The sequence below is a fragment of the Glandiceps talaboti genome (assembly GCF_964340395.1).
Source record: "Glandiceps talaboti chromosome 22 unlocalized genomic scaffold, keGlaTala1.1 keGlaTala1_22_unloc_1, whole genome shotgun sequence".
In the NCBI taxonomy this organism is placed as follows: domain Eukaryota; kingdom Metazoa; phylum Hemichordata; class Enteropneusta; family Spengelidae; genus Glandiceps; species Glandiceps talaboti.
Window position 1 is genome coordinate 1 of NW_027554290.1, and position 285,000 is coordinate 285,000.

Here is a 285,000-nt window from a genome sequence, read left to right on the forward strand (position 1 = left end):
ATACATGCAATACCAATGCCCCTATACCAATATTACAGGCCCAATTTTATAACATGGAAAACTTATGTAAAACATTATATTTACTTTAGCTTTTCGATGCTTGGCAATATATATCTCAGAGGCTATGAATAACCTAAAAATTGCCTAAATAGAAACAAAAAACTGCAGATCTGGCGGGGGGACCCCTTGGACTCCATCACCCCAGAGGCCACTCATTCGTTAAACCAACAATAAGATTCAACAAAATTGTTAAAAAAAACAAACTTGAAAAGCTTCTAGGGGAGATCCCCTAGGACCCCCCCCCCCATAAGAGGTAGACATGTCCAAGCCTCAAATCAAAGTTCTTCCCTCCACCTCTTACTGTCAAGATGCTATGAAATTTTATTTCAAAAATGTTTCAACCATGTGTAGTTACTTTTTACAATTGTTAGAGCTGTCTTGTAAAGCTTGCAAATTATTGTCTGAAAGTGTCTGTGAATAGCCTAAACATTGCCTTTAGAAGTAAAAATCCTCCAGGGCTTCTAGGGGGAGACCCCCTAGAACCCCCCCAACCCCCCCATTCACACACATACTCACACAAGAGATGGACATATCCCAGTCTCAAAGCTCTTCCCTCTACAACTTACTGTCTATGAAACTTTATTCAGGGGGGTCAGTGACTTTTTGTCGGCCCAATGGAAAAACACACTTACACTCCCCCATCCCCAAGCTGGAGAAACTGACCGGTCTATCTGAATGCTTGAGCTCACCAATCAAGTTTCCGATTTGTATTTTCAGTGTGTCACCATACCATGGCATAAAACTGTCAACGATGTTTATTTAATTGAAAATCAAACATGTATGAAATATGTAGTTTTCTAAATATAATATGTGTGTGATAGAACAGCATCTTTTTACTCTCTCTATTACTGTGTGCCAAAACCAAACAGAAAATTGTGACAACAAATGTAAGTGTTCAACATTGACGTAAACAAAATATGGATATCTCAAAAAAGCAAAGAAAAAAAAATTGCCAGCATAGGCGAAGGAGAAAAAAATAATTCTCAGGCAAGCAGGAGGGAAAAAAATAATGACTCTCCACGAATCTTCCAAGCCCCCCAGGATATTGAATGGTCTACCCCTTATGCATATCGAATAATCTACGAATGGCATAACGTCATTACAAAATCGCCGCATATCATGTCATCATCTCGCATCGCAGTATTGCATGTAGTCACATCGCATGTAGTCATATCGCATGTAGTCATCTCATGTAGTCATATCGCATGTAGTCATCTCATGTAGGCACATCGCATGTAGTCACATCGCATGTAGTCATATCGCATGTAGTCATCTCATGTAGTCACATCGCATGTAGTCATCTCATGTAGTCATATCGCATGTAGTCATCTCATGTAGTCATATTGCATATAGTCATTGCAGTATTGCATATAGTCATTGCAGTATTGCATCTATAGTCATTGCAGTATTGCATATAGTCATTGCAGTATTGAATTTTCGAATATTGGCAGGCATTCAACGCCATATATCAACACCTAGCACAATTATGCCAATGTCACTGCTCAGCTTCTAGTTTAGTTGTGCTTCATAATACAGCTATGACAGAAAGGTTACAATACTGTTTGATATTCCCCAAAGCTCTATATATGTGCTTGTCTTTTCTAAATATAGGGTGCAATACACAACAACTGTTTAAAGTAATAGTTCATTGTATTAAATTCACAAAGATCATTTGTTCAAACTTACTTGTAACCTCACGCAGATATTTCATGAAGACAGCATATACTGCTGACTCATATTGGCGGTCATTAGCCCCATCTTCGCTAAACACTGGCTTCAGCAAGGCCTTCACAATATTGATGCTTATAGTTTTGCCATTGAATTAGGTTGAAATAAATACTTCAAAATTGGTAGCTGGATACATAACTGAAATTTGTTGAAAAAGTGAGAAATATAAAATTCTGTATGCATTTGCACTTTCCTTTTTAGCACAACTGAACTGAGGTTCAGTAGTGCTATAGGGATCGCCCGGCGTCTGTCTGTCTGTCTGTCTGTCTGTCTGTCTGTCTGTCTGTCTGTCTGTGTGTGTGTGTGTGTGTATGTGTGTAAACAACTTAAACTCAAAAACTGCTGAACCGATTGCCATGATATTTGGTGGGTCCATTACCTTGGGTGTCTAGTTGGGAAATTGTTCAAATCAAAATAATCGCATCACAGATGTGTGATTTGGGTCAAAAAATGTGATTTTTGGTCAAAAAACTTAAACTCAGAAACTACTGGGCAGATTGGTGCGAAATTTGGTGGGAACATTCTTAAGGGGATGTAAAGTAAGATTTGTCCATGACGGGATGTTTCCATCAGTGATATGCAAATTAGGGCTAAAAATGTGTCTTTTTGGTTAAAAATCTATAATTCCAAAACTACTGAGCAGATTGGGCTGAAATTTAATGGGAATGTATCTAGGGATGTATGGACAAAGAAATATTAAGCATACCATGATTCCATGAGTGATATGCAAATTAGGTGTAAAAATGTTCATTTTTGGTCAAAAACTTATATCTCAAAAAGTACTTGGTCACCGAGTCTGAAACTTGGTGAGATGTTTCTGCATGTTATTCTTCAAAACATTTTGACAAAATTGGCCCTAGCAACCATGACCACGCCCTTAGCAACAACCAAATGGCAGTATATTTTGGTCAAATAACAACATCATATGGTAGGCAAATGAATAAACATTCAAAAAATGTATGCAAATACTGTAGCAACCATGACCACGCCCATAGCAACAGCCAAACGGTCGTGTGTTTCACAAAGATAACAACAGGGATTAATAGACAATTGAATAAACGTTCAAAAAATGTATGTAAATTTGCCTAGCAACAAGACCACGCCCATAGCAACAGCCAAATAATCATGTATATTGCAAAGATAACAACAGGAATAGAAAGACAAATGAATAAACATTCAAAAAATGTATGCAAATGTGCCTAGCAACAAGACCACGCCCATAGCAACAGCCAAATGATCTAATATATTGCAAAGATAACAAAGGGGATTAATAGACAATTGAATAAACATTCAAAAAAATGTATGTAAATATGCCTAGCAACAAGACCACGCCCATAGCAACAGCCAAATAATCACATATGTTGCAAAGATAACAACAGGAATAGAAGACAAATGAATAAACATTCAAAAAATGTATGCAAGTGTGCCTAGCAACAAGACCACGCCCATAGCAACAGCCAAATGATCACATATATTGTGAAGATAACAATGGAGATTAATAGACAATTGAATAAACATTCAAAAAATGTATGTAAATATGCCTAGCAACAAGACCACATCCATAGCAACAGCCAAATTATAGCATATATCGTAAAGATAGCAACATGGTTGGATAGGCAACTGGATAGTCATTCACCAAATGAACACTTACAGTATTGTTCGCATGTTAGCATTTTTAAAAACTGTACAGTTGTGCTACAACGCCATTGGCGGTATTTTTTTGTTTCAGAGGGATATAACTGAAATTTGATGTTTTGAACAGATTGAATAGGCCAAAAAAAAAAAGAATTGTTTCTGGTCAGGAGAGTTTGTCTAAAATGGTGAAATGACGCTATTTTCTCTCTCTTTTTTTTTTAATTCTCAACAAACCTGTCACTCACTCTACTATTTATGGCAGTTACTGTTCTTTTTATTTAGAACTTAACTACTTTAGAGCAAGTGCGTTTGTGGGGCAGATGTTGTTCCTTGTTTATGATTGGCTCTGCAGTTGTCTCCACTGTAGCACGCTCATTTTTGTGTTTCCCTATGTGTCTCAATGGATGTTTACAGAGAATTACCACCAGTCATGGTAGTGTGATGTATAACATTGTATGAAATATAGCGCCAATGGAATTGTAGCACAACTTTATAATTGATTGAATATCTGCATACATCTTTTGAATGTTTATTTATTTTTCTAATAAACAAATGTTATCATTGCGATATGCATGATCATTTGGCTGTTGCTATGGGCATGGTCTTGTTGCTAGGTACATTTGCATACATTTTTTGAATGTTCGTTCACTTGTCTAAAATCTTTGTGAAATACACCACCGTTTGTCTGGGCATGGTCATTGTTGCTAAGGATATTTGCATACATTTCAGCCCAATCTATAAGACCCCATTTCAGACTACGTCTGGCAGGGGGGCTAAAAAGATGCAGGGGTATCTAAGTGATGCGCATACTGACCAGAAACAATTTGTTTATTGATTAGATCAATCGATCAATCAAATAATAAATCAATCTATAAATCGATCAATAAATTAATCAATTACATGCTCACTGCTCCATGTGTGCTCTTTCTCACTTGCACACTCTCTCTCTCTCTCTCTCTCTCTCTCTCTCTCTCTCTCTCTCTCTCTCTCTCTCTCTCTCTCTCTCTCTCTCTCTCTCTCTCTCTCTCTGTCTCTCTGGAGACTTTGTCAAACATTCAATCTTCATGAGCAGTTGTTTACCTTGTATGTTTGCAAATTTTTTCACTTCATTTACCTACATCCATTCAGTAGAGAGCCCAGCAAATGTGTTTCTCTGCCAAATTATCTCTGTATAAGTTAAAGTGTTGGTAATATAGCCATACAGTTATAAAATTAGGGTGTTGAAGACAATTTTCAAGGACTCTATGGCATTCAATAATGTGTATGGTTTGAAATTTCATATCCCTAATTGGCCTCATATATGTCCTTCTTTTCCAAAAATATGATGTGTGTGTGTGTGGGACATCCTTAGTGGGTGTAGATTGATTTGTTCATGACATGATTTCATAAGTTATATGCAAATTAGGCATAAATGTGTCTTTTGGTCAAAAATCTTTAATTCCAAAACCACTGAGCAGATTGGGTTGAAATTTAGTGGGGATGCATTTTAGAATCTGCTGATGAAGAGATATTAGTATATAATAATATCATCAATGATATGCAAATTAGGTGTTAAGATGTGAATTTTGGTCAAAACTTATCTCAATCAAAGCACTGAATGTATTGCTGGGTATCACATAATGAGACTGACTTTGACAGCAAAGAAAGTGGAGGAACACTGGTGTTAGTTTAGAAAGTTTTCTATTAACTACCGCGCAAGGCCACTGTGTAGTACTCGGATGGTAGTAGATAAATATGTCAAAGCGAAAAAAACTTGAGTCAGTGATCAGATTGCAATATTAACATTAGAATCGCTGATACAAGATACCAAAAAGTATGAGGTTGATGGGGATGAAATCATATAATAAAGTGTTTGCATCATATAGAGATTGGCTTATATCATATAAAGACATTCACATAATATAGTGAAATCTTTGCATCATATAAAGATATGTACACATATAATGGTGTGTTCATATTATATAAAGATATGTACATATATAATAGTATGTCTACATCATATAAAGATATACACACATATAATGGTGTATTCATGTCATATAAAGATATGTACACATATAATGGTGTGTTCATGTCATATAAAGATATGTACACATCATATAATGTTGTGTTCATATCATATAAAGATATGTACACATCATATAATGGTGTGTTCATATCAGACGGCCCAGGGAGCTTGTAATAAATACATTTAATACATTTAATACATTCTAGATTTGCACAAAATACATTCTATGACCCGGTGATGGTATGGGTATATATGGTAGCTTGCATTTAATACATTCTAGAGGTGCACGAAATACATTCTATTTCTCGGTGATGGTCCGGGTAGCTTGCATTTAATACATTTAATACATTTCATACATTCTAGAGGTGCAGGAAATACATTCTAGTATCGGGAGACAGTACGAGACCTTGCATTTAATACATTCTAGTATCAGGAGACGGTACGGGACATTGCATTTAATACATTTAATACATTTAATACATTCTAAAGTTGCACGAAATACATTCTAGTATCTGGAGACGGTACGGGACCATGCATTTAATACATTTAATACATTCTAGAGTTGCATGAAATACATTAGTATCTGGAGACGGTACAGAACCTTGCATTTAATACATTTAATACATTTAATACATTCTAGTATCGGGAATATATAAAAGAATATATTTCGTGCACCTCTAGAATGTATTAAATGCATTAAATGTATTAAATGTATTAAATACAAGCTCCCTGGACCATCGCCGAGAAATAGAATGTATTTTGTGTACCTGTAGAATGTACTAAATACATTAAAGTTAACTTTATTACTTAACAACATGCTGTGGAAAGCATGGTATAGTAAACACAATACAATACAATACAATACAATACAATACAATACAATACAATACAATACAAGACAAAAATACAATACACATTACTTGTCTGCTGAGGGGATCTTTCGAGTATCTAAAAGAAATTTGGCAAAAGGAAGTTTATCAAATATATTAAATGTATTAAATGTATTAAATGCAAGCTACCCAGACCATTGCCGAGAAATAGAATGTATTTTGAGTACCTGTAGAATGTACTAAATACATTAAAGTTAACTTTATTACTTAACAACATGCTGTGGAAAGCATGGTATAGTAAACACAATACAATACAATACAATACAATACAATACAATACAATACAATACAATACAATACAAGACAAAAATACAATACACATTACTTGTCTGCTGAGGGGATCTTTTGAGTATCTAAAAGAAATTTGGCAAAAGGAAGTTTATCAAATATATTAAATGTATTAAATGTATTAAATGCAAGCTACCCAGACCATTGCCGAGAAATAGAATGTATTTCGTACACCTCTAAAATGTATTAAAGGTATTAAATGTATTAAATGCAAGCTACCTCGACCATCGCCGAGAAATAGAATGTATTTTGAGTACCTGTAGAATGTACTAAATACATTAAAGTTAACTTTATTACTTAACAACATGCTGTGGAAAGCATGGTATAGTAAACACAATACAATACAATACAATACAATACAATACAAGACAAAAATACAATACACATTACTTGTCTGCTGAGGGGATCTTTTGAGTATCTAAAAGAAATTTGGCAAAAGGAAGTTTATCAAATATATTAAATGTATTAAATGCAAGCTACCCAGACCATTGCCGAGAAATAGAATGTATTTCGTACACCTCTAAAATGTATTAAAGGTATTAAATGTATTAAATGCAAGCTACCCGGACCATCGCCAAGAAATAGAATGTATTTCGTGCACCTCTAGAATGTATTAAATGCATTAAATGTATTAAATGTATTAAATGCAAGCTACCTGGACCATCGCCGAGAAATAGAATGTATTTCGTGCACCTCTAGAATGTATTAAATGCATTAAATGTATTAAATGTATTAAATGCAAGCAACTGGACTATCGCCGAGAAATAGAATGTAATTCGTGTACCTCTAGAATGTACGAAATGTATTAAATGCAAGCTACCCGGACCATCGTCAAGAAATAGAATGTATTTTGTGCACCTCTAGAATGTATTAAATGTATTAAATGTTTTAAATGCAAGCTACCCGGACCATCGTCGAGAAATAGAATGTATTTCGTGCATCGCTAGAATATATTAAATACATTAAATGTATTAAATGTATTAAATGCAAGCTACCCAGACCATCGCCGAGAAATAGAATGTATTTTGTGCACCTCTATAATGTATTAAATGTATTAAATGCATTAAATGCATTAAATGTATTAAATGCAAGCTACCCAGACCATCGCCGAGAAATAGAATGTACTTCGTGCACCTCTAGAATGTATTAAATGCATTAAATATATTAAATGTATTAAATGCAAGCTACCCGGACCATCGCCAAGAAATTGAATGATTGTATTTCATGCACCTCTAGAATGTATTAAATGCATTAAATGTATTAAATGCATTAAATGTATTAAATGCAAGCTAACTGGACCATCGCTGAGAAATAGAATGTATATCGTGCACCTCTAGAATGTATTAAATGTATTAAATGCAAGCTACCTGGATCATCGCAGAGAAATAGAATGTATTTCGTGCACCTCTAGAATGTATTAAATGTATTAAATGCAAGCTACTCGAACCATGCATTAAATGTACCTTAACCATCTCGCGTGTATTAAATATATTAAATGTATTTCGTGCAGCCTTAGAATGTAAAAAATGTATTAGTAGTAGTAAAATTTATTTAAGAACAGGGTAGCCAGGAAACAACAGAAGCTGATTTCCACCTGGGCCCTGTTACCACACACACAAAAAAACATTACATACCACACAAAAAGAGATTACAAACAATGCGAAAGTCTTTTAACAAAGACAAGATGAAAAAGCAACAATAACAAAGGATAAATTTACACCGCCATCCAGTTACACCATACTGGAAGTCATCCTCTCTGACATAATATGATTTATGTATGTATTTCTAAAAGTATGAATTGTTTTGCCCTGCTTAATATGTGTTGGTAGACTGTTACATAAAACAGCTCCAGAGTATTTAAAGGTTCTCTTGCTGGAATTACTGCTTATTCTCGACACATGCGTATTGAGATTGGATCTTTGTCTAGTGGAATAGTTATGTACTTCATCCAACCTCTTGACATATTTAGTAATTAAGATACAAAGGTGTTAATTTATGAAGAACTTTAAAATAAACGCACGCCTTCTGAAAAGCAAAACGCTCATTACATGACAACCAATTTAAACTCTCTAACATAGTAAAAGAGTGGGTCCTAGGCCCACTCTGAAGGATTATCCTGGCTGCTCTATTTTGGAGCCTCTGAAGTCTGGTCAGCAAAGTCATACCACTGTTTGACCACACTACTGCAGTGTAGTCAAACAGTGGCAGTACCATCGCATTATAAAGCATCTTTGTGGTATCAAATGTAAGGTATGGTCTTACCCTCCTAAGCACACCCAGCCTTTGTGATATTTTACTACAGATCTTGGTTATGTGCGTTTCCCAATTTAAGTGGGAGTCAATCCAGACACCGAGGTATTTAAAAGCCTGAACATGCTCCACCATTTGGCCTGCTATCTGTACCGTAAGGACTTTAGATGATCTTTGATTCAGACGTTTGGATGTGCCTAGTAGCATACTTTTAGTTTTGCTTACATTTAGGGTAAGTTTATTATCAGACAGCCATGTATGGACCCTATCTAGTTCAAAGTTTAGTGTCCGCTGAATTTCACTGACATCCTTACTTGCATAAAAAAGTGCTGTATCATCAGCATATAAAACTACTTTACATTTAGAAACAACATTTGGCAAACTGTCTATAAAACAATAAAAAGTAAGGGGCCAAGTATGGACCCTTGAGGTACACCATATTCAACTGGGAGTGGCTCACTTAGTGTTACATTTAGATAGACACTCTGCTTTCTCATTGTCAGATAATCCTTAAACCAATTTAGGTCCACATCACTGACGCCAATTTTAGATAGCTTAAATAAGGATATTGACATCGACCGTGTCAAATGCTTTCTTTAGATCAAGAAATACAACCCCGGTTAAAAGTCCACTTTCATTGTTGTTTAGGACATACTCGCTGACATCTATTAGTGTTGTACTTGTTGAGTGTTCAGGTCTAAAACCTGACTGGTACTGATTTAAAAGATCATGCGTTTGGATATGTTTATAGAGTTGCTTATGTACAAACTTTTCAAACACTTTCATAATGACAGGCAGAACTGTAATCGGTCTGTAATTTGATGGGTTTGTATTATCACCATCCTTGTAAATAGGGGAAACTTTCCCCCATTTCCATTGGGATGGTAAAACGCCATTTACTAGGGAAAAATTGAACAGATAATGTAAGGGACGAGCAATTTCGGAGGCAGCGAGTTTGCAAACCCTACTGGGTATGCAGTCAATCCCTCCAGCTTTCTTGGTAGAAAGCTTGTTGAGTTCTCTTTCAATGTCAGCTGCACATAATTTTTCAAAGGCAAATGGACTACACTGTTTGACATCATGATTTGGTTGACAGGTGTTAATAAGGCTTACAGAGGAAAATTTGCAAGTTAGTTTTGCACCAATGGTACTAAAGAATTCATTGAATACAGATACAATGGATTTAGGTTCATTTACGATCTTATTATCAATGTTCAGTTCATGAATATCTTTACGCTGACTTTGTGGAATAATCTGTTTAAGTGTATGCCATAGCTTGTCGGGTTTATGGAGGTTTTCTAGAATCAATCCATCATAGTATTCTTTTTTGGAATCTTTTCTAGATATATTCACCTGATTTCAATAGTATTTATATTTCTCCCTGAGCAGTAACGATTTTTCTCTACCTGCCTTTTTGCGGAAGTAGTCCCGCTGATAAATCAGTGTTCTGATTTCATCCGTGACCCAAGGCATAGCATTACCACTGACTCTTCTAGTTATTTTTGGGGCATGCTTATCAAAAATACTTCTTATTATGTTCTGAAAACATTCCCAGGAGTCATCTATGTGGTCAAAAACTTCTAATACACACCATGGAAAGTATCTGAGTTTAAAAGCCTCATTATCAAACTTTTTCCACTCTCTTGTGTGGATAATTTTAGGAGGTGGTTTAGGTACGTGACCTTTGTGGACACAATAGATAAGGTCATGATCACTAATACCAACCGACATAACACCAACAGACGATACCTTATCACAAGACACTGATGTAAAGATATGATCAATAAGTGTCTGTGAGTGTTCAGTTGTCCTAGTGGGATCATTAATTTAGTTATCTAAGCTGGTGATCTGCTGTTAGGTCGGTAAGACGTTTAGAGTAGCAATTTCTATTATTCATTAAGTCTATGTTAAAGTCACCAAGAAGATAAATATACGAATCTAGTTTTGTAATATGATTCAGAACAGTTTCCAACTTTGTGAAGAAAACATCCATAGCATAACTTGGTGGTCTGTAAATTGCACCTACGATGAATAGCTTTGTAGGGGGTAAATTAAATTCAGCGCAGGTGCATTCAAAAGTGTCATCGTCAAGTTCAGTGTCCGTTTTAGGATGGGTATTAAATGTAAAATAGTAAAGTTCTGGCCATAGCTCACTTGTATTCTTCAATGGTGCCAAAAAAGTATAGCAGACTCATATACCTTTTGATAAAGTTGGGATGCTGTGTCCGATCATTAGTTTTTTGTTCAAATTTACTCTGAAAACACTTTTAGGTTAATAGTTGGCCATCACGAAGTTCGACCAAGGTGACTGTATAAAAAATTGGAACATGGCGGGTACATGTAATGACGTCACAAAATCTCGCGAGTCTTTGAAGTCCTCCATAGTAAAGTATAGTACATGTAAGTCTCACATATCACGAGATTTCAGCTAGCTGCGACATCATGTAGGTATATACATGATGTCCCTGCGCAAACTTTTTAAATAATGTTTTTTTTTTTAAATCTACTAGTTTGTGGGCATTTAGTTTGAAATAATTGTAGCTTTCCTGACAAAACTAATCATATGTATTGTTTGGAATAAGGCGTAAATAATTGTGTGGTTCCAATTACATTCAATTTTAAAATCTAAAGTAGATTTTTTATATTATTTTTAATTTTTTTTTCATTTGTGAGTATCTAGTTCAGGTAGTTACATTGTAAGTTTTTCTTTATATGTGATGTTGACCTGGGAACCACAAAACAGTTCACCTCTATTGATATTGTGTAGCACAGCAAAGCACAGCACAGCACAGCACAGCAAAATGGCGGCCATTTTCTAAAAAGAATGTCGGCCATTTGAAATTTATTCTCATGATTTATCCAAAATCTGCACATATCCACTGGACTCAAATTTGTTCATATCAAGTTGATATGAGTCTATTTTGAGCAGCTTTTTCTCTATATCCGATAATTAGTTTTCATTTAGTGTTCATTAACCTCATTTGAAGTCTTAGTATATATAAGTTCAAATTTTTCATGCCGAGTTGATAGTGGTCCTTTAGTATGTTTTAGGAGACGCTTTTGGAAATTTTGTTCAAAATTAATATTATGTATAACCAGCTCCTGTGATATTTACATGTGATTGTGCATGTACCCTGGTTACCGGTGGAATGGGAGGGGGGGGGGGGAGCATTTAAGTCTACTTAGATTTGTTCATACCTGAACTTGATAGATGTAGTTTTCTCTTCTGTGGCAGATTTTGGGTGTAGTTTAAGCTGTCATTCACTAGAAAATTAATGAATGTCATCATGAATGATAGCTATTGTAGTGAACAACATTCACCACTCATAGAATGAAGACATTTATTTTTCAAGTCATAAGCTAATTATGATTAGAGATAGGTTTAGCAGGAACGTTTTTGACCTAGTTTATATGTGTGGTTGACCTAGGAACCAAAAAACAATTCACCTCTATTGATATTGTGTAGCACAGCACAGCACAGCACAGCACAGCATAGTTAAACTACTTCTAGACAATGTTCATTCACCTTGACCCTTTCCTGTACCATTTATGGAACAAAGGTATTTTTTTAAAATTGATAGATAGTTTGACTGCTAGGTCACTTTTTTATTGTAAATACAAAATGAAACAGGTATTAAAACACAATAACTATATCAAATCCAGTCTGCAGGGCATGTCACATCACTTCTCCATACATTGCAATATTACAATGTACGCATTGATAGTCTGATTATTATGTTTTACTTGTGATTACGAAAGTATTACATTACTGTTTACCCATTTTGTTTACAAAACCCTCACTACTTGAACAATTACAATATTCTCAGGATATATATGTATACATTCAACTTTTATTATTCAAATATTAAATTTCTCCATATCTTTCTTTACAACAGACTTGCTGCATGGAATAAAGCTTTTGAAGAAAAGATTATGATCAGCACAAAGTAAGTTTGAAATTTCTAATTTTCCGTACCCATTATTCATTCTCCTCATCACACCTCATTTTTATTTCACAAAAATTCTTCCCTGTAACACCTCTTGCTCAATCACCACTTCACACTTTTCCACTCTTACTATTTTTGCCATCGTTTCACCTCATTCTCTGTTACACTTCTGGCTCTTTATCATATATCACCTTTCATAACACACCCAACTTCTTCATCTTCATCTTCTTCTTCATCACCATCTTCATCATCATCATCTTCTTCATTCATCATCTTCTTCTAACCCTAACCCCTAACCCTAACCCTAACCATTAACCACTAACCACTAACCATTAACCATTAACCATTAACCACTAACCACTAACCACTAACCATTAACCATTAACCACTAACCACTAAGCATTAACCACTAACCATTCACCACTAACCATTAACCATTAACCATTAACCATTAACCACTAACAACTAACCACTAACCCTAACCACTAACCCTAACCACTAACCCTAGCCACTAACACAAACCTATAGCCCTAACCACTAAACACTATCCCTTACCACTAACCACTAACAGCTAACAATAACCACTAACCACTAACCCTAACCACTAACACTAACTACTAACTCTAACCACTAACCATAACCACAAACCACTAATCCTAACCACTAACCATTAACCACTAACCATTAACCACTAACCATTAACCATTAACCACTAACCACTAACCACTAACCCTAACCACTAACTACTAACAATTAACCATTAACCACTAACCATTAACCACTAAACATTAACCACTAACCACTAACCACTAACCCTAACCACTAACCACTAACCACTAACCACTAACCATTAACCACTAACCCTAACCACTAACCATTAACCACTAACCATTAACCACTAACCATTAACCAATATCCATTAACCCCAACCAATAACCACTAACAACTAACCACTAACCACTAACCATAACCACTAACCCTAACCACTAACCTTAACCACTATCCACTAACCCTAACCACTAACCATAACCACAAACACTAACCACTAACCACTAACCATAACCACTAACCCTAACCACTAACCCTAACCACTAACCATTAACCACTAACCACTAACCAATATCCATTAACCACTATCCATTAACCACTAACAATAAACCACTAACCACTAACCACTAACCACTAACCATTAACCACTAACCATTAACCACTAACAACTAACCACTAACCACTAACCATTAACCACTAACCATTAACCATTAACCACTAACCATTAACCACTAAGCATTAACCACTAACCATTAACCACTAACCATTAACCACTAACCATTAACCATTAACCACTAACCACTAACCATTAACCACTAACCATTAACCACTAACCACTAACCACTAACCATTAACCACTAACCACTAACCACTAACGATTAACCACTAACCATAAACCACTAACCATTAAACACTAACCATTAACCACTAACCATTAACCACTAACCTATAACCATTAACCCTAACCACTAACCTTAACCACTATCCACTAACCCTAACCACTAACCACTAACCATAACCACAAACACTAACCACTAACCACTAGCCATAACCACTAACCACTAACCCTAACCATTAACCACTAACCCTAACCACTAACTATTAACCACTAACCACTAACCATTAACCACAACCACTAACCACTAACTATTAACCACTAACCATTAACCACTAACCACTAACCATTAACCACTAACCATTAACCATTAACCACTAACCCCTAAACCATTAACCACTAACCACTAACCATTAACCATTAACCACTAACCACTAACCACTAACCATTAACCACTAACCACTAACCATAACCACAAACCACTAACCACTAACCACTAACCACTAACCCTAACCCTAACCACTAACCACTAACCATTAACCACTAACCACTAACCATTAACCACTAACTACTAACCATTAACCACTAACCATTAACCACTAACTATTAACCACTAACCACTACCCACTAACCATTAACCACTAAACATTAACCACTATCCTCTAACCAATAACCACTAACCATTAACCACTATCCACTAACCATTAACCACTAACCATTAACCACTAACCATAAACCACTAACCACTAACCATTAACCACTAACCATTAACCACTAACCATTAACCACTAACTATTAACCACTAACCACTACCTATTAACCACTAACCACTAACCACTAACCATTAACCACTAACCATTAACCACTAACCATTAACCACTAACCACTAACCATTAACCACTAACCATAAACCACTAACCATTAACCACTAACCATTAACCACTAACCACTAACCATTAACCACTAACCACTAACCACTAACTATTAACCACTAACCATTAACCACTAACCATTAACCACAACCACTAACCACTAACTATTAACCACTAACCACTAACCACTAACCATTAACCACTAACCATTAACCACTAACCACTAACCATTAACCACTAACCATTAACCACTAACCATTAACCACTAACCTTAACCAATATCCACTAACCCTAACCACTAACCATAACCACAAACACTAACCACTAGCCATAACCACTAACCACTAACCCTAACCACTAACCATTAACCACTAACCCTAACCACTAACCACTAACTATTAACCACTAACCATTAACCATTAACCACTAACCATTAACCACTAACTACTAACCATTAACTACTAACCACTAACCATTAACCACTAAGCACTAACCACTAACGATTAACCACTAACCATAAACCACTAACCATTAACCACTAACCATTAACCACTAACTACTAACCATTAACCACTAACCATTAACCACTAACCACCAACCACTAACCATTAACCACTAACCATTAACCACTAACAACTAACCATTAACCACTAACCACTAACCACTAACCATTAACCATTAAACACTAACCATTAACCATTAATTACTAACCACTAACCACTAACCACTAACCACTAACCATTAACCCTAACCACTAACCTTAACCACTATCCACTAACCCTAACCACTAACCATTAACCACTAACCATTAACCATTAACCACTAACCACTAACCACTAACCATTAACCACTAATCATTAACCACTAACCACTAACCATTAACCACTAACCATTAACCCCAACCACTAACAACTAGCCACTAACCCTAACCACTAACCACTAACCACTAACCTTAACCACTAACCTTAACCACTAACCATAACTACTAACCATAACCACTAACCCTAACCACTAACCACTAACTATTAACCACTAACCATTAACCACTAACCATTAACCACTAACTACTAACCATTAACCACTAACCACTAACCATTAACCACTAACCACTATCCACTAACCAATAACCACTAACCATTAACCACCAACCATAAACCACTAACCACTAACTATTAACCACTAACCATTAACCATTAACCACTAACCCTAACCACTAACTATTAACCACTAACCATTAACCACAACCACTAACCACTAACTATTAACCACTAACCATTAACCACTAACCACTAACCATTAACCACTAACCATTAACCATTAACCACTAACCCCTAAACCACTAACCATTAACCACTAACCACTAACCATTAACCACTAACCACTAACCACTAACCATTAACCACTAACCACTAACCATAACCACTAACCACTAACCACTAACCCTAACCACTAACCCTAACCACTAACCACTAACCATTAACCACTAACCATTAACCACTAACTACTAACCATTAACCACTAACCATTAACCACTAACTATTAACCACTAACCACTACCCACTAACCATTAACCACTAACCATTAACCACTATCCTCTAACCAATAACCACTAACCATTAACCACTATCCACTAACCATTAACCACTAACCATTAACCACTAACCATAAACCACTAACCACTAACCATTAACCACTAACCATTAACCACTAACCATTAACCACTAACTATTAACCACTAACCACTACCTATTAACCACTAACCACTAACCACTAACCACTAACCACTAACCATTAACCACTAACCATTAACCACTAACCATTAACCACTAACCATAAACCACTAACCATTAACCACTAACCATTAACCACTAACCACTAACCATTAACCACTAACCACTAACCACTAACTATTAACCACTAACCATTAACCACTAACCATTAACCACAACCACTAACCACTAACTATTAACCACTAACCACTAACCACTAACCACTAACCATTAACCACTAACCATTAACCACTAACCATTAACCACTAACCATTAACCACTAACCATTAACCACTAACCTTAACCAATATCCACTAACCCTAACCACTAACCATAACCACAATCACTAACCACTAGCCATAACCACTAACCACTAACCCTAACCACTAACCATTAACCACTAACCCTAACCACTAACCACTAACTATTAACCACTAAGCATTAACCATTAACCACTAACCATTAACCACTAACTACTAACCATTAACTACTAACCACTAACCATTAACCACTAAGCACTAACCACTAACGATTAACCACTAACCATAAACCACTAACCATTAACCACTAACCATTAACCACTAACTACTAACCATTAACCACTAACCATTAACCACTAACCACCAACCACTAACCATTAACCACTAACCATTAACCACTAACAACTAACCATTAACCACTAACCACTAACCACTAACCATTAACCATTAAACACTAACCATTAACCATTAATTACTAACCACTAACCACTAACCACTAACCATTAACCCTAACCACTAACCTTAACCACTATCCACTAACCCTAACCACTAACCATTAACCACTAACCATTAACCACTAACCACTAACCACTAACCATTAACCACTAATCATTAACCACTAACCACTAACCATTAACCACTAACCATTAACCCCAACCACTAACAACTAGCCACTAACCCTAACCACTAACCATTAACCACTAACCTTAACCACTAACCTTAACCACTAACCATAACTACTAACCATAACCACTAACCCTAACCACTAACCACTAACTATTAACCACTAACCATTAACCACTAACCATTAACCACTAACTACTAACCATTAACCACTAACCACTAACCATTAACCACTAACCACTATCCACTAACCAATAACCACTAACCATTAACCACCAACCATAAACCACTAACCACTAACTATTAACCACTAACCATTAACCATTAACCACTAACTACTAACCACTAACTACTAACCATTAACCACTAACCATTAACCACTAACCACTAACCACTAACCATTAACCACTAACTATTAACCACTAACCACTAACCATTAACCACTAACCATTAACCACTAACCACTATCCACTAACCAATAACCACTAACCATTAACCACCAACCATAAACCACTAACCACTAACTATTAACCACTAACCATTAACCACTAACTACTAACCACTAACCATTAACCACTAACCATTAACCATTAACCACTAACCATTAACTATTAACCACTAACCATTAACCACTAACCATTAACCACTAACCATTAACCACTAACTACTAACCACTAACCATTAACCACTAACCATTAACTATTAACCACTAACCACTAACCATTAACCACTAACCATTAACCATTAACCACTAACCACTAACCATTAACCACTAACCATTAACCACTAACCATTAACCACTAACTATTAACCACTAACCACTAACCATTAACCACTATCCACTAACCAATAACCACTAACCATTAACCACCAACCATAAACCACTAACCACTATCTATTAACCACTAACCATTAACCTTTAACCATTAACCACTAACTACTAACCACTAACTACTAACCATTAACCACTAACCATTAACCACTAACCACTAACCATTAACCACTAACCATTAACCACTAACTATTAACCACTAACCACTAACCATTAACCACTAACCATTAACCACTAACCATTAACCACTATCCACTAACCAATAACCACTAACCATTAACCACCAACCATAAACCACTATCCACTAACCAATAACCACTAACCATTAACCACCAACCATAAACCACTAACCACTAACTATTAACCACTAACCATTAACCACTAACTACTAACCACTAACCATTAACCACTAACCATTAACCATTAACCACTAACCATTAACTATTAACCACTAACCATTAACCACTAACCATTAACCACTAACTACTAACCACTAACCATTAACCACTAACCATTAACCACTAACCATTAACTATTAACCACTAACCACTAACCATTAACCACTAACCATTAACCACTAACCATTAACCACTAACCACTAACCACTAACCATTAACCACTAACTATTAACCACTAACCACTAACCATTAACCACTATCCACTAACCAATAACCACTAACCATTAACCACCAACCATAAACCACTAACCACTAACTATTAACCACTAACCATTAACCACTAACCATTAACCACTAACTACTAACCACTAACCATTAACCACTAACCATTAACCATTAACCACTAACCATTAACTATTAACCACTAACCACTAACCATTAACCACTAACCATTAACCACTAACCACTAACCATTAACCACTAACCACTAACCATTAACCACTAACCATTAACCACTAACCATTAACCACTAACTATTAACCACTAACCACTAACCATTAACCACTATCCACTAACCAATAACCACTAACCATTAACCACCAACCATAAACCACTAACCACTAACTATTAACCACTAACCATTAACCACTAACTACTAACCACTAACTACTAACCATTAACCACTAACCATTAACCACTAACCACTAACCATTAACCACTAACCATTAACCACTAACTATTAACCACTAACCACTAACCATTAACCACTAACCATTAACCACTAACCATTAACCACTATCCACTAACCAATAACCACTAACCATTAACCACCAACCATAAACCACTAACCACTAACTATTAACCACTAACCATTAACCACTAACTACTAACCACTAACCATTAACCACTAACCATTAACCATTAACCACTAACCATTAACTATTAACCACTAACCATTAACCACTAACCATTAACCACTAACCATTAACCACTAACCACTAACCACTAACCATTAACCACTAACAACTAACCATTAACCACTAACTATTAACCACTAACCACTACCCACTAACCATTAACCACTAACCAATATCAACTAACCATTAACCAATAACCACTAACCATTAACCACTAACCATTAACCACTAACCATTAACCACTAACCATAAACCACTAACCACTAACTATTAACCACTAACCATTAACCACTAACCATTAACCACTAACTACTAACCATTAACCATTAACCACTAACCATTAACCACTAACTATTAACCACTACCCACTAACCACTAACCATTAACCACTAACCACTAACCATTAACCACTAACCATTAACCACTAACCATTAACCACTAACCATACACCACTAACCACTAACCATTAACCACTAACCATTAACCACTAACCATTAACCACAACCACTAACTATTAACCACTAACCATTAACCACTACCATCTAACCATTAACCATTAACCACTAACCATTAACCACTAACCATTAACCACTAACCACTAACCACAAACCACTAACCACTAACCACAAACCACTAACCATTAACCACTAACCATTAACCCCAACCACTAACCACTAACAACTAACCACTAACCACTAACCCTAACCACTAACCACTAAACTTAACCACTAACCTTAACCACTATCCACTAACCCTAACCACTAACCACAAACACTAACCACTAGCCATAACCACTAACCCTAACCACTAACCATTAACCACTAACCCTAACCACTAACTATTAACCACTAACCATTAACCACTAACCACTAACCGCTAACTACTAACCATTAACCACTAACCATTAACCACTAACTATTAACCACTAACCACTAACCATTAACCATTAACCACTAACCACTAACCATTAACCAATAACCACTAACCATTAACCACTAACCATAAACCACTAACCACTAACCATTAACCACTAACCATTAACCACTAACTACTAACCATTAACCACTAACCACTAACCACTAACCATTAACCATTAACCATTAACCACTAACTATTAACCACTAACCACTACCCACTAACCATTAACCACTAACCATTAACCACTAACTATTAACCACTACCCACTAACCATTAACCACTAACCATTAACCAGTAACCACTATCCACTAACCATTAACCACTAACCATTAACTTCTAACCATTAACCACTAACCACTAACCATTAACCACTAACCATTTACCACTAACCACTAACCATTAACCACTAACCATTAACCACTAACCATTAACCACTAACTATTAACCACTAACCACTAAGCATTAACCACTAACCATTAACCATTAACCACTAACCACTAACAACTAACCCTAACCACTAACCATTAACCCTAACCACTAACACAAACCTCTAGCCCTAACCACTAACCACTATCCCTTACCACTAACCCTAACCACTAACCCTAAAAGCTAACAATAACCACTAACCACTAACCACTAACACCTAACTCTAACCACTAACCCTAACCACTAACCATTAACCACTAACCATTAACCACAAACCCTAACTAACCACTAACCATTAACCACTTACTATTAACCACAAACCCTAACCACTAACCATTAACCACTAACCATTAACCACTAACCATTAACCACTAACCACTAACCACAAACCACTAACCACTAACCACAAACCACTAACCACTAACCACTAACTATTAACCACTAACCATTAACCACTAACCATTAACCACTAACCATTAACCACTAACCATTAACCACTAACCATTAACCACTAACCACTAACCATTAACCACAAACCACTAACCCTAATCACTAACCACTAACCTTAACCACTAACCTTACCCACTAACCCTAACCACTAACCATAACCACTAACCCTAACCACTAACCACTAACCATTAACCACTAACCATTAACCACTAACCATTAACCACTAACTACTAACCATTAACCATTAACCACTAATCACTAACCATTAACCACTAACCATTAACCACTAACTATTAACCACTAACCACTAACCACTACCCATTAACCACTAACCATTAACCACTATCAACTAACCAATAACCATTAACCACTAACCATTAACCATTAACCACTAACCATAAACCACTAACCACTAACTATTAACCACTAACCATTAACCACTAACCATTAACTACTAACCACTAACCATTAACCACTAACCATTAACCACTAACCATTAACCACTAACTATTAACCACTAACCACTAACCATTAACCACTAACCATTAATCACTAACCACTAACCACTAACCACTAACCATTAACCACTAACCATTAACCACTAACCATAAACCACTAACCACTAACCATTAACCACTAACCATTAATCACTAACCACTAACCATTAACCACTAACCCTAACCACTAACTATTAAACACTAACCATTAACCACTAACCATTAACCACAACCACTAACTATTAACCACTAACCATTAACCACTAACCACTAACCACTAACCACTAACCATTAACCACTAACCATTAACCACTAACCATTAACCACTAACCACAAACCACTAACCACTAACCATTAACCACTAACCTTAACCACTATCCACTAACACTAACCACTAACCATAACCACAAACACTAACCACTAGCCATAACCACTAACCACTAACCCTAACCACTAACCACTATTAACCACTAACCATTAACCACTAACCATTAACCACTAACCATTAACCACTAACTACTAACCATTAACCACCAACCACTAACCATTAACCACTAACCACTAACGATTAACCACTAACCATAAACCACTAACCATTAACCACTAACCATTAACCACTAACTACTAACCATTAACCACTAACCATTAACCACTAACCATTAACCACTAACCACCAACCACTAACCATTAACCACTAACCATTAACCACTAACCATTAACCACTAACCATTAACCACTAACCATTAACCCCAACCACTAACCACTAACAACTAACCACTAACCATTAACCCTAACCACTAACCTTAACCACTATCCACTAACCCTAACCACTAACCATAACCACAAACACTAACCACTAACCATAACCACTAACCATTAACCACTAACCATTAACCATTAACCACTAATCATTAACCACAAACCATTAACCACTAACCACTAACCATTAACCACTAACCACAAACCACTAACCACAAACCACTAACCATTAACCACTAACCATTAACCACTAACCATTAACCCCAACCACTAACTAACCACTAACCCTAACCACTAACCATTAACCACTAACCTTAACCACTAAACCTAACCACTAACCATAACCACAAACACTAACCACTAGCCATAACCACTAACCCTAACCACTAACCATTAACCACTAAACCTAACCACTAACCATTAACCACTAACCCTAACCACTAACCACTAACTATTAACCACTAACCATTAACCACTAACCATTAACCACTAACTACTAATCATTAACCACTAACCACAAACCCTAACCATTAACCACTAACCATTAACCACTAACCATTAACCACTAACCACTAACCTTTAACCATTAACCACTAACCACTAACCATTAACCACTAACCACAAACCCTAACTAACCACTAACCATTAACCACTAATCACTAACCATTAACCACAAACCTTAACCACTAACGACTAACCATTAACCACTAACCATTAACCACTAACCACAAACCCTAACCATTAATCACTAACCATTAACCACTAACCACTAACCATTAACCTTTAACCACTAACCATTAACCATTAACCACTAACCCCAACCACTAACAACTAACCACAACCATTAACCACTAACCCTAACCACTAACACAAACCTCTAGTCACTAACCCTAACCACTAACCACAACCACTAACCACTAACCACTAACCTTAACCCTAACTCTAACACTAACCCTCTCCTATCACCCATCACCTATCCTTATCCTCATCCATATTCATTCCTACACTCCCATCAACCCAATATCTTCCATCATCAAATCCTTTCATATTCAGAGCACACTATACCTTTGGATGCTCAAACTTGGCCATAATGAGTCATGTGGTGCATGATGATACCCTCAGCTTTGACTGAATAATACGGGCGTTATTGTTCCCATACTTATGTATGGACTTCTTTAACATTAACCCCGGGGGACCTAGTACCGGAGCATCAGGTATGATTGTCTGTCTGTTTGTCATGTGTACATGTGGAAGATTTTGCCTAATTTGATATTTTTGGAAATGAACGACTGTTCAAATTCCATAGGATTTAGTTCACACATTAATGATAATCATGAGACGTGCCTTTAGAAGCCTTGTTAATGTATCTTTAAATTGCCATGAATGATATGCATAATTAGGTTTTGGCGCCATCATGTGGAGATATTAAAACTTCAAGTTTTCATCTAATTTGGTAAACACATCATCGATAACAAAAGTACACAGTATATGGAGTTTTCCAGTTCTTCCCAACCTATTCCCTGGACTGTAAATAAATGACAACTTCCTTACTGGACTGTAATCTATCACATCTGTCATGTGTCTGTTACGGATGCCCAACTTAGTTGGAGTAATGTATTGTCAAAACAAAAGAACAAACACACAATTCAAAAGGGCGGCTCCCAGTGTGTATATGGCAGACCTCATACAGATTGTGTCGCGTTATGATCTCTTGATTATCTTTTTAACAGTATTTATGAAGGCCTATTTTGAAATCTGGTGCACAAATGAAAAGATGAGAACATATTTATAACAATTTTTTCATAAAGGTGAGCTAAACATTTGTTTTTTGTGAAGTTGACACATTGTAAACCCCAGGCATTCAATTTATCCCACTACGGCCATTTCTATGAAAATAAATTGAGAATTACTTTCTTTCCATTTGACTGTGATCCGAAAATGAGACACTTTTACTCGAATCTTGCCTTTATGAAATGACTGTTGAAATGTTAAAGTCACCAAAATGCATTTTGTTGTTTATTTTTAATGTCCAATGACCCTCCAATTTGTGTAGTCGATATTCTTTAGTCAAAGAATGGAATGATGACCTTCATGTAAATGTTCCTTCACTAAACTAGGAATTTAGCAATAAAGCCAAGGAAAATAATGTTTTCTGTCCTGCTGTTGTGATCATTTACTGATACCCAGATCAAGAAGATAAATTAAACAAAGTCTCCCCTAGAAAAAGTTACATAAGTCCTTTAATTCTCCGAAAAGTAGTCATTGTTAGGTAAATTAATACACACGAATTCTGTTTCCATAATTAAATATGGTGTGGTGATATGTGTGTTGCGCGTAGCAGTACTTTATTGGGATTTGTTGTATTTTCTAAAACAACCATGGATTGAACAATGTTGATAAAATAAACCATTAAAGTGAATGTTGACAACATTACTTCTAAATGTACTGCAGTATATGTGAATTTCAAATTTGTGTAATTCCAGGAAAATACCCAAACTGACGTTTTGAGGGTAAAGGACGGGATAATATTTGGTAAACAAGGTACTTGGTTTTTCTTAAACAAATACATAAAAGTAGACACAGTAAATATCAGTACACATATTAGTTACGCCTTTATTTTTTGAAAATTAAAATTCCATAAATGATCAGAAGTATTCAACTTTGGTAGAGACAAGGACCAAAGTTACTGCTTTATTTTTTGAAAAATTCCATACAGATGATTACGGTAGAGGCATTCTAGTTTGGCAGTTTCCCTTCCACTGAGTGACTCATACTGGCATAAGTACTTAATGATTCATTCATCTTATGGTGAATGGCTTCCAAACCATGCTCTCCCAGAAAACCAAGACCAAATCCATGTCTTCTTATCTGTGGCAACACATGTTGCTCCAAAATGTGAAGTGTAGGTGTGATCGATATTTTTGGGAAGTGTACCCAGAGATAGATGAACAGTCCATCTACGAGCTGTACCTGCAACATACATACTAAAATATTCTGCATTCCTGAATCACTAGGGATTTTCCTCTAAATTTAGGGCACAATGTATTCAAATTATACATTTAAATGCATTAGTAATTTACTGTAACAATTACATTTACTTTAGTCCAAAATATAACTTATAAGCATAAATACTGAAATAATTCTAGGGGAGGGAGGAATGAAAATACAATGATACACTTACTCAGAGTTTCAATTTCATCCTGTGATAATTTCCTGCTCAAATTGTAAAGGTTATGGCATTGGGAAAAGAATGAGAACAGGGGTCGATATTTGTCCTATATATATTGTGCCTCTTCTACATACTCAGGACACACAGTTGATACAATTTTAAGTGGTGTTCAGCATATCTTTTCCACATTCTCCAACTGAAAAATAACAAAAAATACATCAGCATACGTACTATACAGTATGTTCTTATATGCATGCACTGAGACAGGATTGTGTCTGAACAAACCTTGCAACACTTGTCAACATGATTGCCTACAAAGGTGCGGCCATGGTAGGCCTGTCTGTGAACCTTGATGCTTGATAAGGTTTTATCTAGGACTCTAAAGCAGTACAGTAACCCTACTTCACTTGGCACTTTTTGCTCTAAACTAGTGGCTTCAGCTTCCTACAAATACCAAGTAAGTGCATATATACAGAGATCAATTACGGTCCAAAAGGAGTGAATTAATAATGATGACAATGTCATTTAACAGTAAAGCATGCCTGTACTGAGTATAGATGTCAATATGTCAGATTGCTAGAACATTTAACATTCATTTTGAGTAGGGGATGTTATAACGTGTGTTGAAAAGTATTGTTTACCTTTTCACTGGCAGTAAACAGACACTTCTCTCTCTCTCTCTCTCTCTCTCTCTCTCTCTCTCTCTCTCTCTCTCTCTCTCACTCTCTCTCTCTCTCTCATCGTTCAACCGTTTAACCTCCAACAGTGGTATTGTCATTATCGTCTTCATCTAATTTCTCATATGCTAAGAGTTCAATTTCAATAGCTTCTGCTTCGTCCCTTTGCTCACTTGCTTTGCCGTTCAGTTCCAATATCTGTAAATGTGTTTACAGTAAACAAAAAACTATTTTATATTGTATATAGAGGTATATTCCATGGTAACTTCATCATGGATTTCAGTTAGATTAGAAATTGTAAGATTAGAGACAAAAACTGTTGCACTAATTCTGTGTTACCAATCAATGAAGGTCTATACCGGTACATGTAGTTGTGATAGAATCAAAGCATATTAACACATGATTAGAGAGTAATACAAGGCTTAAATGAAAAATATCTCATGTCAATACTTGTTTGTGTATATCACATGAAAAATACCCTTAATCAGTGGTGTAGATAATATCTAAATTACACTGGCAATTCCAAGGCAGTGGAGCAGCCCCCACTGGATTGAGTAAGGTTGTTAAAATAAGTGTCATTTTTCAATATTGAAATGTTTATAGGTGATGTGATAACATTTAAAGTTAAGTTGCATTTCACCAGATTCCCAGCTACTAATCAACACTACTGCTAAATATGAAATGATTGAGCATTAAAATGTCTACCATACCTCTTTTATCAGTTGGACATATGTATTGAAATTAGCTGGTAGTGTCACAGGCTCATCTATTTCGTCAGATTTCTGTAGCTTTAGGAATATTTTCTTGTCTAATTCAATACATTCCCTTTCAAACATCTTGAAAAATATCAAGTATACACCAAGGCTTATATACAATATACATTGTACTGGCAAGATATTCCAAACAACAACATTCATTCCAACCTCCAAATGAAACCATCCAAATCACTGACTTCCTTCATGATGTTTGATGTTGTAAGTTTTTGATTTTTGAGAATGTTGTGACAGCGCTTTTAAACATTTGGAGAATGGTGGTATTGTTGACCGAGTTTGGATGCTCTATATTGCATATCTCAATCACAGTTTTCATATACTCGCCACCTTTGTCACCTCCAATCTTAACCAAAATCTGGTCTTCAGGTATGCCATCATGCCAAAAGAGTTTGTTATTACTGGAAAATGAAAGGTGATATTCTAGTGTGTGTGTGTGTGTGTCTCTCTCTCTCTCTCTTTCTCTCTCTCTCTCTCTCTCTCTCTCTCTCTCTCTCTCTCTCTCTCTCTCTCTCTCACTCTCTCTTTGTTCATTATTCTGTACTTCCTTCGATAAAAATACCTATGTGCAAACACCCAAACTGTTATACTTGTACAGTGCCTCCGGGAGAATTCTTACTCTCGTAGTCTTTAAATGTTTGGAATTTGTGTTTCTATGGTTTCTCAACGTCGTTGGCTATATATACGCGTTCATCCCATTGTTTTGTAATCATGCACTCATTGTTTCACATAAAAGAACACTTTAGTGATTTTAAAAGTACATATTATATTCAAATTACAGATTAAACAAAAAAGTCGAGGGCAAAGTTAATTTTCCAAAATTAACGCCTAAAATTTCTCAACACATAAAGCTGAGATATCATATCAGAAATGACAACAAATTAATTAAATCTGCAATTGACTTGAATGCCTGTATCAGAATACTTTGTAGAGACATGCAAATGTATTTGATTTCAGAATTACTTCACCTTTTTTAATAGGGTGGTGGTGATTTGGTATCAGGTCACAGGAAGCCCAGGAACCGTTTTAAAAAACAAACAAAATAATCATAAATATACCAAATTCAAAAATTATTTATAGCGAACCCAAACATTATTTTTAAAAGCCTTAGCTTTATTCTATGATCCTCATTGCTTTAATAACACATTCCTAAGTGGACCACCTTTAGACAGGGATACCTGTGAATCTATTTGAGATCCTTAGGTTGAAAGGTAAAGCTTAAGAATGAGTTGGCCTCTCACTACACCTCGAGGAAAGAAAGTACACATCAGGAACAATTCACGGTATCTACCAGTCGTCATGATAGCTGGTTAGAGCACTAGTGTTCAGGGGACATGGGTTCAATTCCTACATGTGTCGCTTTTCTTTCCTCATTTATAAGAAATATAGAATGTTTTGGTGAGTTTCTTTAATTTATAGCAAACCCAAAAAATAAATAAATAAATAGATAAATAAATAAATAAAAGTATACACAAACTGCAAAAATTTGAGCAACGAGACCTGCCTATACAAATTTCAAAAGCCTTGCTCAGTGAGCACACCGCCAGTGGCCTAACATTTTAGAATGCACTAATCCACGCATTCTGTGCATCTCGTACTTCGTATTACTAATAGTATTACATTGTTACAGCAAGCAATACCATAAAATAGTCAACCTCCACAACTTCCGGTTCAACTTTCCAGGTAGTGCCTTCTCGGGGGGGGGGGGGGGGGGGGGGGGGGTCATTTTATTGGATAGCTGATAAAAATGAAGTGTTTAGGCCTAAAAGAGCTTTTCTCAATAATTACATTTTTGGCCCTGGCCACTTTGCTACCTAATACAATGCAACGGTGTGTCTACATAAACTGTGCAAACTGTGCAAAACAGTGAATTAATCAACCAGCCAATCAGTCTGTTGGTATACAATCTATCGGTATGTCTGCATAAATTATAAGATGAGAAATGTATGACACAATAGAAACACTTCAGTACAACATGACAACTTTCTTTATTCTAAGTGATGTCAATCAACATAAGTCAGTCAGTCAAAGCTTCATAAAATCCCTGAAAATACAGTTGCTATGGTAATGAAGTCACAAATGCTACATGATAAATAGTTGTGTAAATGTGCTAAGTAAGAAAAGACAATACGAGGAATGACATTATTTGTGTTATTTTGAAATCAAGGTATATGCTTCTATGAAAACCTAATCATATCTATAAAGTGTTGTAACTATAGTAACTAACTATGGTAACTGTGACCATGGCAACTGTAACTTTAATAAACTGTGATCATGGCAACTGTAAGCTTTTCCTGCTAACATCTGAACTTTAAAGAAAACATGTTCAATATCTGAGTGGTACTATTACATGTCTGAAAAACTCATGACAAGTCTTCATTGATGACATACCACCATAATCAACAAGGTTCAACAAAGGTTAGCTTTCTTGTAGAAATCTGAAACACTTAGAGAATATAGTAACAAGTAATGTAGATTTAAAAAGACATAAGCTGAGTTTATCTTTTTTTTTTGATGGGGGGGGGGGGGGTTCTGATTATTCAAATTAATTATTGTATTCTACTTCCTAAAGTCTACTTAATCATCACTTGCTACTGACAGAAGTGAAATCTGGTTTTGAACGTATTATTTATTGTCAAGATAACTCCCACATAATTATGCCATCAACTTCATTAACAATGCCAGAAGACAATTTTTATTGACAATGAAGACATGTATTAAAACTATACAAGAGTAGTTTAATCTAGGTTTTCCATAAGTATTTCAATCCTACTAATATATATATATATATATATGTCTTCATGGTCAGACTATTGGTGTTCTTACACCCTCTGTGTTAAACAGTCAAAATTCTCTTGTTTTCATGATTTCAGAAAACTACAGTTTGAATGTGGATTAAAATTTATGTCTGGCAGAGATATAGAAAGAGGTAGTCCTAAATAAACTAACTATCTGTAATCCTTATGGTTCACTGATTAGATATCACAAACAGAGAACTGAGGATTGAAACCCTGGTCTTTAAGTACTTCCATCAAAATAACAATAAATAATGTCATTTCCTACAAAATTGCATCTTCAAAAGAGAAACCAAAATCATTAACAATCACTCATTTATTGCATTGTACATTTCTTGAAAAAGTTCAGAAGTTGACAACATTTCACCCCTACAAACACATAATGGACCTGTCTACCTATATATCAAACCAGGGGGTTGAAACCAAGCAAACTTAACATTTGTACTCACAGCTGAAATGGCATGTGTTGAGACTTTTTTGTACACAGCTTTAACATTTTTGTATGGGATATTCTCTGAAGTCATCATTGTGTTTTACATAATAAACCAGAACTCAATGATGCCAGTATGGTTAGTTCACAGACTTGTCTTGGTGTAATTACTATCCCAAGATGCTCTCTACATGCACCCAGAAACTTGACAAACATCTTAGTGTTACTATCTCAAGATGCTCTCTACACCAAGAAATTTGACGAATGTCTTTGTGTTACTATCCCAAGATGCTCTCTACATCAAGAGACTTGTTAATAATAATAACACTTTTTCTTACCAGTAGAATTTTTTTAAATTGCTGTTTTGATAATAAACAAATCAAAATAAGATCGTACGATTGTGTCATGTAGGTCGCCATTTTGGTATACGAATCACACAAAATCTCATGAGATCTGACGAGAACACATTGATTTTGGTCAAATGGGGCGCTATTGCCTTCAAGTACAGACGCCATTTTTGCATAATTATGAATAGGCACAAATAGAACTTAGCAGCCAACGAAAGATTGTATGCAGGATGAGCCTCCTTAGATTTGCTGGGTTTTCATTAAAAACCACAAAGCGAAGTGAAAATCAAACTGGAAATAGAAACAGACACAAAGAAAGTATGAGTGGTGAAACAAATGGTCAAAGTGGCAGGGAATATGGAAAGTCACATGGTGACATGATGTGCCATATCTGCAAGACATTCATTGTGTTGCACATCATAAACTAGAACTTGGAATTAAGGACTCTGCAAAGGCTGTTCAATTCATGAGTACTGTGACAGAAATGCTGCTGGCCCTCTACAAATTCTACCACTACTCTCCACTGAATTGGAATGGTTTGCTGAGGGCAGGTGAGACCACTGGAATCAGAATACTTAGACAGGTAACATACTGGGAACCCGCTGGATTGGGCATCATGAGAGGGCAGTGAAATCAGTACAAAGAAATTGGCCAGCACTGATAGCACATTTACAGAGTGTCCAAGAACATGGACAATCCACTGATGCAAAGGGAAGGGCCAAAGCTATGCTGAAAAAGTTCTGCTCATATAGATTCATGCAGTTCCTAAACTTTCTGAGGGACTGCTTTCATATCCTGACAATGTTGTCTTTGACATTTCAATCCAATGACAGCACAATAGAAACCGCGGACACTCAAGGGTACTAACAACCACACAAAGTCTACAGAATCTGAATGAAAATCCTGGTCCACATGAAACTACATTTACAGCCGCTATTGAAGTCAATGAAAATGGGCAGTGTGTATATCAGGGCCATGTACTGACCAAAGGAGCCAACAATGAACGCATGTTTGATCAAGATAGAAGAGAACTAGCAACAAGACTATACAGAGAAATATTGATCAGAGATTTCAGAACAATGAAATGTTGGTTAGTACTGTTGTGTTGGACCCTAAAAACTGGCCGGAAGATAGAGACAGACTGAGGGAGTATGGTAATGACAGCCAACTAACTATTTGCAACCACTTCAGACAACTGCTTGAGAGAAAGGAATGTGAAATAGAAAGTATTACAGAGGAGTGGATTGATGCCAAGACATATATCAGTCAACTAGCTGGTACACAATGACCCAACAATGAAGTATCTCACACTCTGGCAACGTGTGCTACAACAAGAAGCAAGATTCCCAAATCTGAAATATGTTGTAAAATGTGTTCTTTTGCTGACAATTCATACTGCCGAGTGTGAAAGGGGATTCTCTGTTATGAAGAGGATCAAGTCAGACTGGAGGGCATCCCTTATTCCAGAAACAGTGAACCAACTAATGAGAATCCACACATCTGGGGTTTCCCTTGAAGACCTTGATCCTGACCCAGCTCTTCAACTGTGGTGGCAAGTGAGAAATAGACGTCCAAATGTTCAGCCCTATGGTGCAAGACATCGCAATAATGACAATGAACAGGCACAAGGAAATAATGACCCTGCATGGTCATCAGATGACGAAGACATCTAATTACAAAACAATGAACACTGTACCTTGTAAGCCTGATAAACACTGAACATACTGTCTAATTTCAAAGCTAAATAAATATTATTTTTGGTGGACAAGCACTTTCTTTTTCAGGCAAGTACTTTTTATTTTCTACTTGCCCAGGTGGCAAGTGTCTATTTTGTATTATTTCGACCCCTGAACATACATACATACATACATACCTTCACACACACACACACACACACACATATAGCAGTTAGATTTAGAATGAATGTCAAGGTGTTAGCTGCGACAGACCATGCATTGTCCAGTTTTATTTCAATCACCAATTCTGGTTGAACGTAAACCCTACACGTGTGCTAACTTCATGCAAGCCAACATACTACTCTATATTTGTCAGTTGTATGTCAAGAGGCTATAAAACTGTTTCCTATCAAACAGCATGTCTCTGTGCTTCTAGCATGCTGTGCCAAGTGCTATTAATCAAATTCATTTTTGTACTTTTCCAGTGTATAGCATGTTCCGTTTGTACACGCTATATGGTCAAAGGTTGTACATGTATTTTGTCATATATTGATATACTTTCCCTTTTCTCTAGCTTCAAGTCAGAGTTGCTACCTTAGAAGACGACAACAAACATCTGAAGAGGCGGTTGAGAACACTGCATAACAATTTTGAAAATCTAAAAAGTATGTGGGATTTTATTACCATCCAAGTATTCTTCTGTAGCTAACGCCTTCTCATTTGCAATCTTAACACCCAACACATTTTCTGAACAACTAAACCAAGTAGTTATTTTGGTAATTATTTGTTCACTATCACTGCATGTAGTACTTTGAACTTTTATTACATATCTTTCAACCATCTAACATACAGCAAAATACAATTAGATTTTAATAGAATATTGGTACGTATAGTGTAACCTTGACTGTTGTAGATCATTATTTACTCAGGATAGGTAAAACATTTGTATAGTGTAACCTTGACTGTTGTAGATCATTATTTACTCAGGATAGGTAAAACATTTGTATAGTGTAACCTTGACTGTTGTAGATCATTATTTACTCAGGATAGGTAAAACATTTGTATAGTGTAACCTTGACTGTTGTAGATCATTATTTACTCAGGATAGGTAAACCATTTGTATAGTGTACCCTTGACTGTTGTAGATCATTATTTACTCAGGATAGGTAAACCATTTGTATAGTGTACCCTTGACTGTTGTAGATCATTATTTACTCAGGATAGGTAAAACATTTGTATAGTGTAACCTTGACTGTTGTAGATCATTATTTACTCAGGATAGGTAAAACATTTGTATAGTGTAACCTTGACTGTTGTAGATCATTATTTACTCAGGATAGGTAAAACATTTGTATAGTGTAACCTTGACTGTTGTAGATCATTATTTACTCAGGATAGGTAAAACATTTGTATAGTGTAACCTTGACTGTTGTAGATCATTATTTACTCAGGATAGGTAAAACATTTGTATAGTGTAACCTTGACTGTTGTAGATCATTATTTACTCAGGATAGGTAAAACATTTGTATAGTGTAACCTTGACTGTTGTAGATCATTATTTACTCAGGATAGGTAAAACATTTGTATAGTGTAACCTTGACTGTTGTAGATCATTATTTACTCAGGATAGGTAAAACATTTGTATAGTGTAACCTTGACTGTTGTAGATCATTATTTACTCAGGATAGGTAAAACATTTGTATAGTGTAACCTTGACTGTTGTACATCATTATTTACTCAGGATAGGTAAAACATTTGTATAGTGTAACCTTGACTGTTGTAGATCATTATTTACTCAGGATAGGTAAACCATTTGTATAGTGTACCCTTGACTGTTGTAGATCATTATTTACTCAGGATAGGTAAAACATTTGTATAGTGTAACCTTGACTGTTGTAGATCATTATTTACTCAGGATAGGTAAAACATTTGTATAGTGTAACCTTGACTGTTGTAGATCATTATTTACTCAGGATAGGTAAACCATTTGTATAGTGTAACCTTGACTGTTGTAGATCATTATTTACTCAGGATAGGTAAACCATTTGTATAGTGTAACCTTGACTGTTGTAGATCATTATTTACTCAGGATAGGTAAACCATTTGTATAGTGTAACCTTGACTGTTGTAGATCATTATTTACTCAGGATAGGTAAAACATTTGTATGGTGTAACCTTGACTGTTGTAGATCATTATTTACTCAGGATAGGTAAAACATTTGTATGGTGTAACCTTGACTGTTGTAGATCATTATTTACTCAGGATAGGTAAACCATTTGTATGGTGTAACCTTGACTGTTGTAGATCATTATTTACTCAGGATAGGTAAACCATTTGTATAGTGTAACCTTGACTGTTGTAGATCATTATTTACTCAGGATAGGTAAACCATTTGTATAGTGTAACCTTGACTGTTGTAGATCATTATTTACTCAGGATAGGTAAACCATTTGTATAGTGTAACCTTGACTGTTGTAGATCATTATTTACTCAGGATAGGTAAACCATTTGTATAGTGTAACCTTGACTGTTGTAGATCATTATTTACTCAGTATAGGTAAAACATTTGTATAGTGTAACCTTGACTGTTGTAGATCATTATTTACTCAGGATAGGTAAAACATTTGTATAGTGTAACCTTGACTGTTGTAGATCATTATTTACTCAGGATAGGTAAAACATTTGTATAGTGTAACCTTGACTGTTGTAGATCATTATTTACTCAGGATAGGTAAAACATTTGTATAGTGTAACCTTGACTGTTGTAGATCATTATTTACCCAGGATAGGTAAAACATTTTGTATAGTGTAACCTTGACTGTTGTAGATCATTATTTACTCAGGATAGGTAAAACATTTGACTGTATAGTGTAACCTTGACTGTTGTAGATCATTATTTACTCAGGATAGGTAAAACTTTTGTATAGTGTAACCTTGACTGTTGTAGATCATTATTTACTCAGGATAGGTAAAACATTTCTATAGTGTAACCTTGACTGTTGTAGATCATTATTTACTCAGGATAGGTAAAACATTTGTATACTGTAACCTTGACTGTTGTAGATCATTATTTACTCAGGATAGGTAAACCATTTGTATAGTGTAACCTTGACTGTTGTAGATCATTATTTACTCAGGATAGGTAAAACATTTGTATAGTGTAATCTTGACTGTTGTAGATCATTATTTACTCAGGATAGGTAAAACATTTGTATAGTGTAATCTTGACTGTTGTAGATCATTATTTACTCAGGATAGGTAAACCATTTGTATAGTGTAACCTTGACTGTTGTAGATCATTCTTTACTCAGGATAGGTAAAACATTTGTATAGTGTAACCTTGACTGTTGCAGATCATTATTTACTCAGGATAGGTAAAACATTTGTATAGTGTAACCTTGACTGTTGTAGATCATTATTTACTCAGGATAGGTAAACCATTTGTATAGTGTTAACTTTGACTGTTGTAGATCATCATTTACTCAGGATAGGTAAAACATTTGTATACTGTAACCTTGACTGTTGTAGATCATTATTTACCCAGGATAGGTAAACCATTTGTATAGTGTAACCTTGACTGTTGTAGATCATTATTTACTCAGGATAGGTAAAACATTTGTATAGTGTAACCTTGACTGTTGTAGATCATTATTTACTCAGGATAGGTAAACCATTTGTATAGTGTAACCTTGACTGTTGTAGATCATTATTTACCCAGGATAGGTAAAACATTTGTATAGTGTAACCTTGACTGTTGTAGATCATTATTTACTCAGGATAGGTAAAACATTTGTATAGTGTAACCTTGTCTGTTGTAGATCATTATTTACTCAGGATAGGTAAAACATTTGTATAGTGTAACCTTGACTGTTGTAGATCATTATTTACCCAGGATAGGTAAAACATTTGTATAGTGTAACCTTGACTGTTGTACATCATTATTTACTCAGGATAGGTAAAACATTTGTATAGTGTAACCTTGACTGTTGTAGATCATTATTTGCTCAGGATAGGTAAAACATTTGTATAGTGTAACCTTGACTGTTGTAGATCATTATTTACTCAGGATAGGTAAACCATTTGTATAGTGTAACCTTGACTGTTGTAGATCTCTATTTACTCAGGATAGGTAAAACATTTGTATAGTGTAACCTTGACTGTTGTAGATCATTATTTACTCAGGATAGGTAAAACTTTTGTATAGTGTAACCTTGACTGTTGTAGATCATTATTTACTCAGGATAGGTAAAACATTTGTATAGTGTAACCTTGACTGTTGTAGATCATTATTTACTCAGGATAGGTAAAACATTTGTATAGTGTAACCTTGACTGTTGTAAGATCATTATTTACTCAGGATAGGTAAACCATTTGTATAGTGTAACCTTGACTGTTGTAGATCATTATTTACTCAGGATAGGTAAAACATTTGTATAGTGTAACCTTGACAGTTGTAGATCATTATTTACTCAGGATAGGTAAAACATTTGTATAGTGTAACCTTGACTGTTGTAGATCATTATTTACTCAGGATAGGTAAACCATTTGTATACTGTAACCTTGACTGTTGTAGATCATTATTTACTCAGGATAGGTAAACCATTTGTATAGTGTAACCTTGACTGTTGTACATCATTATTTACTCAGGATAGGTAAAACATTTGTATAGTGTAACCTTGACTGTTGTAGATCATTATTTACTCAGGATAGGTAAAACATTTGTATAGTGTAACCTTGACTGTTGTAGATCATTATTTACTCAGGATAGGTAAACCATTTGTATAGTGTAACCTTGACTGTTGTAGATCTCTATTTACTCAGAATAGGTAAAACATTTGTATAGTGTAACCTTGACTGTTGTAGATCATTATTTACTCAGGATAGGTAAAACATTTGTATAGTGTAACCTTGACTGTTGTAGATCATTATTTACTCAGGATAGGTAAAACATTTGTATAGTGTAACCTTGACTGTTGTAGATCATTATTTACTCAGGATAGGTAAAACATTTGTATAGTGTAACCTTGAATGTTGTAAGATCATTATTTACTCAGGATAGGTAAACCATTTGTATAGTGTAACCTTGACTGTTGTAGATCATTATTTACTCAGGATAGGTAAAACATTTGTATAGTGTAACCTTGACAGTTGTAGATCATTATTTACTCAGGATAGGTAAAACATTTGTATAGTGTAACCTTGACTGTTGTAGATCATTATTTACTCAGGATAGGTAAACCATTTGTATACTGTAACCTTGACTGTTGTAGATCATTATTTACTCAGGATAGGTAAACCATTTGTATAGTGTAACCTTGACTGTTGTACATCATTATTTACTCAGGATAGGTAAAACATTTGTATAGTGTAACCTTGACTGTTGTAGATCATTATTTACTCAGGATAGGTAAAACATTTGTATAGTGTAACCTTGACTGTTGTAGATCATTATTTACTCAGGATAGGTAAAACATTTGTATAGTGTAACCTTGACTGTTGTAGATCATTATTTACCCAGGATAGCTAAAACATTTGTATAGTGTAACCTTGACTGTTGTAGATCATTATTTACCCAGGATAGGTAAAACATTTGTATAGTGTAACCTTGACTGTTGTACATCATTATTTACTCAGGATAGGTAAAACATTTGTATAGTGTAACCTTGACTGTTGTAGATCATTATTTACTCAGGATAGGTAAAACATTTGTATAGTGTAACCTTGACTGTTGTAGATCATTATTTACTCAGGATAGGTAAACCATTTGTATAGTGTAACCTTGACTGTTGTAGATCATTATTTACTCAGGATAGGTAAACCATTTGTATAGTGTAACCTTGACTGTTGTAGATCATTATTTACTCAGGATAGGTAAACCATTTGTATAGTGTAACCTTGACTGTTGTAGATCATTATTTACTCAGGATAGGTAAAACATTTGTATAGTGTAACCTTGACTGTTGTATATCATTATTTAATCAGGATAGGTAAACCATTTGTATAGTGTAACCTTGACTGTTGTAGATCATTATTTACTCAGGATAGGTAAAACATTTGTATAGTGTAACCTTGACTGTTGTAGATCATTATTTACTCAGGATAGGTAAAACATTTGTATAGTGTAACCTTGACTGTTGTAGATCATTATTTACTCAGGATAGGTAAAACATTTGTATAGTGTAACCTTGACTGTTGTAGATCATTATTTACTCAGGATAGGTAAAACATTTGTATAGTGTAACCTTGACTGTTGTAGATCATTATTTACCCAGGATAGGTAAAACATTTTGTATAGTGTAACCTTGACTGTTGTAGATCATTATTTACTCAGGATAGGTAAAACATTTGTATAGTGTAACCTTGACTGTTGTAGATCTCTATTTACTCAGGATAGGTAAAACATTTGACTGTATAGTTTAACCTTGACTGTTGTAGATCATTATTTACTCAGGATAGGTAAAACATTTGTATAGTGTAATCTTGACTGTTGTAGATCATTATTTACTCAGGATAGGTAAACCATTTGTATAGTGTAACCTTGACTGTTGTAGATCATTCTTTACTCAGGATAGGTAAAACATTTGTATAGTGTAACCTTGACTGTTGCAGATCATTATTTACTCAGGATAGGTAAAACATTTGTATAGTGTAACCTTGACTGTTGTAGATCATTATTTACTCAGGATAGGTAAAACATTTGTATAGTGTAACCTTGACTGTTGTAGATCATTATTTACTCAGGATAGGTAAACCATTTGTATACTGTAACCTTGACTGTTGTAGATCATTATTTACTCAGGATAGGTAAACCATTTGTATAGTGTAACCTTGACTGTTGTACATCATTATTTACTCAGGATAGGTAAAACATTTGTATAGTGTAACCTTGACTGTTGTAGATCATTATTTACTCAGGATAGGTAAAACATTTGTATAGTGTAACCTTGACTGTTGTAGATCATTATTTACTCAGGATAGGTAAACCATTTGTATAGTGTAACCTTGACTGTTGTAGATCTCTATTTACTCAGAATAGGTAAAACATTTGTATAGTGTAACCTTGACTGTTGTAGATCATTATTTACTCAGGATAGGTAAAACATTTGTATAGTGTAACCTTGACTGTTGTAGATCATTATTTACTCAGGATAGGTAAAACATTTGTATAGTGTAACCTTGACTGTTGTAGATCATTATTTACTCAGGATAGGTAAAACATTTGTATAGTGTAACCTTGACTGTTGTAAGATCATTATTTACTCAGGATAGGTAAACCATTTGTATAGTGTAACCTTGACTGTTGTAGATCATTATTTACTCAGGATAGGTAAAACATTTGTATAGTGTAACCTTGACAGTTGTAGATCATTATTTACTCAGGATAGGTAAAACATTTGTATAGTGTAACCTTGACTGTTGTAGATCATTATTTACTCAGGATAGGTAAACCATTTGTATACTGTAACCTTGACTGTTGTAGATCATTATTTACTCAGGATAGGTAAACCATTTGTATAGTGTAACCTTGACTGTTGTACATCATTATTTACTCAGGATATTTAAAACATTTGTATAGTGTAACCTTGACTGTTGTAGATCATTATTTACTCAGGATAGGTAAAACATTTGTATAGTGTAACCTTGACTGTTGTAGATCATTATTTACTCAGGATAGGTAAAACATTTGTATAGTGTAACCTTGACTGTTGTAGATCATTATTTACCCAGGATAGGTAAAACATTTTGTATAGTGTAACCTTGACTGTTGTAGATCATTATTTACTCTGGATAGGTAAAACATTTGTATAGTGTAACCTTGACTGTTGTAGATCATTATTTACTCAGGATAGGTAAAACATTTGTATAGTGTAACCTTGACTGTTGTAGATCATTATTTACCCAGGATAGCTAAAACATTTGTATAGTGTAACCTTGACTGTTGTAGATCATTATTTACCCAGGATAGGTAAAACATTTGTATAGTGTAACCTTGACTGTTGTACATCATTATTTACTCAGGATAGGTAAAACATTTGTATAGTGTAACCTTGACTGTTGTAGATCATTATTTACTCAGGATAGGTAAACCATTTGTATAGTGTAACCTTGACTGTTGTAGATCATTATTTACTCAGGATAGGTAAACCATTTGTATAGTGTAACCTTGACTGTTGTAGATCATTATTTACTCAGGATAGGTAAACCATTTGTATAGTGTAACCTTGACTGTTGTAGATCATTATTTACTCAGGATAGGTAAACCATTTGTATAGTGTAACCTTGACTGTTGTAGATCATTATTTACTCAGGATAGGTAAAACATTTGTATAGTGTAACCTTGACTGTTGTATATCATTATTTACTCAGGATAGGTAAACCATTTGTATAGTGTAACCTTGACTGTTGTAGATCATTATTTACTCAGGATAGGTAAAACATTTGTATAGTGTAACCTTGACTGTTGTAGATCATTATTTACTCAGGATAGGTAAAACATTTGTATAGTGTAACCTTGACTGTTGTAGATCATTATTTACTCAGGATAGGTAAAACATTTGTATAGTGTAACCTTGACTGTTGTAGATCATTATTTACTCAGGATAGGTAAAACATTTGTATAGTGTAACCTTGACTGTTGTAGATCATTATTTACCCAGGATAGGTAAAACATTTTGTATAGTGTAACCTTGACTGTTGTAGATCATTATTTACTCAGGATAGGTAAACCATTTGTATAGTGTAACCTTGACTGTTGTAGATCTCTATTTACTCAGAATAGGTAAAACATTTGTATAGTGTAACCTTGACTGTTGTAGATCATTATTTACTCAGGATAGGTAAAACATTTGTATAGTGTAACCTTGACTGTTGTAGATCATTATTTACTCAGGATAGGTAAACCATTTGTATAGTGTAACCTTGACTGTTGTAGATCATTATTTACTCAGGATAGGTAAAACATTTGTATAGTGTAACCTTGAATGTTGTAAGATCATTATTTACTCAGGATAGGTAAACCATTTGTATAGTGTAACCTTGACTGTTGTAGATCATTATTTACTCAGGATAGGTAAAACATTTGTATAGTGTAACCTTGACAGTTGTAGATCATTATTTACTCAGGATAGGTAAAACATTTGTATAGTGTAACCTTGACTGTTGTAGATCATTATTTACTCAGGATAGGTAAACCATTTGTATACTGTAACCTTGACTGTTGTAGATCATTATTTACTCAGGATAGGTAAACCATTTGTATAGTGTAACCTTGACTGTTGTACATCATTATTTACTCAGGATAGGTAAAACATTTGTATAGTGTAACCTTGACTGTTGTAGATCATTATTTACTCAGGATAGGTAAAACATTTGTATAGTGTAACCTTGACTGTTGTAGATCATTATTTACTCAGGATAGGTAAAACATTTGTATAGTGTAACCTTGAATGTTGTAAGATCATTATTTACTCAGGATAGGTAAACCATTTGTATAGTGTAACCTTGACTGTTGTAGATCATTATTTACTCAGGATAGGTAAAACATTTGTATAGTGTAACCTTGACAGTTGTAGATCATTATTTACTCAGGATAGGTAAACCATTTGTATAGTGTAACCTTGACTGTTGTAGATCTCTATTTACTCAGAATAGGTAAAACATTTGTATAGTGTAACCTTGACTGTTGTAGATCATTATTTACTCAGGATAGGTAAAACATTTGTATAGTGTAACCTTGACTGTTGTAGATCATTATTTACTCAGGATAGGTAAAACATTTGTATAGTGTAACCTTGACTGTTGTAGATCATTATTTACCCAGGATAGCTAAAACATTTGTATAGTGTAACCTTGACTGTTGTAGATCATTATTTACCCAGGATAGGTAAAACATTTGTATAGTGTAACCTTGACTGTTGTACATCATTATTTACTCAGGATAGGTAAAACATTTGTATAGTGTAACCTTGACTGTTGTAGATCATTATTTACTCAGGATAGGTAAAACATTTGTATAGTGTAACCTTGACTGTTGTAGATCATTATTTACTCAGGATAGGTAAACCATTTGTATAGTGTAACCTTGACTGTTGTAGATCATTATTTACTCAGGATAGGTAAACCATTTGTATAGTGTAACCTTGACTGTTGTAGATCATTATTTACTCAGGATAGGTAAACCATTTGTATAGTGTAACCTTGACTGTTGTAGATCATTATTTACTCAGGATAGGTAAAACATTTGTATAGTGTAACCTTGACTGTTGTATATCATTATTTAATCAGGATAGGTAAACCATTTGTATAGTGTAACCTTGACTGTTGTAGATCATTATTTACTCAGGATAGGTAAAACATTTGTATAGTGTAACCTTGACTGTTGTAGATCATTATTTACTCAGGATAGGTAAAACATTTGTATAGTGTAACCTTGACTGTTGTAGATCATTATTTACTCAGGATAGGTAAAACATTTGTATAGTGTAACCTTGACTGTTGTAGATCATTATTTACTCAGGATAGGTAAAACATTTGTATAGTGTAACCTTGACTGTTGTAGATCATTATTTACCCAGGATAGGTAAAACATTTTGTATAGTGTAACCTTGACTGTTGTAGATCATTATTTACTCAGGATAGGTAAAACATTTGTATAGTGTAACCTTGACTGTTGTAGATCTCTATTTACTCAGGATAGGTAAAACATTTGACTGTATAGTTTAACCTTGACTGTTGTAGATCATTATTTACTCAGGATAGGTAAAACATTTGTATAGTGTAATCTTGACTGTTGTAGATCATTATTTACTCAGGATAGGTAAACCATTTGTATAGTGTAACCTTGACTGTTGTAGATCATTCTTTACTCAGGATAGGTAAAACATTTGTATAGTGTAACCTTGACTGTTGCAGATCATTATTTACTCAGGATAGGTAAAACATTTGTATAGTGTAACCTTGACTGTTGTAGATCATTATTTACTCAGGATAGGTAAAACATTTGTATAGTGTAACCTTGACTGTTGTAGATCATTATTTACTCAGGATAGGTAAACCATTTGTATACTGTAACCTTGACTGTTGTAGATCATTATTTACTCAGGATAGGTAAACCATTTGTATAGTGTAACCTTGACTGTTGTACATCATTATTTACTCAGGATAGGTAAAACATTTGTATAGTGTAACCTTGACTGTTGTAGATCATTATTTACTCAGGATAGGTAAAACATTTGTATAGTGTAACCTTGACTGTTGTAGATCATTATTTACTCAGGATAGGTAAACCATTTGTATAGTGTAACCTTGACTGTTGTAGATCTCTATTTACTCAGAATAGGTAAAACATTTGTATAGTGTAACCTTGACTGTTGTAGATCATTATTTACTCAGGATAGGTAAAACATTTGTATAGTGTAACCTTGACTGTTGTAGATCATTATTTACTCAGGATAGGTAAAACATTTGTATAGTGTAACCTTGACTGTTGTAGATCATTATTTACTCAGGATAGGTAAAACATTTGTATAGTGTAACCTTGACTGTTGTAAGATCATTATTTACTCAGGATAGGTAAACCATTTGTATAGTGTAACCTTGACTGTTGTAGATCATTATTTACTCAGGATAGGTAAAACATTTGTATAGTGTAACCTTGACAGTTGTAGATCATTATTTACTCAGGATAGGTAAAACATTTGTATAGTGTAACCTTGACTGTTGTAGATCATTATTTACTCAGGATAGGTAAACCATTTGTATACTGTAACCTTGACTGTTGTAGATCATTATTTACTCAGGATAGGTAAACCATTTGTATAGTGTAACCTTGACTGTTGTACATCATTATTTACTCAGGATATTTAAAACATTTGTATAGTGTAACCTTGACTGTTGTAGATCATTATTTACTCAGGATAGGTAAAACATTTGTATAGTGTAACCTTGACTGTTGTAGATCATTATTTACTCAGGATAGGTAAAACATTTGTATAGTGTAACCTTGACTGTTGTAGATCATTATTTACCCAGGATAGGTAAAACATTTTGTATAGTGTAACCTTGACTGTTGTAGATCATTATTTACTCTGGATAGGTAAAACATTTGTATAGTGTAACCTTGACTGTTGTAGATCATTATTTACTCAGGATAGGTAAAACATTTGTATAGTGTAACCTTGACTGTTGTAGATCATTATTTACCCAGGATAGCTAAAACATTTGTATAGTGTAACCTTGACTGTTGTAGATCATTATTTACCCAGGATAGGTAAAACATTTGTATAGTGTAACCTTGACTGTTGTACATCATTATTTACTCAGGATAGGTAAAACATTTGTATAGTGTAACCTTGACTGTTGTAGATCATTATTTACTCAGGATAGGTAAACCATTTGTATAGTGTAACCTTGACTGTTGTAGATCATTATTTACTCAGGATAGGTAAACCATTTGTATAGTGTAACCTTGACTGTTGTAGATCATTATTTACTCAGGATAGGTAAACCATTTGTATAGTGTAACCTTGACTGTTGTAGATCATTATTTACTCAGGATAGGTAAACCATTTGTATAGTGTAACCTTGACTGTTGTAGATCATTATTTACTCAGGATAGGTAAAACATTTGTATAGTGTAACCTTGACTGTTGTATATCATTATTTACTCAGGATAGGTAAACCATTTGTATAGTGTAACCTTGACTGTTGTAGATCATTATTTACTCAGGATAGGTAAAACATTTGTATAGTGTAACCTTGACTGTTGTAGATCATTATTTACTCAGGATAGGTAAAACATTTGTATAGTGTAACCTTGACTGTTGTAGATCATTATTTACTCAGGATAGGTAAAACATTTGTATAGTGTAACCTTGACTGTTGTAGATCATTATTTACTCAGGATAGGTAAAACATTTGTATAGTGTAACCTTGACTGTTGTAGATCATTATTTACCCAGGATAGGTAAAACATTTTGTATAGTGTAACCTTGACTGTTGTAGATCATTATTTACTCAGGATAGGTAAACCATTTGTATAGTGTAACCTTGACTGTTGTAGATCTCTATTTACTCAGAATAGGTAAAACATTTGTATAGTGTAACCTTGACTGTTGTAGATCATTATTTACTCAGGATAGGTAAAACATTTGTATAGTGTAACCTTGACTGTTGTAGATCATTATTTACTCAGGATAGGTAAACCATTTGTATAGTGTAACCTTGACTGTTGTAGATCATTATTTACTCAGGATAGGTAAAACATTTGTATAGTGTAACCTTGAATGTTGTAAGATCATTATTTACTCAGGATAGGTAAACCATTTGTATAGTGTAACCTTGACTGTTGTAGATCATTATTTACTCAGGATAGGTAAAACATTTGTATAGTGTAACCTTGACAGTTGTAGATCATTATTTACTCAGGATAGGTAAAACATTTGTATAGTGTAACCTTGACTGTTGTAGATCATTATTTACTCAGGATAGGTAAACCATTTGTATACTGTAACCTTGACTGTTGTAGATCATTATTTACTCAGGATAGGTAAACCATTTGTATAGTGTAACCTTGACTGTTGTACATCATTATTTACTCAGGATAGGTAAAACATTTGTATAGTGTAACCTTGACTGTTGTAGATCATTATTTACTCAGGATAGGTAAAACATTTGTATAGTGTAACCTTGACTGTTGTAGATCATTATTTACTCAGGATAGGTAAAACATTTGTATAGTGTAACCTTGACTGTTGTAGATCATTATTTACCCAGGATAGCTAAAACATTTGTATAGTGTAACCTTGACTGTTGTAGATCATTATTTACCCAGGATAGGTAAAACATTTGTATAGTGTAACCTTGACTGTTGTACATCATTATTTACTCAGGATAGGTAAAACATTTGTATAGTGTAACCTTGACTGTTGTAGATCATTATTTACTCAGGATAGGTAAAACATTTGTATAGTGTAACCTTGACTGTTGTAGATCATTATTTACTCAGGATAGGTAAACCATTTGTATAGTGTAACCTTGACTGTTGTAGATCATTATTTACTCAGGATAGGTAAACCATTTGTATAGTGTAACCTTGACTGTTGTAGATCATTATTTACTCAGGATAGGTAAACCATTTGTATAGTGTAACCTTGACTGTTGTAGATCATTATTTACTCAGGATAGGTAAAACATTTGTATAGTGTAACCTTGACTGTTGTATATCATTATTTAATCAGGATAGGTAAACCATTTGTATAGTGTAACCTTGACTGTTGTAGATCATTATTTACTCAGGATAGGTAAAACATTTGTATAGTGTAACCTTGACTGTTGTAGATCATTATTTACTCAGGATAGGTAAAACATTTGTATAGTGTAACCTTGACTGTTGTAGATCATTATTTACTCAGGATAGGTAAAACATTTGTATAGTGTAACCTTGACTGTTGTAGATCATTATTTACTCAGGATAGGTAAAACATTTGTATAGTGTAACCTTGACTGTTGTAGATCATTATTTACCCAGGATAGGTAAAACATTTTGTATAGTGTAACCTTGACTGTTGTAGATCATTATTTACTCAGGATAGGTAAAACATTTGTATAGTGTAACCTTGACTGTTGTAGATCTCTATTTACTCAGGATAGGTAAAACATTTGACTGTATAGTTTAACCTTGACTGTTGTAGATCATTATTTACTCAGGATAGGTAAAACATTTGTATAGTGTAATCTTGACTGTTGTAGATCATTATTTACTCAGGATAGGTAAACCATTTGTATAGTGTAACCTTGACTGTTGTAGATCATTCTTTACTCAGGATAGGTAAAACATTTGTATAGTGTAACCTTGACTGTTGCAGATCATTATTTACTCAGGATAGGTAAAACATTTGTATAGTGTAACCTTGACTGTTGTAGATCATTATTTACTCAGGATAGGTAAAACATTTGTATAGTGTAACCTTGACTGTTGTAGATCATTATTTACTCAGGATAGGTAAACCATTTGTATACTGTAACCTTGACTGTTGTAGATCATTATTTACTCAGGATAGGTAAACCATTTGTATAGTGTAACCTTGACTGTTGTACATCATTATTTACTCAGGATAGGTAAAACATTTGTATAGTGTAACCTTGACTGTTGTAGATCATTATTTACTCAGGATAGGTAAAACATTTGTATAGTGTAACCTTGACTGTTGTAGATCATTATTTACTCAGGATAGGTAAACCATTTGTATAGTGTAACCTTGACTGTTGTAGATCTCTATTTACTCAGAATAGGTAAAACATTTGTATAGTGTAACCTTGACTGTTGTAGATCATTATTTACTCAGGATAGGTAAAACATTTGTATAGTGTAACCTTGACTGTTGTAGATCATTATTTACTCAGGATAGGTAAAACATTTGTATAGTGTAACCTTGACTGTTGTAGATCATTATTTACTCAGGATAGGTAAAACATTTGTATAGTGTAACCTTGACTGTTGTAAGATCATTATTTACTCAGGATAGGTAAACCATTTGTATAGTGTAACCTTGACTGTTGTAGATCATTATTTACTCAGGATAGGTAAAACATTTGTATAGTGTAACCTTGACAGTTGTAGATCATTATTTACTCAGGATAGGTAAAACATTTGTATAGTGTAACCTTGACTGTTGTAGATCATTATTTACTCAGGATAGGTAAACCATTTGTATACTGTAACCTTGACTGTTGTAGATCATTATTTACTCAGGATAGGTAAACCATTTGTATAGTGTAACCTTGACTGTTGTACATCATTATTTACTCAGGATATTTAAAACATTTGTATAGTGTAACCTTGACTGTTGTAGATCATTATTTACTCAGGATAGGTAAAACATTTGTATAGTGTAACCTTGACTGTTGTAGATCATTATTTACTCAGGATAGGTAAAACATTTGTATAGTGTAACCTTGACTGTTGTAGATCATTATTTACCCAGGATAGGTAAAACATTTTGTATAGTGTAACCTTGACTGTTGTAGATCATTATTTACTCTGGATAGGTAAAACATTTGTATAGTGTAACCTTGACTGTTGTAGATCATTATTTACTCAGGATAGGTAAAACATTTGTATAGTGTAACCTTGACTGTTGTAGATCATTATTTACCCAGGATAGCTAAAACATTTGTATAGTGTAACCTTGACTGTTGTAGATCATTATTTACCCAGGATAGGTAAAACATTTGTATAGTGTAACCTTGACTGTTGTACATCATTATTTACTCAGGATAGGTAAAACATTTGTATAGTGTAACCTTGACTGTTGTAGATCATTATTTACTCAGGATAGGTAAACCATTTGTATAGTGTAACCTTGACTGTTGTAGATCATTATTTACTCAGGATAGGTAAACCATTTGTATAGTGTAACCTTGACTGTTGTAGATCATTATTTACTCAGGATAGGTAAACCATTTGTATAGTGTAACCTTGACTGTTGTAGATCATTATTTACTCAGGATAGGTAAACCATTTGTATAGTGTAACCTTGACTGTTGTAGATCATTATTTACTCAGGATAGGTAAAACATTTGTATAGTGTAACCTTGACTGTTGTAGATCATTATTTACTCAGGATAGGTAAACCATTTGTATAGTGTAACCTTGACTGTTGTAGATCATTATTTACTCAGGATAGGTAAAACATTTGTATAGTGTAACCTTGACTGTTGTAGATCATTATTTACTCAGGATAGGTAAAACATTTGTATAGTGTAACCTTGACTGTTGTAGATCATTATTTACTCAGGATAGGTAAAACATTTGTATAGTGTAACCTTGACTGTTGTAGATCATTATTTACTCAGGATAGGTAAAACATTTGTATAGTGTAACCTTGACTGTTGTAGATCATTATTTACCCAGGATAGGTAAAACATTTTGTATAGTGTAACCTTGACTGTTGTAGATCATTATTTACTCAGGATAGGTAAAACATTTGTATAGTGTAACCTTGACTGTTGTAGATCTCTATTTACTCAGGATAGGTAAAACATTTGACTGTATAGTTTAACCTTGACTGTTGTAGATCATTATTTACTCAGGATAGGTAAAACATTTGTATAGTGTAATCTTGACTGTTGTAGATCATTATTTACTCAGGATAGGTAAACCATTTGTATAGTGTAACCTTGACTGTTGTAGATCATTCTTTACTCAGGATAGGTAAAACATTTGTATAGTGTAACCTTGACTGTTGCAGATCATTATTTACTCAGGATAGGTAAAACATTTGTATAGTGTAACCTTGACTGTTGTAGATCATTATTTACTCAGGATAGGTAAACCATTTGTATAGTGTTAACTTTGACTGTTGTAGATCATTATTTACTCAGGATAGGTAAACCATTTGTATAGTGTAACCTTGACTGTTGTAGATCATTATTTACTCAGGAGAGGTAAAACATTTGTATAGTGTAACCTTGACTGTTGTAGATCATTATTTACTCAGGATAGGTAAAACATTTGTATAGTGTAACCTTGACTGTTGTAGATCATTATTTACTCAGGATAGGTAAAACATTTGTATAGTGTAACCTTGACTGTTGTAGATCATTATTTACTCAGGATAGGTAAAACATTTGTATACTGTAACCTTGACTGTTGTAGATCATCATTTACTCAGGATAGGTAAAACATTTGTATACTGTAACCTTGACTGTTGTAGATCATTATTTACCCAGGATAGGTAAACCATTTGTATAGTGTAACCTTGACTGTTGTAGATCATTATTTACTCAGGATAGGTAAAACATTTGTATAGTGTAACCTTGACTGTTGTAGATCATTATTTACTCAGGATAGGTAAACCATTTGTATAGTGTAACCTTGACTGTTGTAGATCATTATTTACCCAGGATAGGTAAAACATTTGTATAGTGTAACCTTGACTGTTGTAGATCATTATTTACTCAGGATAGGTAAAACATTTGTATAGTGTAACCTTGACTGTTGTAGATCATTATTTACTCAGGATAGGTAAAACATTTGTATAGTGTAACCTTGACTGTTGTAGATCATTATTTACCCAGGATAGGTAAAACATTTGTATAGTGTAACCTTGACTGTTGTACATCATTATTTACTCAGGATAGGTAAAACATTTGTATAGTGTAACCTTGACTGTTGTAGATCATTATTTACTCAGGATAGGTAAACCATTTGTATAGTGTAACCTTGACTGTTGTAGATCTCTATTTACTCAGGATAGGTAAAACATTTGTATAGTGTAACCTTGACTGTTGTAGATCATTATTTACTCAGGATAGGTAAAACATTTGTATAGTGTAACCTTGACTGTTGTAGATCATTATTTACTCAGGATAGGTAAAACATTTGTATAGTGTAACCTTGACTGTTGTAGATCATTATTTACTCAGGATAGGTAAAACATTTGTATACTGTAACCTTGACTGTTGTAGATCATCATTTACTCAGGATAGGTAAAACATTTGTATACTGTAACCTTGACTGTTGTAGATCATTATTTACCAAGGATAGGTAAACCATTTGTATAGTGTAACCTTGACTGTTGTAGATCATTATTTACTCAGGATAGGTAAAACATTTGTATAGTGTAACCTTGACTGTTGTAGATCATTATTTACTCAGGATAGGTAAACCATTTGTATAGTGTAACCTTGACTGTTGTAGATCATTATTTACCCAGGATAGGTAAAACATTTGTATAGTGTAACCTTGACTGTTGTAGATCATTATTTACTCAGGATAGGTAAAACATTTGTATAGTGTAACCTTGACTGTTGTAGATCATTATTTACTCAGGATAGGTAAAACATTTGTATACTGTAACCTTGACTGTTGTAGATCATTATTTACCCAGGATAGGTAAAACATTTGTATAGTGTAACCTTGACTGTTGTACATCATTATTTACTCAGGATAGGTAAAACATTTGTATAGTGTAACCTTGACTGTTGTAGATCATTATTTACTCAGGATAGGTAAAACATTTGTATAGTGTAACCTTGACTGTTGTAGATCATTATTTACTTAGGATAGGTAAACCATTTGTATAGTGTAACCTTGACTGTTGTAGATCTCTATTTACTCAGGATAGGTAAAACATTTGTATAGTGTAACCTTGACTGTTGTAGATCATTATTTACTCAGGATAGGTAAAACTTTTGTATAGTGTAACCTTGACTGTTGTAGATCATTATTTACTCAGGATAGGTAAAACATTTGTATAGTGTAACCTTGACTGTTGTAGATCATTATTTACTGAGGATAGGTAAAACATTTGTATAGTGTAACCTTGATAGTTGTAAGATCATTATTTACTCAGGATAGGTAAACCATTTGTATAGTGTAACCTTGACTGTTGTAGATCATTATTTACTCAGGATAGGTAAAACATTTGTATAGTGTAATCTTGACTGTTGTAGATCATTATTTACTCAGGATAGGTAAAACATTTGTATAGTGTAACCTTGACAGTTGTAGATCATTATTTACTCAGGATAGGTAAAACATTTGTATAGTGTAACCTTGACTGTTGTAGATCATTATTTACTCAGGATAGGTAAACCATTTGTATACTGTAACCTTGACTGTTGTAGATCATTATTTACTCAGGATAGGTAAACCATTTGTATAGTGTAACCTTGACTGTTGTAGATCATTATTTACTCAGGATAGGTAAAACATTTGTATAGTGTAACCTTGACTGTTGTAGATCATTATTTACTCAGGATAGGTAAAACATTTGTATAGTGTAACCTTGACTGTTGTAGATCATTATTTACTCAGGATAGGTAAAACATTTGTATAGTGTAAACTTGACTGTTGTAGATCATTATTTACTCAGGATAGGTAAAACATTTGTTTAGTGTAACCTTGACTGTTGTAGATCATTATTTACCCAGGATAGGTAAAACATTTGTATAGTGTAACCTTGACTGTTGTACATCATTATTTACTCAGGATAGGTAAAACATTTGTATAGTGTAACCTTGACTGTTGTAGATCATTATTTACTCAGGATAGGTAAACCATTTGTATAGTGTAACCTTGACTGTTGTAGATCATTATTTACTCAGGATAGGTAAACCATTTGTATAGTGTAACCTTGACTGTTGTAGATCATTATTTACTCAGGATAGGTAAACCATTTGTATAGTGTAACCTTGACTGTTGTAGATCATTATTTACTCAGGATAGGTAAACCATTTGTATAGTGTAACCTTGACTGTTGTAGATCATTATTTACTCAGGATAGGTAAAACATTTGTATAGTGTAACCTTGACTGTTGTAGATCATTATTTACCCAGGATAGGTAAAACATTTGTATAGTGTAACCTTGACTGTTGTACATCATTATTTACTCAGGATAGGTAAAACATTTGTATAGTGTAACCTTGACTGTTGTAGATCATTATTTACTCAGGATAGGTAAACCATTTGTATAGTGTAACCTTGACTGTTGTAGATCTCTATTTACTCAGGATAGGTAAAACATTTGTATAGTGTAACCTTGACTGTTGTAGATCATTATTTACTCAGGATAGGTAAAACATTTGTATAGTGTAACCTTGACTGTTGTAGATCATTATTTACTCAGGATAGGTAAAACATTTGTATAGTGTAACCTTGACTGTTGTAGATCATTATTTACTCAGGATAGGTAAAACATTTGTATACTGTAACCTTGACTGTTGTAGATCATCATTTACTCAGGATAGGTAAAACATTTGTATACTGTAACCTTGACTGTTGTAGATCATTATTTACCAAGGATAGGTAAACCATTTGTATAGTGTAACCTTGACTGTTGTAGATCATTATTTACTCAGGATAGGTAAAACATTTGTATAGTGTAACCTTGACTGTTGTAGATCATTATTTACTCAGGATAGGTAAACCATTTGTATAGTGTAACCTTGACTGTTGTAGATCATTATTTACCCAGGATAGGTAAAACATTTGTATAGTGTAACCTTGACTGTTGTAGATCATTATTTACTCAGGATAGGTAAAACATTTGTATAGTGTAACCTTGACTGTTGTAGATCATTATTTACTCAGGATAGGTAAAACATTTGTATACTGTAACCTTGACTGTTGTAGATCATTATTTACCCAGGATAGGTAAAACATTTGTATAGTGTAACCTTGACTGTTGTACATCATTATTTACTCAGGATAGGTAAAACATTTGTATAGTGTAACCTTGACTGTTGTAGATCATTATTTACTCAGGATAGGTAAAACATTTGTATAGTGTAACCTTGACTGTTGTAGATCATTATTTACTTAGGATAGGTAAACCATTTGTATAGTGTAACCTTGACTGTTGTAGATCTCTATTTACTCAGGATAGGTAAAACATTTGTATAGTGTAACCTTGACTGTTGTAGATCATTATTTACTCAGGATAGGTAAAACTTTTGTATAGTGTAACCTTGACTGTTGTAGATCATTATTTACTCAGGATAGGTAAAACATTTGTATAGTGTAACCTTGACTGTTGTAGATCATTATTTACTGAGGATAGGTAAAACATTTGTATAGTGTAACCTTGATAGTTGTAAGATCATTATTTACTCAGGATAGGTAAACCATTTGTATAGTGTAACCTTGACTGTTGTAGATCATTATTTACTCAGGATAGGTAAAACATTTGTATAGTGTAATCTTGACTGTTGTAGATCATTATTTACTCAGGATAGGTAAAACATTTGTATAGTGTAACCTTGACAGTTGTAGATCATTATTTACTCAGGATAGGTAAAACATTTGTATAGTGTAACCTTGACTGTTGTAGATCATTATTTACTCAGGATAGGTAAACCATTTGTATACTGTAACCTTGACTGTTGTAGATCATTATTTACTCAGGATAGGTAAACCATTTGTATAGTGTAACCTTGACTGTTGTAGATCATTATTTACTCAGGATAGGTAAAACATTTGTATAGTGTAACCTTGACTGTTGTAGATCATTATTTACTCAGGATAGGTAAAACATTTGTATAGTGTAACCTTGACTGTTGTAGATCATTATTTACTCAGGATAGGTAAAACATTTGTATAGTGTAAACTTGACTGTTGTAGATCATTATTTACTCAGGATAGGTAAAACATTTGTTTAGTGTAACCTTGACTGTTGTAGATCATTATTTACCCAGGATAGGTAAAACATTTGTATAGTGTAACCTTGACTGTTGTACATCATTATTTACTCAGGATAGGTAAAACATTTGTATAGTGTAACCTTGACTGTTGTAGATCATTATTTACTCAGGATAGGTAAACCATTTGTATAGTGTAACCTTGACTGTTGTAGATCATTATTTACTCAGGATAGGTAAACCATTTGTATAGTGTAACCTTGACTGTTGTAGATCATTATTTACTCAGGATAGGTAAACCATTTGTATAGTGTAACCTTGACTGTTGTAGATCATTATTTACTCAGGATAGGTAAACCATTTGTATAGTGTAACCTTGACTGTTGTAGATCATTATTTACTCAGGATAGGTAAAACATTTGTATAGTGTAACCTTGACTGTTGTATATCATTATTTACTCAGGATAGGTAAACCATTTGTATAGTGTAACCTTGACTGTTGTAGATCATTATTTACTCAGGATAGGTAAAACATTTGTATAGTGTAACCTTGACTGTTGTAGATCATTATTTACTCAGGATAGGTAAAACATTTGTATAGTGTAACCTTGACTGTTGTAGATCATTATTTACTCAGGATAGGTAAAACATTTGTATAGTGTAACCTTGACTGTTGTAGATCATTATTTACTCAGGATAGGTAAAACATTTGTATAGTGTAACCTTGACTGTTGTAGATCATTATTTACCCAGGATAGGTAAAACATTTTGTATAGTGTAACCTTGACTGTTGTAGATCATTATTTACTCAGGATAGGTAAAACATTTGTATAGTGTAACCTTGACTGTTGTAGATCATTATTTACTTAGGATAGGTAAACCATTTGTATAGTGTAACCTTGACTGTTGTAGATCTCTATTTACTCAGGATAGGTAAAACATTTGTATAGTGTAACCTTGACTGTTGTAGATCATTATTTACTCAGGATAGGTAAAACTTTTGTATAGTGTAACCTTGACTGTTGTAGATCATTATTTACTCAGGATAGGTAAAACATTTGTATAGTGTAACCTTGACTGTTGTAGATCATTATTTACTGAGGATAGGTAAAACATTTGTATAGTGTAACCTTGATAGTTGTAAGATCATTATTTACTCAGGATAGGTAAACCATTTGTATAGTGTAACCTTGACTGTTGTAGATCATTATTTACTCAGGATAGGTAAACCATTTGTATAGTGTAACCTTGACTGTTGTAGATCATTATTTACTCAGGATAGGTAAACCATTTGTATAGTGTAACCTTGACTGTTGTAGATCATTATTTACTCAGGATAGGTAAAACATTTGTATAGTGTAACCTTGACTGTTGTATATCATTATTTACTCAGGATAGGTAAACCATTTGTATAGTGTAACCTTGACTGTTGTAGATCATTATTTACTCAGGATAGGTAAAACATTTGTATAGTGTAACCTTGACTGTTGTAGATCATTATTTACTCAGGATAGGTAAAACATTTGTATAGTGTAACCTTGACTGTTGTAGATCATTATTTACTCAGGATAGGTAAAACATTTGTATAGTGTAACCTTGACTGTTGTAGATCATTATTTACTCAGGATAGGTAAAACATTTGTATAGTGTAACCTTGACTGTTGTAGATCATTATTTACCCAGGATAGGTAAAACATTTTGTATAGTGTAACCTTGACTGTTGTAGATCATTATTTACTCAGGATAGGTAAAACATTTGTATAGTGTAACCTTGACTGTTGTAGATCATTATTTACTTAGGATAGGTAAACCATTTGTATAGTGTAACCTTGACTGTTGTAGATCTCTATTTACTCAGGATAGGTAAAACATTTGTATAGTGTAACCTTGACTGTTGTAGATCATTATTTACTCAGGATAGGTAAAACTTTTGTATAGTGTAACCTTGACTGTTGTAGATCATTATTTACTCAGGATAGGTAAAACATTTGTATAGTGTAACCTTGACTGTTGTAGATCATTATTTACTGAGGATAGGTAAAACATTTGTATAGTGTAACCTTGATAGTTGTAAGATCATTATTTACTCAGGATAGGTAAACCATTTGTATAGTGTAACCTTGACTGTTGTAGATCATTATTTACTCAGGATAGGTAAAACATTTGTATAGTGTAATCTTGACTGTTGTAGATCATTATTTACTCAGGATAGGTAAAACATTTGTATAGTGTAACCTTGACAGTTGTAGATCATTATTTACTCAGGATAGGTAAAACATTTGTATAGTGTAACCTTGACTGTTGTAGATCATTATTTACTCAGGATAGGTAAACCATTTGTATACTGTAACCTTGACTGTTGTAGATCATTATTTACTCAGGATAGGTAAACCATTTGTATAGTGTAACCTTGACTGTTGTAGATCATTATTTACTCAGGATAGGTAAAACATTTGTATAGTGTAACCTTGACTGTTGTAGATCATTATTTACTCAGGATAGGTAAAACATTTGTATAGTGTAACCTTGACTGTTGTAGATCATTATTTACTCAGGATAGGTAAAACATTTGTATAGTGTAACCTTGACTGTTGTAGATCATTATTTACTCAGGATAGGTAAAACATTTGTTTAGTGTAACCTTGACTGTTGTAGATCATTATTTACCCAGGATAGGTAAAACATTTGTATAGTGTAACCTTGACTGTTGTACATCATTATTTACTCAGGATAGGTAAAACATTTGTATAGTGTAACCTTGACTGTTGTAGATCATTATTTACTCAGGATAGGTAAACCATTTGTATAGTGTAACCTTGACTGTTGTAGATCATTATTTACTCAGGATAGGTAAACCATTTGTATAGTGTAACCTTGACTGTTGTAGATCATTATTTACTCAGGATAGGTAAACCATTTGTATAGTGTAACCTTGACTGTTGTAGATCATTATTTACTCAGGATAGGTAAACCATTTGTATAGTGTAACCTTGACTGTTGTAGATCATTATTTACTCAGGATAGGTAAAACATTTGTATAGTGTAACCTTGACTGTTGTATATCATTATTTACTCAGGATAGGTAAACCATTTGTATAGTGTAACCTTGACTGTTGTAGATCATTATTTACTCAGGATAGGTAAAACATTTGTATAGTGTAACCTTGACTGTTGTAGATCATTATTTACTCAGGATAGGTAAAACATTTGTATAGTGTAACCTTGACTGTTGTAGATCATTATTTACTCAGGATAGGTAAAACATTTGTATAGTGTAACCTTGACTGTTGTAGATCATTATTTACTCAGGATAGGTAAAACATTTGTATAGTGTAACCTTGACTGTTGTAGATCATTATTTACCCAGGATAGGTAAAACATTTTGTATAGTGTAACCTTGACTGTTGTAGATCATTATTTACTCAGGATAGGTAAAACATTTGTATAGTGTAACCTTGACTGTTGTAGATCTCTATTTACTCAGGATAGGTAAAACATTTGACTGTATAGTGTAACCTTGACTGTTGTAGATCATTATTTACTCAGGATAGGTAAAACTTTTGTATAGTGTAACCTTGACTGTTGTAGATCATTATTTACTCAGGATAGGTAAAACATTTGTATAGTGTAACCTTGACTGTTGTAGATCATTATTTACTCAGGATAGGTAAAACATTTGTATACTGTAACCTTGACTGTTGTAGATCATTATTTACTCAGGATAGGTAAACCATTTGTATAGTGTAACCTTGACTGTTGTAGATCATTATTTACTCAGGATAGGTAAAACATTTGTATAGTGTAATCTTGACTGTTGTAGATCATTATTTACTCAGGATAGGTAAAACATTTGTATAGTGTAATCTTGACTGTTGTAGATCATTATTTACTCAGGATAGGTAAACCATTTGTATAGTGTAACCTTGACTGTTGTAGATCATTATTTACCCAGGATAGGTAAAACATTTGTATAGTGTAACCTTGACTGTTGTAGATCATTATTTACTCAGGATAGGTAAACCATTTGTATAGTGTAACCTTGACTGTTGTAGATCATTATTTACTCAGGATAGGTAAACCATTTGTATAGTGTAACCTTGACTGTTGTAGATCATTATTTACTCAGGATAGGTAAACCATTTGTATAGTGTAACCTTGACTGTTGTAGATCATTATTTACTCAGGATAGGTAAACCATTTGCATAGTGTAACCTTGACTGTTGTAGATCATTATTTACTCAGGATAGGTAAAACATTTGCATAGTGTAACCTTGACTGTTGTATATCATTATTTACTCAGGATAGGTAAACCATTTGTATAGTGTAACCTTGACTGTTGTAGATCATTATTTACTCAGGATAGGTAAAACATTTGTATAGTGTAACCTTGACTGTTGTAGATCATTATTTACTCAGGATAGGTAAAACATTTGTATAGTGTAACCTTGACTGTTGTAGATCATTATTTACTCAGGATAGGTAAAACATTTGTATAGTGTAACCTTGACTGTTGTAGATCATTATTTACTCAGGATAGGTAAAACATTTGTATAGTGTAACCTTGACTGTTGTAGATCATTATTTACCCAGGATAGGTAAAACATTTTGTATAGTGTAACCTTGACTGTTGTAGATCATTATTTACTCAGGATAGGTAAAACATTTGTATAGTGTAACCTTGACTGTTGTAGATCTCTATTTACTCAGGATAGGTAAAACATTTGACTGTATAGTGTAACCTTGACTGTTGTAGATCATTATTTACTCAGGATAGGTAAAACTTTTGTATAGTGTAACCTTGACTGTTGTAGATCATTATTTACTCAGGATAGGTAAAACATTTGTATAGTGTAACCTTGACTGTTGTAGATCATTATTTACTCAGGATAGGTAAACCATTTGTATACTGTAACCTTGACTGTTGTAGATCATTATTTACTCAGGATAGGTAAACCATTTGTATAGTGTAACCTTGACTGTTGTAGATCATTATTTACTCAGGATAGGTAAAACATTTGTATAGTGTAACCTTGACTGTTGTAGATCATTATTTACTCAGGATAGGTAAAACATTTGTATAGTGTAATCTTGACTGTTGTAGATCATTATTTACTCAGGATAGGTAAAACATTTGTATAGTGTAATCTTGACTGTTGTAGATCATTATTTACTCAGGATAGGTAAACCATTTGTATAGTGTAACCTTGACTGTTGTAGATCATTCTTTACTCAGGATAGGTAAAACATTTGTATAGTGTAACCTTGACTGTTGCAGATCATTATTTACTCAGGATAGGTAAAACATTTGTATAGTGTAACCTTGACTGTTGTAGATCATTATGTACTCAGGATAGGTAAACCATTTGTATAGTGTTAACTTTGACTGTTGTAGATCATTATTTACTCAGGATAGGTAAACCATTTGTATAGTGTAACCTTGACTGTTGTAGATCATTATTTACTCAGGATAGGTAAAACATTTGTATAGTGTAACCTTGACTGTTGTAGATCATTATTTACTCAGGATAGGTAAACCATTTGTATAGTGTAACCTTGACTGTTGTAGATCATTATTTACTCAGGATAGGTAAAACATTTGTATACTGTAAACTTGACTGTTGTAGATCATCATTTACTCAGGATAGGTAAAACATTTGTATACTGTAACCTTGACTGTTGTAGATCATTATTTACCCAGGATAGGTAAACCATTTGTATAGTGTAACCTTGACTGTTGTAGATCATTATTTACTCAGGATAGGTAAAACATTTGTATAGTGTAACCTTGACTGTTGTAGATCATTATTTACTCAGGATAGGTAAACCATTTGTATAGTGTAACCTTGACTTTTATAGATCATTATTTACCCAGGATAGGTAAAACATTTGTATAGTGTAACCTTGACTGTTGTAGATCATTATTTACTCAGGATAGGTAAAACATTTGTATAGTGTAACCTTGACTGTTGTAGATCATTATTTACTCAGGATAGGTAAAACATTTGTATAGTGTAACCTTGACTGTTGTAGATCATTATTTACCCAGGATAGGTAAAACATTTGTATAGTGTAACCTTGACTGTTGTACATCATTATTTACTCAGGATAGGTAAAACATTTGTATAGTGTAACCTTGACTGTTGTAGATCATTATTTACCCAGGATAGGTAAAACATTTGTATAGTGTAACCTTGACTGTTGTACATCATTATTTACTCAGGATAGGTAAAACATTTGTATAGTGTAACCTTGACTGTTGTAGATCATTATTTACTCAGGATAGGTAAACCATTTGTATAGTGTAACCTTGACTGTTGTAGATCATTATTTACTCAGGATAGGTAAACCATTTGTATAGTGTAACCTTGACTGTTGTAGATCATTATTTACTCAGGATAGGTAAACCATTTGTATAGTGTAACCTTGATTGTTGTAGATCATTATTTACTCAGGATAGGTAAACCATTTGTATAGTGTAACCTTGACTGTTGTAGATCATTATTTACTCAGGATAGGTAAAACATTTGTATAGTGTAACCTTGACTGTTGTATATCATTATTTACTCAGGATAGGTAAACCATTTGTATAGTGTAACCTTGACTGTTGTAGATCATTATTTACTCAGGATAGGTAAAACATTTGTATAGTGTAACCTTGACTGTTGTAGATCATTATTTACTCAGGATAGGTAAAACATTTGTATAGTGTAACCTTGACTGTTGTAGATCATTATTTACTCAGGATAGGTAAAACATTTGTATAGTGTAACCTTGACTGTTGTAGATCATTATTTACTCAGGATAGGTAAAACATTTGTATAGTGTAACCTTGACTGTTGTAGATCATTATTTACCCAGGATAGGTAAAACATTTTGTATAGTGTAACCTTGACTGTTGTAGATCATTATTTACTCAGGATAGGTAAAACATTTGTATAGTGTAACCTTGACTGTTGTAGATCTCTATTTACTCAGGATAGGTAAAACATTTGACTGTATAGTTTAACCTTGACTGTTGTAGATCATTATTTACTCAGGATAGGTAAAACATTTGTATAGTGTAATCTTGACTGTTGTAGATCATTATTTACTCAGGATAGGTAAACCATTTGTATAGTGTAACCTTGACTGTTGTAGATCATTCTTTACTCAGGATAGGTAAAACATTTGTATAGTGTAACCTTGACTGTTGCAGATCATTATTTACTCAGGATAGGTAAAACATTTGTATAGTGTAACCTTGACTGTTGTAGATCATTATTTACTCAGGATAGGTAAAACATTTGTATAGTGTAACCTTGACTGTTGTAGATCATTATTTACTCAGGATAGGTAAACCATTTGTATACTGTAACCTTGACTGTTGTAGATCATTATTTACTCAGGATAGGTAAACCATTTGTATAGTGTAACCTTGACTGTTGTACATCATTATTTACTCAGGATAGGTAAAACATTTGTATAGTGTAACCTTGACTGTTGTAGATCATTATTTACTCAGGATAGGTAAAACATTTGTATAGTGTAACCTTGACTGTTGTAGATCATTATTTACTCAGGATAGGTAAACCATTTGTATAGTGTAACCTTGACTGTTGTAGATCTCTATTTACTCAGAATAGGTAAAACATTTGTATAGTGTAACCTTGACTGTTGTAGATCATTATTTACTCAGGATAGGTAAAACATTTGTATAGTGTAACCTTGACTGTTGTAGATCATTATTTACTCAGGATAGGTAAAACATTTGTATAGTGTAACCTTGACTGTTGTAGATCATTATTTACTCAGGATAGGTAAAACATTTGTATAGTGTAACCTTGACTGTTGTAAGATCATTATTTACTCAGGATAGGTAAACCATTTGTATAGTGTAACCTTGACTGTTGTAGATCATTATTTACTCAGGATAGGTAAAACATTTGTATAGTGTAACCTTGACAGTTGTAGATCATTATTTACTCAGGATAGGTAAAACATTTGTATAGTGTAACCTTGACTGTTGTAGATCATTATTTACTCAGGATAGGTAAACCATTTGTATACTGTAACCTTGACTGTTGTAGATCATTATTTACTCAGGATAGGTAAACCATTTGTATAGTGTAACCTTGACTGTTGTACATCATTATTTACTCAGGATAGGTAAAACATTTGTATAGTGTAACCTTGACTGTTGTAGATCATTATTTACTCAGGATAGGTAAAACATTTGTATAGTGTAACCTTGACTGTTGTAGATCATTATTTACTCAGGATAGGTAAAACATTTGTATAGTGTAACCTTGACTGTTGTAGATCATTATTTACCCAGGATAGCTAAAACATTTGTATAGTGTAACCTTGACTGTTGTAGATCATTATTTACCCAGGATAGGTAAAACATTTGTATAGTGTAACCTTGACTGTTGTACATCATTATTTACTCAGGATAGGTAAAACATTTGTATAGTGTAACCTTGACTGTTGTAGATCATTATTTACTCAGGATAGGTAAACCATTTGTATAGTGTAACCTTGACTGTTGTAGATCATTATTTACTCAGGATAGGTAAACCATTTGTATAGTGTAACCTTGACTGTTGTAGATCATTATTTACTCAGGATAGGTAAACCATTTGTATAGTGTAACCTTGACTGTTGTAGATCATTATTTACTCAGGATAGGTAAACCATTTGTATAGTGTAACCTTGACTGTTGTAGATCATTATTTACTCAGGATAGGTAAAACATTTGTATAGTGTAACCTTGACTGTTGTATATCATTATTTACTCAGGATAGGTAAACCATTTGTATAGTGTAACCTTGACTGTTGTAGATCATTATTTACTCAGGATAGGTAAAACATTTGTATAGTGTAACCTTGACTGTTGTAGATCATTATTTACTCAGGATAGGTAAAACATTTGTATAGTGTAACCTTGACTGTTGTAGATCATTATTTACTCAGGATAGGGAAAACATTTGTATAGTGTAACCTTGACTGTTGTAGATCATTATTTACTCAGGATAGGTAAAACATTTGTATAGTGTAACCTTGACTGTTGTAGATCATTATTTACCCAGGATAGGTAAAACATTTTGTATAGTGTAACCTTGACTGTTGTAGATCATTATTTACTCAGGATAGGTAAAACATTTGTATAGTGTAACCTTGACTGTTGTAGATCTCTATTTACTCAGGATAGGTAAAACATTTGACTGTATAGTTTAACCTTGACTGTTGTAGATCATTATTTACTCAGGATTGGTAAAACATTTGTATAGTGTAATCTTGACTGTTGTAGATCATTATTTACTCAGGATAGGTAAACCATTTGTATAGTGTAACCTTGACTGTTGTAGATCATTCTTTACTCAGGATAGGTAAAACATTTGTATAGTGTAACCTTGACTGTTGCAGATCATTATTTACTCAGGATAGGTAAAACATTTGTATAGTGTAACCTTGACTGTTGTAGATCATTATTTACTCAGGATAGGTAAACCATTTGTATAGTGTTAACTTTGACTGTTGTAGATAATTATTTACTCAGGATAGGTAAACCATTTGTATAGTGTAACCTTGACTGTTGTAGATCATTATTTACTCAGGAGAGGTAAAACATTTGTATAGTGTAACCTTGACTGTTGTAGATCATTATTTACTCAGGATAGGTAAAACATTTGTATAGTGTAACCTTGACTGTTGTAGATCATTATTTACTCAGGATAGGTAAAACATTTGTATAGTGTAACCTTGACTGTTGTAGATCATTATTTACTCAGGATAGGTAAAACATTTGTATACTGTAACCTTGACTGTTGTAGATCATCATTTACTCAGGATAGGTAAAACATTTGTATACTGTAACCTTGACTGTTGTAGATCATTATTTACCCAGGATAGGTAAACCATTTGTATAGTGTAACCTTGACTGTTGTAGATCATTATTTACTCAGGATAGGTAAAACATTTGTATAGTGTAACCTTGACTGTTGTAGATCATTATTTACTCAGGATAGGTAAACCATTTGTATAGTGTAACCTTGACTGTTGTAGATCATTATTTACCCAGGATAGGTAAAACATTTGTATAGTGTAACCTTGACTGTTGTAGATCATTATTTACTCAGGATAGGTAAAACATTTGTATAGTGTAACCTTGACTGTTGTAGATCATTATTTACTCAGGATAGGTAAAACATTTGTATAGTGTAACCTTGACTGTTGTAGATCATTATTTACCCAGGATAGGTAAAACATTTGTATAGTGTAACCTTGACTGTTGTACATCATTATTTACTCAGGATAGGTAAAACATTTGTATAGTGTAACCTTGACTGTTGTAGATCATTATTTACTCAGGATAGGTAAAACATTTGTATAGTGTAACCTTGACTGTTGTAGATCATTATTTACTCAGGATAGGTAAACCATTTGTATAGTGTAACCTTGACTGTTGTAGATCTCTATTTACTCAGAATAGGTAAAACATTTGTATAGTGTAACCTTGACTGTTGTAGATCATTATTTACTCAGGATAGGTAAAACATTTGTATAGTGTAACCTTGACTGTTGTAGATCATTATTTACTCAGGATAGGTAAAACATTTGTATAGTGTAACCTTGACTGTTGTAGATCATTATTTACTCAGGATAGGTAAAACATTTGTATAGTGTAACCTTGACTGTTGTAAGATCATTATTTACTCAGGATAGGTAAACCATTTGTATAGTGTAACCTTGACTGTTGTAGATCATTATTTACTCAGGATAGGTAAAACATTTGTATAGTGTAACCTTGACAGTTGTAGATCATTATTTACTCAGGATAGGTAAAACATTTGTATAGTGTAACCTTGACTGTTGTAGATCATTATTTACTCAGGATAGGTAAACCATTTGTATACTGTAACCTTGACTGTTGTAGATCATTATTTACTCAGGATAGGTAAACCATTTGTATAGTGTAACCTTGACTGTTGTACATCATTATTTACTCAGGATAGGTAAAACATTTGTATAGTGTAACCTTGACTGTTGTAGATCATTATTTACTCAGGATAGGTAAAACATTTGTATAGTGTAACCTTGACTGTTGTAGATCATTATTTACTCAGGATAGGTAAAACATTTGTATAGTGTAACCTTGACTGTTGTAGATCATTATTTACCCAGGATAGCTAAAACATTTGTATAGTGTAACCTTGACTGTTGTAGATCATTATTTACCCAGGATAGGTAAAACATTTGTATAGTGTAACCTTGACTGTTGTACATCATTATTTACTCAGGATAGGTAAAACATTTGTATAGTGTAACCTTGACTGTTGTAGATCATTATTTACTCAGGATAGGTAAACCATTTGTATAGTGTAACCTTGACTGTTGTAGATCATTATTTACTCAGGATAGGTAAACCATTTGTATAGTGTAACCTTGACTGTTGTAGATCATTATTTACTCAGGATAGGTAAACCATTTGTATAGTGTAACCTTGACTGTTGTAGATCATTATTTACTCAGGATAGGTAAACCATTTGTATAGTGTAACCTTGACTGTTGTAGATCATTATTTACTCAGGATAGGTAAAACATTTGTATAGTGTAACCTTGACTGTTGTATATCATTATTTACTCAGGATAGGTAAACCATTTGTATAGTGTAACCTTGACTGTTGTAGATCATTATTTACTCAGGATAGGTAAAACATTTGTATAGTGTAACCTTGACTGTTGTAGATCATTATTTACTCAGGATAGGTAAAACATTTGTATAGTGTAACCTTGACTGTTGTAGATCATTATTTACTCAGGATAGGGAAAACATTTGTATAGTGTAACCTTGACTGTTGTAGATCATTATTTACTCAGGATAGGTAAAACATTTGTATAGTGTAACCTTGACTGTTGTAGATCATTATTTACCCAGGATAGGTAAAACATTTTGTATAGTGTAACCTTGACTGTTGTAGATCATTATTTACTCAGGATAGGTAAAACATTTGTATAGTGTAACCTTGACTGTTGTAGATCTCTATTTACTCAGGATAGGTAAAACATTTGACTGTATAGTTTAACCTTGACTGTTGTAGATCATTATTTACTCAGGATTGGTAAAACATTTGTATAGTGTAATCTTGACTGTTGTAGATCATTATTTACTCAGGATAGGTAAACCATTTGTATAGTGTAACCTTGACTGTTGTAGATCATTCTTTACTCAGGATAGGTAAAACATTTGTATAGTGTAACCTTGACTGTTGCAGATCATTATTTACTCAGGATAGGTAAAACATTTGTATAGTGTAACCTTGACTGTTGTAGATCATTATTTACTCAGGATAGGTAAACCATTTGTATAGTGTTAACTTTGACTGTTGTAGATAATTATTTACTCAGGATAGGTAAACCATTTGTATAGTGTAACCTTGACTGTTGTAGATCATTATTTACTCAGGAGAGGTAAAACATTTGTATAGTGTAACCTTGACTGTTGTAGATCATTATTTACTCAGGATAGGTAAAACATTTGTATAGTGTAACCTTGACTGTTGTAGATCATTATTTACTCAGGATAGGTAAAACATTTGTATAGTGTAACCTTGACTGTTGTAGATCATTATTTACTCAGGATAGGTAAAACATTTGTATACTGTAACCTTGACTGTTGTAGATCATCATTTACTCAGGATAGGTAAAACATTTGTATACTGTAACCTTGACTGTTGTAGATCATTATTTACCCAGGATAGGTAAACCATTTGTATAGTGTAACCTTGACTGTTGTAGATCATTATTTACTCAGGATAGGTAAAACATTTGTATAGTGTAACCTTGACTGTTGTAGATCATTATTTACTCAGGATAGGTAAACCATTTGTATAGTGTAACCTTGACTGTTGTAGATCATTATTTACCCAGGATAGGTAAAACATTTGTATAGTGTAACCTTGACTGTTGTAGATCATTATTTACTCAGGATAGGTAAAACATTTGTATAGTGTAACCTTGACTGTTGTAGATCATTATTTACTCAGGATAGGTAAAACATTTGTATAGTGTAACCTTGACTGTTGTAGATCATTATTTACCCAGGATAGGTAAAACATTTGTATAGTGTAACCTTGACTGTTGTACATCATTATTTACTCAGGATAGGTAAAACATTTGTATAGTGTAACCTTGACTGTTGTAGATCATTATTTACTCAGGATAGGTAAAACATTTGTATAGTGTAACCTTGACTGTTGTAGATCATTATTTACTCAGGATAGGTAAACCATTTGTATAGTGTAACCTTGACTGTTGTAGATCTCTATTTACTCAGGATAGGTAAAACATTTGTATAGTGTAACCTTGACTGTTGTAGATCATTATTTACTCAGGATAGGTAAAACATTTGTATAGTGTAACCTTGACTGTTGTAGATCATTATTTACTCAGGATAGGTAAAACATTTGTATAGTGTAACCTTGACTGTTGTAGATCATTATTTACTCAGGATAGGTAAAACATTTGTATACTGTAACCTTGACTGTTGTAGATCATCATTTACTCAGGATAGGTAAAACATTTGTATACTGTAACCTTGACTGTTGTAGATCATTATTTACCCAGGATAGGTAAACCATTTGTATAGTGTAACCTTGACTGTTGTAGATCATTATTTACTCAGGATAGGTAAAACATTTGTATAGTGTAACCTTGACTGTTGTAGATCATTATTTACTCAGGATAGGTAAACCATTTGTATAGTGTAACCTTGACTGTTGTAGATCATTATTTACCCAGGATAGGTAAAACATTTGTATAGTGTAACCTTGACTGTTGTAGATCATTATTTACTCAGGATAGGTAAAACATTTGTATAGTGTAACCTTGACTGTTGTAGATCATTATTTACTCAGGATAGGTAAAACATTTGTATACTGTAACCTTGACTGTTGTAGATCATTATTTACCCAGGATAGGTAAAACATTTGTATAGTGTAACCTTGACTGTTGTACATCATTATTTACTCAGGATAGGTAAAACATTTGTATAGTGTAACCTTGACTGTTGTATATCATTATTTACTCAGGATAGGTAAACCATTTGTATAGTGTAACCTTGACTGTTGTAGATCATTATTTACTCAGGATAGGTAAAACATTTGTATAGTGTAACCTTGACTGTTGTAGATCATTATTTACTCAGGATAGGTAAAACATTTGTATAGTGTAACCTTGACTGTTGTAGATCATTATTTACTCAGGATAGGTAAAACATTTGTATAGTGTAACCTTGACTGTTGTAGATCATTATTTACTCAGGATAGGTAAAACATTTGTATAGTGTAACCTTGACTGTTGTAGATCATTATTTACCCAGGATAGGTAAAACATTTTGTATAGTGTAACCTTGACTGTTGTAGATCATTATTTACTCAGGATAGGTAAAACATTTGTATAGTGTAACCTTGACTGTTGTAGATCTCTATTTACTCAGGATAGGTAAAACATTTGACTGTATAGTTTAACCTTGACTGTTGTAGATCATTATTTACTCAGGATAGGTAAAACATTTGTATAGTGTAATCTTGACTGTTGTAGATCATTATTTACTCAGGATAGGTAAACCATTTGTATAGTGTAACCTTGACTGTTGTAGATCATTCTTTACTCAGGATAGGTAAAACATTTGTATAGTGTAACCTTGACTGTTGCAGATCATTATTTACTCAGGATAGGTAAAACATTTGTATAGTGTAACCTTGACTGTTGTAGATCATTATTTACTCAGGATAGGTAAAACATTTGTATAGTGTAACCTTGACTGTTGTAGATCATTATTTACTCAGGATAGGTAAACCATTTGTATACTGTAACCTTGACTGTTGTAGATCATTATTTACTCAGGATAGGTAAACCATTTGTATAGTGTAACCTTGACTGTTGTACATCATTATTTACTCAGGATAGGTAAAACATTTGTATAGTGTAACCTTGACTGTTGTAGATCATTATTTACTCAGGATAGGTAAAACATTTGTATAGTGTAACCTTGACTGTTGTAGATCATTATTTACTCAGGATAGGTAAACCATTTGTATAGTGTAACCTTGACTGTTGTAGATCTCTATTTACTCAGAATAGGTAAAACATTTGTATAGTGTAACCTTGACTGTTGTAGATCATTATTTACTCAGGATAGGTAAAACATTTGTATAGTGTAACCTTGACTGTTGTAGATCATTATTTACTCAGGATAGGTAAAACATTTGTATAGTGTAACCTTGACTGTTGTAGATCATTATTTACTCAGGATAGGTAAAACATTTGTATAGTGTAACCTTGACTGTTGTAAGATCATTATTTACTCAGGATAGGTAAACCATTTGTATAGTGTAACCTTGACTGTTGTAGATCATTATTTACTCAGGATAGGTAAAACATTTGTATAGTGTAACCTTGACAGTTGTAGATCATTATTTACTCAGGATAGGTAAAACATTTGTATAGTGTAACCTTAACTGTTGTAGATCATTATTTACTCAGGATAGGTAAACCATTTGTATACTGTAACCTTGACTGTTGTAGATCATTATTTACTCAGGATAGGTAAACCATTTGTATAGTGTAACCTTGACTGTTGTACATCATTATTTACTCAGGATAGGTAAAACATTTGTATAGTGTAACCTTGACTGTTGTAGATCATTATTTACTCAGGATAGGTAAAACATTTGTATAGTGTAACCTTGACTGTTGTAGATCATTATTTACTCAGGATAGGTAAAACATTTGTATAGTGTAACCTTGACTGTTGTAGATCATTATTTACCCAGGATAGCTAAAACATTTGTATAGTGTAACCTTGACTGTTGTAGATCATTATTTACCCAGGATAGGTAAAACATTTGTATAGTGTAACCTTGACTGTTGTACATCATTATTTACTCAGGATAGGTAAAACATTTGTATAGTGTAACCTTGACTGTTGTAGATCATTATTTACTCAGGATAGGTAAACCATTTGTATAGTGTAACCTTGACTGTTGTAGATCATTATTTACTCAGGATAGGTAAACCATTTGTATAGTGTAACCTTGACTGTTGTAGATCATTATTTACTCAGGATAGGTAAACCATTTGTATAGTGTAACCTTGACTGTTGTAGATCATTATTTACTCAGGATAGGTAAACCATTTGTATAGTGTAACCTTGACTGTTGTAGATCATTATTTACTCAGGATAGGTAAAACATTTGTATAGTGTAACCTTGACTGTTGTATATCATTATTTACTCAGGATAGGTAAACCATTTGTATAGTGTAACCTTGACTGTTGTAGATCATTATTTACTCAGGATAGGTAAAACATTTGTATAGTGTAACCTTGACTGTTGTAGATCATTATTTACTCAGGATAGGTAAAACATTTGTATAGTGTAACCTTGACTGTTGTAGATCATTATTTACTCAGGATAGGGAAAACATTTGTATAGTGTAACCTTGACTGTTGTAGATCATTATTTACTCAGGATAGGTAAAACATTTGTATAGTGTAACCTTGACTGTTGTAGATCATTATTTACCCAGGATAGGTAAAACATTTTGTATAGTGTAACCTTGACTGTTGTAGATCATTATTTACTCAGGATAGGTAAAACATTTGTATAGTGTAACCTTGACTGTTGTAGATCTCTATTTACTCAGGATAGGTAAAACATTTGACTGTATAGTTTAACCTTGACTGTTGTAGATCATTATTTACTCAGGATTGGTAAAACATTTGTATAGTGTAATCTTGACTGTTGTAGATCATTATTTACTCAGGATAGGTAAACCATTTGTATAGTGTAACCTTGACTGTTGTAGATCATTCTTTACTCAGGATAGGTAAAACATTTGTATAGTGTAACCTTGACTGTTGCAGATCATTATTTACTCAGGATAGGTAAAACATTTGTATAGTGTAACCTTGACTGTTGTAGATCATTATTTACTCAGGATAGGTAAACCATTTGTATAGTGTTAACTTTGACTGTTGTAGATAATTATTTACTCAGGATAGGTAAACCATTTGTATAGTGTAACCTTGACTGTTGTAGATCATTATTTACTCAGGAGAGGTAAAACATTTGTATAGTGTAACCTTGACTGTTGTAGATCATTATTTACTCAGGATAGGTAAAACATTTGTATAGTGTAACCTTGACTGTTGTAGATCATTATTTACTCAGGATAGGTAAAACATTTGTATAGTGTAACCTTGACTGTTGTAGATCATTATTTACTCAGGATAGGTAAAACATTTGTATACTGTAACCTTGACTGTTGTAGATCATCATTTACTCAGGATAGGTAAAACATTTGTATACTGTAACCTTGACTGTTGTAGATCATTATTTACCCAGGATAGGTAAACCATTTGTATAGTGTAACCTTGACTGTTGTAGATCATTATTTACTCAGGATAGGTAAAACATTTGTATAGTGTAACCTTGACTGTTGTAGATCATTATTTACTCAGGATAGGTAAACCATTTGTATAGTGTAACCTTGACTGTTGTAGATCATTATTTACCCAGGATAGGTAAAACATTTGTATAGTGTAACCTTGACTGTTGTAGATCATTATTTACTCAGGATAGGTAAAACATTTGTATAGTGTAACCTTGACTGTTGTAGATCATTATTTACTCAGGATAGGTAAAACATTTGTATAGTGTAACCTTGACTGTTGTAGATCATTATTTACCCAGGATAGGTAAAACATTTGTATAGTGTAACCTTGACTGTTGTACATCATTATTTACTCAGGATAGGTAAAACATTTGTATAGTGTAACCTTGACTGTTGTAGATCATTATTTACTCAGGATAGGTAAAACATTTGTATAGTGTAACCTTGACTGTTGTAGATCATTATTTACTCAGGATAGGTAAACCATTTGTATAGTGTAACCTTGACTGTTGTAGATCTCTATTTACTCAGGATAGGTAAAACATTTGTATAGTGTAACCTTGACTGTTGTAGATCATTATTTACTCAGGATAGGTAAAACATTTGTATAGTGTAACCTTGACTGTTGTAGATCATTATTTACTCAGGATAGGTAAAACATTTGTATAGTGTAACCTTGACTGTTGTAGATCATTATTTACTCAGGATAGGTAAAACATTTGTATACTGTAACCTTGACTGTTGTAGATCATCATTTACTCAGGATAGGTAAAACATTTGTATACTGTAACCTTGACTGTTGTAGATCATTATTTACCCAGGATAGGTAAACCATTTGTATAGTGTAACCTTGACTGTTGTAGATCATTATTTACTCAGGATAGGTAAAACATTTGTATAGTGTAACCTTGACTGTTGTAGATCATTATTTACTCAGGATAGGTAAACCATTTGTATAGTGTAACCTTGACTGTTGTAGATCATTATTTACCCAGGATAGGTAAAACATTTGTATAGTGTAACCTTGACTGTTGTAGATCATTATTTACTCAGGATAGGTAAAACATTTGTATAGTGTAACCTTGACTGTTGTAGATCATTATTTACTCAGGATAGGTAAAACATTTGTATACTGTAACCTTGACTGTTGTAGATCATTATTTACCCAGGATAGGTAAAACATTTGTATAGTGTAACCTTGACTGTTGTACATCATTATTTACTCAGGATAGGTAAAACATTTGTATAGAGTAACCTTGACTGTTGTAGATCATTATTTACTCAGGATAGGTAAAACATTTGTATAGTGTAACCTTGACTGTTGTAGATCATTATTTACCCAGGATAGGTAAAACATTTGTATAGTGTAACCTTGACTGTTGTACATCATTATTTACTCAGGATAGGTAAAACATTTGTATAGTGTAACCTTGACTGTTGTATATCATTATTTACTCAGGATAGGTAAACCATTTGTATAGTGTAACCTTGACTGTTGTAGATCATTATTTACTCAGGATAGGTAAAACATTTGTATAGTGTAACCTTGACTGTTGTAGATCATTATTTACTCAGGATAGGTAAAACATTTGTATAGTGTAACCTTGACTGTTGTAGATCATTATTTACTCAGGATAGGTAAAACATTTGTATAGTGTAACCTTGACTGTTGTAGATCATTATTTACTCAGGATAGGTAAAACATTTGTATAGTGTAACCTTGACTGTTGTAGATCATTATTTACCCAGGATAGGTAAAACATTTTGTATAGTGTAACCTTGACTGTTGTAGATCATTATTTACTCAGGATAGGTAAAACATTTGTATAGTGTAACCTTGACTGTTGTAGATCATTATTTACTCAGGATAGGTAAAACATTTGTATAGTGTAACCTTGACTGTTGTAGATCATTATTTACTCAGGATAGGTAAAACATTTGTATACTGTAACCTTGACTGTTGTAGATCATCATTTACTCAGGATAGGTAAAACATTTGTATACTGTAACCTTGACTGTTGTAGATCATTATTTACCCAGGATAGGTAAACCATTTGTATAGTGTAACCTTGACTGTTGTAGATCATTATTTACTCAGGATAGGTAAAACATTTGTATAGTGTAACCTTGACTGTTGTAGATCATTATTTACTCAGGATAGGTAAACCATTTGTATAGTGTAACCTTGACTGTTGTAGATCATTATTTACCCAGGATAGGTAAAACATTTGTATAGTGTAACCTTGACTGTTGTAGATCATTATTTACTCAGGATAGGTAAAACATTTGTATAGTGTAACCTTGACTGTTGTAGATCATTATTTACTCAGGATAGGTAAAACATTTGTATACTGTAACCTTGACTGTTGTAGATCATTATTTACCCAGGATAGGTAAAACATTTGTATAGTGTAACCTTGACTGTTGTACATCATTATTTACTCAGGATAGGTAAAACATTTGTATAGTGTAACCTTGACTGTTGTATATCATTATTTACTCAGGATAGGTAAACCATTTGTATAGTGTAACCTTGACTGTTGTAGATCATTATTTACTCAGGATAGGTAAAACATTTGTATAGTGTAACCTTGACTGTTGTAGATCATTATTTACTCAGGATAGGTAAAACATTTGTATAGTGTAACCTTGACTGTTGTAGATCATTATTTACTCAGGATAGGTAAAACATTTGTATAGTGTAACCTTGACTGTTGTAGATCATTATTTACTCAGGATAGGTAAAACATTTGTATAGTGTAACCTTGACTGTTGTAGATCATTATTTACCCAGGATAGGTAAAACATTTTGTATAGTGTAACCTTGACTGTTGTAGATCATTATTTACTCAGGATAGGTAAAACATTTGTATAGTGTAACCTTGACTGTTGTAGATCTCTATTTACTCAGGATAGGTAAAACATTTGACTGTATAGTTTAACCTTGACTGTTGTAGATCATTATTTACTCAGGATAGGTAAAACATTTGTATAGTGTAATCTTGACTGTTGTAGATCATTATTTACTCAGGATAGGTAAACCATTTGTATAGTGTAACCTTGACTGTTGTAGATCATTCTTTACTCAGGATAGGTAAAACATTTGTATAGTGTAACCTTGACTGTTGCAGATCATTATTTACTCAGGATAGGTAAAACATTTGTATAGTGTAACCTTGACTGTTGTAGATCATTATTTACTCAGGATAGGTAAAACATTTGTATAGTGTAACCTTGACTGTTGTAGATCATTATTTACTCAGGATAGGTAAACCATTTGTATACTGTAACCTTGACTGTTGTAGATCATTATTTACTCAGGATAGGTAAACCATTTGTATAGTGTAACCTTGACTGTTGTACATCATTATTTACTCAGGATAGGTAAAACATTTGTATAGTGTAACCTTGACTGTTGTAGATCATTATTTACTCAGGATAGGTAAAACATTTGTATAGTGTAACCTTGACTGTTGTAGATCATTATTTACTCAGGATAGGTAAACCATTTGTATAGTGTAACCTTGACTGTTGTAGATCTCTATTTACTCAGAATAGGTAAAACATTTGTATAGTGTAACCTTGACTGTTGTAGATCATTATTTACTCAGGATAGGTAAAACATTTGTATAGTGTAACCTTGACTGTTGTAGATCATTATTTACTCAGGATAGGTAAAACATTTGTATAGTGTAACCTTGACTGTTGTAGATCATTATTTACTCAGGATAGGTAAAACATTTGTATAGTGTAACCTTGACTGTTGTAAGATCATTATTTACTCAGGATAGGTAAACCATTTGTATAGTGTAACCTTGACTGTTGTAGATCATTATTTACTCAGGATAGGTAAAACATTTGTATAGTGTAACCTTGACAGTTGTAGATCATTATTTACTCAGGATAGGTAAAACATTTGTATAGTGTAACCTTGACTGTTGTAGATCATTATTTACTCAGGATAGGTAAACCATTTGTATACTGTAACCTTGACTGTTGTAGATCATTATTTACTCAGGATAGGTAAACCATTTGTATAGTGTAACCTTGACTGTTGTACATCATTATTTACTCAGGATAGGTAAAACATTTGTATAGTGTAACCTTGACTGTTGTAGATCATTATTTACTCAGGATAGGTAAAACATTTGTATAGTGTAACCTTGACTGTTGTAGATCATTATTTACTCAGGATAGGTAAAACATTTGTATAGTGTAACCTTGACTGTTGTAGATCATTATTTACCCAGGATAGCTAAAACATTTGTATAGTGTAACCTTGACTGTTGTAGATCATTATTTACCCAGGATAGGTAAAACATTTGTATAGTGTAACCTTGACTGTTGTACATCATTATTTACTCAGGATAGGTAAAACATTTGTATAGTGTAACCTTGACTGTTGTAGATCATTATTTACTCAGGATAGGTAAACCATTTGTATAGTGTAACCTTGACTGTTGTAGATCATTATTTACTCAGGATAGGTAAACCATTTGTATAGTGTAACCTTGACTGTTGTAGATCATTATTTACTCAGGATAGGTAAACCATTTGTATAGTGTAACCTTGACTGTTGTAGATCATTATTTACTCAGGATAGGTAAACCATTTGTATAGTGTAACCTTGACTGTTGTAGATCATTATTTACTCAGGATAGGTAAAACATTTGTATAGTGTAACCTTGACTGTTGTATATCATTATTTACTCAGGATAGGTAAACCATTTGTATAGTGTAACCTTGACTGTTGTAGATCATTATTTACTCAGGATAGGTAAAACATTTGTATAGTGTAACCTTGACTGTTGTAGATCATTATTTACTCAGGATAGGTAAAACATTTGTATAGTGTAACCTTGACTGTTGTAGATCATTATTTACTCAGGATAGGGAAAACATTTGTATAGTGTAACCTTGACTGTTGTAGATCATTATTTACTCAGGATAGGTAAAACATTTGTATAGTGTAACCTTGACTGTTGTAGATCATTATTTACCCAGGATAGGTAAAACATTTTGTATAGTGTAACCTTGACTGTTGTAGATCATTATTTACTCAGGATAGGTAAAACATTTGTATAGTGTAACCTTGACTGTTGTAGATCTCTATTTACTCAGGATAGGTAAAACATTTGACTGTATAGTTTAACCTTGACTGTTGTAGATCATTATTTACTCAGGATTGGTAAAACATTTGTATAGTGTAATCTTGACTGTTGTAGATCATTATTTACTCAGGATAGGTAAACCATTTGTATAGTGTAACCTTGACTGTTGTAGATCATTCTTTACTCAGGATAGGTAAAACATTTGTATAGTGTAACCTTGACTGTTGCAGATCATTATTTACTCAGGATAGGTAAAACATTTGTATAGTGTAACCTTGACTGTTGTAGATCATTATTTACTCAGGATAGGTAAACCATTTGTATAGTGTTAACTTTGACTGTTGTAGATAATTATTTACTCAGGATAGGTAAACCATTTGTATAGTGTAACCTTGACTGTTGTAGATCATTATTTACTCAGGAGAGGTAAAACATTTGTATAGTGTAACCTTGACTGTTGTAGATCATTATTTACTCAGGATAGGTAAAACATTTGTATAGTGTAACCTTGACTGTTGTAGATCATTATTTACTCAGGATAGGTAAAACATTTGTATAGTGTAACCTTGACTGTTGTAGATCATTATTTACTCAGGATAGGTAAAACATTTGTATACTGTAACCTTGACTGTTGTAGATCATCATTTACTCAGGATAGGTAAAACATTTGTATACTGTAACCTTGACTGTTGTAGATCATTATTTACCCAGGATAGGTAAACCATTTGTATAGTGTAACCTTGACTGTTGTAGATCATTATTTACTCAGGATAGGTAAAACATTTGTATAGTGTAACCTTGACTGTTGTAGATCATTATTTACTCAGGATAGGTAAACCATTTGTATAGTGTAACCTTGACTGTTGTAGATCATTATTTACCCAGGATAGGTAAAACATTTGTATAGTGTAACCTTGACTGTTGTAGATCATTATTTACTCAGGATAGGTAAAACATTTGTATAGTGTAACCTTGACTGTTGTAGATCATTATTTACTCAGGATAGGTAAAACATTTGTATAGTGTAACCTTGACTGTTGTAGATCATTATTTACCCAGGATAGGTAAAACATTTGTATAGTGTAACCTTGACTGTTGTACATCATTATTTACTCAGGATAGGTAAAACATTTGTATAGTGTAACCTTGACTGTTGTAGATCATTATTTACTCAGGATAGGTAAAACATTTGTATAGTGTAACCTTGACTGTTGTAGATCATTATTTACTCAGGATAGGTAAACCATTTGTATAGTGTAACCTTGACTGTTGTAGATCTCTATTTACTCAGGATAGGTAAAACATTTGTATAGTGTAACCTTGACTGTTGTAGATCATTATTTACTCAGGATAGGTAAAACATTTGTATAGTGTAACCTTGACTGTTGTAGATCATTATTTACTCAGGATAGGTAAAACATTTGTATAGTGTAACCTTGACTGTTGTAGATCATTATTTACTCAGGATAGGTAAAACATTTGTATACTGTAACCTTGACTGTTGTAGATCATCATTTACTCAGGATAGGTAAAACATTTGTATACTGTAACCTTGACTGTTGTAGATCATTATTTACCCAGGATAGGTAAACCATTTGTATAGTGTAACCTTGACTGTTGTAGATCATTATTTACTCAGGATAGGTAAAACATTTGTATAGTGTAACCTTGACTGTTGTAGATCATTATTTACTCAGGATAGGTAAACCATTTGTATAGTGTAACCTTGACTGTTGTAGATCATTATTTACCCAGGATAGGTAAAACATTTGTATAGTGTAACCTTGACTGTTGTAGATCATTATTTACTCAGGATAGGTAAAACATTTGTATAGTGTAACCTTGACTGTTGTAGATCATTATTTACTCAGGATAGGTAAAACATTTGTATACTGTAACCTTGACTGTTGTAGATCATTATTTACCCAGGATAGGTAAAACATTTGTATAGTGTAACCTTGACTGTTGTACATCATTATTTACTCAGGATAGGTAAAACATTTGTATAGAGTAACCTTGACTGTTGTAGATCATTATTTACTCAGGATAGGTAAAACATTTGTATAGTGTAACCTTGACTGTTGTAGATCATTATTTACCCAGGATAGGTAAAACATTTGTATAGTGTAACCTTGACTGTTGTACATCATTATTTACTCAGGATAGGTAAAACATTTGTATAGTGTAACCTTGACTGTTGTATATCATTATTTACTCAGGATAGGTAAACCATTTGTATAGTGTAACCTTGACTGTTGTAGATCATTATTTACTCAGGATAGGTAAAACATTTGTATAGTGTAACCTTGACTGTTGTAGATCATTATTTACTCAGGATAGGTAAAACATTTGTATAGTGTAACCTTGACTGTTGTAGATCATTATTTACTCAGGATAGGTAAAACATTTGTATAGTGTAACCTTGACTGTTGTAGATCATTATTTACTCAGGATAGGTAAAACATTTGTATAGTGTAACCTTGACTGTTGTAGATCATTATTTACCCAGGATAGGTAAAACATTTTGTATAGTGTAACCTTGACTGTTGTAGATCATTATTTACTCAGGATAGGTAAAACATTTGTATAGTGTAACCTTGACTGTTGTAGATCTCTATTTACTCAGGATAGGTAAAACATTTGACTGTATAGTTTAACCTTGACTGTTGTAGATCATTATTTACTCAGGATAGGTAAAACATTTGTATAGTGTAATCTTGACTGTTGTAGATCATTATTTACTCAGGATAGGTAAACCATTTGTATAGTGTAACCTTGACTGTTGTAGATCATTCTTTACTCAGGATAGGTAAAACATTTGTATAGTGTAACCTTGACTGTTGCAGATCATTATTTACTCAGGATAGGTAAAACATTTGTATAGTGTAACCTTGACTGTTGTAGATCATTATTTACTCAGGATAGGTAAAACATTTGTATAGTGTAACCTTGACTGTTGTAGATCATTATTTACTCAGGATAGGTAAACCATTTGTATACTGTAACCTTGACTGTTGTAGATCATTATTTACTCAGGATAGGTAAACCATTTGTATAGTGTAACCTTGACTGTTGTACATCATTATTTACTCAGGATAGGTAAAACATTTGTATAGTGTAACCTTGACTGTTGTAGATCATTATTTACTCAGGATAGGTAAAACATTTGTATAGTGTAACCTTGACTGTTGTAGATCATTATTTACTCAGGATAGGTAAACCATTTGTATAGTGTAACCTTGACTGTTGTAGATCTCTATTTACTCAGAATAGGTAAAACATTTGTATAGTGTAACCTTGACTGTTGTAGATCATTATTTACTCAGGATAGGTAAAACATTTGTATAGTGTAACCTTGACTGTTGTAGATCATTATTTACTCAGGATAGGTAAAACATTTGTATAGTGTAACCTTGACTGTTGTAGATCATTATTTACTCAGGATAGGTAAAACATTTGTATAGTGTAACCTTGACTGTTGTAAGATCATTATTTACTCAGGATAGGTAAACCATTTGTATAGTGTAACCTTGACTGTTGTAGATCATTATTTACTCAGGATAGGTAAAACATTTGTATAGTGTAACCTTGACAGTTGTAGATCATTATTTACTCAGGATAGGTAAAACATTTGTATAGTGTAACCTTGACTGTTGTAGATCATTATTTACTCAGGATAGGTAAACCATTTGTATACTGTAACCTTGACTGTTGTAGATCATTATTTACTCAGGATAGGTAAACCATTTGTATAGTGTAACCTTGACTGTTGTACATCATTATTTACTCAGGATAGGTAAAACATTTGTATAGTGTAACCTTGACTGTTGTAGATCATTATTTACTCAGGATAGGTAAAACATTTGTATAGTGTAACCTTGACTGTTGTAGATCATTATTTACTCAGGATAGGTAAAACATTTGTATAGTGTAACCTTGACTGTTGTAGATCATTATTTACCCAGGATAGCTAAAACATTTGTATAGTGTAACCTTGACTGTTGTAGATCATTATTTACCCAGGATAGGTAAAACATTTGTATAGTGTAACCTTGACTGTTGTACATCATTATTTACTCAGGATAGGTAAAACATTTGTATAGTGTAACCTTGACTGTTGTAGATCATTATTTACTCAGGATAGGTAAACCATTTGTATAGTGTAACCTTGACTGTTGTAGATCATTATTTACTCAGGATAGGTAAACCATTTGTATAGTGTAACCTTGACTGTTGTAGATCATTATTTACTCAGGATAGGTAAACCATTTGTATAGTGTAACCTTGACTGTTGTAGATCATTATTTACTCAGGATAGGTAAACCATTTGTATAGTGTAACCTTGACTGTTGTAGATCATTATTTACTCAGGATAGGTAAAACATTTGTATAGTGTAACCTTGACTGTTGTATATCATTATTTACTCAGGATAGGTAAACCATTTGTATAGTGTAACCTTGACTGTTGTAGATCATTATTTACTCAGGATAGGTAAAACATTTGTATAGTGTAACCTTGACTGTTGTAGATCATTATTTACTCAGGATAGGTAAAACATTTGTATAGTGTAACCTTGACTGTTGTAGATCATTATTTACTCAGGATAGGGAAAACATTTGTATAGTGTAACCTTGACTGTTGTAGATCATTATTTACTCAGGATAGGTAAAACATTTGTATAGTGTAACCTTGACTGTTGTAGATCATTATTTACCCAGGATAGGTAAAACATTTTGTATAGTGTAACCTTGACTGTTGTAGATCATTATTTACTCAGGATAGGTAAAACATTTGTATAGTGTAACCTTGACTGTTGTAGATCTCTATTTACTCAGGATAGGTAAAACATTTGACTGTATAGTTTAACCTTGACTGTTGTAGATCATTATTTACTCAGGATTGGTAAAACATTTGTATAGTGTAATCTTGACTGTTGTAGATCATTATTTACTCAGGATAGGTAAACCATTTGTATAGTGTAACCTTGACTGTTGTAGATCATTCTTTACTCAGGATAGGTAAAACATTTGTATAGTGTAACCTTGACTGTTGCAGATCATTATTTACTCAGGATAGGTAAAACATTTGTATAGTGTAACCTTGACTGTTGTAGATCATTATTTACTCAGGATAGGTAAACCATTTGTATAGTGTTAACTTTGACTGTTGTAGATAATTATTTACTCAGGATAGGTAAACCATTTGTATAGTGTAACCTTGACTGTTGTAGATCATTATTTACTCAGGAGAGGTAAAACATTTGTATAGTGTAACCTTGACTGTTGTAGATCATTATTTACTCAGGATAGGTAAAACATTTGTATAGTGTAACCTTGACTGTTGTAGATCATTATTTACTCAGGATAGGTAAAACATTTGTATAGTGTAACCTTGACTGTTGTAGATCATTATTTACTCAGGATAGGTAAAACATTTGTATACTGTAACCTTGACTGTTGTAGATCATCATTTACTCAGGATAGGTAAAACATTTGTATACTGTAACCTTGACTGTTGTAGATCATTATTTACCCAGGATAGGTAAACCATTTGTATAGTGTAACCTTGACTGTTGTAGATCATTATTTACTCAGGATAGGTAAAACATTTGTATAGTGTAACCTTGACTGTTGTAGATCATTATTTACTCAGGATAGGTAAACCATTTGTATAGTGTAACCTTGACTGTTGTAGATCATTATTTACCCAGGATAGGTAAAACATTTGTATAGTGTAACCTTGACTGTTGTAGATCATTATTTACTCAGGATAGGTAAAACATTTGTATAGTGTAACCTTGACTGTTGTAGATCATTATTTACTCAGGATAGGTAAAACATTTGTATAGTGTAACCTTGACTGTTGTAGATCATTATTTACCCAGGATAGGTAAAACATTTGTATAGTGTAACCTTGACTGTTGTACATCATTATTTACTCAGGATAGGTAAAACATTTGTATAGTGTAACCTTGACTGTTGTAGATCATTATTTACTCAGGATAGGTAAAACATTTGTATAGTGTAACCTTGACTGTTGTAGATCATTATTTACTCAGGATAGGTAAACCATTTGTATAGTGTAACCTTGACTGTTGTAGATCTCTATTTACTCAGGATAGGTAAAACATTTGTATAGTGTAACCTTGACTGTTGTAGATCATTATTTACTCAGGATAGGTAAAACATTTGTATAGTGTAACCTTGACTGTTGTAGATCATTATTTACTCAGGATAGGTAAAACATTTGTATAGTGTAACCTTGACTGTTGTAGATCATTATTTACTCAGGATAGGTAAAACATTTGTATACTGTAACCTTGACTGTTGTAGATCATCATTTACTCAGGATAGGTAAAACATTTGTATACTGTAACCTTGACTGTTGTAGATCATTATTTACCCAGGATAGGTAAACCATTTGTATAGTGTAACCTTGACTGTTGTAGATCATTATTTACTCAGGATAGGTAAAACATTTGTATAGTGTAACCTTGACTGTTGTAGATCATTATTTACTCAGGATAGGTAAACCATTTGTATAGTGTAACCTTGACTGTTGTAGATCATTATTTACCCAGGATAGGTAAAACATTTGTATAGTGTAACCTTGACTGTTGTAGATCATTATTTACTCAGGATAGGTAAAACATTTGTATAGTGTAACCTTGACTGTTGTAGATCATTATTTACTCAGGATAGGTAAAACATTTGTATACTGTAACCTTGACTGTTGTAGATCATTATTTACCCAGGATAGGTAAAACATTTGTATAGTGTAACCTTGACTGTTGTACATCATTATTTACTCAGGATAGGTAAAACATTTGTATAGAGTAACCTTGACTGTTGTAGATCATTATTTACTCAGGATAGGTAAAACATTTGTATAGTGTAACCTTGACTGTTGTAGATCATTATTTACTTAGGATAGGTAAACCATTTGTATAGTGTAACCTTGACTGTTGTAGATCATTATTTACTCAGGATAGGTAAAACATTTGTATAGTGTAACCTTGACTGTTGTAGATCATTATTTACTCAGGATAGGTAAAACTTTTGTATAGTGTAACCTTGACTGTTGTAGATCATTATTTACTCAGGATAGGTAAAACATTTGTATAGTGTAACCTTGACTGTTGTAGATCATTATTTACTGAGGATAGGTAAAACATTTGTATAGTGTAACCTTGATAGTTGTAAGATCATTATTTACTCAGGATAGGTAAACCATTTGTATAGTGTAACCTTGACTGTTGTAGATCATTATTTACTCAGGATAGGTAAAACATTTGTATAGTGTAATCTTGACTGTTGTAGATCATTATTTACTCAGGATAGGTAAAACATTTGTATAGTGTAACCTTGACAGTTGTAGATCATTATTTACTCAGGATAGGTAAAACATTTGTATAGTGTAACCTTGACTGTTGTAGATCATTATTTACTCAGGATAGGTAAACCATTTGTATACTGTAACCTTGACTGTTGTAGATCATTATTTACTCAGGATAGGTAAACCATTTGTATAGTGTAACCTTGACTGTTGTAGATCATTATTTACTCAGGATAGGTAAAACATTTGTATAGTGTAACCGTGACTGTTGTAGATCATTATTTACTCAGGATAGGTAAAACATTTGTATAGTGTAACCTTGACTGTTGTAGATCATTATTTACTCAGGATAGGTAAAACATTTGTATAGTGTAACCTTGACTGTTGTAGATCATTATTTACTCAGGATAGGTAAAACATTTGTTTAGTGTAACCTTGACTGTTGTAGATCATTATTTACCCAGGATAGGTAAAACATTTGTATAGTGTAACCTTGACTGTTGTACATCATTATTTACTCAGGATAGGTAAAACATTTGTATAGTGTAACCTTGACTGTTGTAGATCATTATTTACTCAGGATAGGTAAACCATTTGCATAGTGTAACCTTGACTGTTGTAGATCATTATTTACTCAGGATAGGTAAACCATTTGTATAGTGTAACCTTGACTGTTGTAGATCATTATTTACTCAGGATAGGTAAACCATTTGTATAGTGTAACCTTGACTGTTGTAGATCATTATTTACTCAGGATAGGTAAACCATTTGTATAGTGTAACCTTGACTGTTGTAGATCATTATTTACTCAGGATAGGTAAAACATTTGTATAGTGTAACCTTGACTGTTGTATATCATTATTTACTCAGGATAGGTAAACCATTTGTATAGTGTAACCTTGACTGTTGTAGATCATTATTTACTCAGGATAGGTAAAACATTTGTATAGTGTAACCTTGACTGTTGTAGATCATTATTTACTCAGGATAGGTAAAACATTTGTATAGTGTAACCTTGACTGTTGTAGATCATTATTTACTCAGGATAGGTAAAACATTTGTATAGTGTAACCTTGACTGTTGTAGATCATTATTTACTCAGGATAGGTAAAACATTTGTATAGTGTAACCTTGACTGTTGTAGATCATTATTTACCCAGGATAGGTAAAACATTTTGTATAGTGTAACCTTGACTGTTGTAGATCATTATTTACTCAGGATAGGTAAAACATTTGTATAGTGTAACCTTGACTGTTGTAGATCTCTATTTACTCAGGATAGGTAAAACATTTGACTGTATAGTGTAACCTTGACTGTTGTAGATCATTATTTACTCAGGATAGGTAAAACTTTTGTATAGTGTAACCTTGACTGTTGTAGATCATTATTTACTCAGGATAGGTAAAACATTTGTATAGTGTAACCTTGACTGTTGTAGATCATTATTTACTCAGGATAGGTAAAACATTTGTATACTGTAACCTTGACTGTTGTAGATCATTATTTACTCAGGATAGGTAAACCATTTGTATAGTGTAACCTTGACTGTTGTAGATCATTATTTACTCAGGATAGGTAAACCATTTGTATAGTGTAACCTTGACTGTTGTAGATCATTATTTACCCAGGATAGGTAAAACATTTGTATAGTGTAACCTTGACTGTTGTAGATCATTATTTACTCAGGATAGGTAAACCATTTGTATAGTGTAACCTTGACTGTTGTAGATCATTATTTACTCAGGATAGGTAAACCATTTGTATAGTGTAACCTTGACTGTTGTAGATCATTATTTACTCAGGATAGGTAAACCATTTGTATAGTGTAACCTTGACTGTTGTAGATCATTATTTACTCAGGATAGGTAAACCATTTGCATAGTGTAACCTTGACTGTTGTAGATCATTATTTACTCAGGATAGGTAAAACATTTGCATAGTGTAACCTTGACTGTTGTATATCATTATTTACTCAGGATAGGTAAACCATTTGTATAGTGTAACCTTGACTGTTGTAGATCATTATTTACTCAGGATAGGTAAAACATTTGTATAGTGTAACCTTGACTGTTGTAGATCATTATTTACTCAGGATAGGTAAAACATTTGTATAGTGTAACCTTGACTGTTGTAGATCATTATTTACTCAGGATAGGTAAAACATTTGTATAGTGTAACCTTGACTGTTGTAGATCATTATTTACTCAGGATAGGTAAAACATTTGTATAGTGTAACCTTGACTGTTGTAGATCATTATTTACCCAGGATAGGTAAAACATTTTGTATAGTGTAACCTTGACTGTTGTAGATCATTATTTACTCAGGATAGGTAAAACATTTGTATAGTGTAACCTTGACTGTTGTAGATCTCTATTTACTCAGGATAGGTAAAACATTTGACTGTATAGTGTAACCTTGACTGTTGTAGATCATTATTTACTCAGGATAGGTAAAACTTTTGTATAGTGTAACCTTGACTGTTGTAGATCATTATTTACTCAGGATAGGTAAAACATTTGTATAGTGTAACCTTGACTGTTGTAGATCATTATTTACTCAGGATAGGTAAACCATTTGTATACTGTAACCTTGACTGTTGTAGATCATTATTTACTCAGGATAGGTAAACCATTTGTATAGTGTAACCTTGACTGTTGTAGATCATTATTTACTCAGGATAGGTAAAACATTTGTATAGTGTAATCTTGACTGTTGTAGATCATTATTTACTCAGGATAGGTAAAACATTTGTATAGTGTAATCTTGACTGTTGTAGATCATTATTTACTCAGGATAGGTAAACCATTTGTATAGTGTAACCTTGACTGTTGTAGATCATTCTTTACTCAGGATAGGTAAAACATTTGTATAGTGTAACCTTGACTGTTGTAGATCATTATTTACTCAGGATAGGTAAAACATTTGTATAGTGTAACCTTGACTGTTGTAGATCATTATGTACTCAGGATAGGTAAACCATTTGTATAGTGTTAACTTTGACTGTTGTAGATCATTATTTACTCAGGATAGGTAAACCATTTGTATAGTGTAACCTTGACTGTTGTAGATCATTATTTACTCAGGATAGGTAAAACATTTGTATAGTGTAACCTTGACTGTTGTAGATCATTATTTACTCAGGATAGGTAAACCATTTGTATAGTGTAACCTTGACTGTTGTAGATCATTATTTACTCAGGATAGGTAAAACATTTGTATACTGTAAACTTGACTGTTGTAGATCATCATTTACTCAGGATAGGTAAAACATTTGTATACTGTAACCTTGACTGTTGTAGATCATTATTTACCCAGGATAGGTAAACCATTTGTATAGTGTAACCTTGACTGTTGTAGATCATTATTTACTCAGGATAGGTAAAACATTTGTATAGTGTAACCTTGACTGTTGTAGATCATTATTTACTCAGGATAGGTAAACCATTTGTATAGTGTAACCTTGACTGTTGTAGATCATTATTTACCCAGGATAGGTAAAACATTTGTATAGTGTAACCTTGACTGTTGTAGATCATTATTTACTCAGGATAGGTAAAACATTTGTATAGTGTAACCTTGACTGTTGTAGATCATTATTTACTCAGGATAGGTAAAACATTTGTATAGTGTAACCTTGACTGTTGTAGATCATTATTTACCCAGGATAGGTAAAACATTTGTATAGTGTAACCTTGACTGTTGTACATCATTATTTACTCAGGATAGGTAAAACATTTGTATAGTGTAACCTTGACTGTTGTAGATCATTATTTACTCAGGATAGGTAAAACATTTGTATAGTGTAACCTTGACTGTTGTAGATCATTATTTACTCAGGATAGGTAAACCATTTGTATAGTGTAACTTTGACTGTTGTAGATCTCTATTTACTCAGGATAGGTAAAACATTTGTATAGTGTAACCTTGACTGTTGTAGATCATTATTTACTCAGGATAGGTAAAACATTTGTATAGTGTAACCTTGACTGTTGTAGATCATTATTTACTCAGGATAGGTAAAACATTTGTATAGTGTAACCTTGACTGTTGTAGATCATTATTTACTCAGGATAGGTAAAACATTTGTATAGTGTAACCTTGACTGTTGTAGATCATTATTTACCCAGGATAGGTAAAACATTTTGTATAGTGTAACCTTGACTGTTGTAGATCATTATTTACTCAGGATAGGTAAAACATTTGTATAGTGTAACCTTGACTGTTGTAGATCTCTATTTACTCAGGATAGGTAAAACATTTGACTGTATAGTGTAACCTTGACTGTTGTAGATCATTATTTACTCAGGATAGGTAAAACTTTTGTATAGTGTAACCTTGACTGTTGTAGATCATTATTTACTCAGGATAGGTAAAACATTTGTATAGTGTAACCTTGACTGTTGTAGATCATTATTTACTCAGGATAGGTAAAACATTTGTATACTGTAACCTTGACTGTTGTAGATCATTATTTACTCAGGATAGGTAAACCATTTGTATAGTGTAACCTTGACTGTTGTAGATCATTATTTACTCAGGATAGGTAAAACATTTGTATAGTGTAATCTTGACTGTTGTAGATCATTATTTACTCAGGATAGGTAAAACATTTGTATAGTGTAATCTTGACTGTTGTAGATCATTATTTACTCAGGATAGGTAAACCATTTGTATAGTGTAACCTTGACTGTTGTAGATCATTATTTACCCAGGATAGGTAAAACATTTGTATAGTGTAACCTTGACTGTTGTAGATCATTATTTACTCAGGATAGGTAAACCATTTGTATAGTGTAACCTTGACTGTTGTAGATCATTATTTACTCAGGATAGGTAAACCATTTGTATAGTGTAACCTTGACTGTTGTAGATCATTATTTACTCAGGATAGGTAAACCATTTGTATAGTGTAACCTTGACTGTTGTAGATCATTATTTACTCAGGATAGGTAAACCATTTGCATAGTGTAACCTTGACTGTTGTAGATCATTATTTACTCAGGATAGGTAAAACATTTGCATAGTGTAACCTTGACTGTTGTATATCATTATTTACTCAGGATAGGTAAACCATTTGTATAGTGTAACCTTGACTGTTGTAGATCATTATTTACTCAGGATAGGTAAAACATTTGTATAGTGTAACCTTGACTGTTGTAGATCATTATTTACTCAGGATAGGTAAAACATTTGTATAGTGTAACCTTGACTGTTGTAGATCATTATTTACTCAGGATAGGTAAAACATTTGTATAGTGTAACCTTGACTGTTGTAGATCATTATTTACTCAGGATAGGTAAAACATTTGTATAGTGTAACCTTGACTGTTGTAGATCATTATTTACCCAGGATAGGTAAAACATTTTGTATAGTGTAACCTTGACTGTTGTAGATCATTATTTACTCAGGATAGGTAAAACATTTGTATAGTGTAACCTTGACTGTTGTAGATCTCTATTTACTCAGGATAGGTAAAACATTTGACTGTATAGTGTAACCTTGACTGTTGTAGATCATTATTTACTCAGGATAGGTAAAACTTTTGTATAGTGTAACCTTGACTGTTGTAGATCATTATTTACTCAGGATAGGTAAAACATTTGTATAGTGTAACCTTGACTGTTGTAGATCATTATTTACTCAGGATAGGTAAACCATTTGTATACTGTAACCTTGACTGTTGTAGATCATTATTTACTCAGGATAGGTAAACCATTTGTATAGTGTAACCTTGACTGTTGTAGATCATTATTTACTCAGGATAGGTAAAACATTTGTATAGTGTAATCTTGACTGTTGTAGATCATTATTTACTCAGGATAGGTAAAACATTTGTATAGTGTAATCTTGACTGTTGTAGATCATTATTTACTCAGGATAGGTAAACCATTTGTATAGTGTAACCTTGACTGTTGTAGATCATTCTTTACTCAGGATAGGTAAAACATTTGTATAGTGTAACCTTGACTGTTGCAGATCATTATTTACTCAGGATAGGTAAAACATTTGTATAGTGTAACCTTGACTGTTGTAGATCATTATGTACTCAGGATAGGTAAACCATTTGTATAGTGTTAACTTTGACTGTTGTAGATCATTATTTACTCAGGATAGGTAAACCATTTGTATAGTGTAACCTTGACTGTTGTAGATCATTATTTACTCAGGATAGGTAAAACATTTGTATAGTGTAACCTTGACTGTTGTAGATCATTATTTACTCAGGATAGGTAAACCATTTGTATAGTGTAACCTTGACTGTTGTAGATCATTATTTACTCAGGATAGGTAAAACATTTGTATACTGTAAACTTGACTGTTGTAGATCATCATTTACTCAGGATAGGTAAAACATTTGTATACTGTAACCTTGACTGTTGTAGATCATTATTTACCCAGGATAGGTAAACCATTTGTATAGTGTAACCTTGACTGTTGTAGATCATTATTTACTCAGGATAGGTAAAACATTTGTATAGTGTAACCTTGACTGTTGTAGATCATTATTTACCCAGGATAGGTAAAACATTTTGTATAGTGTAACCTTGACTGTTGTAGATCATTATTTACTCAGGATAGGTAAAACATTTGTATAGTGTAACCTTGACTGTTGTAGATCTCTATTTACTCAGGATAGGTAAAACATTTGACTGTATAGTGTAACCTTGACTGTTGTAGATCATTATTTACTCAGGATAGGTAAAACATTTGTATAGTGTAACCTTGACTGTTGTAGATCATTATTTACTCAGGATAGGTAAAACATTTGTATACTGTAACCTTGACTGTTGTAGATCATTATTTACTCAGGATAGGTAAACCATTTGTATAGTGTAACCTTGACTGTTGTAGATCATTATTTACTCAGGATAGGTAAAACATTTGTATAGTGTAATCTTGACTGTTGTAGATCATTATTTACTCAGGATAGGTAAAACATTTGTATAGTGTAATCTTGACTGTTGTAGATCATTATTTACTCAGGATAGGTAAACCATTTGTATAGTGTAACCTTGACTGTTGTAGATCATTATTTACCCAGGATAGGTAAAACATTTGTATAGTGTAACCTTGACTGTTGTAGATCATTATTTACTCAGGATAGGTAAACCATTTGTATAGTGTAACCTTGACTGTTGTAGATCATTATTTACTCAGGATAGGTAAACCATTTGTATAGTGTAACCTTGACTGTTGTAGATCATTATTTACTCAGGATAGGTAAACCATTTGTATAGTGTAACCTTGACTGTTGTAGATCATTATTTACTCAGGATAGGTAAACCATTTGCATAGTGTAACCTTGACTGTTGTAGATCATTATTTACTCAGGATAGGTAAAACATTTGCATAGTGTAACCTTGACTGTTGTATATCATTATTTACTCAGGATAGGTAAACCATTTGTATAGTGTAACCTTGACTGTTGTAGATCATTATTTACTCAGGATAGGTAAAACATTTGTATAGTGTAACCTTGACTGTTGTAGATCATTATTTACTCAGGATAGGTAAAACATTTGTATAGTGTAACCTTGACTGTTGTAGATCATTATTTACTCAGGATAGGTAAAACATTTGTATAGTGTAACCTTGACTGTTGTAGATCATTATTTACTCAGGATAGGTAAAACATTTGTATAGTGTAACCTTGACTGTTGTAGATCATTATTTACCCAGGATAGGTAAAACATTTTGTATAGTGTAACCTTGACTGTTGTAGATCATTATTTACTCAGGATAGGTAAAACATTTGTATAGTGTAACCTTGACTGTTGTAGATCTCTATTTACTCAGGATAGGTAAAACATTTGACTGTATAGTGTAACCTTGACTGTTGTAGATCATTATTTACTCAGGATAGGTAAAACTTTTGTATAGTGTAACCTTGACTGTTGTAGATCATTATTTACTCAGGATAGGTAAAACATTTGTATAGTGTAACCTTGACTGTTGTAGATCATTATTTACTCAGGATAGGTAAACCATTTGTATACTGTAACCTTGACTGTTGTAGATCATTATTTACTCAGGATAGGTAAACCATTTGTATAGTGTAACCTTGACTGTTGTAGATCATTATTTACTCAGGATAGGTAAAACATTTGTATAGTGTAATCTTGACTGTTGTAGATCATTATTTACTCAGGATAGGTAAAACATTTGTATAGTGTAATCTTGACTGTTGTAGATCATTATTTACTCAGGATAGGTAAACCATTTGTATAGTGTAACCTTGACTGTTGTAGATCATTCTTTACTCAGGATAGGTAAAACATTTGTATAGTGTAACCTTGACTGTTGCAGATCATTATTTACTCAGGATAGGTAAAACATTTGTATAGTGTAACCTTGACTGTTGTAGATCATTATGTACTCAGGATAGGTAAACCATTTGTATAGTGTTAACTTTGACTGTTGTAGATCATTATTTACTCAGGATAGGTAAACCATTTGTATAGTGTAACCTTGACTGTTGTAGATCATTATTTACTCAGGATAGGTAAAACATTTGTATAGTGTAACCTTGACTGTTGTAGATCATTATTTACTCAGGATAGGTAAACCATTTGTATAGTGTAACCTTGACTGTTGTAGATCATTATTTACTCAGGATAGGTAAAACATTTGTATACTGTAAACTTGACTGTTGTAGATCATCATTTACTCAGGATAGGTAAAACATTTGTATACTGTAACCTTGACTGTTGTAGATCATTATTTACCCAGGATAGGTAAACCATTTGTATAGTGTAACCTTGACTGTTGTAGATCATTATTTACTCAGGATAGGTAAAACATTTGTATAGTGTAACCTTGACTGTTGTAGATCATTATTTACTCAGGATAGGTAAACCATTTGTATAGTGTAACCTTGACTGTTGTAGATCATTATTTACCCAGGATAGGTAAAACATTTGTATAGTGTAACCTTGACTGTTGTAGATCATTATTTACTCAGGATAGGTAAAACATTTGTATAGTGTAACCTTGACTGTTGTAGATCATTATTTACTCAGGATAGGTAAAACATTTGTATAGTGTAACCTTGACTGTTGTAGATCATTATTTACCCAGGATAGGTAAAACATTTGTATAGTGTAACCTTGACTGTTGTACATCATTATTTACTCAGGATAGGTAAAACATTTGTATAGTGTAACCTTGACTGTTGTAGATCATTATTTACTCAGGATAGGTAAAACATTTGTATAGTGTAACCTTGACTGTTGTAGATCATTATTTACTCAGGATAGGTAAACCATTTGTATAGTGTAACTTTGACTGTTGTAGATCTCTATTTACTCAGGATAGGTAAAACATTTGTATAGTGTAACCTTGACTGTTGTAGATCATTATTTACTCAGGATAGGTAAAACATTTGTATAGTGTAACCTTGACTGTTGTAGATCATTATTTACTCAGGATAGGTAAAACATTTGTATAGTGTAACCTTGACTGTTGTAGATCATTATTTACTCAGTATAGGTAAAACATTTGTATACTGTAACCTTGACTGTTGTAGATCATCATTTACTCAGGATAGGTAAAACATTTGTATACTGTAACCTTGACTGTTGTAGATCATTATTTACCCAGGATAGGTAAACCATTTGTATAGTGTAACCTTGACTGTTGTAGATCATTATTTACTCAGGATAGGTAAAACATTTGTATAGTGTAACCTTGACTGTTGTAGATCATTATTTACTCAGGATAGGTAAACCATTTGTATAGTGTAACCTTGACTGTTGTAGATCATTATTTACCCAGGATAGGTAAAACATTTGTATAGTGTAACCTTGACTGTTGTAGATCATTATTTACTCAGGATAGGTAAAACATTTGTATAGTGTAACCTTGACTGTTGTAGATCATTATTTACTCAGGATAGGTAAAACATTTGTATAGTGTAACCTTGACTGTTGTAAGATCATTATTTACTCAGGATAGGTAAACCATTTGTATAGTGTAACCTTGACTGTTGTAGATCATTATTTACTCAGGATAGGTAAAACATTTGTATAGTGTAATCTTGACTGTTGTAGATCATTATTTACTCAGGATAGGTAAAACATTTGTATAGTGTAACCTTGACAGTTGTAGATAATTATTTACTCAGGATAGGTAAACCATTTGTATAGTGTAACCTTGACTGTTGTAGATCATTATTTACTCAGGATAGGTAAACCATTTGTATAGTGTAACCTTGACTGTTGTAGATCATTATTTACTCAGGATAGGTAAACCATTTGTATAGTGTAACCTTGACTGTTGTAGATCATTATTTACTCAGGATAGGTAAACCATTTGTATAGTGTAACCTTGACTGTTGTAGATCATTATTTACTCAGCCTAGGTAAAACATTTGTATAGTGTAACCTTGACTGTTGTAGATCATTATTTACTCAGGATAGGTAAAACATTTGTATAGTGTAACCTTGACTGTTGTAGATCATTATTTACCCAGGATAGGTAAAACATTTTGTATAGTGTAACTTTGACTGTTGTAGATCATTATTTACCCAGGATAGGTAAACCATTTGTATAGTGTAACCTTGACTGTTGTAGATCATTATTTACCCAGGATAGGTAAAACATTTGTATAGTGTAACCTTGACTGTTGTAGATCATTATTTACTCAGGATAGGTAAAACATTTGTATAGTGTAACCTTGACTGTTGTAGATCATTATTTACTCAGGATAGGTAAAACATTTGTATAGTGTAACCTTGACTGTTGTAGATCATTATTTACCCAGGATAGGTAAAACATTTTCAAGTGTAACCTTGACTGTTGTACATCATTATTTACTCAGTATAGGTAAAACATTTGTATAGTGTAACCTTGACTGTTGTAGATCATTATTTACTCAGGATAGGTAAAACATTTGTATAGTGTAACCTTGACTGTTGTAGATCATTATTTACTCAGGATAGGTAAACCATTTGTATAGTGTAACCTTGACTGTTGTAGATCTCTATTTACTCAGGATAGGTAAAACATTTGTATAGTGTAACCTTGACTGTTGTAGATCATTATTTACTCAGGATAGGTAAAACTTTTGTATAGTGTAACCTTGACTGTTGTAGATCATTATTTACTCAGGATAGGTAAAACATTTGTATAGTGTAACCTTGACTGTTGTAGATCATTATTTACTCAGGATAGGTAAAACATTTGTATAGTGTAACCTTGACTGTTGTAAGATCATTATTTACTCAGGATAGGTAAACCATTTGTATAGTGTAACCTTGACTGTTGTAGATCATTATTTACTCAGGATAGGTAAAACATTTGTATAGTGTAATCTTGACTGTTGTAGATCATTATTTACTCAGGATAGGTAAAACATTTGTATAGTGTAACCTTGACTGTTGTAGATCATTATTTACTCAGGATAGGTAAAACATTTGTATAGTGTAACCTTGACTGTTGTAGATCATTATTTACTCAGGATAGGTAAAACATTTGTATAGTGTAACCTTGACTGTTGTAGATCATTATTTACCCAGGATAGGTAAAACATTTTGTATAGTGTAACCTTGACTGTTGTAGATCATTATTTACTCAGGATAGGTAAAACATTTGTATAGTGTAACCTTGACTGTTGTAGATCTCTATTTACTCAGGATAGGTAAAACATTTGACTGTATAGTGTAACCTTGACTGTTGTAGATCATTATTTACTCAGGATAGGTAAAACATTTGTATAGTGTAACCTTGACTGTTGTAGATCATTATTTACTCAGGATAGGTAAAACATTTGTATACTGTAACCTTGACTGTTGTAGATCATTATTTACTCAGGATAGGTAAACCATTTGTATAGTGTAACCTTGACTGTTGTAGATCATTATTTACTCAGGATAGGTAAAACATTTGTATAGTGTAATCTTGACTGTTGTAGATCATTATTTACTCAGGATAGGTAAACCATTTGTATAGTGTAACCTTGACTGTTGTAGATCATTCTTTACTCAGGATAGGTAAAACATTTGTATAGTGTAACCTTGACTGTTGCAGATCATTATTTACTCAGGATAGGTAAAACATTTGTATTGTGTAACCTTGACTGTTGTAGATCATTATTTACTCAGGATAGGTAAACCATTTGTATAGTGTTAACTTTGACTGTTGTAGATCATTATTTACTCAGGATAGGTAAACCATTTGTATAGTGTAACCTTGACTGTTGTAGATCATTATTTACTCAGGAGAGGTAAAACATTTGTATAGTGTAACCTTGACTGTTGTAGATCATTATTTACTCAGGATAGGTAAAACATTTGTATAGTGTAACCTTGACTGTTGTAGATCATTATTTACTCAGGATAGGTAAAACATTTGTATAGTGTAACCTTGACTGTTGTAGATCATTATTTACTCAGGATAGGTAAAACATTTGTATACTGTAACCTTGACTGTTGTAGATCATCATTTACTCAGGATAGGTAAAACATTTGTATACTGTAACCTTGACTGTTGTAGATCATTATTTACCCAGGATAGGTAAACCATTTGTATAGTGTAACCTTGACTGTTGTAGATCATTATTTACTCAGGATAGGTAAAACATTTGTATAGTGTAACCTTGACTGTTGTAGATCATTATTTACTCAGGATAGGTAAACCATTTGTATAGTGTAACCTTGACTGTTGTAGATCATTATTTACCCAGGATAGGTAAAACATTTGTATAGTGTAACCTTGACTGTTGTAGATCATTATTTACTCAGGATAGGTAAAACATTTGTATAGTGTAACCTTGACTGTTGTAGATCATTATTTACTCAGGATAGGTAAAACATTTGTATAGTGTAACCTTGACTGTTGTAGATCATTATTTACTCAGGATAGGTAAACCATTTGTATAGTGTAACCTTGACTGTTGTAGATCTCTATTTACTCAGGATAGGTAAAACATTTGTATAGTGTAACCTTGACTGTTGTAGATCATTATTTACTCAGGATAGGTAAAACATTTGTATAGTGTAACCTTGACTGTTGTAGATCATTATTTACTCAGGATAGGTAAAACATTTGTATACTGTAACCTTGACTGATGTAGATCATCATTTACTCAGGATAGGTAAAACATTTGTATACTGTAACCTTGACTGTTGTAGATCATTATTTACCCAGGATAGGTAAACCATTTGTATAGTGTAACCTTGACTGTTGTAGATCATTATTTACTCAGGATAGGTAAAACATTTGTATAGTGTAACCTTGACTGTTGTAGATCATTATTTACTCAGGATAGGTAAACCATTTGTATAGTGTAACCTTGACTGTTGTAGATCATTATTTACCCAGGATAGGTAAAACATTTGTATAGTGTAACCTTGACTGTTGTAGATCATTATTTACTCAGGATAGGTAAAACATTTGTATAGTGTAACCTTGACTGTTGTAGATCATTATTTACTCAGGATAGGTAAAACATTTGTATAGTGTAACCTTGACTGTTGTAGATCATTATTTACTCAGGATAGGTAAACCATTTGTATAGTGTAACCTTGACTGTTGTAGATCTCTATTTACTCAGGATAGGTAAAACAATTGTATAGTGTAACCTTGACTGTTGTAGATCATTATTTACTCAGGATAGGTAAAACATTTGTATAGTGTAACCTTGACTGTTGTAGATCATTATTTACTCAGGATAGGTAAAACATTTGTATAGTGTAACCTTGACTGTTGTAGATCATTATTTACTCAGGATAGGTAAAACATTTGTATACTGTAACCTTGACTGTTGTAGATCATCATTTACTCAGGATAGGTAAAACATTTGTATACTGTAACCTTGACTGTTGTAGATCATTATTTACCCAGGATAGGTAAACCATTTGTATAGTGTAACCTTGACTGTTGTAGATCATTATTTACTCAGGATAGGTAAAACATTTGTATAGTGTAACCTTGACTGTTGTAGATCATTATTTACTCAGGATAGGTAAACCATTTGCATAGTGTAACCTTGACTGTTGTAGATCATTATTTACCCAGGATAGGTAAAACATTTGTATAGTGTAACCTTGACTGTTGTAGATCATTATTTACTCAGGATAGGTAAAACATTTGTATAGTGTAACCTTGACTGTTGTAGATCATTATTTACTAAGGATAGGTAAAACATTTGTATAGTGTAACCTTGACTGTTGTAGATCATTATTTACCCAGGATAGGTAAAACATTTGTATAGTGTAACCTTGACTGTTGTACATCATTATTTACTCAGGATAGGTAAAACATTTGTATAGTGTAACCTTGACTGTTGTAGATCATTATTTACTCAGGATAGGTAAAACATTTGTATAGTGTAACCTTGACTGTTGTAGATCATTATTTACTCAGGATAGGTAAACCATTTGTATAGTGTAACCTTGACTGTTGTAGATCTCTATTTACTCAGGATAGGTAAAACATTTGTATAGTGTAACCTTGACTGTTGTAGATCATTATTTACTCAGGATAGGTAAAACTTTTGTATAGTGTAACCTTGACTGTTGTAGATCATTATTTACTCAGGATAGGTAAAACATTTGTATAGTGTAACCTTGACTGTTGTAGATCATTATTTACTCAGGATAGTTAAAACATTTGTATAGTGTAACCTTGACTGTTGTAAGATCATTATTTACTCAGGATAGGTAAACCATTTGTATAGTGTAACCTTGACTGTTGTAGATCATTATTTACTCAGGATAGGTAAAACATTTGTATAGTGTAATCTTGACTGTTGTAGATCATTATTTACTCAGGATAGGTAAAACATTTGTATAGTGTAACCTTGACAGTTGTAGATCATTATTTACTCAGGATAGGTAAAACATTTGTATAGTGTAACCTTGACTGTTGTAGATCATTATTTACTCAGGATAGGTAAACCATTTGTATACTGTAACCTTGACTGTTGTAGATCATTATTTACTCAGGATAGGTAAACCATTTGTATAGTGTAACCTTGACTGTTGTAGATCATTATTTACTCAGGATAGGTAAAACATTTGTATAGTGTAACCTTGACTGTTGTAGATCATTATTTACTCAGGATAGGTAAAACATTTGTATAGTGTAACCTTGACTGTTGTAGATCATTATTTACTCAGGATAGGTAAAACATTTGTATAGTGTAACCTTGACTGTTGTAGATCATTATTTACTCAGGATAGGTAAAACATTTGTATAGTGTAACCTTGACTGTTGTAGATCATTATTTACCCAGGATAGGTAAAACATTTGTATAGTGTAACCTTGACTGTTGTACATCATTATTTACTCAGGATAGGTAAAACATTTGTATAGTGTAACCTTGACTGTTGTAGATCATTATTTACTCAGGATAGGTAAACCATTTGTATAGTGTAACCTTGACTGTTGTAGATCATTATTTACTCAGGATAGGTAAACCATTTGTATAGTGTAACCTTGACTGTTGTAGATCATTATTTACTCAGGATAGGTAAACCATTTGTATAGTGTAACCTTGACTGTTGTAGATCATTATTTACTCAGGATAGGTAAACCATTTGTATAGTGTAACCTTGACTGTTGTAGATCATTATTTACTCAGGATAGGTAAAACATTTGTATAGTGTAACCTTGACTGTTGTATATCATTATTTACTCAGGATAGGTAAACCATTTGTATAGTGTAACCTTGACTGTTGTAGATCATTATTTACTCAGGATAGGTAAAACATTTGTATAGTGTAACCTTGACTGTTGTAGATCATTATTTACTCAGGATAGGTAAACCATTTGTATAGTGTAACCTTGACTGTTGTAGATCATTATTTACTCAGGATAGGTAAAACATTTGTATAGTGTAACCTTGACTGTTGTAGATCATTATTTACTCAGGATAGGTAAAACATTTGTATAGTGTAACCTTGACTGTTGTAGATCATTATTTACCCAGGATAGGTAAAACATTTTGTATAGTGTAACCTTGACTGTTGTAGATCATTATTTACTCAGGATAGGTAAAACATTTGTATAGTGTAACCTTGACTGTTGTAGATCTCTATTTACTCAGGATAGGTAAAACATTTGACTGTATAGTGTAACCTTGACTGTTGTAGATCATTATTTACTCAGGATAGGTAAAACATTTGTATAGTGTAACCTTGACTGTTGTAGATCATTATTTACTCAGGATAGGTAAAACATTTGTATAGTGTAACCTTGACTGTTGTAGATCATTATTTACTCAGGATAGGTAAAACATTTGTATACTGTAACCTTGACTGTTGTAGATCATCATTTACTCAGGATAGGTAAAACATTTGTATACTGTAACCTTGACTGTTGTAGATCATTATTTACCCAGGATAGGTAAACCATTTGTATAGTGTAACCTTGACTGTTGTAGATCATTATTTACTCAGGATAGGTAAAACATTTGTATAGTGTAACCTTGACTGTTGTAGATCATTATTTACTCAGGATAGGTAAACCATTTGCATAGTGTAACCTTGACTGTTGTAGATCATTATTTACTCAGGATAGGTAAAACATTTGTATAGTGTAACCTTGACTGTTGTAGATCATTATTTACTCAGGATAGGTAAAACATTTGTATAGTGTAACCTTGACTGTTGTAGATCATTATTTACTAAGGATAGGTAAAACATTTGTATAGTGTAACCTTGACTGTTGTAGATCATTATTTACCCAGGATAGGTAAAACATTTGTATAGTGTAACCTTGACTGTTGTACATCATTATTTACTCAGGATAGGTAAAACATTTGTATAGTGTAACCTTGACTGTTGTAGATCATTATTTACTCAGGATAGGTAAAACATTTGTATAGTGTAACCTTGACTGTTGTAGATCATTATTTACTCAGGATAGGTAAACCATTTGTATAGTGTAACCTTGACTGTTGTAGATCTCTATTTACTCAGGATAGGTAAAACATTTGTATAGTGTAACCTTGACTGTTGTAGATCATTATTTACTCAGGATAGGTAAAACTTTTGTATAGTGTAACCTTGACTGTTGTAGATCATTATTTACTCAGGATAGGTAAAACATTTGTATAGTGTAACCTTGACTGTTGTAGATCATTATTTACTCAGGATAGTTAAAACATTTGTATAGTGTAACCTTGACTGTTGTAAGATCATTATTTACTCAGGATAGGTAAACCATTTGTATAGTGTAACCTTGACTGTTGTAGATCATTATTTACTCAGGATAGGTAAAACATTTGTATAGTGTAATCTTGACTGTTGTAGATCATTATTTACTCAGGATAGGTAAAACATTTGTATAGTGTAACCTTGACAGTTGTAGATCATTATTTACTCAGGATAGGTAAAACATTTGTATAGTGTAACCTTGACTGTTGTAGATCATTATTTACTCAGGATAGGTAAACCATTTGTATACTGTAACCTTGACTGTTGTAGATCATTATTTACTCAGGATAGGTAAACCATTTGTATAGTGTAACCTTGACTGTTGTAGATCATTATTTACTCAGGATAGGTAAAACATTTGTATAGTGTAACCTTGACTGTTGTAGATCATTATTTACTCAGGATAGGTAAAACATTTGTATAGTGTAACCTTGACTGTTGTAGATCATTATTTACTCAGGATAGGTAAAACATTTGTATAGTGTAACCTTGACTGTTGTAGATCATTATTTACTCAGGATAGGTAAAACATTTGTATAGTGTAACCTTGACTGTTGTAGATCATTATTTACCCAGGATAGGTAAAACATTTGTATAGTGTAACCTTGACTGTTGTACATCATTATTTACTCAGGATAGGTAAAACATTTGTATAGTGTAACCTTGACTGTTGTAGATCATTATTTACTCAGGATAGGTAAACCATTTGTATAGTGTAACCTTGACTGTTGTAGATCATTATTTACTCAGGATAGGTAAACCATTTGTATAGTGTAACCTTGACTGTTGTAGATCATTATTTACTCAGGATAGGTAAACCATTTGTATAGTGTAACCTTGACTGTTGTAGATCATTATTTACTCAGGATAGGTAAACCATTTGTATAGTGTAACCTTGACTGTTGTAGATCATTATTTACTCAGGATAGGTAAAACATTTGTATAGTGTAACCTTGACTGTTGTATATCATTATTTACTCAGGATAGGTAAACCATTTGTATAGTGTAACCTTGACTGTTGTAGATCATTATTTACTCAGGATAGGTAAAACATTTGTATAGTGTAACCTTGACTGTTGTAGATCATTATTTACTCAGGATAGGTAAACCATTTGTATAGTGTAACCTTGACTGTTGTAGATCATTATTTACTCAGGATAGGTAAAACATTTGTATAGTGTAACCTTGACTGTTGTAGATCATTATTTACTCAGGATAGGTAAAACATTTGTATAGTGTAACCTTGACTGTTGTAGATCATTATTTACCCAGGATAGGTAAAACATTTTGTATAGTGTAACCTTGACTGTTGTAGATCATTATTTACTCAGGATAGGTAAAACATTTGTATAGTGTAACCTTGACTGTTGTAGATCTCTATTTACTCAGGATAGGTAAAACATTTGACTGTATAGTGTAACCTTGACTGTTGTAGATCATTATTTACTCAGGATAGGTAAAACTTTTGTATAGTGTAACCTTGACTGTTGTAGATCATTATTTACTCAGGATAGGTAAAACATTTGTATAGTGTAACCTTGACTGTTGTAGATCATTATTTACTCAGGATAGGTAAAACATTTGTATACTGTAACCTTGACTGTTGTAGATCATTATTTACTCAGGATAGGTAAAACATTTGTATAGTGTAATCTTGACTGTTGTAGATCATTATTTACTCAGGATAGGTAAAACATTTGTATAGTGTAATCTTGACTGTTGTAGATCATTATTTACTCAGGATAGGTAAACCATTTGTATAGTGTAACCTTGACTGTTGTAGATCATTCTTTACTCAGGATAGGTAAAACATTTGTATAGTGTAACCTTGACTGTTGCAGATCATTATTTACTCAGGATAGGTAAAACATTTGTATAGTGTAACCTTGACTGTTGTAGATCATTATTTACTCAGGATAGGTAAACCATTTGTATAGTGTTAACTTTGACTGTTGTAGATCATTATTTACTCAGGATAGGTAAAACATTTGTATAGTGTAACCTTGACTGTTGTAGATCATTATTTACTCAGGATAGGTAAAACATTTGTATAGTGTAACCTTGACTGTTGTAGATCATTATTTACTCAGGATAGGTAAAACATTTGTATACTGTAACCTTGACTGTTGTAGATCATCATTTACTCAGGATAGGTAAAACATTTGTATACTGTAACCTTGACTGTTGTAGATCATTATTTACCCAGGATAGGTAAACCATTTGTATAGTGTAACCTTGACTGTTGTAGATCATTATTTACTCAGGATAGGTAAAACATTTGTATAGTGTAACCTTGACTGTTGTAGATCATTATTTACCCAGGATAGGTAAACCATTTGTATAGTGTAACCTTGACTGTTGTAGATCATTATTTACCCAGGATAGGTAAAACATTTGTATAGTGTAACCTTGAATGTTGTAGATCATTATTTACTCAGGATAGGTAAAACATTTGTATAGTGTAACCTTGACTGTTGTAGATCATTATTTACTCAGGATAGGTAAAACATTTGTATAGTGTAACCTTGACTGTTGTAGATCATTATTTACCCAGGATAGGTAAAACATTTGTATAGTGTAACCTTGACTGTTGTACATCATTATTTACTCAGGATAGGTAAAACATTTGTATAGTGTAACCTTGACTGTTGTAGATCATTATTTACACAGGATAGGTAAAACATTTGTATAGTGTTAACTTTGACTGTTGTAGATCATTATTTACTCAGGATAGGTAAAACATTTGTATAGTGTAACCTTGACTGTTGTAGATCATTATTTTCCCAGGATAGGTAAAACATTTGTATAGTGTAACCTTGACTGTTGTAGATCATTATTTACCCAGGATAGGTAAAACATTTGTATAGTGTAACCTTGACTGTTGTAGATCATTATTTACTCAGGATAGGTAAAACATTTGTATAGTGTAACCTTGACTGTTGTAGATCATTATTTACTCAGGATAGGTAAAACATTTGCATAGTGTAACCTTGACTGTTGTAGATCATTATTTACTCAGGATAGGTAAACCATTTGTATAGTGTAACCTTGACTGTTGTAGATCATTATTTACTCAGGATAGGTAAAACATTTGTATAGTGTAACCTTGACTGTTGTAGATCATTATGTACTCAGGATAGGTAAACCATTTGTATAGTGTAACCTTGACTGTTGTAGATCATTATTTACACAGGATAGGTAAAACATTTGTATAGTGTAACCTTGACTGTTGTAGATCATTATTTACTCAGGATAGGTAAAACATTTGTATAGTGTAACCTTGACTGTTGTACATCATTATTTACTCAGGATAGGTAAACCATTTGTATAGTGTACCCTTGACTGTTGTAGATCATTATTTACTCAGGATAGGTAAAACATTTGTATAGTGTAACCTTGACTGTTGTAGATCATTATTTACTCAGGATAGGTAAAACATTTGTATAGTGTAACCTTGACTGTTGTAGATCATTATTTACTCAGGATAGGTAAACCATTTGTATAGTGTAACCTTGACTGTTGTAGATCATTATTTACTCAGGATAGGTAAACCATTTGTATAGTGTAACCTTGACTGTTGTAGATCATTATTTACTCAGGATAGGTAAACCATTTGTTTAGTGTAACCTTGACTGTTGTAGATCATTATTTACTCAGGATAGGTAAAACATTTGTATAGTGTAACCTTGACTGTTGTAGATCATTATTTACTCAGGATAGGTAAAACATTTGTATAGTGTAACCTAGACTGTTGTAGATCATTATTTACTCAGGATAGGTAAAACATTTGTATAGTGTAACCTTGACTGTTGTAGATCATTATGTACTCAGGATAGGTAAAACATTTGTATAGTGTAACCTTGACTGTTGTAGATCATTATTTACCCAGGATAGGTAAAACATTTTGTATAGTGTAACCTTGACTGTTGTAGATCATTATTTACTCAGGATAGGTAAAACATTTGTATAGTGTAACCTTGACTGTTGTAGATCATTATTTACTCAGGATAGGTAAAACATTTGTATACTGTAACCTTGACTGTTGTAGATCATTATTTACTCAGGATAGGTAAAACATTTGTATACTGTAACCTTGACTGTTGTAGATCATTATTTACTCAGGATAGGTAAAACATTTGTATAGTGTAACCTTGACTGTTGTAGATCATTATTTACTCAGGATAGGTAAAACATTTGTATAGTGTAACCTTGACTGTTGTAGATCATTATTTACTCAGGATAGGTAAAACATTTGTATAGTGTAACCTTGACTGTTGTAGATCATTATTTACTCAGGATAGGTAAACCATTTGTATAGTGTAACCTTGACTGTTGTAGATCATTATTTACCCAGGATAGGTAAAACATTTGTATAGTGTAACCTTGACTGTTGTAGATCATTATTTACTCAGGATAGGTAAAACATTTGTATAGTGTAACCTTGACTGTTGTAGATCATTATTTACCCAGGATAGGTAAAACATTTGTATAGTGTAACCTTGACTGTTGTAGATCATTATTTACCCAGGATAGGTAAAACATTTGTATAGTGTAACCTTGACTGTTGTAGATCATTATTTACTCAGGATAGGTAAAACATTTGTATAGTGTAACCTTGACTGTTGTAGATCATTATTTACTCAGGATAGGTAAAACATTTGTATAGTGTAACCTTGACTGTTGTAGATCATTATTTACTCAGGATAGGTAAACCATTTGTATAGTGTAACCTTGACTGTTGTAGATCATTATTTACTCAGGATAGGTAAACCATTTGTATAGTGTAACCTTGACTGTTGTAGATCATTATGTACTCAGGATAGGTAAAACATTTGTATAGTGTAACCTTGACTGTTGTAGATCATTATTTACTCAGGATAGGTAAAACATTAGTATAGTGTAACCTTGACTGTTGTACATCATTATTTACTCAGGATAGGTAAAACATTTGTATAGTGTAACCTTGACTGTTGTAGATCATTATGTACTCAGGATAGGTAAACCATTTGTATAGTGTAACCTTGACTGTTGTAGATCATTATTTACTCAGGATAGGTAAACCATTTGTATAGTGTAACCTTGACTGTTGTAGATCATTATTTACTCAGGATAGGTAAACCATTTGTATAGTGTAACCTTGACTGTTGTAGATCATTATTTTCCCAGGATAGGTAAAACATTTGTATAGTGTAACCTTGACTGTTGTAGATCATTATTTACCCAGGATAGGTAAAACATTTGTATAGTGTAACCTTGACTGTTGTAGATCATTATTTACTCAGGATAGGTAAAACATTTGTATAGTGTAACCTTGACTGTTGTAGATCATTATTTACTCAGGATAGGTAAAACATTTGCATAGTGTAACCTTGACTGTTGTAGATCATTATTTACTCAGGATAGGTAAACCATTTGTATAGTGTAACCTTGACTGTTGTAGATCATTATTTACTCAGGATAGGTAAAACATTTGTATAGTGTAACCTTGACTGTTGTAGATCATTATGTACTCAGGATAGGTAAACCATTTGTATAGTGTAACCTTGACTGTTGTAGATCATTATTTACACAGGATAGGTAAAACATTTGTATAGTGTAACCTTGACTGTTGTAGATCATTATTTACTCAGGATAGGTAAAACATTTGTATAGTGTAACCTTGACTGTTGTACATCATTATTTACTCAGGATAGGTAAACCATTTGTATAGTGTACCCTTGACTGTTGTAGATCATTATTTACTCAGGATAGGTAAAACATTTGTATAGTGTAACCTTGACTGTTGTAGATCATTATTTACTCAGGATAGGTAAAACATTTGTATAGTGTAACCTTGACTGTTGTAGATCATTATTTACTCAGGATAGGTAAACCATTTGTATAGTGTAACCTTGACTGTTGTAGATCATTATTTACTCAGGATAGGTAAACCATTTGTATAGTGTAACCTTGACTGTTGTAGATCATTATTTACTCAGGATAGGTAAACCATTTGTTTAGTGTAACCTTGACTGTTGTAGATCATTATTTACTCAGGATAGGTAAAACATTTGTATAGTGTAACCTTGACTGTTGTAGATCATTATTTACTCAGGATAGGTAAAACATTTGTATAGTGTAACCTAGACTGTTGTAGATCATTATTTACTCAGGATAGGTAAAACATTTGTATAGTGTAACCTTGACTGTTGTAGATCATTATGTACTCAGGATAGGTAAAACATTTGTATAGTGTAACCTTGACTGTTGTAGATCATTATTTACCCAGGATAGGTAAAACATTTTGTATAGTGTAACCTTGACTGTTGTAGATCATTATTTACTCAGGATAGGTAAAACATTTGTATAGTGTAACCTTGACTGTTGTAGATCATTATTTACTCAGGATAGGTAAAACATTTGTATACTGTAACCTTGACTGTTGTAGATCATTATTTACTCAGGATAGGTAAAACATTTGTATACTGTAACCTTGACTGTTGTAGATCATTATTTACTCAGGATAGGTAAAACATTTGTATAGTGTAACCTTGACTGTTGTAGATCATTATTTACTCAGGATAGGTAAAACATTTGTATAGTGTAACCTTGACTGTTGTAGATCATTATTTACTCAGGATAGGTAAAACATTTGTATAGTGTAACCTTGACTGTTGTAGATCATTATTTACTCAGGATAGGTAAACCATTTGTATAGTGTAACCTTGACTGTTGTAGATCATTATTTACCCAGGATAGGTAAAACATTTGTATAGTGTAACCTTGACTGTTGTAGATCATTATTTACTCAGGATAGGTAAAACATTTGTATAGTGTAACCTTGACTGTTGTAGATCATTATTTACCCAGGATAGGTAAAACATTTGTATAGTGTAACCTTGACTGTTGTAGATCATTATTTACCCAGGATAGGTAAAACATTTGTATAGTGTAACCTTGACTGTTGTAGATCATTATTTACTCAGGATAGGTAAAACATTTGTATAGTGTAACCTTGACTGTTGTAGATCATTATTTACTCAGGATAGGTAAAACATTTGTATAGTGTAACCTTGACTGTTGTAGATCATTATTTACTCAGGATAGGTAAACCATTTGTATAGTGTAACCTTGACTGTTGTAGATCATTATTTACTCAGGATAGGTAAACCATTTGTATAGTGTAACCTTGACTGTTGTAGATCATTATGTACTCAGGATAGGTAAAACATTTGTATAGTGTAACCTTGACTGTTGTAGATCATTATTTACTCAGGATAGGTAAAACATTAGTATAGTGTAACCTTGACTGTTGTACATCATTATTTACTCAGGATAGGTAAAACATTTGTATAGTGTAACCTTGACTGTTGTAGATCATTATGTACTCAGGATAGGTAAACCATTTGTATAGTGTAACCTTGACTGTTGTAGATCATTATTTACTCAGGATAGGTAAACCATTTGTATAGTGTAACCTTGACTGTTGTAGATCATTATTTACTCAGGATAGGTAAACCATTTGTATAGTGTAACCTTGACTGTTGTAGATCATTATTTACTCAGGATAGGTAAACCATTTGTTTAGTGTAACCTTGACTGTTGTAGATCATTATTTACTCAGGATAGGTAAAACATTTGTATAGTGTAACCTTGACTGTTGTAGATCATTATTTACTCAGGATAGGTAAAACATTTGTATAGTGTAACCTTGACTGTTGTAGATCATTATTTACTCAGGATAGGTAAAACATTTGTATAGTGTAACCTTGACTGTTGTAGATCATTATGTACTCAGGATAGGTAAAACATTTGTATAGTGTAACCTTGACTGTTGTAGATCATTATTTACCCAGGATAGGTAAAACATTTTGTATAGTGTAACCTTGACTGTTGTAGATCATTATTTACTCAGGATAGGTAAAACATTTGTATAGTGTAACCTTGACTGTTGTAGATCATTATTTACTCAGGATAGGTAAAACATTTGTATACTGTAACCTTGACTGTTGTAGATCATCATTTACTCAGGATAGGTAAAACATTTGTATACTGTAACCTTGACTGTTGTAGATCATTATTTACTCAGGATAGGTAAAACATTTGTATAGTGTAACCTTGACTGTTGTAGATCATTATTTACTCAGGATAGGTAAAACATTTGTATAGTGTAACCTTGACTGTTGTAGATCATTATTTACTCAGGATAGGTAAAACATTTGTATAGTGTAACCTTGACTGTTGTAGATCATTATTTACTCAGGATAGGTAAACCATTTGTATAGTGTAACCTTGACTGTTGTAGATCATTATTTACCCAGGATAGGTAAAACATTTGTATAGTGTAACCTTGACTGTTGTAGATCATTATTTACTCAGGATAGGTAAAACATTTGTATAGTGTAACCTTGACTGTTGTAGATCATTATTTACCCAGGATAGGTAAAACATTTGTATAGTGTAACCTTGACTGTTGTAGATCATTATTTACCCAGGATAGGTAAAACATTTGTATAGTGTAACCTTGACTGTTGTAGATCATTATTTACTCAGGATAGGTAAAACATTTGTATAGTGTAACCTTGACTGTTGTAGATCATTATTTACTCAGGATAGGTAAAACATTTGTATAGTGTAACCTTGACTGTTGTAGATCATTATTTACTCAGGATAGGTAAACCATTTGTATAGTGTAACCTTGACTGTTGTAGATCATTATTTACTCAGGATAGGTAAAACATTTGTATAGTGTAACCTTGACTGTTGCAGATCATTATGTACTCAGGATAGGTAAACCATTTGTATAGTGTAACCTTGACTGTTGTAGATCATTATTTACACAGGATAGGTAAAACATTTGTATAGTGTAACCTTGACTGTTGTAGATCATTATTTACTCAGGATAGGTAAAACATTAGTATAGTGTAACCTTGACTGTTGTACATCATTATTTACTCAGGATAGGTAAAACATTTGTATAGTGTAACCTTGACTGTTGTAGATCATTATGTACTCAGGATAGGTAAACCATTTGTATAGTGTAACCTTGACTGTTGTAGATCATTATTTACTCAGGATAGGTAAACCATTTGTATAGTGTAACCTTGACTGTTGTAGATCATTATTTACTCAGGATAGGTAAACCATTTGTATAGTGTAACCTTGACTGTTGTAGATCATTATTTACTCAGGATAGGTAAAACATTTGTATAGTGTAACCTTGACTGTTGTAGATCATTATTTACTCAGGATAGGTAAAACATTTGCATAGTGTAACCTTGACTGTTGTAGATCATTATTTACTCAGGATAGGTAAACCATTTGTATAGTGTAACCTTGACTGTTGTAGATCATTATTTACCCAGGATAGGTAAACCATTTGTATAGTGTAACCTTGACTGTTGTAGATCATTATTTACTCAGGATAGGTAAAACATTTGTATAGTGTAACCTTGACTGTTGTAGATCATTATTTACCCAGGATAGGTAAACCATTTGTATAGTGTAACCTTGACTGTTGTAGATCATTATTTACCCAGGATAGGTAAAACATTTGTATAGTGTAACCTTGAATGTTGTAGATCATTATTTACTCAGGATAGGTAAAACATTTGTATAGTGTAACCTTGACTGTTGTAGATCATTATTTACTCAGGATAGGTAAAACATTTGTATAGTGTAACCTTGACTGTTGTAGATCATTATTTACCCAGGATAGGTAAAACATTTGTACAGTGTAACCTTGACTGTTGTACATCATTATTTACTCAGGATAGGTAAAACATTTGTATAGTGTAACCTTGACTGTTGTAGATCATTATTTACACAGGATAGGTAAAACATTTGTATAGTGTTAACTTTGACTGTTGTAGATCATTATTTACTCAGGATAGGTAAAACATTTGTATAGTGTAACCTTGACTGTTGTAGATCATTATTTTCCCAGGATAGGTAAAACATTTGTATAGTGTAACCTTGACTGTTGTAGATCATTATTTACCCAGGATAGGTAAAACATTTGTATAGTGTAACCTTGACTGTTGTAGATCATTATTTACTCAGGATAGGTAAAACATTTGTATAGTGTAACCTTGACTGTTGTAGATCATTATTTACTCAGGATAGGTAAAACATTTGCATAGTGTAACCTTGACTGTTGTAGATCATTATTTACTCAGGATAGGTAAACCATTTGTATAGTGTAACCTTGACTGTTGTAGATCATTATTTACTCAGGATAGGTAAAACATTTGTATAGTGTAACCTTGACTGTTGTAGATCATTATGTACTCAGGATAGGTAAACCATTTGTATAGTGTAACCTTGACTGTTGTAGATCATTATTTACACAGGATAGGTAAAACATTTGTATAGTGTAACCTTGACTGTTGTAGATCATTATTTACTCAGGATAGGTAAAACATTTGTATAGTGTAACCTTGACTGTTGTACATCATTATTTACTCAGGATAGGTAAACCATTTGTATAGTGTACCCTTGACTGTTGTAGATCATTATTTACTCAGGATAGGTAAAACATTTGTATAGTGTAACCTTGACTGTTGTAGATCATTATTTACTCAGGATAGGTAAAACATTTGTATAGTGTAACCTTGACTGTTGTAGATCATTATTTACTCAGGATAGGTAAACCATTTGTATAGTGTAACCTTGACTGTTGTAGATCATTATTTACTCAGGATAGGTAAACCATTTGTATAGTGTAACCTTGACTGTTGTAGATCATTATTTACTCAGGATAGGTAAACCATTTGTTTAGTGTAACCTTGACTGTTGTAGATCATTATTTACTCAGGATAGGTAAAACATTTGTATAGTGTAACCTTGACTGTTGTAGATCATTATTTACTCAGGATAGGTAAAACATTTGTATAGTGTAACCTAGACTGTTGTAGATCATTATTTACTCAGGATAGGTAAAACATTTGTATAGTGTAACCTTGACTGTTGTAGATCATTATGTACTCAGGATAGGTAAAACATTTGTATAGTGTAACCTTGACTGTTGTAGATCATTATTTACCCAGGATAGGTAAAACATTTTGTATAGTGTAACCTTGACTGTTGTAGATCATTATTTACTCAGGATAGGTAAAACATTTGTATAGTGTAACCTTGACTGTTGTAGATCATTATTTACTCAGGATAGGTAAAACATTTGTATACTGTAACCTTGACTGTTGTAGATCATTATTTACTCAGGATAGGTAAAACATTTGTATACTGTAACCTTGACTGTTGTAGATCATTATTTACTCAGGATAGGTAAAACATTTGTATAGTGTAACCTTGACTGTTGTAGATCATTATTTACTCAGGATAGGTAAAACATTTGTATAGTGTAACCTTGACTGTTGTAGATCATTATTTACTCAGGATAGGTAAAACATTTGTATAGTGTAACCTTGACTGTTGTAGATCATTATTTACTCAGGATAGGTAAACCATTTGTATAGTGTAACCTTGACTGTTGTAGATCATTATTTACCCAGGATAGGTAAAACATTTGTATAGTGTAACCTTGACTGTTGTAGATCATTATTTACTCAGGATAGGTAAAACATTTGTATAGTGTAACCTTGACTGTTGTAGATCATTATTTACCCAGGATAGGTAAAACATTTGTATAGTGTAACCTTGACTGTTGTAGATCATTATTTACCCAGGATAGGTAAAACATTTGTATAGTGTAACCTTGACTGTTGTAGATCATTATTTACTCAGGATAGGTAAAACATTTGTATAGTGTAACCTTGACTGTTGTAGATCATTATTTACTCAGGATAGGTAAAACATTTGTATAGTGTAACCTTGACTGTTGTAGATCATTATTTACTCAGGATAGGTAAACCATTTGTATAGTGTAACCTTGACTGTTGTAGATCATTATTTACTCAGGATAGGTAAACCATTTGTATAGTGTAACCTTGACTGTTGTAGATCATTATGTACTCAGGATAGGTAAAACATTTGTATAGTGTAACCTTGACTGTTGTAGATCATTATTTACTCAGGATAGGTAAAACATTAGTATAGTGTAACCTTGACTGTTGTACATCATTATTTACTCAGGATAGGTAAAACATTTGTATAGTGTAACCTTGACTGTTGTAGATCATTATGTACTCAGGATAGGTAAACCATTTGTATAGTGTAACCTTGACTGTTGTAGATCATTATTTACTCAGGATAGGTAAACCATTTGTATAGTGTAACCTTGACTGTTGTAGATCATTATTTACTCAGGATAGGTAAACCATTTGTATAGTGTAACCTTGACTGTTGTAGATCATTATTTACTCAGGATAGGTAAACCATTTGTTTAGTGTAACCTTGACTGTTGTAGATCATTATTTACTCAGGATAGGTAAAACATTTGTATAGTGTAACCTTGACTGTTGTAGATCATTATTTACTCAGGATAGGTAAAACATTTGTATAGTGTAACCTTGACTGTTGTAGATCATTATTTACTCAGGATAGGTAAAACATTTGTATAGTGTAACCTTGACTGTTGTAGATCATTATGTACTCAGGATAGGTAAAACATTTGTATAGTGTAACCTTGACTGTTGTAGATCATTATTTACCCAGGATAGGTAAAACATTTTGTATAGTGTAACCTTGACTGTTGTAGATCATTATTTACTCAGGATAGGTAAAACATTTGTATAGTGTAACCTTGACTGTTGTAGATCATTATTTACTCAGGATAGGTAAAACATTTGTATACTGTAACCTTGACTGTTGTAGATCATCATTTACTCAGGATAGGTAAAACATTTGTATACTGTAACCTTGACTGTTGTAGATCATTATTTACTCAGGATAGGTAAAACATTTGTATAGTGTAACCTTGACTGTTGTAGATCATTATTTACTCAGGATAGGTAAAACATTTGTATAGTGTAACCTTGACTGTTGTAGATCATTATTTACTCAGGATAGGTAAAACATTTGTATAGTGTAACCTTGACTGTTGTAGATCATTATTTACTCAGGATAGGTAAACCATTTGTATAGTGTAACCTTGACTGTTGTAGATCATTATTTACCCAGGATAGGTAAAACATTTGTATAGTGTAACCTTGACTGTTGTAGATCATTATTTACTCAGGATAGGTAAAACATTTGTATAGTGTAACCTTGACTGTTGTAGATCATTATTTACCCAGGATAGGTAAAACATTTGTATAGTGTAACCTTGACTGTTGTAGATCATTATTTACCCAGGATAGGTAAAACATTTGTATAGTGTAACCTTGACTGTTGTAGATCATTATTTACTCAGGATAGGTAAAACATTTGTATAGTGTAACCTTGACTGTTGTAGATCATTATTTACTCAGGATAGGTAAAACATTTGTATAGTGTAACCTTGACTGTTGTAGATCATTATTTACTCAGGATAGGTAAACCATTTGTATAGTGTAACCTTGACTGTTGTAGATCATTATTTACTCAGGATAGGTAAAACATTTGTATAGTGTAACCTTGACTGTTGCAGATCATTATGTACTCAGGATAGGTAAACCATTTGTATAGTGTAACCTTGACTGTTGTAGATCATTATTTACACAGGATAGGTAAAACATTTGTATAGTGTAACCTTGACTGTTGTAGATCATTATTTACTCAGGATAGGTAAAACATTAGTATAGTGTAACCTTGACTGTTGTACATCATTATTTACTCAGGATAGGTAAAACATTTGTATAGTGTAACCTTGACTGTTGTAGATCATTATGTACTCAGGATAGGTAAACCATTTGTATAGTGTAACCTTGACTGTTGTAGATCATTATTTACTCAGGATAGGTAAACCATTTGTATAGTGTAACCTTGACTGTTGTAGATCATTATTTACTCAGGATAGGTAAACCATTTGTATAGTGTAACCTTGACTGTTGTAGATCATTATTTACTCAGGATAGGTAAAACATTTGTATAGTGTAACCTTGACTGTTGTAGATCATTATTTACTCAGGATAGGTAAAACATTTGCATAGTGTAACCTTGACTGTTGTAGATCATTATTTACTCAGGATAGGTAAACCATTTGTATAGTGTAACCTTGACTGTTGTAGATCATTATTTACTCAGGATAGGTAAAACATTTGTATAGTGTAACCTTGACTGTTGTAGATCATTATGTACTCAGGATAGGTAAACCATTTGTATAGTGTAACCTTGACTGTTGTAGATCATTATTTACACAGGATAGGTAAAACATTTGTATAGTGTAACCTTGACTGTTGTAGATCATTATTTACCCAGGATAGGTAAAACATTTGTATAGTGTAACCTTGACTGTTGTACATCATTATTTACTCAGGATAGGTAAAACATTTGTATAGTGTAACCTTGACTGTTGTAGATCATTATTTACTCAGGATAGGTAAAACATTTGTATAGTGTAACCTTGACTGTTGTAGATCATTATTTACTCAGGATAGGTAAAACATTTGTATAGTGTAACCTTGACTGTTGTAGATCATTATTTACCCAGGATAGGTAAAACATTTGTATAGTGTAACCTTGACTGTTGTAGATCATTATTTACCCAGGATAGGTAAAACATTTGTATAGTGTAACCTTGACTGTTGTAGATCATTATTTACTCAGGATAGGTAAAACATTTGTATAGTGTAACCTTGACTGTTGTAGATCATTATTTACTCAGGATAGGTAAAACATTTGTATAGTGTAACCTTGACTGTTGTAGATCATTATTTACTCAGGATAGGTAAACCATTTGTATAGTGTAACCTTGACTGTTGTAGATCATTATTTACTCAGGATAGGTAAAACATTTGTATAGTGTAACCTTGACTGTTGCAGATCATTATGTACTCAGGATAGGTAAACCATTTGTATAGTGTAACCTTGACTGTTGTAGATCATTATTTACACAGGATAGGTAAAACATTTGTATAGTGTAACCTTGACTGTTGTAGATCATTATTTACTCAGGATAGGTAAAACATTAGTATAGTGTAACCTTGACTGTTGTACATCATTATTTACTCAGGATAGGTAAAACATTTGTATAGTGTAACCTTGACTGTTGTAGATCATTATGTACTCAGGATAGGTAAACCATTTGTATAGTGTAACCTTGACTGTTGTAGATCATTATTTACTCAGGATAGGTAAACCATTTGTATAGTGTAACCTTGACTGTTGTAGATCATTATTTACTCAGGATAGGTAAACCATTTGTATAGTGTAATCTTGACTGTTGTAGATCATTATTTACTCAGGATAGGTAAAACATTTGTATAGTGTAACCTTGACTGTTGTAGATCATTATTTACTCAGGATAGGTAAAACATTTGCATAGTGTAACCTTGACTGTTGTAGATCATTATTTACTCAGGATAGGTAAACCATTTGTATAGTGTAACCTTGACTGTTGTAGATCATTATTTACTCAGGATAGGTAAAACATTTGTATAGTGTAACCTTGACTGTTGTAGATCATTATGTACTCAGGATAGGTAAACCATTTATATAGTGTAACCTTGACTGTTGTAGATCATTATTTACACAGGATAGGTAAAACATTTGTATAGTGTAACCTTGACTGTTGTAGATCATTATTTACTCAGGATAGGTAAAACATTTGTATAGTGTAACCTTGACTGTTGTACATCATTATTTACTCAGGATAGGTAAACCATTTGTATAGTGTACCCTTGACTGTTGTAGATCATTATTTACTCAGGATAGGTAAAACATTTGTATAGTGTAACCTTGACTGTTGTAGATCATTATTTACTCAGGATAGGTAAAACATTTGTATAGTGTAACCTTGACTGTTGTAGATCATTATTTACTCAGGATAGGTAAAACATTTGTATAGTGTAACCTTGACTGTTGTAGATCATTATTTACTCAGGATAGGTAAACCATTTGTATAGTGTAACCTTGACTGTTGTAGATCATTATTTACTCAGGATAGGTAAAACATTTGTATAGTGTAACCTTGACTGTTGTAGATCATTATTTACTCTGGATAGGTAAACCATTTGTATAGTGTAACCATGACTGTTCTAGATCATTATTTACTCAGGATAGGTAAAACATTTGTATAGTGTAACCTTGACTGTTGTAGATCATTATTTACTCAGGATAGGTAAACCATTTGTATAGTGTAACCTTGACTGTTGTAGATCATTATTTACTCAGGATAGGTAAAACATTTGTATAGTGTAACCTTGACTGTTGTAGATCATTATTTACTCAGGATAGGTAAACCATTTGTATAGTGTAACCTTGACTGTTGTAGATCATTATTTACTCAGGATAGGTAAAACATTTGTATAGTGTAACCTTGACTGTTGTAGATCATTATTTACTCAGGATAGGTAAAACATTTGTATAGTGTAACCTTGACTGTTGTAGATCATTATTTACTCAGGATAGGTAAAACATTTGTATAGTGTAACCTTGACTGTTGTAGATCATTATTTACTCAGGATAGGTAAAACATTTGTATAGTGTAACCTTGACTGTTGTAGATCATTATGTACTCAGGATAGGTAAAACATTTGTATAGTGTAACCTTGACTGTTGTAGATCATTATTTACTCAGGATAGGTAAACCATTTGTATAGTGTAACCTTGACTGTTGTAGATCATTATGTACTCAGGATAGGTAAAACATTTGTATAGTGTAACCTTGACTGTTGTAGATCATTATGTACTCAGGATAGGTAAAACATTTGTATAGTGTAACCTTGACTGTTGTAGATCATTATGTACTCAGGATAGGTAAAACATTTGTATAGTGTAACCTTGACTGTTGTAGATCATTATTTACTCAGGATAGGTAAAACATTTGTATACTGTAACCTTGACTGTTGTAGATCATTATTTACTCAGGATAGGTAAACCATTTGTATAGTGTAACCTTGACTGTTGTAGATCATTATTTACTCAGGATAGGTAAACCATTTGGCTGTTAATATTTTCAGACATTCCCAACTTATTAGAGGTAATCGAAGGCTCAAAAGAGAAAGATACAAAAATACGGACGCCATTAGATTTAGGCACTAGAAATGAAGAGCCTGAGGAAATGGTAAGTGCTGACGTGTAGAAATTATCACTTTCATTTATTTATCCTCATCAATGTTTTGCTACCTAGGGTGGCACATGAGTAAACATTTCCTCACTCATTTTACTGGGGTTCACACCTAAATTTTTAGTGACTATGCATGTTTTGTTTTTGTTTTTTACATGAAAAGGCCCTACATTTTCACATTTCTGTAGCTTCATATTGAATGTTATAAGAAAGAGTTGTGTAGCTAGGGTTCATACAGTCCTGGAAAACCCTAGAAAATTGAGTGTCCATTGTTGTTTAAAAATGTTGGGTGTCCCCTGAGATGGGAAAGGGAGAGTTCAGTCTCTTACAACATGAATAATGTGTGCATCGTATGGTACAAGGTGAAATTCACTAATGTATCATTATGTCTTCCAAATAGGAAGGATTAGATAGATGAAAAATATGAATAAACTGTGTGTGTGTGTGTGTGTGTGTGTGTTGACATGGGATAAATGTGTTCCATTGGTAAACACTCATGGAAGATGACCAAAATTGAATACCCCTGGAAAACTGATGAAAAAGTGATGGAATGTTATTTGACTTTGAATGTAATAATTGTAAATCATTCAAAATGTGTTAAATTTTATAACTTCTATGCTTATAGGTAACATTGTGGCCTGGTGCTTTAGTTACACCATCACAGTACAGAAGCCTGACATCGAGAAAGGGGAAGGTTTCGGATTTCACGAATTGTTTACTAAGAATGCTTCATCCAAAAGAGATGCTTGCCAAGAGCTCTCTTACAGGCAAAGCAAGCAATGCTTTTAATAAGGTTCCAAAAGTGAAGTTGCCAGATGTAGATTCTGCAGTCTGTAAGTATTTTCAATAATTTGTATCTAGTGAGTAAATCTTTAGCAATAAAATTAATATACTAAGCCATACATATTTGTACATGAATTTGTGAATTTCCATGGGCCTCGGTTTTTGTTTTGTTTCTCAAAATGTTAAATTTAAAACGGGACAAAAACTCATCAATACAAGCAACCTGATTACTTTGAATGGTCTAGAACAAAGCAGATTAACTTTTGAAAATTGGAAAAAAATTGCCCCATTACAAACACTTCGTACATAGCCCATTGTGATGAACTGTTATTTTAAATTACTATTGCCTCATAAGTGAAAGGTTAAGAAACAGAAATTCCCCATCAAACACTACTGTTCTTGTCAAGGTTACTCATATTTACAAGTCATCTATTCTGCTGAGCTTGGTTATACTACTTTCATTCAATTTACATCACATGCTTTCCTTTGCTAATTAATTTTTTCTTCTTCTTTATTAATTTCTTCCGTAGTGTATATAAAAGATGAAACAAAGTGCACTGATGAAAAGGCGATGAAAATGTGCATTACACAATTGCTAAATACCGAAAGCAAACAGTACAGGTGCGAAAGTTAAAAAATAACAGCTCTGGTTTGCGGGAATGCATCAAATGGTCTCTGATGTAGTTGTCATCAAAAATTCTGATGTAGTTGTAATTTGTTAAACGGTCTGTTGTAGTTGAGGTTTGATGTAGTTATTTGTCATCAAATAGTCTGTTGTAGTTGAGGTTTGATGTAGTTATTGTCATCAAATAGTCTGTTGTAGTTGAGGTTTGATGTAGTTATTGTCATCAAATAGTCTGTTGTAGTTGAGGTTTGATGTAGTTATTTGTCATCAAATAGTCTATTGTAGTTGAAGATTGATGTAGTTATTTGTCATCAAATAGTCTGTTGTAGTTGAGGTTTGATGTAGTTATTGTCATTAAATAGTCTGTTGTAGTTGAGGTTTGATGTAGTTATTTGTCATCAAATATTAGTCTGTTGTAGTTGAGGTTTGATGTAGTTATTGTCATCAAATAGTCTGTTATAGTTCAGGTTTGATGTAGTTATTGTCATCAAATAGTCTGTTGTAGTTGAGGTTTGATGTAGTTATTTGTCATCAAATAGTCTGTTGTAGTTGAGGTTTGATGTAGTTATTTGTCATCAAATAGTCTGATGTAGTTGAGGTTTGATGTAGTTATTGTCATCAAATAGTCTGTTGTAGTTGAGGTTTGATGTAGTTATTTGTCATTAAATAGTCTGTTGTAGTTGAGGTTTGATGTAGTTATTTGTCATCAAATAGTCTGATGTAGTTGAGGTTTGATGTAGTTTTTGTCATCAAATAGTCTGATGTAGTTGAGGTTTGATGTAGTTATTGTCATCAAATAGTCTGTTGTAGTTGAGGTTTGATGTAGTTATTTGTCATCAAATAGTCTGTTGTAGTTGAGGTTTGATGTAGTTATTGTCATCAAATAGTCTGTTGTAGTTGAGGTTTGATGTAGTTATTTGTCATCAAATAGTCTGTTGAAGTTGAGGTTTGATGTAGTTATTTGTCATCAAATAGTCTGTTGTAGTTGAGGTTTGATGTAGTTATTGTCATCAAATAGTCTGTTGTAGTTGAGGTTTGATGTAGTTATTTGTCATCAAATAGTCTGTTGTAGTTGAAGTTTGATGTAGTTATTTGTCATCAAATAGTCTGTTGTAGTTGAGGTTTGATGTAGTTATTGTCATCAAATAGTCTGTTGTAGTTGCATGAGGTTTGATGTAGTTATTGTCATCAAATAGTCTGTTGTAGTTGAGGTTTGATGTAGTTATTTGTCATCAAATAGTCTGTTGTAGTTGAGGTTTGATGTAGTTATTTGTCATCAAATAGTCTGTTGTAGTTGCATGAGGTTTGATGTAGTTATTGTCATCAAATAGTCTGTTGTAGTTGAGGTTTGATGTAGTTATTGTCATCAAATAGTCTGTTGTAGTTGAGGTTTGATGTAGTTATTGTCATCAAATAGTCTGTTGTAGTTGCATGAGGTTTGATGTAGTTATTTGTCATCAAATAGTCTGATGTAGTTGAGGTTTGATGTAGTTATTTGTCATCAAATAGTCTGATGTAGTTGAGGTTTGATGTAGTTATTGTCATCAAATAGTCTGATGTAGTTGAGGTTTGATGTAGTTATTTGTCATCAAATAGTCTGATGTAGTTGAGGTTTGATGTAGTTATTGTCATCAAATAGTCTGTTGTAGTTGAGGTTTGATGTAGTTATTGTCATCAAATAGTCTGTTGTAGTTGCATGAGGTTTGATGTAGTTATTTGTCATCAAATAGTCTGATGTAGTTGAGGTTTGATGTAGTTATTTGTCATCAAATAGTCTGATGTAGTTGAGGTTTGATGTAGTTATTTGTCATCAAATAGTCTGATGTAGTTGGGGTTTGATGTAGTTATTTGTCATCAAATAGTCTGTTGTAGTTGAGGTTTGATGTAGTTATTTGTCATCAAATAGTCTGATGTAGTTGAGGTTTGATGTAGTTATTTGTCATCAAATAGTCTGTTGTAGTTGAGGTTTGAAGTAGTTATTGTCATCAAATAGTCTGTTGTAGTTGAGGTTTGATGTAGTTATTGTCATCAAATAGTCTGTTGTAGTTGAGGTTTGATGTAGTTACGGTATTGTCATTAAATAGTTTGTTGTAGTTGAGGTTTGATGTAGTTATTTGTCATCAAATAGTCTGATGTAGTTGAGGTTTGATGTAGTTATTTGTCATTAAATAGTCTGTTGTAGTTGAGGTTTGATGTAGTTATTGTCATCAAATAGTCTGTTGTAGTTGAGGTTTGATGTAGTTATTTGTCATCAAATAGTCTGATGTTAAAGTTCAAAGGTAATGTTAACTCTCACAAATTATCATTATTTGGTGACAACTACATCAGACCATTTGGTGACAACTAAATCAGACCATTTGATGACAACTATATCAGACCATTTGGTGACAACTACATCAGACCATTTGATGACAACTAAATCAGACCATTTGATGACAACTATATCAGACCATTTGATGACAACTATATCAGACCATTTGATGACAACTAAATCTGACCATTTGGTGACAACTAAATCAGACCATTTGATGACAACTATATCAGACCATTTGATGACAACTATACCAGACCATTTGATGACAACTATATCAGACCATTTGGTGACAACTAAATCAGACCATTTGGTGACAACTAAATCAGACCATTTGATGACAACTATATCAGACCATTTGATGACAACTAAATCAGACCATTTGATGACAACTATATCAGACCATTTGATGACAACTATATATCAGACCATTTGGTGACAACTAAATCAGACCATTTGATGACAACTATATCAGACCATTTGATGACAACTATATCAGACCATTTGGTGACAACTAAATCAGACCATTTGGTGACAACTAAATCAGACCATTTGATGACAACTATATCAGACCATTTGATGACAACTAAATCAGACCATTTGATGACAACTATATCAGACCATTTGATGACAACTATATCAGACCATTTGGTGACAACTAAATCAGACCATTTGGTGACAACTAAATCAGACCATTTGATGACAACTATATCAGACCATTTGATGACAACTATATATCAGACCATTTGGTTACAACTAAATCAGACCATTTGATGACAACTATATCAGACCATTTGATGACAACTATATCAGACCATTTGATGACAACTATATCAGACCATTTGATGACAACTAAATCAGACCATTTGATGACAACTATATCAGACCATTTGATGACAACTATATCAGACCATTTGATGACAACTAAATCAGACCATTTGGTGACAACTAAATCAGACCATTTGGTGACAACTATATCAGACCATTTGGTGACAACTACATCAGACCATTTGGTGACAACTAAATCAGACCATTTGATGACAACTATATCAGACCATTTGATGACAACTATATCAGACCATTTGATGACAACTAAATCAGACCATTTGATGACAACTAAATCAGACCATTTGATGACAACTATATCAGACCATTTGATGACAACTATATCAGACCATTTGATGACAACTATATCAGACCATCTGGTGACCACTAAATCAGACCATTTGATGACAACTATCAGACCATTTGATGACAACTATATCAGACCATTTGATGACAACTACGTCAGACCATTTGGTGACAACTAAATCATACTATTTTGTGACTACTACATCAGACCATTTGGTGACAACTACATCAGACCATTTGATGACAACTAAATCAGACCATTTGGTGACAAGTAAATCATACTAATAATGATAATATGTGAGAGTTAACATTACCTTCGATTTTTTAACAGAAAAGCTGTATATAGAAAACAACATTGTTATAATTTTTATTATTGTTATTACTATTGTTCTTGTAACTGTTTTGCAAAGAATTTAAATTAAAATGAACACTGCAATATTACAACCATACAGTGTGGACTTGATGTTTAATTTGAATGCTTGTTGAAAATGAGTGAAACGACACTCTTTAAGTTAACTGACATACAGACAATATAGGTTAGCCTATACAATTCTATATGTTGGCCTATAGGGTACGTTAGTATTGCTACACTACTTGACAGACATGATTGGGTATATACATATATATACATATACAAACATATACATACATATACATACATATGCATACATATGCATACATATGCATACATATATATATATATATATATATATATATATATATATATATATATATATATATATATATATATATATATATATATATATATATATATATATATATATATATATATATATATATATATATATATATATATATATATATATATATGAACTGTCTATTTCGTTGTAGTTGTTTGTGCATCATCAACTCCTTACTGTAATTTTATTCTCTTTTTTATGTTTTGGAGCTTCTTCTCTTTTTTTTGTTGCTTTCTGTGAGTAGTTTGTCTTAATTAGGGGGGGGGGAGTAATAAGATGTTATGTGGTCTTATTTCTAGCTTAAATACTACATAACATTTCTGGTACACATTGATCTAACTATTGCATTTTTAAAAGACAAAAAATTACCTTCCCATAGAGCAAGTCTTTATAGTGTTGTCCTTAGTGCATATTAGAATGTATTTACAACATAAAAATAAATAAATTTGAAGGTTACCAGCAGTTACAGCAAAATTTTGTTACTAATTACATGTACAAGTCACTTCGTCTATTTTCGTGCCTATGTACTTCCGGGTTGACATAAACGTTAAACGTGATACAGTCGGCCCTATAATTACTAAGAAATGACAAAACCGTTCGCAAAATAAAGTTCAGGATTTTAATTTTTCAAACTGAATACCAAAACATGAACACGGAACACGGAACACGGAATCGTGACAGTGCATGGATGTATTAGTGATGTATCACTAATACATCCATGGTCAGTGTTACTAAGTAAGTTAGCAGTTTCATTGTAGGCTGTAAGTTGTACCGGTAAAAAAAACGATCATCACATCATGTAGGAAGTACAAAAACATAGAATACGTTGTTTTCTTGCTGAATAAACTCACTGAAATAGCAACACGGTCAAATTGCGTCTTCGATTTTGACAGCCACCATTGTTATGATTGAGCTTCACTAGTTCCGTTGAACGTGGCCGGGCGAACACCGACATCCAATTTGTACAGCGTTTTTACAAAGGGAGCTCGTCAATAACCTACCGAATAATTAACTCAGAAACGTAGTTTAAATACTAACTGATCTAAGAATTACTGTTCAGAAAGACTACGCATCCGTACATATGCAAATACGAATTCATCGGACAAAGATTTCAACTTTACTATTTACTTGTTACAGTGTAGAGGATTTATTATACACATATCATCGTACAACTAATTTTATTGGCTATAATATTAGCTACATTTGAAAGGTCTCACTTGATTGGCTCATTGTTCGTTATTCCCGTTTTCAAGAGACACTCCGCCAGAATAAAGTGCCACATAGTACAGCAATGGCGCGAGATCGTCTGTTGGGCGACTTTCCCACCGGGTGTGCTTTTATGCTTCATACATACTGTATACATGTCAATATTATTTTCAAAGATAATTAATTAAATATACTACGGAGCCATATAATACGTCTTTTAAGATATCAACAATCCTTCATGGCACAATTTGATCAGGAGTCTTGTATATAGAGACATTATCACATATAGATATAATTAGGGGTCTTGTATATAGAGACATTATCACATATAGATATAATTAGGGGTCTTGCATATAGAGACATTATCACATATAGATATAATTAGGGGTCTTGTATATAGAGACATTATCACATATAGATATAATTAGGGGTCTTGTATATAAAGACATTATCACATATAGATATAATTAGGGGTCTTGTATATAGAGACATTATCACATATAGATATAATTAGGGGTCTTGTATATAGAGACATTATCACATATAGATATAATTAGGGGTTTTGTATATAGAGACATTATCACATATAGATATAATTAGGTGTCTTGTATATACAGACATTATCACATATAGATATAATTAGGGGTCTTGTATATAGAGACATTATCACATATAGATATAATTAGGGGTCTTGTATATAGAGACATTATCACATATAGATATAATTAGGGGTCTTGTATATAGAGACATTATCACATATAGATATAATTAGGGGTCTTGTATATAGAGACATTATCACATATACATATAATTAGGTGTCTTGTATATAGAGACATTATCACATATAGATATAATTAGGAGTCTTGTATATAGAGACATTATCACATATAGATATAATTAGGGGTCTTGTACATAGAGACATTATCACATATAGATATAATTAGGGGTCTTGTATATAGAGACATTATCACATATAGATATAATTAGGGGTCTTGTATATAGAGACATTATCACAGAGACATTATGTCTTGCCACTATGCATATAGAGACAAATAGATTGTTTGTTAGATACAATAACTACCTTGTAATATCATACACTGTGAACAATATTAATTCAGCTATTGGTGAGCATATTTTTGTAGCTACATACATGATAAATCAAAATCAAACTTGTTACTACACCAGCTATGGATAATATTGATTACCAATTATGTAACAGATACAATGTCTTTTCATAAGTAACTGACTCAATTTTAGAGAATATATATATATATATATACTTGGTTACTTGAAAAAAAATATTCCAGTTGCAACTAGTTCTGCTTTGAAGTACTACTAGTGACAAACCAGGTTAGGAATACAGTTAAAGTCAATAGGCCATTCCAGACCGAAAACAAGAAATTGTGAATACAGCACCCTTGCTCAAATTGGGGGTATCATCACCACCTTATAGTTCTGTTTCTTTAAGAGCTTTGTCCCTTGTATTCTATAGAAATGTAAATCAGGGATGTTTTTCATATTGTTCAGATATTGAGGAAATCAGCAGTGCTCTATGAGTAACTGAGTAACCTATACCATGTATACCCCCACCCCCCACCCCTCCCCAAGATACACAGACAGGAAGTAGAGAGCCACCATGGCAAATTTTGGAAAGGCCTATTTAAGGCCATATTTTTCATGACGGAAATAAACTATGTATAGGAGTTTACTTGTAAACAACTGTTTTCTTTTTCTCACTGAATGTACATTTGTGCTCTTTTTTTTCTTGTTCTTTCTATTAAACTTCTCTGTACTGCTATTTTATTGATTTTATAAACTCACTGGGCTGGGAGGAATGTCATCATGTCACTATTATAAAATAATCTACAGCTACTCTGGAATAAAGCCAATGTTAAAAGTAGCCAGTCAACTATGAAAAGTAGTCAATAATTTAATAATAATAATCTTTATTTATACTAGATAGATCTTTAAGTTTAAGTTTATATACACTTGACGAAGTCCTGTCAGTGTTATCACTCATGGGTTCAGTGTTAGTGCAGGATCCTAGGAGGAAACCTGAGTACTCATGGAAAATCTGCACTGTTTGGTAGAGTCAAACTGAATGACTCTCTTTTTACTTAGTTAGGGCTTGGTAAATTTAATCAAACCCTGAATGGGTTCAAACCCCGACCAGAGTGGTAAGAATCAAGTGGTTTAACCACTCAGCCACCGAAAACCCTTACATCTATAAACATGACCGTGACATAACAATGATAAACAACATCTGTGAATCTGCTACCGATGGAAATATACTAGTGGACACAAAGAAATGTTTTAACAAATTCTCAAAAAAAAGTAGTTGGCAAAACATTAGACAGTCACGGTAGACCGTTGTTTTTGCCATTTACCACCCCTCATCTACATCAGTGCATGACTACTATGAAAATCATAACTATCATGGGGAATCATGGTAAACTGTGAGGAAACTCAGATGTATTGTGGACAGTAAAATATAGTTAATTTGACATGATAACTTAGAAACAAATGTGACGTTTCAATCTGTCTACGAAACGCGAGCGAAACGTGTGCATCGTCATGCAAGCAGGACTACACGCCTGTATGTAAACAGCTGGTCAGTGCTGATGAGGAGGTGTGAATAGTCAACAACAAAAGAGGTTATCACGTCTGGACTGCTAACGCATATAAAATTAACACATGAGAGTATTTTCAGCATAATATTCTGTGATGAGTGTGGCACCATGTTTACTGACAAAAATGACGCCCGGCCGTATTAATCAGTACAGTGATAATGTATTATTTTGAGAGCATGTCATGTACTTTAATATTACAGTTACACAGACTATACGTACGCATTTCACGATATTTGTACGACATATTATTTGATATAAAAGTGATGTATTCTGTGACGATCATCCAAACACCAACTCTGAACACGGCAAAGCCATTCGCAATACACGCACAAATGAGATCGAAATGTTACAGTTTAAATTGACGGCGAAAAGAAAGTGTGTTAAATTTATTTAAAAGCGTCTTACCTCTTTGAAGGCCTTCGCTATTCGGTCCAAAATCCGGTCTCTAAACCTCAAGCGCTAGTTCGACATCTCCTTGGATTTTCTGCTTACATCTCACATGATCCCAGACCAACGGAAACTGATAATATCACCTACTCCAAGAGAAAGCATGGCAAACTATAATTTCATGAGTATAAAGTTGGCGTCAGATTCAGATTCAGATTGAGATAGCGTCATATTGAGCGTCATATTGAGTGTCAGATAGCCTCTGATCCGAAGACACCCGACGGACTCAATCAAACCTGAAATAATACAGTTGCAACGACAGGGCAAGATTTCACTTCACAAACTTTTGATGGAAGTTGGAATGTCTCTACTTTTACAATGTTTATTTGTGAAAAATATGTGAAATAGTGTTGAAATACTTGTCACTGTGAGACATTGATAGCCCCAAGTTCAGCCACTATACGTTCATTGGTTGATACATTTTGCCAATAATGTACAAGGCGTCGGTAAAGGTGTCAGTAAAATTAAGTTTATGTACGTAGTATGTTGCCATACTTATATTTTATGTACATTTGAACATTGCAACTTCCATCAAAAGTTTGTGAAGCGGAATCTTCCCCTGTCGTCTCAACGGTATTATTTCAGGTTTGATTGAGTCCGTCGGGTGTCTTCGGATCTGACGCTATCTGATACTCAATATATGACACTATCTGAATCTGAATCTGAATCTGACGCCAACTTTATACCATGCAAAAAAAACCAAGTATCTTCCGACCGCAAGGGGGCGGTATTCGATAACTTTCTATTAATTCCCGCACCGCGCACCGTAGGGTGAGATCAATATAGGAAAAAAAACAATTCTTTGTTAATTCGGGTGGGTGGTTTAGTGGGTGGGTAGATGGTTGATTGGTTGGTTGGTTGGTTGGTTGGTGGGCTCAGCATTTGTTGTTCTCATCCGATAAAACGGATTTTACTTTTAATGGAATCTCTTTTGTACCCCTAAATACAATTACAAATACGCTTTTGAGTACTGAAATTCAATATACGTACAACATGTTTGTTGGATAGCTGAGAGCTTTCGACTGGAAACTGTCAGTTTTGCTTACTCTTGCTTACTTACTAAGTCAATTTGAGAAATGGAAGAATTTCGCTGTAATAGTAAATACATGGCACTAAAATACATGTTGGGACGACATCAAAATCCACAACCATTCCTGAAAACGCTTCTTGTTTGTATTGTTACTGAACAGCATATATCCATAAATATAGTTTATGAGGTCATCTTCACATTTTGTTCAAGTACTTGTGTATTAGACTTACTCTTGTTGTTGTTGTTGTTGTTGTTGTTGTTGTTGTTGTTGTTGGTGTTGTTGTTGTTGTTGTTGTTGTTGTTGTTGTTATTATTATTGTCGTTGTCGTTGTCGTTGTTGTTGTTGTTGTTGTTTTTGTTATTGTCAGCCTTTTACAAAATTAAAAGAATTCAGTTTTTGTCCTCTATTGAACTATTGATCTCGCCCCTTACAGATCGTTGGAAGAACAGTTTCATATTATCTTTTGAAGTTGATGTCAGTTTCTGCACCTCATCACCAGTGGTAGTGTTTTTTTAATGTCAGGGAACATAATTAGGTAAATTGATGGGGGGGGGGGGGTTATAAATTTTATGTGTATACGTATGTGCTTGTATCATTTATGTTATATATGGATTCGAAACGACTGAGTAATGATCAGAACGCTTGCAGTGAAAGAAAACAATTAGTTATATTTGGTTGTGAGATGAAACAGATTATATGCAAAGTTGTGAATAAATCTGAACTATTGCAACCATGAGCTCTTTTAAAGATGTAGTAAGGGAGTCTTCGGTAATTACGAGGGGTTGGGCCGGAGAGGGAGGATTGGGGAGGGTCATGTTTTAGAAACCTGTCCAAGGGGAGGGTCATATTTTAGAAACCCGTCCAGGGGGATGGTCACATTTTACGTTGACCTACTTGGATTGTAATTTGTTACCACATAGTGAGAAGATAATTTTTTTGTAAAATGCACTCTGCACTATTTCAAACAAAGTCTACAATTCTGAGAGAAACAACACACATCCATTCAAAGTAAGGCTCATATTTAGCTAAACTGCATGTAGTTACAATTTACTGTTTTCCGCATGCCAAACAAGTCCTAAGGGGTAGATCATTTGATATCCTGGGGGGGGGGGCTTGGAAGATTGGTGGTGAGTCATTATTTTTTTTCCCACCTGTTTGCCTGTGAATAATTTGTTTTCTCCTTCGCCTATGCTGGCAACTTTTTTTTTTCTTTCCTTCTTTGAGATATCCGGATTATTTTTTACGCCTATGTTGAACACCTACTTTTGTAGCCACAATTTTCTGTTTGGTTTTCGCACAGGGTAATGCAGAGAGTAAAAAGATGTTGTTCTATCTCACAAAGATTATATTTAGAAAACTACATATTTCAATACATGTTTGATTTTCACTGAAATAAACACCATTCACAGTTTTTATGCCACATGTGACACTCTGAAAATGCAAATCAAAACTTGATTTGTGAGCTCAAACATTCAGACAGACCGGTCAGTTTCTCCAGGGGGTGGTCAGCGTTTTTTTTCCCATTGGGCTGAATAGAGGAGGACTTTAAAATATCGAATGTTTGAAGAAAAAAACGTGTTGGTACATTTACGCGCCAGAATATCTCAACTCTATTGAGTGTAGTTTTACTTACGATGAGTAAAAAAGGGAAACAAAATATACTCCTGTGTTTGAATTCCATTGTCTATTTATGCATTCTAGATGTATTATTCTTTTATATAACATTGATATCACAAGATATCATGACGTCACAAGATGAATTCATTGTAGTTACACATATCTTGACTCCCTATGTAGAAGAGAATCATATCGAAGCCCGCCCTCTTGCGGTCGGAAGATGAGTTTAACACACAGCTTATTACAAACTTGTATTGTTGACATTATTTCAATTAAATAGAAATCCCAAACACCAAATGGACTGAGATTAAATATGTCATAACTTTGGGAGTTTGTGTCTCCCAACCCTACAAACAAGAAGTGTGAGATTAAATCGAGCACACACTCTAAGCCAATATGTTTCAGTTTTGTTTTTGTAAGAATAATCCTACACACAATGGTCTAAGATGGAATATCTCACACTCGTTGAGAAAATAATCTCACACACCAATGGTCTAAGATGGAGTATCTCACACTCGTTGGGAAAATAATCCCACACACCAATGGTCTAATATGGAGTATCTCACACTCGTTGGGAAAATAATCCCACACACCAATGGTCTAAGATGGAGTATCTCACACTAGTTAGGAAAATAATCCCATACACCAATGGTCTAAGATGGAGTATCTCACACACCAATGGTCTAAGATGGAGTATCTCACACTCGTTAGGAAAATAATCCCACACACCAATGGTCTAAGATGGAGTATCTCACACTCGTTAGGAAAATAATCCTACACACAATGGTCTAAGATCGAGTATCTCACACTTGTTAGGAAAATAATCACACACACCAATGGTCTAAGATGGAGTATCTCAAACTCGTTAGGAAAATAATCTCACACACCAATGGTCTAAGATGGAGTATCTCACACTCGTTAGGAAAATAATCCCGTACACCAATGGTCTAAGATGGAGTATCTCACACTTGTTAGGAAAATAATCCCATACGCCAATGGTCTAAGATGGAGTATCTCACACACCAATGGTCTAAGATGGAGTATCTCACACTCGTTAGGAAAATAATCCTACACACAATGGTCTAAGATCGAGTATGTCACACTTGTTAGGAAAATAATCCCACACACCAATGGTCTAAGATGGAGTATCTCACACTCGTTAGGAAAATAATCCTACACACAATGGTCTAAGATCGAGTATGTCACACTTGTTAGGAAAATAATCCCACACACCAATGGTCTAAGATGGAGTATCTCACACTCGTTAGGAAAATAATCCCACACACCAATGGTCTAATATGGAGTATCTCACACTCGTTAGGAAAATAATTCCACACACCAATGGTCTAATATGGAGTATCTCACACTTGTTAGGAAAATAATCTCACACACCAATAGTCTAATATGGAGTATCTCACACTCGTTAGGAAAATAATCACACACACCAATGGTCTAAGATGGAGTATCTCACACTCGTTAGGAAAATAATCCCGTACACCAATGGTCTAAGATGGAGTATCTCACACTTGTTAGGAAAATAATCCCATACACCAATGGTCTAAGATGGAGTATCTCACACACCAATGGTCTAAGATGGAGTATCTTACACTCGTTAGGAAAATAATCCTACACACAATGGTCTAAGATCGAGTATCTCACACTTGTTAGGAAAATAATCCCACAAACCAATGGTCTAAGATGGAGTATCTCACACTCGTTAGGAAAATAATCCTACACACAATGGTCTAAGATCGAGTATCTCACACTTGTTAGGAAAATAATCCCACACACCAATGGTCTAAGATGGAGTATCTCACACTCGTTAGGAAAATAATTCCACACACCAATGGTCTAATATGGAGTATATCACACTCGTTAGGAAAATAATCCTACACACAATGGTCTAAGATCGAGTATCTCACACTCGTTAGGAAAATAATCCCACACACCAATGGTCTAAGATGGAGTATCTCACACTCGTCAGGAAAATAATTCCACACACCAATGGTATAATATGGAGTATCTCACACTCGTTAGGAAAATAATCCTACACACAATGGTCTAAGATGAAGTATCTCGCACTCATTAGGAAAATAATCCCATACACCAATGGTCTAAGATGGAGTATCTCACACTCGTTGGGAAAATAATCCCATACACCAATGGTCTAAGATGGAGTATCTCACACACCAATGGTCTAAGATGGAGTATCCCACACTCGTTAGGAAAATAATCCTACACACAATGGTCTAAGATCGAGTATCTCACACTTGTTAGGAAAATAATCCCACACACCAATGGTCTAAGATGGAGTATCTCACACTCGTTAGGAAAATAATGCTACACACAATGGTCTAAGATCGAGTATCTCACACTTGTTAGGAAAATAATCCCACACACCAATGGTCTAAGATGGAGTATCTCACACTCGTTAGGAAAATAATTCCACACACCAATGGTCTAATATGGAGTATCTCACACTCGTTAGGAAAATAATCACACACACCAATGGTCTAAGATGGAGTATCTCACACTCGTTAGGAAAATAATCTCACACACCAATGGTCTAAGATGGAGTATCTCACACTCGTTAGGAAAATAATCCCGTACACCAATGGTCTAAGATGGAGTATCTCACACTTGTTAGGAAAATAATCCCATACACCAATGGTCTAAGATGGAGTATCTCACACACCAATGGTCTAAGATGGAGTATCTCACACTCGTTAGGAAAATAATCACACACACCAATGGTCTAAGATGGAGTATCTCACACTCGTTAGGAAAATAATCTCATACACCAATGGTCTAAGATGGAGTATCTCACACTCGTTAGGAAAATAATCCCGTACACCAATGGTCTAAGATGGAGTATCTCACACTTGTTAGGAAAATAATCCCATACACCAATGGTCTAAGATGGAGTATCTCACACACCAATGGTCTAAGATGGAGTATCTCACACTCGTTAGGAAAATAATCCTACACACAATGGTCTAAGATCGAGTATCTCACACTTGTTAGGAAAATAATCCCACACACCAATGGTCTAAGATGGAGTATCTCACACTCGTTAGGAAAATAATGCTACACACAATGGTCTAAAATCGAGTATCTCACACTTGTTAGGAAAATAATCCCACACACCAATGGTCTAAGATGGAGTATCTCACACTCGTTAGGAAAATAATTCCTCACACCAATGGTCTAATATGGAGTATCTCACACTCGTTAGGAAAATAATCACAGACACCAATGGTCTAAGATGGAGTATCTCACACTCGTTAGGAAAATAATCCCACACACCAATGGTCTAAGATGGAGTATCTCACACTCGTTAGGAAAATAATCCCGTACACCAATGGTCTAAGATGGAGTATCTCACACTTGTTAGGAAAATAATCCCATACACCAATGGTCTAAGATGGAGTATCTCACACACCAATGGTCTAAGATGGAGTATCTCACACTCGTTAGGAAAATAATCACACACACCAATGGTCTAAGATGGAGTATCTCACACTCGTTAGGAAAATAATCCCACACACCAATGGTCTAAGATGGAGTATCTCACACTCGTTAGGAAAATAATCCTACACACAAAGGTCTAAGATCGAGTATCTCACACTTGTTAGGAAAATAATCCCACACACCAATGGTCTAAGATGGAGTATCTCACACTCGTTAGGAAAATAATTCCACACACCAATGGTCTAATATGGAGTATCTCACACTCGTTAGGAAAATAATCACACACACCAATGGTCTAAGATGGAGTATCTCAAACTCGTTAGGAAAATAATCTCACACACCAATGGTCTAAGATGGAGTATCTCACACTCGTTAGGAAAATAATCCCGTACACCAATGGTCTAAGATGGAGTATCTCACACTTGTTAGGAAAATAATCCCATACGCCAATGGTCTAAGATGGAGTATCTCACACACCAATGGTCTAAGATGGAGTATCTCACACTCGTTAGGAAAATAATCCTACACACAATGGTCTAAGATCGAGTATGTCACACTTGTTAGGAAAATAATCCCGTACACCAATGGTCTAAGATGGAGTATCTCACACTTGTTAGGAAAATAATCCCATACACCAATGGTCTAAGATGGAGTATCTCACACACCAATGGTCTAAGATGGAGTATCTTACACTCGTTAGGAAAATAATCCTACACACAATGGTCTAAGATCGAGTATCTCACACTTGTTAGGAAAATAATCCCACAAACCAATGGTCTAAGATGGAGTATCTCACACTCGTTAGGAAAATAATCCTACACACAATGGTCTAAGATCGAGTATCTCACACTTGTTAGGAAAATAATCCCACACACCAATGGTCTAAGATGGAGTATCTCACACTCGTTAGGAAAATAATTCCACACACCAATGGTCTAATATGGAGTATATCACACTCGTTAGGAAAATAATCCTACACACAATGGTCTAAGATCGAGTATCTCACACTCGTTAGGAAAATAATCCCACACACCAATGGTCTAAGATGGAGTATCTCACACTCGTTAGGAAAATAATCCTACACACAATGGTCTAAGATGAAGTATCTCGCACTCATTAGGAAAATAATCCCATACACCAATGGTCTAAGATGGAGTATCTCACACTCGTTGGGAAAATAATCCCATACACCAATGGTCTAAGATGGAGTATCTCACACTCGTTGAGAAAATAATTCCACACACCAATGGTCTAAGATGGAGTATCTCACACTCGTTAGGAAAATAATCCCACACACCAATGGTCTAATACAGAGTATCTCACACTCGTTAGGAAAATAATTCCACACACCAATGGTCTAAGATGGAGTATTTCACACTCGTTAGGAAAATAATCCCATACACCAATGGTCTAAGATGGAGTATCTCACACTCAGTAGGAAAATAATCCCATACACCAATGGTCTAAGATGGAGTATCTCATACTCGTTAGGAAAATAATCCCGTACACCAATGGTCTAAGATGGAGTATCTCACACTCGATAGGAAAATAATCCCATACACCAATGGTCTAAGATGGAGTATCTCACACTCGTTAGGAAAATAATCCTACCCACCAATGGTCTAAGATGGAGTATCTCACACTCGTTGGGAAAATAATCCCACACACCAATGGTCTAATACAGAGTATCTCACACTCGTTAGGAAAATAATTCCACACACCAATGGTCTAAGATGGAGTATTTCACACTCGTTAGGAAAATAATCCCATACACCAATGGTCTAAGATGGAGTATCTCACACTCAGTAGGAAAATAATCCCATACACCAATGGTCTAAGATGGAGTATCTCATACTCGTTAGGAAAATAATCCCGTACACCAATGGTCTAAGATGGAGTATCTCACACTCGTTAGGAAAATAATCCCATACACCAATGGTCTAAGATGGAGTATCTCACACTCGTTAGGAAAATAATCCTACCCACCAATGGTCTAAGATGGAGTATCTCACACTCGTTGGGAAAATAATCTCGTACACCAATGGTCTAAGATGGAGTATCTCACACCCGTTAGGAAAATAATCCCATACCCAAAGGGTCTAAGATGGAGTATCTCACACTTGTTAGGAAAATAATCCCATACACCAATGGTCTAAGATGGAGTATCTCACACTCGTTAGGAAAATAATTCCACACACCAATGGTCTAATATGGAGTATCTCACACTCGTTAGGAAAATAATCACACACACCAATGGTCTAAGATGGAGTATCTCACACTCGTTAGGAAAATAATCTCACACACCAATGGTCTAAGATGGAGTATCTCACACTCGTTAGGAAAATAATCCCGTACACCAATGGTCTAAGATGGAGTATCTCACACTTGTTAGGAAAATAATCCCATACACCAATGGTCTAAGATGGAGTATCTCACACACCAATGGTCTAAGATGGAGTATCTCACACTCGTTAGGAAAATAATCACACACACCAATGGTCTAAGATGGAGTATCTCACACTCGTTAGGAAAATAATCTCATACACCAATGGTCTAAGATGGAGTATCTCACACTCGTTAGGAAAATAATCCCGTACACCAATGGTCTAAGATGGAGTATCTCACACTTGTTAGGAAAATAATCCCATACACCAATGGTCTAAGATGGAGTATCTCACACACCAATGGTCTAAGATGGAGTATCTCAAACTCGTTAGGAAAATAATGCTACACACAATGGTCTAAGATCGAGTATCTCACACTTGTTAGGAAAATAATCCAACACACCAATGGTCTAATATGGAGTATCTCACACTCGTTAGGAAAATAATCCTACACACAATGGTCTAAGATGAATTATCTCGCACTCATTAGGAAAATAATCCCATACACCAATGGTCTAAGATGGAGTATCTCACACTCGTTGGGAAAATAATCCCATACACCAATGGTCTAAGATGGAGTATCTCACACTCGTTGAAAAAATAATATCACACACCAATGGTCTAAGATGGAGTATCTCACACTCGTTGAGAAAATAATTCCACACACCAATGGTCTAAGATGGAGTATCTCACACTCGTTAGGAAAATAATACCATACACCAATGGTCTAAGATGGAGTATCTCACACTCGTTAGGAAAATGATTCCACACACCAATGGTCTAATATGGAGTATCTCACACTCGTTAGGAAAATAATCCCATACACCAATGGTCTAAGATGAAGTATCTCACACTCGTTAGGAAAATAATCTCACACACCAATGGTCTAAGATGGAGTATCTCACACTCGTTAGGAAAATAATCCCGTACACCAATAGTCTAAGATGGAGTATCTCACACTTGTTAGGAAAATAATCCCATACACCAATGGTCTAAGATGGAGTATCTCACACACCAATGGTCTAAGATGGAGTATCTCACACTCGTTAGGAAAATAATCCTACACACAATGGTCTAAGATCGAGTATCTCACACTTGTTAGGAAAATAATCCCACACACCAATGGTCTAAGATGGAGTATCTCACACTCGTTAGGAAAATAATGCTACACACAATGGTCTAAGATCGAGTATCTCACACTTGTTAGGAAAATAATCCCACACACCAATGGTCTAAGATGGAGTATCTCACACTCGTTAGGAAAATAATTCCACACACCAATGGTCTAATATGGAGTATCTTACACTCGTTAGGAAAATAATCACACACACCAATGGTCTAAGATGGAGTATCTCACACTCGTTAGGAAAATAATCTCACACACCAATGGTCTAAGATGGAGTATCTCACACTCGTTAGGAAAATAATCCCGTACACCAATGGTCTAAGATGGAGTATCTCACACTCGTTGGGAAAATAATCCCACACACCAATGGTCTAATACAGAGTATCTCACACTCGTTAGGAAAATAATTCCACACACCAATGGTCTAAGATGGATTATTTCACACTCGTTAGGAAAATAATCCCATACACCAATGGTCTAAGATGGAGTATCTCACACTCAGTAGGAAAATAATCCCATACACCAATGGTCTAAGATGGAGTATCTCATACTCGTTAGGAAAATAATCCCGTACACCAATGGTCTAAGATGGAGTATCTCACACTCGTTAGGAAAATAATCCCATACACCAATGGTCTAAGATGGAGTATCTCACACTCGTTAGGAAAATAATCCTACCCACCAATGGTCTAAGATGGAGTATCTCACACTCGTTGGGAAAATAATCCCGTACACCAATGGTCTAAGATGGAGTATCTCACACCCGTTAGGAAAATAATCCCATACACCAATGGTCTAAGATGGAGTATCTCACACTTGTTAGGAAAATAATCCCATACACCAATGGTCTAAGATGGAGTATCTCACACTCGTTAGGAAAATAATTCCACACACCAATGGTCTAATATGGAGTATCTCACACTCGTTAGGAAAATAATCACACACACCAATGGTCTAAGATGGAGTATCTCACACTCGTTAGGAAAATAATCTCACACACCAATGGTCTAAGATGGAGTATCTCACACTCGTTAGGAAAATAATCCCGTACACCAATGGTCTAAGATGGAGTATCTCACACTTGTTAGGAAAATAATCCCATACACCAATGGTCTAAGATGGAGTATCTCACACACCAATGGTCTAAGATGGAGTATCTCACACTCGTTAGGAAAATAATCACACACACCAATGGTCTAAGATGGAGTATCTCACACTCGTTAGGAAAATAATCTCATACACCAATGGTCTAAGATGGAGTATCTCACACTCGTTAGGAAAATAATCCCGTACACCAATGGTCTAAGATGGAGTATCTCACACTTGTTAGGAAAATAATCCCATACACCAATGGTCTAAGATGGAGTATCTCACACACCAATGGTCTAAGATGGAGTATCTCAAACTCGTTAGGAAAATAATGCTACACACAATGGTCTAAGATCGAGTATCTCACACTTGTTAGGAAAATAATCCAACACACCAATGGTCTAATATGGAGTATCTCACACTCGTTAGGAAAATAATCCTACACACAATGGTCTAAGATGAAGTATCTCGCACTCATTAGGAAAATAATCCCATACACCAATGGTCTAAGATGGAGTATCTCACACTCGTTGGGAAAATAATCCCATACACCAATGGTCTAAGATGGAGTATCTCACACTCGTTGAAAAAATAATCTCACACACCAATGGTCTAAGATGGAGTATCTCACACTCGTTGAGAAAATAATTCCACACACCAATGGTCTAAGATGGAGTATCTCACACTCGTTAGGAAAATAATCCCGTACACCAATAGTCTAAGATGGAGTATCTCACACTTGTTAGGAAAATAATCCCATACACCAATGGTCTAAGATGGAGTATCTCACACACCAATGGTCTAAGATGGAGTATCTCACACTCGTTAGGAAAATAATCCTACACACAATGGTCTAAGATCGAGTATCTCACACTTGTTAGGAAAATAATCCCACACACCAATGGTCTAAGATGGAGTATCTCACACTCGTTAGGAAAATAATCCTACACACAATGGTCTAAGATCGAGTATCTCACACTTGTTAGGAAAATAATCCCACACACCAATGGTCTAAGATGGAGTATCTCACACTCGTTAGGAAAATAATCCTACACACAATGGTCTAAGATCGAGTATCTCACACTTGTTAGGAAAATAATCCCACACACCAATGGTCTAAGATGGAGTATCTCACACTCGTTAGGAAAATAATGCTACACACAATGGTCTAAGATCGAGTATCTCACACTTGTTAGGAAAATAATCCCACACACCAATGGTCTAAGATGGAGTATCTCACACTCGTTAGGAAAATAATTCCACACACCAATGGTCTAATATGGAGTATCTTACACTCGTTAGGAAAATAATCACACACACCAATGGTCTAAGATGGAGTATCTCACACTCGTTAGGAAAATAATCTCACACACCAATGGTCTAAGATGGAGTATCTCACACTCGTTAGGAAAATAATCCCGTACACCAATGGTCTAAGATGGAGTATCTCACACTTGTTAGGAAAATAATCCCATACACCAATGGTCTAAGATGGAGTATCTCACACACCAATGGTCTAAGATGGAGTATCTCACACTCGTTAGGAAAATAATCACACACACCAATGGTCTAAGATGGAATATCTCACACTCGTTAGGAAAATAATCTGATACACCAATGGTCTAAGATGGAGTATCTCACACTCGTTAGGAAAATAATCCCGTACACCAATGGTCTAAGATGGAGTATCTCTTCACACTTGTTAGGAAAATAATCCCATACACCAATGGTCTAAGATGGAGTATCTCACACACCAATGGTCTAAGATGGAGTATCTCACACTCGTTAGGAAAATAATCCTACACACAATGGTCTAAGATCGAGTATCTCACACTTGTTAGGAAAATAATCCCACAAACCAATGGTCTAAGATGGAGTATCTCACACTCGTTAGGAAAATAATCCTACACACAATGGTCTAAGATCGAGTATCTCACACTTGTTAGGAAAATAATCCCACACACCAATGGTCTAAGATGGAGTATCTCACACTCGTTAGGAAAATAATTCCACACACCAATGGTCTAATATGGAGTATCTCACACTTGTTAGGAAAATAATCCCACACACCAATGGTCTAAGATGGAGTATCTCACACTCGTCAGGAAAATAATCCCACACACCAATGGTCTAAGATGGAGTATCTCACACTCGTTGGGAAAATAATCCCACACACCAATGGTCTAAGATGGAGTATCTCACACTCGTTGGGAAAATAATCCCACACACCAATGGTCTAAGATGGAGTATCTCACACTCGTCAGGAAAATAATCCCACACACCAATGGTCTAAGATGGAGTATCTCACACTCGTTGGGAAAATAATCCCATACACCAATGGTCTAAGATGGAGTATCTCACACTAGTTGAAAAAATAATCTCACACACCAATGGTCTAAGATGGAGTATCTCACACTCGTTGAGAAAATAATTCCACACACCAATGGTCTAATATGAAGTATCTCACACTCGTTAGGAAAATGATTCCACACACCAATGGTCTAAGATGGAGTATCTCACACTCGTTAGGAAAATAATCCCATACACCAATGGTCTAATATGGAGTATCTCACACTCGTTAGGAAAATAATTCCATACACCAATGGTCTAATATGGAGTATCTCACACTCGTTGAAAAAATAATCTCACACACCAATGGTCTAAGATGGAGTATCTCACACTCGTTAGGAAAATAATCCCATACACCAATGGTCTGAGATGGAGTATCTCACACTCGTTAGGAAAATAATCCCATACACCAATGGTCTGAGATGGAGTATCTCACACTCGTTAGGAAAATAATCCCATACACCAATGGTCTAAGATGAAGTATCTCACACTCGTTAGGAAAATAATCTCACACACCAATGATCTAAGATGGAGTATCTCACACTCGTTAGGAAAATAATCCCGTACACCAATGGTCTAAGATGGAGTATCTCACACTTGTTAGGAAAATAATCCCATACACCAATGGTCTAAGATGGAGTATCTCACACACCAATGGTCTAAGATGGAGTATCTCACACTCGTTAGGAAAATAATCCTACACACAATGGTCTAAGATCGAGTATCTCACACTTGTTAGGAAAATAATCCCACAAACCAATGGTCTAAGATGGAGTATTTCACACTCGTTAGGAAAATAATCCTACACACAATGGTCTAAGATCGAGTATCTCACACTTGGTAGGAAAATAATCCCACACACCAATGGTCTAAGATGGAGTATCTCACACTCGTTAGGAAAATAATTCCACACACCAATGGTCTAATATGGAGTATCTCACACTTGTTAGGAAAATAATCCCACACACCAATGGTCTAAGATGGAGTATCTCACACTCGTTGAGAAAATAATTCCACACACCAATGGTCTGAGATGGAGTATCTCACACTCGTTAGGAAAATGATTCCACACACCAATGGTCTAATATGGAGTATCTCACACTCGTTAGGAAAATAATCCCATACACCAATGGTCTGAGATGGAGTATCTCACACTCGTTAGGAAAATAATCCCATACACCAATGGTCTAAGATGAAGTATCTCACACTCGTTAGGAAAATAATCTCACACACCAATGGTCTAAGATGGAGTATCTCACACTCGTTAGGAAAATAATCCCGTACACCAATGGTCTAAGATGGAGTATCTCACACTTGTTAGGAAAATAATCCCATACACCAATGGTCTAAGATGGAGTATCTCACACACCAATGGTCTAAGATGGAGTATCTCACACTCGTTAGGAAAATAATCCTACACACAATGGTCTAAGATCGAGTATCTCACACTTGTTAGGAAAATAATCCCACAAACCAATGGTCTAAGATGGAGTATTTCACACTCGTTAGGAAAATAATCCTACACACAATGGTCTAAGATCGAGTATCTCACACTTGGTAGGAAAATAATCCCACACACCAATGGTCTAAGATGGAGTATCTCACACTCGTTAGGAAAATAATTCCACACACCAATGGTCTAATATGGAGTATCTCACACTTGTTAGGAAAATAATCCCACACACCAATGGTCTAAGATGGAGTATCTCACACTCGTCAGGAAAATAATTCCACACACCAATGGTCTAATATGGAGTATCTCACACTTGTTAGGAAAATAATCCCACACACCAATGGTCTAATATGGAGTATCTCACACTCGTTAGGAAAATAATCCTACACACAATGGTCTAAGATGAAGTATCTCGCACTCATTAGGAAAATAATCCCATACACCAATGGTCTAAGATGGAGTATCTCACACTCGTTGGGAAAATAATCCCATACACCAATGGTCTAATATGGAGTATCTCACACTCGTTGAAAAAAAAATGTCACACACCAATGGTCTAAGATGGAGTATCTCACACTCGTTGAGAAAATAATTCCACACACCAATGGTCTAAAATGGAGTATCTCACACTCGTTAGGAAAATAATTCCACACACTAATGGTCTAAGATGGAGTATCTCACACTCGTTAGGAAAATAATTCCACACACCAATGGTCTAATATGGAGTATCTCACACTCGTTAGGAAAATAATCGCATACACCAATGGTCTAAGATGAAGTATCTCACACTCGTTAGGAAAATAATCTCACACACCAATGGTCTAAGATGGAGTATCTCACACTCGTTAGGAAAATAATCCCGTACACCAATGGTCTAAGATGGAGTATCTCACACTTGTTAGGAAAATAATCCCATACACCAATGGTCTAAGATGGAGTATCTCACACACCAATGGTCTAAGATGGAGTATCTCACACTCGTTAGGAAAATAATCCTACACACAATGGTCTAAGATCGAGTATCTCACACTTGTTAGGAAAATAATCCCACACACCAATGGTCTAAGATGGAGTATCTCACACTCGTTAGGAAAATAATCCTACACACAATGGTCTAAGATCGAGTATCTCTTCACACTTGTTAGGAAAATAATCCCATACACCAATGGTCTAAGATGGAGTATCTCACACACCAATGGTCTAAGATGGAGTATCTCACACTCGTTAGGAAAATAATCCTACACACAATGGTCTAAGATCGAGTATCTCACACTTGTTAGGAAAATAATCCCACAAACCAATGGTCTAAGATGGAGTATCTCACACTCGTTAGGAAAATAATCCTACACACAATGGTCTAAGATCGAGTATCTCACACTTGTTAGGAAAATAATCCCACACACCAATGGTCTAAGATGGAGTATCTCACACTCGTTAGGAAAATAATTCCACACACCAATGGTCTAATATGGAGTATCTCACACTTGTTAGGAAAATAATCCCACACACCAATGGTCTAAGATGGAGTATCTCACACTCGTCAGGAAAATAATCCCACACACCAATGGTCTAAGATGGAGTATCTCACACTCGTTGGGAAAATAATCCCACACACCAATGGTCTAAGATGGAGTATCTCACACTCGTTGGGAAAATAATCCCACACACCAATGGTCTAAGATGGAGTATCTCACACTCGTCAGGAAAATAATCCCACACACCAATGGTCTAAGATGGAGTATCTCACACTCGTTGGGAAAATAATCCCATACACCAATGGTCTAAGATGGAGTATCTCACACTAGTTGAAAAAATAATCTCACACACCAATGGTCTAAGATGGAGTATCTCACACTCGTTGAGAAAATAATTCCACACACCAATGGTCTAATATGAAGTATCTCACACTCGTTAGGAAAATGATTCCACACACCAATGGTCTAAGATGGAGTATCTCACACTTGTTAGGAAAATAATCCCATACACCAATGGTCTAATATGGAGTATCTCACACTCGTTAGGAAAATAATTCCATACACCAATGGTCTAATATGGAGTATCTCACACTCGTTGAAAAAATAATCTCACACACCAATGGTCTAAGATGGAGTATCTCACACTCGTTAGGAAAATAATCCCATACACCAATGGTCTGAGATGGAGTATCTCACACTCGTTAGGAAAATAATCCCATACACCAATGGTCTGAGATGGAGTATCTCACACTCGTTAGGAAAATAATCCCATACACCAATGGTCTAAGATGAAGTATCTCACACTCGTTAGGAAAATAATCTCACACACCAATGATCTAAGATGGAGTATCTCACACTCGTTAGGAAAATAATCCCGTACACCAATGGTCTAAGATGGAGTATCTCACACTTGTTAGGAAAATAATCCCATACACCAATGGTCTAAGATGGAGTATCTCACACACCAATGGTCTAAGATGGAGTATCTCACACTCGTTAGGAAAATAATCCTACACACAATGGTCTAAGATCGAGTATCTCACACTTGTTAGGAAAATAATCCCACAAACCAATGGTCTAAGATGGAGTATTTCACACTCGTTAGGAAAATAATCCTACACACAATGGTCTAAGATCGAGTATCTCACACTTGGTAGGAAAATAATCCCACACACCAATGGTCTAAGATGGAGTATCTCACACTCGTTAGGAAAATAATTCCACACACCAATGGTCTAATATGGAGTATCTCACACTTGTTAGGAAAATAATCCCACACACCAATGGTCTAAGATGGAGTATCTCACACTCGTTGAGAAAATAATTCCACACACCAATGGTCTGAGATGGAGTATCTCACACTCGTTAGGAAAATGATTCCACACACCAATGGTCTAATATGGAGTATCTCACACTCGTTAGGAAAATAATCCCATACACCAATGGTCTGAGATGGAGTATCTCACACTCGTTAGGAAAATAATCCCATACACCAATGGTCTAAGATGAAGTATCTCACACTCGTTAGGAAAATAATCTCACACACCAATGGTCTAAGATGGAGTATCTCACACTCGTTAGGAAAATAATCCCGTACACCAATGGTCTAAGATGGAGTATCTCACACTTGTTAGGAAAATAATCCCATACACCAATGGTCTAAGATGGAGTATCTCACACACCAATGGTCTAAGATGGAGTATCTCACACTCGTTAGGAAAATAATCCTACACACAATGGTCTAAGATCGAGTATCTCACACTTGTTAGGAAAATAATCCCACAAACCAATGGTCTAAGATGGAGTATTTCACACTCGTTAGGAAAATAATCCTACACACAATGGTCTAAGATCGAGTATCTCACACTTGGTAGGAAAATAATCCCACACACCAATGGTCTAAGATGGAGTATCTCACACTCGTTAGGAAAATAATTCCACACACCAATGGTCTAATATGGAGTATCTCACACTTGTTAGGAAAATAATCCCACACACCAATGGTCTAAGATGGAGTATCTCACACTCGTCAGGAAAATAATTCCACACACCAATGGTCTAATATGGAGTATCTCACACTTGTTAGGAAAATAATCCCACACACCAATGGTCTAATATGGAGTATCTCACACTCGTTAGGAAAATAATCCTACACACAATGGTCTAAGATGAAGTATCTCGCACTCATTAGGAAAATAATCCCATACACCAATGGTCTAAGATGGAGTATCTCACACTCGTTGGGAAAATAATCCCATACACCAATGGTCTAATATGGAGTATCTCACACTCGTTGAAAAAAAAATGTCACACACCAATGGTCTAAGATGGAGTATCTCACACTCGTTGAGAAAATAATTCCACACACCAATGGTCTAAAATGGAGTATCTCACACTCGTTAGGAAAATAATTCCACACACTAATGGTCTAAGATGGAGTATCTCACACTCGTTAGGAAAATAATTCCACACACCAATGGTCTAATATGGAGTATCTCACACTCGTTAGGAAAATAATCGCATACACCAATGGTCTAAGATGAAGTATCTCACACTCGTTAGGAAAATAATCTCACACACCAATGGTCTAAGATGGAGTATCTCACACTCGTTAGGAAAATAATCCCGTACACCAATGGTCTAAGATGGAGTATCTCACACTTGTTAGGAAAATAATCCCATACACCAATGGTCTAAGATGGAGTATCTCACACACCAATGGTCTAAGATGGAGTATCTCACACTCGTTAGGAAAATAATCCTACACACAATGGTCTAAGATCGAGTATCTCACACTTGTTAGGAAAATAATCCCACACACCAATGGTCTAAGATGGAGTATCTCACACTCGTTAGGAAAATAATCCTACACACAATGGTCTAAGATCGAGTATCTCACACTTGTTAGGAAAATAATCCCACACACCAATGGTCTAAGATGGAGTATCTCACACTCGTTAGGAAAATAATTCCACACACCAATGGTCTAATATGGAGTATCTCACACTCGTTAGGAAAATAATCCTACACACAATGGTCTAAGATGGAGTATCTCACACTCGTTGAGATAATAATCTCACACACCAATGGTCTAAGATGGAGTATCTCACACCCGTTGAGAAAATAATTCCACACACCAATGGTCTAAGATGGAGTATCTCACACTCGTTAGGAAAATAATCCCATACACCAATGGTCTGAGATGGAGTATCTCACACTCGTTAGGAAAATAATCCCATACACCAATGGTCTGAGATGGAGTATCTCACACTCGTTAGGAAAATAATCCCATACACCAATGGTCTGAGATGGAGTATCTCACACTCGTTAGGAAAATAATCCCATACACCAATGGTCTAAGATGAAGTATCTCACACTCGTTAGGAAAATAATCTCACACACCAATGGTCTAAGATGGAGTATCTCACACTCGTTAGGAAAATAATCCCGTACACCAATGGTCTAAGATGGAGTATCTCACACTTGTTAGGAAAATAATCCCATACACCAATGGTCTAAGATGGAGTATCTCACACACCAATGGTCTAAGATGGAGTATCTCACACTCGTTAGGAAAATAATCCTACACACAATGGTCTAAGATCGAGTATCTCACACTTGTTAGGAAAATAATCCCACAAACCAATGGTCTAAGATGGAGTATTTCACACTCGTTAGGAAAATAATCCTACACACAATGGTCTAAGATCGAGTATCTCACACTTGGTAGGAAAATAATCCCACACACCAATGGTCTAAGATGGAGTATCTCACACTCGTTAGGAAAATAATTCCACACACCAATGGTCTAATATGGAGTATCTCACACTTGTTAGGAAAATAATCCCACACACCAATGGTCTAAGATGGAGTATCTCACACTCGTTGAGAAAATAATTCCACACACCAATGGTCTGAGATGGAGTATCTCACACTCGTTAGGAAAATGATTCCACACACCAATGGTCTAATATGGAGTATCTCACACTCGTTAGGAAAATAATCCCATACACCAATGGTCTAAGATTGAGTATCTCACACTCGTTAGGAAAATAATCCCATACACCAATGGTCTAAGATGAAGTATCTCACACTCGTTAGGAAAATAATCTCACACACCAATGGTCTAAGATGGAGTATCTCACACTCGTTAGGAAAATAATCCCGTACACCAATGGTCTAATATGGAGTATCTCACACTTGTTAGGAAAATAATCCCACACACCAATGGTCTAAGATGGAGTATCTCACACTCGTCAGGAAAATAATTCCACACACCAATGGTCTAATATGGAGTATCTCACACTTGTTAGGAAAATAATCCCACACACCAATGGTCTAATATGGAGTATCTCACACTCGTTAGGAAAATAATCCTACACACAATGGTCTAAGATGAAGTATCTCACACTCATTAGGAAAATAATCCCATACACCAATGGTCTAAGATGGAGTATCTCACACTCGTTGGGAAAATAATCCCATACACCAATGGTCTAATATGGAGTATCTCACACTCGTTGAAAAAAAAATGTCACACACCAATGGTCTAAGATGGAGTATCTCACACTCGTTGAGAAAATAATTCCACACACCAATGGTCTAAAATGGAGTATCTCACACTCGTTAGGAAAATAATTCCACACACTAATGGTCTAAGATGGAGTATCTCACACTCGTTAGGAAAATAATTCCACACACCAATGGTCTAATATGGAGTATCTCACACTCGTTAGGAAAATAATCCCATACACCAATGGTCTAAGATGAAGTATCTCACACTCGTTAGGAAAATAATCTCACACACCAATGGTCTAAGATGGAGTATCTCACACTCGTTAGGAAAATAATCCCGTACACCAATGGTCTAAGATGGAGTATCTCACACTTGTTAGGAAAATAATCCCATACACCAATGGTCTAAGATGGAGTATCTCACACACCAATGGTCTAAGATGGAGTATCTCACACTCGTTAGGAAAATAATCCTACACACAATGGTCTAAGATCGAGTATCTCACACTTGTTAGGAAAATAATCCCACACACCAATGGTCTAAGATGGAGTATCTCACACTCGTTAGGAAAATAATCCTACACACAATGGTCTAAGATCGAGTATCTCACACTTGTTAGGAAAATAATCCCACACACCAATGGTCTAAGATGGAGTATCTCACACTCGTTAGGAAAATAATTCCACACACCAATGGTCTAATATGGAGTATCTCACACTCGTTAGGAAAATAATCCTACACACAATGGTCTAAGATGGAGTATCTCACACTCGTTGAGATAATAATCTCACACACCAATGGTCTAAGATGGAGTATCTCACACCCGTTGAGAAAATAATTCCACACACCAATGGTCTAAGATGGAGTATCTCACACTCGTTAGGAAAAAAATCCCTCACACCAATGGTCTAAGATGGAGTATCTCACACTCGTTAGGAAAATAATTCCACACACCAATGGTCTAATATGGAGTATCTCATACTCCTTAGGAAAATAATCCTACACACCAATGGTCTAAGATGGAGTATCTCACACTCGTTGGGAAAATAATCCTACACACAATGGTCTAAGATCGAGTATCTCACACTTGTTAGGAAAATAATCTCACACACCAATGGTCTAATATGGAGTATCTCACACTCGTTAGGAAAATATTCACACACCAATGGTCTAAGATGGAGTATCTCACACTCGTTAGGAAAATAATCTCACACACCAATGGTCTAAGATGGAGTATCTCACACTCGTTAGGAAAATAATCCCGTACACCAATGGTCTAAGATGGAGTATCTCAAACTAGTTAGGAAAATAATCCCATACACCAATGGTCTAAGATGGAGTATCTCACACACCAATGGTCTAAGATGGAGTATCTCACACTCGTTAGGAAAATAATCCTACACACAATGGTCTAAGATCGAGTATCTCACACTTGTTAGGAAAATAATCCCACACACCAATGGTCTAAGATGGAGTATCTCACACTCGTTAGGAAAATAATCCTACACACAATGGTCTAAGATCGAGTATCTCACACTTGTTAGGAAAATAATCCCACACACCAATGGTCTAAGATGGAGTATCTCACACTCGTTGAGAAAATAATTCCACACACCAATGGTCTAAGATGGAGTATCTCACACTCGTTAGGAAAATAATTCCACACACTAATGGTCTAAGATGGAGTATCTCACACTCGTTAGGAAAATAATTCCACACACCAATGGTCTAATATGGAGTATCTCACACTCGTTAGGAAAATAATCCCATACACCAATGGTCTAAGATGAAGTATCTCACACTCGTTAGGAAAATAATCTCACACACCAATGATCTAAGATGGAGTATCTCACACTCGTTAGGAAAATAATCCCGTACACCAATGGTCTAAGATGGAGTATCTCACACTTGTTAGGAAAATAATCCCATACACCAATGGTCTAAGATGGAGTATCTCACACACCAATGGTCTAAGATGGAGTATCTCACACTCGTTAGGAAAATAATCCTACACACAATGGTCTAAGATCGAGTATCTCACACTTGTTAGGAAAATAATCCCATACACCAATGGTCTAAGATGGAGTATCTCACACTCGTTAGGAAAATAATCCTACACACAATGGTCTAAGATCGAGTATCTCACACTTGTTATGAAAATAATCCCACACACCAATGGTCTAAGATGGAGTATCTCACACTCGTTAGGAAAATAATTCCACACACCAATGGTCTAATATGGAGTATCTCACACTCGTTAGGAAAATAATCCTACACACAATGGTCTAAGATGGAGTATCTCACACTCGTTGAGAAAATAATCCTACACACAATGGTCTAAGATCGAGTATCTCACACTTGTTATGAAAATAATCCCACACACCAATGGTCTAAGATGGAGTATCTCACACTCGTTAGGAAAATAATTCCACACACCAATGGTCTAATATGGAGTATCTCACACTTGTTAGGAAAATAATCCCATACACCAATGGTCTAAGATGGAGTATCTCACACTCGTTAGGAAAATAATCCTACACACAATGGTCTAAGATCGAGTATCTCACACTTGTTATGAAAATAATCCCACACACCAATGGTCTAAGATGGAGTATCTCACACTCGTTAGGAAAATAATTCCACACACCAATGGTCTAATATGGAGTATCTCACACTCGTTAGGAAAATAATCCTACACACAATGGTCTAAGATGGAGTATCTCACACTCGTTGAGAAAATAATCTCACACACCAATGGTCTAAGATGGAGTATCTCACACCCGTTGAGAAAATAATTCCACACACCAATGGTCTAAGATGGAGTATCTCACACTCGTTAGGAAAAAAATCCCTCACACCAATGGTCTAAGATGGAGTATCTCACACTCGTTAGGAAAATAATTCCACACACCAATGGTCTAATATGGAGTATCTCACACTCGTTAGGAAAATAATCCTACACACAATGGTCTAAGATCGAGTATCTCACACTTGTTAGGAAAATAATCCCACACACCAAAGGTCTAAGATGGAGTATCTCACACTCGTTGGGAAAATAATCCTACACACAATGGTCTAAGATCGAGTATCTCACACTTGTTAGGAAAATAATCCCACACACCAATGGTCTAATATGGAGTATCTCACACTCGTTAGGAAAATATTCACACACACCAATGGTCTAAGATGGAGTATCTCACACTCGTTAGGAAAATAATCTCACACACCAATGGTCTAAGATGGAGTATCTCACACTCGTTAGGAAAATAATCCCGTACACCAATGGTCTAAGATGGAGTATCTCACACTAGTTAGGAAAATAATCCCATACACCAATGGTCTAAGATGGAGTATATCACACACCAATGGTCTAAGATGGAGTATCTCACACTCGTTAGGAAAATAATCCTACACACAATGGTCTAAGATCGAGTATCTCACACGTTAGGAAAATAATCCTACACACAATGGTCTAAGATCGAGTATCTCACACTTGTTAGGAAAATAATCCCACACACCAATGGTCTAAGATGGAGTATATCACACTCGTTAGGAAAATAATCCTACACACAATGGTCTAAGATGGAGTATCTCACACTCGTTGAGAAAATAATCTCACACACCAATGGTCTAAGATGGAGTATCTCACACCCGTTGAGAAAATAATTCCACACACCAATGGTCTAAGATGGAGTATCTCACACTCGTTAGGAAATAAATTCAACACACCAATGGTCTAAGATGGAGTATCTCACACTCGTTAGGAAAATAATTCCACACACCAATGGTCTAATATGGAGTATCTGACACTCGTTAGGAAAATAATCCCATACACCAATGGTCTAAGATGGAGTATCTCACACTCGTTAGGAAAATAATCTCACACACCAATGGTCTAAGATGGAGTATCTCACACTCGTTAGGAAAATAATCCCGTACACCAATGGTCTAAGATGGAGTATCTCACACTTGTTAGGAAAATAATCCCATACACCAATGGTCTAAGATGGAGTAGCTCACACACCAATGGTCTAAGATGGAGTATCTCACTCTCGTTAGGAAAACAATCCTACACACAATGGTCTAAGATCGAGTATCTCACAATTGTTAGGAAAATAATCCCACACACCAATGGCCTAAGATGGAGTATCTCACACTCGTTAGGAAAATAATCCTACACACAATGGTCTAAGATCGAGTATCTCACACTTGTTAGGAAAATAATCCCACACACCAATGGTCTAAGATGGAGTATCTCACACTCGTTAGGAAAATAATTCCACACACCAATGGTCTAATATGGAGTATCTCACACTCGTTAGGAAAAAAATCCCATACACCAATGGTCTAAGATGGAGTATCTCACACTCGTTAGGAAAATAATCTCACACACCAATGGTCTAAGATGGAGTATCTCGCACTCATTAGGAAAATAATCCTACACACAATGGTCTAAGATGGAGTATCTCACACTCGTTGAGAAAATAATCTCACACACCAATGGTCTAAGATGGAGTATCTCACACCCGTTGAGAAAATAATTCCACACACCAATGGTCTAAGATGGAGTATCTCACACTCGTTGAGAAAATAATCTCACACACCAATGGTCTAAGATGGAGTATCTCACACCCGTTGAGAAAATAATTCCACACACCAATGGTCTAAGATGGAGTATCTCACACTCGTTAGGAAAAAAATTCAACACACCAATGGTCTAAGATGGAGTATCTCACACTCGTTAGGAAAATAATTCCACACACCAATGGTCTAATATGGAGTATCTCACACTCGTTAGGAAAATAATCCCATACACCAATGGTCTAATATGGAGTATCTCACACTCGTTAGGAAAATAATCCCATACACCAATGGTCTAAGATGAAGTATCTCACACTCGTTAGGAAAATAATCTCACACACCAATGGTCTAAGATGGAGTATCTCACACTCGTTAGGAAAATAATCCCGTACACCAATGGTCTAAGATGGAGTATCTCACACTTGTTAGGAAAATAATCCCATACACCAATGGTCTAAGATGGAGTATCTCACACACCAATGGTCTAAGATGGAGTATCTCACACTCGTTAGGAAAATAATCCTACACACAATGGTCTAAGATCGAGTATCTCACACTTGTTAGGAAAATAATCCCACACACCAATGGTCTAAGATGGAGTATCTCACACTCGTTAGGAAAATAATCCTACACACAATGGTCTAAGATCGAGTATCTCACACTTGTTAGGAAAATAATCCCACACACCAATGGTCTAAGATGGAGTATCTCACACTCGTTAGGAAAATAATTCCACACACCAATGGTCTAATATGGAGTATCTCACACTCGTTAGGAAAATAATCCTACACACAATGGTCTAAGATGGAGTATCTCACACTCGTTGAGATAATAATCTCACACACCAATGGTCTAAGATGGAGTATCTCACACCCGTTGAGAAAATAATTCCACACACCAATGGTCTAAGATGGAGTATCTCACACTCATTAGGAAAAAAATCCCTCACACCAATGGTCTAAGATGGAGTATCTCACACTCGTTAGGAAAATAATTCCACACACCAATGGTCTAATATGGAGTATCTCACACTCCTTAGGAAAATAATCCTACACACCAATGGTCTAAGATGGAGTATCTCACACTCGTTGGGAAAATAATCCTACACACAATGGTCTAAGATCGAGTATCTCACACTTGTTAGGAAAATAATCTCACACACCAATGGTCTAATATGGAGTATCTCACACTCGTTAGGAAAATATTCACACACCAATGGTCTAAGATGGAGTATCTCACACTCGTTAGGAAAATAATCTCACACACCAATGGTCTAAGATGGAGTATCTCACACTCGTTAGGAAAATAATCCCGTACACCAATGGTCTAAGATGGAGTATCTCAAACTAGTTAGGAAAATAATCCCATACACCAATGGTCTAAGATGGAGTATCTCACACACCAATGGTCTAAGATGGAGTATCTCACACTCGTTAGGAAAATAATCCTACACACAATGGTCTAAGATCGAGTATCTCACACTTGTTAGGAAAATAATCCCACACACCAATGGTCTAAGATGGAGTATCTCACACTCGTTAGGAAAATAATCCTACACACAATGGTCTAAGATCGAGTATCTCACACTTGTTAGGAAAATAATCCCACACACCAATGGTCTAAGATGGAGTATCTCACACTCGTTGAGAAAATAATTCCACACACCAATGGTCTAAGATGGAGTATCTCACACTCGTTAGGAAAATAATTCCACACACTAATGGTCTAAGATAGAGTATCTCACACTCGTTAGGAAAATAATTCCATACACCAATGGTCTAATATGGAGTATCTCACACTCGTTAGGAAAATAATCTCACACACCAATGGTCTAAGATGGAGTATCTCACACTCGTTAGGAAAATAATCCCGTACACCAATGGTCTAAGATGGAGTATCTCACACTCGTTAGGAAAATAATTCCACACACCAATGGTCTAATATGGAGTATCTCACACTCGTTAGGAAAATAATCCTACACACAATGGTCTAAGATGGAGTATCTCACACTCGTTGAGAAAATAATCTCACACACCAATGGTCTAAGATGGAGTATCTCACACCCGTTGAGAAAATAATTCCACACACCAATGGTCTAAGATGGAGTATCTCACACTCGTTAGGAAAAAAATCCCTCACACCAATGGTCTAAGATGGAGTATCTCACACTCGTTAGGAAAATAATTCCACACACCAATGGTCTAATATGGAGTATCTCACACTCGTTAGGAAAATAATCCTACACACAATGGTCTAAGATCGAGTATCTCACACTTGTTAGGAAAATAATCCCACACACCAATGGTCTAAGATGGAGTATCTCACACTCGTTAGGAAAATAATCCTACACACAATGGTCTAAGATCGAGTATCTCACACTTGTTAGGAAAATAATCCCACACACCAATGGTCTAAGATGGAGTATCTCACACTCGTTGGGAAAATAATCCTACACACAATGGTCTAAGATTGAGTATCTCACACTTGTTAGGAAAATAATCCCACACACCAATGGTCTAATATGGAGTATCTTACACTCGTTAGGAAAATATTCACACACACCAATGGTCTAAGATGGAGTATCTCACACTCGTTAGGAAAATAATCTCACACACCAATGGTCTAAGATGGAGTATCTCACACTCGTTAGGAAAATAATCCCGTACACCAATGGTCTAAGATGGAGTACGTCATACTTGTTAGGAAAATAATCCCATACACCAATGGTCTAAGATGGAGTATCTCACACACCAATGGTCTAAGATGGAGTATCTCACTCTCGTTAGGAAAATAATCCTACACACAATGGTCTAAGATCGAGTATCTCACACTTGTTAGGAAAATAATCCCACACACCAATGGTCTAAGATGGAGTATCTCACACTCGTTAGGAAAATAATTCCACACACCAATGGTCTAATATGGAGTATCTCACACTCGTTAGGAAAAAAATCCCATACACCAATGGTCTAAGATGGAGTATCTCACACTCGTTAGGAAAATAATCTCACACACCAATGGTCTAAGATGGAGTATCTCGCACTCATTAGGAAAATAATCCCACACACCAATGGTCTAAGATGGAGTATCTCACACTCGTTGGGAAAATAATCCCATACACCAATGGTCTAAGATGGAGTATCTCACACTCGTTAGGAAAATAATCCCATACACCAATGGTCTGAGATGGAGAATCTCACACTCGTTAGGAAAATAATCCTACACACAATGGTCTAAGATCGAGTATCTCACAATTGTTAGGAAAATAATCCCACACACCAATGGTCTAAGATGGAGTATCTCACACTCGTTAGGAAAATAATCCTACACACAATGGTCTAAGATCGAGTATCTCACACTTGTTAGGAAAATAATCCCTCACACCAATGGTCTAAGATGGAGTATCTCACACTCGTTAGGAAAATAATTCCACACACCAATGGTCTAAGATGGAGTATCTCACACTCGTTAGGAAAATAATCCCATACACCAATGGTCTAAGATGAAGTATTTCACACTCGTTAGGAAAATAATTCCATACACCAATGGTCTAAGATGGAGTATCTCACACTCGTTAGGAAAATAATCCTACACACAATGGTCTAAGATCGAGTATCTCACACTTGTTAGGAAAATAATCCCACACACCAATGGTCTAAGATGGAGTATCTCACACTCGTTAGGAAAATAATTCCACACACCAATGGTCTAATATGGAGTATCTCACACTTGTTAGGAAAATAATCCCACACACCAATGGTCTAAGATGGAGTATCTCACACTCGTTAGGAAAAAAATCCCATACACCAATGGTCTAAGATGGAGTATCTCACACTCGTAAGGAAAATAATCTCACACACCAATGGTCTAAGATGGAGTATCTCGCACTCATTAGGAAAATAATCCTACACACAATGGTCTAAGATGGAGTATCTCACACTCGTTGAGAAAATAATCTCACACACCAATGGTCTAAGATGGAGTATCTCACACCCGTTGAGAAAATAATTCCACACACCAATGGTCTAAGATGGAGTATCTCACACTCGTTAGGAAAAAAATTCAACACACCAATGGTCTAAGATGGAGTATCTCACACTCGTTAGGAAAATAATTCCACACACCAATGGTCTAATATGGAGTATCTCACACTCGTTAGGAAAATAATCCCATACACCAATGGTCTAAGATGAAGTATTTCACACTCGTTAGGAAAATAATCTCACACACCAATGGTCTAAGATGGAGTATCTCACACTCGTTAGGAAAATAATCCCGTACACCAATGGTCTAAGATGGAGTATCTCACACTTGTTAGGAAAATAATCCTATACACCAATGGTCTAAGATGGAGTATCTCACACACCAATGGTCTAAGATGGAGTATCTCACACTCGTTAGGAAAATAATCCTACACACAATGGTCTAAGATCGAGTATCTCACACTTGTTAGGAAAATAATCCCACACACCAATGGTCTAAGATGGAGTATCTCACACTCGTTGGGAAAATAATCCTACACACAATGGTCTAAGATTGAGTATCTCACACTTGTTAGGAAAATAATCCCACACACCAATGGTCTAATATGGAGTATGTCACACTCGTTAGGAAAATATTCACACACACCAATGGTCTAAGATGGAGTATCTCACACTCGTTAGGAAAATAATCTCACACACCAATGGTCTATGATGGAGTATCTCACACTCGTTATTAAAATAATCCCGTACACCAATGGTCTAAGATGGAGTATGTCACACTTGTTAGAAAAATAATCCCATACACCAATGGTCTAAGATGGAGTATCTCACACACCAATGGTCTAAGATGGAGTATCTCACTCTCGTTAGGAAAATAATCCTACACACAATGGTCTAAGATCGAGTATCTCACACTTGTTAGGAAAATAATCCCACACACCAATGGTCTAAGATGGAGTATCTCACACTCGTTAGGAAAATAATCCTACACACAATGGTCTAAGATCGAGTATCTCACACTTGTTAGGAAAATAATCCCACACACCAATGGTCTAAGATGGAGTATCTCACACTCGTTAGGAAAATAATTCCACACACCAATGGTCTAATATGGAGTATCTCACACTCGTTAGGAAAATAATCCTACACACAATGGTCTAAGATGGAGTATCTCACACTCGTTGAGATAATAATCTCACACACCAATGGTCTAAGATGGAGTATCTCACACCCGTTGAGAAAATAATTCCACACACCAATGGTCTAAGATGGAGTATCTCACACTCATTAGGAAAAAAATCCCTCACACCAATGGTCTAAGATGGAGTATCTCACACTCGTTAGGAAAATAATTCCACACACCAATGGTCTAATATGGAGTATCTCACACTCCTTAGGAAAATAATCCTACACACCAATGGTCTAAGATGGAGTATCTCACACTCGTTGGGAAAATAATCCTACACACAATGGTCTAAGATCGAGTATCTCACACTTGTTAGGAAAATAATCTCACACACCAATGGTCTAATATGGAGTATCTCACACTCGTTAGGAAAATATTCACACACCAATGGTCTAAGATGGAGTATCTCAAACTCGTTAGGAAAATAATCTCACACACCAATGGTCTAAGATGGAGTATCTCACACTCGTTAGGAAAATAATCCCGTACACCAATGGTCTAAGATGGAGTATCTCAAACTAGTTAGGAAAATAATCCCATACACCAATGGTCTAAGATGGAGTATCTCACACACCAATGGTCTAAGATGGAGTATCTCACACTCGTTAGGAAAATAATCCTACACACAATGGTCTAAGATCGAGTATCTCACACTTGTTAGGAAAATAATCCCACACACCAATGGTCTAAGATGGAGTATCTCACACTCGTTAGGAAAATAATCCTACACACAATGGTCTAAGATCGAGTATCTCACACTTGTTAGGAAAATAATCCCACACACCAATGGTCTAAGATGGAGTATCTCACACTCGTTGAGAAAATAATTCCACACACCAATGGTCTAAGATGGAGTATCTCACACTCGTTAGGAAAATAATTCCACACACTAATGGTCTAAGATAGAGTATCTCACACTCGTTAGGAAAATAATTCCATACACCAATGGTCTAATATGGAGTATCTCACACTCGTTAGGAAAATAATCTCACACACCAATGGTCTAAGATGGAGTATCTCACACTCGTTAGGAAAATAATCCCGTACACCAATGGTCTAAGATGGAGTATCTCACACTCGTTAGGAAAATAATTCCACACACCAATGGTCTAATATGGAGTATCTCACACTCGTTAGGAAAATAATCCTACACACAATGGTCTAAGATGGAGTATCTCACACTCGTTGAGAAAATAATCTCACACACCAATGGTCTAAGATGGAGTATCTCACACCCGTTGAGAAAATAATTCCACACACCAATGGTCTAAGATGGAGTATCTCACACTCGTTAGGAAAAAAATCCCTCACACCAATGGTCTAAGATGGAGTATCTCACACTCGTTAGGAAAATAATTCCACACACCAATGGTCTAATATGGAGTATCTCACACTCGTTAGGAAAATAATCCTACACACAATGGTCTAAGATCGAGTATCTCACACTTGTTAGGAAAATAATCCCACACACCAATGGTCTAAGATGGAGTATCTCACACTCGTTAGGAAAATAATCCTACACACAATGGTCTAAGATCGAGTATCTCACACTTGTTAGGAAAATAATCCCACACACCAATGGTCTAAGATGGAGTATCTCACACTCGTTGGGAAAATAATCCTACACACAATGGTCTAAGATTGAGTATCTCACACTTGTTAGGAAAATAATCCCACACACCAATGGTCTAATATGGAGTATCTTACACTCGTTAGGAAAATATTCACACACACCAATGGTCTAAGATGGAGTATCTCACACTCGTTAGGAAAATAATCTCACACACCAATGGTCTAAGATGGAGTATCTCACACTCGTTAGGAAAATAATCCCGTACACCAATGGTCTAAGATGGAGTACGTCATACTTGTTAGGAAAATAATCCCATACACCAATGGTCTAAGATGGAGTATCTCACACACCAATGGTCTAAGATGGAGTATCTCACTCTCGTTAGGAAAATAATCCTACACACAATGGTCTAAGATCGAGTATCTCACACTTGTTAGGAAAATAATCCCACACACCAATGGTCTAAGATGGAGTATCTCACACTCGTTAGGAAAATAATTCCACACACCAATGGTCTAATATGGAGTATCTCACACTCGTTAGGAAAAAAATCCCATACACCAATGGTCTAAGATGGAGTATCTCACACTCGTTAGGAAAATAATCTCACACACCAATGGTCTAAGATGGAGTATCTCGCACTCATTAGGAAAATAATCCCACACACCAATGGTCTAAGATGGAGTATCTCACACTCGTTGGGAAAATAATCCCATACACCAATGGTCTAAGATGGAGTATCTCACACTCGTTAGGAAAATAATCCCATACACCAATGGTCTGAGATGGAGAATCTCACACTCGTTAGGAAAATAATCCTACACACAATGGTCTAAGATCGAGTATCTCACAATTGTTAGGAAAATAATCCCACACACCAATGGTCTAAGATGGAGTATCTCACACTCGTTAGGAAAATAATCTCACACACCAATGGTCTAAGATGGAGTATCTCGCACTCATTAGGAAAATAATCCCACACACCAATGGTCTAAGATGGAGTATCTCACACTCGTTGGGAAAATAATCCCATACACCAATGGTCTAAGATGGAGTATCTCACACTCGTTAGGAAAATAATCCCGTACACCAATGGTCTAAGATGGAGTATCTCAAACTAGTTAGGAAAATAATCCCATACACCAATGGTCTAAGATGGAGTATCTCACACACCAATGGTCTAAGATGGAGTATCTCACACTCGTTAGGAAAATAATCCTACACACAATGGTCTAAGATCGAGTATCTCACACTTGTTAGGAAAATAATCCCACACACCAATGGTCTAAGATGGAGTATCTCACACTCGTTAGGAAAATAATCCTACACACAATGGTCTAAGATCGAGTATCTCACACTTGTTAGGAAAATAATCCCACACACCAATGGTCTAAGATGGAGTATCTCACACTCGTTGAGAAAATAATTCCACACACCAATGGTCTAAGATGGAGTATCTCACACTCGTTAGGAAAATAATTCCACACACTAATGGTCTAAGATAGAGTATCTCACACTCGTTAGGAAAATAATTCCATACACCAATGGTCTAATATGGAGTATCTCACACTCGTTAGGAAAATAATCTCACACACCAATGGTCTAAGATGGAGTATCTCACACTCGTTAGGAAAATAATCCCGTACACCAATGGTCTAAGATGGAGTATCTCACACTCGTTAGGAAAATAATTCCACACACCAATGGTCTAATATGGAGTATCTCACACTCGTTAGGAAAATAATCCTACACACAATGGTCTAAGATGGAGTATCTCACACTCGTTGAGAAAATAATCTCACACACCAATGGTCTAAGATGGAGTATCTCACACCCGTTGAGAAAATAATTCCACACACCAATGGTCTAAGATGGAGTATCTCACACTCGTTAGGAAAAAAATCCCTCACACCAATGGTCTAAGATGGAGTATCTCACACTCGTTAGGAAAATAATTCCACACACCAATGGTCTAATATGGAGTATCTCACACTCGTTAGGAAAATAATCCTACACACAATGGTCTAAGATCGAGTATCTCACACTTGTTAGGAAAATAATCCCACACACCAATGGTCTAAGATGGAGTATCTCACACTCGTTAGGAAAATAATCCTACACACAATGGTCTAAGATCGAGTATCTCACACTTGTTAGGAAAATAATCCCACACACCAATGGTCTAAGATGGAGTATCTCACACTCGTTGGGAAAATAATCCTACACACAATGGTCTAAGATTGAGTATCTCACACTTGTTAGGAAAATAATCCCACACACCAATGGTCTAATATGGAGTATCTTACACTCGTTAGGAAAATATTCACACACACCAATGGTCTAAGATGGAGTATCTCACACTCGTTAGGAAAATAATCTCACACACCAATGGTCTAAGATGGAGTATCTCACACTCGTTAGGAAAATAATCCCGTACACCAATGGTCTAAGATGGAGTACGTCATACTTGTTAGGAAAATAATCCCATACACCAATGGTCTAAGATGGAGTATCTCACACACCAATGGTCTAAGATGGAGTATCTCACTCTCGTTAGGAAAATAATCCTACACACAATGGTCTAAGATCGAGTATCTCACACTTGTTAGGAAAATAATCCCACACACCAATGGTCTAAGATGGAGTATCTCACACTCGTTAGGAAAATAATTCCACACACCAATGGTCTAATATGGAGTATCTCACACTCGTTAGGAAAAAAATCCCATACACCAATGGTCTAAGATGGAGTATCTCACACTCGTTAGGAAAATAATCTCACACACCAATGGTCTAAGATGGAGTATCTCGCACTCATTAGGAAAATAATCCCACACACCAATGGTCTAAGATGGAGTATCTCACACTCGTTGGGAAAATAATCCCATACACCAATGGTCTAAGATGGAGTATCTCACACTCGTTAGGAAAATAATCCCATACACCAATGGTCTGAGATGGAGAATCTCACACTCGTTAGGAAAATAATCCTACACACAATGGTCTAAGATCGAGTATCTCACAATTGTTAGGAAAATAATCCCACACACCAATGGTCTAAGATGGAGTATCTCACACTCGTTAGGAAAATAATCCTACACACAATGGTCTAAGATCGAGTATCTCACACTTGTTAGGAAAATAATCCCTCACACCAATGGTCTAAGATGGAGTATCTCACACTCGTTAGGAAAATAATTCCACACACCAATGGTCTAAGATGGAGTATCTCACACTCGTTAGGAAAATAATCCCATACACCAATGGTCTAAGATGAAGTATTTCACACTCGTTAGGAAAATAATTCCATACACCAATGGTCTAAGATGGAGTATCTCACACTCGTTAGGAAAATAATCCTACACACAATGGTCTAAGATCGAGTATCTCACACTTGTTAGGAAAATAATCCCACACACCAATGGTCTAAGATGGAGTATCTCACACTCGTTAGGAAAATAATTCCACACACCAATGGTCTAATATGGAGTATCTCACACTTGTTAGGAAAATAATCCCACACACCAATGGTCTAAGATGGAGTATCTCACACTCGTTAGGAAAAAAATCCCATACACCAATGGTCTAAGATGGAGTATCTCACACTCGTAAGGAAAATAATCTCACACACCAATGGTCTAAGATGGAGTATCTCGCACTCATTAGGAAAATAATCCTACACACAATGGTCTAAGATGGAGTATCTCACACTCGTTGAGAAAATAATCTCACACACCAATGGTCTAAGATGGAGTATCTCACACCCGTTGAGAAAATAATTCCACACACCAATGGTCTAAGATGGAGTATCTCACACTCGTTAGGAAAAAAATTCAACACACCAATGGTCTAAGATGGAGTATCTCACACTCGTTAGGAAAATAATTCCACACACCAATGGTCTAATATGGAGTATCTCACACTCGTTAGGAAAATAATCCCATACACCAATGGTCTAAGATGAAGTATTTCACACTCGTTAGGAAAATAATCTCACACACCAATGGTCTAAGATGGAGTATCTCACACTCGTTAGGAAAATAATCCCGTACACCAATGGTCTAAGATGGAGTATCTCACACTTGTTAGGAAAATAATCCTATACACCAATGGTCTAAGATGGAGTATCTCACACACCAATGGTCTAAGATGGAGTATCTCACACTCGTTAGGAAAATAATCCTACACACAATGGTCTAAGATCGAGTATCTCACACTTGTTAGGAAAATAATCCCACACACCAATGGTCTAAGATGGAGTATCTCACACTCGTTGGGAAAATAATCCTACACACAATGGTCTAAGATTGAGTATCTCACACTTGTTAGGAAAATAATCCCACACACCAATGGTCTAATATGGAGTATCTCACACTCGTTAGGAAAATATTCACACACACCAATGGTCTAAGATGGAGTATCTCACACTCGTTAGGAAAATAATCTCACACACCAATGGTCTATGATGGAGTATCTCACACTCGTTAGGAAAATAATCCCGTACACCAATGGTCTAAGATGGAGTATGTCACACTTGTTAGAAAAATAATCCCATACACCAATGGTCTAAGATGGAGTATCTCACACACCAATGGTCTAAGATGGAGTATCTCACTCTCGTTAGGAAAATAATCCTACACACAATGGTCTAAGATCGAGTATCTCACAATTGTTAGGAAAATAATCCCACACACCAATGGCCTAAGATGGAGTATCTCACACTCGTTAGGAAAATAATCCTACACACAATGGTCTAAGATCGAGTATCTCACACTTGTTAGGAAAATAATCCCACACACCAATTGTCTAAGATGGAGTATCTCACACTCGTTAGGAAAATAATTCCACACACCAATGGTCTAATATGGAGTATCTCACACTCGTTAGGAAAAAAATCCCATACACCAATGGTCTAAGATGGAGTATCTCACACTCGTTAGGAAAATAATCTCACACACCAATGGTCTAAGATGGAGTATCTCGCACTCATTAGGAAAATAATCCCACACACCAATGGTCTAAGATGGAGTATCTCACACTCGTTAGGAAAATAATCCTACACACAATGGTCTAAGATCGAGTATCTCACACTTGTTAGGAAAATAATCCCACACACCAATGGTCTAAGATGGAGTATCTCACACTCGTTAGGAAAATAATTCCACACACCAATGGTCTAATATGGAGTATCTCACACTTGTTAGGAAAATAATCCCACACACCAATGGTCTAAGATGGAGTATCTCACACTCGTTAGGAAAAAAATCCCATACACCAATGGTCTAAGATGGAGTATCTCACACTCGTAAGGAAAATAATCTCACACACCAATGGTCTAAGATGGAGTATCTCGCACTCATTAGGAAAATAATCCTACACACAATGGTCTAAGATGGAGTATCTCACACTCGTTGAGAAAATAATCTCACACACCAATGGTCTAAGATGGAGTATCTCACACCCGTTGAGAAAATAATTCCACACACCAATGGTCTAAGATGGAGTATCTCACACTCGTTAGGAAAAAAATTCAACACACCAATGGTCTAAGATGGAGTATCTCACACTCGTTAGGAAAATAATTCCACACACCAATGGTCTAATATGGAGTATCTCACACTCGTTAGGAAAATAATCCCATACACCAATGGTCTAAGATGAAGTATTTCACACTCGTTAGGAAAATAATCTCACACACCAATGGTCTAAGATGGAGTATCTCACACTCGTTAGGAAAATAATCCCGTACACCAATGGTCTAAGATGGAGTATCTCACACTTGTTAGGAAAATAATCCTATACACCAATGGTCTAAGATGGAGTATCTCACACACCAATGGTCTAAGATGGAGTATCTCACACTCGTTAGGAAAATAATCCTACACACAATGGTCTAAGATCGAGTATCTCACACTTGTTAGGAAAATAATCCCACACACCAATGGTCTAAGATGGAGTATCTCACACTCGTTGGGAAAATAATCCTACACACAATGGTCTAAGATTGAGTATCTCACACTTGTTAGGAAAATAATCCCACACACCAATGGTCTAATATGGAGTATCTCACACTCGTTAGGAAAATATTCACACACACCAATGGTCTAAGATGGAGTATCTCACACTCGTTAGGAAAATAATCTCACACACCAATGGTCTATGATGGAGTATCTCACACTCGTTAGGAAAATAATCCCGTACACCAATGGTCTAAGATGGAGTATGTCACACTTGTTAGAAAAATAATCCCATACACCAATGGTCTAAGATGGAGTATCTCACACACCAATGGTCTAAGATGGAGTATCTCACTCTCGTTAGGAAAATAATCCTACACACAATGGTCTAAGATCGAGTATCTCACAATTGTTAGGAAAATAATCCCACACACCAATGGCCTAAGATGGAGTATCTCACACTCGTTAGGAAAATAATCCTACACACAATGGTCTAAGATCGAGTATCTCACACTTGTTAGGAAAATAATCCCACACACCAATTGTCTAAGATGGAGTATCTCACACTCGTTAGGAAAATAATTCCACACACCAATGGTCTAATATGGAGTATCTCACACTCGTTAGGAAAAAAATCCCATACACCAATGGTCTAAGATGGAGTATCTCACACTCGTTAGGAAAATAATCTCACACACCAATGGTCTAAGATGGAGTATCTCGCACTCATTAGGAAAATAATCCCACACACCAATGGTCTAAGATGGAGTATCTCACACTCGTTGGGAAAATAATCCCATACACCAATGGTCTAAGATGGAGTATCTCACACTCGTTAGGAAAATAATCCCATACACCAATGGTCTGAGATGGAGTATCTCACACTCGTTAGGAAAATAATCCTACACACAATGGTCTAAGATCGAGTATCTCACAATTGTTAGGAAAATAATCCCACACACCAATGGTCTAAGATGGAGTATCTCACACTCGTTAGGAAAATAATCCTACACACAATGGTCTAAGATCGAGTATCTCACACTTGTTAGGAAAATAATCCCACACACCAATGGTCTAAGATGGAGTATCTCACACTCGTTAGGAAAATAATTCCACACACCAATGGTCTAATATGGAGTATCTCACACTCGTTAGGAAAATAATCTTACACACAATGGTCTAAGATCGAGTATCTCACACTTGTTAGGAAAATAATCCCATACACCAATGGTCTAAGATGGAGTATCTCACACTCGTTAGGAAAATAATTCCACACACCAATGGTCTAATATGGAGTATCTCACACTCGTTAGGAAAATAATCTCACACACCAATGGTCTAAGATGGAGTATCTCGCACTCATTAGGAAAATAATCCCACACACCAATGGTCTAAGATGGAGTATCTCACACTCATTGAGAAAATAATTCCACACACCAATGGTCTAAGATGGAGTATCTCACAATCGTTAGGAAAATAATTCCACACACCAATGGTCTAAGATTGAGTATCTCACACTCGTTAGGAAAATATTTCCATACACCAATGGTCTAATATGTAGTATCTCACACTCGTTAGGAAAATAATCCCATCCACCAATGGTCTAAGATGAAGTATCTCACACTCGTTAGGAAAATAATTCCACACACCAATGGTCTAAGATGGAGTATCTCACACTCGTTAGGAAAATAATCTCACACACCAATGGTCTAAGATGGAGTATCTCACACTCGTTAGGAAAATAATCCCGTACACCAATGGTCTAAGATGGAGTATCTCACACTTGTTAGGAAAATAATCCCATACACCAATGGTCTAAGATGGAGTATCTCACACACCAATGGTCTAAGATGGAGTATCTCACACTCGTTAGGAAAATAATCCTACACACAATGGTCTAAGATCGAGTATCTCACACTTGTTAGGAAAATAATCCCACACACCAATGGTCTAAGATGGAGTATCTCACACTCGTTGGGAAAATAATCCTACACACAATGGTCTAAGATTGAGTATCTCACACTTGTTAGGAAAATAATCCCACACACCAATGGTCTAATATGGAGTATCTCACACTCGTTAGGAAAATATTCACACACACCAATGGTCTAAGATGGAGTATCTCACACTCGTTAGGAAAATAATCTCACACACCAATGGTCTAAGATGGAGTATCTCACACTCGTTAGGAAAATAATCCCGTACACCAATGGTCTAAGATGGAGTACGTCACACTTGTTAGGAAAATAATCCCATACACCAATGGTCTAAGATGGAGTATCTCACACACCAATGGTCTAAGATGGAGTATCTCACTCTCGTTAGGAAAATAATCCTACACACAATGGTCTAAGATCGAGTATCTCACAATTGTTAGGAAAATAATCCCACACACCAATGGCCTAAGATGGAGTATCTCACACTCGTTAGGAAAATAATCCTACACACAATGGTCTAAGATCGAGTATCTCACACTTGTTAGGAAAATAATCCCACACACCAATGGTCTAAGATGGAGTATCTCACACTCGTTAGGAAAATAATTCCACACACCAATGGTCTAATATGGAGTATCTCACACTCGTTAGGAAAAAAATCCCATACACCAATGGTCTAAGATGGAGTATCTCACACTCGTTAGGAAAATAATCTCACACACCAATGGTCTAAGATGGAGTATCTCGCACTCATTAGGAAAATAATCCCACACACCAATGGTCTAAGATGGAGTATCTCACACTCGTTGGGAAAATAATCCCATACACCAATGGTCTAAGATGGAGTATCTCACACTCGTTAGGAAAATAATCCCATACACCAATGGTCTGAGATGGAGAATCTCACACTCGTTAGGAAAATAATCCTACACACAATGGTCTAAGATCGAGTATCTCACAATTGTTAGGAAAATAATCCCACACACCAATGGTCTAAGATGGAATATCTCACACTCGTTAGGAAAATAATCCTACACACAATGGTCTAAGATCGAGTATCTCACACTTGTTAGGAAAATAATCCCTCACACCAATGGTCTAAGATGGAGTATCTCACACTCGTTAGGAAAATAATTCCACACACCAATTGTCTAAGATGGAGTATCTCACACTCGTTAGGAAAATAATCCCATACACCAATGGTCTAAGATGAAGTATTTCACACTCGTTAGGAAAATAATTCCATACACCAATGGTCTAAGATGGAGTATCTCACACTCGTTAGGAAAATAATCCTACACACAATGGTCTAAGATCGAGTATCTCACACTTGTTAGGAAAATAATCCCACACACCAATGGTCTAAGATGGAGTATCTCACACTCGTTAGGAAAATAATTCCACACACCAATGGTCTAATATGGAGTATCTCACACTTGTTAGGAAAATAATCCCACACACCAATGGTCTAAGATGGAGTATCTCACACTCGTTAGGAAAAAAATCCCATACACCAATGGTCTAAGATGGAGTATCTCACACTCGTAAGGAAAATAATCTCACACACCAATGGTCTAAGATGGAGTATCTCGCACTCATTAGGAAAATAATCCTACACACAATGGTCTAAGATGGAGTATCTCACACTCGTTGAGAAAATAATCTCACACACCAATGGTCTAAGATGGAGTATCTCACACCCGTTGAGAAAATAATTCCACACACCAATGGTCTAAGATGGAGTATCTCACACTCGTTAGGAAAAAAATTCAACACACCAATGGTCTAAGATGGAGTATCTCACACTCGTTAGGAAAATAATTCCACACACCAATGGTCTAATATGGAGTATCTCACACTTGTTAGGAAAATAATCCCATACACCAATGGTCTAAGATGAAGTATTTCACACTCGTTAGGAAAATAATCTCACACACCAATGGTCTAAGATGGAGTATCTCACACTCGTTAGGAAAATAATCCTATACACCAATGGTCTAAGATGGAGTATCTCACACACCAATGGTCTAAGATGGAGTATCTCACACTCGTTAGGAAAATAATCCTACACACAATGGTCTAAGATCGAGTATCTCACACTTGTTAGGAAAATAATCCCACACACCAATGGTCTAAGATGGAGTATCTCACACTCGTTGGGAAAATAATCCTACACACAATGGTCTAAGATTGAGTATCTCACACTTGTTAGGAAAATAATCCCACACACCAATGGACTAATATGGAGTATCTCACACTCGTTAGGAAAATATTCACACACACCAATGGTCTAAGATGGAGTATCTCACACTCGTTAGGAAAATAATCTCACACACCAATGGTCTAAGATGGAGTATCTCACACTCGTTAGGAAAATAATCCCGTACACCAATGGTCTAAGATGGAGTATGTCACACTTGTTAGAAAAATAATCCCATACACCAATGGTCTAAGATGGAGTATCTCACACACCAATGGTCTAAGATGGAGTATCTCACTCTCGTTAGGAAAATAATCCTACACACAATGGTCTAAGATCGAGTATCTCACAATTGTTAGGAAAATAATCCCACACACCAATGGCCTAAGATGGAGTATCTCACACTCGTTGGGAAAATAATCCTACACACAATGGTCTAAGATTGAGTATCTCACACTTGTTAGGAAAATAATCCCACACACCAATGGTCTAATATGGAGTATCTCACACTCGTTAGGAAAATATTCACACACACCAATGGTCTAAGATGGAGTATCTCACACTCGTTAGGAAAATAATCTCACACACCAATGGTCTAAGATGGAGTATCTCACACTCGTTAGGAAAATAATCCCGTACACCAATGGTCTAAGATGGAGTATGTCACACTTGTTAGAAAAATAATCCCATACACCAATGGTCTAAGATGGAGTATCTCACACACCAATGGTCTAAGATGGAGTATCTCACTCTCGTTAGGAAAATAATCCTACACACAATGGTCTAAGATCGAGTATCTCACAATTGTTAGGAAAATAATCCCACACACCAATGGCCTAAGATGGAGTATCTCACACTCGTTAGGAAAATAATCCTACACACAATGGTCTAAGATCGAGTATCTCACACTTGTTAGGAAAATAATCCCACACACCAATGGTCTAAGATGGAGTATCTCACACTCGTTAGGAAAATAATTCCACACACCAATGGTCTAATATGGAGTATCTCACACTCGTTAGGAAAAAAATCCCATACACCAATGGTCTAAGATGGAGTATCTCACACTCGTTAGGAAAATAATCTCACACACCAATGGTCTAAGATGGAGTATCTCGCACTCATTAGGAAAATAATCCCACACACCAATGGTCTAAGATGGAGTATCTCACACTCGTTGGGAAAATAATCCCATACACCAATGGTCTAAGATGGAGTATCTCACACTCGTTAGGAAAATAATCCCATACACCAATGGTCTGAGATGGAGTATCTCACACTCGTTAGGAAAATAATCCTACACACAATGGTCTAAGATCGAGTATCTCACAATTGTTAGGAAAATAATCCCACACACCAATGGTCTAAGATGGAGTATCTCACACTCGTTAGGAAAATAATCCTACACACAATGGTCTAAGATCGAGTATCTCACACTTGTTAGGAAAATAATCCCACACACCAATGGTCTAAGATGGAGTATCTCACACTCGTTAGGAAAATAATTCCACACACCAATGGTCTAATATGGAGTATCTCACACTCGTTAGGAAAATAATCTTACACACAATGGTCTAAGATCGAGTATCTCACACTTGTTAGGAAAATAATCCCAAACACCAATGGTCTAAGATGGAGTATCTCACACTCGTTAGGAAAATAATTCCACACACCAATGGTCTAATATGGAGTATCTCACACTCGTTAGGAAAATAATCTCACACACCAATGGTCTAAGATGGAGTATCTCGCACTCATTAGGAAAATAATCCCACACACCAATGGTCTAAGATGGAGTATCTCACACTCATTGAGAAAATAATTCCACACACCAATGGTCTAAGATGGAGTATCTCACAATCGTTAGGAAAATAATTCCACACACCAATGGTCTAAGATTGAGTATCTCACACTCGTTAGGAAAATAATTCCATACACCAATGGTCTAATATGGAGTATCTCACACTCGTTAGGAAAATAATCCCATACACCAATGGTCTAAGATGAAGTATCTCACACTCGTTAGGAAAATAATTCCACACACTAATGGTCTAAGATGGAGTATCTCACACTCGTTAGGAAAATAATCTCACACACCAATGGTCTAAGATGGAGTATCTCACACTCGTTAGGAAAATAATCCCGTACACCAATGGTCTAAGATGGAGTATCTCACACTTGTTAGGAAAATAATCCCATACACCAATGGTCTAAGATGGAGTATCTCACACACCAATGGTCTAAGATGGAGTATCTCACACTCGTTAGGAAAATAATCCTACACACAATGGTCTAAGATCGAGTATCTCACAATTGTTAGGAAAATAATCCCACACACCAATGGCCTAAGATGGAGTATCTCACACTCGTTAGGAAAATAATCCTACACACAATGGTCTAAGATCGAGTATCTCACACTTGTTAGGAAAATAATCCCACACACCAATGGTCTAAGATGGAGTATCTCACACTCGTTAGGAAAATAATTCCACACACCAATGGTCTAATATGGAGTATCTCACACTCGTTAGGAAAAAAATCCCATACACCAATAGTCTAAGATGGAGTATCTCACACTCGTTAGGAAAATAATCTCACACACCAATGGTCTAAGATGGAGTATCTCGCACTCATTAGGAAAATAATCCCACACACCAATGGTCTAAGATGGAGTATCTCACACTCGTTGGGAAAATAATCCCATACACCAATGGTCTAAGATGGAGTATCTCACACTCGTTAGGAAAATAATCCCATACACCAATGGTCTGAGATGGAGTATCTCACACTCGTTAGGAAAATAATCCTACACACAATGGTCTAAGATCGAGTATCTCACAATTGTTAGGAAAATAATCCCACACACCAATGGTCTAAGATGGAGTATCTCACACTCGTTAGGAAAATAATCCTACACACAATGGTCTAAGATCGAGTATCTCACACTTGTTAGGAAAATAATCCCACACACCAATGGTCTAAGATGGAGTATCTCACACTCGTTAGGAAAATAATTCCACACACCAATGGTCTAATATGGAGTATCTCACACTCGTTAGGAAAATAATCTTACACACAATGGTCTAAGATCGAGTATCTCACACTTGTTAGGAAAATAATCCCATACACCAATGGTCTAAGATGGAGTATCTCACACTCGTTAGGAAAATAATTCCACACACCAATGGTCTAATATGGAGTATCTCACACTCGTTAGGAAAATAATCTCACACACCAATGGTCTAAGATGGAGTATCTCGCACTCATTAGGAAAATAATCCCACACACCAATGGTCTAAGATGGAGTATCTCACACTCATTGAGAAAATAATTCCACACACCAATGGTCTAAGATGGAGTATCTCACACTCGTTAGGAAAATAATTCCACACACCAATGGTCTAAGATTGAGTATCTCACACTCGTTAGGAAAATAATTCCACACACCAATGGTCTAATATGGAGTATCTCACACTCGTTAGGAAAATAATCCCATACACCAATGGTCTAAGATGAAGTATCTCACACTCGTTAGGAAAATAATTCCACACACCAATGGTCTAAGATGGAGTATCTCACACTCGTTAGGAAAATAATTCCACACACCAATGGTCTAAGATGGAGTATCTCACACTCGTTAGGAAAATAATCTCACACACCAATGGTCTAAGATGGAGTATCTCACACTCGTTAGGAAAATAATTCCACACACCAATGGTCTAAGATGGAGTATCTCACACTCGTTAGGAAAATAATTCCACACACCAATGGTCTAAGATGGAGTATCTCACACTCGTTAGGAAAATAATTCCACACACCAATGGTCTAAGATGGAGTATCTCACACTCGTTAGGAAAATAATCCCATACACCAATGGTCTAAGATGAAGTATTTCACACTCGTTAGGAAAATAATTCCACACACCAATGGTCTAAGATGGAGTATCTCACACTCGTTAGGAAAATAATCCTACACACAATGGTCTAAGATCGAGTATCTCACACTTGTTAGGAAAATAATCCCACACACCAATGGTCTAAGATGGAGTATCTCACACTCGTTAGGAAAATAATTCCACACACCAATGGTCTAATATGGAGTATCTCACACTTGTTAGGAAAATAATCCCACACACAAATGGTCTAAGATGGAGTATCTCACACTCGTCAGGAAAATAATTCCACACACCAATGGTCTAATATGGAGTATCTCACACTCGTTAGGAAAATAATCCTACACACAATGGTCTAAGATGAAGTATCTCGCACTCATTAGGAAAATAATCCCATACACCAATGGTCTAAGATGGAGTATCTCACACTCGTTGGGAAAATAATCCCATACACCAATGGTCTAAGATGGAGTATCTCACACTCGTTGAAAAAATAATCTCACACACCAATGGTCTAAGATGGAGTATCTCACACTCGTTGAGAAAATAATTCCGCACACCAATGGTCTAAGATGGAGTATCTCACACTCGTTAGGAAAATAATTCCACACACCAATGGTCTAATATGGAGTATCTCACACTCGTTAGGAAAATAATCCCATACACCATTGGTCTAAGATCGAGTATCTCACACTCGTTAGGAAAATAATCCTACACACAATGGTCTAAGATCGAGTATCGCACACTTGTTAGGAAAATAATCCCACAAACCAATGGTCTAAGATGGAGTATTTCACACTCGTTAGGAAAATAATCCTACACACAATGGTCTAAGATCGAGTATCTCACACTTGGTAGGAAAATAATCCCACACACCAATGGTCTAAGATGGAGTATCTCACACTCGTTAGGAAAATAATTCCACACACCAATGGTCTAATATGGAGTATCTCACACTCGTTAGGAAAATAATCCTACACACAATGGTCTAAGATCGAGTATCTCACACTTGTTAGGAAAATAATCCCACAAACCAATGGTCTAAGATGGAGTATCTCACACTCGTTAGGAAAATAATTCCACACACCAATGGTCTAATATGGAGTATCTCACACTTGTTAGGAAAATAATCCCACACACCAATGGTGTAAGATGGAGTATCTCACACTCGTCAGGAAAATAATTCCACACACCAATGATCTAATATGGAGTATCTCACACTCGTTAGGAAAATAATCCTACACACAATGGTCTAAGATGAAGTATCTCGCACTCATTAGGCAAATAATCCCATACACCAATGGTCTAAGATGGAGTATCTCACACTCGTTGGGAAAATAATCCCATACACCAATCGTCTAATATGGAGTATCTCACACTCGTTGAAAAAAAAATCTCACACACCAATGGTCTAAGATGGAGTATCTCAAACTCGTTGAGAAAATAATTCCACACACCAATGGTCTAAGATGGAGTATCTCACACTCGTTAGGAAAATAATTCCACACACTAATGGTCTAAGATGGAGTATCTCACACTCGTTAGGAAAATAATTCCACACACCAATGGTGTAATATGGAGTATCTCACACTCGTTAGGAAAATAATCCCATACACCAATGGTGTAAGATGAAGTATCTCACACTCGTTAGGAAAATAATCTCACACACCAATGGTCTAAGATGGAGTATCTCACACTCGTTAGGAAAATAATCCCGTACACCAATGGTCTAAGATGGAGTATCTCACACTTGTTAGGAAAATAATCCCATACACCAATGGTCTAAGATGGAGTATCTCACACACCAATGGTCTAAGATGGAGTATCTCACACTCGTTAGGAAAATAATCCTACACACAATGGTCTAAGATCGAGTATCTCACACTTGTTAGGAAAATAATCCCACACACCAATGGTCTAAGATGGAGTATCTCACACTCGTTAGGAAAATAATCCTACACACAATGGTCTAAGATCGAGTATCTCACACTTGTTAGGAAAATAATCCCACACACCAACGGTCTAAGATGGAGTATCTCACACTCGTTAGGAAAATAATTCCACACACCAATGGTCTAATATGGAGTATCTCACACTCGTTAGGAAAATAATCCTACACACAATGGTCTAAGATGGAGTATCTCACACTCGTTGAGAAAATAATCTCACACACCAATGGTCTAAGATGGAGTATCTCACACCCGTTGAGAAAATAATTCCACACACCAATGGTCTAAGATGGAGTATCTCACACTCGTTAGGAAAATAATTCCACACACCAATGGTCTAATATGTAGTATCTCACACTCGTTAGGAAAATAATCCTACACACAATGGTCTAAGATGGAGTATCTCACACTCGTTGAGAAAATAATCTCACACACCAATGGTCTAAGATGGAGTATCTCACACCCGTTGAGAAAATAATTCCACACACCAATGGTCTAAGATCGAGTATCTCACACTTGTTAGGAAAATAATCCCATACACCAATGGTCTAAGATGGAGTATCTCACACTCGTTAGGAAAATAATTCCACACACCAATGGTCTAATATGGAGTATCTCACACTCGTTAGGAAAATAATCTCACACACCAATGGTCTAAGATGGAGTATCTCGCACTCATTAGGAAAATAATCCCACACACCAATGGTCTAAGATGGAGTATCTCACACTCATTGAGAAAATAATTCCACACACCAATGGTCTAAGATGGAGTATCTCACAATCGTTAGGAAAATAATTCCACACACCAATGGTCTAAGATTGAGTATCTCACACTCGTTAGGAAAATAATTCCATACACCAATGGTCTAATATGGAGTATCTCACACTCGTTAGGAAAATAATCCCATACACCAATGGTCTAAGATGAAGTATCTCACACTCGTTAGGAAAATAATTCCACACACCAATGGTCTAAGATGGAGTATCTCACACTCGTTAGGAAAATAATCTCACACACCAATGGTCTAAGATGGAGTATCTCACACTCGTTAGGAAAATAATCCCGTACACCAATGGTCTAAGATGGAGTATCTCACACTTGTTAGGAAAATAATCCCATACACCAATGGTCTAAGATGGAGTATCTCACACACCAATGGTCTAAGATGGAGTATCTCACACTCGTTAGGAAAATAATCCTACACACAATGGTCTAAGATCGAGTATCTCACAATTGTTAGGAAAATAATCCCACACACCAATGGCCTAAGATGGAGTATCTCACACTCGTTAGGAAAATAATCCTACACACAATGGTCTAAGATCGAGTATCTCACACTTGTTAGGAAAATAATCCCACACACCAATGGTCTAAGATGGAGTATCTCACACTCGTTAGGAAAATAATTCCACACACCAATGGTCTAATATGGAGTATCTCACACTCGTTAGGAAAAAAATCCCATACACCAATAGTCTAAGATGGAGTATCTCACACTCGTTAGGAAAATAATCTCACACACCAATGGTCTAAGATGGAGTATCTCGCACTCATTAGGAAAATAATCCCACACACCAATGGTCTAAGATGGAGTATCTCACACTCGTTGGGAAAATAATCCCATACACCAATGGTCTAAGATGGAGTATCTCACACTCGTTAGGAAAATAATCCCATACACCAATGGTCTGAGATGGAGTATCTCACACTCGTTAGGAAAATAATCCTACACACAATGGTCTAAGATCGAGTATCTCACAATTGTTAGGAAAATAATCCCACACACCAATGGTCTAAGATGGAGTATCTCACACTCGTTAGGAAAATAATCCTACACACAATGGTCTAAGATCGAGTATCTCACACTTGTTAGGAAAATAATCCCACACACCAATGGTCTAAGATGGAGTATCTCACACTCGTTAGGAAAATAATTCCACACACCAATGGTCTAATATGGAGTATCTCACACTCGTTAGGAAAATAATCTTACACACAATGGTCTAAGATCGAGTATCTCACACTTGTTAGGAAAATAATCCCATACACCAATGGTCTAAGATGGAGTATCTCACACTCGTTAGGAAAATAATTCCACACACCAATGGTCTAATATGGAGTATCTCACACTCGTTAGGAAAATAATCTCACACACCAATGGTCTAAGATGGAGTATCTCGCACTCATTAGGAAAATAATCCCACACACCAATGGTCTAAGATGGAGTATCTCACACTCATTGAGAAAATAATTCCACACACCAATGGTCTAAGATGGAGTATCTCACACTCGTTAGGAAAATAATTCCACACACCAATGGTCTAAGATTGAGTATCTCACACTCGTTAGGAAAATAATTCCACACACCAATGGTCTAATATGGAGTATCTCACACTCGTTAGGAAAATAATCCCATACACCAATGGTCTAAGATGAAGTATCTCACACTCGTTAGGAAAATAATTCCACACACCAATGGTCTAAGATGGAGTATCTCACACTCGTTAGGAAAATAATTCCACACACCAATGGTCTAAGATGGAGTATCTCACACTCGTTAGGAAAATAATCTCACACACCAATGGTCTAAGATGGAGTATCTCACACTCGTTAGGAAAATAATTCCACACACCAATGGTCTAAGATGGAGTATCTCACACTCGTTAGGAAAATAATTCCACACACCAATGGTCTAAGATGGAGTATCTCACACTCGTTAGGAAAATAATTCCACACACCAATGGTCTAAGATGGAGTATCTCACACTCGTTAGGAAAATAATCCCATACACCAATGGTCTAAGATGAAGTATTTCACACTCGTTAGGAAAATAATTCCACACACCAATGGTCTAAGATGGAGTATCTCACACTCGTTAGGAAAATAATCCTACACACAATGGTCTAAGATCGAGTATCTCACACTTGTTAGGAAAATAATCCCACACACCAATGGTCTAAGATGGAGTATCTCACACTCGTTAGGAAAATAATTCCACACACCAATGGTCTAATATGGAGTATCTCACACTTGTTAGGAAAATAATCCCACACACAAATGGTCTAAGATGGAGTATCTCACACTCGTCAGGAAAATAATTCCACACACCAATGGTCTAATATGGAGTATCTCACACTCGTTAGGAAAATAATCCTACACACAATGGTCTAAGATGAAGTATCTCGCACTCATTAGGAAAATAATCCCATACACCAATGGTCTAAGATGGAGTATCTCACACTCGTTGGGAAAATAATCCCATACACCAATGGTCTAAGATAGAGTATCTCACACTCGTTGAAAAAATAATCTCACACACCAATGGTCTAAGATGGAGTATCTCACACTCGTTGAGAAAATAATTCCGCACACCAATGGTCTAAGATGGAGTATCTCACACTCGTTAGGAAAATAATTCCACACACCAATGGTCTAATATTGAGTATCTCACACTCGTTAGGAAAATAATCCCATACACCATTGGTCTAAGATCGAGTATCTCACACTCGTTAGGAAAATAATCCTACACACAATGGTCTAAGATCGAGTATCGCACACTTGTTAGGAAAATAATCCCACAAACCAATGGTCTAAGATGGAGTATTTCACACTCGTTAGGAAAATAATCCTACACACAATGGTCTAAGATCGAGTATCTCACACTTGGTAGGAAAATAATCCCACACACCAATGGTCTAAGATGGAGTATCTCACACTCGTTAGGAAAATAATTCCACACACCAATGGTCTAATATGGAGTATCTCACACTCGTTAGGAAAATAATCCTACACACAATGGTCTAAGATCGAGTATCTCACACTTGTTAGGAAAATAATCCCACAAACCAATGGTCTAAGATGGAGTATCTCACACTCGTTAGGAAAATAATTCCACACACCAATGGTCTAATATGGAGTATCTCACACTTGTTAGGAAAATAATCCCACACACCAATGGTGTAAGATGGAGTATCTCACACTCGTCAGGAAAATAATTCCACACACCAATGATCTAATATGGAGTATCTCACACTCGTTAGGAAAATAATCCTACACACAATGGTCTAAGATGAAGTATCTCGCACTCATTAGGCAAATAATCCCATACACCAATGGTCTAAGATGGAGTATCTCACACTCGTTGGGAAAATAATCCCATACACCAATCGTCTAATATGGAGTATCTCACACTCGTTGAAAAAAAAATCTCACACACCAATGGTCTAAGATGGAGTATCTCAAACTCGTTGAGAAAATAATTCCACACACCAATGGTCTAAGATGGAGTATCTCACACTCGTTAGGAAAATAATTCCACACACTAATGGTCTAAGATGGAGTATCTCACACTCGTTAGGAAAATAATTCCACACACGAATGGTGTAATATGGAGTATCTCACACTCGTTAGGAAAATAATCCCATACACCAATGGTGTAAGATGAAGTATCTCACACTCGTTAGGAAAATAATCTCACACACCAATGGTCTAAGATGGAGTATCTCACACTCGTTAGGAAAATAATCCCTACACCAATGGTCTAAGATGGAGTATCTCACACTTGTTAGGAAAATAATCCCATACACCAATGGTCTAAGATGGAGTATCTCACACACCAATGGTCTAAGATGGAGTATCTCACACTCGTTAGGAAAATAATCCTACACACAATGGTCTAAGATCGAGTATCTCACACTTGTTAGGAAAATAATCCCACACACCAATGGTCTAAGATGGAGTATCTCACACTCGTTAGGAAAATAATCCTACACACAATGGTCTAAGATCGAGTATCTCACACTTGTTAGGAAAATAATCCCACACACCAACGGTCTAAGATGGAGTATCTCACACTCGTTAGGAAAATAATTCCACACACCAATGGTCTAATATGGAGTATCTCACACTCGTTAGGAAAATAATCCTACACACAATGGTCTAAGATGGAGTATCTCACACTCATTGAGAAAATAATCTCACACACCAATGGTCTAAGATGGAGTATCTCACACCCGTTGAGAAAATAATTCCACACACCAATGGTCTAAGATGGAGTATCTCACACTCGTTAGGAAAATAATTCCACACACCAATGGTCTAATATGTAGTATCTCACACTCGTTAGGAAAATAATCCTACACACAATGGTCTAAGATGGAGTATCTCACACTCGTTGAGAAAATAATCTCACACACCAATGGTCTAAGATGGAGTATCTCACACCCGTTGAGAAAATAATTCCACACACCAATGGTCTAAGATGGAGTATCTCACACTCGTTAGGAAAAAAATTCCACACACCAATGGTCTAAGATGGAGTATCTCACACTCGTTAGGACAATAATCCCATACACCAATGGTCTAAGATGAAGTATTTCACACTCATTAGGAAAATAATCTCACACACCAATGGTCTAAGATGGAGTATCTCACACTCGTTAGGAAAATAATCCCGTACACCAATGGTCTAAGATGGAGTATCTCACACTTGTTAGGAAAATAATCCCATACACCAATGGTCTAAGATGGAGTATCTCACACACCAATGGTCTAAGATGGAGTATCTCACACTCGTTAGGAAAATAATCCTACACACAATGGTCTAAGATCGAGTATCTCACACTTGGTAGGAAAATAATCCCACACACCAATGGTCTAAGATGGAGTATCTCACACTCGTTAGGAAAATAATTCCACACACCAATGGTCTAATATGGAGTATCTCACACTCGTTAGGAAAATAATCCTACACACAATGGTCTAAGATCGAGTATCTCACACTTGTTAGGAAAATAATCCCACAAACCAATGGTCTAAGATGGAGTATCTCACACTCGTTAGGAAAATAATTCCACACACCAATGGTCTAATATGGAGTATCTCACACTTGTTAGGAAAATAATCCCACACACCAATGGTGTAAGATGGAGTATCTCACATTTGTCAGGAAAATAATTCCACACACCAATGATCTAATATGGAGTATCTCACACTCGTTAGGAAAATAATCCTACACACAATGGTCTAAGATGAAGTATCTCGCACTCATTAGGCAAATAATCCCATACACCAATGGTCTAAGATGGAGTATCTCACACTCGTTGTGAAAATAATCCCATACACCAATCGTCTAATATGGAGTATCTCACACTCGTTGAAAAAAAAATCTCACACACCAATGGTCTAAGATGGAGTATCTCAAACTCGTTGAGAAAATAATTCCACACACCAATGGTCTAAGATGGAGTATCTCACACTCGTTAGGAAAATAATTCCACACACTAATGGTCTAAGATGGAGTATCTCACACTCGTTAGGAAAATAATTCCACACACCAATGGTGTAATATGGAGTATCTCACACTCGTTAGGAAAATAATCCCATACACCAATGGTGTAAGATGGAGTATCTCACACTCGTTAGGAAAATAATTCCACACACCAATGGTCTAATATGGAGTATCTCACACTCGTTAGGAAAATAATCTCACACACCAATGGTCTAAGATGGAGTATCTCGCACTCATTAGGAAAATAATCCCACACACCAATGGTCTAAGATGGAGTATCTCACACTCATTGAGAAAATAATTCCACACACCAATGGTCTAAGATGGAGTATCTCACAATCGTTAGGAAAATAATTCCACACACCAATGGTCTAAGATTGAGTATCTCACACTCGTTAGGAAAATAATTCCATACACCAATGGTCTAATATGGAGTATCTCACACTCGTTAGGAAAATAATCCCATACACCAATGGTCTAAGATGAAGTATCTCACACTCGTTAGGAAAATAATTCCACACACCAATGGTCTAAGATGGAGTATCTCACACTCGTTAGGAAAATAATCTCACACACCAATGGTCTAAGATGGAGTATCTCACACTCGTTAGGAAAATAATCCCGTACACCAATGGTCTAAGATGGAGTATCTCACACTTGTTAGGAAAATAATCCCATACACCAATGGTCTAAGATGGAGTATCTCACACACCAATGGTCTAAGATGGAGTATCTCACACTCGTTAGGAAAATAATCCTACACACAATGGTCTAAGATCGAGTATCTCACAATTGTTAGGAAAATAATCCCACACACCAATGGCCTAAGATGGAGTATCTCACACTCGTTAGGAAAATAATCCTACACACAATGGTCTAAGATCGAGTATCTCACACTTGTTAGGAAAATAATCCCACACACCAATGGTCTAAGATGGAGTATCTCACACTCGTTAGGAAAATAATTCCACACACCAATGGTCTAATATGGAGTATCTCACACTCGTTAGGAAAAAAATCCCATACACCAATAGTCTAAGATGGAGTATCTCACACTCGTTAGGAAAATAATCTCACACACCAATGGTCTAAGATGGAGTATCTCGCACTCATTAGGAAAATAATCCCACACACCAATGGTCTAAGATGGAGTATCTCACACTCGTTGGGAAAATAATCCCATACACCAATGGTCTAAGATGGAGTATCTCACACTCGTTAGGAAAATAATCCCATACACCAATGGTCTGAGATGGAGTATCTCACACTCGTTAGGAAAATAATCCTACACACAATGGTCTAAGATCGAGTATCTCACAATTGTTAGGAAAATAATCCCACACACCAATGGTCTAAGATGGAGTATCTCACACTCGTTAGGAAAATAATCCTACACACAATGGTCTAAGATCGAGTATCTCACACTTGTTAGGAAAATAATCCCACACACCAATGGTCTAAGATGGAGTATCTCACACTCGTTAGGAAAATAATTCCACACACCAATGGTCTAATATGGAGTATCTCACACTCGTTAGGAAAATAATCTTACACACAATGGTCTAAGATCGAGTATCTCACACTTGTTAGGAAAATAATCCCATACACCAATGGTCTAAGATGGAGTATCTCACACTCGTTAGGAAAATAATTCCACACACCAATGGTCTAATATGGAGTATCTCACACTCGTTAGGAAAATAATCTCACACACCAATGGTCTAAGATGGAGTATCTCGCACTCATTAGGAAAATAATCCCACACACCAATGGTCTAAGATGGAGTATCTCACACTCATTGAGAAAATAATTCCACACACCAATGGTCTAAGATGGAGTATCTCACACTCGTTAGGAAAATAATTCCACACACCAATGGTCTAAGATTGAGTATCTCACACTCGTTAGGAAAATAATTCCACACACCAATGGTCTAATATGGAGTATCTCACACTCGTTAGGAAAATAATCCCATACACCAATGGTCTAAGATGAAGTATCTCACACTCGTTAGGAAAATAATTCCACACACCAATGGTCTAAGATGGAGTATCTCACACTCGTTAGGAAAATAATTCCACACACCAATGGTCTAAGATGGAGTATCTCACACTCGTTAGGAAAATAATCTCACACACCAATGGTCTAAGATGGAGTATCTCACACTCGTTAGGAAAATAATTCCACACACCAATGGTCTAAGATGGAGTATCTCACACTCGTTAGGAAAATAATTCCACACACCAATGGTCTAAGATGGAGTATCTCACACTCGTTAGGAAAATAATTCCACACACCAATGGTCTAAGATGGAGTATCTCACACTCGTTAGGAAAATAATCCCATACACCAATGGTCTAAGATGAAGTATTTCACACTCGTTAGGAAAATAATTCCACACACCAATGGTCTAAGATGGAGTATCTCACACTCGTTAGGAAAATAATCCTACACACAATGGTCTAAGATCGAGTATCTCACACTTGTTAGGAAAATAATCCCACACACCAATGGTCTAAGATGGAGTATCTCACACTCGTTAGGAAAATAATTCCACACACCAATGGTCTAATATGGAGTATCTCACACTTGTTAGGAAAATAATCCCACACACAAATGGTCTAAGATGGAGTATCTCACACTCGTCAGGAAAATAATTCCACACACCAATGGTCTAATATGGAGTATCTCACACTCGTTAGGAAAATAATCCTACACACAATGGTCTAAGATGAAGTATCTCGCACTCATTAGGAAAATAATCCCATACACCAATGGTCTAAGATGGAGTATCTCACACTCGTTGGGAAAATAATCCCATACACCAATGGTCTAAGATGGAGTATCTCACACTCGTTGAAAAAATAATCTCACACACCAATGGTCTAAGATGGAGTATCTCACACTCGTTGAGAAAATAATTCCGCACACCAATGGTCTAAGATGGAGTATCTCACACTCGTTAGGAAAATAATTCCACACACCAATGGTCTAATATGGAGTATCTCACACTCGTTAGGAAAATAATCCCATACACCATTGGTCTAAGATCGAGTATCTCACACTCGTTAGGAAAATAATCCTACACACAATGGTCTAAGATCGAGTATCGCACACTTGTTAGGAAAATAATCCCACAAACCAATGGTCTAAGATGGAGTATTTCACACTCGTTAGGAAAATAATCCTACACACAATGGTCTAAGATCGAGTATCTCACACTTGGTAGGAAAATAATCCCACACACCAATGGTCTAAGATGGAGTATCTCACACTCGTTAGGAAAATAATTCCACACACCAATGGTCTAATATGGAGTATCTCACACTCGTTAGGAAAATAATCCTACACACAATGGTCTAAGATCGAGTATCTCACACTTGTTAGGAAAATAATCCCACAAACCAATGGTCTAAGATGGAGTATCTCACACTCGTTAGGAAAATAATTCCACACACCAATGGTCTAATATGGAGTATCTCACACTTGTTAGGAAAATAATCCCACACACCAATGGTGTAAGATGGAGTATCTCACACTCGTCAGGAAAATAATTCCACACACCAATGATCTAATATGGAGTATCTCACACTCGTTAGGAAAATAATCCTACACACAATGGTCTAAGATGAAGTATCTCGCACTCATTAGGCAAATAATCCCATACACCAATGGTCTAAGATGGAGTATCTCACACTCGTTGGGAAAATAATCCCATACACCAATCGTCTAATATGGAGTATCTCACACTCGTTGAAAAAAAAATCTCACACACCAATGGTCTAAGATGGAGTATCTCAAACTCGTTGAGAAAATAATTCCACACACCAATGGTCTAAGATGGAGTATCTCACACTCGTTAGGAAAATAATTCCACACACTAATGGTCTAAGATGGAGTATCTCACACTCGTTAGGAAAATAATTCCACACACGAATGGTGTAATATGGAGTATCTCACACTCGTTAGGAAAATAATCCCATACACCAATGGTGTAAGATGAAGTATCTCACACTCGTTAGGAAAATAATCTCACACACCAATGGTCTAAGATGGAGTATCTCACACTCGTTAGGAAAATAATCCCGTACACCAATGGTCTAAGATGGAGTATCTCACACTTGTTAGGAAAATAATCCCATACACCAATGGTCTAAGATGGAGTATCTCACACACCAATGGTCTAAGATGGAGTATCTCACACTCGTTAGGAAAATAATCCTACACACAATGGTCTAAGATCGAGTATCTCACACTTGTTAGGAAAATAATCCCACACACCAATGGTCTAAGATGGAGTATCTCACACTCGTTAGGAAAATAATCCTACACACAATGGTCTAAGATCGAGTATCTCACACTTGTTAGGAAAATAATCCCACACACCAACGGTCTAAGATGGAGTATCTCACACTCGTTAGGAAAATAATTCCACACACCAATGGTCTAATATGGAGTATCTCACACTCGTTAGGAAAATAATCCTACACACAATGGTCTAAGATGGAGTATCTCACACTCGTTGAGAAAATAATCTCACACACCAATGGTCTAAGATGGAGTATCTCACACCCGTTGAGAAAATAATTCCACACACCAATGGTCTAAGATGGAGTATCTCACACTCGTTAGGAAAATAATTCCACACACCAATGGTCTAATATGTAGTATCTCACACTCGTTAGGAAAATAATCCTACACACAATGGTCTAAGATGGAGTATCTCACACTCGTTGAGAAAATAATCTCACACACCAATGGTCTAAGATGGAGTATCTCACACCCGTTGAGAAAATAATTCCACACACCAATGGTCTAAGATGGAGTATCTCACACTCGTTAGGAAAAAAATTCCACACACCAATGGTCTAAGATGGAGTATCTCACACTCGTTAGGACAATAATCCCATACACCAATGGTCTAAGATGAAGTATTTCACACTCATTAGGAAAATAATCTCACACACCAATGGTCTAAGATGGAGTATCTCACACTCGTTAGGAAAATAATCCCGTACACCAATGGTCTAAGATGGAGTATCTCACACTTGGTAGGAAAATAATCCCACACACCAATGGTCTAAGATGGAGTATCTCACACTCGTTAGGAAAATAATTCCACACACCAATGGTCTAATATGGAGTATCTCACACTCGTTAGGAAAATAATCCTACACACAATGGTCTAAGATCGAGTATCTCACACTTGTTAGGAAAATAATCCCACAAACCAATGGTCTAAGATGGAGTATCTCACACTCGTTAGGAAAATAATTCCACACACCAATGGTCTAATATGGAGTATCTCACACTTGTTAGGAAAATAATCCCACACACCAATGGTGTAAGATGGAGTATCTCACATTTGTCAGGAAAATAATTCCACACACCAATGATCTAATATGGAGTATCTCACACTCGTTAGGAAAATAATCCTACACACAATGGTCTAAGATGAAGTATCTCGCACTCATTAGGCAAATAATCCCATACACCAATGGTCTAAGATGGAGTATCTCACACTCGTTGTGAAAATAATCCCATACACCAATCGTCTAATATGGAGTATCTCACACTCGTTGAAAAAAAAATCTCACACACCAATGGTCTAAGATGGAGTATCTCAAACTCGTTGAGAAAATAATTCCACACACCAATGGTCTAAGATGGAGTATCTCACACTCGTTAGGAAAATAATTCCACACACTAATGGTCTAAGATGGAGTATCTCACACTCGTTAGGAAAATAATTCCACACACCAATGGTGTAATATGGAGTATCTCACACTCGTTAGGAAAATAATCCCATACACCAATGGTGTAAGATGGAGTATCTCACACTCGTTAGGAAAATAATTCCACACACCAATGGTCTAATATGGAGTATCTCACACTCGTTAGGAAAATAATCTCACACACCAATGGTCTAAGATGGAGTATCTCGCACTCATTAGGAAAATAATCCCACACACCAATGGTCTAAGATGGAGTATCTCACACTCATTGAGAAAATAATTCCACACACCAATGGTCTAAGATGGAGTATCTCACAATCGTTAGGAAAATAATTCCACACACCAATGGTCTAAGATTGAGTATCTCACACTCGTTAGGAAAATAATTCCATACACCAATGGTCTAATATGGAGTATCTCACACTCGTTAGGAAAATAATCCCATACACCAATGGTCTAAGATGAAGTATCTCACACTCGTTAGGAAAATAATTCCACACACCAATGGTCTAAGATGGAGTATCTCACACTCGTTAGGAAAATAATCTCACACACCAATGGTCTAAGATGGAGTATCTCACACTCGTTAGGAAAATAATCCCGTACACCAATGGTCTAAGATGGAGTATCTCACACTTGTTAGGAAAATAATCCCATACACCAATGGTCTAAGATGGAGTATCTCACACACCAATGGTCTAAGATGGAGTATCTCACACTCGTTAGGAAAATAATCCTACACACAATGGTCTAAGATCGAGTATCTCACAATTGTTAGGAAAATAATCCCACACACCAATGGCCTAAGATGGAGTATCTCACACTCGTTAGGAAAATAATCCTACACACAATGGTCTAAGATCGAGTATCTCACACTTGTTAGGAAAATAATCCCACACACCAATGGTCTAAGATGGAGTATCTCACACTCGTTAGGAAAATAATTCCACACACCAATGGTCTAATATGGAGTATCTCACACTCGTTAGGAAAAAAATCCCATACACCAATAGTCTAAGATGGAGTATCTCACACTCGTTAGGAAAATAATCTCACACACCAATGGTCTAAGATGGAGTATCTCGCACTCATTAGGAAAATAATCCCACACACCAATGGTCTAAGATGGAGTATCTCACACTCGTTGGGAAAATAATCCCATACACCAATGGTCTAAGATGGAGTATCTCACACTCGTTAGGAAAATAATCCCATACACCAATGGTCTGAGATGGAGTATCTCACACTCGTTAGGAAAATAATCCTACACACAATGGTCTAAGATCGAGTATCTCACAATTGTTAGGAAAATAATCCCACACACCAATGGTCTAAGATGGAGTATCTCACACTCGTTAGGAAAATAATCCTACACACAATGGTCTAAGATCGAGTATCTCACACTTGTTAGGAAAATAATCCCACACACCAATGGTCTAAGATGGAGTATCTCACACTCGTTAGGAAAATAATTCCACACACCAATGGTCTAATATGGAGTATCTCACACTCGTTAGGAAAATAATCTTACACACAATGGTCTAAGATCGAGTATCTCACACTTGTTAGGAAAATAATCCCATACACCAATGGTCTAAGATGGAGTATCTCACACTCGTTAGGAAAATAATTCCACACACCAATGGTCTAATATGGAGTATCTCACACTCGTTAGGAAAATAATCTCACACACCAATGGTCTAAGATGGAGTATCTCGCACTCATTAGGAAAATAATCCCACACACCAATGGTCTAAGATGGAGTATCTCACACTCATTGAGAAAATAATTCCACACACCAATGGTCTAAGATGGAGTATCTCACACTCGTTAGGAAAATAATTCCACACACCAATGGTCTAAGATTGAGTATCTCACACTCGTTAGGAAAATAATTCCACACACCAATGGTCTAATATGGAGTATCTTACACTCGTTAGGAAAATAATCCCATACACCAATGGTCTAAGATGAAGTATCTCACACTCGTTAGGAAAATAATTCCACACACCAATGGTCTAAGATGGAGTATCTCACACTCGTTAGGAAAATAATTCCACACACCAATGGTCTAAGATGGAGTATCTCACACTCGTTAGGAAAATAATCTCACACACCAATGGTCTAAGATGGAGTATCTCACACTCGTTAGGAAAATAATTCCACACACCAATGGTCTAAGATGGAGTATCTCACACTCGTTAGGAAAATAATTCCACACACCAATGGTCTAAGATGGAGTATCTCACACTCGTTAGGAAAATAATTCCACACACCAATGGTCTAAGATGGAGTATCTCACACTCGTTAGGAAAATAATCCCATACACCAATGGTCTAAGATGAAGTATTTCACACTCGTTAGGAAAATAATTCCACACACCAATGGTCTAAGATGGAGTATCTCACACTCGTTAGGAAAATAATCCTACACACAATGGTCTAAGATCGAGTATCTCACACTTGTTAGGAAAATAATCCCACACACCAATGGTCTAAGATGGAGTATCTCACACTCGTTAGGAAAATAATTCCACACACCAATGGTCTAATATGGAGTATCTCACACTTGTTAGGAAAATAATCCCACACACAAATGGTCTAAGATGGAGTATCTCACACTCGTCAGGAAAATAATTCCACACACCAATGGTCTAATATGGAGTATCTCACACTCGTTAGGAAAATAATCCTACACACAATGGTCTAAGATGAAGTATCTCGCACTCATTAGGAAAATAATCCCATACACCAATGGTCTAAGATGGAGTATCTCACACTCGTTGGGAAAATAATCCCATACACCAATGGTCTAAGATGGAGTATCTCACACTCGTTGAAAAAATAATCTCACACACCAATGGTCTAAGATGGAGTATCTCACACTCGTTGAGAAAATAATTCCGCACACCAATGGTCTAAGATGGAGTATCTCACACTCGTTAGGAAAATAATTCCACACACCAATGGTCTAATATGGAGTATCTCACACTCGTTAGGAAAATAATCCCATACACCATTGGTCTAAGATCGAGTATCTCACACTCGTTAGGAAAATAATCCTACACACAATGGTCTAAGATCGAGTATCGCACACTTGTTAGGAAAATAATCCCACAAACCAATGGTCTAAGATGGAGTATTTCACACTCGTTAGGAAAATAATCCTACACACAATGGTCTAAGATCGAGTATCTCACACTTGGTAGGAAAATAATCCCACACACCAATGGTCTAAGATGGAGTATCTCACACTCGTTAGGAAAATAATTCCACACACCAATGGTCTAATATGGAGTATCTCACACTCGTTAGGAAAATAATCCTACACACAATGGTCTAAGATCGAGTATCTCACACTTGTTAGGAAAATAATCCCACAAACCAATGGTCTAAGATGGAGTATCTCACACTCGTTAGGAAAATAATTCCACACACCAATGGTCTAATATGGAGTATCTCACACTTGTTAGGAAAATAATCCCACACACCAATGGTGTAAGATGGAGTATCTCACACTCGTCAGGAAAATAATTCCACACACCAATGATCTAATATGGAGTATCTCACACTCGTTAGGAAAATAATCCTACACACAATGGTCTAAGATGAAGTATCTCGCACTCATTAGGCAAATAATCCCATACACCAATGGTCTAAGATGGAGTATCTCACACTCGTTGGGAAAATAATCCCATACACCAATCGTCTAATATGGAGTATCTCACACTCGTTGAAAAAAAAATCTCACACACCAATGGTCTAAGATGGAGTATCTCAAACTCGTTGAGAAAATAATTCCACACACCAATGGTCTAAGATGGAGTATCTCACACTCGTTAGGAAAATAATTCCACACACTAATGGTCTAAGATGGAGTATCTCACACTCGTTAGGAAAATAATTCCACACACGAATGGTGTAATATGGAGTATCTCACACTCGATAGGAAAATAATCCCATACACCAATGGTGTAAGATGAAGTATCTCACACTCGTTAGGAAAATAATCTCACACACCAATGGTCTAAGATGGAGTATCTCACACTCGTTAGGAAAATAATCCCGTACACCAATGGTCTAAGATGGAGTATCTCACACTTGTTAGGAAAATAATCCCATACACCAATGGTCTAAGATGGAGTATCTCACACACCAATGGTCTAAGATGGAGTATCTCACACTCGTTAGGAAAATAATCCTACACACAATGGTCTAAGATCGAGTATCTCACACTTGTTAGGAAAATAATCCCACACACCAATGGTCTAAGATGGAGTATCTCACACTCGTTAGGAAAATAATCCTACACACAATGGTCTAAGATCGAGTATCTCACACTTGTTAGGAAAATAATCCCACACACCAACGGTCTAAGATGGAGTATCTCACACTCGTTAGGAAAATAATTCCACACACCAATGGTCTAATATGGAGTATCTCACACTCGTTAGGAAAATAATCCTACACACAATGGTCTAAGATGGAGTATCTCACACTCGTTGAGAAAATAATCTCACACACCAATGGTCTAAGATGGAGTATCTCACACCCGTTGAGAAAATAATTCCACACACCAATGGTCTAAGATGGAGTATCTCACACTCGTTAGGAAAATAATTCCACACACCAATGGTCTAATATGTAGTATCTCACACTCGTTAGGAAAATAATCCTACACACAATGGTCTAAGATGGAGTATCTCACACTCGTTGAGAAAATAATCTCACACACCAATGGTCTAAGATGGAGTATCTCACACCCGTTGAGAAAATAATTCCACACACCAATGGTCTAAGATGGAGTATCTCACACTCGTTAGGAAAAAAATTCCACACACCAATGGTCTAAGATGGAGTATCTCACACTCGTTAGGACAATAATCCCATACACCAATGGTCTAAGATGAAGTATTTCACACTCATTAGGAAAATAATCTCACACACCAATGGTCTAAGATGGAGTATCTCACACTCGTTAGGAAAATAATCCCGTACACCAATGGTCTAAGATGGAGTATCTCACACTTGTTAGGAAAATAATCCCATACACCAATGGTCTAAGATGGAGTATCTCACACACCAATGGTCTAAGATGGAGTATCTCACACTCGTTAGGAAAATAATCCTACACACAATGGTCTAAGATCGAGTATCTCACACTTGGTAGGAAAATAATCCCACACACCAATGGTCTAAGATGGAGTATCTCACACTCGTTAGGAAAATAATTCCACACACCAATGGTCTAATATGGAGTATCTCACACTCGTTAGGAAAATAATCCTACACACAATGGTCTAAGATCGAGTATCTCACACTTGTTAGGAAAATAATCCCACAAACCAATGGTCTAAGATGGAGTATCTCACACTCGTTAGGAAAATAATTCCACACACCAATGGTCTAATATGGAGTATCTCACACTTGTTAGGAAAATAATCCCACACACCAATGGTGTAAGATGGAGTATCTCACATTTGTCAGGAAAATAATTCCACACACCAATGATCTAATATGGAGTATCTCACACTCGTTAGGAAAATAATCCTTCACACAATGGTCTAAGATGAAGTATCTCGCACTCATTAGGCAAATAATCCCATACACCAATGGTCTAAGATGGAGTATCTCACACTCGTTGTGAAAATAATCCCATACACCAATCGTCTAATATGGAGTATCTCACACTCGTTGAAAAAAAAATCTCACACACCAATGGTCTAAGATGGAGTATCTCAAACTCGTTGAGAAAATAATTCCACACACCAATGGTCTAAGATGGAGTATCTCACACTCGTTAGGAAAATAATTCCACACACTAATGGTCTAAGATGGAGTATCTCACACTCGTTAGGAAAATAATTCCACACACCAATGGTGTAATATGGAGTATCTCACACTCGTTAGGAAAATAATCCCATACACCAATGGTGTAAGATGAAGTATCTCACACTCGTTAGGAAAATAATCTCACACACCAATGGTCTAAGATGGAGTATCTCACACTCGTTAGGAAAATAATCCCGTACACCAATGGTCTAAGATGGAGTATCTCACACTTGTTAGGAAAATAATCCCATACACCAATGGTCTAAGATGGAGTATCTCACACACCAATGGTCTAAGATGGAGTATCTCACACTCGTTAGGAAAATAATCCTACACACAATGGTCTAAGATCGAGTATCTCACACTTGTTAGGAAAATAATCCCACACACCAATGGTCTAAGATGGAGTATCTCACACTCGTTAGGAAAATAATCCTACACACAATGGTCTAAGATCGAGTATCTCACACTTGTTAGGAAAATAATCCCACACACCAACGGTCTAAGATGGAGTATCTCACACTCGTTAGGAAAATAATTCCACACACCAATGGTCTAATATGGAGTATCTCACACTCGTTAGGAAAATAATCCTACACACAATGGTCTAAGATGGAGTATCTCACACTCGTTGAGAAAATAATCTCACACACCAATGGTCTAAGATGGAGTATCTCACACCCGTTGAGAAAATAATTCCACACACCAATGGTCTAAGATGGAGTATCTCACACTCGTTAGGAAAATAATTCCACACACCAATGGTCTAATATGTAGTATCTCACACTCGTTAGGAAAATAATCCTACACACAATGGTCTAAGATGGAGTATCTCACACTCGTTGAGAAAATAATCTCACACACCAATGGTCTAAGATGGAGTATCTCACACCCGTTGAGAAAATAATTCCACACACCAATGGTCTAAGATGGAGTATCTCACACTCGTTAGGAAAAAAATTCCACACACCAATGGTCTAAGATGGAGTATCTCACACTCGTTAGGACAATAATCCCATACACCAATGGTCTAAGATGAAGTATTTCACACTCATTAGGAAAATAATCTCACACACCAATGGTCTAAGATGGAGTATCTCACACTCGTTAGGAAAATAATCCCGTACACCAATGGTCTAAGATGGAGTATCTCACACTTGTTAGGAAAATAATCCCATACACCAATGGTCTAAGATGGAGTATCTCACACACCAATGGTCTAAGATGGAGTATCTCACACTCGTTAGGAAAATAATCCTACACACAATGGTCTAAGATCGAGTATCTCACACTTGTTAGGAAAATAATCCCACACACCAATGGTCTAAGATGGAGTATCTCACACTCGTTGGGAAAATAATCCTACACACAATGGTCTAAGATCGAGTATCTCACACTTGTTAGGAAAATAATCCCACACACCAATGGTCTAAGATGGAGTATCTCACACTCGTTGGGAAAATAATCCTACACACAATGGTCTAAGATCGAGTATCTCACACTTGTTAGGAAAATAATCCCACACACCAATGGTCTAATTTGGAGTATCTCACACTCGTTAGGAAAAAAATTCCACACACCAATGGTCTAAGATGGAGTATCTCACACTCGTTAGGAAAATAATCCCATACACCAATGGTCTAAGATGAAGTATTTCACACTCGTTAGGAAAATAATCTCACACACCAATGGTCTAAGATGGAGTATCTCACACTCGTTAGGAAAATAATCCCGTACACCAATGGTCTAAGATGGAGTATCTCACACTTGTTAGGAAAATAATCCCATACACCAATGGTCTAAGATGGAGTATCTCATACACCAATGGTCTAAGATGGAGTATCTCACACTCGTTAGGAAAATAATCCTACACACAATGGTCTAAGATCGAGTATCTCACACTTGTTAGGAAAATAATCCCACACACCAATGGTCTAAGATGGAGTATCTCACACTCGTTGGGAAAATAATCCTACACACAATGGTCTAAGATCGAGTATCTCACACTTGTTAGGAAAATAATCCCACACACCAATGGTCTAATTTGGAGTATCTCACACTCGTTAGGAAAATATTCATACACACCAATGGTCTAAGATGGAGTATCTCACACTCGTTAGGAAAATAATCTCACACACCAATGGTCTAAGATGGAGTATCTCACACTTGTTAGGAAAATAATCCCACACACCAATGGTCTAAGATGGAGTATCTCACACTCGTTAGGAAAATAATCCTACACACAATCTAAGATCGAGTATCTCACACTTGTTAGGAAAATAATCCCACACACCAATGGTCTAAGATGGAGTATCTCACACTCGTTAGGAAAATAATTCCACACACCAATGGTCTAATATGGAGTATCTCACACTCGTTAGGAAAATAATCCTACACACAATGGTCTAAGATGGAGTATCTCACACTCGTTGAGAAAATAATCTCACACACCAATGGTCTAAGATGGAGTATCTCACACCCGTTGAGAAAATAATTCCAAACACCAATGGTCTAAGATGGAGTATCTCACACTGGTTAGGAAAAAAATTCCACACACCAATGGTCTAAGATGGAGTATCACACACTCGTTAGGAAAATATTCACACACACCAATGGTCTAAGATGGAGTATCTCACACTCGTTAGGAAAATAATCTCACACACCAATGGTCTAAGATGGAGTATCTCACACTCGTTAGGAAAATAATCCCGTACACCAATGTTCTAAGATGGAGTATCTCACTCTCGTTAGGAAAATAATCCTACACACAATGGTCTAAGATCGAGTATCTCACAATTGTTAGGAAAATAATCCCACACACCAATGGCCTAAGATGGAGTATCTCACACTCGTTAGGAAAATAATCCTACACACAATGGTCTAAGATGGAGTATCTCACACTCGTTAGGAAAATAATTCCACACACCAATGGTCTAATATGGAGTATCTCACACTTGTTAGGAAAATAATCCCACACACCAATGGTGTAAGATGGAGTATCTCACACTTGTCAGGAAAATAATTCCACACACCAATGATCTAATATGGAGTATCTCACACTCGTTAGGAAAATAATCCTACACACAATGGTCTAAGATGAAGTATCTCGCACTCATTAGGCAAATAATCCCATACACCAATGGTCTAAGATGGAGTATCTCACACTCGTTGTGAAAATAATCCCATACACCAATCGTCTAATATGGAGTATCTCACACTCGTTGAAAAAAAAATCTCACACACCAATGGTCTAAGATGGAGTATCTCAAACTCGTTGAGAAAATAATTCCACACACCAATGGTCTAAGATGGAGTATCTCACACTCGTTAGGAAAATAATCTCACACACCAATGGTCTAAGATGGAGTATCTCACACTCGTTAGGAAAATAATCCCGTACACCAATGTTCTAAGATGGAGTATCTCACTCTCGTTAGGAAAATAATCCTACACACAATGGTCTAAGATCGAGTATCTCACAATTGTTAGGAAAATAATCCCACACACCAATGGCCTAAGATGGAGTATCTCACACTCGTTAGGAAAATAATCCTACACACAATGGTCTAAGATGGAGTATCTCACACTCGTTAGGAAAATAATTCCACACACCAATGGTCTAATATGGAGTATCTCACACTTGTTAGGAAAATAATCCCACACACCAATGGTGTAAGATGGAGTATCTCACACTTGTCAGGAAAATAATTCCACACACCAATGATCTAATATGGAGTATCTCACACTCGTTAGGAAAATAATCCTACACACAATGGTCTAAGATGAAGTATCTCGCACTCATTAGGCAAATAATCCCATACACCAATGGTCTAAGATGGAGTATCTCACACTCGTTGTGAAAATAATCCCATACACCAATCGTCTAATATGGAGTATCTCACACTCGTTGAAAAAAAAATCTCACACACCAATGGTCTAAGATGGAGTATCTCAAACTCGTTGAGAAAATAATTCCACACACCAATGGTCTAAGATGGAGTATCTCACACTCGTTAGGAAAATAATTCCACACACTAATGGTCTAAGATGGAGTATCTCACACTCGTTAGGAAAATAATTCCACACACCAATGGTGTAATATGGAGTATCTCACACTCGTTAGGAAAATAATCCCATACACCAATGGTGTAAGATGAAGTATCTCACACTCGTTAGGAAAATAATCTCACACACCAATGGTCTAAGATGGAGTATCTCACACTCGTTAGGAAAATAATCCCATACACCAATGGTCTAAGATGGAGTATCTCACACACCAATGGTCTAAGATGGAGTATCTCACACTCGTTAGGAAAATAATCCTACACACAATGGTCTAAGATCGAGTATCTCACACTTGTTAGGAAAATAATCCCACACACCAATGGTCTAAGATGGAGTATCTCACACTCGTTAGGAAAATAATCCTACACACAATGGTCTAAGATCGAGTATCTCACACTTGTTAGGAAAATAATCCCACACACCAACGGTCTAAGATGGAGTATCTCACACTCGTTAGGAAAATAATTCCACACACCAATGGTCTAATATGGAGTATCTCACACTCGTTAGGAAAATAATCCTACACACAATGGTCTAAGATGGAGTATCTCACACTCGTTAGGAAAATAATTCCACACACCAATGGTCTAATATGTAGTATCTCACACTCGTTAGGAAAATAATCCTACACACAATGGTCTAAGATGGAGTATCTCACACTCGTTGAGAAAATAATCTCACACACCAATGGTCTAAGATGGAGTATCTCACACCCGTTGAGAAAATAATTCCACACACCAATGGTCTAAGATGGAGTATCTCACACTCGTTAGGAAAAAAATTCCACACACCAATGGTCTAAGATGGAGTATCTCACACTCGTTAGGACAATAATCCCATACACCAATGGTCTAAGATGAAGTATTTCACACTCATTAGGAAAATAATCTCACACACCAATGGTCTAAGATGGAGTATCTCACACTCGTTAGGAAAATAATCCCGTACACCAATGGTCTAAGATGGAGTATCTCACACTTGTTAGGAAAATAATCCCATACACCAATGGTCTAAGATGGAGTATCTCACACACCAATGGTCTAAGATGGAGTATCTCACACTCGTTAGGAAAATAATCCTACACACAATGGTCTAAGATCGAGTATCTCACACTTGTTAGGAAAATAATCCCACAGACCAATGGTCTAAGATGGAGTATCTCACACTCGTTGGGAAAATAATCCTACACACAATGGTCTAAGATCGAGTATCTCACACTTGTTAGGAAAATAATCCCACACACCAATGGTCTAAGATGGAGTATCTCACACTCGTTGGGAAAATAATCCTACACACAATGGTCTAAGATCGAGTATCTCACACTTGTTAGGAAAATAATCCCACACACCAATGGTCTAATTTGGAGTATCTCACACTCGTTAGGAAAAAAATTCCACACACCAATGGTCTAAGATGGAGTATCTCACACTCGTTAGGAAAATAATCCCATACACCAATGGTCTAAGATGAAGTATTTCACACTCGTTAGGAAAATAATCTCACACACCAATGGTCTAAGATGGAGTATCTCACACTCGTTAGGAAAATAATCCCGTACACCAATGGTCTAAGATGGAGTATCTCACACTTGTTAGGAAAATAATCCCATACACCAATGGTCTAAGATGGAGTATCTCATACACCAATGGTCTAAGATGGAGTATCTCACACTCGTTAGGAAAATAATCCTACACACAATGGTCTAAGATCGAGTATCTCACACTTGTTAGGAAAATAATCCCACACACCAATGGTCTAAGATGGAGTATCTCACACTCGTTGGGAAAATAATCCTACACACAATGGTCTAAGATCGAGTATCTCACACTTGTTAGGAAAATAATCCCACACACCAATGGTCTAATTTGGAGTATCTCACACTCGTTAGGAAAATATTCATACACACCAATGGTCTAAGATGGAGTATCTCACACTCGTTAGGAAAATAATCTCACACACCAATGGTCTAAGATGGAGTATCTCACACTTGTTAGGAAAATAATCCCACACACCAATGGTCTAAGATGGAGTATCTCACACTCGTTAGGAAAATAATCCTACACACAATCTAAGATCGAGTATCTCACACTTGTTAGGAAAATAATCCCACACACCAATGGTCTAAGATGGAGTATCTCACACTCGTTAGGAAAATAATTCCAGACACCAATGGTCTAATATGGAGTATCTCACACTCGTTAGGAAAATAATCCTACACACAATGGTCTAAGATGGAGTATCTCACACTCGTTGAGAAAATAATCTCACACACCAATGGTCTAAGATGGAGTATCTCACACCCGTTGAGAAAATAATTCCAAACACCAATGGTCTAAGATGGAGTATCTCACACTGGTTAGGAAAAAAATTCCACACACCAATGGTCTAAGATGGAGTATCACACACTCGTTAGGAAAATATTCACACACACCAATGGTCTAAGATGGAGTATCTCACACTCGTTAGGAAAATAATCTCACACACCAATGGTCTAAGATGGAGTATCTCACACTCGTTAGGAAAATAATCCCGTACACCAATGTTCTAAGATGGAGTATCTCACACTTGTTAGGAAAATAATCCCATACACCAATGGTCTAAGATGGAGTACCTCACACACCAATGGTCTAAGATGGAGTATCTCACTCTCGTTAGGAAAATAATCCTACACACAATGGTCTAAGATCGAGTATCTCACAATTGTTAGGAAAATAATCCCACACACCAATGGCCTAAGATGGAGTATCTCACACTCGTTAGGAAAATAATCCTACACACAATGGTCTAAGATCGAGTATCTCACACTTGTTAGGAAAATAATCCCACACACCAATGGTCTAAGATGGAGTATCTCACACTCGTTAGGAAAATAATTCCACACACCAATGGTCTAATATGGAGTATCTCACACTCGTTAGGAAAAAAATTCCATACACCAATGGTCTAAGATGGAGTATCTCACACTCGTTAGGAAAATAATCTCACACACCAATGGTCTAAGATGAAGTATCTCGCACTCATTAGGAAAATAATCCCACACACCAATGGTCTAAGATGGAGTATCTCACACTCGTTAGGAAAATAATCCCGTACACCAATGGTCTAAGATGGAGTATCTCACACTTGTTAGGAAAATAATCCCATACACCAATGGTCTAAGATGGAGTATCTCACACACCAATGGTCTAAGATGGAGTATCTCACTCTCGTTAGGAAAATAATCCTACACACAATGGTCTAAGATCGAGTATCTCACAATTGTTAGGAAAATAATCCCACACACCAATGGCCTAAGATGGAGTATCTCACACTCGTTAGGAAAATAATCCTACACACAATGGTCTAAGATCGAGTATCTCACACTTGTTAGGAAAATAATCCCACACACCAATGGTCTAAGATGGAGTATCTCACACTCGTTAGGAAAATAATTCCACACACCAATGGTCTAATATGGAGTATCTCACACTCGTTAGGAAAAAAATTCCATACACCAATGGTCTAAGATGGAGTATCTCACACTCATTAGGAAAATAATCTCACACACCAATGGTCTAAGATGAAGTATCTCGCACTCATTAGGAAAATAATCCCACACACCAATGGTCTAAGATGGAGTATCTCACACTCGTTGGGAAAATAATCCCATACACCAATGGTCTAAGATGGAGTATCTCACACTCGTTAGGAAAATAATCCCATACACCAATGGTCTGAGATGGAGTATCTCACACTCGTTCGGAAAATAATCCTACACACAATGGTCTAAGATCGAGTATCTCACAATTGTTAGGAAAATAATTCCACACACCAATGGTCTAAGATGGAGTATCTCACACTCGTTAGGAAAATAATCCTACACACAATGGTCTAAGATCGAGTATCTCACACTTGTTAGGAAAATAATCCCACACACCAATGGTCTAAGATGGAGTATCTCACACTCGTTAGGAAAATAATTCCACACACCAATGGTCTAAGATCGAGTATCTCACACTTGTTAGGAAAATAATCCCATACACCAATGGTCTAAGATGGAGTATCTCACACTCGTTAGGAAAATAATTCCACACACCAATGGTCTAATATGGAGTATCTCGCACTCATTAGGAAAATAATCCAACACACCAATGGTCTAAGATGGAGTATCTCACACTCGTTGAGAAAATAATTCCACACACCAATGGTCTAAGATGGAGTACCTCACACTCGTTAGGAAAATAATTCCACACACCAATGATCTAAGATTCAGTATCTCACACTCGTTAGGAAAATAATTCCACACACCAATGGTCTAATATGGAGTATCTCACACTCGTTAGGATAATAATCCCATACACCAATGGTCTAAGATGAAGTATCTCACACTCGTTTGGAAAATAATTCCACACACCAATGGTCTAAGATGGAGTATCTCACACTCGTTAGGAAAATAATTCCACACACCAATGGTCTAAGATGGAGTATCTCACACTCGTTAGGAAAATAATCTCACACACCAATGGTCTAAGATGGAGTATCTCACACTCGTTAGGAAAATAATTCCACACACCAATGGTCTAAGATGGAGTATCTCACACTCGTTAGGAAAATAATTCCACACACCAATGGTCTAAGATGGAGTATCTCACACTCGTTAGGAAAATAATCCCATACACCAATGGTCTAAGATGAAGTATTTCACACTCGTTAGGAAAATAATTCCACACACCAATGGTCTAAGATGGAGTATCTCACACTCGTTAGGAAAATAATCCTACACACAATGGTCTAAGATCGAGTATCTCACAATTGTTAGGAAAATAATCCCACACACCAATGGCCTAAGATGGAGTATCTCACACTCGTTAGGAAAATAATCCTACACACAATGGTCTAAGATCGAGTATCTCACACACCAATGGTCTAAGATGGAGTATCTCACTCTCGTTAGGAAAATAATCCTACACACAATGGTCTAAGATCGAGTATCTCACAATTGTTAGGAAAATAATCCCACACACCAATGGCCTAAGATGGAGTATCTCACACTCGTTAGGAAAATAATCCTACACACAATGGTCTAAGATCGAGTATCTCACACTTGTTAAGAAAATAATCCCACACACCAATGGTCTAAGATGGAGTATCTCACACTCGTTAGGAAAATAATTCCACACACCAATGGTCTAATATGGAGTATCTCACACTCGTTAGGAAAAAAATTCCATACACCAATGGTCTAAGATGGAGTATCTCACACTCGTTAGGAAAATAATCTCACACACCAATGGTCTAAGATGAAGTATCTCGCACTCATTAGGAAAATAATCCCACACACCAATGGTCTAAGATGGAGTATCTCACACTCGTTGGGAAAATAATCCCACACACCAATGGTCTAAGATGGAGTATCTCACACTCGTTAGGAAAATAATCCCATACACCAATGGTCTGAGATGGAGTATCTCACACTCGTTAGGAAAATAATCCTACACACAATGGTCTAAGATCGAGTATCTCACAATTGTTAGGAAAATAATTCCACACACCAATGGTCTAAGATGGAGTATCTCACACTCGTTAGGAAAATAATCCTACACACAATGGTCTAAGATCGAGTATCTCACACTTGTTAAAAAAATAATCCCACACACCAATGGTCTAAGATGGAGTATCTCACACTCGTTAGGAAAATAATTCCACACACCAATGGTCTAATATGGAGTATCTCACACTCGTTAGGAAAATAATCTTACACACAATGGTCTAAGATCGAGTATCTCACACTTGTTAGGAAAATAATCCCACACACCAATGGTCTAAGATGGAGTATCTCACACTCGTTAGGAAAATAATCCTACACACAATGGTCTAAGATCGAGTATCTCACACTTGTTAGGAAAATAATCCCACACACCAACGGTCTAAGATGGAGTATCTCACACTCGTTAGGAAAATAATTCCACACACCAATGGTCTAATATGGAGTATCTCACACTCGTTAGGAAAATAATCCTACACACAATGGTCTAAGATGGAGTATCTCACACTCGTTGAGAAAATAATCTCACACACCAATGGTCTAAGATGGAGTATCTCACACCCGTTGAGAAAATAATTCCACACACCAATGGTCTAAGATGGAGTATCTCACACTCGTTAGGAAAATAATTCCACACACCAATGGTCTAATATGTAGTATCTCACACTCGTTAGGAAAATAATCCTACACACAATGGTCTAAGATGGAGTATCTCACACTCGTTGAGAAAATAATCTCACACACCAATGGTCTAAGATGGAGTATCTCACACCCGTTGAGAAAATAATTCCACACACCAATGGTCTAAGATGGAGTATCTCACACTCGTTAGGAAAAAAATTCCACACACCAATGGTCTAAGATGGAGTATCTCACACTCGTTAGGACAATAATCCCATACACCAATGGTCTAAGATGAAGTATTTCACACTCATTAGGAAAATAATCTCACACACCAATGGTCTAAGATGGAGTATCTCACACTCGTTAGGAAAATAATCCCGTACACCAATGGTCTAAGATGGAGTATCTCACACTTGTTAGGAAAATAATCCCATACACCAATGGTCTAAGATGGAGTATCTCACACACCAATGGTCTAAGATGGAGTATCTCACACTCGTTAGGAAAATAATCCTACACACAATGGTCTAAGATCGAGTATCTCACACTTGTTAGGAAAATAATCCCACACACCAATGGTCTAAGATGGAGTATCTCACACTCGTTGGGAAAATAATCCTACACACAATGGTCTAAGATCGAGTATCTCACACTTGTTAGGAAAATAATCCCACACACCAATGGTCTAAGATGGAGTATCTCACACTCGTTGGGAAAATAATCCTACACACAATGGTCTAAGATCGAGTATCTCACACTTGTTAGGAAAATAATCCCACACACCAATGGTCTAATTTGGAGTATCTCACACTCGTTAGGAAAAAAATTCCACACACCAATGGTCTAAGATGAAGTATTTCACACTCGTTAGGAAAATAATCCCATACACCAATGGTCTAAGATGAAGTATTTCACACTCGTTAGGAAAATAATCCCGTACACCAATGGTCTAAGATGGAGTATCTCACACTCGTTAGGAAAATAATCCCGTACACCAATGGTCTAAGATGGAGTATCTCACACTTGTTAGGAAAATAATCCCATACACCAATGGTCTAAGATGGAGTATCTCATACACCAATGGTCTAAGATGGAGTATCTCACACTCGTTAGGAAAATAATCCTACACACAATGGTCTAAGATCGAGTATCTCACACTTGTTAGGAAAATAATCCCACACACCAATGGTCTAAGATGGAGTATCTCACACTCGTTGGGAAAATAATCCTACACACAATGGTCTAAGATCGAGTATCTCACACTTGTTAGGAAAATAATCCCACACACCAATGGTCTAATTTGGAGTATCTCACACTCGTTAGGAAAATATTCATACACACCAATGGTCTAAGATGGAGTATCTCACACTCGTTAGGAAAATAATCTCACACACCAATGGTCTAAGATGGAGTATCTCACACTTGTTAGGAAAATAATCCCACACACCAATGGTCTAAGATGGAGTATCTCACACTCGTTAGGAAAATAATCCTACACACAATCTAAGATCGAGTATCTCACACTTGTTAGGAAAATAATCCCACACACCAATGGTCTAAGATGGAGTATCTCACACTCGTTAGGAAAATAATTCCACACACCAATGGTCTAATATGGAGTATCTCACACTCGTTAGGAAAATAATCCTACACACAATGGTCTAAGATGGAGTATCTCACACTCGTTGAGAAAATAATCTCACACACCAATGGTCTAAGATGGAGTATCTCACACCCGTTGAGAAAATAATTCCAAACACCAATGGTCTAAGATGGAGTATCTCACACTGGTTAGGAAAAAAATTCCACACACCAATGGTCTAAGATGGAGTATCACACACTCGTTAGGAAAATATTCACACACACCAATGGTCTAAGATGGAGTATCTCACACTCGTTAGGAAAATAATCTCACACACCAATGGTCTAAGATGGAGTATCTCACACTCGTTAGGAAAATAATCCCGTACACCAATGTTCTAAGATGGAGTATCTCACTCTCGTTAGGAAAATAATCCTACACACAATGGTCTAAGATCGAGTATCTCACAATTGTTAGGAAAATAATCCCACACACCAATGGCCTAAGATGGAGTATCTCACACTCGTTAGGAAAATAATCCTACACACAATGGTCTAAGATGGAGTATCTCACACTCGTTAGGAAAATAATTCCACACACCAATGGTCTAATATGGAGTATCTCACACTTGTTAGGAAAATAATCCCACACACCAATGGTGTAAGATGGAGTATCTCACACTTGTCAGGAAAATAATTCCACACACCAATGATCTAATATGGAGTATCTCACACTCGTTAGGAAAATAATCCTACACACAATGGTCTAAGATGAAGTATCTCGCACTCATTAGGCAAATAATCCCATACACCAATGGTCTAAGATGGAGTATCTCACACTCGTTGTGAAAATAATCCCATACACCAATCGTCTAATATGGAGTATCTCACACTCGTTGAAAAAAAAATCTCACACACCAATGGTCTAAGATGGAGTATCTCAAACTCGTTGAGAAAATAATTCCACACACCAATGGTCTAAGATGGAGTATCTCACACTCGTTAGGAAAATAATTCCACACACTAATGGTCTAAGATGGAGTATCTCACACTCGTTAGGAAAATAATTCCACACACCAATGGTGTAATATGGAGTATCTCACACTCGTTAGGAAAATAATCCCATACACCAATGGTGTAAGATGAAGTATCTCACACTCGTTAGGAAAATAATCTCACACACCAATGGTCTAAGATGGAGTATCTCACACTCGTTAGGAAAATAATCCCGTACACCAATGGTCTAAGATGGAGTATCTCACACTTTTTAGGAAAATAATCCCATACACCAATGGTCTAAGATGGAGTATCTCACACACCAATGGTCTAAGATGGAGTATCTCACACTCGTTAGGAAAATAATCCTACACACAATGGTCTAAGATCGAGTATCTCACACTTGTTAGGAAAATAATCCCACACACCAATGGTCTAAGATGGAGTATCTCACACTCGTTAGGAAAATAATCCTACACACAATGGTCTAAGATCGAGTATCTCACACTTGTTAGGAAAATAATCCCACACACCAACGGTCTAAGATGGAGTATCTCACACTCGTTAGGAAAATAATTCCACACACCAATGGTCTAATATGGAGTATCTCACACTCGTTAGGAAAATAATCCTACACACAATGGTCTAAGATGGAGTATCTCACACTCGTTAGGAAAATAATTCCACACACCAATGGTCTAATATGTAGTATCTCACACTCGTTAGGAAAATAATCCTACACACAATGGTCTAAGATGGAGTATCTCACACTCGTTGAGAAAATAATCTCACACACCAATGGTCTAAGATGGAGTATCTCACACCCGTTGAGAAAATAATTCCACACACCAATGGTCTAAGATGGAGTATCTCACACTCGTTAGGAAAAAAATTCCACACACCAATGGTCTAAGATGGAGTATCTCACACTCGTTAGGACAATAATCCCATACACCAATGGTCTAAGATGAAGTATTTCACACTCATTAGGAAAATAATCTCACACACCAATGGTCTAAGATGGAGTATCTCACACTCGTTAGGAAAATAATCCCGTACACCAATGGTCTAAGATGGAGTATCTCACACTTGTTAGGAAAATAATCCCATACACCAATGGTCTAAGATGGAGTATCTCACACACCAATGGTCTAAGATGGAGTATCTCACACTCGTTAGGAAAATAATCCTACACACAATGGTCTAAGATCGAGTATCTCACACTTGTTAGGAAAATAATCCCACAGACCAATGGTCTAAGATGGAGTATCTCACACTCGTTGGGAAAATAATCCTACACACAATGGTCTAAGATAGAGTATCTCACACTTGTTAGGAAAATAATCCCACACACCAATGGTCTAAGATGGAGTATCTCACACTCGTTGGGAAAATAATCCTACACACAATGGTCTAAGATCGAGTATCTCACACTTGTTAGGAAAATAATCCCACACACCAATGGTCTAATTTGGAGTATCTCACACTCGTTAGGAAAAAAATTCCACACACCAATGGTCTAAGATGGAGTATCTCACACTCGTTAGGAAAATAATCCCATACACCAATGGTCTAAGATGAAGTATTTCACACTCGTTAGGAAAATAATCTCACACACCAATGGTCTAAGATGGAGTATCTCACACTCGTTAGGAAAATAATCCCGTACACCAATGGTCTAAGATGGAGTATCTCACACTTGTTAGGAAAATAATCCCATACACCAATGGTCTAAGATGGAGTATCTCATACACCAATGGTCTAAGATGGAGTATCTCACACTCGTTAGGAAAATAATCCTACACACAATGGTCTAAGATCGAGTATCTCACACTTGTTAGGAAAATAATCCCACACACCAATGGTCTAAGATGGAGTATCTCACACTCGTTGGGAAAATAATCCTACACACAATGGTCTAAGATCGAGTATCTCACACTTGTTAGGAAAATAATCCCACACACCAATGGTCTAATTTGGAGTATCTCACACTCGTTAGGAAAATATTCATACACACCAATGGTCTAAGATGGAGTATCTCACACTCGTTAGGAAAATAATCTCACACACCAATGGTCTAAGATGGAGTATCTCACACTTGTTAGGAAAATAATCCCACACACCAATGGTCTAAGATGGAGTATCTCACACTCGTTAGGAAAATAATCCTACACACAATCTAAGATCGAGTATCTCACACTTGTTAGGAAAATAATCCCACACACCAATGGTCTAAGATGGAGTATCTCACACTCGTTAGGAAAATAATTCCACACACCAATGGTCTAATATGGAGTATCTCACACTCGTTAGGAAAATAATCCTACACACAATGGTCTAAGATGGAGTATCTCACACTCGTTGAGAAAATAATCTCACACACCAATGGTCTAAGATGGAGTATCTCACACCCGTTGAGAAAATAATTCCAAACACCAATGGTCTAAGATGGAGTATCTCACACTGGTTAGGAAAAAAATTCCACACACCAATGGTCTAAGATGGAGTATCACACACTCGTTAGGAAAATATTCACACACACCAATGGTCTAAGATGGAGTATCTCACACTCGTTAGGAAAATAATCTCACACACCAATGGTCTAAGATGGAGTATCTCACACTCGTTAGGAAAATAATCCCGTACACCAATGTTCTAAGATGGAGTATCTCACACTTGTTAGGAAAATAATCCCATACACCAATGGTCTAAGATGGAGTACCTCACACACCAATGGTCTAAGATGGAGTATCTCACTCTCGTTAGGAAAATAATCCTACACACAATGGTCTAAGATCGAGTATCTCACAATTGTTAGGAAAATAATCCCACACACCAATGGCCTAAGATGGAGTATCTCACACTCGTTAGGAAAATAATCCTACACACAATGGTCTAAGATCGAGTATCTCACACTTGTTAGGAAAATAATCCCACACACCAATGGTCTAAGATGGAGTATCTCACACTCGTTAGGAAAATAATTCCACACACCAATGGTCTAATATGGAGTATCTCACACTCGTTAGGAAAAAAATTCCATACACCAATGGTCTAAGATGGAGTATCTCACACTCGTTAGGAAAATAATCTCACACACCAATGGTCTAAGATGAAGTATCTCGCACTCATTAGGAAAATAATCCCACACACCAATGGTCTAAGATGGAGTATCTCACACTCGTTAGGAAAATAATCCCGTACACCAATGGTCTAAGATGGAGTATCTCACACTTGTTAGGAAAATAATCCCATACACCAATGGTCTAAGATGGAGTATCTCACACACCAATGGTCTAAGATGGAGTATCTCACTCTCGTTAGGAAAATAATCCTACACACAATGGTCTAAGATCGAGTATCTCACAATTGTTAGGAAAATAATCCCACACACCAATGGCCTAAGATGGAGTATCTCACACTCGTTAGGAAAATAATCCTACACACAATGGTCTAAGATCGAGTATCTCACACTTGTTAGGAAAATAATCCCACACACCAATGGTCTAAGATGGAGTATCTCACACTCGTTAGGAAAATAATTCCACACACCAATGGTCTAATATGGAGTATCTCACACTCGTTAGGAAAAAAATTCCATACACCAATGGTCTAAGATGGAGTATCTCACACTCATTAGGAAAATAATCTCACACACCAATGGTCTAAGATGAAGTATCTCGCACTCATTAGGAAAATAATCCCACACACCAATGGTCTAAGATGGAGTATCTCACACTCGTTGGGAAAATAATCCCATACACCAATGGTCTAAGATGGAGTATCTCACACTCGTTAGGAAAATAATCCCATACACCAATGGTCTGAGATGGAGTATCTCACACTCGTTCGGAAAATAATCCTACACACAATGGTCTAAGATCGAGTATCTCACAATTGTTAGGAAAATAATTCCACACACCAATGGTCTAAGATGGAGTATCTCACACTCGTTAGGAAAATAATCCTACACACAATGGTCTAAGATCGAGTATCTCACACTTGTTAGGAAAATAATCCCACACACCAATGGTCTAAGATGGAGTATCTCACACTCGTTAGGAAAATAATTCCACACACCAATGGTCTAAGATCGAGTATCTCACACTTGTTAGGAAAATAATCCCATACACCAATGGTCTAAGATGGAGTATCTCACACTCGTTAGGAAAATAATTCCACACACCAATGGTCTAATATGGAGTATCTCACACTCGTTAGGAAAATAATCTCACACACCAATGGTCTAAGATGGAGTATCTCGCACTCATTAGGAAAATAATCCAACACACCAATGGTCTAAGATGGAGTATCTCACACTCGTTGAGAAAATAATTCCACACACCAATGGTCTAAGATGGAGTACCTCACACTCGTTAGGAAAATAATTCCACACACCAATGATCTAAGATTCAGTATCTCACACTCGTTAGGAAAATAATTCCACACACCAATGGTCTAATATGGAGTATCTCACACTCGTTAGGATAATAATCCCATACACCAATGGTCTAAGATGAAGTATCTCACACTCGTTTGGAAAATAATTCCACACACCAATGGTCTAAGATGGAGTATCTCACACTCGTTAGGAAAATAATTCCACACACCAATGGTCTAAGATGGAGTATCTCACACTCGTTAGGAAAATAATCTCACACACCAATGGTCTAAGATGGAGTATCTCACACTCGTTAGGAAAATAATTCCACACACCAATGGTCTAAGATGGAGTATCTCACACTCGTTAGGAAAATAATTCCACACACCAATGGTCTAAGATGGAGTATCTCACACTCGTTAGGAAAATAATCCCATACACCAATGGTCTAAGATGAAGTATTTCACACTCGTTAGGAAAATAATTCCACACACCAATGGTCTAAGATGGAGTATCTCACACTCGTTAGGAAAATAATCCTACACACAATGGTCTAAGATCGAGTATCTCACAATTGTTAGGAAAATAATCCCACACACCAATGGCCTAAGATGGAGTATCTCACACTCGTTAGGAAAATAATCCTACACACAATGGTCTAAGATCGAGTATCTCACACACCAATGGTCTAAGATGGAGTATCTCACTCTCGTTAGGAAAATAATCCTACACACAATGGTCTAAGATCGAGTATCTCACAATTGTTAGGAAAATAATCCCACACACCAATGGCCTAAGATGGAGTATCTCACACTCGTTAGGAAAATAATCCTACACACAATGGTCTAAGATCGAGTATCTCACACTTGTTAAGAAAATAATCCCACACACCAATGGTCTAAGATGGAGTATCTCACACTCGTTAGGAAAATAATTCCACACACCAATGGTCTAAGATGAAGTATCTCGCACTCATTAGGAAAATAATCCCACACACCAATGGTCTAAGATGGAGTATCTCACACTCGTTGGGAAAATAATCCCACACACCAATGGTCTAAGATGGAGTATCTCACACTCGTTAGGAAAATAATCCCATACACCAATGGTCTGAGATGGAGTATCTCACACTCGTTAGGAAAATAATCCTACACACAATGGTCTAAGATCGAGTATCTCACAATTGTTAGGAAAATAATTCCACACACCAATGGTCTAAGATGGAGTATCTCACACTCGTTAGGAAAATAATCCTACACACAATGGTCTAAGATCGAGTATCTCACACTTGTTAGGAAAATAATCCCACACACCAATGGTCTAAGATGGAGTATCTCACACTCGTTAGGAAAATAATTCCACACACCAATGGTCTAATATGGAGTATCTCACACTCGTTAGGAAAATAATCTTACACACAATGGTCTAAGATCGAGTATCTCACACTTGTTAGGAAAATAATCCCATACACCAATGGTCTAAGATGGAGTATCTCACACTCGTTAGGAAAATAATTCCACACACCAATGGTCTAATATGGAGTATCTCACACTCGTTAGGAAAATAATCTCACACACCAATGGTCTAAGATGGAGTATCTCGCACTCATTAGGAAAATAATCCAACACACCAATGGTCTAAGATGGAGTATCTCACACTCGTTGAGAAAATAATTCCACACACCAATGGTCTAAGATGGAGTACCTCACACTCGTTAGGAAAATAATTCCACACACCAATGATCTAAGATTCAGTATCTCACACTCGTTAGGAAAATAATTCCACACACCAATGGTCTAATATGGAGTATCTCACACTCGTTAGGATAATAATCCCATACACCAATGGTCTAAGATGAAGTATCTCACACTCGTTTGGAAAATAATTCCACACACCAATGGTCTAAGATGGAGTATCTCACACTCGTTAGGAAAATAATTCCACACACCAATGGTCTAAGATGGAGTATCTCACACTCGTTAGGAAAATAATCTCACACACCAATGGTCTAAGATGGAGTATCTCACACTCGTTAGGAAAATAATTCCACACACCAATGGTCTAAGATGGAGTATCTCACACTCGTTAGGAAAATAATTCCACACACCAATGGTCTAAGATGGAGTATCTCACACTCGTTAGGAAAATAATCCCATACACCAATGGTCTAAGATGAAGTATTTCACACTCGTTAGGAAAATAATTCCACACACCAATGGTCTAAGATGGAGTATCTCACACTCGTTAGGAAAATAATCCTACACACAATGGTCTAAGATCGAGTATCTCACACTTGTTAGGAAAATAATCCCACAAACCAATGGTCTAAGATGGAGTATTTCACACTCGTTAGGAAAATAATCCTACACACAATGGTCTAAGATCGAGTATCTCACACTTGGTAGGAAAATAATCCCACACACCAATGGTCTAAGATGGAGTATCTCACACTCGTTAGGAAAATAATTCCACACACCAATGGTCTAATATGGAGTATCTCACACTCGTTAGGAAAATAATCCTACACACAATGGTCTAAGATCGAGTATCTCACACTTGTTAGGAAAATAATCCCACAAACCAATGGTCTAAGATGGAGTATCTCACACTCGTTAGGAAAATAATTCCACACACCAATGGTCTAATATGGAGTATCTCACACTTGTTAGGAAAATAATCCCACACACCAATGGTGTAAGATGGAGTATCTCACACTCGTCAGGAAAATAATTCCACACACCAATGATCTAATATGGAGTATCTCACACTCGTTAGGAAAATAATCCTACACACAATGGTCTAAGATGAAGTATCTCGCACTCATTAGGCAAATAATCCCATACACCAATGGTCTAAGATGGAGTATCTCACACTCGTTGGGAAAATAATCCCATACATCAATCGTCTAATATGGAGTATCTGACACTCGTTGAAAAAAAAAATCTCACACACCAATGGTCTAAGATGGAGTATCTCAAACTCGTTGAGAAAATAATTCCACACACCAATGGTCTAAGATGGAGTATCTCACACTCGTTAGGAAAATAATTCCACACACCAATGGTGTAATATGGAGTATCTCACACTCGTTAGGAAAATAATCCCATACACCAATGGTGTAAGATGAAGTATCTCACACTCGTTAGGAAAATAATCTCACACACCAATGGTCTAAGATGGAGTATCTCACACTCGTTAGGAAAATAATCCCGTACACCAATGGTCTAAGATGGAGTATCTCACACTTGTTAGGAAAATAATCCCATACACCAATGGTCTAAGATGGAGTATCTCACACACCAATGGTCTAAGATGGAGTATCTCACACTCGTTAGGAAAATAATCCTACACACAATGGTCTAAGATCGAGTATCTCACACTTGTTAGGAAAATAATCCCACACACCAATGGTCTAAGATGGAGTATCTCACACTCGTTAGGAAAATAATCCTACACACAATGGTCTAAGATCGAGTATCTCACACTTGTTAGGAAAATAATCCCACACACCAATGGTCTAAGATGGAGTATCTCACACTCGTTAGGAAAATAATTCCACACACCAATGGTCTAATATGGAGTATCTCACACTCGTTAGGAAAATAATCTTACACACAATGGTCTAAGATCGAGTATCTCACACTTGTTAGGAAAATAATCCCATACACCAATGGTCTAAGATGGAGTATCTCGCACTCATTAGGAAAATAATCCCACACACCAATGGTCTAAGATGGAGTATCTCACACTCGTTGAGAAAATAATTCCACACACCAATGGTCTAAGATGGAGTATCTCACACTCGTTAGGAAAATAATTCCACACACCAATGGTCTAAGATTGAGTATCTCACACTCGTTAGGAAAATAATTCCACACACCAATGGTCTAATATGGAGTATCTCACACTCGTTAGGAAAATAATCCCATACACCAATGGTCTAAGATGAAGTATCTCACACTCGTTAGGAAAATAATTCCACACACCAATGGTCTAAGATGGAGTATCTCACACTCGTTAGGAAAATAATTCCACACACCAATGGTCTAAGATGGAGTATCTCACACTCGTTAGGAAAATAATCTCACACACCAATGGTCTAAGATGGAGTATCTCACACTCGTTAGGAAAATAATTCCACACACCAATGGTCTAAGATGGAGTATCTCACACTCGTTAGGAAAATAATTCCACACACCAATGGTCTAAGATGGAGTATCTCACACTCGTTAGGAAAATAATCCCATACACCAATGGTCTAAGATGAAGTATTTCACACTCGTTAGGAAAATAATTCCACACACCAATGGTCTAAGATGGAGTATCTCACACTCGTTAGGAAAATAATCCCACACACCAATGGTCTAAGATGGAGTATCTCACACTCGTTAGGAAAATAATTCCACACACCAATGGTCTAAGATCGAGTATCTCACACTTGTTAGGAAAATAATCCCATACACCAATGGTCTAAGATGGAGTATCTCACACTCGTTAGGAAAATAATTCCACACACCAATGGTCTAAGATGGAGTATCTCGCACTCATTAGGAAAATAATCCAACACACCAATGGTCTAAGATGGAGTATCTCACACTCGTTGAGAAAATAATTCCACACACCAATGGTCTAAGATGGAGTACCTCACACTCGTTAGGAAAATATTTCCACACACCAATGATCTAAGATTCAGTATCTCACACTCGTTAGGAAAATAATTCCACACACCAATGGTCTAATATAGAGTATCTCACACTCGTTAGGATAATAATCCCATACACCAATGGTCTAAGATGAAGTATCTCACACTCGTTTGGAAAATAATTCCACACACCAATGGTCTAAGATGGAGTATCTCACACTCGTTAGGAAAATAATTCCACACACCAATGGTCTAAGATGGAGTATCTCACACTCGTTAGGAAAATAATCTCACACACCAATGGTCTAAGATGGAGTATCTCACACTCGTTAGGAAAATAATTCCACACACCAATGGTCTAAGATGGAGTATCTCACACTCGTTAGGAAAATAATTCCACACACCAATGGTCTAAGATGGAGTATCTCACACTCGTTAGGAAAATAATCCCATACACCAATGGTCTAAGATGAAGTATTTCACACTCGTTAGGAAAATAATTCCACACACCAATGGTCTAAGATGGAGTATCTCACACTCGTTAGGAAAATAATCCCACACACCAATGGCCTAAGATGGAGTATCTCACACTCGTTAGGAAAATAATCCTACACACAATGGTCTAAGATCGAGTATCTCACACACCAATGGTCTAAGATGGAGTATCTCACAATTGTTAGGAAAATAATCCCACACACCAATGGCCTAAGATGGAGTATCTCACACTCGTTAGGAAAATAATCCTACACACAATGGTCTAAGATCGAGTATCTCACACTCGTTAGGAAAATAATCCTACACACAATGGTCTAAGATCGAGTATCTCACACTTGTTAGGAAAATAATCCCACACACCAATGGTCTAAGATGGAGTATCTCACACTCGTTAGGAAAATAATTCCACACACCAATGGTCTAATATGGAGTATCTCACACTCGTTAGGAAAAAAATTCCATACACCAATGGTCTAAGATGGAGTATCTCACACTCGTTAGGAAAATAATCTCACACACCAATGGTCTAAGATGAAGTATCTCGCACTCATTAGGAAAATAATCCCACACACCAATGGTCTAAGATGGAGTATCTCACACTCGTTGGGAAAATAATCCCACACACCAATGGTCTAAGATGGAGTATCTCACACTCGTTAGGAAAATAATCCCATACACCAATGGTCTGAGATGGAGTATCTCACACTCGTTAGGAAAATAATCCTACACACAATGGTCTAAGATCGAGTATCTCACAATTGTTAGGAAAATAATTCCACACACCAATGGTCTAAGATGGAGTATCTCACACTCGTTAGGAAAATAATCCTACACACAATGGTCTAAGATCGAGTATCTCACACTTGTTAGGAAAATAATCCCACACACCAATGGTCTAAGATGGAGTATCTCACACTCGTTAGGAAAATAATTCCACACACCAATGGTCTAATATGGAGTATCTCACACTCGTTAGGAAAATAATCTTACACACAATGGTCTAAGATCGAGTATCTCACACTTGTTAGGAAAATAATCCCATACACCAATGGTCTAAGATGGAGTATCTCACACTCGTTAGGAAAATAATTCCACACACCAATGGTCTAATATGGAGTATCTCACACTCGTTAGGAAAATAATCTCACACACCAATGGTCTAAGATGGAGTATCTCGCACTCATTAGGAAAATAATCCAACACACCAATGGTCTAAGATGGAGTATCTCACACTCGTTGAGAAAATAATTCCACACACCAATGGTCTAAGATGGAGTACCTCACACTCGTTAGGAAAATAATTCCACACACCAATGATCTAAGATTCAGTATCTCACACTCGTTAGGAAAATAATTCCACACACCAATGGTCTAATATGGAGTATCTCACACTCGTTAGGATAATAATCCCATACACCAATGGTCTAAGATGAAGTATCTCACACTCGTTTGGAAAATAATTCCACACACCAATGGTCTAAGATGGAGTATCTCACACTCGTTAGGAAAATAATTCCACACACCAATGGTCTAAGATTGAGTATCTCACACTCGTTAGGAAAATAATCTCACACACCAATGGTCTAAGATGGAGTATCTCACACTCGTTAGGAAAATAATTCCACACACCAATGGTCTAAGATGGAGTATCTCACACTCGTTAGGAAAATAATTCCACACACCAATGGTCTAAGATGGAGTATCTCACACTCGTTAGGAAAATAATCCCATACACCAATGGTCTAAGATGAAGTATTTCACACTCGTTAGGAAAATAATTCCACACACCAATGGTCTAAGATGGAGTATCTCACACTCGTTAGGAAAATAATCCTACACACAATGGTCTAAGATCGAGTATCTCACACTTGTTAGGAAAATAATCCCACAAACCAATGGTCTAAGATGGAGTATTTCACACTCGTTAGGAAAATAATCCTACACACAATGGTCTAAGATCGAGTATCTCACACTTGGTAGGAAAATAATCCCACACACCAATGGTCTAAGATGGAGTATCTCACACTCGTTAGGAAAATAATTCCACACACCAATGGTCTAATATGGAGTATCTCACACTCGTTAGGAAAATAATCCTACACACAATGGTCTAAGATCGAGTATCTCACACTTGTTAGGAAAATAATCCCACAAACCAATGGTCTAAGATGGAGTATCTCACACTCGTTAGGAAAATAATTCCACACACCAATGGTCTAATATGGAGTATCTCACACTTGTTAGGAAAATAATCCCACACACCAATGGTGTAAGATGGAGTATCTCACACTCGTCAGGAAAATAATTCCACACACCAATGATCTAATATGGAGTATCTCACACTCGTTAGGAAAATAATCCTACACACAATGGTCTAAGATGAAGTATCTCGCACTCATTAGGCAAATAATCCCATACACCAATGGTCTAAGATGGAGTATCTCACACTCGTTGGGAAAATAATCCCATACATCAATCGTCTAATATGGAGTATCTCACACTCGTTGAAAAAAAAAATCTCACACACCAATGGTCTAAGATGGAGTATCTCAAACTCGTTGAGAAAATAATTCCACACACCAATGGTCTAAGATGGAGTATCTCACACTCGTTAGGAAAATAATTCCACACACCAATGGTGTAATATGGAGTATCTCACACTCGTTAGGAAAATAATCCCATACACCAATGGTGTAAGATGAAGTATCTCACACTCGTTAGGAAAATAATCTCACACACCAATGGTCTAAGATGGAGTATCTCACACTCGTTAGGAAAATAATCCCGTACACCAATGGTCTAAGATGGAGTATCTCACACTTGTTAGGAAAATAATCCCATACACCAATGGTCTAAGATGGAGTATCTCACACACCAATGGTCTAAGATGGAGTATCTCACACTCGTTAGGAAAATAATCCTACACACAATGGTCTAAGATCGAGTATCTCACACTTGTTAGGAAAATAATCCCACACACCAATGGTCTAAGATGGAGTATCTCACACTCGTTAGGAAAATAATCCTACACACAATGGTCTAAGATCGAGTATCTCACACTTGTTAGGAAAATAATCCCACACACCAATGGTCTAAGATGGAGTATCTCACACTCGTTAGGAAAATAATTCCACACACCAATGGTCTAATATGGAGTATCTCACACTCGTTAGGAAAATAATCTTACACACAATGGTCTAAGATCGAGTATCTCACACTTGTTAGGAAAATAATCCCATACACCAATGGTCTAAGATGGAGTATCTCACACTCGTTAGGAAAATAATTCCACACACCAATGGTCTAATATGGAGTATCTCACACTCGTTAGGAAAATAATCTCACACACCAATGGTCTAAGATGGAGTATTTCGCACTCATTAGGAAAATAATCCCACACACCAATGGTCTAAGATGGAGTATCTCACACTCGTTGAGAAAATAATTCCACACACCAATGGTCTAAGATGGAGTATCTCACACTCGTTAGGAAAATAATTCCACACACCAATGGTCTAAGATTGAGTATCTCACACTCGTTAGGAAAATAATTCCACACACCAATGGTCTAATATGGAGTATCTCACACTCGTTAGGAAAATAATCCCATACACCAATGGTCTAAGATGAAGTATCTCACACTCGTTAGGAAAATAATTCCACACACCAATGGTCTAAGATGGAGTATCTCACACTCGTTAGGAAAATAATTCCACACACCAATGGTCTAAGATGGAGTATCTCACACTCGTTAGGAAAATAATCTCACACACCAATGGTCTAAGATGGAGTATCTCACACTCGTTAGGAAAATAATTCCACACACCAATGGTCTAAGATGGAGTATCTCACACTCGTTAGGAAAATAATTCCACACACCAATGGTCTAAGATGGAGTATCTCACACTCGTTAGGAAAATAATCCCATACACCAATGGTCTAAGATGAAGTATTTCACACTCGTTAGGAAAATAATTCCACACACCAATGGTCTAAGATGGAGTATCTCACACTCGTTAGGAAAATAATCCTACACACAATGGTCTAAGATCGAGTATCTCACACTTGTTAGGAAAATAATCCCACACACCAATGGTCTAAGATGGAGTATCTCACACTCGTTAGGAAAATAATCCCACACACCAATGGTCTAAGATGGAGTATCTCACACTCGTTGGGAAAATAATCCTACACACAATGGTCTAAGATGAAGTATCTCGCACTCTTTAGGAAAATAATCCCATACACCAATGGTCTAAGATGGAGTATCTCACACTCGTTGGGAAAATAATCCCATACACCAATGGTCTAAGATGGAGTATCTCACACTTGTTAGGAAAATAATCCCACACACCAATGGTCTAAGATGGAGTATCTCACACTTGTTAGGAAAATAATCCTACACACAATGGTCTAAGATGAAGTATCTCGCACTCTTTAGGAAAATAATCCCATACACCAATGGTCTAAGATGGAGTATCTCACACTCGTTGGGAAAATAATCCCATACACCAATGGTCTAAGATGGAGTATCTCACACTCGTTGAAAAAATAATCTCACACACCAATGGTCTAAGATGGAGTATCTCACACTCGTTAGGAAAATAATTCCACACACCAATGGTCTAATATGGAGTATCTCACACTCGTTAGGAAAAAAATTCCATACACCAATGGTCTAAGATGGAGTATCTCACACTCGTTAGGAAAATAATCTCACACACCAATGGTCTAAGATGAAGTATCTCGCACTCATTAGGAAAATAATCCCACACACCAATGGTCTAAGATGGAGTATCTCACACTCGTTAGGAAAATAATCCCGTGCACCAATGGTCTAAGATGGAGTATCTCACACTTGTTAGGAAAATAATCCCATACACCAATGGTCTAAGATGGAGTATCTCACACACCAATGGTCTAAGATGGAGTATCTCACTCTCGTTAGGAAAATAATCCTACACACAATGGTCTAAGATCGAGTATCTCACAATTGTTAGGAAAATAATCCCACACACCAATGGCCTAAGATGGAGTATCTCACACTCGTTAGGAAAATAATCCTACACACAATGGTCTAAGATCGAGTATCTCACACTTGTTAGGAAAATAATCCCACACACCAATGGTCTAAGATGGAGTATCTCACACTCGTTAGGAAAATAATTCCACACACCAATGGTCTAATATGGAGTATCTCACACTCGTTAGGAAAAAAATTCCATACACCAATGGTCTAAGATGGAGTATCTCACACTCGTTAGGAAAATAATTCCACACACCAATGGTCTAATATGGAGTATCTCACACTCGTTAGGAAAATAATCTCACACACCAATGGTCTAAGATGGAGTATCTCGCACTCATTAGGAAAATAATCCAACACACCAATGGTCTAAGATGGAGTATCTCACACTCGTTGAGAAAATAATTCCACACACCAATGGTCTAAGATGGAGTACCTCACACTCGTTAGGAAAATATTTCCACACACCAATGATCTAAGATTCAGTATCTCACACTCGTTAGGAAAATAATTCCACACACCAATGGTCTAATATAGAGTATCTCACACTCGTTAGGATAATAATCCCATACACCAATGGTCTAAGATGAAGTATCTCACACTCGTTTGGAAAATAATTCCACACACCAATGGTCTAAGATGGAGTATCTCACACTCGTTAGGAAAATAATTCCACACACCAATGGTCTAAGATGGAGTATCTCACACTCGTTAGGAAAATAATCTCACACACCAATGGTCTAAGATGGAGTATCTCACACTCGTTAGGAAAATAATTCCACACACCAATGGTCTAAGATGGAGTATCTCACACTCGTTAGGAAAATAATTCCACACACCAATGGTCTAAGATGGAGTATCTCACACTCGTTAGGAAAATAATCCCATACACCAATGGTCTAAGATGAAGTATTTCACACTCGTTAGGAAAATAATTCCACACACCAATGGTCTAAGATGGAGTATCTCACACTCGTTAGGAAAATAATCCTACACACAATGGTCTAAGATCGAGTATCTCACAATTGTTAGGAAAATAATCCCACACACCAATGGCCTAAGATGGAGTATCTCACACTCGTTAGGAAAATAATCCTACACACAATGGTCTAAGATCGAGTATCTCACACACCAATGGTCTAAGATGGAGTATCTCACTCTCGTTAGGAACATAATCCTACACACAATGGTCTAAGATCGAGTATCTCACAATTGTTAGGAAAATAATCCCACACACCAATGGCCTAAGATGGAGTATCTCACACTCGTTAGGAAAATAATCCTACACACAATGGTCTAAGATCGAGTATCTCACACTTGTTAGGAAAATAATCCCACACACCAATGGTCTAAGATGGAGTATCTCACACTCGTTAGGAAAATAATTCCACACACCAATGGTCTAATATGGAGTATCTCACACTCGTTAGGAAAAAAATTCCATACACCAATGGTCTAAGATGGAGTATCTCACACTCGTTAGGAAAATAATCTCACACACCAATGGTCTAAGATGAAGTATCTCGCACTCATTAGGAAAATAATCCCACACACCAATGGTCTAAGATGGAGTATCTCACACTCGTTGGGAAAATAATCCCACACACCAATGGTCTAAGATGGAGTATCTGACACTCGTTAGGAAAATAATCCCATACACCAATGGTCTGAGATGGAGTATCTCACACTCGTTAGGAAAATAATCCTACACACAATGGTCTAAGATCGAGTATCTCACAATTGTTAGGAAAATAATTCCACACACCAATGGTCTAAGATGGAGTATCTCACACTCGTTAGGAAAATAATCCTACACACAATGGTCTAAGATCGAGTATCTCACACTTGTTAGGAAAATAATCCCACACACCAATGGTCTAAGATGGAGTATCTCACACTCGTTAGGAAAATAATTCCACACACCAATGGTCTAATATGGAGTATCTCACACTCGTTAGGAAAATAATCTTACACACAATGGTCTAAGATCGAGTATCTCACACTTGTTAGGAAAATAATCCCATACACCAATGGTCTAAGATGGAGTATCTCACACTCGTTAGGAAAATAATTCCACACACCAATGGTCTAATATGGAGTATCTCACACTCGTTAGGAAAATAATCTCACACACCAATGGTCTAAGATGGAGTATCTCGCACTCATTAGGAAAATAATCCAACACACCAATGGTCTAAGATGGAGTATCTCACACTCGTTGAGAAAATAATTCCACACACCAATGGTCTAAGATGGAGTACCTCACACTCGTTAGGAAAATAATTCCACACACCAATGATCTAAGATTCAGTATCTCACACTCGTTAGGAAAATAATTCCACACACCAATGGTCTAATATGGAGTATCTCACACTCGTTAGGATAATAATCCCATACACCAATGGTCTAAGATGAAGTATCTCACACTCGTTTGGAAAATAATTCCACACACCAATGGTCTAAGATGGAGTATCTCACACTCGTTAGGAAAATAATTCCACACACCAATGGTCTAAGATTGAGTATCTCACACTCGTTAGGAAAATAATCTCACACACCAATGGTCTAAGATGGAGTATCTCACACTCGTTAGGAAAATAATTCCACACACCAATGGTCTAAGATGGAGTATCTCACACTCGTTAGGAAAATAATTCCACACACCAATGGTCTAAGATGGAGTATCTCACACTCGTTAGGAAAATAATCCCATACACCAATGGTCTAAGATGAAGTATTTCACACTCGTTAGGAAAATAATTCCACACACCAATGGTCTAAGATGGAGTATCTCACACTCGTTAGGAAAATAATCCTACACACAATGGTCTAAGATCGAGTATCTCACACTTGTTAGGAAAATAATCCCACAAACCAATGGTCTAAGATGGAGTATTTCACACTCGTTAGGAAAATAATCCTACACACAATGGTCTAAGATCGAGTATCTCACACTTGGTAGGAAAATAATCCCACACACCAATGGTCTAAGATGGAGTATCTCACACTCGTTAGGAAAATAATTCCACACACCAATGGTCTAATATGGAGTATCTCACACTCGTTAGGAAAATAATCCTACACACAATGGTCTAAGATCGAGTATCTCACACTTGTTAGGAAAATAATCCCACAAACCAATGGTCTAAGATGGAGTATCTCACACTCGTTAGGAAAATAATTCCACACACCAATGGTCTAATATGGAGTATCTCACACTTGTTAGGAAAATAATCCCACACACCAATGGTGTAAGATGGAGTATCTCACACTCGTCAGGAAAATAATTCCACACACCAATGATCTAATATGGAGTATCTCACACTCGTTAGGAAAATAATCCTACACACAATGGTCTAAGATGAAGTATCTCGCACTCATTAGGCAAATAATCCCATACACCAATGGTCTAAGATGGAGTATCTCACACTCGTTGGGAAAATAATCCCATACATCAATCGTCTAATATGGAGTATCTCACACTCGTTGAAAAAAAAAATCTCACACACCAATGGTCTAAGATGGAGTATCTCAAACTCGTTGAGAAAATAATTCCACACACCAATGGTCTAAGATGGAGTATCTCACACTCGTTAGGAAAATAATTCCACACACCAATGGTGTAATATGGAGTATCTCACACTCGTTAGGAAAATAATCCCATACACCAATGGTGTAAGATGAAGTATCTCACACTCGTTAGGAAAATAATCTCACACACCAATGGTCTAAGATGGAGTATCTCACACTCGTTAGGAAAATAATCCCGTACACCAATGGTCTAAGATGGAGTATCTCACACTTGTTAGGAAAATAATCCCATACACCAATGGTCTAAGATGGAGTATCTCACACACCAATGGTCTAAGATGGAGTATCTCACACTCGTTAGGAAAATAATCCTACACACAATGGTCTAAGATCGAGTATCTCACACTTGTTAGGAAAATAATCCCACACACCAATGGTCTAAGATGGAGTATCTCACACTCGTTAGGAAAATAATCCTACACACAATGGTCTAAGATCGAGTATCTCACACTTGTTAGGAAAATAATCCCACACACCAATGGTCTAAGATGGAGTATCTCACACTCGTTAGGAAAATAATTCCACACACCAATGGTCTAATATGGAGTATCTCACACTCGTTAGGAAAATAATCTTACACACAATGGTCTAAGATCGAGTATCTCACACTTGTTAGGAAAATAATCCCATACACAAATGGTCTAAGATGGAGTATCTCACACTCGTTAGGAAAATAATTCCACACACCAATGGTCTAATATGGAGTATCTCACACTCGTTAGGAAAATAATCTCACACACCAATGGTCTAAGATGGAGTATTTCGCACTCATTAGGAAAATAATCCCACACACCAATGGTCTAAGATGGAGTATCTCACACTCGTTGAGAAAATTATTCCACACACCAATGGTCTAAGATGGAGTATCTCACACTCGTTAGGAAAATAATTCCACACACCAATGGTCTAAGATTGAGTATCTCACACTCGTTAGGAAAATAATTCCACACACCAATGGTCTAATATGGAGTATCTCACACTCGTTAGGAAAATAATCCCATACACCAATGGTCTAAGATGAAGTATCTCACACTCGTTAGGAAAATAATTCCACACACCAATGGTCTAAGATGGAGTATCTCACACTCGTTAGGAAAATAATTCCACACACCAATGGTCTAAGATGGAGTATCTCACACTCGTTAGGAAAATAATCTCACACACCAATGGTCTAAGATGGAGTATCTCACACTCGTTAGGAAAATAATTCCACACACCAATGGTCTAAGATGGAGTATCTCACACTCGTTAGGAAAATAATTCCACACACCAATGGTCTAAGATGGAGTATCTCACACTCGTTAGGAAAATAATCCCATACACCAATGGTCTAAGATGAAGTATTTCACACTCGTTAGGAAAATAATTCCACACACCAATGGTCTAAGATGGAGTATCTCACACTCGTTAGGAAAATAATCCTACACACAATGGTCTAAGATCGAGTATCTCACACTTGTTAGGAAAATAATCCCACACACCAATGGTCTAAGATGGAGTATCTCACACTCGTTAGGAAAATAATCCCACACACCAATGGTCTAAGATGGAGTATCTCACACTCGTTGGGAAAATAATCCTACACACAATGGTCTAAGATGAAGTATCTCGCACTCTTTAGGAAAATAATCCCATACACCAATGGTCTAAGATGGAGTATCTCACACTCGTTGGGAAAATAATCCCATACACCAATGGTCTAAGATGGAGTATCTCACACTTGTTAGGAAAATAATCCCACACACCAATGGTCTAAGATGGAGTATCTCACACTTGTTAGGAAAATAATCCTACACACAATGGTCTAAGATGAAGTATCTCGCACTCTTTAGGAAAATAATCCCATACACCAATGGTCTAAGATGGAGTATCTCACACTCGTTGGGAAAATAATCCCATACACCAATGGTCTAAGATGGAGTATCTCACACTCGTTGAAAAAATAATCTCACACACCAATGGTCTAAGATGGAGTATCTCACACTCGTTAGGAAAATAATTCCACACACCAATGGTCTAATATGGAGTATCTCACACTCGTTAGGAAAAAAATTCCATACACCAATGGTCTAAGATGGAGTATCTCACACTCGTTAGGAAAATAATCTCACACACCAATGGTCTAAGATGAAGTATCTCGCACTCATTAGGAAAATAATCCCACACACCAATGGTCTAAGATGGAGTATCTCACACTCGTTAGGAAAATAATCCCGTACACCAATGGTCTAAGATGGAGTATCTCACACTTGTTAGGAAAATAATCCCATACACCAATGGTCTAAGATGGAGTATCTCACACACCAATGGTCTAAGATGGAGTATCTCTCTCTCGTTAGGAAAATAATCCTACACACAATGGTCTAAGATCGAGTATCTCACAATTGTTAGGAAAATAATCCCACACACCAATGGCCTAAGATGGAGTATCTCACACTCGTTAGGAAAATAATCCTACACACAATGGTCTAAGATCGAGTATCTCACACTTGTTAGGAAAATAATCCCACACACCAATGGTCTAAGATGGAGTATCTCACACTCGTTAGGAAAATAATTCCACACACCAATGGTCTAATATGGAGTATCTCACACTCGTTAGGAAAAAAATTCCATACACCAATGGTCTAAGATGGAGTATCTCACACTCGTTAGGAAAATAATCTCACACACCAATGGTCTAAGATGAAGTATCTCGCACTCATTAGGAAAATAATCCCACACACCAATGGTCTAAGATGGAGTATCTCACACTCGTTGGGAAAATAATCCCATACACCAATGGTCTAAGATGGAGTATCTCACACTCGTTAGGAAAATATTCCCATACACCAATGGTCTGAGATGGAGTATCTCACACTCGTTCGGAAAATAATCCTACACACAATGGTCTAAGATCGAGTATCTCACAATTGTTAGGAAAATAATTCCACACACCAATGGTCTAAGATGGAGTATCTCACACTCGTTAGGAAAATAATCCTACACACAATGGTCTAAGATCGAGTATCTCACACTTGTTAGGAAAATAATCCCACACACCAATGGTCTAAGATGGAGTATCTCACACTCGTTAGGAAAATAATTCCACACACCAATGGTCTAAGATCGAGTATCTCACACTTGTTAGGAAAATAATCCCATACACCAATGGTCTAAGATGGAGTATCTCACACTCGTTAGGAAAATAATTCCACACACCAATGGTCTAATATGGAGTATCTCACACTCGTTAGGAAAATAATCTCACACACCAATGGTCTAAGATGGAGTATCTCGCACTCATTAGGAAAATAATCCAACACACCAATGGTCTAAGATGGAGTATCTCACACTCGTTGAGAAAATAATTCCACACACCAATGGTCTAAGATGGAGTACCTCACACTCGTTAGGAAAATAATTCCACACACCAATGATCTAAGATTCAGTATCTCACACTCGTTAGGAAAATAATTCCACACACCAATGGTCTAATATGGAGTATCTCACACTCGTTAGGATAATAATCCCATACACCAATGGTCTAAGATGAAGTATCTCACACTCGTTTGGAAAATAATTCCACACACCAATGGTCTAAGATGGAGTATCTCACACTCGTTAGGAAAATAATTCCACACACCAATGGTCTAAGATGGAGTATCTCACACTCGTTAGGAAAATAATCTCACACACCAATGGTCTAAGATGGAGTATCTCACACTCGTTAGGAAAATAATTCCACACACCAATGGTCTAAGATGGAGTATCTCACACTCGTTAGGAAAATAATCCCATACACCAATGGTCTAAGATGAAGTATTTCACACTCGTTAGGAAAATAATTCCACACACCAATGGTCTAAGATGGAGTATCTCACACTCGTTAGGAAAATAATCCTACACACAATGGTCTAAGATCGAGTATCTCACAATTGTTAGGAAAATAATCCCACACACCAATGGCCTAAGATGGAGTATCTCACACTCGTTAGGAAAATAATCCTACACACAATGGTCTAAGATCGAGTATCTCACACACCAATGGTCTAAGATGGAGTATCTCACTCTCGTTAGGAAAATAATCCTACACACAATGGTCTAAGATCGAGTATCTCACAATTGTTAGGAAAATAATCCCACACACCAATGGCCTAAGATGGAGTATCTCACACTCGTTAGGAAAATAATCCTACACACAATGGTCTAAGATCGAGTATCTCACACTTGTTAGGAAAATAATCCCACACACCAATGGTCTAAGATGGAGTATCTCACACTCGTTAGGAAAATAATTCCACACACCAATGGTCTAATATGGAGTATCTCACACTCGTTAGGAAAAAAATTTCATACACCAATGGTCTAAGATGGAGTATCTCACACTCGTTAGGAAAATAATCTCACACACCAATGGTCTAAGATGAAGTATCTCGCACTCATTAGGAAAATAATCCCACACACCAATGGTCTAAGATGGAGTATCTCACACTCGTTGGGAAAATAATCCCACACACCAATGGTCTAAGATGGAGTATCTCACACTCGTTAGGAAAATAATCCCATACACCAATGGTCTGAGATGGAGTATCTCACACTCGTTAGGAAAATAATCCTACACACAATGGTCTAAGATCGAGTATCTCACAATTGTTAGGAAAATAATTCCACACACCAATGGTCTAAGATGGAGTATCTCACACTCGTTAGGAAAATAATCCTACACACAATGGTCTAAGATCGAGTATCTCACACTTGTTAGGAAAATAATCCCACACACCAATGGTCTAAGATGGAGTATCTCACACTCGTTAGGAAAATAATTCCACACACCAATGGTCTAATATGGAGTATCTCACACTCGTTAGGAAAATAATCTTACACACAATGGTCTAAGATCGAGTATCTCACACTTGTTAGGAAAATAATCCCATACACCAATGGTCTAAGATGGAGTATCTCACACTCGTTAGGAAAATAATTCCACACACCAATGGTCTAATATGGAGTATCTCACACTCGTTAGGAAAATAATCTCACACACCAATGGTCTAAGATGGAGTATCTCGCACTCATTAGGAAAATAATCCAACACACCAATGGTCTAAGATGGAGTATCTCACACTCGTTGAGAAAATAATTCCACACACCAATGGTCTAAGATGGAGTACCTCACACTCGTTAGGAAAATAATTCCACACACCAATGATCTAAGATTCATTATCTCACACTCGTTAGGAAAATAATTCCACACACCAATGGTCTAATATGGAGTATCTCACACTCGTTAGGATAATAATCCCATACACCAATGGTCTAAGATGAAGTATCTCACACTCGTTTGGAAAATAATTCCACACACCAATGGTCTAAGATGGAGTATCTCACACTCGTTAGGAAAATAATTCCACACACCAATGGTCTAAGATGGAGTATCTCACACTCGTTAGGAAAATAATCTCACACACCAATGGTCTAAGATGGAGTATCTCACACTCGTTAGGAAAATAATTCCACACACCAATGGTCTAAGATGGAGTATCTCACACTCGTTAGGAAAATAATTCCACACACCAATGGTCTAAGATGGAGTATCTCACACTCGTTAGGAAAATAATCCCATACACCAATGGTCTAAGATGAAGTATTTCACACTCGTTAGGAAAATAATTCCACACACCAATGGTCTAAGATGGAGTATCTCACACTCGTTAGGAAAATAATCCTACACACAATGGTCTAAGATCGAGTATCTCACACTTGTTAGGAAAATAATCCCACAAACCAATGGTCTAAGATGGAGTATTTCACACTCGTTAGGAAAATAATCCTACACACAATGGTCTAAGATCGAGTATCTCACACTTGGTAGGAAAATAATCCCACACACCAATGGTCTAAGATGGAGTATCTCACACTCGTTAGGAAAATAATTCCACACACCAATGGTCTAATATGGAGTATCTCACACTCGTTAGGAAAATAATCCTACACACAATGGTCTAAGATCGAGTATCTCACACTTGTTAGGAAAATAATCCCACAAACCAATGGTCTAAGATGGAGTATCTCACACTCGTTAGGAAAATAATTCCACACACCAATGGTCTAATATGGAGTATCTCACACTTGTTAGGAAAATAATCCCACACACCAATGGTGTAAGATGGAGTATCTCACACTCGTCAGGAAAATAATTCCACACACCAATGATCTAATATGGAGTATCTCACACTCGTTAGGAAAATAATCCTACACACAATGGTCTAAGATGAAGTATCTCGCACTCATTAGGCAAATAATCCCATACACCAATGGTCTAAGATGGAGTATCTCACACTCGTTGGGAAAATAATCCCATACATCAATCGTCTAATATGGAGTATCTCACACTCGTTGAAAAAAAAAATCTCACACACCAATGGTCTAAGATGGAGTATCTCAAACTCGTTGAGAAAATAATTCCACACACCAATGGTCTAAGATGGAGTATCTCACACTCGTTAGGAAAATAATTCCACACACTAATGGTCTAAGATGGAGTATCTCACACTCGTTAGGAAAATAATTCCACACACCAATGGTGTAATATGGAGTATCTCACACTCGTTAGGAAAATAATCCCATACACCAATGGTGTAAGATGAAGTATCTCACACTCGTTAGGAAAATAATCTCACACACCAATGGTCTAAGATGGAGTATCTCACACTCGTTAGGAAAATAATCCCGTACACCAATGGTCTAAGATGGAGTATCTCACACTTGTTAGGAAAATAATCCCATACACCAATGGTCTAAGATGGAGTATCTCACACACCAATGGTCTAAGATGGAGTATCTCACACTCGTTAGGAAAATAATCCTACACACAATGGTCTAAGATCGAGTATCTCACACTTGTTAGGAAAATAATCCCACACACCAATGGTCTAAGATGGAGTATCTCACACTCGTTAGGAAAATAATCCTACACACAATGGTCTAAGATCGAGTATCTCACACTTGTTAGGAAAATAATCCCACACACCAATGGTCTAAGATGGAGTATCTCACACTCGTTAGGAAAATAATTCCACACACCAATGGTCTAATATGGAGTATCTCACACTCGTTAGGAAAATAATCTTACACACAATGGTCTAAGATCGAGTATCTCACACTTGTTAGGAAAATAATCCCATACACCAATGGTCTAAGATGGAGTATCTCACACTCGTTAGGAAAATAATTCCACACACCAATGGTCTAATATGGAGTATCTCACACTCGTTAGGAAAATAATCTCACACACCAATGGTCTAAGATGGAGTATCTCGCACTCATTAGGAAAATAATCCCACACACCAATGGTCTAAGATGGAGTATCTCACACTCGTTGAGAAAATAATTCCACACACCAATGGTCTAAGATGGAGTATCTCACACTCGTTAGGAAAATATTCCCATACACCAATGGTCTGAGATGGAGTATCTCACACTCGTTCGGAAAATAATCCTACACACAATGGTCTAAGATCGAGTATCTCACAATTGTTAGGAAAATAATTCCACACACCAATGGTCTAAGATGGAGTATCTCACACTCGTTAGGAAAATAATCCTACACACAATGGTCTAAGATCGAGTATCTCACACTTGTTAGGAAAATAATCCCACACACCAATGGTCTAAGATGGAGTATCTCACACTCGTTAGGAAAATAATTCCACACACCAATGGTCTAAGATCGAGTATCTCACACTTGTTAGGAAAATAATCCCATACACCAATGGTCTAAGATGGAGTATCTCACACTCGTTAGGAAAATAATTCCACACACCAATGGTCTAATATGGAGTATCTCACACTCGTTAGGAAAATAATCTCACACACCAATGGTCTAAGATGGAGTATCTCGCACTCATTAGGAAAATAATCCAACACACCAATGGTCTAAGATGGAGTATCTCACACTCGTTGAGAAAATAATTCCACACACCAATGGTCTAAGATGGAGTACCTCACACTCGTTAGGAAAATAATTCCACACACCAATGATCTAAGATTCAGTATCTCACACTCGTTAGGAAAATAATTCCACACACCAATGGTCTAATATGGAGTATCTCACACTCGTTAGGATAATAATCCCATACACCAATGGTCTAAGATGAAGTATCTCACACTCGTTTGGAAAATAATTCCACACACCAATGGTCTAAGATGGAGTATCTCACACTCGTTAGGAAAATAATTCCACACACCAATGGTCTAAGATGGAGTATCTCACACTCGTTAGGAAAATAATTCCACACACCAATGGTCTAAGATTGAGTATCTCACACTCGTTAGGAAAATAATTCCACACACCAATGGTCTAATATGGAGTATCTCACACTCGTTAGGAAAATAATCCCATACACCAATGGTCTAAGATGAAGTATCTCACACTCGTTAGGAAAATAATTCCACACACCAATGGTCTAAGATGGAGTATCTCACACTCGTTAGGAAAATAATTCCACACACCAATGGTCTAAGATGGAGTATCTCACACTCGTTAGGAAAATAATCTCACACACCAATGGTCTAAGATGGAGTATCTCACACTCGTTAGGAAAATAATTCCACACACCAATGGTCTAAGATGGAGTATCTCACACTCGTTAGGAAAATAATTCCACACACCAATGGTCTAAGATGGAGTATCTCACACTCGTTAGGAAAATAATCCCATACACCAATGGTCTAAGATGAAGTATTTCACACTCGTTAGGAAAATAATTCCACACACCAATGGTCTAAGATGGAGTATCTCACACTCGTTAGGAAAATAATCCTACACACAATGGTCTAAGATCGAGTATCTCACACTTGTTAGGAAAATAATCCCACACACCAATGGTCTAAGATGGAGTATCTCACACTCGTTAGGAAAATAATTCCACACACCAATGGTCTAATATGGAGTATCTCACACTTGTTAGGAAAATAATCCCACACACCAATGGTCTAAGATGGAGTATCTCACACTCGTTGGGAAAATAATCCTACACACAATGGTCTAAGATGAAGTATCTCGCACTCTTTAGGAAAATAATCCCATACACCAATGGTCTAAGATGGAGTATCTCACACTCGTTGGGAAAATAATCCCATACACCAATGGTCTAAGATGGAGTATCTCACACTTGTTAGGAAAATAATCCCACACACCAATGGTCTAAGATGGAGTATCTCGCACTCTTTAGGAAAATAATCCCATACACCAATGGTCTAAGATGGAGTATCTCACACTCGTTGGGAAAATAATCCTACACACAATGGTCTAAGATGAAGTATCTCGCACTCTTTAGGAAAATAATCCCATACACCAATGGTCTAAGATGGAGTATCTCACACTTGTTAGGAAAATAATCCTACACACAATGGTCTAAGATGAAGTATCTCGCACTCTTTAGGAAAATAATCCCATACACCAATGGTCTAAGATGGAGTATCTCACACTCGTTGGGAAAATAATCCCATACACCAATGGTCTAAGATGGAGTATCTCACACTCGTTGAAAAAATAATCTCACACACCAATGGTCTAAGATGGAGTATCTCACACTCGTTGAGAAAATAATTCCGCACACCAATGGTCTAAGATGGAGTATCTCACACTTGTTAGGAAAATAATTCCACACACCAATGGTCTAATATGGAGTATCTCACACTCGTTAGGAAAATAATCCCATACACCAATGGTCTAAGATGAAGTATCTCACACTCGTTAGGAAAATAATCTCACACACCAATGGTCTAAGATGGAGTATCTCACACTCGTTAGGAAAATAATCCCATACACCAATGGTCTAAGATGGAGTATCTCACACTTGTTAGGAAAATAATCCCATACACCAATGGTCTAAGATGGAGTATCTCACACACCAATGGTCTAAGATGGAGTATCTCACACTCGTTAGGAAAATAATCCTACACACAATGGTCTAAGATCGAGTATCTCACACTTGTTAGGAAAATAATCCCACAAACCAATGGTCTAAGATGGAGTATTTCACACTCGTTAGGAAAATAATCCTACACACAATGGTCTAAGATCGAGTATCTCACACTTGTTAGGAAAATAATCCCACAAACCAATGGTCTAAGATGGAGTATCTCACACTCGTTAGGAAAATAATTCCACACACCAATGGTCTAATATGGAGTATCTCACACTCGTTAGGAAAATAATCCCATACACCAATGGTCTAAGATGAAGTATTTCACACTCGTTAGGAAAATAATTCCACACACCAATGGTCTAAGATGGAGTATCTCACACTCGTTAGGAAAATAATCCTACACACAATGGTCTAAGATCGAGTATCTCACACTTGTTAGGAAAATAATCCCACACACCAATGGTCTAAGATGGAGTATCTCACACTCGTTAGGAAAATAATTCCACACACCAATGGTCTAATATGGAGTATCTCACACTCGTCAGGAAAATAATTCCACACACCAATGGTCTAATATGGAGTATCTCACACTCGTTATAAAAATAATCCTACACACAATGGTCTAAGATGAAGTATCTCGCACTCTTTAGGAAAATAATCCCATACACCAATGGTCTAAGATGGAGTATCTCACACTCGTTGGGAAAATAATCCCATACACCAATGGTCTAAGATGGAGTATCTCACACTCGTTGAAAAAATAATCTCACACACCAATGGTCTAAGATGGAGTATCTCACACTCGTTGAGAAAATAATTCCACACACCAATGGTCTAATATGGAGTATCTCACACTTGTTAGGAAAATAATCCCACACACCAATGGTCTAAGATGGAGTATCTCACACTCGTTGGGAAAATAATCCTACACACAATGGTCTAAGATGAAGTATCTCGCACTCTTTAGGAAAATAATCCCATACACCAATGGTCTAAGATGGAGTATCTCACACTCGTTGGGAAAATAATCCCATACACCAATGGTCTAAGATGGAGTATCTCACACTTGTTAGGAAAATAATCCCACACACCAATGGTCTAAGATGGAGTATCTCACACTTGTTAGGAAAATAATCCTTTTCACAATGGTCTAAGATGAAGTATCTCGCACTCTTTAGGAAAATAATCCCATACACCAATGGTCTAAGATGGAGTATCTCACACACCAATGGTCTAAGATGGAGTATCTCACACTCGTTAGGAAAATAATCCTACACACAATGGTCTAAGATCGAGTATCTCACACTTGTTAGGAAAATAATCCCACAAACCAATGGTCTAAGATGGAGTATTTCACACTCGTTAGGAAAATAATCCTACACACAATGGTCTAAGATCGAGTATCTCACACTTGTTAGGAAAATAATCCCACAAACCAATGGTCTAAGATGGAGTATCTCACACTCGTTAGGAAAATAATTCCACACACCAATGGTCTAATATGGAGTATCTCACACTCGTTAGGAAAATAATCCCATACACCAATGGTCTAAGATGAAGTATTTCACACTCGTTAGGAAAATAATTCCACACACCAATGGTCTAAGATGGAGTATCTCACACTCGTTAGGAAAATAATCCTACACACAATGGTCTAAGATCGAGTATCTCACACTTGTTAGGAAAATAATCCCACACACCAATGGTCTAAGATGGAGTATCTCACACTCGTTAGGAAAATAATTCCACACACCAATGGTCTAATATGGAGTATCTCACACTCGTCAGGAAAATAATTCCACACACCAATGGTCTAATATGGAGTATCTCACACTCGTTAGGAAAATAATCCTACACACAATGGTCTAAGATGAAGTATCTCGCACTCTTTAGGAAAATAATCCCATACACCAATGGTCTAAGATGGAGTATCTCACACTCGTTGGGAAAATAATCCCATACACCAATGGTCTAAGATGGAGTATCTCACACTCGTTGAAAAAATAATCTCACACACCAATGGTCTAAGATGGAGTATCTCACACTCGTTGAGAAAATAATTCCACACACCAATGGTCTAATATGGAGTATCTCACACTTGTTAGGAAAATAATCCCACACACCAATGGTCTAAGATGGAGTATCTCACACTCGTTGGGAAAATAATCCTACACACAATGGTCTAAGATGAAGTATCTCGCACTCTTTAGGAAAATAATCCCATACACCAATGGTCTAAGATGGAGTATCTCACACTCGTTGGGAAAATAATCCCACACACCAATGGTCTAAGATGGAGTATCTCACACTTGTTAGGAAAATAATCCCACACACCAATGGTCTAAGATGGAGTATCTCACACTTGTTAGGAAAATAATCCTTTTCACAATGGTCTAAGATGAAGTATCTCGCACTCTTTAGGAAAATAATCCCATACACCAATGGTCTAAGATGGAGTATCTCACACTCGTTGGGAAAATAATTCCACACACCAATGGTCTAAGATGGAGTATCTCACACTCGTTAGGAAAATAATTCCACACACCAATGGTCTAAGATTCAGTATCTCACACTCGTTAGGAAAATAATTCCACACACCAATGGTCTAATATGGAGTATCTCACACTCGTTAGGATAATAATCCCATACACCAATGGTCTAAGATGAAGTATCTCACACTCGTTTGGAAAATAATTCCACACACCAATGGTCTAAGATGGAGTATCTCACACTCGTTAGGAAAATAATTCCACACACCAATGGTCTAAGATGGAGTATCTCACACTCGTTAGGAAAATAATCTCACACACCAATGGTCTAAGATGGAGTATCTCACACTCGTTAGGAAAATAATTCCACACACCAATGGTCTAAGATGGAGTATCTCACACTCGTTAGGAAAATAATTCCACACACCAATGGTCTAAGATGGAGTATCTCACACTCGTTAGGAAAATAATCCCATACACCAATGGTCTAAGATGAAGTATTTCACACTCGTTAGGAAAATAATTCCACACACCAATGGTCTAAGATGGAGTATCTCACACTCGTTAGGAAAATAATCCTACACACAATGGTCTAAGATCGAGTATCTCACACTTGTTAGGAAAATAATCCCACAAACCAATGGTCTAAGATGGAGTATTTCACACTCGTTAGGAAAATAATCCTACACACAATGGTCTAAGATCGAGTATCTCACACTTGGTAGGAAAATAATCCCACACACCAATGGTCTAAGATGGAGTATCTCACACTCGTTAGGAAAATAATTCCACACACCAATGGTCTAATATGGAGTATCTCACACTCGTTAGGAAAATAATCCTACACACAATGGTCTAAGATCGAGTATCTCACACTTGTTAGGAAAATAATCCCACAAACCAATGGTCTAAGATGGAGTATCTCACACTCGTTAGGAAAATAATTCCACACACCAATGGTCTAATATGGAGTATCTCACACTTGTTAGGAAAATAATCCCACACACCAATGGTGTAAGATGGAGTATCTCACACTCGTCAGGAAAATAATTCCACACACCAATGATCTAATATAGAGTATCTCACACTCGTTAGGAAAATAATCCTACACACAATGGTCTAAGATGAAGTATCTCGCACTCATTAGGCAAATAATCCCATACACCAATGGTCTAAGATGGAGTATCTCACACTCGTTGGGAAAATAATCCCATACATCAATCGTCTAATATGGAGTATCTCACACTCGTTGAAAAAAAAAATCTCACACACCAATGGTCTAAGATGGAGTATCTCAAACTCGTTGAGAAAATAATTCCACACACCAATGGTCTAAGATGGAGTATCTCACAATCGTTAGGAAAATAATTCCACACACTAATGGTCTAAGATGGAGTATCTCACACTCGTTAGGAAAATAATTCCACACACCAATGGTGTAATATGGAGTATCTCACACTCGTTAGGAAAATAATCCCATACACCAATGGTGTAAGATGAAGTATCTCACACTCGTTAGGAAAATAATCTCACACACCAATGGTCTAAGATGGAGTATCTCACACTCGTTAGGAAAATAATCCCGTACACCAATGGTCTAAGATGGAGTATCTCACACTTGTTAGGAAAATAATCCCATACACCAATGGTCTAAGATGGAGTATCTCACACACCAATGGTCTAAGATGGAGTATCTCACACTCGTTAGGAAAATAATCCTACACACAATGGTCTAAGATCGAGTATCTCACACTTGTTAGGAAAATAATCCCACACACCAATGGTCTAAGATGGAGTATCTCACACTCGTTAGGAAAATAATCCTACACACAATGGTCTAAGATCGAGTATCTCACACTTGTTAGGAAAATAATCCCACACACCAATGGTCTAAGATGGAGTATCTCACACTCGTTAGGAAAATAATTCCACACACCAATGGTCTAATATGGAGTATCTCACACTCGTTAGGAAAATAATTCCACACACCAATGGTCTAATATGGAGTATCTCACACTCGTTAGGAAAATAATCCCATACACCAATGGTCTAAGATGAAGTATCTCACACTCGTTAGGAAAATAATTCCACACACCAATGGTCTAAGATGGAGTATCTCACACTCGTTAGGAAAATAATTCCACACACCAATGGTCTAAGATGGAGTATCTCACACTCGTTAGGAAAATAATCTCACACACCAATGGTCTAAGATGGAGTATCTCACACTCGTTAGGAAAATAATTCCACACACCAATGGTCTAAGATGGAGTATCTCACACTCGTTAGGAAAATAATTCCACACACCAATGGTCTAAGATGGAGTATCTCACACTCGTTAGGAAAATAATCCCATACACCAATGGTCTAAGATGAAGTATTTCACACTCGTTAGGAAAATAATTCCACACACCAATGGTCTAAGATGGAGTATCTCACACTCGTTAGGAAAATAATCCTACACACAATGGTCTAAGATCGAGTATCTCACACTTGTTAGGAAAATAATCCCACACACCAATGGTCTAAGATGGAGTATCTCACACTCGTTAGGAAAATAATTCCACACACCAATGGTCTAATATGGAGTATCTCACACTTGTTAGGAAAATAATCCCACACACCAATGGTCTAAGATGGAGTATCTCACACTCGTTAGGAAAATAATTCCACACACCAATGGTCTAAGATGGAGTATCTCACACTCGTTAGGAAAATAATCCCATACACCAATGGTCTAAGATGAAGTATTTCACACCCGTTAGGAAAATAATTCCACACACCAATGGTCTAAGATGGAGTATCTCACACTCGTTAGGAAAATAATCCTACACACAATGGTCTAAGATCGAGTATCTCACACTTGTTAGGAAAATAATCCCACACACCAATGGTCTAAGATGGAGTATCTCACACTCGTTAGGAAAATAATTCCACACACCAATGGTCTAATATGGAGTATCTCACACTCGTTGGGAAAATAATCCCATACACCAATGGTCTAAGATGGAGTATCTCACACTTGTTAGGAAAATAATCCCACACACCAATGGTCTAAGATGGAGTATCTCACACTTGTTAGGAAAATAATCCTACACACAATGGTCTAAGATGAAGTATCTCGCACTCTTTAGGAAAATAATCCCATACACCAATGGTCTAAGATGGAGTATCTCACACTCGTTGGGAAAATAATCCCATACACCAATGGTCTAAGATGGAGTATCTCACACTCGTTGAAAAAATAATCTCACACACCAATGGTCTAAGATGGAGTATCTCACACTCGTTGAGAAAATAATTCCGCACACCAATGGTCTAAGATGGAGTATCTCACACTTGTTAGGAAAATAATTCCACACACCAATGGTCTAATATGGAGTATCTCAAACTCGTTAGGAAAATAATCCCATACACCAATGGTCTAAGATGAAGTATCTCACACTCGTTAGGAAAATAATCTCACACACCAATGGTCTAAGATGGAGTATCTCACACTCGTTAGGAAAATAATCCCATACACCAATGGTCTAAGATGGAGTATCTCACACTTGTTAGGAAAATAATCCCATACACCAATGGTCTAAGATGGAGTATCTCACACACCAATGGTCTAAGATGGAGTATCTCACACTCGTTAGGAAAATAATCCTACACACAATGGTCTAAGATCGAGTATCTCACACTTGTTAGGAAAATAATCCCACAAACCAATGGTCTAAGATGGAGTATTTCACACTCGTTAGGAAAATAATCCTACACACAATGGTCTAAGATCGAGTATCTCACACTTGGTAGGAAAATAATCCCACACACCAATGGTCTAAGATGGAGTATCTCACACTCGTTAGGAAAATAATTCCACACACCAATGGTCTAATATGGAGTATCTCACACTCCACTCGTTAGGAAAATAATTCCACACACCAATGGTCTAATATGGAGTATCTCACACTCGTTAGGAAAATAATCCCATACACCAATGGTCTAAGATGAAGTATTTCACACTCGTTAGGAAAATAATTCCACACACCAATGGTCTAAGATGGAGTATCTCACACTCGTTAGGAAAATAATCCTACACACAATGGTCTAAGATCGAGTATCTCACACTCGTTAGGAAAATAATTCCACACACCAATGGTCTAATATGGAGTATCTCACACTTGTTAGGAAAATAATTCCACACACCAATGGTCTAATATGGAGTATCTCACACTCGTCAGGAAAATAATTCCACACACCAATGGTCTAATATGGAGTATCTCACACTCGTTAGGAAAATAATCCTACACACAATGGTCTAAGATGAAGTATCTCGCACTCTTTAGGAAAATAATCCCATACACCAATGGTCTAAGATGGAGTATCTCACACTCGTTGGGAAAATAATCCCATACACCAATGGTCTAAGATGGAGTATCTCACACTCGTTGAAAAAATAATCTCACACACCAATGGTCTAAGATGGAGTATCTCACACTCGTTGAGAAAATAATTCCACACACCAATGGTCTAATATGGAGTATCTCACACTTGTTAGGAAAATAATCCCACACACCAATGGTCTAAGATGGAGTATCTCACACTCGTTGGGAAAATAATCCTACACACAATGGTCTAAGATGAAGTATCTCGCACTCTTTAGGAAAATAATCCCATACACCAATGGTCTAAGATGGAGTATCTCACACTCGTTGGGAAAATAATCCCATACACCAATGGTCTAAGATGGAGTATCTCACACTTGTTAGGAAAATAATCCCACACACCAATGGTCTAAGATGGAGTATCTCACACTTGTTAGGAAAATAATCCTTTTCACAATGGTCTAAGATGAAGTATCTCGCACTCTTTAGGAAAATAATCCCATACACCAATGGTCTAAGATGGAGTATCTCACACACCAATGGTCTAAGATGGAGTATCTCACACTCGTTAGGAAAATAATCCTACACACAATGGTCTAAGATCGAGTATCTCACACTTGTTAGGAAAATAATCCCACAAACCAATGGTCTAAGATGGAGTATTTCACACTCGTTAGGAAAATAATCCTACACACAATGGTCTAAGATCGAGTATCTCACACTTGTTAGGAAAATAATCCCACAAACCAATGGTCTAAGATGGAGTATCTCACACTCGTTAGGAAAATAATTCCACACACCAATGGTCTAATATGGAGTATCTCACACTCGTTAGGAAAATAATCCCATACACCAATGGTCTAAGATGAAGTATTTCACACTCGTTAGGAAAATAATTCCACACACCAATGGTCTAAGATGGAGTATCTCACACTCGTTAGGAAAATAATCCTACACACAATGGTCTAAGATCGAGTATCTCACACTTGTTAGGAAAATAATCCCACACACCAATGGTCTAAGATGGAGTATCTCACACTCGTTAGGAAAATAATTCCACACACCAATGGTCTAATATGGAGTATCTCACACTCGTCAGGAAAATAATTCCACACACCAATGGTCTAATATGGAGTATCTCACACTCGTTAGGAAAATAATCCTACACACAATGGTCTAAGATGAAGTATCTCGCACTCTTTAGGAAAATAATCCCATACACCAATGGTCTAAGATGGAGTATCTCACACTCGTTGGGAAAATAATCCCATACACCAATGGTCTAAGATGGAGTATCTCACACTCGTTGAAAAAATAATCTCACACACCAATGGTCTAAGATGGAGTATCTCACACTAGTTGAGAAAATAATTCCACACACCAATGGTCTAATATGGAGTATCTCACACTTGTTAGGAAAATAATCCCACACACCAATGGTCTAAGATGGAGTATCTCACACTCGTTGGGAAAATAATCCTACACACAATGGTCTAAGATGAAGTATCTCGCACTCTTTAGGAAAATAATCCCATACACCAATGGTCTAAGATGGAGTATCTCACACTCGTTGGGAAAATAATCCCATACACCAATGGTCTAAGATGGAGTATCTCACACTTGTTAGGAAAATAATCCCACACACCAATGGTCTAAGATGGAGTATCTCACACTTGTTAGGAAAATAATCCTTTTCACAATGGTCTAAGATGAAGTATCTCGCACTCTTTAGGAAAATAATCCCATACACCAATGGTCTAAGATGGAGTATCTCACACTCGTTGGGAAAATAATTCCACACACCAATGGTCTAAGATGGAGTATCTCACACTCGTTAGGAAAATAATTCCACACACCAATGGTCTAAGATTCAGTATCTCACACTCGTTAGGAAAATAATTCCACACACCAATGGTCTAATATGGAGTATCTCACACTCGTTAGGATAATAATCCCATACACCAATGGTCTAAGATGAAGTATCTCACACTCGTTTGGAAAATAATTCCACACACCAATGGTCTAAGATGGAGTATCTCACACTCGTTAGGAAAATAATTCCACACACCAATGGTCTAAGATGGAGTATCTCACACTCGTTAGGAAAATAATCTCACACACCAATGGTCTAAGATGGAGTATCTCACACTCGTTAGGAAAATAATTCCACACACCAATGGTCTAAGATGGAGTATCTCACACTCGTTAGGAAAATAATTCCACACACCAATGGTCTAAGATGGAGTATCTCACACTCGTTAGGAAAATAATCCCATACACCAATGGTCTAAGATGAAGTATTTCACACTCGTTAGGAAAATAATTCCACACACCAATGGTCTAATATGGAGTATCTCACACTCGTTAGGAAAATAATCCTACACACAATGGTCTAAGATCGAGTATCTCACACTTGTTAGGAAAATAATCCCACAAACCAATGGTCTAAGATGGAGTATCTCACACTCGTTAGGAAAATAATTCCACACACCAATGGTCTAATATGGAGTATCTCACACTTGTTAGGAAAATAATCCCACACACCAATGGTGTAAGATGGAGTATCTCACACTCGTCAGGAAAATAATTCCACACACCAATGATCTAATATAGAGTATCTCACACTCGTTAGGAAAATAATCCTACACACAATGGTCTAAGATGAAGTATCTCGCACTCATTAGGCAAATAATCCCATACACCAATGGTCTAAGATGGAGTATCTCACACTCGTTGGGAAAATAATCCCATACATCAATCGTCTAATATGGAGTATCTCACACTCGTTGAAAAAAAAAATCTCACACACCAATGGTCTAAGATGGAGTATCTCAAACTCGTTGAGAAAATAATTCCACACACCAATGGTCTAAGATGGAGTATCTCACACTCGTTAGGAAAATAATTCCACACACTAATGGTCTAAGATGGAGTATCTCACACTCGTTAGGAAAATAATTCCACACACCAATGGTGTAATATGGAGTATCTCACACTCGTTAGGAAAATAATCCCATACACCAATGGTGTAAGATGAAGTATCTCACACTCGTTAGGAAAATAATCTCACACACCAATGGTCTAAGATGGAGTATCTCACACTCGTTAGGAAAATAATCCCGTACACCAATGGTCTAAGATGGAGTATCTCACACTTGTTAGGAAAATAATCCCATACACCAATGGTCTAAGATGGAGTATCTCACACACCAATGGTCTAAGATGGAGTATCTCACACTCGTTAGGAAAATAATCCTACACACAATGGTCTAAGATCGAGTATCTCACACTTGTTAGGAAAATAATCCCACACACCAATGGTCTAAGATGGAGTATCTCACACTCGTTAGGAAAATAATCCTACACACAATGGTCTAAGATCGAGTATCTCACACTTGTTAGGAAAATAATCCCACACACCAATGGTCTAAGATGGAGTATCTCACACTCGTTAGGAAAATAATTCCACACACCAATGGTCTAATATGGAGTATCTCACACTCGTTAGGAAAATAATTCCACACACCAATGGTCTAATATGGAGTATCTCACACTCGTTAGGAAAATAATCCCATACACCAATGGTCTAAGATGAAGTATCTCACACTCGTTAGGAAAATAATTCCACACACCAATGGTCTAAGATGGAGTATCTCACACTCGTTAGGAAAATAATTCCACACACCAATGGTCTAAGATGGAGTATCTCACACTCGTTAGGAAAATAATCTCACACACCAATGGTCTAAGATGGAGTATCTCACACTCGTTAGGAAAATAATTCCACACACCAATGGTCTAAGATGGAGTATCTCACACTCGTTAGGAAAATAATTCCACACACCAATGGTCTAAGATGGAGTATCTCACACTCGTTAGGAAAATAATCCCATACACCAATGGTCTAAGATGAAGTATTTCACACTCGTTAGGAAAATAATTCCACACACCAATGGTCTAAGATGGAGTATCTCACACTCGTTAGGAAAATAATCCTACACACAATGGTCTAAGATCGAGTATCTCACACTTGTTAGGAAAATAATCCCACACACCAATGGTCTAAGATGGAGTATCTCACACTCGTTAGGAAAATAATTCCACACACCAATGGTCTAATATGGAGTATCTCACACTTGTTAGGAAAATAATCCCACACACCAATGGTCTAAGATGGAGTATCTCACACTCGTTAGGAAAATAATTCCACACACCAATGGTCTAAGATGGAGTATCTCACACTCGTTAGGAAAATAATCCCACACACCAATGGTCTAAGATGAAGTATTTCACACTCGTTAGGAAAATAATTCCACACACCAATGGTCTAAGATGGAGTATCTCACACTCGTTAGGAAAATAATCCTACACACAATGGTCTAAGATCGAGTATCTCACACTTGTTAGGAAAATAATCCCACACACCAATGGTCTAAGATGGAGTATCTCACACTCGTTAGGAAAATAATTCCACACACCAATGGTCTAATATGGAGTATCTCACACTCGTTGGGAAAATAATCCCATACACCAATGGTCTAAGATGGAGTATCTCACACTTGTTAGGAAAATAATCCCACACACCAATGGTCTAAGATGGAGTATCTCACACTTGTTAGGAAAATAATCCTACACACAATGGTCTAAGATGAAGTATCTCGCACTCTTTAGGAAAATAATCCCATACACCAATGGTCTAAGATGGAGTATCTCACACTCGTTGGGAAAATAATCCCATACACCAATGGTCTAAGATGGAGTATCTCACACTCGTTGAAAAAATAATCTCACACACCAATGGTCTAAGATGGAGTATCTCACACTCGTTGAGAAAATAATTCCGCACACCAATGGTCTAAGATGGAGTATCTCACACTTGTTAGGAAAATAATTCCACACACCAATGGTCTAATATGGAGTATCTCAAACTCGTTAGGAAAATAATCCCATACACCAATGGTCTAAGATGAAGTATCTCACACTCGTTAGGAAAATAATCTCACACACCAATGGTCTAAGATGGAGTATCTCACACTCGTTAGGAAAATAATCCCATACACCAATGGTCTAAGATGGAGTATCTCACACTTGTTAGGAAAATAATCCCATACACCAATGGTCTAAGATGGAGTATCTCACACACCAATGGTCTAAGATGGAGTATCTCACACTCGTTAGGAAAATAATCCTACACACAATGGTCTAAGATCGAGTATCTCACACTTGTTAGGAAAATAATCCCACAAACCAATGGTCTAAGATGGAGTATTTCACACTCGTTAGGAAAATAATCCTACACACAATGGTCTAAGATCGAGTATCTCACACTTGGTAGGAAAATAATCCCACACACCAATGGTCTAAGATGGAGTATCTCACACTCGTTAGGAAAATAATTCCACACACCAATGGTCTAATATGGAGTATCTCACACTCGTTAGGAAAATAATCCTACACACAATGGTCTAAGAACGAGTATCTCACACTTGTTAGGAAAATAATCCCATAAACCAATGGTCTAAGATGGAGTATCTCACACTCGTTAGGAAAATAATTCCACACACCAATGGTCTAATATGGAGTATCTCACACTTGTTAGGAAAATAATCCCACACACCAATGGTGTAAGATGGAGTATCTCACACTCGTTAGGAAAATAATTCCACACACCAATGGTCTAAGATTGAGTATCTCACACTCGTTAGGAAAATAATCCCATACACCAATGGTCTAAGATGAAGTATTTCACACTCGTTAGGAAAATAATTCCACACACCAATGGTCTAAGATGGAGTATCTCACACTTGTTAGGAAAATAATCCTTTTCACAATGGTCTAAGATGAAGTATCTCGCACTCTTTAGGAAAATAATCCCATACACCAATGGTGTAAGATGGAGTATCTCACACTTGTCAGGAAAATAATTCCACACACCAATGATCTAATATGGAGTATCTCACACTCGTTAGGAAAATAATCCTACACACAATGGTCTAAGATGAAGTATCTCGCACTCATTAGGCAAATAATCCCATACACCAATGGTCTAAGATGGAGTATCTCACACTCGTTAGGAAAATAATCCCATACACCAATGGTCTAAGATGAAGTATTTCACACTCGTTAGGAAAATAATTCCACACACCAATGGTCTAAGATGGAGTATCTCACACTCGTTAGGAAAATAATCCTACACACAATGGTCTAAGATCGAGTATCTCACACTTGTTAGGAAAATAATCCCACACACCAATGGTCTAAGATGGAGTATCTCACACTCGTTAGGAAAATAATTCCACACACCAATGGTCTAATATGGAGTATCTCACACTTGTTAGGAAAATAATCCCACACACCAATGGTCTAAGATGGAGTATCTCACACTCGTCAGGAAAATAATTCCACACACCAATGGTCTAATATGGAGTATCTCACACTCGTTAGGAAAATAATCCTACACACAATGGTCTAAGATGAAGTATCTCGCACTCTTTAGGAAAATAATCCCATACACCAATGGTCTAAGATGGAGTATCTCACACTCGTTGGGAAAATAATCCCATACACCAATGGTCTAAGATGGAGTATCTCACACTCGTTGAAAAAATAATCTCACACACCAATGGTCTAAGATGGAGTATCTCACACTCGTTGAGAAAATAATTCCACACACCAATGGTCTAATATGGAGTATCTCACACTTGTTAGGAAAATAATCCCACACACCAATGGTCTAAGATGGAGTATCTCACACTCGTTGGGAAAATAATCCTACACACAATGGTCTAAGATGAAGTATCTCGCACTCTTTAGGAAAATAATCCCATACACCAATGGTCTAAGATGGAGTATCTCACACTCGTTGGGAAAATAATCCCATACACCAATGGTCTAAGATGGAGTATCTCACACTTGTTAGGAAAATAATCCCACACACCAATGGTCTAAGATGGAGTATCTCACACTCGTTAGGAAAATAATCCCGTACACCAATGGTCTAAGATGGAGTATCTCACACTTGTTAGGAAAATAATCCCATACACCAATGGTCTAAGATGGAGTATCTCACACACCAATGGTCTAAGATGGAGTATCTCACACTCGTTAGGAAAATAATCCTACACACAATGGTCTAAGATCGAGTATCTCACACTTGTTAGGAAAATAATCCCACAAACCAATGGTCTAAGATGGAGTATTTCTCACTCGTTAGGAAAATAATCCTACACACAATGGTCTAAGATCGAGTATCTCACACTTGGTAGGAAAATAATCCCACACACCAATGGTCTAAGATGGAGTATCTCACACTCGTTAGGAAAATAATCCTACACACAATGGTCTAAGATCGAGTATCTCACACTTGTTAGGAAAATAATCCCACAAACCAATGGTCTAAGATGGAGTATCTCACACTCGTTAGGAAATAATTCCACACACCAATGGTCTAATATGGAGTATCTCACACTTGTTAGGAAAATAATCCCACACACCAATGGTGTAAGATGGAGTATCACACACTCGTTAGGAAAATAATCCCATACACCAATGGTCTAAGATGAAGTATTTCACACTCGTTAGGAAAATAATTCCACACACCAATGGTCTAAGATGGAGTATCTCACACTCGTTAGGAAAATAATCCTACACACAATGGTCTAAGATCGAGTATCTCACACTTGTTAGGAAAATAATCCCACACACCAATAGTCTAAGATGGAGTATCTCACACTCGTTAGGAAAATAATTCCACACACCAATGGTCTAATATGGAGTATCTCACACTTGTTAGGAAAATAATCCCACACACCAATGGTCTAAGATGGAGTATCTCACACTCGTCAGGAAAATAATTCCACACACCAATGGTCTAATATGGAGTATCTCACACTCGTTAGGAAAATAATCCTACACACAATGGTCTAAGATGAAGTATCTCGCACTCTTTAGGAAAATAATCCCATACACCAATGGTCTAAGATGGAGTATCTCACACTCGTTGGGAAAATAATCCCATACACCAATGGTCTAAGATGGAGTATCTCACACTCGTTGAAAAAATAATCTCACACACCAATGGTCTAAGATGGGGTATCTCACACTCGTTGAGAAAATAATTCCGCACACCAATGGTCTAAGATGGAGTATCTCACACTTGTTAGGAAAATAATTCCACACACCAATGGTCTAATATGGAGTATCTCACACTCGTTAGGAAAATAATCCCATACACCAATGGTCTAAGATGAAGTATCTCACACTCGTTAGGAAAATAATCTCACACACCAATGGTCTAAGATGGAGTATCTCACACTCGTTAGGAAAATAATCCCGTACACCAATGGTCTAAGATGGAGTATCTCACACTTGTTAGGAAAATAATCCCATACACCAATGGTCTAAGATGGAGTATCTCACACACCAATGGTCTAAGACGGAGTATCTCACACTCGTTAGGAAAATAATCCTACACACAATGGTCTAAGATCGAGTATCTCACACTTGTTAGGAAAATAATCCCACAAACCAATGGTCTAAGATGGAGTATCTCACACTCGTTAGGAAAATAATCCTACACACAATGGTCTAAGATCGAGTATCTCACACTTGTTAGGAAAATAATCCCACACACCAATGGTCTAAGATGGAGTATCTCACACTCGTTAGGAAAATAATTCCACACACCAATGGTCTAATATGGAGTATCTCACACTTGTTAGGAAAATAATCCCACACACCAATGGTCTAAGATGGAGTATCTCACACTCGTCAGGAAAATAATTCCACACACCAATGGTCTAATATGGAGTATCTCACACTCGTTAGGAAAATAATCCTACACACAATGGTCTAAGATGAAGTATCTCGCACTCTTTAGGAAAATAATCCCATACACCAATGGTCTAAGATGGAGTATCTCACACTCGTTGGGAAAATAATCCCATACACCAATGGTCTAAGATGGAGTATCTCACACTCGTTGAAAAAATAATCTCACACACCAATGGTCTAAGATGGGGTATCTCACACTCGTTGAGAAAATAATTCCGCACACCAATGGTCTAAGATGGAGTATCTCACACTTGTTAGGAAAATAATTCCACACACCAATGGTCTAATATGGAGTATCTCACACTCGTTAGGAAAATAATCCCATACACCAATGGTCTAAGATGAAGTATCTCACACTCGTTAGGAAAATAATCTCACACACCAATGGTCTAAGATGGAGTATCTCACACTCGTTAGGAAAATAATCCCGTACACCAATGGTCTAAGATGGAGTATCTCACACTTGTTAGGAAAATAATCCCATACACCAATGGTCTAAGATGGAGTATCTCACACACCAATGGTCTAAGACGGAGTATCTCACACTCGTTAGGAAAATAATCCTACACACAATGGTCTAAGATCGAGTATCTCACACTTGTTAGGAAAATAATCCCACAAACCAATGGTCTAAGATGGAGTATTTCACACTCGTTAGGAAAATAATCCTACACACAATGGTCTAAGATCGAGTATCTCACACTTGGTAGGAAAATAATCCCACACACCAATGGTCTAAGATGGAGTATCTCACACTCGTTAGGAAAATAATTCCACACACCAATGGTCTAATATGGAGTATCTCACACTTGTTAGGAAAATAATCCCACACACCAATGGTGTAAGATGGAGTATCTCACACTCGTTAGGAAAATAATTCCACACACCAATGGTCTAAGATGGAGTATCTCACACTCGTTAGGAAAATAATCCCATACACCAATGGTCTAAGATGAAGTATTTCACACTCGTTAGGAAAATAATTCCACACACCAATGGTCTAAGATGGAGTATCTCACACTCGTTAGGAAAATAATCCTACACACAATGGTCTAAGATCGAGTATCTCACACTTGTTAGGAAAATAATCCCACAAACCAATGGTCTAAGATGGAGTATTTCACACTCGTTAGGAAAATAATTCCACACACCAATGGTCTAATATGGAGTATCTCACACTTGTTAGGAAAATAATCCCACACACCAATGGTCTAAGATGGAGTATCTCACACTCGTCAGGAAAATAATTCCACACACCAATGGTCTAATATGGAGTATCTCACACTCGTTAGGAAAATAATCCTACACACAATGGTCTAAGATGAAGTATCTCGCACTCTTTAGGAAAATAATCCCATACACCAATGGTCTAAGATGGAGTATCTCACACTCGTTGGGAAAATAATCTCACACACCAATGGTCTAAGATGGGGTATCTCACACTCGTTGAGAAAATAATTCCGCACACCAATGGTCTAAGATGGAGTATCTCACACTTGTTAGGAAAATAATTCCACACACCAATGGTCTAATATGGAGTATCTCACACTCGTTAGGAAAATAATCCCATACACCAATGGTCTAAGATGAAGTATCTCACACTCGTTAGGAAAATAATCTCACACACCAATGGTCTAAGATGGAGTATCTCACACTCGTTAGGAAAATAATCCCGTACACCAATGGTCTAAGATGGAGTATCTCACACTTGTTAGGAAAATAATCCCATACACCAATGGTCTAAGATGGAGTATCTCACACACCAATGGTCTAAGATGGAGTATCTCACACTCGTTAGGAAAATAATCCTACACACAATGGTCTAAGATCGAGTATCTCACACTTGTTAGGAAAATAATCCCACAAACCAATGGTCTAAGATGGAGTATTTCACACTCGTTAGGAAAATAATCCTACACACAATGGTCTAAGATCGAGTATCTCACACTTGGTAGGAAAATAATCCCACACACCAATGGTCTAAGATGGAGTATCTCACACTCGTTAGGAAAATAATTCCACACACCAATGGTCTAATATGGAGTATCTCACACTCGTTAGGAAAATAATCCTACACACAATGGTCTAAGATCGAGTATCTCACACTTGTTAGGAAAATAATCCCACAAACCAATGGTCTAAGATGGAGTATCTCACACTCGTTAGGAAAATAATTCCACACACCAATGGTCTAATATGGAGTATCTCACACTTGTTAGGAAAATAATCCCACACACCAATGGTGTAAGATGGAGTATCTCACACTCGTCAGGAAAATAATTCCACACACCAATGATCTAATATGGAGTATCTCACACTCGTTAGGAAAATAATCCTACACACAATGGTCTAAGATGAAGTATCTCGCACTCATTAGGTAAATAATCCCATACACCAATGGTCTAAGATGGAGTATCTCACACTCGTTGAGAAAATAATCCCATACACCAATCGTCTAATATGGAGTATCTCACACTTGTTAGGAAAATAATCCCACACACCAATGGTGTAAGATGGAGTATCTCACACTCGTTAGGAAAATAATTCCACACACCAATGGTCTAAGATGGAGTATCTCACACTCGTTAGGAAAATAATCCCATACACCAATGGTCTAAGATGAAGTATTTCACACTCGTTAGGAAAATAATTCCACACACCAATGGTCTAAGATGGAGTATCTCACACTCGTTAGGAAAATAATCCTACACACAATGGTCTAAGATCGAGTATCTCACACTTGTTAGGAAAATAATCCCACACACCAATGGTCTAAGATGGAGTATCTCACACTCGTTAGGAAAATAATTCCACACACCAATGGTCTAATATGGAGTATCTCACACTTGTTAGGAAAATAATCCCACACACCAATGGTCTAAGATGGAGTATCTCACACTCGTCAGGAAAATAATTCCACACACCAATGGTCTAATATGGAGTATCTCACACTCGTTAGGAAAATAATCCTACACACAATGGTCTAAGATGAAGTATCTCGCACTCTTTAGGAAAATAATCCCATACACCAATGGTCTAAGATGGAGTATCTCACACTCGTTGGGAAAATAATCTCACACACCAATGGTCTAAGATGGGGTATCTCACACTCGTTGAGAAAATAATTCCGCACACCAATGGTCTAAGATGGAGTATCTCACACTTGTTAGGAAAATAATTCCACACACCAATGGTCTAATATGGAGTATCTCACACTCGTTAGGAAAATAATCCCATACACCAATGGTCTAAGATGAAGTATCTCACACTCGTTAGGAAAATAATCTCACACACCAATGGTCTAAGATGGAGTATCTCACACTCGTTAGGAAAATAATCCCGTACACCAATGGTGTAAGATGGAGTATCTCACACTTGTTAGGAAAATAATCCCATACACCAATGGTCTAAGATGGAGTATCTCACACACCAATGGTCTAAGATGGAGTATCTCACACTCGTTAGGAAAATAATCCTACACACAATGGTCTAAGATCGAGTATCTCACACTTGTTAGGAAAATAATCCCACAAACCAATGGTCTAAGATGGAGTATTTCACACTCGTTAGGAAAATAATCCTACACACAATGGTCTAAGATCGAGTATCTCACACTTGGTAGGAAAATAATCCCACACACCAATGGTCTAAGATGGAGTATCTCACACTCGTTAGGAAAATAATTCCACACACCAATGGTCTAATATGGAGTATCTCACACTCGTTAGGAAAATAATCCTACACACAATGGTCTAAGATCGAGTATCTCACACTTGTTAGGAAAATAATCCCACAAACCAATGGTCTAAGATGGAGTATCTCACACTCGTTAGGAAAATAATTCCACACACCAATGGTCTAATATGGAGTATCTCACACTTGTTAGGAAAATAATCCCACACACCAATGGTGTAAGATGGAGTATCTCACACTCGTCAGGAAAATAATTCCACACACCAATGATCTAATATGGAGTATCTCACACTCGTTAGGAAAATAATCCTACACACAATGGTCTAAGATGAAGTATCTCGCACTCATTAGGTAAATAATCCCATACACCAATGGTCTAAGATGGAGTATCTCACACTCGTTGAGAAAATAATCCCATACACCAATCGTCTAATATGGAGTATCTCACACTCGTTGAAAAAAAAATTTCACACACCAATGGTCTAAGATGGAGTATCTCAAACTCGTTGAGAAAATAATTCCACACACCAATGGTCTAAGATGGAGTATCTCACACTCGTTAGGAAAATAATTCCACACACTAATGGTCTAAGATGGAGTATCTCACACTCGTTAGGAAAATAATTCCACACACCAATGGTCTAATATGGAGTATCTCACACTCGTTAGGAAAATAATCCCATACACCAATGGTGTAAGATGAAGTATCTCACACTCGTTAGGAAAATAATCTCACACACCAATGGTCTAAGATGGAGTATCTCACACTCGTTAGGAAAATAATCCCGTACACCAATGGTCTAAGATGGAGTATCTCACACTTGTTAGGAAAATAATCCCATACACCAATGGTCTAAGATGGAGTATCTCACACACCAATGGTCTAAGATGGAGTATCTCACACTCGTTAGGAAAATAATCCTACACACAATGGTCTAAGATCGAGTATCTCACACTTGTTAGGAAAATAATCCCACACACCAATGGTCTAAGATGGAGTATCTCACACTCGTTAGGAAAATAATCCTACACACAATGGTCTAAGATCGAGTATCTCACACTTGTTAGGAAAATAATCCCACACACCAATGGTCTAAGATGGAGTATCTCACACTCGTTAGGAAAATAATTCCACACACCAATGGTCTAATATGGAGTATTTCACACTCGTTAGGAAAATAATCCTACACACAATGGTCTAAGATGGAGTATCTCACACTCGTTGAGAAAATAATCTCACACACCAATGGTCTAAGATGGAGTATCTCACACCCGTTGAGAAAATAATTCCACACACCAATGGTCTAAGATGGAGTATCTCACACTCGTTAGGAAAATAATTCCACACACCAATGGTCTAATATGTAGTATCTCACACTCGTTAGGAAAATAATCCTACACTCAATGGTCTAAGATGGAGTATCTCACACTCGTTGAGAAAATAATCTCAAACACCAATGGTCTAAGATGGAGTATCTCACACCCGTTGAGAAAATAATTCCACACACCAATGGTCTAAGATGGAGTATCTCACACTCGTTAGGAAAATAATTCCACACACCAATGGTCTAATATGGAGTATCTCACACTCGTTAGGAAAATAATCCCATACACCAATGGTCTAAGATGAAGTATCTCACACTCGTTAGGAAAATAATCTCACACACCAATGGTCTAAGATGGAGTATCTCACACTCGTTAGGAAAATAATCCCGTACACCAATGGTCTAAGATGGAGTATCTCACACTTGTTAGGAAAATAATCCCATACACCAATGGTCTAAGATGGAGTATCTCACACACCAATGGTCTAAGATGGAGTATCTCACACTCGTTAGGAAAATAATCCTACACACAATGGTCTAAGATCGAGTATCTCACACTTGGTAGGAAAATAATCCCACACACCAATGGTCTAAGATGGAGTATCTCACACTCGTTAGGAAAATAATTCCACACACCAATGATCTAATATGGAGTATCTCACACTCGTTAGGAAAATAATCCTACACACAATGGTCTAAGATCGAGTATCTCACACTTGTTAGGAAAATAATCCCACAAACCAATGGTCTAAGATGGAGTATCTCACACTCGTTAGGAAAATAATTCCACACACCAATGGTCTAATATGGAGTATCTCACACTTGTTAGGAAAATAATCCCACACACCAATGGTGTAAGATGGAGTATCTCACACTCGTCAGGAAAATAATTCCACACACCAATGATCTAATATGGAGTATCTCACACTCGTTAGGAAAATAATCCTACACACAATGGTCTAAGATGAAGTATCTCGCACTCATTAGGTAAATAATCCCATACACCAATGGTCTAAGATGGAGTATCTCACACTCATTGAGAAAATAATCCCATACACCAATCGTCTAATATGGAGTATCTCACACTCGTTGAAAAAAAAATTTCACACACCAATGGTCTAAGATGGAGTATCTCAAACTCGTTGAGAAAATAATTCCACACACCAATGGTCTAAGATGGAGTATCTCACACTCGTTAGGAAAATAATTCCACACACTAATGGTCTAAGATGGAGTATCTCACACTCGTTAGGAAAATAATTCCACACACCAATGGTCTAATATGGAGTATCTCACACTCGTTAGGAAAATAATCCCATACACCAATGGTGTAAGATGAAGTATCTCACACTCGTTAGGAAAATAATCTCACACACCAATGGTCTAAGATGGAGTATCTCACACTCGTTAGGAAAATAATCCCGTACACCAATGGTCTAAGATGGAGTATCTCACACTTGTTAGGAAAATAATCCCATACACCAATGGTCTAAGATGGAGTATCTCACACACCAATGGTCTAAGATGGAGTATCTCACACTCGTTAGGAAAATAATCCTACACACAATGGTCTAAGATCGAGTATCTCACACTTGTTAGGAAAATAATCCCACACACCATTGGTCTAAGATGGAGTATCTCACACTCGTTAGGAAAATAATCCTACACACAATGGTCTAAGATCGAGTATCTCACACTTGTTAGGAAAATAATCCCACACACCAATGGTCTAAGATGGAGTATCTCACACTCGTTAGGAAAATAATTCCACACACCAATGGTCTAATATGGAGTATTTCACACTCGTTAGGAAAATAATCCTACACACAATGGTCTAAGATGGAGTATCTCACACTCGTTGAGAAAATAATCTCACACACCAATGGTCTAAGATGGAGTATCTCACACCCGTTGAGAAAATAATTCCACACACCAATGGTCTAAGATGGAGTATCTCACACTCGTTAGGAAAATAATTCCACACACCAATGGTCTAATATGTAGTATCTCACACTCGTTAGGAAAATAATCCTACACTCAATGGTCTAAGATGGAGTATCTCACACTCGTTGAGAAAATAATCTCAAACACCAATGGTCTAAGATGGAGTATCTCACAACCGTTGAGAAAATAATTCCACACACCAATGGTCTAAGATGGAGTATCTCACACTCGTTAGGAAAAAAATTCCGCACACCAATGGTCTAAGATGGAGTATCTCACACTCGTTAGGAAAATAATTCCACACACCAATGGTCTAATATGGAGTATCTCACACTCGTTAGGAAAATAATCCCATACACCAATGGTCTAAGATGAAGTATTTCACACTCGTTAGGAAAATAATCTCACACACCAATGGTCTAAGATGGAGTATCTCACACTCGTTAGGAAAATAATCCCGTACACCAATGGTCTAAGATGGAGTATCTCACACTTGTTAGGAAAATAATCCCATACACCAATGGTCTAAGATGGAGTATCTCACACACCAATGGTCTAAGATGGAGTATCTCACACTCGTTAGGAAAATAATCCTACACACAATGGTCTAAGATCGAGTATCTCACACTTGTTAGGAAAATAATCCCACACACCAATGGTCTAAGATGGAGTATCTCACACTCGTTGGGAAAATAATCCTACACACAATGGTCTAAGATCGAGTATCTCACACTTGTTAGGAAAATAATCCCACACACCAATGGTCTAAGATGGAGTATCTCACACTCGTTGGGAAAATAATCCTACACACAATGGTCTAAGATCGAGTATCTCACACTTGTTAGGAAAATAATCCCACACACCAATGGTCTAATTTGGAGTATCTCACACTCGTTAGGAAAATATTCACACACACCAATGGTCTAAGATGGAGTATCTCACACTCGTTAGGAAAATAATCTCACACACCAATGGTCTAAGATGGAGTATCTCACACTCGTTAGGAAAATAATCCCGTACACCAATGGTCTAAGATGGAGTATCTCACACTTGTTAGGAAAATAATCCCATACACCAATGGTCTAAGATGGAGTATCTCACACACCAATGGTCTAAGATGGAGTATCTCACACTCGTTAGGAAAATAATCCTACACACAATGGTCTAAGATCGAGTATCTCACACTTGTTAGGAAAATAATCCCACACACCAATGGTCTAAGATGGAGTATCTCACACTCGTTAGGAAAATAATCCTACACACAATCTAAGATCGAGTATCTCACACTTGTTAGGAAAATAATCCCACACACCAATGGTCTAAGATGGAGTATCTCACACTCGTTAGGAAAATAATTCCACACACCAATGGTCTAATATGGAGTATCTCACAATCGTTAGGAAAATAATCCTACACACAATGGTCTAAGATGGAGTATCTCACACTCGTTGAGAAAATAATCTCACACACCAATGGTCTAAGACGGAGTATCTCACACCCGTTGAGAAAATAATTCCACACACCAATGGTCTAAGATGGAGTATCTCACACTGGTTAGGAAAAAAATTCCACACACCAATGGTCTAAGATGGAGTATCTCACACTCGTTAGGAAAATAATTCCACACACCAATGGTCTAATATGGAGTATCTCACACTCGTTAGGAAAATAATCCCCTACACCAATGGTCTAAGATGAAGTATTTCACACTAGTTAGGAAAATAATCTCACACACCAATGGTCTAAGATGGAGTATCTCACACTCGTTAGGAAAATAATCCCGTACACCAATGGTCTAAGATGGAGTATCTCACACTTGTTAGGAAAATAATCCCATACACCAATGGTCTAAGATGGAGTATCTCACACACCAATGGTCTAAGATGGAGTATCTCACACTCGTTAGGAAAATAATCCTACACACAATGGTCTAAGATCGAGTATCTCACACTTGTTAGGAAAATAATCCCACACACCAATGGTCTCAGATGGAGTATCTCACACTCGTTAGGAAAATAATCCTACACACAATCTAAGATCGAGTATCTCACACTTGTTAGGAAAATAATCCCACACACCAATGGTCTAAGATGGAGTATCTCACACTCGTTAGGAAAATAATTCCACACACCAATGGTCTAATATGGAGTATCTCACAATCGTTAGTAAAATAATCCTACACACAATGGTCTAAGATGGAGTATCTCACACTCGTTGAGAAAATAATCTCACACACCAATGGTCTAAGACGGAGTATCTCACACCCGTTGAGAAAATAATTCCACACACCAATGGTCTAAGATGGAGTATCTCACACTGGTTAGGAAAAAAATTCCACACACCAATGGTCTAAGATGGAGTATCTCACACTCGTTAGGAAAATAATTCCACACACCAATGGTCTAATATGGAGTATCTCACACTCGTTAGGAAAATAATCCCCTACACCAATGGTCTAAGATGAAGTATTTCACACTAGTTAGGAAAATAATCTCACACACCAATGGTCTAAGATGGAGTATCTCACACTCGTTAGGAAAATAATCCCGTACACCAATGGTCTAAGATGGAGTATCTCACACTTGTTAGGAAAATAATCCCATACACCAATGTTCTAAGATGGAGTATCTCACACACCAATGGTCTAAGATGGAGTATCTCACACTCGTTAGGAAAATAATCCTACACACAATGGTCTAAGATCGAGTATCTCACACTTGTTAGGAAAATAATCCCACACACCAATGGTCTCAGATGGAGTATCTCACACTCGTTGGGAAAATATTCCTACACACAATGGTCTAAGATTGAGTATCTCACACTTGTTAGGAAAATAATCCCACACACCAATGGTCTAATATGGAGTATCTCACACTCGTTAGGAAAATATTCACACACACCAATGGTCTAAGATGGAGTATCTCACACTCGTTAGGAAAATAATCTCACACACCAATGGTCTAAGATGGAGTATCTCACACTCGTTAGGAAAATAATCCCGTACACCAATGGTCTAAGATGGAGTATCTCACACTTGTTAGGAAAATAATCCCATACACCAATGGTCTAAGATGGAGTATCTCACACACCAATGGTCTAAGATGGAGTATCTCACACTCGTTAGGAAAATAATCCCACACACCAATGGTCTAAGATGGAGTATCTCACACTCGTTAGGAAAATAATTCCACACACCAATGGTCTAATATGGAGTATCTCACACTCGTTAGGAAAACAATCCCATACACCAATGGTCTAAGATGGAGTATCTCACACTCGTTAGGAAAATAATCTCACACACCAATGGTCTAAGATGGAGTATCTCGCACTCATTGGGAAAATAATCCCACACACCAATGGTCTAAGATGGAGTATCTCACACTCGTTGGGAAAATAATCCCATACACCAATGGTCTAAGATGGAGTATCTCACACTCGTTAGGAAAATAATCCCATACACCAATGGTCTAAGATGGAGTATCTCACACTCGTTAGGAAAATAATCCTACACACAATGGTCTAAGATCGAGTATCTCACACTTGTTAGGAAAATAATCCCACACACCAATGGTCTAAGATGGAGTATCTCACACTCGTTAGGAAAATAATCCTACACACAATGGTCTAAGATCGAGTATCTCACACTTGTTAGGAAAATAATCCCACACACCAATGGTCTAAGATGGAGTATCTCACACTCGTTAGGAAAATAATTCCACACACCAATGGTCTAATATGGAGTATCTCACACTCGTTAGGAAAATAATCCTACACACAATGGTCTAAGATCGAGTATCTCACACTTGTTAGGAAAATAATCCCACACACCAATGGTCTAAGATGGAGTATCTCACACTCGTTAGGAAAATAATTCCACACACCAATGGTCTAATATGGAGTATCTCGCACTCATTAGGAAAATAATCGCACACACTTATGGTCTAAGATGGAGTATCTCACACTCGTTGAGAAAAAAATCTCACACACCAATGGTCTAAGATGGAGTATCTCACACTTGTTAGGAAAATAATCCCATACACCAATGGTCTAAGATGGAGTATCTCACACACCAATGGTCTAAGATGGAGTATCTCACACTCGTTAGGAAAATAATCCTACACACAATGGTCTAAGATCGAGTATCTCACACTTGTTAGGAAAATAATCCCACACACCAATGGTCTCAGATGGAGTATCTCACACTCGTTAGGAAAATAATCCTACACACAATCTAAGATCGAGTATCTCACACTTGTTAGGAAAATAATCCCACACACCAATGGTCTAAGATGGAGTATCTCACACTCGTTAGGAAAATAATTCCACACACCAATGGTCTAATATGGAGTATCTCACAATCGTTAGGAAAATAATCCTACACACAATGGTCTAAGATGGAGTATCTCACACTCGTTGAGAAAATAATCTCACACACCAATGGTCTAAGACGGAGTATCTCACACCCGTTGAGAAAATAATTCCACACACCAATGGTCTAAGATGGAGTATCTCACACTGGTTAGGAAAAAAATTCCACACACCAATGGTCTAAGATGGAGTATCTCACACTCGTTAGGAAAATAATTCCACACACCAATGGTCTAATATGGAGTATCTCACACTCGTTAGGAAAATAATCCCCTACACCAATGGTCTAAGATGAAGTATTTCACACTAGTTAGGAAAATAATCTCACACACCAATGGTCTAAGATGGAGTATCTCACACTCGTTAGGAAAATAATCCCGTACACCAATGGTCTAAGATGGAGTATCTCACACTTGTTAGGAAAATAATCCCATACACCAATGGTCTAAGATGGAGTATCTCACACACCAATGGTCTAAGATGGAGTATCTCACACTCGTTAGGAAAATAATCCTACACACAATGGTCTAAGATCGAGTATCTCACACTTGTTAGGAAAATAATCCCACACACCAATGGTCTCAGATGGAGTATCTCACACTCGTTGGGAAAATATTCCTACACACAATGGTCTAAGATTGAGTATCTCACACTTGTTAGGAAAATAATCCCACACACCAATGGTCTAATATGGAGTATCTCACACTCGTTAGGAAAATATTCACACACACCAATGGTCTAAGATGGAGTATCTCACACTCGTTAGGAAAATAATCTCACACACCAATGGTCTAAGATGGAGTATCTCACACTCGTTAGGAAAATAATCCCGTACACCAATGGTCTAAGATGGAGTATCTCACACTTGTTAGGAAAATAATCCCATACACCAATGGTCTAAGATGGAGTATCTCACACACCAATGGTCTAAGATGGAGTATCTCACACTCGTTAGGAAAATAATCCCACACACCAATGGTCTAAGATGGAGTATCTCACACTCGTTAGGAAAATAATTCCACACACCAATGGTCTAATATGGAGTATCTCACACTCGTTAGGAAAACAATCCCATACACCAATGGTCTAAGATGGAGTATCTCACACTCGTTAGGAAAATAATCCTACACACCAATGGTCTAAGATGGAGTATCTCGCACTCATTAGGAAAATAATCCCACACACCAATGGTCTAAGATGGAGTATCTCACACTCGTTGGGAAAATAATCCCATACACCAATGGTCTAAGATGGAGTATCTCACACTCGTTAGGAAAATAATCCCATACACCAATGGTCTAAGATGGAGTATCTCACACTCGTTAGGAAAATAATCCTACACACAATGGTCTAAGATCGAGTATCTCACACTTGTTAGGAAAATAATCCCACACACCAATGGTCTAAGATGGAGTATCTCACACTCGTTAGGAAAATAATCCTACACACAATGGTCTAAGATCGAGTATCTCACACTTGTTAGGAAAATAATCCCACACACCAATGGTCTAAGATGGAGTATCTCACACTCGTTAGGAAAATAATTCCACACACCAATGGTCTAATATGGAGTATCTCGCACTCATTAGGAAAATAATCCCACACACCAATGGTCTAAGATGGAGTATCTCACACTCGTTGAGAAAAAAATCTCACACACCAATGGTCTAAGATTGAGTATCTCACACTCGTTGAGAAAATATTTCCACACACCAATGGTCTAAGATGGAGTATCTCACACTCGTTAGGAAAATAATTCCACACACCAATGGTCTAAGATTGAGTATCTCACACTCGTTAGGAAAATAATTCCACACACCAATGGTCTAATATGGAGTATCTCACACTCGTTAGGAAAATAATCCCATACACCAATGGTCTAAGATGAAGTATCTTACACTCGTTAGGAAAATAATTCCACACACCAATGGTCTAAGATGGAGTATCTCACACTCGTTAGGAAAATAATTCCACACACCAATGGTCTAAGATGGAGTATCTCACACTCGTTAGGAAAATAATCTCACACACCAATGGTCTAAGATGGAGTATCTCACACTCGTTAGGAAAATAATTCCACACACCAATGGTCTAAGATGGAGTATCTCACACTCGTTAGGAAAATAATTCCACACACCAATGGTCTAAGATGGAGTATCTCACACTCGTTAGGAAAATAATCCCATACACCAATGGTCTAAGATGAAGTATTTCACACTCGTTAGGAAAATAATTCCACACACCAATGGTCTAAGATCGAGTATCTCACACTTGTTAGGAAAATAATCCCACACACCAATGGTCTAAGATGGAGTATCTCACACTCGTTGGGAAAATATTCCTACACACAATGGTCTAAGATTGAGTATCTCACACTTGTTAGGAAAATAATCCCACACACCAATGGTCTAATATGGAGTATCTCACACTCGTTAGGAAAATATTCACACACACCAATGGTCTAAGATGGAGTATCTCACACTCGTTAGGAAAATAATCTCACACACCAATGGTCTAATATGGAGTATCTCACACTCGTTAGGAAAATAATCCTACACACAATGGTCTAAGATCGAGTATCTCACACTTGTTAGGAAAATAATCCCACACACCAATGGTCTAATATGGAGTATCTCGCACTCATTAGGAAAATAATCCCACACACCAATGGTCTAAGATGGAGTATCTCACACTCGTTGAGAAAAAAATCTCACACACCAATGGTCTAAGATTGAGTATCTCACACTCGTTGAGAAAATATTTCCACACACCAATGGTCTAAGATGGTGTATCTCACACTCGTTAGGAAAATAATTCCACACACCAATGGTCTAAGATTGAGTATCTCACACTCGTTAGGAAAATAATTCCACACACCAATGGTCTAATATGGAGTATCTCACACTCGTTAGGAAAACAATCCCATACACCAATGGTCTAAGATGGAGTATCTCACACTCGTTAGGAAAATAATCTCACACACCAATGGTCTAAGATGGAGTATCTCGCACTCATTAGGAAAATAATCCCACACACCAATGGTCTAAGATGGAGTATCTCACACTCGTTGGGAAAATAATCCCATACACCAATGGTCTAAGATGGAGTATCTCACACTCGTTAGGAAAATAATCCCATACACCAATGGTCTAAGATGGAGTATCTCACACTCGTTAGGAAAATAATCCTACACACAATGGTCTAAGATCGAGTATCTCACACTTGTTAGGAAAATAATCCCACACACCAATGGTCTAAGATGGAGTATCTCACACTCGTTAGGAAAATAATCCTACACACAATGGTCTAAGATCGAGTATCTCACACTTGTTAGGAAAATAATCCCACACACCAATGGTCTAAGATGGAGTATCTCACACTCGTTAGGAAAATAATTCCACACACCAATGGTCTAATATGGAGTATCTCGCACTCATTAGGAAAATAATCCCACACACCAATGGTCTAAGATGGAGTATCTCACACTCGTTGAGAAAAAAATCTCACACACCAATGGTCTAAGATTGAGTATCTCACACTCGTTGAGAAAATATTTCCACACACCAATGGTCTAAGATGGAGTATCTCACACTCGTTAGGAAAATAATTCCACACACCAATGGTCTAAGATTGAGTATCTCACACTCGTTAGGAAAATAATTCCACACACCAATGGTCTAATATGGAGTATCTCACACTCGTTAGGAAAATAATCCCATACACCAATGGTCTAAGATGAAGTATCTTACACTCGTTAGGAAAATAATTCCACACACCAATGGTCTAAGATGGAGTATCTCACACTCGTTAGGAAAATAATTCCACACACCAATGGTCTAAGATGGAGTATCTCACACTCGTTAGGAAAATAATCTCACACACCAATGGTCTAAGATGGAGTATCTCACACTCGTTAGGAAAATAATTCCACACACCAATGGTCTAAGATGGAGTATCTCACACTCGTTAGGAAAATAATTCCACACACCAATGGTCTAAGATGGAGTATCTCACACTCGTTAGGAAAATAATCCCATACACCAATGGTCTAAGATGAAGTATTTCACACTCGTTAGGAAAATAATTCCACACACCAATGGTCTAAGATCGAGTATCTCACACTTGTTAGGAAAATAATCCCACACACCAATGGTCTAAGATGGAGTATCTCACACTCGTTGGGAAAATATTCCTACACACAATGGTCTAAGATTGAGTATCTCACACTTGTTAGGAAAATAATCCCACACACCAATGGTATAATATGGAGTATCTCACACTCGTTAGGAAAATATTCACACACACCAATGGTCTAAGATGGAGTATCTCACACTCGTTAGGAAAATAATCTCACACACCAATGGTCTAATATGGAGTATCTCACACTCGTTAGGAAAATAATCCTACACACAATGGTCTAAGATCGAGTATCTCACACTTGTTAGGAAAATAATCCCACACACCAATGGTCTAAGATGGAGTATCTCACACTCGTTAGGAAAATAATTCCACACACCAATGGTCTAATATGGAGTATCTCGCACTCATTAGGAAAATAATCCCACACACCAATGGTCTAAGATGGAGTATCTCACACTCGTTGAGAAAAAAATCTCACACACCAATGGTCTAAGATTGAGTATCTCACACTCGTTGAGAAAATATTTCCACACACCAATGGTCTAAGATTGAGTATCTCACACTCGTTAGGAAAATAATTCCACACACCAATGGTCTAATATGGAGTATCTCGCACTCATTAGGAAAATAATCCCACACACCAATGGTCTAAGATGGAGTATCTCACACTCGTTGAGAAAAAAATCTCACACACCAATGGTCTAAGATTGAGTATCTCACACTCGTTAGGAAAATAATTCCACACACCAATGGTCTAAGATTGAGTATCTCACACTCGTTAGGAAAATAATTCCACACACCAATGGTCTAATATGGAGTATCTCACACTCGTTAGGAAAATAATCCCATACACCAATGGTCTAAGATGAAGTATCTTACACTCGTTAGGAAAATAATTCCACACACCAATGGTCTAAGATGGAGCATCTCACACTCGTTAGGAAAATAATTCCACACACCAATGGTCTAAGATGGAGTATCTCACACTCGTTAGGAAAATAATCTCACACACCAATGGTCTAAGATGGAGTATCTCACACTCGTTAGGAAAATAATTCCACACACCAATGGTCTAAGATGGAGTATCTCACACTCGTTAGGAAAATAATTCCACACACCAATGGTCTAAGATGGAGTATCTCACACTCGTTAGGAAAATAATCCCATACACCAATGGTCTAAGATGAAGTATTTCACACTCGTTAGGAAAATAATTCCACACACCAATGGTCTAAGATCGAGTATCTCACACTTGTTAGGAAAATAATCCCACACACCAATGGTCTAAGATGGAGTATCTCACACTCGTTGGGAAAATATTCCTACACACAATGGTCTAAGATTGAGTATCTCACACTTGTTAGGAAAATAATCCCACACACCAATGGTCTAATATGGAGTATCTCACACTCGTTAGGAAAATATTCACACACACCAATGGTCTAAGATGGAGTATCTCACACTCGTTAGGAAAATAATCTCACACACCAATGGTCTAAGATGGAGTATCTCACACTCGTTAGGAAAATAATCCCGTACACCAATGGTCTAAGATGGAGTATCTCACACTTGTTAGGAAAATAATCCCATACACCAATGGTCTAAGATGGAGTATCTCACACACCAATGGTCTAAGATGGAGTATCTCACACTCGTTAGGAAAATAATCCTACACACAATGGTCTAAGATCGAGTATCTCACAATTGTTAGGAAAATAATTCCACACACCAATGGTCTAATATGGAGTATCTCACACTCGTTAGGAAAATAATTCCACACACCAATGGTCTAATATGGAGTATCTCACACTCGTTAGGAAAAAAATCCCATACACCAATGGTCTAAGATGGAGTATCTCACACTCGTTAGGAAAATAATCTCACACACCAATGGTCTAAGATGGAGTATCTCGCACTCATTAGGAAAATAATCCCACACACCAATGGTCTAAGATGGAGTATCTCACACTCGTTAGGAAAATAATCCTACACACAATGGTCTAAGATCGAGTATCTCACACTTGTTAGGAAAATAATCCCACACACCAATGGTCTAAGATTGAGTATCTCACACTCGTTAGGAAAATAATCCCATACACCAATGGTCTAAGATGGAGTATCTCACACACCAATGGTCTAAGATGGAGTATCTCACACTCGTTAGGAAAATAATCCTACACACAATGGTCTAAGATCGAGTATCTCACACTTGTTAGGAAAATAATCCCACACACCAATGGTCTAAGATGGAGTATCTCACACTCGTTAGGAAAATAATTCCACACACCAATGGTCTAATATGGAGTATCTCACACTCGTTAGGAAAAAAATCCCATACACCAATGGTCTAAGATGGAGTATCTCACACTCGTTAGGAAAATAATCTCACACACCAATGGTCTAAGATGGAGTATCTCGCACTCATTAGGAAAATAATCCCACACACCAATGGTCTAAGATGGAGTATCTCACACTCGTTAGGAAAATAATCCCATACACCAATGGTCTAAGATGGAGTATCTCACACACCAATGGTCTAAGATGGAGTATCTCACACTCGTTAGGAAAATAATCCTACACACAATGGTCTAAGATCGAGTATCTCACACTTGTTAGGAAAATAATCCCACACACCAATGGTCTAAGATGGAGTATCTCACACTCGTTAGGAAAATAATTCCACACACCAATGGTCTAATATGGAGTATCTCACACTCGTTAGGAAAAAAATCCCATACACCAATGGTCTAAGATGGAGTATCTCACACTCGTTAGGAAAATAATCTCACACACCAATGGTCTAAGATGGAGTATCTCGCACTCATTAGGAAAATAATCCCACACACCAATGGTCTAAGATGGAGTATCTCACACTCGTTGGGAAAATAATCTCATACACCAATGGTCTAAGATGGAGTATCTCACACTCGTTAGGAAAATAATCCCATACACCAATGGTCTAAGATGGAGTATCTCACACTCGTTAGGAAAATAATCCTACACACAATGGTCTAAGATCGAGTATCTCACACTTGTTAGGAAAATAATCCCACACACCAATGGTCTAAGATGGAGTATCTCACACTCGTTAGGAAAATAATCCTACACACAATGGTCTAAGATCGAGTATCTCACACTTGTTAGGAAAATAATCCCACACACCAATGGTCTAAGATGGAGTATCTCACACTCGTTAGGAAAATAATTCCACACACCAATGGTCTAATATGGAGTATCTCACACTCGTTAGGAAAATAATCCTACACACAATGGTCTAAGATCGAGTATCTCACACTTGTTAGGAAAATAATCCCACACACCAATGGTCTAAGATGGAGTATCTCACACTCGTTAGGAAAATAATTCCACACACCAATGGTCTAATATGGAGTATCTCGCACTCATTAGGAAAATAATCCCACACACCAATGGTCTAAGATGGAGTATCTCACACTCGTTGAGAAAAAAATCTCACACACCAATGGTCTAAGATTGAGTATCTCACACTCGTTGAGAAAATATTTCCACACACCAATGGTCTAAAATGGAGTATCTCACACTCGTTAGGAAAATAATTCCACACACCAATGGTCTAAGATTGAGTATCTCACACTCGTTGGGAAAATAATCCTACACACAATGGTCTAAGATCGAGTATCTCACACTTGTTAGGAAAATAATCCCACACACCAATGGTCTAAGATGGAGTATCTCACACTCGTTGGGAAAATAATCCTACACACAATGGTCTAAGATCGAGTATCTCACACTTGTTAGGAAAATAATCCCACACACCAATGGTCTAATTTGGAGTATCTCACACTCGTTAGGAAAATATTCACACACACCAATGGTCTAAGATGGAGTATCTCACACTCGTTAGGAAAATAATCTCACACACCAATGGTCTAAGATGGAGTATCTCACACTCGTTAGGAAAATAATCCCGTACACCAATGGTCTAAGATGGAGTATCTCACACTTGTTAGGAAAATAATCCCATACACCAATGGTCTAAGATGGAGTATCTCACACACCAATGGTCTAAGATGGAGTATCTCACACTCGTTAGGAAAATAATCCTACACACAATGGTCTAAGATCGAGTATCTCACACTTGTTAGGAAAATAATCCCACACACCAATGGTCTAAGATGGAGTATCTCACACTCGTTAGGAAAATAATCCTACACACAATCTAAGATCGAGTATCTCACACTTGTTAGGAAAATAATCCCACACACCAATGGTCTAAGATGGAGTATCTCACACTCGTTAGGAAAATAATTCCACACACCAATGGTCTAATATGGAGTATCTCACAATCGTTAGGAAAATAATCCTACACACAATGGTCTAAGATTGAGTATCTCACACTCGTTGAGAAAATAATCTCACACACCAATGGTCTAAGACGGAGTATCTCACACCCGTTGAGAAAATAATTCCACACACCAATGGTCTAAGATGGAGTATCTCACACTGGTTAGGAAAAAAATTCCACACACCAATGGTCTAAGATGGAGTATCTCACACTCGTTAGGAAAATAATTCCACACACCAATGGTCTAATATGGAGTATCTCACACTCGTTAGGAAAATAATCCCCTACACCAATGGTCTAAGATGAAGTATTTCACACTAGTTAGGAAAATAATCTCACACACCAATGGTCTAAGATGGAGTATCTCACACTCGTTAGGAAAATAATCCCGTACACCAATGGTCTAAGATGGAGTATCTCACACTTGTTAGGAAAATAATCCCATACACCAATGGTCTAAGATGGAGTATCTCACACACCAATGGTCTAAGATGGAGTATCTCACACTCGTTAGGAAAATAATCCTACACACAATGGTCTAAGATCGAGTATCTCACACTTGTTAGGAAAATAATCCCACACACCAATGGTCTCAGATGGAGTATCTCACACTCGTTAGGAAAATAATCCTACACACAATCTAAGATCGAGTATCTCACACTTGTTAGGAAAATAATCCCACACACCAATGGTCTAAGATGGAGTATCTCACACTCGTTAGGAAAATAATTCCACACACCAATGGTCTAATATGGAGTATCTCACAATCGTTAGTAAAATAATCCTACACACAATGGTCTAAGATGGAGTATCTCACACTCGTTGAGAAAATAATCTCACACACCAATGGTCTAAGACGGAGTATCTCACACCCGTTGAGAAAATAATTCCACACACCAATGGTCTAAGATGGAGTATCTCACACTGGTTAGGAAAAAAATTCCACACACCAATGGTCTAAGATGGAGTATCTCACACTCGTTAGGAAAATAATTCCACACACCAATGGTCTAATATGGAGTATCTCACACTCGTTAGGAAAATAATCCCCTACACCAATGGTCTAAGATGAAGTATTTCACACTAGTTAGGAAAATAATCTCACACACCAATGGTCTAAGATGGAGTATCTCACACTCGTTAGGAAAATAATCCCGTACACCAATGGTCTAAGATGGAGTATCTCACACTTGTTAGGAAAATAATCCCATACACCAATGGTCTAAGATGGAGTATCTCACACACCAATGGTCTAAGATGGAGTATCTCACACTCGTTAGGAAAATAATCCTACACACAATGGTCTAAGATCGAGTATCTCACACTTGTTAGGAAAATAATCCCACACACCAATGGTCTAAGATGGAGTATCTCACACTCGTTAGGAAAATAATTCCACACACCAATGGTCTAATATGGAGTATCTCACACTCGTTAGGAAAAAAATCCCATACACCAATGGTCTAAGATGGAGTATCTCACACTCGTTAGGAAAATAATCTCACACACCAATGGTCTAAGATGGAGTATCTCGCACTCATTAGGAAAATAATCCCACACACCAATGGTCTAAGATGGAGTATCTCACACTCGTTGGGAAAATAATCTCATACACCAATGGTCTAAGATGGAGTATCTCACACTCGTTAGGAAAATAATCCCATACACCAATGGTCTAAGATGGAGTATCTCACACTCGTTAGGAAAATAATCCTACACACAATGGTCTAAGATCGAGTATCTCACACTTGTTAGGAAAATAATCCCACACACCAATGGTCTAAGATGGAGTATCTCACACTCGTTAGGAAAATAATCCTACACACAATGGTCTAAGATCGAGTATCTCACACTTGTTAGGAAAATAATCCCACACACCAATGGTCTAAGATGGAGTATCTCACACTCGTTAGGAAAATAATTCCACACACCAATGGTCTAATATGGAGTATCTCACACTCGTTAGGAAAATAATCCTACACACAATGGTCTAAGATCGAGTATCTCACACTTGTTAGGAAAATAATCCCACACACCAATGGTCTAAGATGGAGTATCTCACACTCGTTAGGAAAATAATTCCACACACCAATGGTCTAATATGGAGTATCTCACACTCGTTAGGAAAAAAATCCCATACACCAATGGTCTAAGATGGAGTATCTCACACTCGTTAGGAAAATAATCTCACACACCAATGGTCTAAGATGGAGTATCTCGCACTCATTAGGAAAATAATCCCACACACCAATGGTCTAAGATGGAGTATCTCACACTCGTTGGGAAAATAATCTCATACACCAATGGTCTAAGATGGAGTATCTCACACTCGTTAGGAAAATAATCCCATACACCAATGGTCTAAGATGGAGTATCTCACACTCGTTAGGAAAATAATCCTACACACAATGGTCTAAGATCGAGTATCTCACACTTGTTAGGAAAATAATCCCACACACCAATGGTCTAAGATGGAGTATCTCACACTCGTTAGGAAAATAATCCTACACACAATGGTCTAAGATCGAGTATCTCACACTTGTTAGGAAAATAATCCCACACACCAATGGTCTAAGATGGAGTATCTCACACTCGTTAGGAAAATAATTCCACACACCAATGGTCTAATATGGAGTATCTCACACTCGTTAGGAAAATAATCCTACACACAATGGTCTAAGATCGAGTATCTCACACTTGTTAGGAAAATAATCCCACACACCAATGGTCTAAGATGGAGTATCTCACACTCGTTAGGAAAATAATTCCACACACCAATGGTCTAATATGGAGTATCTCGCACTCATTAGGAAAATAATCCCACACACCAATGGTCTAAGATGGAGTATCTCACACTCGTTGAGAAAAAAATCTCACACACCAATGGTCTAAGATTGAGTATCTCACACTCGTTGAGAAAATATTTCCACACACCAATGGTCTAAAATGGAGTATCTCACACTCGTTAGGAAAATAATTCCACACACCAATGGTCTAAGATTGAGTATCTCACACTCGTTGGGAAAATAATCCTACACACAATGGTCTAAGATCGAGTATCTCACACTTGTTAGGAAAATAATCCCACACACCAATGGTCTAAGATGGAGTATCTCACACTCGTTGGGAAAATAATCCTACACACAATGGTCTAAGATCGAGTATCTCACACTTGTTAGGAAAATAATCCCACACACCAATGGTCTAATTTGGAGTATCTCACACTCGTTAGGAAAATATTCACACACACCAATGGTCTAAGATGGAGTATCTCACACTCGTTAGGAAAATAATCTCACACACCAATGGTCTAAGATGGAGTATCTCACACTCGTTAGGAAAATAATCCCGTACACCAATGGTCTAAGATGGAGTATCTCACACTTGTTAGGAAAATAATCCCATACACCAATGGTCTAAGATGGAGTATCTCACACACCAATGGTCTAAGATGGAGTATCTCACACTCGTTAGGAAAATAATCCTACACACAATGGTCTAAGATCGAGTATCTCACACTTGTTAGGAAAATAATCCCACACACCAATGGTCTAAGATGGAGTATCTCACACTCGTTAGGAAAATAATCCTACACACAATCTAAGATCGAGTATCTCACACTTGTTAGGAAAATAATCCCACACACCAATGGTCTAAGATGGAGTATCTCACACTCGTTAGGAAAATAATTCCACACACCAATGGTCTAATATGGAGTATCTCACAATCGTTAGGAAAATAATCCTACACACAATGGTCTAAGATGGAGTATCTCACACTCGTTGAGAAAATAATCTCACACACCAATGGTCTAAGACGGAGTATCTCACACCCGTTGAGAAAATAATTCCACACACCAATGGTCTAAGATGGAGTATCTCACACTGGTTAGGAAAAAAATTCCACACACCAATGGTCTAAGATGGAGTATCTCACACTCGTTAGGAAAATAATTCCACACACCAATGGTCTAATATGGAGTATCTCACACTCGTTAGGAAAATAATCCCCTACACCAATGGTCTAAGATGAAGTATTTCACACTAGTTAGGAAAATAATCTCACACACCAATGGTCTAAGATGGAGTATCTCACACTCGTTAGGAAAATAATCCCGTACACCAATGGTCTAAGATGGAGTATCTCACACTTGTTAGGAAAATAATCCCATACACCAATGGTCTAAGATGGAGTATCTCACACACCAATGGTCTAAGATGGAGTATCTCACACTCGTTAGGAAAATAATCCTACACACAATGGTCTAAGATCGAGTATCTCACACTTGTTAGGAAAATAATCCCACACACCAATGGTCTCAGATGGAGTATCTCACACTCGTTAGGAAAATAATCCTACACACAATCTAAGATCGAGTATCTCACACTTGTTAGGAAAATAATCCCACACACCAATGGTCTAAGATGGAGTATCTCACACTCGTTAGGAAAATAATTCCACACACCAATGGTCTAATATGGAGTATCTCACAATCGTTAGTAAAATAATCCTACACACAATGGTCTAAGATGGAGTATCTCACACTCGTTGAGAAAATAATCTCACACACCAATGGTCTAAGACGGAGTATCTCACACCCGTTGAGAAAATAATTCCACACACCAATGGTCTAAGATGGAGTATCTCACACTGGTTAGGAAAAAAATTCCACACACCAATGGTCTAAGATGGAGTATCTCACACTCGTTAGGAAAATAATTCCACACACCAATGGTCTAATATGGAGTATCTCACACTCGTTAGGAAAATAATCCCCTACACCAATGGTCTAAGATGAAGTATTTCACACTAGTTAGGAAAATAATCTCACACACCAATGGTCTAAGATGGAGTATCTCACACTCGTTAGGAAAATAATCCCGTACACCAATGGTCTAAGATGGAGTATCTCACACTTGTTAGGAAAATAATCCCATACACCAATGGTCTAAGATGGAGTATCTCACACACCAATGGTCTAAGATGGAGTATCTCACACTCGTTAGGAAAATAATCCTACACACAATGGTCTAAGATCGAGTATCTCACACTTGTTAGGAAAATAATCCCACACACCAATGGTCTCAGATGGAGTATCTCACACTCGTTGGGAAAATATTCCTACACACAATGGTCTAAGATTGAGTATCTCACACTTGTTAGGAAAATAATCCCACACACCAATGGTCTAATATGGAGTATCTCACACTCGTTAGGAAAATATTCACACACACCAATGGTCTAAGATGGAGTATCTCACACTCGTTAGGAAAATAATCTCACACACCAATGGTCTAAGATGGAGTATCTCACACTCGTTAGGAAAATAATCCCGTACACCAATGGTCTAAGATGGAGTATCTCACACTTGTTAGGAAAATAATCCCATACACCAATGGTCTAAGATGGAGTATCTCACACACCAATGGTCTAAGATGGAGTATCTCACACTCGTTAGGAAAATAATCCCACACACCAATGGTCTAAGATGGAGTATCTCACACTCGTTAGGAAAATAATTCCACACACCAATGGTCTAATATGGAGTATCTCACACTCGTTAGGAAAACAATCCCATACACCAATGGTCTAAGATGGAGTATCTCACACTCGTTAGGAAAATAATCTCACACACCAATGGTCTAAGATGGAGTATCTCGCACTCATTGGGAAAATAATCCCACACACCAATGGTCTAAGATGGAGTATCTCACACTCGTTGGGAAAATAATCCCATACACCAATGGTCTAAGATTGAGTATCTCACACTCGTTGGGAAAATAATCCTACACACAATGGTCTAAGATCGAGTATCTCACACTTGTTAGGAAAATAATCCCACACACCAATGGTCTAAGATGGAGTATCTCACACTCGTTGGGAAAATAATCCTACACACAATGGTCTAAGATCGAGTATCTCACACTTGTTAGGAAAATAATCCCACACACCAATGGTCTAATTTGGAGTATCTCACACTCGTTAGGAAAATATTCACACACACCAATGGTCTAAGATGGAGTATCTCACACTCGTTAGGAAAATAATCTCACACACCAATGGTCTAAGATGGAGTATCTCACACTCGTTAGGAAAATAATCCCGTACACCAATGGTCTAAGATGGAGTATCTCACACTTGTTAGGAAAATAATCCCATACACCAATGGTCTAAGATGGAGTATCTCACACACCAATGGTCTAAGATGGAGTATCTCACACTCGTTAGGAAAATAATCCTACACACAATGGTCTAAGATCGAGTATCTCACACTTGTTAGGAAAATAATCCCACACACCAATGGTCTAAGATGGAGTATCTCACACTCGTTAGGAAAATAATCCTACACACAATCTAAGATCGAGTATCTCACACTTGTTAGGAAAATAATCCCACACACCAATGGTCTAAGATGGAGTATCTCACACTCGTTAGGAAAATAATTCCACACACCAATGGTCTAATATGGAGTATCTCACAATCGTTAGGAAAATAATCCTACACACAATGGTCTAAGATGGAGTATCTCACACTCGTTGAGAAAATAATCTCACACACCAATGGTCTAAGACGGAGTATCTCACACCCGTTGAGAAAATAATTCCACACACCAATGGTCTAAGATGGAGTATCTCACACTGGTTAGGAAAAAAATTCCACACACCAATGGTCTAAGATGGAGTATCTCACACTCGTTAGGAAAATAATTCCACACACCAATGGTCTAATATGGAGTATCTCACACTCGTTAGGAAAATAATCCCCTACACCAATGGTCTAAGATGAAGTATTTCACACTAGTTAGGAAAATAATCTCACACACCAATGGTCTAAGATGGAGTATCTCACACTCGTTAGGAAAATAATCCCGTACACCAATGGTCTAAGATGGAGTATCTCACACTTGTTAGGAAAATAATCCCATACACCAATGGTCTAAGATGGAGTATCTCACACACCAATGGTCTAAGATGGAGTATCTCACACTCGTTAGGAAAATAATCCTACACACAATGGTCTAAGATCGAGTATCTCACACTTGTTAGGAAAATAATCCCACACACCAATGGTCTCAGATGGAGTATCTCACACTCGTTAGGAAAATAATCCTACACACAATCTAAGATCGAGTATCTCACACTTGTTAGGAAAATAATCCCACACACCAATGGCCTAAGATGGAGTATCTCACACTCGTTAGGAAAATAATTCCACACACCAATGGTCTAATATGGAGTATCTCACAATCGTTAGTAAAATAATCCTACACACAATGGTCTAAGATGGAGTATCTCACACTCGTTGAGAAAATAATCTCACACACCAATGGTCTAAGACGGAGTATCTCACACCCGTTGAGAAAATAATTCCACACACCAATGGTCTAAGATGGAGTATCTCACACTGGTTAGGAAAAAAATTCCACACACCAATGGTCTAAGATGGAGTATCTCACACTCGTTAGGAAAATAATTCCACACACCAATGGTCTAATATGGAGTATCTCACACTCGTTAGGAAAATAATCCCCTACACCAATGGTCTAAGATGAAGTATTTCACACTAGTTAGGAAAATAATCTCACACACCAATGGTCTAAGATGGAGTATCTCACACTCGTTAGGAAAATAATCCCGTACACCAATGGTCTAAGATGGAGTATCTCACACTTGTTAGGAAAATAATCCCATACACCAATGGTCTAAGATGGAGTATCTCACACACCAATGGTCTAAGATGGAGTATCTCACACTCGTTAGGAAAATAATCCTACACACAATGGTCTAAGATCGAGTATCTCACACTTGTTAGGAAAATAATCCCACACACCAATGGTCTCAGATGGAGTATCTCACACTCGTTGGGAAAATATTCCTACACACAATGGTCTAAGATTGAGTATCTCACACTTGTTAGGAAAATAATCCCACACACCAATGGTCTAATATGGAGTATCTCACACTCGTTAGGAAAATATTCACACACACCAATGGTCTAAGATGGAGTATCTCACACTCGTTAGGAAAATAATCTCACACACCAATGGTCTAAGATGGAGTATCTCACACTCGTTAGGAAAATAATCCCGTACACCAATGGTCTAAGATGGAGTATCTCACACTTGTTAGGAAAATAATCCCATACACCAATGGTCTAAGATGGAGTATCTCACACACCAATGGTCTAAGATGGAGTATCTCACACTCGTTAGGAAAATAATCCCACACACCAATGGTCTAAGATGGAGTATCTCACACTCGTTAGGAAAATAATTCCACACACCAATGGTCTAATATGGAGTATCTCACACTCGTTAGGAAAACAATCCCATACACCAATGGTCTAAGATGGAGTATCTCACACTCGTTAGGAAAATAATCTCACACACCAATGGTCTAAGATGGAGTATCTCGCACTCATTGGGAAAATAATCCCACACACCAATGGTCTAAGATGGAGTATCTCACACTCGTTGGGAAAATAATCCCATACACCAATGGTCTAAGATGGAGTATCTCACACTCGTTAGGAAAATAATCCCATACACCAATGGTCTAAGATGGAGTATCTCACACTCGTTAGGAAAATAATCCTACACACAATGGTCTAAGATCGAGTATCTCACACTTGTTAGGAAAATAATCCCACACACCAATGGTCTAAGATGGAGTATCTCACACTCGTTAGGAAAATAATCCTACACACAATGGTCTAAGATCGAGTATCTCACACTTGTTAGGAAAATAATCCCACACACCAATGGTCTAAGATGGAGTATCTCACACTCGTTAGGAAAATAATTCCACACACCAATGGTCTAATATGGAGTATCTCACACTCGTTAGGAAAATAATCCTACACACAATGGTCTAAGATCGAGTATCTCACACTTGTTAGGAAAATAATCCCACACACCAATGGTCTAAGATGGAGTATCTCACACTCGTTAGGAAAATAATTCCACACACCAATGGTCTAATATGGAGTATCTCGCACTCATTAGGAAAATAATCGCACACACCAATGGTCTAAGATGGAGTATCTCACACTCGTTGAGAAAAAAATCTCACACACCAATGGTCTAAGATGGAGTATCTCACACTTGTTAGGAAAATAATCCCATACACCAATGGTCTAAGATGGAGTATCTCACACACCAATGGTCTAAGATGGAGTATCTCACACTCGTTAGGAAAATAATCCTACACACAATGGTCTAAGATCGAGTATCTCACACTTGTTAGGAAAATAATCCCACACACCAATGGTCTCAGATGGAGTATCTCACACTCGTTAGGAAAATAATCCTACACACAATCTAAGATCGAGTATCTCACACTTGTTAGGAAAATAATCCCACACACCAATGGTCTAAGATGGAGTATCTCACACTCGTTAGGAAAATAATTCCACACACCAATGGTCTAATATGGAGTATCTCACAATCGTTAGGAAAATAATCCTACACACAATGGTCTAAGATGGAGTATCTCACACTCGTTGAGAAAATAATCCCATACACCAATGGTCTAAGATGGAGTATCTCACACTCGTTAGGAAAATAATCCCATACACCAATGGTCTAAGATGGAGTATCTCACACTCGTTAGGAAAATAATCCTACACACAATGGTCTAAGATCGAGTATCTCACACTTGTTAGGAAAATAATCCCACACACCAATGGTCTAAGATGGAGTATCTCACACTCGTTAGGAAAATAATCCTACACACAATGGTCTAAGATCGAGTATCTCACACTTGTTAGGAAAATAATCCCACACACCAATGGTCTAAGATGGAGTATCTCACACTCGTTAGGAAAATAATTCCACACACCAATGGTCTAATATGGAGTATCTCACACTCGTTAGGAAAATAATCCTACACACAATGGTCTAAGATCGAGTATCTCACACTTGTTAGGAAAATAATCCCACACACCAATGGTCTAAGATGGAGTATCTCACACTCGTTAGGAAAATAATTCCACACACCAATGGTCTAATATGGAGTATCTCGCACTCATTAGGAAAATAATCGCACACACCAATGGTCTAAGATGGAGTATCTCACACTCGTTGAGAAAAAAATCTCACACACCAATGGTCTAAGATGGAGTATCTCACACTTGTTAGGAAAATAATCCCATACACCAATGGTCTAAGATGGAGTATCTCACACACCAATGGTCTAAGATGGAGTATCTCACACTCGTTAGGAAAATAATCCTACACACAATGGTCTAAGATCGAGTATCTCACACTTGTTAGGAAAATAATCCCACACACCAATGGTCTCAGATGGAGTATCTCACACTCGTTAGGAAAATAATCCTACACACAATCTAAGATCGAGTATCTCACACTTGTTAGGAAAATAATCCCACACACCAATGGTCTAAGATGGAGTATCTCACACTCGTTAGGAAAATAATTCCACACACCAATGGTCTAATATGGAGTATCTCACAATCGTTAGGAAAATAATCCTACACACAATGGTCTAAGATGGAGTATCTCACACTCGTTGAGAAAATAATCTCACACACCAATGGTCTAAGACGGAGTATCTCACACCCGTTGTGAAAATAATTCCACACACCAATGGTCTAAGATGGAGTATCTCACACTGGTTAGGAAAAAAATTCCACACACCAATGGTCTAAGGTGGAGTATCTCACACTCGTTAGGAAAATAATTCCACACACCAATGGTCTAATATGGAGTATCTCACACTCGTTAGGAAAATAATCCCCTACACCAATGGTCTAAGATGAAGTATTTCACACTAGTTAGGAAAATAATCTCACACACCAATGGTCTAAGATGGAGTATCTCACACTCGTTAGGAAAATAATCCCGTACACCAATGGTCTAAGATGGAGTATCTCACACTTGTTAGGAAAATAATCCCATACACCAATGGTCTAAGATGGAGTATCTCACACACCAATGGTCTAAGATGGAGTATCTCACACTCGTTAGGAAAATAATCCTACACACAATGGTCTAAGATCGAGTATCTCACACTTGTTAGGAAAATAATCCCACACACCAATGGTCTCAGATGGAGTATCTCACACTCGTTGGGAAAATATTCCTACACACAATGGTCTAAGATTGAGTATCTCACACTTGTTAGGAAAATAATCCCACACACCAATGGTCTAATATGGAGTATCTCACACTCGTTAGGAAAATATTCACACACACCAATGGTCTAAGATGGAGTATCTCACACTCGTTAGGAAAATAATCTCACACACCAATGGTCTAAGATGGAGTATCTCACACTCGTTAGGAAAATAATCCCGTACACCAATGGTCTAAGATGGAGTATCTCACACTTGTTAGGAAAATAATCCCATACACCAATGGTCTAAGATGGAGTATCTCACACACCAATGGTCTAAGATGGAGTATCTCACACTCGTTAGGAAAATAATCCCACACACCAATGGTCTAAGATGGAGTATCTCACACTCGTTAGGAAAATAATTCCACACACCAATGGTCTAATATGGAGTATCTCACACTCGTTAGGAAAACAATCCCATACACCAATGGTCTAAGATGGAGTATCTCACACTCGTTAGGAAAATAATCTCACACACCAATGGTCTAAGATGGAGTATCTCGCACTCATTAGGAAAATAATCCCACACACCAATGGTCTAAGATGGAGTATCTCACACTCGTTGGGAAAATAATCCCATACACCAATGGTCTAAGATGGAGTATCTCACACTCGTTAGGAAAATAATCCCATACACCAATGGTCTAAGATGGAGTATCTCACACTCGTTAGGAAAATAATCCTACACACAATGGTCTAAGATCGAGTATCTCACACTTGTTAGGAAAATAATCCCACACACCAATGGTCTAAGATGGAGTATCTCACACTCGTTAGGAAAATAATCCTACACACAATGGTCTAAGATCGAGTATCTCACACTTGTTAGGAAAATAATCCCACACACCAATGGTCTAAGATGGAGTATCTCACACTCGTTAGGAAAATAATTCCACACACCAATGGTCTAATATGGAGTATCTCGCACTCATTAGGAAAATAATCCCACACACCAATGGTCTAAGATGGAGTATCTCACACTCGTTGAGAAAAAAATCTCACACACCAATGGTCTAAGATTGAGTATCTCACACTCGTTGAGAAAATATTTCCACACACCAATGGTCTAAGATGGAGTATCTCACACTCGTTAGGAAAATAATTCCACACACCAATGGTCTAAGATTGAGTATCTCACACTCGTTAGGAAAATAATTCCACACACCAATGGTCTAATATGGAGTATCTCACACTCGTTAGGAAAATAATCCCATACACCAATGGTCTAAGATGAAGTATCTTACACTCGTTAGGAAAATAATTCCACACACCAATGGTCTAAGATGGAGTATCTCACACTCGTTAGGAAAATAATTCCACACACCAATGGTCTAAGATGGAGTATCTCACACTCGTTAGGAAAATAATCTCACACACCAATGGTCTAAGATGGAGTATCTCACACTCGTTAGGAAAATAATTCCACACACCAATGGTCTAAGATGGAGTATCTCACACTCGTTAGGAAAATAATTCCACACACCAATGGTCTAAGATGGAGTATCTCACACTCGTTAGGAAAATAATCCCATACACCAATGGTCTAAGATGAAGTATTTCACACTCGTTAGTAAAATAATTCCACACACCAATGGTCTAAGATCGAGTATCTCACACTTGTTAGGAAAATAATCCCACACACCAATGGTCTAAGATGGAGTATCTCACACTCGTTGGGAAAATATTCCTACACACAATGGTCTAAGATTGAGTATCTCACACTTGTTAGGAAAATAATCCCACACACCAATGGTCTAATATGGAGTATCTCACACTCGTTAGGAAAATATTCACACACACCAATGGTCTAAGATGGAGTATCTCACACTCGTTAGGAAAATAATCTCACACACCAATGGTCTAATATGGAGTATCTCACACTCGTTAGGAAAATAATCCTACACACAATGGTCTAAGATCGAGTATCTCACACTTGTTAGGAAAATAATCCCACACACCAATGGTCTAAGATGGAGTATCTCACACTCGTTAGGAAAATAATTCCACACACCAATGGTCTAATATGGAGTATCTCGCACTCATTAGGAAAATAATCCCACACACCAATGGTCTAAGATGGAGTATCTCACACTCGTTGAGAAAAAAATCTCACACACCAATGGTCTAAGATTGAGTATCTCACACTCGTTGAGAAAATATTTCCACACACCAATGGTCTAAGATGGTGTATCTCACACTCGTTAGGAAAATAATTCCACACACCAATGGTCTAAGATTGAGTATCTCACACTCGTTAGGAAAATAATTCCACACACCAATGGTCTAATATGGAGTATCTCACACTCGTTAGGAAAATAATCCCATACACCAATGGTCTAAGATGAAGTATCTTACACTCGTTAGGAAAATAATTCCACACACCAATGGTCTAAGATGGAGCATCTCACACTCGTTAGGAAAATAATTCCACACACCAATGGTCTAAGATGGAGTATCTCACACTCGTTAGGAAAATAATCTCACACACCAATGGTCTAAGATGGAGTATCTCACACTCGTTAGGAAAATAATTCCACACACCAATGGTCTAAGATGGAGTATCTCACACTCGTTAGGAAAATAATTCCACACACCAATGGTCTAAGATGGAGTATCTCACACTCGTTAGGAAAATAATCCCATACACCAATGGTCTAAGATGAAGTATTTCACACTCGTTAGGAAAATAATTCCACACACCAATGGTCTAAGATCGAGTATCTCACACTTGTTAGGAAAATAATCCCACACACCAATGGTCTAAGATGGAGTATCTCACACTCGTTGGGAAAATATTCCTACACACAATGGTCTAAGATTGAGTATCTCACACTTGTTAGGAAAATAATCCTACACACCAATGGTCTAATATGGAGTATCTCACACTCGTTAGGAAAATATTCACACACACCAATGGTCTAAGATGGAGTATCTCACACTCGTTAGGAAAATAATCTCACACACCAATGGTCTAAGATGGAGTATCTCACACTCGTTAGGAAAATAATCCCGTACACCAATGGTCTAAGA

At 36.2% G+C, this 285,000-nt stretch overlaps 1 long non-coding RNA gene across 1 annotated transcript; it reads right to left on the reverse strand.

The window, feature by feature from the left end:
• Window positions 1-25,660: 25,660 nt before the first annotated feature.
• Window positions 25,661-128,981, reverse strand: LOC144453264 (uncharacterized). Its single transcript, XR_013482394.1, has 3 exons — window positions 128,842-128,981; window positions 26,094-26,277; window positions 25,661-25,882 (listed from the first exon to the last, which is right to left on the reverse strand). It is a non-coding gene; the product is annotated as an uncharacterized LOC144453264 (long non-coding RNA).
• Window positions 128,982-285,000: the final 156,019 nt, after the last annotated feature.